The following is a 288,358-nucleotide window of genomic DNA, read 5'->3' as shown; positions in this document are numbered from 1 at the left end:
GAGCCTGGTGTGTATAGTAAATTTCTATTTGCTTATTTATCAACAATGGAAAATACTCTTTGGAAATCTGTACAAGCATATATGCATTCTGGAAGATAACTGGGCTACGTGTTAATTTGTTACAATACAGTATTTTGCAAATTATCAGAATCTCACTTTGGGGGACTTAATCAGAAAATATATAGCAGAGAAAAAAATAACAGCTTTTTAATTAAATAGTAACTCCAAATGAAGGGGATACCGCTCCTCATTTAACCCCTGACAAGTTTGAGTTTACAGATTGCTACATCCTGCCCCCTACTGGAAGAGAGACTAACAACAAACAGTAACTAGCCAAAAAGCTAGTTTTTCAAGGTATTCTATCTATAAACAAAATTTTTCTTTTTGCTAAAATAAACTACATGCCAATGGCTTTTTTACCCACCTCTAATCCTTTCTACTTCCAAAATAAACAGTGAGGCAAAAGGAATAGGAGATGGCTACCAGTAAAATAGAGGAAAAAAGCACGCACACACACACACACACACGTATATGCACGGGCTTTTAAAAAATATAGGCATACACACATATAGGCATGTATATATACATATTTATGACACATTTTGAAAATAAACATGATCTGTTATTTCTGTAGATTTATTTAAAATGTGAGCAGTTTAATAATTAGCTCTATATAAATTCACCATATGGCATAACCTGAAGGAATATAAATGTAAGGGTGAAGTTAAAGTTCTAAAAACCAATCTCTTTCTGAATATTAAAAAGCACATTTTTATTAGTATTAACTCACTTATTTCAGGTTCATTTAGTTCAGGTTCTTTTTAAATTATAACTAGTGGAGTAAATTCCATGTATAGTAGAATAATATATAGGATTCCTGGTTTTAAAACCCATATCTTATAGAATACTTTCTTTGATAGACAAGAGTATTTAATTACACTGGAATTTTTTTTCTGCCCAAATTGGTCCCTTCCACTTCCATAGCTCCCCATACCAAACACCACATCTATGTGGAGATAAAGCAAACCATCCCTAACCATTACCCAGGGCTCACTGAAATAACACCATCCTACAAACCAGCATTGTGACTTCTATAGGTATAGGACTTTCCTCAATAATCTACAGTACATAATTTTAACCATCAGCTAACCTGTGCTAAATTATGCCATTATAAAGCAAAATGTGTACACCTCTAAGCTAATTAGGTGTTTCCCTAATTTTAAGATAGTGACACAAGAAGTTGCCATGTAGAGAAAGTATCATTTCTTTTGCAAAACTGAGACCAAGATTTTGATTTTCATTTTTCTATTACATTACCCAGTCTAAGGCTTAACTAAATTTATTTTTCTTAAACTCAGGGCAAGAAAGTCTTTATCTCCTGGTGTTCCCTTACTGGAGAGTTAAGAGGAGTCATTGTGGTGAAGAGCATCAACCCTAAAATCAGATTACACCGGTTCAGATTCCAACTCTCATGAATTAAGAGCTATGTTACCTTGGGCAAGTTGTTTACCTCCCTTTGCCTCAGTTTGCTCACCTGTAAAATGTGGGTATCAATAATACTTGCCTCATAGGGAAGTTATGGGAGTAAAAGAAATCCACACATTAAAAAGGCCCTTAGAATTGGGTCTGACACATAGTAAACATTCAACAGAGGTCAGCAACAACTTAAATCTGTTTGTACATCTGACCCTGTGGACAGAAGCCTCAGAGCTAAATGTTCCACTCTTTTGTCATAACTAACTCATCCCAGATACCTGCTTCTTCTGTCTCCCTCTTCTTTGATTTACTTATAATGATTTTCTACCCCTTTAATAGAAGCTAACTTTAAATGTTTTAAGAAAATAAGCAAAATTCAAATTATAAATAAAGTAGACTAAGTTGACCTTGACCTTTTAGCCAATTATTTCAGACCAGATTACTTAATTTTCTGTTTTTTAAAATACTCTTAAACTAGGTTACATAAATTTCCAAAAGCACATCTTAAAATATGATTATCTTCCATGTGCAGGAAAATCCTGAATTAAAAAAAAAAATCTAGCCTTCACATGAGGCTACTTGGATGGCATACGTGGGTGTGAATGGTTTAATAAATCCATAAAAAGAGATAGCTCTCAAAATATCAAATGTGCTGGTGAGTTTTCATGCTCATTGATGCTCACATGGATAAGGAATAGAACAGAACAGTTACAGACCACTGGTCCTGAGCTTGGAATAAATTGAAATCAAGCTTCCAGCAGAGTCCAATTCCAGTGAAGAATATAAGAGGGAACCCAGTATGGAGTTCAAGTGCATCAGAACAGATTGCTCTGGTTTGCATGAAACTCTTAGAACCCCCTAAGGGGATGTATACAGAACACTTTTCCAAATGGATAGCCATCCTCAGAACTTAAGCTCTCAAACATGAGTGAGAAACAAAGGCTTGTTCCCCCTACTCCTCCACCAACCCAACTCAAATATCTTTACAACTTATTAGACAAAGCAATTTCATACCTCCTAGAGAGTGCCCCTCCAGATAAAGAAGGATCATTCCCTCAAGGGCTCTACTCTGGATACCTCATTGTTAAGATGGAAAGTTCAGACTGCATAACAAGAAGCATTAGTTTTATTGTTCTCTGATCAGTCTTAAGGAAGTATCCCAAAAGCTTCAGAAAGAATGTGTCTGAAAATGAAAAAAAAAAAAAAAAAAAATGGAAAGAGGTGAAGCACAAGAGCTATGATCAGAAATTGATGGAACAAGATTCTCCCCTTAGGATCACTCGGAGTGGTGATGGCAACGGGGGTTACTAATAAAAGAATAAAACAACAAGAAATCTGCATTTTCATTGTGGACTATCAGCCAAGGAGCATGGCTAAGAGAACTATTCCAGAATGCCCACAGGTAATGATTAAGGAATTTTTTTTGAGGAGCGTGTGGGGGAAAAAAAAAAAAGTGTTGAGATTCCAGTGGTTTCACCTGAGGGACTTCAGAGACAAACACTGATATCCTCCCTACCCTGGTTATCATTCTCTTAGGCGGTGAAAGCTGGAGAGTATTTTTTACAGTATAAATAACATACAGGTCCGACCTTCCTGCACTGATCGTTAAAAGGCACAGACTTGCAATTTGAAGTCAGCTGTCCCCACAAACAAATGGTATTTGTACCCCACACTACACTGAAACAGATCTGAGTATCCTGTGGCACCAAACAGGTTATTCATAAAGTGCATCAGTGGTCTCATATGGCAGATGGGATAGGAGAAGGTTACAACACAGAGTGACCAGAAAAATATTTAAAATCTTAACTAGATGGGACTGTTTTCTAAAAGTCACTATTTGAAGTACCAACAATGTACTCCTTCTTTGCTTGGCCTCCTTATCTTTTGTCTTTTCCCTCCTGGATTCCCCCTCCTCCTCCACCAACCCAACTCAAATATCTTTACCACTTATTAGACAAATCAATTCAATACCTCTAATTCTGCATACCATCGTCACTATCATCATCCTTATGGCCATGACCATAGCAAACATTCTGTACTTAAATGTCTAATACTCAAAGAACTGACTCATTTAATCCTTGCAAAGGTCCAAAGGGTTAGGTTTTACTATCATCATATGCATTTTTATACTTGAGGAAACAAATGCATAGACGGAAAATAACCTGACAAAAATTACATAGATGGTGTGGTAAGAGATAGAGCAGGGCTGTCAGAGATGTGGGCAGCTGAAACTAGTCTCTGTTTTTAGCCACGAGTGTTTAGAGGACACGGTTTCTCACACTATATACCCCATACCACTTAGTAAATAAAGGCCCACTGGTCAACAGTATACACCTGCCCCTAGGAAACAATAAAAATTTATAAATTCCTTTTCATACTATGCAATATTAAATAAAATAGTACACAGAGCAACTGAAACTGCCAGAGGGAGGGACTCTTCAGTAAAGTCTACATAAGAACTAAGTGGAGCTTTAAGAGATGCATAGAAGTTCGAGCAAAATATGACATGGTAGCTATAAGGCCATGTGGAAATGTGTGGTTTATGTTGCAACTGGTTGGACTTGATTAGAGGGTATATTATTTGAGGAAGATGAAAAAGATGCAGCTAGGAAAAAGAAAAAGATTTGACACAAGATAATACATTGGCTTTGAATGACAACATTAAACGTGTGGTTAATTTTAGGTTGTAGGAATTCAGAGATTTTTAGCATCGAAATACTATAATCAAATTCATATTTTGGAAAATTCTGAGTGCTTAGTGGGAGACAAGTTGTAGGGAGTCAAGAAGTGTGTGCATATGGGGATTAGGACTGATATAAAGATACTAGTTAGGCTCCCATGCCTATTAAAACTATACCCTTAAATTCATTCTCAGTTCCAAATGCCCCTAAATATCTGCTTTTCTTTGTTTAGTAAAGGGAAGTAATTGAAACACCTATTTTCCTTAGACTTAAAAAAAAAAGTTTTTTAATGTTTATTTTTTGAGAGAGCATGAGTGGGGGAGGCTCCGAGCTGTCGGCACAGAGCCCAACTAGGGGCTTGAACCCGCCAACCCTGAGATCATGCCCTGAGTTGAAGTCAAACATTCTAGTGCCTATAGACTTTTTTTTTGGTCCAATTTACTTTTCTCTCTTGGGTTCTGGAAGAGGGAACTCATCAGAAAGCACTCAAAACCAACTTAGTATCTGTGTCAAATCTATTTTCCTCTGCTTCAAATTTCTAGACCTAGTTTCATTCATTCCTCAATTCAACAGATACTTGCTGAGTATCTACTACCCAGTAGGCATATACCTATATTTCTTCCAAATTCTCTTCTGCTTTAAGGTGGATTGTTGCCTTTGGAGGAGAGCTGACCTGTTGAGACCTTGAGATGACTTTGCAACAGAAGGTAGAGGGTAAATGGCCCAATGAAAGGAACTCTCATGTGAAAAGGCCAGGTTTCCAGCTAGAACATGGTTGGAAGATTTTTCACTTCTCTCTGCCAATGTCTTTGGTCTTTAGTAGAGAGACAAACATTTGAGAAGACTCCAGGAGGTTAGGGAGACTCGCCTTTGTCACAGAGAAGCTACTGGAAGCTTGCAAAGTGGTCACTTGTGGGGAATTCTAAACTTAAATGAACTAATCTGTAGCCTATAAACCATATAATATTTTTGTGATAAAAATTTTCCTGTGTTATCTTCAAGTTTTTTAAAAGTCTTGCTCCAAAGTTCCAGCAGTCTCCATTAAGACTATACAAAGAGTTTTATTTCCATACTTAGGCCCAATCATTGAAGAAGAGAAATGTCCCATTAAGGCCAGTAGGATGAAGAGAAGATTCGCTTCTTAAAGTAATTCTATCGAATAAAATATCAACAGCAAGAAACGTCCAGTTTTAGCTCTGCTGTATAAAGAGCTTAGAGGTTGTGTTTCCCATACTAATAACAAGAAAATGCTGGGCAGATAATCACTTTTTTTTGGACCCAGAGAACTGAGGACTCAGGACTAACTGCCGCTCAGTAATGTGGACAGACAGAAAAAATAGAGGGCCTTAGCCAAGATCTACTTACTTGGAACAGCAGCCACTAGCATAACTGGTAGGAATACTTGAATGATAATTGACAAGTTTCTGGAGGCTGAGTGTAAACTAAGATGACATAGAGAAACTCTTGAGGGTTGCATTCTTATGACAGGGCCAACAATCAGTTACTTTCTCTACAGAAGCTTCATTTGGCTATCTTGGTGAAGATCTAAGCAAGATCCCCTTGTGACTTAGGAAAAGAATAATCATTGTGAAATAAGGAGCATTTGCCATAGCAGCAGCCTTCTTTTTGTGGGGAAAGACTTTATCAGAGTTTTATCCCAACTTTGGGAAAGACATCCCTCCCATTCTGCCTCTACACCCAAACCTTCTGGTCTTAACTTGGGGTGAGGGTGCTACACTACAGTAGAAACCCTGCAAAGATCAAGCCAGGAGACAAAGGCCTACTTAAAGACTGAGATTTAACTATAACATTATAGAAAGTGCTCCCTCCCATTCACCATGCCACTATATCAACAGGGTTTCAGTATAATGACAGCAGGTTATAGCTAAACAAACAGCAGGATGCACACTCTCTGAGAAGGAGGATTTAAGAAAGCCAAGATCAAAAGGAAATTAAAACAAGCAACAAATAAAAACAAAGGTGCTGGAGGAATTTGAAGCCCTTGACACTCACTGCTATAGTCAACATTAAACACAGCCTAATACCTAGACACATAAACATAAATCCTAACAGTAAAAGCCTATTTACTTCAGTTCTCATTACCCAATAAAATATGTCTAACTTTCAACAACAACTAATCACAAGAAACAGCAAGAAAAACCACAAGTTGAAGAAACAAAGCAAGCAGGAGAATCAGACTCAGATGTGGCATAGATATTACAAGTAGAAGATGTGGAATTTAAAATAACTACAATTAATATGTTAAGGGCTCCAGTGGACACAGAAGACAACATGAAAGAATAGGGAGGTAATGGAGATGTAAACTCTAAGAAGGAATAAACATTAATGCTATAAATCAATAATACATAAATGGAGCAGCTTTTCCTGGGTTCCTGGAGTGGACAAACGGAGCTTGAAGACAGGCCAATAGAACTTTCTCAAACTGAAATGGAAAAAAAATTAAAATAAAAATCTAATAATTGTGGGATAAAGTGATATAACATATGCATAATTGAAATAAAAGAAAAAGAATGAAGCAGAAAAAATATTTGTACTAATAATGGCTTAAAATTCCCCAAAATTAATGACAGAAACAAAACCACAGATATAGGTAGCTCAGATACAACAAGTTCAGATACAGGAATACATAAATTGCAGGTTAATCAAGCTGATGAACATTAAAAACAAAAGAACCACCAAAAAACCCCCAAAAAGTAGACTTCCATTACAGGTTCAGCACGTAAGAAAAGCTTGGCAGTACCATGCCATCCTAGTAAGTAAAAAGTTGAACCAACTGAAAAATCAATAGGTCTCCTTACATCCTTAAAGAGAAGTGAAACCACAGGGTAAACCACTGCCCCCCAAATTGGGGAGACCAACAGTAAATACAAAGAATCCAAACTTACTGTACTAGAGCCCCATGAATAGAAACCTGGGCAGGAACCAGTGCTAAAGTAGGAAAAGTTGAACTGTATTGAATTGCTAGAGGCTCAGTGTAGACAAGTCTGAGAGTTATAACTTCAGGAAGATCCAGTCACAAAGGGGCCTCCATACTGTTGGGAGTTTTATCTCCATGAATTCTATCAGGTCCTCATGATGAATTGTGGAGAAAAATTCCCCTTTTGCTTCTAGTAGGAAGAGAGGGAAATAAAACATTTTGAAATGCACCAGAACATTTGTTCTTCTTGAATCTGTCCACAGGAGAAATGATTTCACCCAAGCCTAGCCTGATGAGTTTTTATCAGAGCCCCAACAACCTGGAGATGGTAAATATCCAACTCCCCAGCCCTAACCCTTCTACATGGAGGAAGGAAAATAGCAAATGCCAGCCATCCTATTCCACTGAAGGGGGGAGAAATCTGAGAAGCACATGTGAAGTTCACAGTCCAGAAACGGAGGCTCTCTTGATCATAGGATTATAGAACACCCACCCCCCCTTCACCTTGCCATCTGTTACTAAAGGCCTATTTATAGCAGTTAAATTTACCCAGATCCAGCTATGAAAAAGACTTACAAGGCATACCAAAAAGCCAAAGAACACAATTTGGAGAGAGAGCAGCATCAAAATCAGACATGGCAGAGATGTCAGTGTTATCAGACTGGGAGTTTCTTTTTAAAAACTATGGTATTCTAAGCCTGTCATGGATTTAAAAAAAAATAAATAAAAAAAGACACTATGCAAGAGTACATGGGCAATGTAAACAGAGATGGAAGTCCAAAAAATAATCATTTCTAGAGATTAAAAAAACAGTGTAAACTGAAATGAGTAGCACCTTTGATGGGTTTATTAGTAGACTAGACACAGCTGAGTAAAGAATCTCTGAGCTGGAGGATATCTTAATAGAATCTTTAAAAACCAAAAATCAAGGAGAAAACTGAAAACAGAATATCCATGGATTGTGAACAATTATACAAGTTGTAGCAACAACAATAGAAATACCAGAGAAAAAGAGAGAAAGGAACAGAAGAAATCTTTGAAACGAGAATGTTCAACTGAGAATTTCTCCAAATCAATATCAGGTACGAAACCACAGATCCAGCAGTTTCAGAGACGAAACAGGATAGAGGCCAAAAACTTAAACCTGGGCATATATCTTCAGGCTAAGAAAACCAAATAGTTTTCTAAATGCTGAAAGAAATCAGAGGGAAGAAAACATTTATAGGGAAGCAAAGAATTGTATACAACTTCTTAGAAGCCATGCAAGGCAAAGAGAATGGACTGAAATAGTTTAAGTGTTAAGAGGAAAAAAAGCCACCAAACTATAATTCTATATAGTAATGCCTCAAAAGTGAAGGAATAATAAAGATGTTCTTGGAAACATAAAAATTAAGGGAATTTGTTGACAGTAGACATCACTTCCAAGAATTGTTAAAAGATAGTCTTTAAATAAAAAAACAATGACATAAATAAGAAACTCAGATCTACATAAAAAGAGCAGACAAAGAATGAAATAAAAGTAAAAGCTTTCATTTTTTCTATTTTTAATTGATCTGAAATATGTTTGTTCAAAATTTAATAGCAACAATATATCCAATGATGTATGCTTACACATAAGTGAATTGAATGACAGCAATGATACAAAGGATAAGAGGAAGAAATTAAGATTATTTTATTCTAATAGGTACTTGAATTATCTGTGAAGTGGTATAGTGTTATATGAAAGGACACTTGAATTAGTTCTAAATCTATTACACACTATATGGAAGACACTCAAAAAGTTAAAAGAAGTAAAACTGATATGAAAGGAGAGAAAGCAGAATCATAAAATGCTCAAGTAGAACCAGAAAATGCAGAAAAAAAAGTGGAAGACAAAATAATAGCTGATATCATGGATATTAATCCAACTAGATCAATATCACTGTGAATGTCAGTGGCATAAATGTACCATTTAAAAAATCTATTGTTAGAGTGGACCAAAAAACAAAATTGAAATGTTTGCTGTCTACAAAAAATCCACTTAAAAAATAAGGACACTTATAGATGAAAAGTAAAGAGATGAAAAAATAAATATCATGCTAACAGTAATGAAAAGAAAACAGGAGTAGCTATATTAATTGAAGGCAGGGAAGATTCAGAGCAAGGAAAGTTATCAGGAATATAGAGGAGCATTACATAATGATAAAGGGCTCACCTCTCTAATGACAGAATAATCCTTAATGTGTATGTGCTAACAACAGAGCAAAAACTACATGAAGCAAAAACTGATAGAACCACAAAGAGAAATGGATGAATCCGCTATTATAGTCAGAGACTTCACCACCACTCTATCACAAAGGGATAATTTCCGTAAGCGGAAAATCAGCAAGGACATAGTTGAACTCTACAGCACCATCAATCAACTGGATTGACATAATTGACATCTATAGACTACTTCATCCAACAATACCAAAATACACATTCTTCAAGTTCACATGAAAATTCACTAAAATAGACCACATTCTGGACCATAACACACTCCTTAAGTGTTTAAAATATGAAGTTAGGGGCTTCTGGCTGGCTCAACCAGTTAAGTGTCTGACTCTTTGTTTTGGCTCAGGTCATGATCTCACGGTTGGTGGGTTCAAGCCCTGCATTGGGTTCCATGCTCACAGTGTGGAGCCCGCTTGGGGTTCTCTCTCTCCCTCTTTCTATCCATCCCCCACTCGCTATGTCTCTCTCAAAATAAATAAATTTTTAAAAAAAATTTTTAAAAACCCTGAAGTTATATAATGTATGCTCTCAGACCAAAGAAGAATCAGTAACAGAAAAATAGCTAGAAAATTCCCAAATGGAGATTAAACAGAGTTCTAAGCAATGTACAGATCAACTTAAAAAATTAAATACTTTGAATTAAATGAAAATACAACTTTATCAAAATTTGTGGGATATAGTGAAGGCAGCCTTTAGAGTGAAATATATAGCATTAATGTACACATTTAAAAAGTTCTAAAATCAATAATCAAATGTTCAATTTTAGGAAACTAGAAAAACAAGAACAAATTAAATCCAAGTGGGTAGAAATGACAAAAATTAAAGCAGAAACTAATGAAACTGAAATAGTAAGTCAACAGAACAAACCAAAAGATGATTCTTTGAAAGATCAGTAAAATTTATAAGCCTCTAGCCAAGATAATTAAGAAAAAAAGAAGATAAAATTACTAATATTACAAATGAAGAAATATCACTACATATGCCAAGGGAAATGAAAGGATAAAAAGGGAATAGTATCAACAACTTTATGCCCACAAATTTGATAACCTCAATGAATTGGATCAATTCCTTGAAGATACAATCTGCCAGGATTCCTACAAGAACATCGAGATAATTGGACAAAGTCTAACTATCAAATAAACTGAATTCATAATTAATAATCTTCCATAACATAAAACACAGGTCTATACGAGTTCACTGGTAAATTCTACCTAACATTTAAGGAAAAAATTATGCCAATTCTCTATAGTCTCTTCAAGAAGATAGAATTACAGGGAATTCTTTTTATGAGGCCAGAATTTTCCTAATACCAAAATCAAATAATGATGTTACAAGAAAACTACAAACCAATATTTCTTATGGATAGAAGTGTAAAAATATTCAGTATTAGGAAGTAACAAATCAAATCCCACAACATGTAAAAATGTAATACAACACTACTCAGTGGAATGTAGTCCAGGTATGCAAGGCTGGTTCAACATTTGAAAAATTAATATAACCCATCATATCAACAGGTTAAAGAAAACTTACATGATTATATGAATAAAAAATTATGTGATCAAAGGAAAAAGCACTTAAGAAAATTCAACACCCACTCATTAAAAACTCTCATTAAACTAAGAATAGAGGGGAACTTCCTCAACTAGTTAAAGACTATCTACAAAAACCCTCCAGCTGGGTGCCCAGGAAGAACAGTCAGTTAAGTGTCAGACTTGTGATTTCAGCTCAGGTCATGATCTCACAGCCCATCAGACTGAGCCCTGCACCAGTGCTGTCAGTACAGAGTCTGCTTGGGATTCTCTCTTTCCCTCTCTCTGCCCCTCACCCACTTGGGACTTCTCTCTCACATGCTCTCAAAATTAAATAAACAAACAACAGCAGCAACAACAACAAAAACCCTCCAGCTAACATCATATGTAATGGTAAGAAACCTGAAACTTTTCCATAAGATCAGGTACAAGGCAAGGATGTCTTCTATCACCACTCCTTTTCAATACCATACTAGACATCTTTGTTAATGTGATAAAGTGAAAAAAGAATAAAATGTATACAAATTGGGATGAAGACATAAAATTGTCTTTGCTTGCATATGAAATAATCATCTATATAGAAAATTTAAAAGAATCAATGAAAATACTCCTGGAACTAATAAGTGATTATAGCAATGTTTCAGAACACAAGTCAAAATTGACAGAAGCCAATTGTTTGCCCATATACTAGCAGTGAACAAGTGGAATTTGAAAATGGAAGAAATACCACATAAATTGGAACCTCTGAAACTAAAATACATAGGCATAAGTCTAACAAAATATGTTCAAGTTCTACATGAGGAAACCTATAAAACTTTTCATGAAATGAAAGAAATCAAAGAACTCAATAAATGGAAGGATATTTTACGTTCATGAAGAAGTCTCAATTTCTTCCTACCTTGATCTCAGTCAAATCCCAGCAAGTTACTTTATAGACTAAAACAAACTGGTTTTAATGTTATTTTGGAAAGGCAAAAGACCCAGAATAGCCAATAGATTACTGAAGAACAATGTTGAAAGAATAACACTATCTGACTTTGAGACTTTTTTCAAGGTGACAGTAAGTAATCAAGAGTATTTCATTATCAAAACAGTAAAATCAGTGGAATAGAGTCCAGAGACAGACCCCCATAAATATAGTCAGCTGATCTTTGAAAAAGAAAACAAAGGAATGCAATGTCAAAAGATAGTCTTTTCATTAAGTTGTTCTGGAACAACTGGATATCCATATGTAAAAAGAAATGAATCTAGACACAGATCTTATAACTTTCAAAAACATTAATTAAAAATGGATGACAGATGGACTGTCTGGCTGGTTCAGTTGGTAGAGCATGTGACTCTTGATCTTTGGGTACTAAGTTCCAAGTGCCACATTGGGCATGGAGCCTACTTTAATTAATTAAAATTTAAAATTAATTAAATTATTTTTTTAATTAAAAAAATTACATTAAAACTAAATTTTCATTAAAAATTCAATAAAAATAAAATGGATCATAGATTTAAATGCAAAACGCATAACTATAAACCCCCTAGAAGGAGAAAATCTAGATGTCCTCGGGTATGATGAGAACATCTTAGATACAAAACCAAAGACAATACTTGAAAGCAGTAATTCAGAAGTTGGACTTCATTAAAAATTAATAATGTTGGTTCTGTGAAAGAAATTATCAAGAGACTGAAAAGTCCAATTAAAAACTCGGAGAAAATATTTGCAAAATGACATATCTGAAAGAACTGATCTGAAATATACAAAGAAATCTTAAAACTCAACAAGAAAACAGGCAACTTGTTTTAAAAAAATAGACCAAAGAAACACTCCAAAGAAAATGTACATATAGAAAATAAGCACACAAAATGATGCTCTGTATCATGTCATCAGGAAAATGCAAATTAAAACAATAATCCAATACCACAATGTGCATATTAGAATGGCTGAAATCTGAACCACTCACAAGACCAAATGCTAGGGAGCAATAGGAAGTCTCATTCATTGCTGGTGGAAATGCGAAGTGACATAGTCACTTTGGAAGGCTGTTTGCATTTCTTACAAAAATAAACATACTCTTACAATAAAATAACAGTATTCATGCTCATTGGTATTCACCCAAAGAAGGTGAAAATTTATGTTCACCCAAAAGCCTGCTTACAGGTATTTATAGCAGTTCTATTCATAATTGCCAAAACTTGGTAGCAACCAAGATGTTCTTCAGTAGGTGAGTCGCTAAATGAACTGTGGTACACCCAGACAATAGAATATTATCCAGTGCCTAAAGGAAATGAGGCTTCAAGCCATGAAAAGCCATGAAGGAAACATGAATATATATTGCTAAGTGAAAGAAGTAATCTGAAGACAACTTTATGATTCCAATCGTATGACATTCTGGATAAGGCAAAACTATGAAGACAGTAAAAAAATCAATGGTTGCCAGGGACTGGATAGAAGAGAGATGTAGGTGTCAAAAACAGGATTTTTAGGGATATTTGGCAGGCAAACTACTCTGTATAATACTATAATGGTAGATACAGGTCATTATAAAGCTATAGGTCTGTCCAAACCTATAGAATATACAACATCAAGTGTGAACTCAAATGTACATTATGGACTCTGAGAGATAATGATGTACCAATGCAGATTAATCAATTATAACATAAGCACCACCACATGCAGAAAGTTGATATGGGTGAGGTATGCATGTGTACAGAAAGGGCTAAATGGGAAATATCTAGCTTCCGCTCAATTTTTCTATGACTCTGATGCTCCTGTAAAAAGTAAACTCTCAAACAGCAAAAAGCTATGGGTAGCATAACATACTCAAAGTGAAGAAATCCAAAGACAAAAATTCTTGAAATAAAACAAGGGCACTGTTGAAGCCCCTTATAGAATAACACATGAATAAGAGTTGAAGCAGAATAGAGAACACAAGAAATGGAACCAAAAAATGTCTGGCCAACTAATCTTCAACAAAGCAGGAAAGAGTATTCAATGAAAAAAAGACAGTCTTTTTAGGAAATGGTGCTGGGAAAACTGGACAGTGACACAAAGAATGAAAGTGGACCACCTTCTTACACCATACACAAAAATAAACTCAAAGTTGATTAAAAAAAAAAATAAAAACCTAAATGTGAGACAGGAAACCATCAAAGTCCTACATGAGAAAACAGACAGCAACCTCTTTAACCTCAGCCGCAGAAACTTCTTACTAAACTTATCTCTGGAGGCAAGGAAAACAAAAGCAAAAATGAAATATTGGGACCTCATCAAGATAAAAAGCTTCTGTACAGCGAAGGAAAATATCAACAAAACTAAAAGGCAACTGAGGGAATGGGAGAAGATATTTGCAAATAACATAGCTGATAAAGGGTTAGGTTAGTATCCAATATCTATAAAGAACCTATCAAACTCAACTCCTAAAAAATAATCCAGTGAAGAAATGGACAGAAGACATGAATAGACACTTTTTCTTTTTTTATTGTTGTTTTTTTTCTTTTTATTTTTTTTTTACTAGTTTATTGTCAAATTAGTTTCCACATAACACCCAGTGCTCATCCCCACAAGTGTCCTCCTCCATGCCCATCCCCTCTCCCCCCCACATCCATCAGTCCTCAGTTTTTGTCAGCATTCAAGAGTCTCTCATGGTTTGCCTCTCTCCCTTTCCCCCACCATTTCCCCCCTTCTTCTCCCCCATGGTCCTCCGTCAAGTTCCTCCTAATCCTCCTATACGTGCCAACATATGATATTTGTCCTTCTCTGCCTGACTTATTTCGCTCAGCATAACACCCTCAAGGTCCATCCATGTTGCTACACATGGCCAGATTTCATTGTTTCTCATTGCCATGTAGTATTCCATGGTATAGATAAACCACATCTTCTTGATCCATTCCGTTGATGGACACTTAGGCTCTTTCCATGTTTTGGCTATTGTGGAGAGTGCTGCTATGAACATTGGGGTCCATGTGCTCCTATGCCTCAGCATTTCTGTATCCCTTGGGTAAATTCCTAGCAGTGCTATTGCTGGGTCATAGGGGAGTTCTATGGTTAGTTTCCTGAGGAACCTCCACACTGTTTTCCAGAGGGGCTGTACCAGTTTCCATTCCCACCAACAGTGTAGGAGGGTGCCCGTTTCTCTACATCCTCGCCAGCATCTCGTGTTCTCTGATTTGCTCATTTTAGCCACTCTGACTGGCGTGAGGTGGTATCTCAGTGTGGTTTTGATTTGTATTTCCCTGATGAGGAGGGATGCTGAGCATCGTTTCATGTATGAATAGACACTTTTTCAAAGAAGACATCCAGATGGCTAACAGACACATGAAAAGATGCTCAACATCACTCCTCATCAGGGAAATACCAATCAAAACTACACTGAGATACTACCTCACACCAGTCAGAGTCGCTATAATTAACAACTCAGGAAACAATAGATGTTGGCACGGATGTAGAGAAAGGGGAACACTTTTGCACTGCTAGTAAGAATGCAGACTGGTGCACCACCCTGGAACACAGTATGGAGATTCCTCAAAAAGTTAAAAATAGAACTACCCTGTGGCCCAGCAAATGCACTACTAGATATTTATCCAAAGGGTACAAAAATGTTGATTCAAAGGGGCACATGCACCTCAATGTTTATAGCAGTGCTATCAACAATAGCCGAACTATGAAAAGAACCCAAATGTCAATCAACTGATGAATGGATTGAAGATGTGGAATATATATATACAGTGGACTATTACTCGGTGAACAAAACAAATGAAATCTTGCTATTTGCAACAACGTGGGTGGAACTAGAGTGTATTGTGCTAGGTGAAATAAGTGGGAGAAAGACAAATATCATAGGATTTTGTACATATCTGGAATTTAAGAAACACAACTGATGAACATAAGGGAAGGGAAAGAAAAATAAGATAAATACCCAGAGGAAGGCAAACCATTAAAGACTCTTAAATACAGAAAACAAACTTAGGGTTGCTGGAGGAGTGTTGGGTGGGGGGATGGACTAAATGGGCGATGGGCATTAAAGAGGGCAGTTCTTGGGATAAGCACTGGGTGTTATATATAAGTGATGAATCACTGGGTTCTACTCCTGAAACCAATACTACACTATACATTAACTTAAATGCATTTATTTAAATTCAAGTTAAAGAGTGAAAGCAGACAGTAGCCATTCAAATAAGATATCAGATAAAATACTTATAGTTTTGAAAGAAATCAAGCCCAACCTACAATTATATAATTGTAGTTTTGTCCAGCAAAAGTTTTCTTCAACAATGAAGGAAAAATAAAAACTTTATCTGAGTAAAAAATAATAAACAAAACCTGAGGGAAGTCATCACCAGCTGACCTGCCTTTAAGAAATGTTAAAGTAAGTTCTTTAGGAGAAATCAGATATACTGGATCTAGATAAAGAAAGGAAGAGTACTGGAGAAAGTATACATGAATGTAAAATAATTTCTTTCTTCTCTTAATCTAAATGACAATTTGTTTAAAATAATGTTAGTAACAATGTATTAGACTGTCACCACAAATGGATAAGTAAAATGAATGACAAGGTCTTGGAGCTGGAATTAAGAATGATCTGTTATATGTTACCTGTGCTACAGAAAAAATGATGTAGTGTTATTTAAGGCATGATTTTGGACATGAAAAAAATCACAGTATCCTGATTTCATCTTATATAAATTCCTCTTATGTGTCTATTTTCTTTTCCATTTTTTTTACCATGTTATATTCTGTGGATATTTTTAAGGTAACTTAAAACCATTCAAAATAACATAAGTAAATGAATCAGAATTGTTCTAAATCTACTCTCGAGGAATAGAACAAAGTATAGCTATCACTTAGAGTGAACCTAATGGCATTGATCCTTTGAGTCACTGATGAAGTTATTTTTAGTTGCATCATTGTCTTTGAGCCACACTAAGGGAATAATGCCACTATGGCTTTGTCATCCTTTGATATAGTTTTCTTATGTCACATAGTCATTATAGTACTTGACACTCTGAGAAGCATTAATTAAAATAAAAAGGATTATAATTGTGATGTGGTTTATGCTCATTATTTCACAGAAACATGTAATTCTAGAGTTGGAGTCTATTTCAAAGGTTCAGTTGTTCTAGTCCTTATTATCAGCTGATGATTATTTATAAAGCTCTCAATTACAAAAACCTTACAGGTTCTCCTAGGGCTTCTGAAGGATATTTACACTTTCTTCTTCCAAGAAACTCAGATTGAATATTGAATATCTTAATTTACACACACATATAAACTATCCCTATCTACAGTCAATATTTTAGTTTTTTACAAAAACATTGAATACCATCACCAGTAAACTTTGTTTCTGGGAAATGGCCATTAGAACTCTTAGTTGAGGGATAGAGAAAAAAGCAAGTAGCCAGATTTTGAAAAGAAGTATAAAAATTGAAGCCAGATTAGCCTTGGCCACCTGGATTTACTAAGAGGTTGTCTCAAACATTCTGGTACTACCTTTATCAATATGCCAAGTCTCCCTCAACTGTCCCTAGGCTCTATGAGAAGAACAATCAGGCTTGTACCAAAAGGGACTAACCTTCTTCAGTCCTCGATCACTGGCCTATGGTAAAGTACTGTGCTGTCTGCATTCCCTCACAAGCCCTCTGCCACAAACTGTGAGAGGAGTTGTCCAAAAAAATAATCTGTGAAGACTAAGAATGCCTCAGTTCATATCTGGGTGTTCCTTCCAAAACTAATTATAAGGAAAATTAATTAATTAAAAAATAAATTTAAAAAGAGGATTCTTGCAAGAAAGTGAGAAGGAAATATCATTCCTTATTTGGAGTTAAGTTTAAGAAACTGACAATTATATCATCTCAAATTGATAAGGACTCTTGAGTTGCCCCTCTGTGCTCATCCTAGCTTGCCTAGAGAATAGAATCTGTTCATTTTGTATCGCCTCGCTCCCCTCAAAACCTGAAAAAAAAAACCTCAAAAAGTACAAAATTATTTACCTTTAACATGTATTTATAGAAGACTTTTGAAGAGATACAAGAGGCCAAACTCTTAATTTCAAAGAATGTTCAACCACTTCTATTACTACTTAATATTCCTTTAAATTTTAATCAACGAAATAAAACCAATGAAACACATTTAAAAAGCATAAATCTAGGGGCACTTGGGTGGCTCAGTCAGTCAAGCATCCGACTTCGGCTCAGGTCATGATCTCATGGTTCATGGGTTTGAGCCCCGCATCAGGCTCTGTGCTGACAGATTCTGTGTCTCCCTCTCTCTCTGACCCTCCCCTGCCCATGCTGTGTCTCTCTCTTTCAGAAATAAATACAACATTAAAAAAATAAAAAAAATAAAAAGCAGAAGTCTCACTGGTAAGGGAAAATATTTAGTACATGTAGTAGATTTATCACTTTTTAAGGTAGTATGAAGGTTAAAAGACAAATGTAGTAAAAATACAATTACAATAATTACTAAATATACACAAGAAAAAAGATGTAAAATGTGACATCAAACCAAAACATAATGGGAGAGTAAAAATGTAGAGCTTCAGAATGTGCTCAAACTTGTGTTGTTATCAACTTAAAAGACAAAAAATGTAAGTTGTTGCATGTAAGCCTCCTGGTAACAATGAAGCAAAAACCTATAGTAGATACACAAATAAAAAGTAATCTAAGGATAACACTAAAGGAAGTCATCAAGCCATAAAAACAAGAGAACAGGAGAAAAAGAGAGGAACTACAAATCATCCAGAAAACAATAAAATGGAAGTGCATACCCTCAACAATTAAATGTAAATGGGCTAAATTTTACAATTAAAAAAAGTATCTGAATGGATTAAGAAAACAAAACCCATCTAGTTACTGACTATAAGAGACTCACTCCAGATATAAGGACACACAGACTGAAAATAAAAGGATGGGGAAAAAAAGAAAGTAAAAGGATGGAAAAATATTTCATGCAGGTGAAACCAAAAGAAACTTTTATCAAACAAGGTAAACTATCAAAGTAGACTTTAAAACAAAGACTATAGTACGAGAAAAAGAAGGTAACTGCATAATGATAAAGTAATCAGTCTACCAAGAGGATATAAGATATGTAAATATTTATGCATAAAAATATAGAAGCACCTAAAGTAAATATTAAAGGAAGACCAAAGGAAAAAAATAAACCTCAATACAATAATAGTAGAGGACTTTAACAAATGGATAGATTATCCACAAAGAAAAAAAAATCAACAAACACTGGCCTTTTCTAATACATTAGGCCAGATGGACTTGACAAACATATACAGAACATTCCATCTGAAAGAAACAAAATGCATTCTTCAAGACCACATGAGGCATTTTCCAACATAGATTATATGTTAGACTACAAATTTCAATAAATTTGAGAAGACTGAAGTCATATTAAGCATTTTCCCCAACAATAAGGATATGAAACCACCAACCAATTTTAAGAAAAAAACTGGAAAATTAGTAAATAAGTGGAGATTAAACACACTACTGAAAAACAATGGATCAAGGATCAACAAGATTTTAAGAATACCTTGAGGGGCGCCTGGGTGGCTTAGTCGGTTAAGCGTCGGACTTTTGCTTAGGTCATGATCTCGCGGTTTGTGGGTTCGAGCCCCACGTCGGGCTCTGTGCTGACTGCCAGCTCAGAGCCTGGAGCCTGTTTCAGTCTGTGACTCCCTCTCTCTCTGACCCTCCCCTGCTCGCGCTCTTTCTCTCTCTCCTAGAAATAAATAAAACATTAAAAAAAAAAAAAAAAAGAATACCTTGAGACAAATAAAAGCAGAAATACAACATACCAAAACTTATGGGATTCAGCAGAAGTAGTTCTAAGAGGGAAGTTCATAGTGATAAATGTCTACATCAAGAAACAAGTAAAAGAAACATTTATCATGCAAATATATGTCAAAGAAAAGCTGGGATAGCCATACTTATTCGGGACAAAATAAACTTTAAAACAAAGACTGTAACAAGAGACACAGAAGGATACTGCAATATAAAGGGGGCAGTCTAACAAGAGAATATAACAATTGTAAATATTCATGCACCCAACATGAGAACATCCAAATACATAAACAAGTTAATAATAAACACAAAGGAAATAACTGATAGTAATACAATGAAAGTAGGGGAACTTAACACTCCACTTACACTAATGGACAGATCATCCCAAAAGAAAGTCAACAAGAAAACAGTGACTTTGTTTTTGTTTTTGTTTTTTTTTTTTTTTAATTTTTTTTTTTTAATGTTTTATTTATTTCTAGGAGAGAGAGAGAGACAGCGTGAGCAGGGGAGGGTCAGAGAGAGAGGGAGTCACAGACTGAAACAGGCTCCAGGCTCTGAGCTGGCAGTCAGCACAGAGCCCGACGTGGGGCTCGAACCCACAAACCGCGAGATCATGACCTAAGCGAAAGTCGGACACTTAACCGACTAAGCCACCCAGGCGCCCCGAAAACAGTGACTTTGAATGACACATTGGACCACATAGATCTGACAGATATATTCAGAACATTCCATTCTAAAACATAAGAATACACATTTTCAAGAGCACATGGAATATTCTCCAGAGTAGACCACATATTAAGCCACAAAACAAGTCTCAACAAATTTTTTAAAAAAGTTGAATACATATATCTTTTCTAACCACACTTTGAAACTAGAAATCAACCACAAGAAAAAATCTGGAAAGAGCACAAACACTTAGAGGTTAAACAACATGCTATCAAACAATGAATGAATCAACAAATAAATGAAAGAAGAACTTTAAAATTACATAGAAGTGAAAATCAAAACACAAATTTCCAAAACCTTTGAGATGCAGCAAAAGTGATCTTAAGAGGGAAATTGATAGCAATACAAGTCTACCTCAAGAATCCAGAAAAATCTCAAATGACAACCTAATCATATACCTGAAAAAGCTAGAATAAAAACAAAGCCTAAATCCAGCGAAAGAAAGGAAATAATAAATGTTAGAGCAGAGATAAAGGATATAGAAATTTAAAAATAGAACAGATTAATGAAACCAGAAGCTGGTTCTTTGAAAAGAACAAAATTGAAACACCTCTAGCAAGACTCATTGAGTGAGAGAGGCAGAGACAGAGACAGAGACAGACAGAGACAAAATAATAAAATCACTAATGAAAAATGAGAAATAACCACAGAAATACAACCACTTGTAACAGAATATTATGAAAACCTATATGCCAAAAAATTGGACAATAGAAGAAATGGATAAATTCTAAGAAACATAATCTACCAAAACTAAAACAGCAAGAAAGAATAATTGAACAAGCCAATTACAAAACTGAAATTGAATCAGTAATCAAAAAATTCCCTGAAACCAAAATCCAGGACCAGAAATCTTCACAGGCAAATTCTACCAAACATTTAAAGAAGGGTTAAAACAGAGTCTTAAAATACTTTAAATATATATATTATATTATATATATGTATGTATATATTTATAAAGAAAAAACTTTCAAAGCCATTCTATGAGGCCAGGATCACCCTGATACCAAAACCAGATAAAAAAAAGAACTATAGGCCAGTATCTCTCATGAATAGAGATGCAGAAATTCTCAAGAAAATATTAGCAAATCTAATTCAGTAATACATTTAAAAATACATTTAAAAATAATACATTTAAAAAATTCATATACCACGATCAAGTGAGATTTATTCCTGGGATTCAAAGATGGTTTAATATTTACAAAACAATATACATGACGCATCACATCAACAAGAAAAAGGATTAAAATCATGTGAACATTTCCATAGATAGAGTGGCAGCATTTGACAAAAAACAACATCCAGTCATGATAAAAACCCTCTGCTTAGTAGGTTTAGAGGGAATATACCTCAGTATAATAAAGGCTCTATATGAAAAATTCACTACCAACATCGTACTCAAATGATGGAAAACCGAGCTTTTCCCCCAAGGCCAGGAACAAGATAATGATATCCATTCTCATTAAGTTTATTCAACATAGTACTGGAGGTCTTAGCCACAGCAATTAGACAACATAAAGAAAAAGTTTCCAAATTTAAGGAAGAATTAAAACTCTATTTGTAGATGACATGATACTCTTTATAGACAGTTCTAAAAACTCACCAAAAAACTGCTAGGACTAATTAATGAATTTACAAAAGTTGCAGGATACAGAATATACAAAAATCTGTTACATTCCTATACATTAATCATGCAGCAGCAGAAAGGATTAAGAAAACAATCCCATTTACAATTGTACACAAAACAATAAAATACTAGGAAAAAACTTAACCAAGGAGGTGAAAGGCCTATACTCTGAAAATTATACAAGACTGATGAAAGAAATTCAAAACAATGCAAATGGAAAGACATTCCATCCACATTGTTTGGAAGAACATATATTTTTAAAAGGTTTATGCTACCCAAAGCAATCTACAGATTTAATGTAATTCTTATCAAAATACCAATAGTATTTGTCACATAACTGGAATAATGTTGTGGACGAAATGACACAAAGACAGGACACACACAAAGGACAGACACAGACACAACTCCGGCTGGAGGAACAATTCTACGCAAGCCCCTCTTGCGGTTTATTTTATACCCCGGTAACTGGATACAAACTGAAATCTACAAGATGCATTCCTTTACCAATTAAGGGCAAGTAGCCAAACACATTTCAAGGACAGGGGGGAGCAAAGGGAGGAAGCGACCACAACATGTTTACTAAGAGGCCTGCTCACAATTCCAGCCTCCTCCTTACTTCTAAGGAGGGCATGTTCCCTCGTGTGCGAGCGGACCATTAAACTTGGATATTGTGTGCAGGCCTCCTGGCAGAGCATCCTGTTTGCAGGCATGCTTTGTCCAGGCAGGGAGCCACGTGTGCAGGCACATCACCGCGTCCCTAACCACGCTTTCTTGTGGTCACTGTCAGGCTCCCAGAAATAATCCTAAAATTTGCACAGATCCAGAAAAGATCTCAAATAGCCAAAACAATCTTGAAAAAGAAAAAAAAAAAACTGGAGGTAACATGATTCCAGACTTCAAGTTATATTACAAAGCAATAGTAATTAAAACAGTATGGTATATGGATCAATGAAACAGAATAAAAAACCCAGAAATAAACCTACAATTACATGGTCAATTATTCTTTGACAAAAGAGGAATGAATATACAGTGGGCAAAGTCAGTTTCTTCAACAAATAATATTGGGGAAACTGGAAAGTCACATGCAAAAGAATCAAACTGGAACACTTTCTTTCAAAATATAAAAAAATAAACCCAAAATGCATTAAAGACCTCCATATGAGACCTGAAACCATAAAAAGTCCAGAAGAGAGTACAGGGAGTAATGTCTCTGGCATCAGGCATAGCAACATTTTTCTAGATAAGTCTCCTGAGCCAAGGGAAACAAAAGTAAAAATAAAATATTAGGATACATCAAAATAAAAAGTCTCTGCACAGAAAAGTAAACAATCAAGAAAATTAAAGGACAATCTACTGAATGGGAGAATATATTTGTAAATGACATATCTAATAAAGGATTAGTACCCAAAATATCTAAAGAATTTATACAAGGCAACACTAAAAACAAAATATTCAATTAAAAATGGGCAGCAGATAGGAACAGACATTTCTCCAAAGAAGACAACCAGATGGCCAATAGACACATGAAAAGATGCTCAACATCACTTATCATCAGGGAAATTGAGGTCAAAACCATAATGAGATATCACCTCACACCTGTCAGATGGCTAGAATCAAGACAAGAAACAACAAGTGTTGGAGAGGCTGTGGAGAAAAAGGAACCCTCTTGCACTGTTGGTGGGAATGCAAATTGGTACAACCACTATGGAAAACATTAGGAAGATTCCTCAAAAAATTAAACATAGAACTACCCTATGATCCAGTACTCATACTACTGGGTATTTACTGTTGCAAAACAAAAACATTAACTCGAAGAGATACATGCACCCTTAGGTTATTGCAATAGCTGAAATATGGAAGTAGCCTAAGTTTCCATCAATAGATGACTAGAACTTTAAAAAGGTGGTATATATACACAATGGAATATTTTTAAGCCATAAAAAAGCCATTTGCAAGAACATAAATGGAGATAAAGAGTAAGGCTAACCAAAGTAAGACAGAGAAGGACAAATGCCATATGATCTCACTCATATGTGGAAATTAAGAAGCAAAACAAAGGAGCAAAGGGAAAAAAACAAGAGAGACCAACCAAAAAAGCAAACTCTTGACTATAGAGAACAAACTGATGGTTACCAGACAGGAGGGGAGTGTGGGGGTATGAGTAAAATAGGGGATAGCAATTAAAGAGTACACTTATGGGGGCACTTGGGTGGCTCAGTCAGCTAAGCGTCCGACTTTGGCTCAGGTCATGATCTCGCGATTCCGGAGTTCAAGCCCCACATCAGGTTCTGTGCGGGCAACTCAGAGCCTGGAGCCTGTTTCAGACTGTTTTAGATTCTCTGTCTACTTATCTTTCTCTGTGACTCCCCCACTCATGCTCTCTGTTTCAAAAATAAATTTAAAAACTATTTTAAAAAAAAAGAATACACTTATGATGACAATGTGGGGGGAAAAAAGTGATTAGAAATTAAACAAGATATGCACCTGAGTGGCTCAGTCAGTTATCTCTTGATTTCTGCTCAGGTCATGATCTCATGGTTCATGAGTTCAAGCCCTGCATAGAGAACCCTGGGATTCATTCATTCATTCATTCATTCATTCTCTCTCTGTCTCTCTCTCTCTCCCCCCTTCCCCTGTTCACTCTCTCTCCAAATTTATAAAATTTTTAAACAAAACAAGATGTCAAACAAGTTAACTTTACACTTCATGGAACTTTAAAAACAAAGAACAAATGAAGCCCAAGTTAGTACAAAGAAGGAAATAAAGATTAGAGCAGGAATAATTGAATAGACACTAAATAAGCAATAGAAAAGATGAAACAAAGAGCTGGATCTTTGAAAAGATAAAATTGGCAAACCTTCAACTAGATTCCCCAAGAAAAAGGGCTCAAAATCAAAAATCAAAGAGTAGACATAACTGATATCACAGAAATACAAAGTATTCATAAAAGACTTCTATGAATAATTGTTTGCTAACAAATTGGATAGCATAGAAGAAATGGATAAATCTTTAGAAATATACAACCTACCAAGACTGAATCATGGAAAAATAGAGTATCTGAACAGACTAATTACTAGTAAGGTGATTGAATCAGTAGTCACAGATCTCCCAACAAACAAAAGTTCAGGAGCAGAAGGCTTCACTGGTAAATTCTACAAAATATTGAAAGAAAACTAATACCAATCCTTCTCAACCTCTTCCAAAAAAATAGAGGGAATACTTTCAACTCGTTTTACAAGGCCACCATTACCCTGATAACAGAGAAGAACTCCACGAGAATATTACAGGTCAATATCCCTGATGATATTGAACTTAGATTTTAAAATCCTCAAAATGTTAGCAAACCAAATTCAAGAACACATTTAAAATATCATATGCCATAATCAAGTAGGATTTATTGCAGTTATGCAAGGATGGTTCAACATCCATAAATGAGTTGATATGATCCACCACATTAAAATGAAGAATAAATGTTAAGTAATTATCTCAATAGATGTAGAAAAAGCATTTGACAAAATTCAACATCCATTTATGAGGATAATTCTCAACTAAGTGAGTAAAGAGGAAACAGATCTCAACATAAGGCCATCAAGGACAAGCCCGCAGCTAGTATCATTTTCAGTGTGGTGAAAGTCAAAGGTTTTTTTTTTTTTTCCTTCTAATATTAGGAACAGAACAGGGATATCCACTCTTGCCACTTCTATTCAACATAGCCCTGGAAGTTCTAGCTAGATCAATTAAGCAAGAGATACAAAGAATCCAGGAAGCAGTAAAACTCACTATCTGCAGATAACATATTATATACAGAAAACCCTAAAGATTCCACCAAAGAACACTGGAACCCAGAAATGAATTTAGTGTATTTGCAGGATACAAAGTCAACATACACAAGTATTTTTCATGTCTATACACTAATAATGAACTAAGAGAAATTAAGAAAACTATCCCATTTATAATTGCATAAAAAATAAAATACCTACAAACAAACTTGACCAAAGAGGAAACAGACCTTTACACTGAAAAACATGAGACAGTAATGAAAGAAACTGAAGGCATGAATAAATACATTAAAAAATCATTGTAAAAACTATCTACATTGATTGTCACCATTTTCTCACTTCCTGCTCCATTTTCTCATTTTCTGTTCAATTATCAACCTACTTTAATCTGGGCTCCACTCTTATCTTCACCAAAATGACAGTTGCTAAAATTCAAATGACTTCTAGGCTTTAAATTTCAATAAATTTTGGTTTTTGGTCTTCCTCTTATTTGACATCCGCCCAGTATTAGATATCTGTGAATATTTACTCCTCCTTTTTTTGACCCTTAATCTCTTCAGCCTCTCAGACATCATGTTCTTCTAATCCCTCTGGCTATTTCATTTCCTTTCGGCCTCTGTTGCCGAATTATTCTTTAACTGGCTTTAAATGGAGTCTTCCAATGCCAGATACTAACATTCTCCTTGTCTCATGCTAGACTATCCTGAAGCAATTTCATTTATCTCCACAGTGTCCACTGTCCCTATAGACAGAGAACTCACAATTTTAGGTCTCAAGCTCCCAGACCAAACTTTTCATCTCCAAAGTCTCATATAAAACTCCTTCCTCACTATCTCAAATTTGAGGTCTTAATGATTATCTTAAAAAAAATTTTTTTAAACCAAATTCAAAATATATGCCCAAATCTTATCTCTTTCCAGTATTTTATTAGTAATTGGCAACACCATTTTTGTTCCATAATCCTAGCAACCAGAAGTCATCCCTGACATTTCTTACTTCCTTGTCTTCATATCCAGTCCATTACCAAGCTCTACTTTCAGAGTCTTCCAATTTTGTCTTCAATACTCTTCTAGAATGCACATCTATTTCACTATCACTACATTTGTTATAGTCATAAATTTAAAATCATATTAATTACATTTCATGTTATGCAAATTACATTATAAATTATATGGCAATTTCTGTTGGAAGTTTTAATAAATTTCTGATTAGACTGTACATGAGGCCACTTCCATACCTGTTTACCTTTCTGTCTCTACCAACTGTTGTAGACCCTGACAATAGTACATACCCCAAAAATTTATATTGATAGAATAAACACATACACCTCAGTAAACACTGAGGTCTCTTTCAAAATAGCTTTAAGTACTATTTCTGCCAGGACAAGAACTGTACAATTGAACTCTCTTTACACTATGTCTAGCAGGAAATGTATGAATGTGATTCCCCTTCCTTTGCACACTCTTCATTTGACTTCTGTTCTGAATAGTCACGGCTTTCATATAGCTTTAACTGTCCATTATTTTTCTATTTTCTTGCTTTATAATGAGAAAATACCAGGGAGCACATTTTCTGCTTTGATTAAACTCTCTATCCTATCATTTTGGCAATTTATATAGGTCATGCACTGTGCTAGTTGCTGGTTAAGTGGCTCAAGATGATGTAATATAAGACATAAAGCCTACACCCCAGGCCACAAAATCTAGTATGAGAGATATACTTTAATAAGAGTATGATTTTTAGAATTCAGTTTCAAATGCAAATGACAGGAAACCCAAACAACAGAAGCTCAAATAAGATCAAAATGGATCTTTCTCATTAAATAGAAGTAGTACAATATAACTATCACAGTCCTAGGATAATTAAGATCAGGAGCTCCTACTAAGAAGAAATAACAAGTGTTAGCTGGGATGCTGAGAAAAAGAAACCTTCATGCACCATCGGTGGAAAAGGAAATTGGTGAAGCCACCATAAAAACCAGGATAGATGTTTCTCAAAAAACTAAAAATAGAACTACCATAGAATCTAGTAATTCTACTTCTTAGTATTCACTCAAGGAAAGCAAAAACACTAATTCAAAAATATATATGTGCCCCTATGTTTATTGCAGGATTGTGTATAAAAGCCAGGATATGGAAGGAACCTAAGTGTTCATCAACAGATGAATGGATAAAGATATGGTCTATGTATGCAATGGAATAAGACTCAGCCATCAGAAATAATGAAACCTTGCCATTCATGGCAACATGGATGTACCAAGAGTGTATTATGCTAAGTAAAATAAGACAGAAAGACAAATACCATAGGATTTTACTTCTATGTGGAATCAAAGAAATGAAACCATTTAAAAAGAGAAATAGATAAATACATGTACCGAACAAATTACTAGTTGCCAGAAGAGAGTGTAGTAACGAGATAGGTGAAGGGGATTAAGAGGTATGTACAAATTTCCAGTTATAAAATAAATAAGTCTTGGAGATGAAAAGAACAATATATGGAATACGGTCAATATTGTAAAAACTTTGTGAGGTACCACACGGTAACTAACCTCATGGTGAACATTTCATGATGTATGTACTTCTGGAATTACTATGGAACTAGTAATATTAAGTACTAGAACTATACTTCAATTTAAAAAGAATCACAGATTCCTTTCTCCTCCTAGCCCTGCATGGCTACTCCTGTCCCAGCAATTTTTGTCTATATTCTGAACAGCAACAAGGTAGAAGGGAATAAAAAGAACATGGGCTTTTCCTTTCATGACATCTTCTAGATATTTTATAGGTCAATTCTACAGGTTTCCTTTGACAAATCTTAGCCACAAATCTTCTGAGCTGAAATGGTGCCTGGGAAGCCATCCATGAAAAAATGACGGGTTCCAATATTGAGTAAGAAGGTGAGAATGGATACTGGGAAACAGTAAGAAACTCTACGACAGTAAGAAACTCTATACAAAAGCGGAAAATGATAAATAAACTAGGAGTAGAAATAAAATGTAATGAGTAAACATAGGAAAGAGAAAGTACTTCTTACTGACTTGGAAAACATTTCACCATCCTGAGGAATAGTTCATGACCTATGAAAAAGATTTTAACAAACAGAAAAAAGAAGGGCAAAGAAGGGACATAATCAAGGTATGAAATCCAAACACCACTAAGGAGTGGAGAGAGAGAGAGAGAGAGAGAAGTTTAGAACGGCCAGAGCCCTGGAGATAGCGTGTGTATAGCAGGGAGGAGAAGGTCATTGTAATGGAGACATAAGGATGAAAAGGTAGGTTGAGTTTTAGATATTAAGAACTGCAAACGACAGACTGAATACATTTTTGGCACTGATTTAACGGTCAAGAAAATGTAACCATTCTATTATTTTTGTTAATGATTAGCTATTAATTTTTTTCTATTTGTTATCATTCTTCCATTGTTTCTGGAAACTTGTAGCTAGTACGTTCAATGTTAAATCTTGCAGATGGTGGAAATTTGAGCTTTGCTAATATCCCATGATGGCACCTTGAGCCATCATGGTTACTTTACAGCAGAAAGTCACAGAATGGAAACCATTATCACTACCCTGGGTCATCCCTTCAGGTTGAAATTCTATACCTCAGAGGCACAGGCACCAGGGAGAACACGTGAAACAAATTTCAAATGTGCTCTTATGATGAACCAGCTTTTTAAAAGTAAAGCAACTGATTTCTCCCTTCCACTCAGGCCCAAAAGCCTTCTGCTTCTTCAGCCAGATGAGGAACATGCCCTTTTTTCCCCTCAAGATATTGAGATAGGGAGAGAATGGCATGGGATAAGAAAAGATCAACAGCTGCTTCTTGTCAGCCTCCAGGACCAGCTTGTGAAAGCAGCCATTTGAACAGGGCTCAGGCTGAACTGCAATCACTGGCTACAGACACACATTATTAGGAAAGCTGCAGGGAAGGGGGTTTTCTTCCTGACACATGAGTATTTGGATCAGGGGCTTTTGTTTTAGTCCTCCCGCTGGGAGGAGCTCAGACTGGTAAAGTCAAAATAAAACATTCATGCCTCTGATATTTATGTTTGCCAGTCATTTTTCTGCTTCCTGTAATTACCCAAGACATGACTAATACCAGTTTTACTTTCTGACTCATTCTGCAAGAAGACATTGGACCATATTTTCTTCTGGCCTGTGGAAATTGTGTGAGGTCACAGGACCGACATAACTTTCTCCTAGCAACGCTGTTATAGATAGAGCAAAAAGCTTTGCTTATAACAATTTCAAGTACAGAAACATATCCACCATGGAAAATGGAAGGCCATGGAGATATGCATCACGTAAAAGAGGTCCATAAATGAAGCTGGAGTTTTTAATTCTTCACTTTATTTTTTACATAAGGTTGAAACTTTCAAACTATTCATCAGTCAGTTAATCCCTGAGCCTGGCTTTTGAAATTCATTTAAACGCCTACCTTTTTCTAATCAAACTCCCTGATGAGGAGGTAATGTCTCTACCAGTAGAGAGTATTTCAGGTATAACTCAACTTTCACCAGGTCTCCTCAGCCTGTAGGTTTGAGAGATCGTATTAGGACAATACTGGGCTGATAATTACCTCACCACCAGACCTCACCTACAACCTGTAGATGCCTCACTTGTTTCTGGGAGCCACAGGATACCCTCCCTGTGCTCCAGGAGTGGACAGTTCCCCACTGTGCATCTCAAGCCACGTGGTGGAAGAGGTCCTCACTCTCTGGGACAGTAGCACTCGCATGCTCAGTGGCAGGCTCTGCCGGTTCAAAGCTGCCCTACAGAAAGGGTGTGCATTAGTCTCTGGGACATTGGCACGCGCATGCTCTGTGGCAGGTTGTGTGGGGCGTGCATTGCTTTGCTTTGACTCTTCATTGTTCCAAAGCCGCAGTACGTTCTTTAAACAGAGTTTGGGTCTTTCTACAACTCCTGTTGCACTGTTGTCTGCTAGGATCGGAAGCAGCACAATTTATGCCAAAATGTCCTTGGTAAAAATGGTCTCTTAAGTTTTTCTTTGTTGTGGCTGGTTGGTTTTTATAGCCTCTCCCTCTCTAGAGCTCAAACTTAGTCTCCTTGGGCTGAGTTGGGAGACAAATCACAGAGGTCTTGATTCACCCAGGTTTCCCATTTCTGCCTCCAGGCACTGTGCATAACTAATCATCAGACCAATGTCCACATATTTACTGGGAGGGGCTGAGGAACTGCAAGGTAGGGTCAGGTGAAATCACACGTCCCATACTAATTAATGCTGTATGTCCCAAAGCACTCATGCCCTTAGAGGAATATTTTTAACATTTAATGCCTGTGTCTCTTGGTACTTAAAAACAAATTTGCCTTTTCCAATCCATCAGAAGAAATAGTGACAGTCACCCCAGATTGCTATCCAAGGTTCCAGCAAGTGACAAAGGATCTGATATAGAAGCTTCTAGGGGAGTTAGAGGCAAGATGGCAGAGAAGTAGGAAGCACCGTACATTTTGCCTGCACCCATCTCTCAAACAGAGAAGGCCTGAAATCGTAGGACACTGAGCCACAGGAATTTGGGAAGAGAAAGAGACAGTACACTGGGAAGGAAACCTCTTAAGTGCATGAGTGCGAACTGGGGAAGATAAAAGCGAGACGGGGACCCAGAGACACGGAGGGAGGGAAGGGAACCCGGCTTGCGTGCAGCTTCGGTGAGTGATAAACCAGCGAGTGGTGGCTAGGTGCCGCAAGTCCAGGGGAAAGGAAAGAAAAGCTGAGATTGCTCATAGAACCGTCCCTGGAGAAGGGGGGAGGGGGGGAACCTCAGCTTGGAAAGAAACTGTTTTTTAGCTCTGGCTGGGGTGCTGACTTTAAACTAGGTGCCCAGGTCCCAGAAGGCGCCAGGAAAAACTGAACTGCCGCGGGCCCAGCACCATCCATGACAGCGGCGGCCCGGTGAACCAGCAGCAATGCCTGCAGAGGCGGTCCTGGCACCCGGTGAAGCGTCAGTGGTGTGCGCGACAGCAGCCCACTAAAGTGGTGGCAGTGCACGGCAGCGACACAAACTCTGCAGACCAGAGGTTGCTATGTTCCCCTAAAGAACTTGGGTTGTATCGCTGCTTGAACCCGGTGGATCTGAGGCTGTGACACTTCCCTCCCCACCCCCCCAACCCCCAGCAACAGGGAAGCAGCAACCAGCGGGACTGTTCAGGGCGGTAAAACAAAGCCCATGGACAGGGACCTGGAAAGGAGGCAGGGTGTGGGGCAAAGAACTCAGCCCGCCTTGGCTACAACCTCAGCACAGGGAGATCGGACCCGAAGAAGTGATTTGCAACACTTGGTTGAGAAGGGACTGGGGCGACGCCATTCTTCTCCCCACAACCACCAAAGAGAAGGCAGCCTCAAGGAACAAGCCAAACTACACATGGTGGAGAGTCCCAAATACCACCACCAGTAGGGAAACAAAATAATCAAACGCTCAACAAGAGAAACCAAGAGACAACATCCAAAGAACACTTCCAGAACAGACAGACCCTGAACAGTCAAAAGAGCCCTCACTAATATAGCAGAACTCGCAGGGGCTGTGTGTACAACAAGCTTTTAAAATTAACAAGAGATAGGGGCGCCTGGGTGGCTTAGTCGGTTAAGCGTCCGACTTTCACTTAGGTCATGATCTCACGGTTCGTGGGTTCGAGCCCCGTGTCGGGCTCTGTGCTGACTGCCAGCTTGGAGCCTGGAGCCTGTTTCAGAGTCTGTGACTCCCTCTCTCTCTGACCCTCCCCTGTTCACGCTGTCTCTCTCTCAGAAATAAATTAAAAAATATTTAAAAAAATAATAATAAAATAAAATTAACAAGAGAGAAAGCTAACCAAAATGACAAAACAGAAGAACTCTCCTCCAAAGAAACTCCAGGAAGAAATAACAGCTAGAGAACTGCTCAAAATAGATATAAGCAACATAACTGAACAAGAATTTAGAACAATAATCATAAAATTAATCGCTGGGCTTGAAAAAAGCATGGAGGACATCAGAGAAACTATGACTACAAACACTATGGAGCTTAAAAATAGTTATGGTGAATTAAATAATGCGATACATGAGATACATACTAAACTGGAGGCGTCCAATGCACGGATTGAAGAGGCAGAAAGGAGAAGAAGTGATTTAGAAGACACCATTATAGAAAAAGAAGAAACTGAGAAAAAGACAGATAAACTGATCCAGGAACATGAAAGAAGAGTTCGAGAGCTCAGCGATACGGTCAAACACAACAATATCTGTATCATAGGAACTCCAGAAGAGGAAGACAGGGGGAAAGGTGCTGAAGGAGTCCTGGAACAAATTATAACAGAGAACTTCCCCAACCTGAAGAGGGAAGTAGAAGTTGAAATTCAAGAGGCACAGAGAACTCCCTTCAGACGTAACTTGAATCAATCATCTGCACGACATATCATAGTGAAACTGGCAAAATATAAGGACAAAGAGAATTTTGAAAGCAGCTAGGGAGAAAATGCCCCTAACATTTTCAAAGGGAAAACCTATCAGAGTGGTGACAGACCTATCTACTGAAACGTGGCAGACCAGAAAGGAATGGCAGGAGATCTTCAATGTGATGAAAAGAAAAAATATGCAGCCAAGAATATCTATCCAGCAAGCCTGTCATTCAGAATAGAAGGAGAGATAAAAGTCTTTCCAAATAAACAGAAATTGAAAGAATTTGTCGCCACTAAGCCAGCCCTACAAGAAATCCTGAGGGGAACTCACTGAGGGAAATGTTGCAAGGAACACAAGATACCAGAGACACCACCACAAGCATGAATCCCACAAAGGACACAATGACTCTAAACCCACATATTTCAATAATAACACTGAATGTAAATGGGCTGAATGATCCAATCAAAAGACAAGGGTAGCAGAATGGATAAAAAAAACAAAATCCACCTATTTGCTGTCTATAAGAAATGCATTTTAGACTGGATGATACCTTCAGATTAAAAGTAAGGGGATGGAGAAATATATATCATGCTATGGGAAGTCAAAAGATTTCTGGTGTAGCTATACTTATATCAGTTAAACTTGATTTTAAATTAAAGACAATTACAAGTGATGAAGAAGGGCATTATATAATAATTACAGGGTCTATCCATCAGGAAGAACAATTATAAATGTCTACACACCAATATGGGAGCACCTAAATATTTAAAACAATCACAAACAAACAATCTTATGGACAAGAATGTGCTAATAGTAGGGGAACTTAATACTTAACTTACAGCAATGGATAGATCAACGAGACAGAAAATCACTAAAGACAGAATAAACTTGAATGACACATTGGACCAGATGGATTTGACAGATATATTCAGAACTCTACATCCTGAGGCCATGGAATTCACTTTCTTCTCAAGTGCACATGACACATTCTCCAAGATAGATATCATACTGGGACATAAAGCAGCCCTCAATAAACATAAAAGAATTGAGATCATACCGTGCACACTGTCAGATCATAATGCTTTGAAACTTGAAATCAATCACAGGAAGAAGTCTTGAAAACTTCTAAAAACATGGAGGTTAAAGAACACCCTACTATATAATGAATGGGCTTTTCAGGCAATTAGAGAAGAAATTTAAAAATATATGGAAACAAATGAAAATGAAAACACAACAATCCTAACTCTATGGGATGCGGCAAAGGCAGTCCTAAGAGGAAAGTACTTTGCACTCCAGGCCTATTTCAAGAAATTAGAAAAAGAGCAAGAGCAAAATCTAACAGCTCACCTAAAGAACTAGAGGCAGAGCAACAAGAACGCCCTAAACCCAGTAGAAGAAGAGAAATAGTAAAAATCAGAGCAGAAATAAACCACAGAGACCAAAGAAACAATTGAACAGATCAATGAAACCAAGAGTTGGTTTTCTGAAAAAATAAACAAAATTGAAAACCTCTAGCCAGGCTTCTCAAAAAGAAAAGAGAGAGCACCCAAACAGACAAAATCATGAATGAAAATGGGCTTATTACAACCAACCCCTCAGAAATACAAGAAATTATTAGGTAATACTATGAAAAATTATATGCCAACAAATTGGACAATTTAGAAGAAATGGAAAATTCCTAAACACACACTCACTACCAAAATTCACATGGGAAGAGATAGAAAATCTGAACAGACCTATAACTAGTGAAGAAATCGAATCAGTTATCAAAAATCTCCCAACAAATAAGAGCCCTGGACCTGATGGCTTCCCTGGGGAATTCTACCAAACATTTAAAACAAAATTAATACCCATTCTTCTCAAGGTATTCCAAAAAAAGAAATCGAAGGAAAACTCCTGGACTCATTTTATGAAGCCAGCATCACGGATTCCCAAGCCAGACAGAGATCCAACAAAAAAAGAGAACTACAAGCCAATATCCTTGATGAATACGGATGCAAAAATCCTCATCAAGATCCTTGCAAATCGAATCCAGCAGCACATAAAAAGAATCATCCACCAAGATCAAGTGGGATTCCTTCCTGGGTTACAGGGCTGGTTCAATATTCGCAAAGCAATCAATGCGATCCATCACATCAATAAAAGAAAAGATAAAAACCATATGATCCTGTCAATACATGCAGAAAAAGCATTTGACAAAATATAGCATCCCTTCTTTATAAAGACTCTAGAGAAAGTCGGGATAGAAGGAACTTACTCAAACATCATAAAAGCCATCTATGAGAAGCCTTCAGCTAACATCATCCTCAGTGGGGAAAAACTGAGAGCTTCATTTTCTCACACCGTGTCATTTTCTCACACCATACACAAAAATAAACTCAAAATGGATAAAGGACCTGAACGTGAGACAGGAAACCATCAAAATCCTAGAGGAGAAAGCAGGAAACAACCTCTTTGACCTCCACCGCAGCAATCTCTTACTTGACACATCCCCAAAAGCAAGGGAATCAAGAGCAAAAATAAACGATTGGGACCTCATCAAGATTAAAAGCTTCTGCATGGCAAAGGAAACAACCCACATACCTAATAGGCAACCAACGGAATGGGAAAAGATAGTTGCAAATGACATATCAGATAAAGGGTTGATATCCAGAATCTATAAGGAACTCACCAAACTCCACACCTGAAAAACAAACAACCCAGTAAAGAAATGGGCAGAAGATATGAACAGACACTTCTCCAAAGAGGACATCTAGATGGCCGACAGACACATGAAACGATGCTCAGCATCCCTACTCATCAGGGAAATACAAATCAAAACCACACGGAGATACCACCTCACGCCAGTCAGAGTGGCTAAAATGAGCAAATCAGAGAACTCTAGATGCTGGCGAGGATGTGGAGAAACGGGCACCCTCCTACACTGTTGGTGGGAATGGAAACTGGTTCAGCCCCTCTGGAAAACAGTGTGGAGGTTCCTCAAAAAATTAACACTAGAACTCCCCTATGACCCAGCAATAGCACTGCTAGGAATTTACCCAAGGGATATAGGAGTACTGATGCATAGGGGCACATGTACCTCAATGTTCATAGCGGCACCCTCAACAATAGCCAAAACATGGAAAGAGCCTAAGTGTCCATCAACGGACAAGTGGATCAAGAAGATGTAGTTTATCTATACGATGGAATACTACATGGCAATGAGAAACAATGAAATCTGGCCATGTGTAGCAACATGGATGGACCTTGAGGGTGTTATGCTGAGCGAAATAAGTCAGGCAGAGAAAGACAAATACCATATGTTTGCACATATAGGAGGATTAGGAGGAACTTAACTGAGGAACGAAGGGGAGAAGAAGGGGGAAAATGGTGGGGGAAAGGGAGAGAGGCAAACCATGAGAGACTCTTGAATGCTGAGAACAAACTGAGGACTGATGTGTGTTTGGGGGGGGGAGATGGGTATGGAGGAGAGCACATGTGGGAATGAGAACTGGGTGTTATATGGAAACCAACTTGACAATAAACTATTTGTAAAAAAAAAAAAGAAGAAGAAGAAGAAGAAGCTTCTAACAATGGACTCCTCACAAGATTTATTTTCTTGGTCTAGCCAGCCTCCCCATGATTTCAGTGTTCTCACCTATTACATGACATCCAGTTCTGTGTAAGGGTTGGAGAAAAATATTCCACTTGGTCATCTGGGCTGCAAATCAATGTTACTTACATCTAATATTTCACTCCAATCCACACACAAAAGGATGCGTCAGCTTCTCCCTGCCATGCCCCACCCCAGCTCTTGCAAGGACCTCTCAAAGTCTCCCTCCACTTATCAACCAGCTCAAAAAGCAATTTAAGAAAATATTCACACAAGAAATCAGCATCATGAGCCATTAAGGTAATGCAAATTAAAACTATCATGGGATACCATTGTGTCAATTCTAATTTCAAAATGGCTAAAATTACAGGGGTAAAACTCTAAAATATCAAGTGCATACGAAGATGCAAAGTAACTGGGATTCTCATATACTGCTGGTGGGGAAGCAGAATGGCACAGCTGCTCAGGAAAGCAGTTCAGTGGTTTCCAATAAAGTGAAATGGACACTTACCATATAACTCACAACTCAACTCCTGGTTATTTTACCAAAAAGAATGAAAACCTAAGTTAACCCAAAAAAAGTTATGTTTAACCTATGTTTATATAACTGTTCCAGCTTTATTCATAATTGTCAAAATATGGAAATAACAGAATTCCTTAACCCAAGAACGGATAAACTGTGCTAGGTCATGTCAATTGCATACTACCCAGCAGTAATAAGAAGCAAATTATTGGTTCACATAGCAACATAGAGCACTCCAAAATGCATGTTGCTCAGTAAAAGAAACCAGGCCCAAAAGGCTTTATATGCTTTCATTCCCTTTATATAACAAGGCAGAACTTTACAGATGGGAGCCAGTCATTAGTTACAAGAGATGGGAGTTGGTGTTGATTGTAAAAGAGCAGAACAGAGAATTTGGGGGGTTGATGGAACTATTCTGTATTCTAGATTTGTCAAAGCTTAAGAACTGTGCTCAACAAAGAGTGAATTTAACTATATATAAGCTTTTTTTTTTTTTTTTTAAGAAATCAGCCTCTGTTTCCAGTTCCTCCCGTAAGGAGCTTAGAAGCTTCCATTCCATCCAAACAAGTAGAAAGGTGAACAGACAAAAGAACACAAAAGAAAAATCAGCAACTGTTCTTGGATCCCTAAGGGAGGAGGGTACACAGAGTAAACTTCTGGCCTCAAGATTGGAGAGAACAACAGAAAAATAGGATAACAACATACCAGAGCAGGGACTGGTGAGAGGCATCTGCTGTAAGACCAGGGCCGGAGCAGGAAAACCTGAGCTCTGAATGACTTCTTGCTGGAGGTTCAGTGTTAACAAGTCTGAGAGTTATAGAATCCAGGGGGATCCAGTCATGATGAGGCCTCCACAGTATGTAAGATTTACTTCCAAGAGCTTAACCAGATTCCCACGGTAAATATCAGAGAAAAATCCCCTTGGGCATCAGGCAGAGGGGGAGTAAAAGGAACCATTTTGAAATACGCCAGAGCATTCTATCCTCCTTAAATAGCTCTGCCATCAGGAGGAACTAATTAAGAGCCTAACCTGCTAGGGTTTTATCAGAGCCTGACTGGTATAGGGAAGGGAAATACCCAAGATCAACTCACTCAAGCCAATCTGTCACCTGTGGAGGACACGGGGAGGGGAAAATGAGAAACAGTTATGAAGTTCACAGACCAGAGGTACAGGCTCAGTATAAGACTGAACCTAATCATAGGACTATAGAATATGTCCCTTCCCCCACATCTCACCACTACATTATTAAGGCCAATTTACAGAAGTTCCCTTTACATAATACTGAATGTCATGTTCGTCTATCACGAAAAAATTATAAGGCATACTCAAAACCAAAAGCACAATTTGGAGGGGCACCTGAGTAGCTGTTAGTTAAGTATGGAACTTTTGATTTCGGCTCAAGTGATGATCTCAAGGTTTGTGGGTTTAAGCGCTGCATCAGGCTCTGGGCTGACAGTGGGTAGCCTGCTTGGGAATCTCTCTCCCTCTCTCTGCCCCTCTCCTGCTTAGGCTCTCTCTCAAAATAAATACATAAATAAACTTTAGGGGCGCCTGGGTTGGTTAAGCAGCCGACTTCAGCTCAGGTCATGATTTCACGGTTCATGGGTTCAGGCCCCGCATCGGGCTCTGTGCTGACAGCTAGCTCAGAGCCTGGAGCCTGTTTCAGATTTTGTACCTCCCTCTCTCTCTGACCCTCCCCTGTTCATGCTCGCTCTCTCTCTCTCTCTCGGAAATAAAATTTTTTTAAAAAAATTTTAAATAAATAAATAAACTTTTTTAAAAAAGCATAATTTGGAGAGACAGAGCAACATCAGAATCAGACATTGCGGGGATATTGAAATTATTAGACTGGAATTTTTAAGACTATGATTAATATGCTAAGAGCTTTACTGGATAAAATAGACACTGCAAGAACACACGAACAATGTAAGCATTCATGATGGGCATGAAGGAGGGCACTTGTTGGGATGAGCATTGGGTGTTATATGTAAGTGATAAATGACTGGACTCTACTCCTGAAACCAATACTATGCTGTATGTTAGCTAACTTGAATTTAAATTAAAAATATATTTTTTCAGTGTCACTTGTTTTATTTTTTTAACTAAAGTATAGTTAACATATGTTATATTAGTTTAAGGTGTACAATATAGTGATTTGACAATTATATACATTATGAGATGCTCACCATCATAAGTGTAGTTAATGAAAACACAACTTATCAAAATTTGGACATGTAGTGAAATTAGTACTTAGAGGAAAAATTTACAGCATTGAACATATGTATTAGAAGAGAAGAACCATCTAAAATAAAGGATTCAGAAGAAAAGAAATAAGAAGAATTAGTGCAAAATCAATAAATTTAAAAATAATAAATCAATAGAGAAACCAACAATAACTAAATATGGTTCTTTGTAAAGATCAATAAAATTAATAAGCCTCTAGAGAGACTAACAAAGAGAAAAGAGGACACAAGTTACTAACACCAGAAAATAAAGAGGGGATCTACTGATCCCATGAAAAGCAAAAGAATAATGAAAGATACTATGATGGGGCGCCTGGGTGGCTCAGTCGGTTAAGCATCCTACTTTGGCTCAGGTCAGATCTCATGGTTCATGGATTCAAGCCCCACATCAGGCTATGTGTTGACAGCTCAGAGCCTGGAGCCTGTTTCGGATTCTGTGTCTCCCTCTCTCTCTGCTCCTCCCCCACTCATGCTCTGTCTCTCTCTGTCTCAAAAATAAATAAATATATAAAAAAGAAAGATACTATGAACAAATCTACACCCACAAATATGATAACCTAGATTGAAATAGAATGATTCCTTGAAAGACACAAGTTGCCAACATTTACATGAGAAGAAACAGACAATCTAAATAGCTCCGTATCTATTTTAAAAATTGAACTGAGATGGCTTGGGTGGCTCAGTTCAGTTAAGCATCTGACTTTTAGTGTCAGCGTGGGTCTTGGTCTCAGAGTCATGAGTTCAAGCCCCACCTTGGGCTCCATGTTGGGTGTGAAGCCTACTTTAAAAAAAAAAAAAAACACCTGAATTAATAGTCAATAATAATAAGTCTGCACTAGAGGGATACTGAAAAAATGAACTACTCTACTTATGTAGGAAAACAGTACTTTGACCAGATACACAAAGGCTGAAGACAAAAGGATCTGTATACAACTATTGTACGTTAGTTAGCAAATGTGTTTTTCATGAGAATATGGGTTAGTAATTCTGAAGATACTTTATGTATATAGTAGAGTTGACAAACATGTAAATATTTAATAGGTAATGAGAGCCTGGCTCCTCACTCTGATACAAAGACATTATAAATAAGGAAAAGGGAAAGCTTGGAATGAGCATTGTGGTGTTGGATTGGAATGATGGGGTATCTGCAATTAAAAAATATTTAGGTATAGATGCAGAAATAAACACAGATGTGTTTGTATACGTGCGTTAGGACACATACACATATTCCAGCCTCTGTTTGATGATAGGTCTAAAAATAACGACACTACAGTGGCAAGGAACACACCTAGGATCCCAGATCTTGGTTTATAAATATTATTCTTCAATAAAAGGAACCAGGGCTCTTTGGAGGAGTGGTTGGTTCTAGGGCTGGAGTGGGGAAAATAAGATGAGCCTGGGGCGTATTTTAGTGCCAGAAAGTCAAATATTTCTCAAATAGAATAGGGCATGTGAACAGGCACAGGAGGGAACCTTATAGAGCCCCCAGTGGCCAAAGCTGGAGTGATTTGAGCACATAATAAATAACTGTAATATTGAATTCTAACACATAGCATAAAATAAATACCCATAAGTCTATACTGACATATGTAAATTAGTATATAAATTATCAATTGAGGGAGGGGGTGAGAATTCTTTCTTACAGAATTTTAATTAACGAGTGCTAAAGGAAGAAGAGAAAATCACCTTTGGAATGCCACACTAATAATTATTATCGGCAAGATCCCCCCAGTGGGGGTAAAGGCTTGAAAATAATGGGTATTTGTATAGTGGCGAACTGGGAAGTGAGACCTGATAAACCCTTGGTCTAGTGACGAAGATTAACATATCCATTGATACGACATATCAAACTTCTACGTCCTAGGATGTGATGACGTACGAAGGAAGCCACATCACTTTTGAGATATTCTTGCCAAAATTCATAACCTCAAACTCATCATTACAAAACATCAAGCTCAAATTGAGGTACATCTTATTAAAAAAAAAAAAAGCTGATCAATATTCTTCAAAGCTATCAGGAAAGACTGAGTTTTGGTAACTGTTTCGTGGTTACACAAGATATTAATGTTAGGGAAACCTGTTTAAAGAGTATACAGAAACTGTGGCATTTTAGCAACTTTTCTCTAAGTCTGGGATTTTTTCAAAATGCATATTAAAAAGCATTTCTTTGGAAACATATGAGAGTTCAGGGAAAATATGGTCTTAATTAAAAATTCCGAAAACATCCCCAGCTCAGGCCCACAGATATATAATCTTACCACAGATATATTATCTTACCAAAATAAACATTTTACAACCGTATTGAGGTCATGAAGGAAAGGGCATCCTGATTCACAACGTGTAAATGTATGTTTTACATTTGTGTAACTGAAGGGTTAATTCCTGAAGTTTCCTTAACGTGAAAGACAAGTCTGCTCCAAATATGAGTTGGAGGCTCTATTTCTGGAGAAGAGAAGAACCACTGGAAACTTGTAAATGATAGTTTTTTCCAACTTCCTGTCATCAAGATTCCGAAATCTTTACGTCTGGATTCCTCCAGGGCAACCTGTTAACAATAATATAATTTGGGACTTCACTATGTGCTATATATATTGTACCAAAAAAAAAGACCACTCTCTGTGTGGGTAATTATAGAGCCTATGATATCTCCGCAATGAAAATGAGATTTTACGATAAATGCCAAAGCCTCCATTTCAAAAACTGAACAAAATTTAGCTAGCTACATTTAGGGAAATAAAATAAGAGTCCAATCAAGAGAATTCTTTGGCTTTGGGCCCACCTCATTCATTTGATTGTGAATAGATACGTTTCCACTTACAATAATCACTTGCCTTCTAGCACATGGTTATTTTGAGAGAGGCAACAAGTATCAAGAACCATATTTGGGCCATGATAGCTGCTGTTTTACATGAAGGATCTACTTACGCTTATTATTGCCAGCTCAGGCTGGCCACATGCTTGTCAATGGTGTACAATCCTTCAAGACATTTTTCTCTTCCTCGGTTTGCAGGGCATGTGATTTATACCCAGGCAATCCCACCCTTTCTCCTTTATGAAATGTTTCTCCTGGTCCCAGTGCCTTATTAGAGACAGAATCCAAGATTCAGCATGCACCATACATTGTTGCAATAGAATAATATAATATAATATAATAATATAAGTATAACATCATCTTTGACCTTGGAACATTTTTATGGCAAAAGAAGTTTAACACTATAATCACCCTGAATTTTACTTGTTTCACCATGGACTGCATCTTCTAGAAGCAGGTAATATTTGGGGTTTTGGAAAAATGTTCTTTTTTTAAATGTTTTATTTATTTCTGAGAGAGAGAGAAAGCATGAGTAGGGGAGGGTCAGTGAGACACAGAATCAGAAGCAGCCTCCTGGCTCTGAGCTAGCTGTTAGCACAGAGCCCGACATAGGGTTCTAACCCACAAACCGTGAGATCATGACCTGAGCCGAAGTCAGACGCTTAATGGACTGAGACACCCAGGCGCCCTGGAAAAATGTTCTTTATCAAGTTGAGGAAATTCCATCCTAACGTGTTCCGAATTTTCATCATGAATGGATGTTGAGTCTTGTCCATTTTTTTTCTTGACAAATTTGACATTGATTTGATTCACTAATGTTTTGCTGAGGAATTGTCATCTATGTTCATGCGAGAACATGTAGTTTTCCTTTCTTGTCCTCAAATTTGTAAATACATTTGCAAGTAATCCAAATCCTCTCTCAAGTAACACTACAGCATTTCACAGGTAGTGTGAGTACCTTACAACATAATATTCTTGAATGCTCTCTCCCATTCCTTAGAGGATTGCTGTCATTAATTTCACTTAACCATACGCTCTACATGATTGCTATTACTATTTTAAACAAACTGTTATCTGTTAGATCAGTTAATATTAAGAAAAACTGATTTATTTTTTATTATTTTTAAAATTAAAAAAGCTTTATTTATTTTTGGGAGGGAGAGAGACAGATCATGAGCTGGGGAAGGGGCAGAGAGAGAGGGAGACACAGAATCTGAAGCAGGCTCCAGGCTCTGAGCTGTCACACAGAGCCTCATGCTGGGCTCGAACTCACGAACTGTGAGATCATGACCTGAGCCAAAGTTGGATACTTAACAACTGAGTCACTCAGGTGTCCTTGATTTTGTTTTTATTTTTTTCTCTAATACCTTTCTTTTCTTTATGTAGATCTGAATTTCTGACCTAAGTCATTTTCATTCTCTCTGAAGATTTTCTTGCAAGGTGGGTCTACTGACAATACATTTCCTCAATTTTTGTTTATCAAAGAAAGTCCCTTTGTAAAAAAAAATGTATTTACTTATTTGAGAGAGAGTACGAGCAGGGGAGGGACAGAGAGAGTGAGAGAAGGACAGAGAGAGAATCCCAAGCAGGCTCCACACTGTAAGCGTGGAGCCTGATTCAGGGCTCAAACCCAGAAACCGTGAGATCATGACCTGAGATGAAACCGAGAGTCAGCTCAACCACTGAGCCACCCAGGTGCCCTCCCACCTCTTTCGGCACCTTAAATGTTTCCCTCCACTCTTCTTGGTAGCATGATTTCCTAAGAGAAGAGTGATATAATTCTTATACTACATAAGACATGTACATTATAAGTCTCTTCTCCTTAGTTCCGAGGCTTTGCTTTTCTGTAGCTTGAATATGATGTGCCTACGTGTGTTGTTTTGGCACTTACCCTGCTTGTTGTTCTTTGAGCTTCCTGGAAATGTGTTTGTTGTTTTTAAATCTATCCTCACTTTTTGAAAATGCTCAGACATTGTTGCTTCAAATATTTCTCTTCCTTTCTCTCTTCTCCTGGTGGTCCCGTTACGTATATTATCCTGCAGTTCCTGGATATCATATTCTGTCTTTTATTCTCTATGTGTTTAAGTTTTGAAAGTCTCTATTGACATTTTTTCAAGCTCAGAGAATGTTTCCTTGGCCATTTAAGTCTATCGATGGGTCTATTAAAGTCCATTATTCATTTCTGTTATGGGAGGTTGTTTTTATTCTAGCATTTCCTTTTGATCTTTTGAGTTTTCATTTCTCTGCTTACATTACTCATCTGTTCTTGCATGTTGCCCACTTTTCCATTACAGCCCTCATCATATTAATGATAGTTGTTTTAAATTCCTATTAATTCCAACATCTCTGCCATATCTGAGGCTGGTTCCAATGCTTGCTGTCTCTCTTCATACAATGTTTTTGCATTTTGGTATGCCTTACAGTTTTGTTGAAAGCCAAGTATGATGTACGTAGTTAAAGGAACTCAGTTAAATAGTTTTTAGTATGAGGTTTCATATTTGTCTAGCTAACAGTCTGTGTTTACTGTTTGCTATAGCTATGGGTGTCAGAGGCTAAAATTTCCTCTGGTCTTATCTTTGTTTTTGTTTTTATTCTGGATTTTCCTATTGACCTCTTCTTAAATAAAGTCTAAGACATGTAATAATTTTTATTGTATTTTCCTGTTATTACACAGGACCATTATTGATGCAGTGTATAGAGAGAGGGGAAGCATTCGATAGTCTTATAATTAGGTCTCAGGCTGTTAGTAAACTTGTGCCTCCGGTCTATGACCTTTACCCTTGGTTCTCAGATTTCCCTCCTCATAGGAATCAGGAAGGCTAGGAGGGGCTGGAGTGGGACATTTGCCTTGCCTGGGGTCAGTTAGGCTCTGATAAAGCACCAGTTAATTACACGCTGGTAAAATAGTTTCCCCTGATGACAGGCTTTACTAAGAAGAACCACATGCTTTGGACATATTTCAGTATGGTTACTTTCTCTTTCTCCATGCCACAATTCCAGGGGAATTTTTTGGATCTACTGTGAGAACCTGGTGGGACTTCTAAAGGTAAGGCTCATCAAAGTCTCTGGCCTCTCTGAGCCTGGACCCCTTGGGGTTTTTAACTCACAAATTTGTCTATCCTGAGCCTCCAGCAAATTGTTCATTGCAGTTTATGCTTTTCTCCTTATTTGTCAGAACATTTCTGCTCCTGGGCTTCTGCTCCACTAAGCTGTGATATTCAATGTATACCTGCCTGTCTCTTTAGGTTTGGTACTAGCAATTTGTCTTATGACCCCAATTCTCTGATGAATCTAAGAATTCTGAGTTTTTAGTTTTCAGTGTGTTCAGCTTTTGTGAAGAAGGGAGCAATGATTTCCAAGCTCTTTACATGTTGGACAAGAAACCAGAAGTTCTCAACATGTATTTTTTTTTTAATTAAAAAAATTTTTTAATGTTTTTTATTTATTTCTGAGAGAGAGAGAGAGAGAGAGACGGTGTAAGCAGGGGAGGGTCAGAGAGAGAGAGAGAGGAAGACACACAATTTGAAACAGGTTCCAGGCTGTGAGCTAGCTGTCAGCTCAGAGCCCATCGCGGGGCTCGAACCCATGAACCATGAGATCATGACCTGAGCCGAAGTCAGAGGCTCAACTGACTGAGCCACCCAGGCGCCCCTCAACATGTATTTTTAGTTACAAATAATTAAAAACATATAAATGTCCATTACTGGGGGAATGAATAAATACATATTAATTTACATAATAAACTACTTTATATTAAAAAAATTTTTTTAAATAATGAACTAGAACTTTCTATCTCAACACTGGTGAATATCATAAACATTTTGCTAAGGAAATAATCAAATATACTTTGATGTTATTTATATAAAGTTTAGAAATATGCAGAAAAAATGTTTAGGCCTACATAAATATATTATAAAAATTATAAGGAAAGTACAAAGAAATGCAAAGTTATAGTCACTCCAAATTCAAGTTTGGAGTTATTAGAGGAGGGAAGGGGGATGATAAAATCACAAAGGGTTACACTGGGAACTTCCACAATGTTGGTAACATGTGACTTCTTAAACTGGACAGTGGTTTTGTGAGCAGTAGTATTTATATATTTTATTTTAAATATTGCCAAAAATGAACACCCATACTTTGGTATATATACAACTATTAAAATGGATTAATTAGAATTATGTATACAGACTTGGAAAGACCCCCCCTCAAAAGCAAGTCATACAACCATATGAATGAAATGAGCATAGTTGAGTATATGTAGATATATACATGAAAGTTTACATATCAAACTTTTAATGGTGGCTACCTCTGAAGAGGACAGTTTCAGTTTGGAGGAAGAGAAATGAAAAGACAAATTATGTTGGACTTTGCCTATTTATGTTTTATTAGATTGTTTTACAAAAAAGGATGTACTACTTATATAAAGAAAAAAGGCATTATTCCTCTTTCTTAAAATCAGCTTAGCTGCTCTATTTACTTTAATCATATCAGTGAAAGGAAGAAGCTCATGAGGAGCAAGGATATGGGGAGAAAGTGAGAAGAGAAGTGAGAATTACCAGGAAAACAAAGATTCAAAATTTCAAATTGAAACAATAAAGATGAAGAATCCCCTCTGTTAAAATTCATTACCATAGGGGCACGTGGGTGGCTCAGTCGCTTGAGCATCCAACTTTGGCTCAGGTCATGATCTCAAGAGTTCAAGCCCTGCATTGGGCTTGTTGCTATAAGCCTGTCAGAGCAGAGCCTGCTTTAGATCCTCTATCCCCCTCTCTTTGCCCCTCCCCTGTTTGCTCTCTCCCCAAAATAACTAAAACAAATAAACAAACAAATTAATTAATTAATTAATAACTAAAATTTGTTATAGTAGACTAATCAAGGTACAGAATACCCCAGAATCTGTGAGCAGTAAATACGGTGATGGGTGAAATGATGGTTCAAGAGCCCAGGGGCCTAAATTGTTTGGAAAAGAAATTCCAGGAATAACATTATAGTGCCCTATTAAAGGCCTACTGATTTCCTTTGCTATGTATATTTGTGCAGCAAATCATGGATATCACCCAATGAACACATCATTCAAAGAGAGAGTCTGCTCTCTTGTAGTTGGTTAATAAATCTCAAAGAAGCACTGACTCCATATTTTGGACTTCCTAGGAAAAGGACAAATATATCATTGGGTAGTTGGTTATGCTATTGAGTGATTTGCTTAACATTTAAAGTTTTACAAGAGTTTAATATTCATTTTGTACATAGAAATATTAATTTTGTACATAAAAATTATAACCATAAAATTTTGACCCAGTGTTGTTAAAACTAAAATATAGATCACAGAAATATTTTATGAACTTAGGAGGAAAGACTATTATTTATTGATACTTTGACATTTCGAAGTTATGATGGCAGAGTTAGAATATTTATATTCAGTGACCATAGACTCAGAGTAAACTAAGTGATAAGAAACAAGTCAGAAGGGAGAAAAGGCTATTTACATTTCTGAAGGCTCTGTCTCTTGCTATGTCTTCACTATGCTACTAAAAAAAGAGCAGTAATCTCCAGGAGATATTCAGTGGGAATTTTAGGTTAGTTTACTGTTTGTTTTTTCTGGGACATTAAATCGTTATTGTTTCATCTCCCAGGGAGAGAACACTCAACCTTCATGAGGCATGCAAAACACTGTATTTACAATTTTGTCTATAGAATGTATTTGTGACAAAAAGTGAAGTGTTTTCACTTAAATTGAAAATGAACTGACCAATGACTTGTGTTTCAACAGGTAAATTACATGGACTATTTTGTTAGTCTGAAAAACACTCAGACCTCTGGGTCTAGTTTTCTCCTGCAGATTACAAATAAAACATAACAGAGCCTGTAGCAGAACACAATCCTATTTCAACACAAAAATTCTTTGACAATCATACCCAAAATCACCCTCAGAGTATATGTGGGGATGCTTTTCTTTGCTTATTTTTTCTGTAAATCAAAACCATTTAAGCTAACTTGGATGGTAACTTCTTTATGGTGAGGTAATATGTCTTTTCTAACTGGCTGTTCCATTCCACTCATGTCCACAAGTCCTTAGGCATTAATATCGCTCTTTTAATTATAAAAATCACTTTTCTCAGCACTCATTTTCTTATTGGCCATCTGAAAGGGAGAGTCCATAAATATTAAGACATTAGCATCTTAATTTAAGTTAAATTTCATCTTCATTGATTACTGCATTAGGAGAAAACAATTTTGAGATCTGTTTATATTTGCAATATGGGGTTTCCATATGTTTTAATGTTTAATTTTGAGAGAGAGACAGACAAACAGAGCATGAGCAAGGTAGGGGCAGAGAGAGAGAGGGTGACACAGAATCCAAAGCAGGCTCCAGGCTCTGAGTTGTCAGCACAGAGCCCTGACGTGGAATTTGAATCCATTAACTATGAGATCATGATCTGAGCCTAAGTTGGACGCTTAGTTGACTGAGCCACCCAAGCGCCGCAAGGGCTTCTACATTTTTACCTAAAAGGAAGAGAACACTTTCCTTCTGGAGGTCAGAAACCAAGCCTGCAAAAAAATAGGACTATTTGTTGTGCTTCTGTAGAAATTATTTTTTCTAAGAAAATTACCTGTTAGAAGTAAATGAGCTAAAATCTAATTCTCATAACTAATAACAGCAGTTAGCAATTAGTGTTTATTTACTGAGAGCCAGGCTTTATTTTAGAATACTTTCCTTGCATTATCTATTTAATCTTTTCAGTAAACTTACGAGCTATAAAATTACATCTCATTTTACTCAAGACAAAACTGATAAAGGAAATAACTGACCCAAAGCACACACCTTGTAAGAAATCAAAGCTAGTTTGTATCAAGTCAGTCCTTTATTCTTATCATTACTGCTTCCAATAGTCTACTCGCAAGTATACTGTAGTGTCCAATCCTCACCCACGATCCTTATTCACCTGCAGTTGCTGCCAGTAAAACAATAAATCCACTTAAAATTGCAGTATGGGGGCGCCTAGGTGGCTCAGGCAGTTAAGTGTCTGACTCTTGATTTTGGCTGAGGTCATGATCTCACATTTCGTGGGGTCAAGTTCTGTGCTGGGCTCTATGCTGACAGCACAGAGCGTGCTTGCTATTCTCTCTCTCTCTCTCTCTCTCTCTCTCTCTCTCTGCCCAGTTCCCACTCATACGTGCTTACCCTTTCTCTCTCTCTCTCTCTCGCTCTTGCTCTCTGAAAATGCTAATAAATAAAAATTGCAGTATGAACACTGAAAACAGACACCAACCTACAATACTGTGTTCCCCTTTATTTCTAATGCTTATAAATATAACCTTAGGAGCTTTCTAAATGTACTTTTTCATAATTTTCTCTGATCTGTTTGTTCTCTATCTCTTTACGATCTTTTTGTTGCCTACCTAGTTCATTATTCTTTTTCATCCTGATTCCCCACCTCGAAATCAACTTTGACTCTTTTATATTGTTTCCTATAGAAACGCTGCCCTGCTTTTCTTTTAAGATCATCTGTCCCACATCTCTGTTTGATAACACTAGTTTCTTATAGCATCCATGATGGAGCATATCCTTGGACTGTCATGGAAAGAATTTTATTTTCCTGTGTGAATTCTATTTGCTTCTACTCCACATCCTCTTATCCTTCACTCCCATGTCCAGCAATGGCAAAAGGTCAGTTCTAGTTTATATAAAATGTATATTTGCCACCTGGTGCTTTTTCTAATTTAAAAAATCTGTTTCTCAACATGGTTTAAAAGAAATTTTTTATGGAGGCAATGTAGATTCTTAGCAGAAACTTGGAAGTGGTGGCGTAAGTTTTTAAGGTATAATAACCATTAGATTATTCTGTGACAGCTTCTAAATGTTACCTTAATCATAGTGGTGAACATTAATGAAGGTTTTGCCAGATGAAATGGGAAGTTGAAGGTCACAGGAAGCTTGATATACTTAATAAAACTAACTTTGAGTTTCACAAACATTAAATCAGATGGTTATGAACTATTTCCTTGAAAGATGAGGAGGAGATCATCAAAGACTCACATTTCACACAGCAGTCTTTTCCCACAGAAAGCAAAAATCCTATGCTGAGTGGTCCCCAATAACTATCAATGCCAAGATGTGGTCAGTTTCCTCCTCAGTAAACAAGAACCAACAAGGGTCCTCTTAGAATGAACTTGATCTACTGAAGAAACTTTGACCAGATTTGAATTTAAGCAAAGGAAGAAGACCACAAATTCTCTAGTGTTTCACCTGTGTCCAGTCCTGTCTTGGGTGGTTTCATACATTGCCATTGAATTGAAATCCCCTCAGTAACCTGTTGAAGGTGCTGATACTGTTTACATAGATGACAGAACGGAGGCTTATGATGCTAGACCTGGTTGGCAAATAGAGGAACAAGGTTTCAAATCCCTGGAGTATAAGAAACAAAACAAATGAATAAACAAAGAGCAAAATCAGACTGCTAAATACAGAGCACAAACTCAGTAGTCAGAGGGGGGAAGATCGGGGGATGGGCAAAATGGGTGAAGGGGAGGGGGAGATGCAGGCTTCCAGTTACAGAATGATTAAGTCTCAAGGATAAAAGGCACAGAATAGGGAATGTAGTCAATCGTATCATAATAGCGCTGTATGGTGACAGATGGTAGCTACACTTGTGGTGAGCGCAGCATGATGTATAGAGATGTCAAATCACTATGTTATACACCTGAAACCAATGTAATGTTGTATGTCAACAATACTCAAATAAAAAAAGTTAAAACAAACAAAAACCAAATCACTGCTCTATCCAACATTCAGCTGCTCCTAAGGAAACACAAGTGAGCTTCATTAAGGATTAACACAAAAGGGCCAGGCATTAAGTATGTGCACGGAAACTAGAAATGTCTTTGTTTCCTAAAATACCAACTCCTTATCATTGCTGATCTTTAACATGACAGAATTAGGTAGCTTTGTGGTGTTTTTTTGTTTGTTTGTTTTTTACTCTTGACATAATATTAGTATTTTCTTCTAAAATGTAAATGTTCCAGAAACAGGTTACAGAGTATTCTGTATCAGTCATTAATGTTTTTGTATGAATATGTGTTTAAACATTTTTCTGGAAGGCAATTGTGAGTAAAGGAATGTAAAAAGCGGACTGCAGGAAGAGTAGGTTGAAGACACACTTTAAATACCACAAACTGTTAGCTCTGTATGGCTACCTTGTGAACAGAATATCAAGCATTTTTTTCAATGGAAGATTAGAAATACAAAGAATATCATTCTAAGATAGCATCATTTAGACTTCTTTATAGGATTGGTTGAGTTTCCACAGTGCTAAACTTGATGGAAGAAATCTGTCCTGGTAGGTGGCTAACACTTGTCAAGTATGTTTTAAAGGGAAGTCTATGTGTCTCCTGTCACCTGGGCTTATTTTACCAAAGAGAAAATAGTTGTGATCTAACCTTTGGAAAGCTTCTAGATTTCTATTTATTTTCCAAGGGGTTTTCCACTATCTGTGAAAACTAAAGAGCCCAAGTCTCATATGTGTAATAAATAAATAAATGAAATCCAAAAGCTGTAGCGGTTCTTTTCACTCATTTGTCTCTAGAATGAGTACTAAGGTACTTTTCCTATGTCAGCTATTCTAAGAACAAAACCGTAACTAAAGGGAAAGACAGTGAGTAGCCGTTCAGCATTGGGAGAACAGTGTTTGATAGTATTTATTGTTTCATAAGTCAGTTTGGTAACCATAATTAATAATTAACATGTCATATCTCTAGACAACCCTTTTTGTTCTAATTGGGGGTTTTCCATGCTCTCCAAACACATCTGATGAATGGAAAGCCCTGAAATCTTCTTAATATCTAAAATATGCTTGTCGACAGTGGCAAGCAAGAAAGTGCTTACATATCATATCTCTCGAGGCCTGGTGGAGGGTATTGTAGCTAAGCTTCCTGCTCTGTCAGCTAAACCCACAGAAGATTAAATGCTATGTACATAAGAGCCAGTTAGCACAGGTCTGTCTCAGAGGCTGGCAGGTGTTTCCATGAAATCTTGCCCCACCTGTCATAGCACACAGGGGAGCAGGCACCTGGCAAACTAATAAACAGCACACTCTTTAATTGCATTGAGACAGCACAAGTGGCAGCTGCTGCGGCCAACATTGTTAAGTAAACAACAGGTTTTGCACCTGCTGGAGCAAAATCCTGACCTTACTATGGCCAATCATGTGATGCTTTGTCCTGATGCAAGTGGCCTAGAAGACTGAGCAGTCAATCAGTCCATCAGGTAACTGATTCTTACCCTGGGTCATGTGATAATTGCCCCCTGGTTTCCTCTTGAAGTCATTTCATTTAGCCTCTTCATGTGAAAATCAGAATAATTATATTTGACTTGTGGACAGTTCATTTTAGTTCTTCTTCCTTCTCTCCTCTGCCTTCTTTTGAGGATGAAAATGAGAAAAAAATTGACTTAGGTCTAATTTTCCATTTTCTGTGTTATCAACAATGCCTATTTACAGATCTGGAATGGAAGATGCAGGTCGGCCAGATGAACATTTTACCAGTGACCGCTCAAAGCTTTCAGACCATGACCAGAAAAATGAGGCTGAGGCAAAATATATTTGTATACCAATAGGGCAGCTGCCTTTTGCAAAAAGAGAGTTTTCTCTGTTTTTAATGTTTTATTTATTTTTGAGAGAAAGAGAGCAAGCAGGAGAGGGCTAGAGAGAGAAGGGAGACAGAAAAGCCAGCTCCATGTGGACAGCAGACAGCATGAAGCAGGGCTCTAAACCACGGACTGTGAGATTATGACCTGCGCCAAAGTCAGATGCTTAACCAACTGAGCCCACTCAGGTGCCCCCAAAAGAGATAATTTTCAGTGTTTTATGACCTTGTATAGATATCCCTTTACTATGAACTGAGACTGGGCAGCCCAGTTTTTATCTGCTGACACAAGAATGAAGTCCCATTTAATTCTCTCTCCTACTGGATACTCCCCCTCACCCTCCACGTACACACATACTCTATGCTGAGGGTTTTAGCAGACGTATCCCCAGGATCAGTGACAACACAGGTCAGGCTTATGAGAATACAGGCCAGAAAATGGAATACAAACAAGCAACGGAGAAACACAGCCCCAAGGCGTTTATGAGAATTTCACCCCTCGTTCACAACTTCCATAGGCTGTTGAAGTCTCTCTTAATGAAGCACTGGATTTGATTGAAACACACATGCACTTCTAGGTGGGAAAAGACAATACATAAGTCCAATTCATAGGCCAAATTACTCGATTCTCTCAAACTCAATATGAGGATGAATTGGGCTTTGAAATGTATTTATTTGTATGCCATGTAATCCTTAGAAGTCTCTTTCTGACTCTTCTGACTAAAAGCAGTAAAGGAAAAGGCTTTGGTTGATCAGAGAGGTAGTACATTTCCAAGTGAAACACAATATAAGCAGAGCCTTGAGAAGGAGAGAGGAAAAAGGAGTATTGTGAAGCATGGGTAAAAATATACAAGAACATGTGATGTGTTTGATTCTCCTATTTTAATCATCACAGGCATCCAGAAAAGTCAACCTCGTAGAACAAAGATCAGATGGGCCTAAAGGCAAGTGATCAAAAGTCCATTTCAGAGCCTAAAGCCAACAAAGTGTTTGCCTATAGCTTGTTTATGCATGTTGATCAAAAAGAATAATGTAATTGTGAGCTAGTCTGAGGTTGAAGAACATTTCCAATGAGATAAATTATTTATTGCTATTGATTTGGGACATTTCTGCAAAATCAAAGTATATTTCTTTTTCCCCTTTAATATTTCTAAGAATCTTGTGACAACTCCACAAAGTTGTTACTAAACCAAACAACATTTTTTTTTACAAATAGTTTATTGTCAAATTAGTTTCCACATAACACCCAGTGCTCATCCCCCCAAGTGCCCTCCTCCATGCCCATCCCCCCTCCCCCCTACATCCATCAGTTCTCAGTTTTTGTCAGCATTCAAGAGTCTCTCATGGTTTGCCTCTCTCCCTTTCCCCCACCATTTCCCCCGTTCTTCTCCCCCTTGGTCCTCTGTTAAGTTCCTCCTAATCCTCCTATACGTGCAAACATATGATATTTGTCCTTCTCTGCCTGACTTATTTCACTCAGCATAACACCCTCAAGGTCCATCCATGTTGCTACACATGGCCAGATTTCATTGTTTCTCATTGCCATGTAGTATTCCATAGTATAGATAAACCACATCTTCTTGATCCATTCGTCCGTTGATGGACACTTAGGCTCTTTCCATGTTTGGCTATTGTTGAGAGTGCTGCTATGAACATTGGGGTACATGTGCTCCTATGTCTCAGCATTTCTATATCCCTTGGGTAAATTCCTAGCAGTGCTATTGCTGGGTCATAGGGGAGTTCTATTGTTAGTTTTTTGAGGAACCTCCACACTGTTTTCCAGAGGGGCTGTACCAGTTTACATTCCCACCAACAGTGTAAGAGGGTGCCCGTTACTCCACATCCTCGCCAGCATCTAGAGTTCTCTGATTTGCTCATTTTAGCCACTCTGACTGGTGTGAGGTGGTATCTCAGTGTCGTTTTGATCCAAACAACATTTTTTAAATAGTTTGCTTGAAGCAGCAGGTCCAATGGCTATATCAAACACACATATTCATATACTTTAAATAAAACGACATACAACTTATGTTTCTCATATATAATAAATGAAGCATAATGATAAGAATGTAAATTTTCATGTCTGGGCTCTCTGCTGAGTCATACTAACCACATTAAAAGATTAGTAGTATACAAATAGAGAAAAATATACCCCGAAATGAATGGGGAAAGCTCTAAGGATTTGTTGAGTCCAATCTATTGAAGTTCCAAAGAACAATTAGATTTTATCCAATATTTATAGATTATAAAATGAAGTGTGAAGAGTGAAAAAGTCACTCCATTTTTTCCTCTTATTTTTATTAATTTTTTTAATGTTATTTATTTTTGCGCGCGCGCGCGAGAGAGACAGAGTGTGAGCAGGAGAGGGGCAGAGAGAGAGACCTAGAATCCAAAGCAGGCTCCAGGCTCTGAGTTGTTAACACAGAGCCACTCATGGGTCTTGAACTCATGAACCACAAGATCATGACCTGAGCCCAAGTCAGACACTTAGCTGACTGAGCCACCCAGGGATCCCTATCTTTTCTTTTAACATCTGCAGCAAAATCAGAATGAAAACAGGTATTTAAGATACAAAGGAGTGGCCAGTTTTATGATTTGGATTATAGTAGGACAAAAATAGCACTACTTATTCCTGAAATATATTGACAAGTATATGTTAAGTATGAAGTACATAAATAAAATTATACAATGAAAACTAAGTTTTTATAAATATGAAAGGAGGACATTATGACATCTGAGTCTTAGAATTTTTGTCATGGGATGTGATTCTGAGAACATTATTTGGTCTGAGCTTCAGAGTTTTCATCTGTATAACGACAATAACAAACTGACATTCAAGTAACTATTGTATGAAATAACTGATAGGAATGACAATAAAAGCTGGATGCTTATGTGTTCATGTCTATAGTATACCAGGTTTTTAAATATAGATGTGGCTACATCTTTTCAAAACTAACAAAATGTCTTAAAATCAGTTCTTCCTTATATCAAAACATCTCAAAAAAAAAAGGTAAAAATAAAAACATGAGGCACTTGGGTGGCTCAGTTGAAAGAGCATGTGACTCTTGGTCTCAGGGTTGTGAGTTTGAGCCCCATATTGGGGATAAAGATTACTCAAAAATAAAAGTCTTTAAAATAAAATAAAAATAAAAGCAGATATGTGATATTGCATGTGGGTGAGAAAGGTAGAGGGCAGGAAGGAGGGATCACTAAATAGTTTTAGGGGAGGCTAATATCTATATAGCAAAGAAAGATCACCTTTTCTAAGGAACAGGAAATGGTATGTTAAGACTTTAGAGCCAAAATTTTGCCTTATTTACACTAAAAAATAATTATTCAATTACAAATTTTATAAGTTTTGATGAGGTTTAATTTACCTACAGTAAGCTGCACATTTAAAATATACAATGAATGAGTTTTAACAAATGTGTATACTTATATAACTACCACCTTAATCAAAATATGGAATATTTCTATTACTCAAAAAAGTTCTCTCATGCCAACAATCCCCTGCTCCCCCCCATCCTCAAGAGCCAACCAATGATCATAATTATGCAACTATATTTAATTTCACCTGTTGCAGAAGTTCTCTTTTTTCTATTACAGAAGTTCTTATAAATGGAAGCATGCAGTATACATTCTTTTATCAATCTACTTTGTCCAACATGTTTGAGAGATTCATCCATGTGACTGTATCAGTAGCTCACTTACTATTGTTGCTGACTAGTGTTCCATTGTATCAATATGCTAGAAACAGTTTATTTACTCATCTGTTAACAGACATTTATAGTATTCCCAATTTTTTGCCTGCTATGAGTAGGATGCTACAAATATTTCAATATAGATATATGTGGACTGCATTTTCATTTAAGGTATCAACTTTATTGGTATAAAGTTATTTTAATATTCATAGTATTTCAAATTTTCAATTTTCAGTTTTCCTGCTTTCTTCGTTTTAATTGAGGACTATGCGGATTTTATTTTATCTCTTTTCTTTGTTTTGTTTTGTTTTTCTTTGTTTTGTTTGTTTGCTTTTTTTTTTTTCACGTATGAACCAGAGTTTATACTTCTAAGACACTTACTCTAGTTAGGTTTATGAAAGGACTTTTGAATAAAAGGAGGTTAATTTTCTGAGGCACTGGAGCTGGAAACTATGGCAATCCACTGTGATGGAGTATACTATTTTATATATAAAATGAGACTCTTTCTGCTTCCTCCCCACACCAGTTATCAATGTATTGACTTGGCTCCAAATTCATCCACCTTCTGCTACTCTGCAATAGTATAGCTGAACTATAAATATTTTTCTTTTGTGAACTGACACCATGTTAAGTTTTATCAGGTGAAGGTACTGGAGAGATACTGGAAGAGGAAGGTCTCTTTCCTTGGTTCTGATGTATCTTCTTCCCTCTAGGCTCCCACACTGTGTGGCTTCTCCAGTGCCCAGTGGCAGGCAGTTCCACTGGCATCCACAGGAGTTTCTGTAGGTTCATAGTCAATTCTCTGAGGACAACTTGCCCCATCACGACAGAAGGCAGAGTACCAGCAAGTTCCACCAGTATAGCACCTCAGTGACTTCTTGGGCCTACAATTAGCTACAGCTATTCCATGAGTAACAAGTGTTGGTGCTGGATTCTGGGACTGGGTGTCTCTTCCTTGGGCACTCTATCTTAGCCTAGGGTGTAATGGAATAAGTAAAAAGTGTTCTTTTATTTCTCCCTAGTTCCTCTCTCCTCACTCCATTCTCTGCTAAAGGTAATAATAAAGATTTAGCATGAAGAAAAAAAAAAAAAAAAAAAAAAACCTCTGGGCCAGGTAGCTAGAGATCTGACTTGGATTACTCTCCTGTTGAGTCCAGTTTCTAGACCTGGGTTAATTCACAAACCCAGCACCCACTTGATTGAAGAAAAATTCTGGTCCCCATGAAAAAGGATCCTGCACCATTGTCAGAGCTTCATACTATAAATCTTTACTGAAGGCTTCCCACAGGGACCTGTGGTCATTTACTAGAGGCATTGTGCATTCATGAAGTGGAAATGCCCAAGCCTTTGGAGAATTACTGGACATTGTCCCTGAATTAAAGGTAACTCCTGGGGACCCCAAATACCAATGTGGTCAGGTGACAGATGGAGTATTAGCTCCAGTCCAATTTAAAATGAGCCAAGTTAGTCCCTAGACCCATCTTGTGGTTATGTATCCAGCTCCTAAATGTATAATTATGAGACATGGCAATGGTCAGAATCCATAATTAGCTCCTTGATGCGTAGGATTTGGACTATTATTATATACAGGGTCAAGAGAAAGCCCTTGGAACTTCTCCCTCTTTATAAAGATAGGATACCAGAAGCAATACTGCATCACTGGGGGAATTTCAGATATTAATGCCATCACCAGACACTTGAATGGAGCAAAAGTGGCAAAATCTATAATATCCATACATCACTCAACAATTAAACTTGTGGAGAAATCAGACATCAGAGAATGAATATAGATTAGTGTAAGCTTAATAAAGTGGTTATTTCAATGAAAGCTGCTATCTCAGACATAATATCTTCAGTGGAACAACATGGGCCTTGCCACTCCATATGTGGCTATTCACGGTCGAGCCAGAAGTATACTTTAGAGACCTCTCTTAGGTCTCCTGCTGTCTGAAGAAGTATGGTCTGCAAAGATCTTGATCTTTTTGACATTCAGTAAAACACTGCATTGCCTACTATATTGATATTATGCTTATCAGATATAACCAACTTAAAGTAGCAAGGATTTTAGATGCCTTCATAAGACATATGTGAGCTAGAGAAGGCCATATATACAAAAATTTAGAGGGCCACCTCAGTGACACTTCTGAGGGACCAGTGGTTTGGAGCATGTAGAGGTATCTCCTTTAAGGTGAAAGACAAATTGCTGCACCTTAAGTCACCTGCCATGAAAAAAGATCTTCAGTAGGCCTTTTTAGATTTTGTAAGTAACTTACATCTCATTTGAGTTCAGACCTCAATGCATTTAGAGACTTGTCCATGAGACATCAGTTTTTAGTAAAGACCAGAGTAAGAGAAGGCTCTGGTACAAGTTCAGTGTGCCACACAATCTCCTCTATCACTTTGGCCTATGATTAAGCCTATCTGATGCTACTTGGTAGCAAATAAGGCTGCTGCATGGAGACCCTGGCAAGCACCACAGGGAAGAACCACAGTGTGTATCTCTAAGACACTCTAAGATACTGTATGTCCATCTATATACTTCTATACTTCTATATATACTTATATCTATATCTAATAGATATGACTACTCTTTTCTTCAGAAATAAGTTCTTGTTCTGATTTTCTACTGGCCGTTGCTAGAGACTAAACACCTAACAGTGGAACATACCTTCATGAACTAGGTTGTTTGAGCCACACAGCCATAAGATGGGAAACCAGCAGCCATTACAATCTATCATCAGATGGAGATGGCATAAAAATTGTGTGTAAGAGACTATGCTTGGGCAGGTCTAGAAGGTATGGGTAAGTTGCAGGAGGTGGTATGGACTCCTTCAACAATAAGTAACATTGCATTGCCTCTCAGATTCATACTTATAGCCTCCAGGGCTATTTCCTATGACTCGTTGTCTAAGGGGAAAAAAACAACACAAAAAAACCTCAGGTCTGGTTTCCAAATGGGTCTTTACAACATGATAGTTCTAATTCAAAGTGGATAAATACAGCATTTGAATCCCACTGGATATCCCACTAGAATCCCTGAAAAACATTAGTGAAGGAAATCTTTGCAATGGGCAGGACCTTGAGCAGTTCATCTGGTATTCACTCTGTCTGGAGTGAGAGGCCCAGAAGTACAAATCTACGTGATTCCTGAACAGCTGCTAATGATTTGGCTGAAGGGTTGGGAACTTGGAAAGAATAGAATTAAAACATTAATGATGAGTATTCTGGGGAAGATGTTGTGGATGGGGAGCAAGAGCTGTTCAAGAAAGAAAGGCATGACATCCTACCCAGGTCCTTGTCTCCTCATCTCTCCTACTGAACCAAAGTTTTAAATGAAGCTGGGTGGGGAGAAGTCAATGTGTACAGCCTAGAACACTAGAGAGAAACGTTTGTAGCTGGGTAAGGAAATGAAAGTTACCTCTCCTCTTGGCAGATGGACAGAGCTGGGCCCAGAATTACAGCCTAAAGGGAGACAGGTGGCCTGGGAAGGCCACCCTCATGCCACCCAAGGGCAGTGTCTGCCTAAGACTGAGGAATAGCAAGGACCATCCCTGCAGACTTTTTTTCTTTATATCTATCAATAAACTAACTCTAAAATTTAAATAGAAAGCTGAAGGAACTAGAGTAGCTGAAATGATTCTGGAAGAGTGGGCAGGGATTGGAGGCATCTTGTTGGTTTTTTTTCCTTAACCTACTTTTAAGAATTTTCTCTATATCACTGGCTCTTCAGCAGTTTGACTAGAATATACCTGGATGTGGCTTTCTTCATGTTTACACTGAATATGTGAGTTGCTATTTTCTTTTTAAATCAGACTTGGTAATTTTTATCCTATATTTGTTCAAACATTCTTTTCTCTTTCACTTTTTCTCTAGTTTTTTCTCTCATTCCAATGATATAACCTGCTTGATAGTAGCCCATTGGGGTTCTGTTCTCATGGTTTTAATTTTTTTTCTCTCTTTGCGTCCATTGGATGATTTCTACTGGTCTGTTTTCAGTTTCAATGGTCCTTCTTTCTGTATGACCTGGTGTTAGCCCCTTGCCCACCCCACCCCAGTAGATATGGTTATTCCAAATATTATATTCATCAGTTCTTGGTTCTCCATTTGATCTTTTTATAAGGCTTCAATTTTTTTTTAAAATTCTCTGTCTCTTCATTCATTATATCTATGCTTTTCTAAGGAGTTTGAACATATTTATTATAGCTATTTGAAAGTTTTGTTTGATAATTCCTATAGCTTCATTATCTACATGTTTGTATTTTATGACCAGTTTTTCTCCTTAACTATGAGTTTTCCTACATTTTGCATGTCTTTTTTTATTGTATGTTGGACAGTCCATCTAAAGACTGTGTGTGTATACTATTTGTTCCTTTTTTTAAATAAGAAAGACCACTTTCTTCTGTTAATGTTAGGTAGCTAGGGTGATATAGGGTAAAAAGCTATTCAACTTGATTCGGTCAAAGGCTGAGTTGGTTTGGAACGAGGTGGCTTTAATTCCTTTAGCAGAGCTTTGGAATTAGAACGCCAGTTTAATAGATCTCTCTCTCTCTCTCTCTCTCTCTGTGTCTCTCTCTCTCTCTGATTGTTAGCCCCATTTCTTGTACTGCAACAGCTCTGATATATTTGATCTCATCAGAATTCGACTTGGGTAGTAATTGGTTATGACTTTGATTAGACTTCCTTCATCTCTGGCTTCATTGAGTTAGTCCTCTCCCTACAGTAAGAACCAAAAATCACAAGACTGGAAGACATAAGACTGCATATCTGTGAAACCATGAGGTTACGAGACCATGAGGCTTCAAGGCTGTAGGAATGTGGATCATAAAGCTGCAGAGATTTTCCTCTTTCCAGCCCCACTCCCAGCTTCTCCTGACTCATCAGAATTCCTATGGAAGAGCAGGTAGAAAGAATTGTCTCTGCCTTTGAAGATCTGGCAGTTTTCAATCCAGCATGCTAGTACATGGACATGGTAAGAGGTAGCTGATTTCTTCTTTTTCCAGGCAAACACTGTGTGGTCTTGATCCTCTACCAGCCCTGCTGCCACCACAGCAACTGCCCTAAGTATAAAAACCATGAGCTGTCTCTTTCTCACATAGAAAGGGCTTGCCTCTGGAATTTAGCTCTTTTAGGTTTATTGGTATCCAAAGATCTTCACTAGATTTAAAGAAATATATGATCTAAAAAAAAAAAAAAAAAAAAAAAAGAAGAAGAAAGAAAGAAAAAGAAAACCCGGGGAAAGAAGGGTGTCTGTGTGGTTCAGTCGGTTGGACATCCAACTTCAGCTCAGGTCATGATGTCACGGTCCATGAGTTCGAGCCCCACGTCAGGCTCTGTGCTGACAGTTCAGAGCCTGGAGCCTGCTTCAGATTCTGTGTCTCCCTCTCTCTGCCCTTCCCTTGCTAGTGTTCTGTCTCTCTGTCAAAAAATAAACATTTAAAAAAAGAAACGTATGATCTTTGTGTTGTTGTTGTTGCCTGGTAATTTCTTATAGTTTCAGTGAGAGTAAGGATTATCAAAAAAGACTATAGACATGGAGTATCCATGCTAAGCATAGAAAAGTACCTTTATTAAGGCAAAAGGCAGATACAGAGATTAATAAAAATTAATTTTTAAAAATGAAAAGCTATAAAAATCACCATTAATCCCCCTACTTCCTTTTTAAGTGTTTATGCTGAAAAGTAAAATTATCACTGATTTCAAACCCCAAAGGTAATCATTATTAACATTTTGGTGAACAAAATTTAAAATATTTCCCCCCTGGAATTTTTTGCTACTTCTTATATGGATATAGCCATCTGTACATATAATCATATCTATATATTTATTAAAAATAGAATAATACAACAAATATTGCTCTTTAACTTGCTTTGCTCACTAATACTCTTTGAATCAAAATATACAGATTTTTGTTCTTAATTGCTATAGAGAGTGCCATTTCACTGGCAAGCCATAATTTATAACAGTCTTCTACTGAGAACCTTTTATGTTGCTTCCACTTTTCACCGCATTTAATATTCTTATAATTATATATTTAAACATTCCTAAAAGAAGGATTTCTAAGACATAAAATATAGGTTTTAATAGATAAAAGGGCAGTTTTATAAGTTCAAGGAATAAGATGAAGCTATTGCGTCTGATTTAATGTTCTAACTTTCTTTAAAATTTTTTTTTAATGTTTAAATATGTTTTGAGCGAGAAACAGAACACTAGCAAGGGAGGGGCAGAGAGAGGGCGACACAGAATCTGAAGCAGGCTCCAGGCTCTGAGCTGTCAGCACAGAGCCTGACGTGGGGCTTGAACTCATGGACCGTGAGATCATGACCTGAGCTGAAGTCTAACGCCCAACAGACTGAGTTACCCAGGCACCCCTTAATGTTCTAGCTTTCATGTTTTCTACCTAGTGATTATTCATATAAATGCCTTAATCATGGTTTATAATAGCCTGTAGTTAAGGTTTCTTTTTGGCCAAATTTTTTGGTTTCTAAAATATTTCATACATAATCATAAATGCTTGGAATATTACAGTCAAGTGCAGTAGAAAGAATAGGGGCTCTATGAGGCATATGTAGCCATGAATCCCAGATGGGCCATGCAGCTGCTGTGTGTAACTTCCTTGAGGGTGTAAAGTGGATATAGTGACAGCTCTGTGTTTCACAGTGATTGTGAAGAATAAAGGAGTATGTTTGCAAAGCACTTAGACACTGCATAGGTATATACTCAGTAGTTTGTAGCAACCTTCACTATTTTTCTGGAAATGTTGATCCCAATGGAAAGAGGGTGAAGACCAGAAAAAATTAAATTGAAAAAAATAATTATTAACAACTAACATATGGCTGGAGATAAAAATCAGTGTAATAATACATAAGAAGGATAAACCAGGATAATGAAATGCCAATTTTACTTTTACATTTCTGAAGTGGCTAAAATCAATACCAAGGAAATTGGAGTGGAATAATGGGTAATCAATTCCTTTCTCAAAAGGGAAGACTATCTTAAAAGGACTTGGATAAAGAAAAGAAGTTTTAGGAAAAATATACTTTCAAAAGAGAAGAGTAAGGCTTTTGGTCTCATAGACAGAAAAAGCTGATGGCTGCAAAAATAGTAGACAATTTAAAAATAAATGATGTCCTTCTATACAGAGGTAGTTTTGTTCACTAAATACCCAAACAAGCAACCTCTGTTTCATACTGTACTGGTCAACTAAGCTACAGAAAACAATACCAAACAAACAAATTGCATTCTTTTCCCTTTTTATGACTTAGAATTAATCCATGTTTAAGTCCAATTCATAGAAATTTTCTGCCAAAATTACCAGTGCTCAGTCTTCCTGTAGAGAGCAGAGTCACAATGGCTGGAGAAATGGATTTTCCTAAATGAGGCCACGTGGGAACACTCCCCTGGGATACCATATGACATGGTGAGATGGGAAGGAGCCGGACCTACTGGCCATCCCCTCTTAAGTAAGAAAAACCCCTGACATATTCAGTTCTCTGCTTCTGCCCATTGGAGCCTGTGCTTCTCATCTGTTCCTGCCAAGCCCAAGAGAGAGAGGCCTTATAAGCAACAGTCCCCGTCTACTGTCCTCTCTGACGCATTCGGAATGTCAGCTATGATTTCCATTTCACCAACAGAGTCATTATTGCAAAGGAAGGGGACGAACTGAACTATGGAGGAAAAAATAATGGTAGCAACTCCACCCAGATCCCTTTAGTGGGAGCAAAAGAAGGGCATCAGAATCTAGCTGTCTACATTCACCAAATTCACCCTTGCACGTCCAGATATAGTGAAGCAGAGAATGGCGAGTGCTGCAAGGATCCACTAATGAGCCGGCGGTGCAGACAAGGCCTCTGCAAGCAAATGTCGTGATCCCTCCCACTCAACTTTATTCTGTGCATGGAAAACACAGCAACCACCACCCAGTGACTCTGCTGTTACTCAATTTCTCTGTACATGAAGAATAAATAATAAATCAGCTGTAACCATGGAAACATGGCCCGATACTTAAAAAAAAAAAGTCTGTTCTCTGCAATGGTTTAGCATGCACGTTCCCTGTATTGCAACCTCTTCCCCCACTCAGTTTTTGATAACTTAGGAACAGGGGCTAGAGAAGAAACCTCATAATGAGAAAAATTACACAGAAAACAGTTCCACATAAAGTCCACTGTTATTTGTTATTCAGGAATATACTTGCACAATGTATGTGCTGTGCTTTTCTTCTTCACCTTACACTATCCATTAGCTACTCTACCAGAGAATATACCAAAATTAAAAAGAAATGGATAGAGTTATATTTCATCAGCTGGCAAAGGTGCCCTTAGCACAAAGTTACTAGATACCATTGTGCTAGGCAGAGAGGGAAGGTCAGGAACCTGAAAAGCCTCTGCTTTGGTTCAAAACAATTTGGTGTATTGTTCTCATTAAGATGTTCTTTTTAATTATAATATAGTAACAGTTGTAGAACATCTTTAATTCATTTATTTGTTCATTCAACCAATCAACCACCCTTCACTAAGTGTGTATGCGTGCACCCCGGATTATGCTAAGAATGAAGAACTAGGACTAGGGCACTCCCTGCCTTTCGGGGTTCACAGCCTGGGAAAGCAAGGGAGACCCACCGTCCTAGCGAGTTCTAAGCCCTGGGCAATATTCAGGGATTGTGTCTTGCAGCAAACATATGCAGGAGGTTTCCGAACTGTATTTTTTAAAAATATTTTTAATGTTTTATTTATTTTTGAGAGAGCGATAGAGACAGCGTGAGCAGAGGAGGGTCAGAGAGAGAGGGAGACACAGAATCTGAAGCAGGCTCCAGACTCTCAGCTAGCTGTCAGCACAGAGCCCAACGCAGGGCTTGAACTCACGAACCGTGAGATCATGACCTGAGCCAAAGTCGGACGCTCAACCGACTGAGCCACTCAGGCGCCCTGCTGAACTGTTTTTTTATAAATGAGGACACTGAGGCTCAGAGCCGTGAAGCCATTTACTTGGGGACATTCAGTTACTAAATGGAAAAGGTAACATGCACCTCAGCGCCTGTGACTCCCACTCTTCCCTCTGGCCACACTGCCACTAATGGGAGACAGGAAGGCGAGGCATGGGACAGCCCCGGGGGAGAGGGGCAAAAAGAGTGTGGCAGCACAATGCGCTGTGTCTCCTGCCCTCTAAAATGGTATAGGCAGGTTAATCAGAAGGAAAGTCAATATTAGGATGGCTTGTTTTCGTATTACTGCCGGACATTCCAGATAAGAGTCTTTAATTCTGAGTATCTTTGAAAACACAAAGCCTTGGAGCTCTGAAGCATTGATTCACAAAACGCTTCTAATTAAATGGCTTAATAGGCAGTCAGTCCTTACCTAGTAACAGTCCTGAAAAATTTCATCTGCTGCCAGAGCCCCACCCCCTCAATCTCAGCAGATCCTGTCTTTTCCAAGAGCAAGGGGACTGTGTTCTCCCCAGTCCCGCAGCTTCTATATTTGTGCTCTCCTAGCTTCTTTCCTTCTAATCAAAATCTCTTTAAAGGCCAACATTTACAACCCACTTCTACTCCACTTTTCCCAGTTCTTCGTTCCTCCAGTATCTCCTCACTTCCCTGGATCTTCAACATCTGCTTCCCCTGGCCAGAGCAAATTCAGTCCAATAAACATGTCCAATAAAAAAGTCTCTTCCATTTAAAAATAAAAAAGAGAGCAAAACAGAAACAGAACAAAAAACCTTAACTTTCCATCACCCCTTTTCTATTGTTGTCTTCCCTTTTTTCTCAGTTCTGGGAACTTTTGTCAATATATGCTGTGTTCAGTTTCTCACAATTAACTCACTCCTCACCCTCTGGTATTGCCTCTGGCCATTCAAAAACAAAACAAACAAAAAAACCCAAACAAACAAACACCTCTGAATTATCGTTGAAGTGTGTGTGTGTGTGTGTGTGTGTGTGTGTGTGTGTGTTTAAAATGTATCACAAAATGCTTTGGAAAATCTCAACCCCATGATTCCAAATGTTTTGGACATCTTGAGATCCTGACTTCTATTGGTACTTTTAGCTGCATATGATAGTGCTGATACTTGCCCTCCATGACATGTCTTTTTGCTCCTTTTTTACTCAAACCATCACTTCTTAGTCGTATTTTGGAGTGCTTATGCCTCCTGTCCCATTTGTGTAGGGGTTCCCTGAGTTCAGTGCTCAGCCATCGGGTTCTTCTCTCTACATGCTATCTATGAATATTCTCATTGATTCTAATGTCATGAATAAATATAAGTTGATGACACTCTAATATTTAGCTTCTACAAAGCTTCGGAATCATTTGTTCATTTGCATACTACAATTATACTTTTCATGTCTCACAAGTACAGGAAAGGCAATATGTATCAAGCTGAATTTTATACTATCTCCCTCCATGGGTTCTCCCCCTTTGTTTGATAAGCCAGCTATTGGGGCTGTTCTATACTCAACACTGAAACTAAGGGTTATTGTGGTCTCATCCCTCCCTGTCCTTTATCCACCCCTTCTCCATTACACTCATCCTCTAATGAGATTCCCAAATCTTATTTAGTCTAGCTCTCAAACATCTCCCCAATCTATCCCCTATTAATTCTGCTACCATCTCTTTCCTGAACTATCGCAAGGCTCTCTATGAGCACCTCCATCCTTACTCTCCTTGTTCTCTGCAGTGACAAGAGAGTAGTTTATCCCAAACACAAAACCAACCATGTCCCAGAACTGCTGAAGACCCCTCACCGGCTTACACCCACCCCTGGGATAAAGCCCAACTCCTAAGGGACGCACAGGAGGCCCTCCAGTCCCTGCCTCCCATATCCCCCTCCTGCCTCCACCCCACCATCCTTATTGTACTTTATGCTCCAGCAACAATAAAGTGCTTAACATTTCCTGTCGATGCCACACTCTCATCTATCTTTATACTCTTCCTTTGCTTGGAATATTTCTCTCCATTTTCTTTGCCTGGATAAGCTCTACTCAATATTCAAATTTCAGATTCAGCATTGCTTCTTCCAAATGCCATTTGCAACCCCGAATCTGGCCTAAGTGATAATATTCTGTGCTTCGATAGCTACCTCTATCATAGCATCTATCACATTACTTTGAAATTTCTGTTTCGATACCGTCTTCCCACCTAAGCTAACAGATCTTGAGTACACTGACCATTTTGAATTAGTTGCTTATTGTTGTAGCCTACCCTGAGGACGTGCCTATAATAGGAACTTTATGCTGGAATATCCATTAAAGCTTTTCTGAGATGTCCATGGAAGCTCTGGTCCTGAGGAATTTGTCCTGTTTTCATTGTTAAAAATGAATCTAGTTCTGCAGTCTAACTGAACCAGATGGAAGATTCACAACATTCCCAAAACAGCATACTGTTGCTTTGATTACTTTTGGAATAATCAAAAACATCATGGTTGGTTTTGCTGTGAATTTCCTGTTTGGAATCTCTATTATTTTTCCTCTTTAGGATTATTTTGAGATATCCCCAAAGATGCCTAAGGCATACTTCTCCAAGGGAGAAAACAACAACCACAGAACTTTATCCATTATTAATGCTTTGAGGGAAAACAAAGGCCTTTATAATGAGTAATAGGCTAAAACATTATTGACAAAGCTCTCTAATATTTGCTACTATCCTTTTACTTCATAATTAAAGGCTGAAAGTTTTCCATTCAATGCCTCCCACACACATAATATATACTCTTGAATTATAAGATTAGTAGTATTTTATGTGACAGTGATTAGTGATTAGTTTTAGAGTATCAAATAATAAAACCTCATTTTTGTAATGATTAGAATTTTACAAATAGTTTGCAAATACATTAGGCAATCTTTAAGAGATCCCTTTAATCGATATTGAAATGCCTATTTTATAGGTGTAAAGATGAGAGGCCATTGAGAATATTAAGCCAATGAATGTATTTTATTCCCTCCATTTAGTCATATTTCTACATAGTGTTGTGCCACTGTAATTTCTGAAAAAGAAAAGGGATGAATGGCCCATTGGGAAGAAAGAGGCCATCCTGTAGGGTAAAGGCATAGCAAAAATGACTGAACAAGAGAAGAGCCCAGCCTTCTCGGACCTGGGCAACACCTGGGATGGAGACGGATATACAGTGCTACCGCTGATGGACAGACAACATTCTCATGGCCTCCCTCCTTTTGAGCTAAAAGTCCACAAGAAAAATTGTTAGAAATGTTGAGAGGAAAGTCAGGGACAGAGAGGCTTTTGGCCGATTGATTATTTGAGATTCTGAGAAAGACTTGTCTCCTGGATGAGCCTCTGTCCTGATGTGGAGTTACATGAAGGATGGTCAGATGCAGACTAGATAGGCTATGCAGCTCCGCAGTTTTAGCAAGGTTAATGTGGGGCTGGGTCAGCAGAGAGGCCTAGCAAAGCCAGGAGAGGGAAGGCCATGGACCCACCAGCCACAGACCTCAGCTGCTGACACTTGCTGAGCACATAATAACCAGGTATGGAAGTGATTCCTCTGGGAAAACATGATAAGAAACAAAGCAGAACAAAAACTTGGGAACATATATAAAGACTCTGTTCTATCCCTCCACTATAGGATCACATATACCCCTTCTCTCAGATGCCCAGGAGCTATCTTAGGAAAGAGCAGGGGAAGAAGAAAGGAATTCTTTGGTTTGCAGATGAATTTTCATGCACAATATTGAAGTATGATTAATGGAAGAAAAAATGTTGGAATTATTAAAAATTCCTACTCTGCAAAAGACATTATAAGATAATTAAAATACAAGTTATCACTTTGGAGAAAATATTTCTGAACACAATTTGACAATGTACATGTACTGAAAATACATAAAAAACTCATAAACCTTAACAATAAACAAATAACTCATTCAAAAAATGGACAAAAGATCTGAACAGAGGAATCACCAAAGAACATATGGAGATGGCAAATAACTACATGAAAATACAAACATCAAATGCCATTAGGGCATTGTGAATTAAAACTACAAGATGCCATTATGCGTGTATTAGAATGGTTAAACTTCAAACCTGACAACACCAAATACTGGTGAGAATGCAGGCTAACAGCAATTCTCATCATTACTGGTGGGAATGCAAAATGGTACTAGATTTTGGAAGATAGTTTGGCAAATTCTCATAAAGTTAAATGTAGTCTGACCATATAAACTACCGATTATGCTCTTATTTACCCAAATGATATTTAAAATTTAGGTTCACACAAAAACCTGCATGCAAATGTTTAGAGCAGCTTTATTCACAATCACCCAAACTGGAAGTAATGAAGATGTTATTTAATAGATGAACGGGTAAACTAACTAAGGTACATCCATACAATGCAATATTATTTGGTGATGAAAAGAGATGAGCTATCAAGCCAGATTACTTCCAACTCCATGACATTCTAGGAAACACATAACTAGAGAGGCAGTACAAACATCAGTGGTTGCTAGGGATTTGGGAGAGGAAAAAAAGTTGGATAGGTAAAGTACAGGGTATATTTAGAGGAGTATAATTATTCTGTATTATACCATAATGATAGATACATAACATGCATTTACCAAAATGTATAGAACAAAGAGTGACACTAATGTAAACAAATTACAAATAATAATTTATGAGGCCAGAGCATTTTAGGATATTATAAAATATGAAACAGGACATATATATGTATATAGATATATATATGTATATATGTAATATATGCAGGTTATTACAAATGTGTGAAACAACTTCACTGATAAGGGTTGAAGGAAAAGGTGCTGACCTAAGTGACTTTGGAAATGGATGGTTTGTTAGACTAAAGGCAAGAGGAACTCCACATAAACACTGTACTCTAGTTGATAAAATTGCTTCCAATTTTGGTATAGGAATCCACTTCTGCTACTGCTATACATGTATACTGGAGCTGATAATTACATAAATGGATGGCAGATGGTAGGAGCCAGCTTTCTCACTGTAGAGTGTGAATTTAGAGATAAGCAAGGAGAGGAGGCTAGGATGATCCATGGGATAATGGATTTGAATTGGAGATATTACAATGAAGTTATGTTTAAATTAATATAGAAACAGATACCCATAAAAATATTTTATATAGATACACATACATAAGTTAAAATACCCCCTTTTTTACATGCTCTAGAAGCAATGACAACCCAGAAGCAAGGAGCACACCTACTGCCTAGATCTTGGCTTCCAATACTATTCTCCAATAAAAGGAATAAGGGCTCCTTGGAGGAATGGCTGATTCTAGGACTAGAACAAGAAATATACATGATGAGCCTTGAGCAGATTGTAGTACCAAAAAGTAACAAATGCCCCCCTCCTACCTGCCAAAAAAACAAACACAAATTCTACATTAATGCAAATATTTCAAAGGAATATAAGAGACAGGTGAAGGAGGTCCCCAAGGGCAAAGCTGAAAAAATTTGAGTAATAAAATAAATACAGTCATACTGGATTATAATTTAAAAAATAAATATCAGTGAGTCCATACTGATATAAATAAATGATTGAATAAATACATAAATGGGGAAAAGAGACAAATCTCTCTTGAAATAATATATATAGATACTCCAACTTCAAGAAGGATATGGTGAATGGACCTTTTGCAGATGACAAGATACTCTACCTGGAAAACCTGAAAGACTCCACCAAAAGCTAATACATGAATTCAGCAAAGTCACAGAATACAAAATCAGTGTACAGAAACCAGTTGCACTTCTATACACCAGGAATGAAGCAACAGAAAGAGAAATCAAGAAATCTATCTCATTTACAATTGCACCAAGAACCATGAAATACCTAGGAATAAACTTAACCAAAGATGTAAAAGCTCTGTATGCTTTAAGCTACAGAAATTAAAGAAATTGAAGAAGACACAAAGAAATGGAAAAACGTTCCATGCTCATGGATTGGAAGGACAAATATTGTTAAAATGTCAGCACCACCCAAAATAATCTACACATTCAATACAATCCCAATCAAAACTGTTCCAGTATTCTTCTCAAAGCTAGAACAAATGATCCTAAAATATGTATGGAACCACAAAAGACCCCAAATAGCCAAAGTAATATTGAAGAAGAAAACCAAAGCAAGAGGCATCACAATCCCAGACTTTAGCCTTTACTACAAAGCTGTACTCATCAAGACAGTTTGGTATTGGCACAAAAACAGACACATAGACCAATGGAATGGAATAGAGAACCCAGAAATGGACCCACAAATGTATGACCAACTAATCTTTGACAAAGCAGGAAAGAGTATCCAATGGAAAGAAGACAGTCTGTTTACCAAACGGTGCTGGGAGAACTGGACAGCAACATGCAGAAGAATGAAACAGGACACTTTCTCACACCATACACAAAAGTAAACTCAAAATGGATGAGAGACCTAACTGTGAGACAGGAAACCATCAAAACCCTAGAAAACAAGCAACAACCTCTTTGACCTCAGCTGCGGCAATTTCTTGCTTGACATGTCTCTGAAGGGAAGGGAAATAAAAGCTAAAATGAACTATTGGGACCTTATCAAGTTAAAAAACTTCTGCACTACAAAGGAAACAACAACCAAACTAAAAGGCAACCAACAGAATGGGAGAAGATGACGTATTAAAGGGTTAGGATCCAAAATGTATAAAGAACTTATCAAAGTCAACATCTAAAAACAAATAATTCAGTGGAGAAATGGGCAGAAAACATGAATAGACACTTTTCCTAAGAAGACATCCAGATCGCCAACAGCCATATGGAAAGATGCTCAAAGTCACTCATCATCAGGGAAATACAAATCAAAATCACATTGAGATGCCACCTCACACCAGTCAGAGTGGCTAAAATTAACAACTCACGCAACAACAGGTGTTGGCGAGGATGTGGAGAAATGGGAACTCTCTTGCACTGCTGGTGGGAATGCAAACCAGTATAGTTGCTTTGGAAAAGAGAGTGGAAGTTCATCATAAATTAAAAATAGGACTACCCTATGACCCAGCAATAGCACTACTAGTAATTTATACCAAGGATACAGGAGTGTTGATTCATAGGGGCACATGTACCCCAATGTTTAGAGCAGTGATTTCAACAACTGCCAAAATTACGGAAAGAGTGCAAATATCCACCAATGAATGGATGAAGAATGGATGAATGGATAAAGAAGATATGGTTTATATATACAATGGAATGCTACTTGCCAATGAGAAAGAATGAAATCCTGCCATTTGCAACAACGTGGATGGAACCGGAGGTACTATGCTAAGTGAAATAAGTCAGGCAGAGAAAGACAGATATATGCTTTCACTTATATGTGGAATTTGAGAAACTTAACAGAAGACCATGGGAGAAAGGGAGGGGAAAAACAGTTTCAAACAGAGAGGGAGGCAAACCATAAGAGACTCTTAAATACAGAGAACAAACTGAGGGTTGATGAGGGAAGAGGGGGAAATGGGTGATGGGCATTGAGGAGGGGACTTGTTGAGATGAGAACTGGGTGTTGTACGTAAGCAATGAATCATGAGAATCTACCCCTAAGACCAAGAGCATGCTGTTATGTGTATGTTAAGCAACTTGACAATAAATAATATTTAAAAAAAAAGAAGGATGTAGTGAATTGAAAAGTGGCGTGACAAAAGATTCCAGCTGCCTGGAATTTATTGGTGTGACCTTATTTTGAAAAAAGGTCTTTGCAGATGTAATTATGTTAGGTTCTTAAGATGAGATCATTCTAGATTATCCAGGTGGACCCTATATCCAATAATAAGTGTCATTATAAGAAGAGAAGAGGACAGAAAACAAAGGAGAGGGCTCTGTAAAGACCACAGCAGAGATCAGCATTATGCTATTACAAGACAAAGAATGCCTGGAGCTTGAAGATGCACAAAAAGGATTCTCCCCTAGTGCTTTCCGAGAGAGCATGACCCTGCTGACACCTTTATATCAGACTTCTGGCCTCTAACACTGTAAGAAAATAAATCCCTATTGTTTTAGGTCTCCATCCTTGTCATAATTTGTTATGGCAAGAAACTAGCATTGAAAACTAACACAGATGGAGGCCCCTTTAGTGTTGTATGTGCATAGTGACCACTTTTCAAAGAGTACAGTATAGAAAGGAAAACAAAATTGACTAACTTGGCAGTAAAGAAACCCAACAAGCACTACCTCAGCCATATGATCAAGGGCAGCATCAACAGTGATAAATCATGTTGATAGTGTTAACTCTTGATATTGTGTAATGAGAATGGCATTTCCCCCTGTTCTTTCTTCCCAAAACCAGTATCACCAGGCTAATCATGAAAAAGATATGAGACAAATTCTTGCAGTGAGAATTTCTATAGAATACCTTACCAATTCTCTTCAATACTCTTATAGTCATCAAATTAGGAAAGTTCCAGGGAAATATCACAGCCAACAGGAACCTAAGAAGACATGATGACTAAATGTAATGTGATATCCTAGATGGGATCCTGGAACAAAAGAAGACATTAGGTAAAATTAAAGAAATACTAGGGACTTTAGTTAATAATAATGCACATATTTTAATTATAATGAATATACCACAGTAAAATCAGATGTTAATTAATAGGGTAAAACTGAACACAAGTTATATGCAAACTCTATTGTCTACTTAATGTTTATGTAAACTTAAAACTGTTCTAAAAAATAAAATCAGTTACTGGGGCACATGGCTGGCTCAGTCAATAGAATGTGCAACTCTTGATCTTGGGGTCATGAGTTTGAGCCCCATACTGGGTGTAGTGATCACTTCAAAATAAATAAGTAAACACTTATTTTTAAAAAAGTAAAATCCACTCCCCTCCAAAAAAAAAAAAGCCTTCAAATAATTATATCAGATTAAGATACCATGTTTGACTAAATTTAATTTCTGAATTCCCCTTATGCTCCCCTCAGCTACAACATGAGATAATACATTTTAACCAAAAATAACACACTCTTCTTTCAAGCAAGCTACATTATGCTTATGGCAAATCCTCTTGATTATGTGAAATAGTAAATTTCAGATAATCTGAGAAAGGCAGGCAGTATATTTCAGGAGGATAGTACAGAGAGCAACAGTGTGGACACAGAACATGCAAGATATATAGTGAAGACAATGAGTCAATTTCATTTCTGTAATGGTTCAAAGAACCATATTCAGGAATGAAATGAGAACAAAGTGAACTCAATTATTCACATCAAGAGAATCTTTATTGCTATGTCTTTTACGAGCTTTGTCCAGGTCTTCTGGTCCCTGTGGATCAAAAGCTTAAAGGTCTCACCTGTAATTTAAATTGTTATGGCTTGTTACTGTTTTATAATCTAAAGGCTAAGAAAAGTATAATTAGTTCATCTTACCACAATAAATTTTTAACATTGCAGTAATTATCCAATATCTGAAATATTCTCTTGCTTTCAACTTCTAACCATCAGTACTTATTTCAAAGAAAGACTAGTAAAAGTAAAAAAGACAAAACAAAATTGTTAAATTGCTTATTAGTGTTTACAAAGGCAAATGTTATACAATTAGCCAAAATCAAGTTTAGTGCTTAGCTGTGCAAATTCAAAAATTAGTTGGGGGATATTAGGAACACAATAATATTAACTCTATGAGTGAAGTGCAATAAAATTAACTCCATATTAAACTTATTATAGGATATGATTCCACATATATGTAAACAAAAATGGTTCAAGATATTTAGAGTAATACATAATTATTCAATGATGGAAATTTCCTTTCACTAAATATACACTACTAGTTTTTACAAAAATAGATAAATTACCTTAGATGATTTAGCATAAGAGCTGATTAAAGTTGGAAAATAAATTGAAGCTAAGAGACTTCACTTTTAACCAGCAGAACACATTCACTTTTCAAGTAAGATGCTCTCGAGTTAAAAGACTAATAGAAAATAATATTAAGTACATGAAAACTCATTCAGTGGATTTAATTTGTCAAAAACTTACTTTTAACCCTCTACTCAAATAGCCTATGGGGTGAACAGTCAGATAAATTATAAAGGCAAAATGAAAACACAGAAACCCAGGAGCTGAAACTAAATTAAAAAAGCAGGGAAAAGGAAAAATATCATTTGTCAATGTGCACCACTGTGAAATGAACTCATTTCATATATTTGGTAATTCCCAGCCCATATACTTTTCCCACTAATTCAACAAATTATCCTCTTCAATGTAAGTTTACCTGTCAGACGTATCCATATTATGGCTTACACTGTCCATTTTTCTCCAGGAATTATTAACTTCTAAAAGAGATTATTAGTGTTATACTACCTGCTAGGATATAGTAAAAGCAAATGACAATCACATACTTTAAGTCTCTAGGCTATGTATATCAGAATCACCTGAGTTGCCTATTGCATATATGGATTCTTGAGTTCCATTCCTGATATACCAATTCTGATGGCAGCGATCCAGAAGCTACCTTATCAATGTGCATCCAAGTTGATTCTTGGCACACTAATACTTATGACCTTTGCTTCATGCTAATATAATTGATTATAATGTAAGATAGTTGGATCACTATATTATGCACCTGAAACTAATATTACACTGTATGCTAACTAACTGGAATTTAAATAAAGACTTTTTTAAAAAGACATAAAACTAGTGAATAAGAACTAAAAGTGGTAACAAGTAACGTATAAAGGTTTAATCAGCTAATACCTGTATTTGTTTGTTCACAAAGTTAAATGAGTATGTCTAAGAACATCACAATATAAATTAAGTAATAGTGATATGGATCAGATCCCAAATATTTCCAGACTGGTTGAAGACAGTCTGCATTTGAAAACATGTTTTTTTTCTTTTTTATTATTTTTCTTTCTTAAGAAAAAGCAAAACATATCTCATATGTGAACTGATTTTGAGATCAGAAAAATAAAAAGTGCTATATTATATAATTGATTGCTTTGCTTTTATTGTTATCCCAAGCCATTCTTGAAGCTTTGTCTTTGGTAATGATAGTTATTCAGAGAAAAATAAAGGATGGTGAGGAGAAGAGAAAGAGATGAGTGGGGAAGCCTCTTTTATACAGGTGGTCTGCAAGTATTTAATCTTATAAACACATAGGAACAAATACTTTAATTGGTCTTAATGCATTTCCTATGATATTTACTCAATGTTGGTAGTTTCGTCAGTGATATAAATAAATGTATATCCACTGTTACCATTCTTACACTAATACGATTTGATTAATTGATTTTCAAACAGCTCAGAAACATAATTTAAACAAATACGTGCTAAGTCATTTTACATGCTCATAATTTAAAAACATAAATCACCTATGTTCCTAAGTGGTCATAGAATCCAATCAAAAGTTTACCTCTTTTTGGTATGTAAGGAGCCATTCTCCAAGAAGAAAGAATTTCTTTGCCATTACAGTCTTTCAAAATCAGTATCTGACAGTAACAAGCCAAATGAAAAGGATACCATAGAGACAAGAGTCCTAGCACACACACTGACAAATTAAGTGAAAATCATGTGTATATCATGTGTATACAAACTTAAGTGACAGCTTTGTTCAGGAAATATCTTTACAGGAATGAAAGACTCTGAGACCCAAATCTTCACAACTGACCAATCCTTGCCCTACTCTCCAAATTCTCCAAAGTCTACTTTCCCGCCTCAGAATTGATAGCCCATAGGCACCTGTTATCAGTAGGATTTTCACAATTCCTGAAGGGTTTTCCATTTCGTCCTGTTCGGAGCAACCATTGTAGATCACTATGGCTCAATCAGAATTTGAAATATGCCATTATTCCCCATGAGTACGTTTTTATTCATTTCCCTTTAGCTCCTAAATTACTTTTTGACATTGCCCTTTCAAAAGCCTGATTTAATATTGGCTTCAACTGTGTGAGTTACTTTTCAATCCAAAGATATTTCCATTGCCTATTTGTTTGACCCGGCTCTACTGGGGTTCCAAATTACCTTGCTTTGTGTTGAGGCATCTCAACTTCTATCCTTTCTTACATTCATGTCTTTTTTGGGAAAAACAACTCTTTTACAGCCCTGAAGGCAATTCAAGTTTGCCTTACCCTCTTACCTAGGGAAATACAAGAAGGAGCCACGAGACCAGTGCTTATTATATTTTCCTTCATTTCACAATAAATATAAGCTTTTACAAAAAAATATTTATTGTTATGTATATTCACTCTAACAATTAAAAACATCAAGAAGAAAGATCATTTTCCTCTTTTATTCCAGCCACATCATGTAGCCAATGATAATATTCTGATGTGTATCTCTCCATTCCTACCTCAAGGCTTTTGTAAACCTCTGCAAATACTGATTTATATATTTGACCTTCACTCTTATTCGGTTTTCTCGATGTCGCTTGTTTTCTAAAATTTATTTGTACGAGAACTGGAACTTGTTCAGATATTGGATTCTTAAATTTTTTTTCATGCTTTTGCATGTTTTCTTTTTAAATCATACTCTTTGCTTCGGCTATTAGCTGACCTGCCGGTTCCTTTCTGTCTAGCTATGCCCCTATGAACTGCAGCTGTCTGCCCTCTGGGGATGTCCAGGTGTAATTGGCCTCATCCTCAGCTTTTCTTTTCTCTGAGGGTTAAAAGTGACTGGATCCAATTCAATGAGAAGGTGTTAAGGATTGCTACTGTGTGGCAACTGTTTCTTGCATAGGATTCCTGAAACAGAAGCTTAAGAGGGACTCTGTTATATAGCAAGAAAGAGATTCTAAAATTTGTCGAACAAACAGGGTCTATTGGGAAACTACTCAGGTGGACCCAAAATATCTTAGTGATGATCTATTGAAACATTTTTCTATTATTTAATATGGTTTAGCTGGTCATCTTTAGAGCTAGAAAATCACTCCTTCTTCAAGATAGGCTGATTTTTGTCCACGAATGATGAGTTCCTCAAGAGCAACTTTGCTGCTCAATTAGCTAGGTGAATGATGTATGTAAAAACAGATTGGGCAGCCACTGGGTGGCAGCAGAAATTTGAAAAATATACAGCATGAATATATTTTCTTATTGTTTTATTCTATCTCTTACTGTTTGACATACTAAAAGACAACATTATTTCCACAAAATGTCTTGTGATAAGTAATATTTGCTATCATTTCTCTAATGTAAACTAGCATATTCAACTATGAGAAAATATAGAAAACATTAAACCTTATGATCCAATATTCTATGATTATAAGATAAATTTTTAATATTACTCAGGATGACTTTAGATGGACATATTATTTTCCAAATAATTAAAAATTGCCATTACTTCTAAGAGCTTTATAATCTCCTACCAGAAGTCTTACATATTCAAAGAAGAAAACTTGAAGAATTTAGAAAAAACAAAGAATATAAGTACTAAAAACTCCCAATTCTAAAGTAATCATTGTTAGTCATTTTATATATATATATATATAGTATTTTTCGATGTGGACTTGTGGTTTTTTTTTTTCAGTAATAAAGTCTTTTTTTTACATATGCTTTAAACTGGTGGGTTTTTCCATTTAATACAGTGTGAATTTATCCCCATGTCATTAAATATCCTTTTTACAATGCTATATTTAGCAAATGAATAATATTCCTTCATATGGCTTGACTTGTTTATAAGGATTTTCTTCTGGTTAAGCATTTACCAGTTATTTACCAATTTTTCTAACATTTATTCTTACAGAGAACTGTTGCTAATTTGGCAATCAAGGTAGCTGATGGTTTTCAGCCTTCCAATGTTAAGTGTTAAAATAATACTTTATTTAGTGAGAGATCCCGAACTTCTCTCTGAAAGAGGGTCGTAACCTTCTGACCAGAATTACTTGGACTGATCCTAAGTCAGAATGTCAAGTTTGAGGCCCAGACTTCTGGGCTATTTACCTGAGCTATTTAAAAGCATACTAAAGTTTAGAGCCACTGGTACTAATGCAGGCTTTGGAGACACTGTGAGCGAGAACATACTTCCTTAAATACTACAGATCATTATTGTGACTGTCACATGCAACAAACATGCAGTTTATGTTAATTGCTATTCCTCATAGCAATATTGCCAGGTTGCTTTCATTGCATCTTTATAGATAAGCTCAGAAGTTCAGACAGGTTAGGTAAATCAACCCAGGTGACACTGTTGGTCAAAGTCAAAATCTGAATTCAAACAAGTTTCTGCTGCTGTGACCTATGTTCATTCAATTCTGGGATTCTGTCAGGCTACGTGCAGAAAGGTGCATGGATAGGGAGGCAGATGAAGTTTCTTCCTGGTTCAATAAGTTGATAAGGAGTTACTGTCGCTTTCACCTGCTATTTACAAATGGCAAGGAAATACTTCAGAGGTGATGCTGTTGTAATCATGGAGTTAATTGAGAAGCAATTGGATTTGATCTGTTTTTTTTTTAATTTTTTCATTTTAGATGGTGCAATTATTAGCTGCAGGTCAGAAAGTGGTATATGCATTGTTCAGAGGTTTTAGAAGGAAATGTAATAAAATGTGCCAACAGACAAAAACACCCCTGCTGACAGTTTCTTTACAGTGTATAGCTACTTAACCAGAAGGGGGCTGTGGCAGAGACCCAATTCTGAAGTAGTTCATGCAAACTGACGTGGAGCTAGAAGGGCCTGAGTTTTGGAGACAGAGAGCCCTTTCCAGGTAACTTAATACATCTGACTTTCCTTTCCTTCTCTGAAAATGGGGATCATACTTTGAGCTCTCAGAAGTGGCTTTCATCCTGGCAAGGCACTAGATGATATAATACATGAGGCCCTTTTAATATCTTGCTTGGTGGACAAATAATCCAACTTTTTATTAGAAGCCTAATAACATAGGCAAAGGAAAAAATAACTTATTTTAATCATCTACTAGGAAACTTACCTTTCTTTCTCAAGGCGGGGGGTGGGAGGCTTTGGAAACAGCTGATCCCATCAGTCATGCAATAATCTTGGTAAGTGGAAGGCGTAGGAAGTTGACTATTTGCCTTTAGTAAGAACCTCTCCTACTTAGAGGGCCATTTGGAGAATGAGAGAGAATTTAGTGTGAATATCTACCACAGCACACTGATACCCGGTGACTTAATTTGCTTTTACCTATAACCCAAAGGCCTCTCCATCAGATATCCATTTGGCATGCTCCTGTGCCCTTATACCTTCTTCAATTCTCCCCTTAAAAATAACCTTCTATATTAGTCACCTTGGGCGGCACAACAAAAGATCATGGACTGGGTGACTTAAACACAGAAGTTAATTTTCTTACGGTTTTGGAGGTGTAGAGGTCCAAGATCAAGGTGCTGGCTGATTTGATTTCTGGTGAGATTTGTTTTCCTAGGTTGCACAGGTCACCTTGTTATGTCATTACATGGTGGGAGTGGGGTGGAGAGAGAAAAAAACACTGATACTTTTTTTTTTTTATAAGAACACTAAACCTACAGTATCAGGCCCCACTGACCTCATTTAATTGTTAATTACCTTTTGTAAGTCCTTTCTCTTACAGTCACATATGGGGTCGGGGCTTCAGCATAAGAATTCTGAGGGGAGACACAGTCCATAGCATTTTCTCAGTGAGGAAACCTTCCCTGGGAACCCCGTATACATTTACAACTTCCACACCACAATAGTCCATGCCCTTACCATGATATATTTTCCTTTGTAACACTTTCCATTTTCAAACATACTATATACATCGTATATTTTCTCTTTGCTACCTGTCTCCTGACACAAGAATAAAAACTTAGGAATTTGGACTGTTCATTTCAGGATTATAGCACCCATGATACAACCTGGTACAGAGGAAGTCAATGATATAAATACTGCTGTGCACATGAATGGAATATCCTCTGTTATAATGGGACCAGCTAGAGACTCCAAAATAGATGAGATACTACACCTGCTGTGCAGTAGGTCTCAGGTGTGTTACACAGACAAGGCTCACTATGGGTGAATGGTAGCTCTCTGTAAACTATAACTCAGGAAATTATTGCAAAAGAAATGCACAGTCTAGGGAGATATTTGCTTCTCATGCAGGAGTGAGCCTCTTCAGATTTGCATAAATCTATTTGCTGAACCATGGGTCAGGAAATCAGATTTCCCATTATTAAAGTTATCATTCTTTCTTGATCATATTTATATGAGCCAACTGCAAACCTTAAGAACAGGTCAAAGCTACGTGCTGAAGTATGTTTTAAATATCCATCCTCACAGGCAAATTCGACATAGAAATGTCCCGTGACAATAGTTTAATAAATGACCACGTGTAAGAATAGCCAATTGTAAAGCCCGGGTTTTCCTTTCTGATAAATTAGTTTGATATTCACTTAAAAAAAAGAAAAGACATGATTTACTAGGTCTCGGCCAGAGAGCTTTCTAAGTCATCCAAAATTTTATTAAGGTAGCAAAGGTTTTTTTGTTTTTTGTTTTAGAAGCATCCCTCATTAATTTGGATGTAAAATTACAGAAAAAAAAAAAAACCCCGTCAAGTTTAATTAGAAGATAACATTTATTTTCCTGCTAAAGCCTAGTGATAAAACAATGTTAATGTACCTTGCAACCTATTACTGCAACGGTGGGATCCAAAATGAAATGAGGAGATGCTGCTTTACCTTGTCTGGCGAATCATGCAGGGCACGAAACCACAATCCTGAAGCAAACCAGACCATCTGTGTTGTATTCTCCAGATGAGCCAAATTTGGTGACAAACCGTTCTCCATACAAAGGAGCTTTTCTTTCTTTTTATTTTTCTACTTTGTAAGAAAGCATAATTCCCCCAGTAAAAGATACAAAGTATTTTGCCTCTCATAGTGCCCGAATATCTTGACTCTGAACCTTAAGTAGTTAAATTAAGATTTCAGAGGAGATTTTTCTCTCCAAAACTTCCATTTGCTCAATGATTCTCTCCTTGCACACCCAAGCTGTTCTGGAAAATAGGATGTTTCCTGGAAAAAATATATTTAAATGGCATTTTGTACTGAATTAAAGTTAGTTTTTAAGTGGCATTTTCTGAGAAAATTCCTTTTATTTTATGACCATGGTTTTTGGTACAATTCTGAAGCACAACACACTAAAGAAATGCTATTTTTCTTGAAGAATCAAGTCATCAGTAAGATCTTTTGTTCCCTATAATGCAGCACCTAGATGGGGTAATCAAACAAAACAAGTTTGCTCATTGTAGGTTGGGTAAATCTTGGCACCAAAATGACCCAGTTGTTAGAATCCCCTTACAAGTACTGAGGGTCAAGGAGTATGCTCTGCTTGTATTCAGTGAACTGACATACTCTTTGTAAGTAGAAAAGAAAGTTAAAGCATCTCTTTGGGGAAATAACAAATGTCTCATACGATGTAACCTTACAAATTTATTACTTTGATATATCATCCAATAATTACTTATTAACATACTTAAAACATTAGCTTGCCAGGCGGCTTTAAGAAAAATGGTATAAAAGCTAATTAAAGATGATTTTGTCCTCTGGGGAAGATGGGGACTCAGACACTGAATAGGAATGTGAATAGCCCAAGGCCATGCTCCTCCCCTAGTGGTGTGAAAACATGCAGGGGCAGAGGTCACTGGGAACTACTGAGCAGACTTCTCTGTAAGGTAACAGCTACCACTATGTTCCCAGTTACAGGCTAGAATGAATGAAGCAGTAGGATTCAGTTATCCAGTTAAGGTTTGCGTGGAAAAATACTGATATAGGTGAAGTTGACCTGTGGCACCATGTATCCCGGTGGTATCGGTTGGCTGCCTCATCTGTGCTTTTCCATTTTGTCCAGTGACCAAAACACTTCCCTCTTGTGATCACCAGCAACATGGGAAGCTTTTATTTCTTACAAGTACTGGATGAGGCACTGTGAATGTCCTGACTTCAAACCCGCAATTTACATGTGCAAGACTCACTGTTTTTTTTTTATCTGAACTCCAGTGAATGACATAAATAGTCAAAAGCAGTGTCTTCTCCCTTAAAAAAAGAATAGCCCACATTGGAACTCATATCAGGACGCGGCAGTTTTTTGCTATCGTCTCTGTAATACGATCTGACTCTTTCATGTAGAAAGATGTGTCACATTGATCTAACAGAAGTATTAAAAAGTCAATGACCACCAAGGACATCTGGTACCACAAACACTGTTTCCATATGTTGTTAACTTTTACAAAATCAATGATCAACATTATCAACCTCTAAACAAAATCCTAGATTCATGTAAGAAGGGCCCGGAACAGAGCTCTAAGTTGTGTAAAGGACCATACACCTTGCAGAAATCATTAACAGGCAGGAGTGTGTCTTTGTGATGAGCCCCATTCAACGGAAATGACTGGGATGCTCACAGGGAGGAGCAGGTCCTCCCTGATACTATGTCAGGTGTGGGCAAGGGAGCTTCCTCTGGAGGTTTTGTTCTCATCCAGCGGCAGCCCTGAATGGTTTCACCCACTTGGTTCTCTCTTCTCCACTGCACCTTGTACATATATTGATTATATTCTTGTCATATTAAAATTATTTCTTCATCCTCCCCACCAGCCAGTACTTTTTTTAAAGTTTGGGGCCCTCTTATTTTTCTCAGAGTCCCCAGTACATAGAAGTCTGCACAGCAGCCATTGCATCTTGTAGCAAGTAAGAGGGTAGGCTTTAGTCTCTGAGCAATGCTCTCATACTGCAGATTTTTTGCTGTGTTTTCTGTTCTTTAAACTCTTTAAGCCTCAGGCTCCTCATTTATTACATGGCTATAATAACAGTGCCTGCCTTAAGGAATTTTTCTAAGGATAAGGTGATAATATCTGTGAAATGCTTTACAGCACTCCATACTAGAATTTCACAAGTATTATCTACTGTTTTTAAACACAATCTGCCTTTTGGGAACAACTCTAGGAAACTGCTGTACTTGCTTAGCAGACAGTTAAAACTCTAAAAATTTATTTATATGAAGATAATTTATAAAATCTTTCATATTCAGATCATGAAGGCTAAAGACTTGGAAATGATTTATTGAAACATTAAGTCTAAACCACCTATAATTAAAGTCTTTGAATACATTTACAGAGAGACACTTTCTAGGATTTCTGTTCTATTGTCTTCTGCAGCAAAAAAAGAAAGCCCAAATTGTTGTATCAACTTCTCTTCTGGCTAGGTTCTTTCGAAATAAAATACTTACCTTTGATGACAATGAGGCATCTGTGTGAAACTTGATGAATCACTGGGTAAATTACTTGTTCTCAGATAAGGCCTATAATGGATACAAGTAAGTACTTCAAATGCTAAGAGCAATTTTTCCTCAAATTAGGCCACACTAATGTATTAAGAATAATGGAATATTTATATAGAAACTGTATAATTGTACCCATTTTATGAGAATAAATGAATTAAAACTATATAAAGCATTAAGATCCGTTTCAACAAACATCGGCTTAAAGAATTCTGGACTGTTCAACTTTCTCTAATGCTTTTTGAGATAAAGGATGCCTGTGGACTAATCCAATGAGGACAATAAAAAATTTCCGCATTTAATAAAATTAAAGCATTTTGTAAATATTTTAATAGAAAAAATGGACAAAAAGGACTGTCATCATTGCAGTGAAAATATTGGAATTATCAATTTTCCATTGACTTACTTGGATAAGTTGGACTTTCATTATTATAAACGTTTAATTCAGTTTTTGGAGGAAGCAGCATATTTTATTTTCTCTCCCCCCCTCCAAAAGTAAACATACTCTTTCGCCATCTGGTGGCCAAAGACAGCATGTCCCATGTTGAAAACCGTTGAACTCCGATTTAGCCAGTTATGTTTAATGCTTTCTGACCCATCTTACTGTAAAGATATGCATATTTTTTAACCAATATAAATATAACTGAGGCAATGTTGTTCGAATGGTTCACAGTAGTTTCTTCAAACAATTCTAGCTGTTAATATTTAATGAGAGATAAAAAAAATAAACCAAATCAATTGGTTTAAGAAACAATTTTGAAAGTTAATTCATTTGGAAAGTTAAAATTAAAGATGGTAGTTAACAATTTGACTGAATGTCTTTCGGCATAAAGAATTAACAAGATCTTTATGAAAACAAGGTCCAAATATATTTTTAAATGATAAGCACAGTAGATACTGTGGATTCAAACAGGTTTCAGTTTTTGACAGTTTTAACAGTAGTTATAACTGTATGTTGGCAATTTACCAAGCCAGAAAGGGTAGATAACTTAATAGTGTGTTTTTCTTCCTCCTTATAGTTTTTAAGTGAAATTTCCAATGTATTTATTGACACATTGTAACTACATTTCATAAAAAAATTAAAAATGACAATTATTTACTGTTGAATTTCTTTATTTTCTCCAGAATATTTTAATATTGAAACCCAAATTGTTACTTTGAGAAAGGGAAAAACAGAGAAACATGAAGAGACAAACATTTCATTTCATTTAACTTATGGTATTGTGAGCAGTCACTTTTGTAGGCAACACTTTTTTTCGTTGTAGAAAAGAAATAAAAAACAAACAGCACCATTAAAGAATGCATGATCCCTGAATTCTAAACAAAACACTGTCTAAAAATTGTTTAAATGCTTGTTGCACTCAGTCACATTTAGTCAGGTATCAAAGCAAGCATAACAGTATTAAATTGTAGCAGTCTTACTGACTCAACTACTCTCCCTTCTGAGGATTTTAAACACCTTTTCTGAGTTTTTCCTGTGGGAACAATATATTCTTTGGTAGAGGACTGAAGGAGGGTTTTACTTTTCTGTGTGCTGATAGAAAATGTCTGTATGTTCAGGGCCTTCGCCCCCAATCTGTGTTTGTCATGCATGTTATGTTTGGGTTGATTTCACATTTTGCTGTTACACTGTAGGAGTAATACTGCCTTTTTTTTTTTTTTAAAGGCATTAAATGGCTAATGTCAAACAGATGTAAACATTCAGAATACTGACCAAAAAAAAAAAAAAAACACATACACACAAACATACATTAAAAAAAAAACAAACTACTGTACTGAAAATATGAATCGGATTAGGTTTCCAGGAAGCAGGAGAAATACAGCAGTACAAGAAAATTATGGCAACCAAGTAAAGCACTTTTCTTTGAAACATTCATGAACAGTACAAATACAACAAAGTTTTTCTACAGTCTAAATTATTCTGCAACTATCAAATATAGTACAAAGCGAAATAGTATGTGCTATAAAAAAGCAGCTCCTTTAAATTATAGTAAAAATGCTTTCTGTTCGCTTTACAGTGACAAAGCATGAGGACTGAAGAGTTTTTATATTCAGTGACATTTTGGCTACATAGGCCCCTGACAGTCTGATGAGTTCCTTTACTAGGACTCTTCACATTGTTCTCTAGAAACACAGAAAGACAGTGACTCTGGGCTCTGCATGCTCGGTGGGCTCCTTCCCACCAGGCAGCTAGCGCGGCGCTGGCTTCCACGCCGGAGACAGGATCCAACCCTAAGTTAAGCCTGGCTTCGGCTTCTCTACCCTGGCGCCTCACCAGACCGAGGAGGAACTGGAAAACCAAGGCCACGGTAACTTCCTCTTTTGGAATTGAGCGAGGGTTTAAAAATGGGGCTGCGGCGTCAGGTATTCAGACTCTCGACTGCGTTACGGAGCACCATATGCACCAGCCTGTTGGGTTTTGAACGCTTAATTTGAACGACTAAGAACATCCGAGGTCTAGAAATCACCTAAACCTGCTATATAGCTCATCCCAGAAACACATACCATCATAAAGTCTTTGTAGCAACCAGGCTCAACCTCAGAGGTTTGTTTTCAAGTTTTTTCCTTCAAACTAGACCTTAGCAGAGAAATATTTTATATATATATATATATATATATATATATATATATATATATATATAACTGTGGTGCTCTCGGTTCACCAACATTTCTGCTATTCTCACTTTGGGGAAGGAAACTTATTTTCATTTTGAAAATGAATTTGCATCAGAACGTTGTTATTAACATGCCCATTATCTACCTAAATGTTTTTACACACTTCAGGCATATGCATATCATAGAGGAAGGGGATTCGGGAATAGCCGTTTTCTTCCTTCCCCTGCTCCAAAAGTGCTACTTAGGGAAATACATCCTTTGTGATTAAAAAACAAAAAAATTACATGTTACATGTGCAAGTTCTATTCCTGATAGGGATATCATAGTGTCCAATAATCAGGATAATGCACACACTAACATTTGCACATCACACCACAATAACCATGTAGTAACATACTACCTTTGCACATAGGCAGACACCTGTGGAAATCGGGAAACTAGGAACCTACTTATCTAATCCATACATACTGGCTTTTGTATATATTTATTAAGTGGACACTTACAAAATATCTGACCCACGTTTTACTTCTGAATTTTTCTTTCCATTAGTATGTCGGCCCAAAGATACCTGCTTTTCAGTAATAAAAGACATATGCGAACACTGGGAATTTAAACTGAGGCGGCTAAAAGAAAGGGCACAGAAAAAACACCCTCTTTGGACCTGGGTGACAGAATCCATGCCCGATCAACAATCGATTCTCCGAAATTATGTGAAAAATCCCCCGCTGTGTGAAAAATCAAAATATACAGAAGGACACTTTTTCTTTATTCCCAGTAAGTAACTTGCAGGCAGTATTCCACAAAGATGGAACTGATAATGAGCTCAGCATCGCTTCAGGCTCAACTGTACCTCATATACAGAGTGCAAAGCTTTGTAGAACGAAGTGTCTTTCAACACCGTGCCAGTTACTGATGTAGTAATTTTGAATCTGCTGGTGTGGACAGTACCTGACACCGGAAGAGCGGCAACTGGATGTGGAAGGAGGTGGCATGCAAGGGTCTCCGTGTCTCCGTTTTAGGGATGCCCTTCGGTGAGACTAGAGCATACTTTTCTGAACCAAGAAGCTACTGAGCAGCCCACAGAGAGGCGCCCCCCGCCCCCAAACCCAACCTGCTGCGGAGTGAACTACATAAGGATCCACAGGAACTTACCCTGCCTTCCTTGGGACGGGCTGGTTAAGTGCACCAGCTAATTTCTCAGTCACAAAACCTTGTTACTTTCAGTGTGGAAAAACAGAAGCAAAAGGAAGCACCAAATCTCGGTCACAGAGGCATGCCCTTCTTTGCTTTTCTTTCTTTTCAAGTATCTTTCACTATTAGCAATTTCTTAATAAACATGATGTCTGCATCACCTAACAAAATTTGGCAACATCACAATAATAAACATGGAGGAAAAAATACATATACCATGGTGGATTACTATTAAAAAAAAAAAAAAATCACAAGTGTTGTTCCCTCCCCCCCGCCCCCAGGAATGTAATCTCTGCTCCTTCCAGGTAATTTTTAAGACATGTTTTAAGGGAATGTCCGAAGTTTACATTGCTGTGAAAATGTCTGTCGTTCTTACTCTGGATACAGATGATTCCCCCCCCCACCCCCACGTTTTGTTTCGTTTTTTAATTCTATGGCCACAGTCAGTGGGTTAATGGCACTCCACATTTTGTGCTCTGTAATCTGAAGTCAAATGGGCGTGGTTTTTACGGCCTTTCATCTTCCCACATTGTGCATGTGCTTTTGAACTTGCTTTAGGGAACAGAGCCTGCTGACCTACAGCTGTTCTCTGGCATGAGGGTGACCAAAGTATGTGGAACGTAGCTCCAATCCTCAACACTCAGACTTCACTGGATAAACACTGAAGATTTTTGTAAGATGCAGTATCCCATTTTCAAAAGCAGTTCCACTCCCCCAAATATGAAGAATGTATTGAATTCACCTGAGGGGGGGAACCCCAAAACATGCAATAACTAGAAGTTGTTTTTTTTTTAAATAAGGGCTATTTCCGAGTCAAATATATAGATTGCGTATCATGAGAAAAACATTGTTCAGAAATATATTAACACGTCAGTCTTCGGCAGTTCCTTTTTGTCATCAATGACACTTTAAAACAGAGGTGGTCAACCTCTGCAGAGTCAGAAGCCGGACTGTACCGGTGTCATCCATAAAGGACTACAATTATTTCGGGCCCCCCCCCCTCCATTTTAATATCTAGTAATTGTCTTTAGAGTGAACAGAACGGACCACTATCAACCCATTTGGATGTGTTTGCATACATAGCGTTTTATTTCCTTACTTTTAATTTTAGGGTATTTTTTTGTTCATACTTGCTCTTAAAAGCTACGCACGATGCTCTGAATCCCTACGGCCCTATGGCCCTCTGTTGGTCAACTCATCTGACAGTATCACGTATCAAAGGGCTCGAACCAGATTACTGGGCATGAGGCCCACACTGCAGTTTCAGGTAGAAGACACATTTCACTACAATGTGTGCACAATGTCCAATGCAGATCCAGACATTCTGCCAGTCTCTGAAAAGAGTAACGAGGGAGGGAAGAGAATAAGGACAGTGGAGTTCATGAACGGCATACCTCCTTTAATGTATCTTTTGAGATATGAGCAAATACAAGGAATCAGACATTTAAATAAGATTCCCCTTTCCAAATACGATTGAACCACTGTGGTAAAGGTAGGTCCAGAAGAGTCAATTCTGAAAACCCTCGTTGCAATGGTTAGTCTACAGGAGAATGAATAACCAACCACCTTAAATCACTTTTTCCGTTCTCTTTCTACATCTGCATTTCTGGTTAGCAGTAAGTAATTAAAAATGTCCTTTCCCTAACTACACCTGGATTAAAAATAATAATAATAATAATAATAATAACGAATGGGGTAGTGACCTGTATACACATGGACAGAGATTTTCCAAAGCTGGGAATGGCAACTTAATCTGTAAAAGACATGCTGCTAAGCCCCTCGGCTGGGACGCGACCTCCCCTTTCTGGGAAATGCAAGTAAATAATCCCAGAGAGAAAAGATAATCTGTTCCAAAGTAAAATAAATTATCACGATATAAACCACTGAGTTACTCAACTTGTTGCTGCTGATGCCGTTTGGCTTTTCCGTGCTGAAAAGGGATACTGCATCTCTCACCAGCTCTTACCGCACCACCAGGCAAGCCACACAGAGTTTGGAGGGACCTATGCAGTCGTCGTGGCAGAAGGCCCCACAGCCTTTGCACACGATCATGGCTTTCAGCCGGCAAGAGCATTTCAGTTCCAACTCCTCCGCGTTGCTGCTGTCGGCAAAGTTCTGCACGGGCATCTGAGCATTCTGACCGGGCAGGCCCGCGGCAGGGCCGGAGCCGCTTCCCAAAATCCCGATGGACTTCTCAATCGCAGATGCCGCCCTTTTGAAGCTTGTGCTACCAAAGTGGATTGTTGGATAATTTCCACAGAGCTGCTGTTGTTGCTGCACCTGCATTTTCTGAGCAGCTAATTGGGTAAAAGGCTTTTGTGGCTCAGAAAGCAAATAGGAAGAGAAATCTGCATTTTTTAGCGCAAATGCTTTTAACTGTTCTTTCATTTCATTCTGGTCATAGGAAACTTGTTTCATGCCCAGTTCACAGCTGCTGCTTAAACCTTCCTCAAAAGAAAGAGGTTCCGATTTTATATTGCTACATATGCCCGTGGACTGTGGCCAACTAAGTCTCTTAGTGGTTTCCATGGTAACTGGCGGTTGCTTTTGATCGGATGGGACTTCTGCGTTAGGAAGAGGTGGAGGTAGTGGAGGTGGCGGTGGGGGGGGCGGGGGCAAAGCCAAGGGTGGAGGGGGGGGAGGGGGAGGGGGTGGGGGATGCACCAGTGCTTTGTTTGGCAGTGCGTGCACGGCCCCTCCCACGTCATCGCCTTCTTTGACGGGCATGTTGGGGGATATCATGTTGGCTAACCTTAGCTGGTGAGGTGCTGAGGAAAGGCCAACCTCTCCCAGGCCCTTTTGTTCGAGATGCCTGTTGAAGGCAAATGCGTTACAGCCCACTGGGGTCTTGGCAGAGGCCTGTAACAGCGCCGCGCTAGGGATGGGGCCCCGGGCAGCCACGGGCATTTGGTAAAACTGCTGTCGGTGTGAGGTACCCGCATCGGGGTGGAAGCTGCCATTCTTGTCGACGTGAAACAGGTTCTGCTGGAAGCTACAGGAAGGGAGCAGCCGCTTTTGCTGTTTGACCTCGGGGCTGTGAACAATTCGGTTCTGCATGGAGTGCTTGTTCAGCCACTCTTGCTTAAATGGCTGGCCGTGTCCTAGCTGGTTCATGCCCGAGTTGATGACACAAGGCACCCCTTTAACATCCGGCTCCACCAACAACTTCCCTGGCTCACATTTAACTTGTGTGTGTTCCCCCACCGTCCTGGCGACTCTCTTTTTGGGGTGGTTTTCTCGTTTTCTCATTTGCAGTGGTGCAAGGGTCCCTGCCAGGTAGCCCTTCCCGTCTGGGTTTGGAGAGCTGGATGGCATTTCTACAATGTTCCTCTCTGGTGCTGTTTTACCCGCTGAGGTAGTTTGAAGAGGCAGAGGAAGCCTGTTAATTTCGAGCTTGGCTCCCAGTCTGGGCTGAGGCAACACTTTCTCCAAAGGCAGGTTGCCCTGGAGTAGCTGTGTCACCAGTGGATTGTTAGCCTCCACGGATGAGAGACGGCAGCCGGAGCTCCCTGCGCTGGGGACTCTTTTCAGGGGGTCTGCAGCCAAGGAGATGGCCTCCTCCATGGGGCCAGAGGTGGGGGGCTTCACGTTCTGTGCCTGCTGCACACTAGGGGTGACCTCTGTGGCCGGAGGAGGCAACTCGGGGCCGGGGAAGTCTTCGGTGTCCATTCTAAAGCCCTTGTCCACTTCGTGAGGTTCAGACTTCACTGGGAGAGGGACATTTGTCATGAGATTCCTGGGGTGAAGTTCTGACATGTGTGAGTAGCCGGCATGCTCGGTTTTGATAGCCTTGGGACAGCCCTGCTCCAGATAGTCTTTCTGCTTACTTGAGCTGGAGTGACTAACCAGGGGCTGTCCTGGGCCCCTCATCCCCTCCTCGTTCCAGCAAATCCGGTTGCCTGGGTTATACTGATTGCTACAGGTCGTGTCTGCTTCACTTTTGAAAGTGGCCGAGCCACGTGCCTGCTCAGCAAAGCTATTACTAGGAGCAGTCGCTTCATTTAATTTATCTGGGACAACAAGGGGTCCTTCTCGGAGACCTGAGCAGGCCGCCTGCATCGTTTTACAGTCTTGCTTTGCTGCGGGAGCAGCAAGGAAACTAGAAGTGTGATCCACGCCTTCGTTTGCAACTGGCTCAGGCCTGCTAATGACAGATACCTGAGGACACGCCATGGGCTGGACGGAGGCTTCTGTCCTCACTGACCTGCTCTGGAGGTCCAGGCTGGCTTCAGCACTTTCGACGGAGACGGTCAGGGACAGCGTGGAGGTCAGCGTGGTGCTGTGGTCAACGATGACTTTACATGGAATCGATCTGTTTATGGCTGCTGGTGCAAAGCCCCCCGGAGGCTGCTGAGGTTTCCCAGAATTGTCTGCCCTGTTTCGAAGCCCTGAATTTTTGTCCAAGCTCTCAGCACTCATCTTGGGAGGACTCTCGTAAGAGTTTATTGTTAGCATGCTTCCGGTAAACATTGCGACAGGTGGACGTGCAGCCAGAGTGTCTGTGACTGCTACGGAATCCCTGCAGCTGAGGGCGGCTCTCACAGTGGTACCCATGGGTCCGGTGGCCTGTTCTTCACTCCCAGGCATGGCTATCTTCTCAGAAGGAAATCTGTTGTTAATTCCCGTTGGGGGAATCAAGACAGAGCTAGTGGAGAGATGGTTGGGCAAGTTATTTCCAATGGAGGGAGTTGGCACAGAGGTGTACTGACTGGAGACTAAGTTATTAGCACTGCTGCTGGACAGTAGCGCCTGCTTGTCATCCATGGGGCTCGATACACTGCAGCCCTCTGTCGTGAGGGGGACAGGAGTGCTTTCAATACATTTTGGTATAATGGCTATGCACGGAGTGTCAGTTCCCTGGATGGTTTTTAACATGCTTCTATTACAAGCGGAAATCGTAGTGTTTGCACTGTCAACAGACATTAGAACAGAGGATTTATCAACAGAACTCACAAAGGGATGTTCTTTAATTGCTCCCGACATAGCAGTGCTGCAAACAGACACGGGGACAGAATTTTTATTAAAAAGCATGGGCACACTGCTATTTTCAGAAGAGGTAGATAAAACAATTTTCTCAGATAAGTGCGACACAGGTATATTTTCGTCAGAGCTGTGCACAGATAAGTCAGTGGCAGTTTCTGGAAGTTTAGCTGGGGTAAGAGACTGCTGTAATACAGTGGTGGTCTCCCGGAGGTGCGCTGACTTGTTGCTAGGAGATCTGCAGTTTGGATTGACAATAATCACACCAGTGGACCCTTCGATTTTTGTTTCAGGTGTAGAAGAGACTTCTAAGCTTGGAGGCCCATCCTTTGAGCTGAGCGCAGGCAACCGGGACTCTTTAGTGTTCTGGAAGAGGTGGGCTCGGGCTTGATGCTTTGCAAAGAGCTTCGCCTTTGTCTGCTCTTTGATATGTGCCAGGGTTCTCGCCTTTCCACCCTCTCCTGGGCTCCCCATAGCTCCTGAGACGATGCTCGCCGCCGCGGCCACAGCAGCAGCTGCCGCTGCCTCTCGCTGGGCCCTTGCCTGCTGGGCCCGGGCCTTGATATCCGCAAGGGTCCTGGCTCCTGTGTTCCTCCCACTGCCGACCGACGTGCTAGGGGATGCGCGAGACTCCGTTTTGGAGACTGGCTGGCTCTTGATAATAAAAGGTGGCCCAATTTTGGAAAGCTGGATCTACAGGAAGGGAGAATGGAAAGATAAAGCGCTCGGTACATGATCACAAAGGAGGCATGAGGAACGTGATAATGCAAGAGGAAAGAGGAGCTGCATTCTCTCATAATGTGGCATGAACTACACCTAAATCCCCAAACGGCCTTTTGTGTATAAAGCTACAATAAATGTAGCATGAACGTGAAATTAAAATTTCTAATCTCTGTTTTTCATCTACAGAAACATCAACTGGTGGCTTCATTTGGTATGGAAATGAAACATCTTCTTAATGCCTCATATAAATGGAAACAAAATCCATGCTTTTTAAAATGAGGTTAGCTAAAAAAGACTTAGAGATATTTAGCTTTTAAATTATCTTCCTTGCTGGCATAGCAAACTAGGACCTTAACTCTACATGGTTAAGAGTTTCTCTCTTAATTTCACACAGAGAAAAAAGCCTTTAGCCAAGAGGTCAGGAGACTAGAATTCTCATCCTGGCTTCACTCAAAGGAAATCCGTGACCTTAGGCAACTCACCGTATAACTCAGTTTCTCCAATGACCTCCCTGAGCCAGAGACCCCGTGGTTTTTACATACTCCCACACCACCTAGCATGCTGCCCCATACATTTGTAATGAGCACACAATAAGAGTTTGTAAACTCGGGACGCCTGGGTGGCTTAGTCGGTTAAGCGTCCGACTTTCGCTTAGGTCATGATCTCGCGGTTCGTGGGTTCGAGCCCCGCGTCGAGCTCTGTGCTGACTGCCAGCTCAGAGCCTGGAGCCTGTTTCGGTCTGTGACTCCCTCTCTCTCTGACCCTCCCCTGCTCACACTGTCTCTCTCTCTCTCTCTCCTAGAAATGAATAAAAATATTTTAAAAAAAAAGTTTGTAAACTCACTTGTAAAATGAGACTAGTTATTTCTGGTCTATTTCCTTCACAGGGCTCTTATAAAGATGGAATGAGACTATACTGGTGTGAGTGCTCTGCTTTCCAAAGGGATTTCATAGCATTATCTTTTCATGAAAGCAAGAGCAACTCTGGTTTTCTGCCTTAGAGGCAGAAAGGCAACTCTGGGTTGGGCAGTTTCTTCTGATACTGGCAATCTGCAATTTGCTGAATTTCATAAATATCCCAACCCACAGTGACCACCTACTCATGCTAATGAAAGAGACTCAGTCATCACCAAATTCACGAGGCACAGGACCTAACACTCAAGATCCCATAGCATTGCCTGTAATGCACTGGTCACTAAAAATATCCTTAGACTCACAGATTTGTAGAGCTGGAAGGGTTCTGATTAAAGCACCTCATTGTACAGTTGAAAAATCTTGACACTGTGGAGGGAAAGTAGGCTGCCCTGGGGTCATATAGGGAATGACAGTGAGTCTTCGGGCTCCCATTCAGGGATGTTGACAGGTACTGTGCTTCCCTCGTTTTCCTCTCTCTAGACAAGGCTTTTCCTAGAACACTTATCTCTCTTCTTAACACATGTATATTTATACTATAAACCCCTGACATGTACCATAGGATTCTATCAGTTCCGAATTATGCTTTGGAACTTTGGTAGAATCAATTATCTTACTGAGCTATCTTATTTCTCATGTTCCACCTTGTGAGGTCTCTCTTCTAATCCAAAGGCTCCAAAGGAAAAATGAATTAAGAGAGGAGATTTGGTTTTTCCTTTAAAATATTTCCTTTAGGGGCGCCTGGGTGGCTTAGTCGGCTAAGCGTCTGACTTTTCACTTAGGTCATGATCTCGCGGTTCATGGGTTCGAGCCCCGCGTTGGGCTCTGTGCTGACTGCCAGCTCAGAGCCTGGAGCCTGTTTCAGTCTGTGACTCCCTCTCTCTCTGACCCTCCCCTGCTCACGCTCTCTCTCTCTCCTAGAAATAAATAAAAAACATTAAAAAAATTTAAAAAATAAAATATTTCCTTTAGTTATAAAAAAACCAACCTAAAGACATTAAAAAAATTATGCCTGGATATACTGAAGAACTCAAGGTTGAACAAACATCAAATATTCTTATAGTATCTATCTTTACAAAGTATATATTACATTGAAAACAAACTTTTGATAAGAAAAATTAGTCTGCTATATTTAAAAATATTTCCTATGACAAGTATGCCTATATTTTTTCCCAATGCTTCAGAAATTAAAATGCAAAGTGGAGTTTTAATTACCGCTGAATGTTCATCTTTCACATCTCTAGAATCTTATTTAATAGAGGTTACTTTATTAAATAGAATAGCTACCGCTACCCTCTTAGAAGTCAGCCTTATGGATATCATGAGTCACACACAAAAAATAGATGTCAGATTAGAACAAAATAAAGAGAAAGAGATTAAGAGAAACAAAGCTAGAATATGTTTATAATTCTAGACCAAACCTATAGTGTGATAACCATTTTATTGTAAGACAATATAAATGGACTGAGATGAAAGCATCAAATAAATATAGATAATATTGAGTAGGATTTTTTTATTATTATTAAACAGAGTGTTTCTTTTGAATTAATGTCAATTTTCAGTTTACTTAGGCAGAGTCAATTTATATAAAAGGCTTGTTTTCTCTGAGTTAAAACCCACCTGGGATCAAAAGAAAATATATAAATAGGAATGTCTGACGACAGGCTCTATTATTTGTAAAGTTAAATACCTGTTTACTATCTTGAAAAAAAAAAGAAATAAAATAGGATCTGTTTACCTACATATCTACAGCATTTTCCCTCAGGATGTATAAAGCAATTTCATTGATTTATTCAAGAAATATTTAATGAGGCTCTTCCATAAGTCAGGTCCTTTCTGCTAGGCAATGGTGGTGGGTCAATGTTTGCTGGAAAATAACTAAACCGATTACCTGTACCTTCACCTCTTTAGTGCACGCCTCTGACTTTTGACTACCTTCCCTAGCCCTACTGGACTTTTCTAGGACATTGAACTATCTTTCAACTTTCCCCAAGTGTATGTAGGTCTCTGTCCTACACCCTGAAGTCCCCGAAAGACCCTGTATCTTTTGGCCTATAGGCTCCTTCAGGCACTGTTCTCCCTCCTCATTTCTTTTTCCTTAAATGCTGAGATCTAAATATATATATGTGTATCTAAACTTATCATACGAGCTCAGGGCACAGCCTTAAAAAAGATCATTTAATATTAGACTGGTGTTGGAGTATTAGACTGTAAACTGCTCCATAAAGCCTGGAGGGAAGAGAACCTTATTTAAAATGTGAAAACTAAGCATCTAAGTAGGAAAAGCCTATCTATGGAATTGCGTCTGTTGTTATTATTATTAGTCTGTACCTTGAGAGGTGGAACCCTGGGCTCCTCTCTGGGGGGCTGCTCCTTCTCAGGGGGGCTGCTGGACGATAAGTTCCGCACCGACTGGTCATCTTCTATCCTAGCCCTCTTTTCCTTACAGATTCCGAAACTGTGCTGCTCTGCAGTTTTCCTCTTTGATATCTCGGATTCTCTACTTTCATTTCTTATCCCATCGGGTGACTTGGAGGGCTCTGACAACTTGGAAGAATGCAAGGTCTCCAACCGGTTCTGTGAGCTCCCTTGCTTATGTGTTTTATTTCTAGAGCCTTCTGAAAATGAAGCCTTATCCACTGATGAAACATACTGTTTGTCCTGTAATTTAGCTGATGGAAGCTCATTTCCCTTACTCTCTGTCTCTTCAGAAAAGACAGGTAACTCCAACGGCGAAGATGCCCCCTTCTTCTCTGTTCTTTGTAGGACATTATGATTTTTAACTTTTATCATTTCTATAGAAGGAAGTTCTGGAATCGAAGCAGGGTAGGGCTTCTCAGTTTCAATGTGTAATTTACAAGGCTGCTGATTCAGAGTCTTGCTGTGCAATTCTTCGCATGGAAATGCTTCAGGAGCAATGGAAGAACCCATTTTGATGGGTTCAGGAGCATCTGATAGAGTCTTCTGTTGAGAGAGAAGGCCCTCACCCAGGGGCTTGGCAGGGGCAGAACCTTCATCTTTTTGTGGGGAGAGTGGTTCTTCAGAGATGGAAGGGGACTTTCTTTGCTGATGCACCATTCTGTCATTCATGGAAGAATTAGAAATTGGAGAGGTTTCTGAAGGAAGTGGCAAACTAGATATAAAAGTGGTCTCAGATGTGAGAAGCATGGAAGACACTGAAGACGTTTCTGATGTCAAAGGTAAATCCGACATGGGTGATGTTTCTGATGTTAATGGTAAATTTGATACCGGGGATGCTTCAGACGTTAAAGGTAAATTGGACATGAGAGATGCCTCTGATATTTCAGGTGAAGTGGATACTGGAGAGATTTCTGACATCAAAGATGCATGAAGGTTTTCATCAGGGGGATTTCTCTGGTTATATTTGTCTGCATTTTCAGTGCTGGACACCTCAGAACAAAATGTGGTCTCAAGGGAGGCTGGAGTACACGATTCCTCTGAAGTGGATTGGGTTTCCCCTCCTGGGGATGTCAGGCTGGTACAGGCTTCCTCTGGACTCTCGGAAGAGAAGGAAGTTTCAGAGATGCAAGCATTTTCAGAAAGCTGTTCGTCAGGCTCACTCTGTAGCTCCATATCTACGGCAATTCCTTCACCGGGAAATTGGCCTTCTAAAGAAGATGACCCTGTTTTTATTTTTGGAGTATTGATCTCTACTGCAGCTTCTGGCTCCTTATATTCTGTGTCACTGGCATGAGTCACAGATGAAGCAGAAGGAATGAGAGAGTCACAGACTTCTAGTTGATCAATAACAACAGACATTTCTTCCTGGGGAGACTCTGGTTTCTCTTCCACTTTAACTTCAATGTGAGGCAAAGTTTCTAAAACCTCATTCATCATAACACAGGATTCCAAGTTATCTTCGGGAGGTGCTACTTGGGGCTCTTCGTGAGAGTTGGCTGGACTTTCAGACCCCTCAGAAAATTCAGGTATCGTCTTATGATTTTCATCCTGACATTCGCAGATACTAGTCTCTACCTCTTCAGCAATTTCCTCCTGAATCACAGATTCTTCAGGGATCAAGATATCTTCTGATTCTGATTCTGCCATTACATCTTTACCTACATCTACCATAGCACAGAAATCCGGCTCTGGTGAAGTTGGACTTTTCATGCTTTTTCGCTGCTGCTCTTCCAAGGGAGTCTGTGCAGAAAGGCCTGGGAGGCCAGTGGTTCCGGTTCCACATGAAGAACTACTCTCAGCTCCATCACTGTTTGGTCCAGAAGTAAGCTTTATTGAGTCCTCTCTTGACATGCCCAACCTGAACAGAAATTAGAAATATTAAATTACTGTTCAACCACAAAATACAAAAGGTACAACTTGGAGATGTATATTATTCATGGAAATGAATGAATCAAATTAATTTTATAATCACTAAATAACATGCTTCATTTATGTAAAATAGTTTATGATGATATGATGACTTAGTTTTCTGGTGCTTTTGTAATCATAACTAAAATAAAGTCTACTTCTGGGTAAGAAAGGTATAGATTTTTATATTTATTTATTTATCAACTTATGTACTTATTTTTGGTATGGATTTTTATTCTGTAAGCAACGGGATATGAATTTTTCCAAGTGTTGGTAAAGGAATATAAAATTATGTACTATAAAAGATTAGAAAATATGGGCAGAAAAGCAAAAGAATGTGTAAGATCTAAATTTTTTTAATCAGAAAGTAGCAATTATAATAGAAATCTGCACAGTCTTCAAAAGATGCAGCATAAGCAAATAAGATCAATGGAAGATGGATATGGTGTAAAATCCTGAAACTGAAATAACTTCCTTTGGAAAAAGATTAACTTCTCTCAAACCAATGTAAGAGGCATTACCTTATTTTAGTCTCTAAGTGTCTAACATAAAACAATATGGAAATTTCACTAAAAATGTAACAAACATATTTGGGGTCAACAAAGTTGATTCTACTAAGTTACATCGGTTTGAGGCAAGGCTTTAAAATTCTTTTTTGTGATCGCTTACTCTAAAGATATTCCAGAAAAAAAAGCAAAGGGTATCAAGAAATAATCCAATCTAATATTCATGTCCTAAGGGAAGTTCATCAGAATTACAAAGATATTATTGTAAATCACTACCTCCTGTCAGACTAAGTTACAATGTCAGCATCACATGGTAGAGAAATATGCTGTTCTAAATGGAGTTAAATTAGAGAACAGACAATTACAAAGATAAACAGAAGACAGACTTCTCTCTTCTGGAGAAAACAAATTTGAGTGCAGAAATACAGCTATAATAGTATCGAGGCAGAAAAATATCTCAGTGAAATCTTCTTCAACATCTTACTTAAATCCTCAAAATGAAAGGGAAATAAAGTTGAATACATTTTTTGGTGGTGTCACTGCCTTTTTTGCCAAAATTCAGAAGGCTCTTAAAAAGAAGACAGAAGATACTACCCTAATAATTAAGTCTCTCTTCTTTCAATTTTCACTAAGATGGCCTCAATGTAAGCTATAACTTATAACTATCCTACACTGAGAGGAACAGAAGAACTACATTACAGATGAATTCAAAGCAGAATAATCAACTAGGAATAAGGTCCCTTGGGGCTAAGCCAAGCACCGATACCAGGTTAGGTGTAGAATATACGGTATGTATCCACTGGTAGCCAAATTTCTGCTAGTTGGTTAGTAAGTATATAATACATATATTAATTTATATTAAATGTTTAATATTATTAAAGATCATATATGCATATAATAAATGTATATATGGAAAACAGCACTGTATAAAATATGCCGGTGTCAACATTTTATTATTTTCTCGAGAAAATAGATTTAAGATAGTATAAGGCACAGAAGCTTGATTTTCATAGCACATCACATAACACCAGAAAGGAAAACATTAAAGTCCAGAAATGTAGACTGCAAATAACAGGCCAACTACCATAATTCTGATTTAGCATATATATGGCTGATCTCTAACTAAAGCAAATATAGAACAGTCCTATGTTATTAGGAGAGTAAGTCAATAAGAATCATAATAAAGAGCTCAAACAAAGAGTTGAAAACTACAGTAGACAAATCTTAACTAGTGGGGAGTTTGGTTCAACATTCCTGGGAAAACTTAAGTGAAAAGGCACATGTCAACTGAAAATCATCTGACACTAGGAGAAATAATCCCTCACAGGCTGGGGGAGTGCAGGTAATCTAGAAGTAACCAAATCAGAAGGGTGGTCAATGAAATGTCCAAAATACATCTGTTATTCTATGTGTAATCAAAGACAGGAAAAGACAAGGAAGAAGTTCAGTGATGTGAGAGGACAGAAACTCTATGGATAAACTGCAGCAAGAAAAGGGTCAAGTAAAAGAACTGTTTGAATATTCAGAACTCCGGGACAATGACATGCTTACTTACACTATTTTGGCTGTCACTCCCATATGCATGGGAGTCTGGAAGCCCCCCAAATTTTATGTAAAAAAATTATGTGTGAATTTTTCTGAGAAGGAATTGCAGCATTAAGACACTGAGCAAATTACTGAACCACACCTTGTAAGCCTGGGAAAATTAATTCCATTGTGTCTCAGTTTCCTAAACCCTTTTTTTTAAACATAAGAATAGTAAAGGTATCCACCTTATAGGACTTTTGGGCAGGTTAAGCGAAATAATACCTGCAAAGCTCTTAGAAACACATTAAAGCCGAGTATGCTCAAAGACGACTTGCATGGAGAGCTCTCTGTAACACCTGGTCTCTAGGGACAGGCCTCCTGAGGGCAGAAACCTAGGCAGCACTACACATGGCTGCCCTTCTGGCATGCAGTGTTGGGCACAGATGAGACGTTGGGTCAATTTTGCTGATTTGAAAAAAAAAAAAGCAAAAAACAGAGGGCCCGACACTCAACAACAACTAAGGACCAATGCTTAGGAGGTAACCGGCTCAGGTATCTTTTGCCAGCACTGAAAAGGGTGCTCTCAACATTGCCTTTGTCAGACAAAAGATGAGGAGGCCTCCTGAGTGGTCTCCAATGTCATCTTCCAGGGTCCTTAACCCTGCCAGGCAGCAGCATGATCTGGAGAGCATCTAAAGATACATGTTCCTGGGCTCGGCCCCTAGAGATTCCCAGTCGGTTTGTCTGGAATGGGTCCTGGAAAACTGTATCTATTTTTAAAAGCTCCAATGAGGGGGAACCTGGGTGGCTCAGTCAGTTAAACGTCCAACTCTCGATTTTGGCTCAGGTCATGAGCTCACAGTTTGTGAAATCGAAACCTACTTCACGCTGATAGCAGGGAGTCTGCTTGAGGTTCTTCCCTCTCTTTGCCCCTCCCCTGTGCACATGCGTATGCGTTCTCTCTGCCCACCCCCCCCCCCCCAAAATAAACATAACAGAGCCTGGGTGGCTCAGTTGGTTAAGCGTCCGACTTCAGCTCAGGTCATGAGCTCACAGTTTGTGGGTTTGAGCCCTGCGTCGGGCTCTATGCTGACAGCTAGCTCAGAGCCTGGAGCCTGCTTTGGATTCTGTGTCTCTCTCTCCCTGACCCTCCCCTGCTCACACTCTCTCTGTCTCTCAAAAATAAACACAAAACATTAAAAAAAAATTTTTTTTAATCAAAATAAACATAACACAACACAACACAGCATAACACAACACAACACCTCCAATGAGGATTTCGATGTAGCCAGGCTTGAGTAATATGCTGGTGACAATATATGAAGGCATATAAGTAGCCTGCTGCATTTTTAATTTTTGAGAAAACACGTGAATTATCTCCTGTTCATTCTGTTTAAATATGTATGTGCATCCATGGTCCTAGGATAGCAACTGAACACAAGCCTTCCTACTTGGGAGTACTGCTAGTTAGGACACTCCACCAAATGCTAGCCTACTCTGAGTAAGCAGGCTGTTAATCATGGTTCCTCTTCAAGAAGGGTACTCATATAAGCCTCCCGACATTGTTTACCCTGTTTCCAGGGGGATATTTTATGAAATTAGATCAAATGGTACAGATTCTGTTACCTGCCACCACCTTAGTATCATTTACACAAAACAACAACTCTTAAGCATTAGTTGTGCATGTGGGAGTTCAAGCACAAATTCCTCTCTAAGGAGGATCTAAAGTCACTGTCAGCTCCTAAATCCTCCCTCCTTCCTTAGGGACCCTATGGTCTCTGAGGCTCTAATTCTGCTCCAGTAGCATATGTCCTGTCCCTTCTAAATGAGGCAAAGGCAAAACTGCTTTCAATTTAATTCAGTCACTACCGCACTTACGTGTGGCTGGCATTATTTTTAAAAGAAACATGCACAAAGAAAAATAATAAACTAAAAACTGATTGCACTCAAAAAGGAAGATGGATGAAAAGTAATACCTCCGGCTCTCCCCAGAACAAGGACTAAATACGTGTATATGCACAGTCAACATTTTAGGAAAAAATGTGAGAACTGAATGTGTCTAAAATTATTTATCTCTGAAGTATTTGTTAATGAATATCCGTAGATTAAAAACAGGAGAGTTTTACTAAAATCTAGTTAAGGAAGCCATAACGGACTTCTATCAGATTTCATGTGCTATTTTCAGTCCAAAATGAATTTTCATGGACAGGTTATAAACCCTTGAAAATGCATTTTTTAAAACTTTAAGTGCTGATATGCCACTATAATTTTACCTGCGATTTCTTACGCTGAGGGACTATTGCCTTTTATGGCAGCCTTATTAAGCTTTACAGCATATGCGTGCACTGTGTGAAGCAGAGAATTACACTTTCATTTCCTTCAGAGAGAAATGAGGAAAAAAAATGTTCTAGTACTTACTTTTCTCCATAAAACCTTTCAAAGAATTTTTCTTTCCAAGGTTCTGTTTTCTTTTCCTTCTCAATTTCTTGCCTTATCCGCAACTGCATTTCTGGAGTAAACTCTCCTAGAAAGAAAATGTTTATGTGTGGAGTAAGAGTGGCCACAGCTTCTGCCAATTAATAAAGAAAACATGTACTTAATTTGAGTAAACTTTTATGGATGTTGAAAAGTAAAAGGTTGAGTAGTGATAATATTTCCATAGCTTCTCTTTTTATGAACATCGCTCCAACAGTCATTTAGCCGTAGATGAACTTTAAAACCCTCAGCAAATACACTGTATGGTAAGGGCTGCACATGAAATAGCGTATATTCAGTGCCCTTAATGAAATCAGTCTGGTGGGAGAAAAGGCACACAAATTGACTATAATATAATGTCGAAAGCCCTGTATGGCCCGTAAGAATAAAGGTAGTGAAAGTACAGAAGAAAAGGCACTTAATTCTGCCTGAATTGATTAGGGAAGACCACATACAGGAAATGGCTCCTGAGTTAGCTTTTGAAGGATGACCAAGCTTTTATAAAGTAATTAACTCACAAGGCACAGAGATATGAACATGTATATTTATGTTCTTTTGAGTGGCCAATTGTGAGCCGAATGTGGGAGTAGGATGAAATGAAATGCGAAAGGTAGGCTGAGGCCAATTAGCAAAAACATGGTGAGAGTTCTACATTCTCCCTACAAGAGACAGAGAGTTCCTGATGGCATTCACTCAGGGAGGAATATGGCCAAGTAAGTGGCTTAGAAACAAGATGAAGACACAGGAGGACTCCAGACAGGAGGCTGTCGAACAACACAGATGAGAGACGGAGAGGACAGTCAGGCCAGCAGCTGTGGGAATGTTCAAGGGGATTCAGATTCACAGCACAATTAACACTTCATCACCGAGTCCGAGTCGGCCTGGGGAGAAGGAAGAGGACCAAAGAGATCATCAAGTTTCATGGTGAGGAGCTCTGAGGACAGTGATGACATTAATAGAGACGGGGGACAAAAGAGATAGCAGATAGTAAAGGGAAGACAGTGAGGTTAATATTGGCATTATGGTTTTAAGGTGCCTGATATCAGCTAGAGTGAGCTGGCAGGCATGTGGACTACAACACAGGATTAAGAGAGAGGAGCCATAAGGCAGAAGCATGTGGGCCATACACCAAGGTGGTGAAGGAGGCCGGTTATTGAATGTGCACAGCTACAAGAGAAAATACCAGAGAAGAAAATAGCAGAGACATTGATACATATCATCAGATGGAAGGACTCAAGCTCCCAAAGGAGGCTGAGGAATGGCTTCCAGCAACATGGCCATCAGAAACAATTTAAAATATATTATGAACGTCAAAGGTAAATGGTTTCAACTTGGATGAGGTAAAAAAAAAAAAAAAAAAAGAGAGAGAGACAGAGAGAGAGAGACATTGCAGAAGGAACATGAAATGTCAGGACTTAAAAAGAGAAGGACACTGCCTTTGCCCTTAGAAAGCCCTTAGTATTCTCCACGAGGGATTATTCTGGTTGTGTACAGCAGGGCCACACCCAACTAAAACAATGTGAGCGGGAAGGGAGTAGAAATGTGGCAGCTTTGGTTATTTTGAGTCTTTTGAGAAGTTTAATGACTAACAGAAGAATAAGCTGAAGTGGTGGCTTTAGAGGAAGAAAGTATTAAAAGAAGATTCTTTAAGCTCCAGGATGTTAAGAGAATACATGAAGCCTCAAAAAAGTGATTAAAATTCCCATTCCAAAGAGGGTCTAGCTATATCAAAAAATTGTATTCTGTTCTAGATAACCTCACATTTCTTTAAAAAATATCAGACATCAAAAATGCCAAGTATAACAAAGAATTAGAGAAGCCATTTGGGACAGATTGGGAGTTTTTACTATTTTCAAGTGTACTTCAGGGGGAGAAAAAGTCTCAAGAAATTAGAGAAAGGTACGAAGCTGGTACAGTGTGTGTACTGAAACACGTCAAATAATAATGGAAAAGAGAAATTTACCTTCGGCCAGTCGCTGTTTCCATCCTTGTGCTGCATATGCAAAGAATTCATTATTCAGAGCTGAAGAACTGAGGCGTAAAATTCCATCGCTTCCCATCTAGGAAATAAGCCGACAAAAACAAGATGCCATCAAGAATAACTCAAAGCAAAAGTACACAGGAAAGAAGAGAAAACTGAGGGTGAGGGTGTGAGAGAAATAGTGTGGGGTAGAAGGGAGGACAGGAAGCTAGAAGAAGGTAGGAAAAGTGTACACCACATTGACTATTACAATGACAAAAATACATGAATTTAAAGGAAATCTTTATAAGGGCATTTCCATTAGAGATGGTGAGTATAACCACTGATCCTGGTGTGTGGGATTTCATTGGTTTTATACCTTTATCATTTTAATATGCCTTACATGATACCACATTAAAAATCAACATGTTTATACCTTAGATTGAGTTTATCATTTAAGTTTTCTAAAATTTGTGGAAGCTAAAGAAATCCAATCTGGTCACTTGGGCTCTTTTGCCAGCTAAAGTTTAGACAACAAAAATTTCTAAAACGTTAAAACAAATACACCCAACACTGTCATATATACTCCACCCCACTCTTCTCTCCAATTGGGACACACACAAAAGACATGTAAAGTGTAAACCATGGGCAACGATATGCAACTAACCTATTTCCTCAACATACTAATTTTTTAAAACTCACATGTAGAAGCGATTCAGATAAGCATCATCAAACTGGATGTATTTTCCTTTCCAGTTATTCACTGCACCTTCAGTGTGTGTGTAGTCTGCTTGCTGACATAGGGGATAAGAGAATCGGTGTTGTCCTTGACTGGCCGCTCAAGTGGTTGAGGAGTGAAGATGAAACAGTGTTAAGCATTAGGTAGGTGGGAATTAAGAAGGGCTAACAATAAATGTTGAGGGATGATATCTAGGTGGACAAGAACTTGATGCCAGACGCAAAGCTGGTACAGAGTCTTGCAAGATAGGATCCAAACAGGATGGTTTTAGAGACAGAGCATGTAGCATACTGTCAGCATGACCAAGAGCTTTACTGCAGAGCCAGGACATCATCACACACAACCAGTAACTGGACCATGTAAGAAGGTGCGGAGGCTTTAGCCTGCCGGTCAAAGGCCTGGTAAACTGGAGCTCCAATTACATTGTCAAAGACTGCCTCTTATCCCCATAGGCACACTTCATTGGTATTGAAGCCCCAGGTGTCACTACCTGAAAACACGCCCAGCGATTTCTCATCCTCATGTTGGTGTGTTTGAGGCCTTTTCCACACTCCATGTTCGCCACTGAAATACTACCTCTCTTTTAAAATTTCTCTCAAATAATGCCTTCATGAATATGTCAGATGAACCATCATTCAGGCAACGGAGAACACTAAATCTAAAAATAAATAGTATATAACTACTCTAAATTGGATAATGGTAGATCAAATTCAGAAGAGAGACACTGAATAAACATGAGGGATACTGAATGGTGCCATCATGGCATCCGCAGGGACCCGCAGAGTTGACATTCTGAGTTTCTTCATCGAAGAAGACACTGGTAACCATGCGAAAGTATTCAATACATTTTGAAAATCTCAGGGAAGACTTCATTCATTCATTGAACCATTGTTTACTTACTCACAGCTATTTCATCTTTATTCAACACTTAATTAAGCCACTCATATGAACCCATGTACCTGGCTCTTGTATACAGTGGCAACAAAGAAAAAGCCCATGCCTGTATACTGAATATGTTTTACATATAGCTGATGCTTTGCGTCCCTGTATCTCTCTTCCTCCTGCCTAAGTTCAGTGTGGCTGTAATACAGTTATATCACCAAGCCAGTATCCCTCTCAGTGTCCTCCCACAGCCCCAAGATCTGAATGGGTAAGTGACCCAGGCTTCTCGTCTTCTGACTGGACAATTGTAGGACTCTATCCTCTGGAATGCAGTATATGCACTGAACTGATGGACACCATTTAGTATTGTGACCCCAGCAGCTGGACTACATGGGCCTGGGAACTGCGGGGTGGAATGAACAAAGCTTTGTACTATCCCTCTCAGGAAACCACTGGCAGACTGTACTTTCTGTCCCCCCAGTTCTAGATCAGGTGAGATTAAAAGCCCACGCTCCTGTGGGAGAATCATTCCTACTATGTCAGGGTTTCTCAGCCTTGGTACTACCATCATGTAGGTTTAGACTTCTTTATTATGGCAGCTGTCCTGTGTGTTATAGGCTGGTGAGCAGCATCCTTGGCCTCTACCCACCAGATACCAGCAGCAACTGTGACAAGTTTCAGTGTCTTCAAATATTACTCTATGTCCCTTAGAGGCAAACTCATCCCCAGTTAAGAATCATCACACTATTGGACACGGGCTCCACATTAGCCAAAGCTATGCCTGATTACTTTGTGTCTCTCATGGATCAGCAGGCAAGGTGAGGACTTACTGGACAGGGGGGATAATCCCAAGGGAGGGGGCTGCTGCCGTAGTGTGGAGGCAGAGAAAAGGATGTAGGGAATGCTGGAGAGTCCCTGGGACACCTGTTGGTGCTTCTGTGTCTGGTGGTAACAGTGAACATGGATTACAGCGAGGACAGCCAGAAAGGGAAAGGCAGCCAAAGGCTCAGACTTCTCAAGGATGGCAGTTTGGGCCACTTCACCGGGAAAACTAGCAGAATTACAAGTTGAGTGTCAGGAAATTCAGAAATGAGTGTCAGAAAAGGGAAATGACAAACGTCAATTACAGCCTTAAGACCAGCTTGAGACCAGTGGGGCCTGCAGCTGGTCCACTAACTCCCTGGTCAAAAGTCTTATTCTTCCCTCCCCTGCCCCCGCAAAGTATGACTAGCCACTCGTTAAAGTGAGAGAGTGAACTTAACACAAAGCACAAGGTCTGAGTGGTGCAGAGGTAGACGGGAGGGGACATTTGTGATTCTACATCTAGCCTACACGAGTACAGAGCATCTGGGACAACAAAGTACACTTGCTCTGCCCAAGCCTACAAAATTCTAAGACTTTCTCAGACACAGATGCAACCTGCGAATGCAGAGCTTGGCCCTGGGGGCAACTCACAGTCTATGGGAGACAAGGGTTTGTCATGGTAAAAGGCCCTGCTTTCCTGCTGTGCTGGGACAGTTTTGGGACTCCGTCTACATATTTTCCTAGAAAGTCCTTCATAGAACTGAGACCTGGTTATTTGGAGGGATTTCCTCTTCTCGTCTTCAGATTATCTAATCCCTGGCTTCTGCTTCCAGACTTAAATTCTTGTTCCAGACTCCACTTTTAGAGGGAAGGGGCAGGGGAGGATCCTAAATCTAAGAGGGTCTGGGCTTTATCCTCTATGTGGGAAAGGTCCAGCGAATGTACCATACAAGGGAAACCTGAGCCTTGAGGCAGGGCTTGAATCAGCAGGGTGCCTTAGACTAGTGGCCTCCAGATCCAGGTTTGCTCCTTGACTTACCACTCTGTGTTAACTACCTTTTCATTGTGTGCCACAATGGGAGAAAGGCCTGAAGCACTGTTCTAGGTAATGAGAACTACCATTAAAAAGGTCTAAGCCTGGGAAATATCCCAAAAGATGTGTGTTTAAAATAATTCCATTACCTTTAAAAAGGATGGAATGGAGAGGAATGGAGAGATACAAAGGCATTGCCAGCAGGTAATGGAACCCTTCCCTAAAACTTAATAAAAGAAAGGCAAATGTGAGATATTCAGGACTGGGTGGAGGGCTTTAGGACTGAGGAGGTAAAGGCATTGGAAGAGCATTTCAGCAGATGCCCAACAGGGTCACTATGCTTCCTGGAGATGGGGCGGATGAAAAGGCAGCCAAGCCTCAGTACAAGTCTTCAAGCAGTGCTATGATGGAAGTCCGGCAAAGCCCAAAGGATGAAGAGAAGGTCCCTGTGAATGATACCTCTAAGAATTCTGAAATTTTCTGCAAACACTGACTTTGAATGTCTGTGGTTTGGGAGCCTCGAGGAAAAACAACTTCTCTCGGGAAGACTGAAAGGGAAGAGGTATTCTTATTGTGTAGATTTTAAATAGCACTAGTAAGTGGAAGGCAAGTTCCCCGAAGAGGTAAAGAAATTTACTTGCTATGAAGTGCATTTATAGAAGGTACAATGAATAGGCTGGAATTTTTCTGTATTTGAGGACATGCAGGCTGCCTCATCATCTTCTATACCCCGTGCAATGCCTAGTTGCCTATATGGAAGGCACGCAAATAAATGTTTACTGCTGCCCTTGCTCTGTGTAATGAAAGATTTAAAATTTAACTCCACTAGCTGATGTGCAGGATTTAGTTGTATTTCCCAGGCCAAGGGCATGATTAGTTACTAATCGAAATTTCAGCATAATTTTTAGACCCAAAGAAACACAAGATCCCGATGAGCTCTGACAGAGTCTTAAGATTTCCGTGCCTGAAGATGTGAGGCGGTGTGAAATAAACACATTCAAAAATATGGAAGCTAGCCTTGAAGGAAAATGTTTTTCTTTTAAAACAGAAAAATAATATTAACTGCCAGACTTCCAGCCTGTATAAGACAGCACAATTAAACACTAGGGCTAAATTGGACCTAGGAAATACAAGCCAATAAAACTTTTAAAATACACTATTAATTTTACGGCCTTTAAGAAATACTGTCCAAAAGACATAACATTTTAATGAGCTGGAACAATAAACATTTCTGAAAGGTTTATTTATTTATTTATTTATTTATTGCTGAGCTATAAATTCTTGTTTTTCAGATTACCCACACCAGAAATGTTCATTCTAAAAACTCCCTCAACCCCCTCATAATGAAGTGTCTAACTAAGCTACTGATAAACTATGCTTCCTTTTTAATTAGGAGGACAAAAACTCCGAACATTTTAGTTGTTACAGAGGAAAATAAATGTGAGTAAAGGGAAACACATTCATGCAGAGATCATTTCACAAAGGTTTAAACTTCTTATTGTGAGTGTTCATTTGCCTTTGATATTGATTTTCATAACGTCCATTTTGAGGGGTGGACATCAGCGGAATTCAAAGGGTTAAAATGCCAATGCTACCTGTGCAACATCCAGTTTTTGAAGTTTGACCAATTTTAATTCTGTACATGAATATATCTGTTTAATAATAATCCTCTAAAAACCTCTAATACACTATCACTTTTTTCTTATTTTAGGTTTCTTGTAAGTGATTCAGAATGCATGATATGTGGGCTGCAAAGTGGAACAGTGAGACATGTGTCGGCTGAGTTAGAAAATAGCCAGACACTAACGGGACACCTAGATACACTAAGCAATGTGGATTTCATTCTACCAACAATGGGGAGCCATTCAAAGTGAAGCCAGCATGAGGAGTGTGCCCAGGTAGGCAGGCTGCTGACTGACATGGGGTGTTCAGGATGAGCCTCTCAAATGCTCACGATTGGTGCGGGACATTCATCACAGGGGGTACCTGGAAGAAGCGAGGAAGCAGTCATGCAGCCAAGTGGAGAAGACTGTGCTAAGCGAAAGGGCCCAAGCACCTGGAGATACGATGGGGGGTGGAGGGCCAGGAGCTGCATGGACCCAAACATGCTGGGCCTCAGACCCACCGACTGGCGCTTCCCCAACGTGAGCTGGAAAGCCTTCGAGGGATTCTCGTCTGAGGAATGGGAAGTGCTGGCATTTCAAAGGGATAGCTCTGACTGTTGTGTTTAAAAAAGACTTTAGAGCAGTGCCATCCAAGAGCAATATAAATGTCAGCCACGTACGTGATTTCAATTTTTTAGTAACCACATTGAAACAGTAAAAAGAAATGTGAAATTAATTCTAATACCACCTTTTATTTAATCCAAATTATCCAAAATGTTATTGTTTCAATATGTAATCAGTATGAATTAAGATATTTTTAGTTTTTTGTACAATAATTCTTCAATATCCAGTGTATGTTTTAAAACACCTCAGTTCAGATCAGCCATGTTTCTGTTGTTCAGCAGCCACTGGCGGCTGACAGCTACTGCACAGGATGGCACGGTTTTCAACGATAAAGACTTCCCAAAACACATATATTTAGTTACTATGATAATCCAGCGAAAAGATGATAGTAGCTTACACTAGGGTGTCAACAGGATAAATGGTGAGAAATGCTGGAGTCTGATTACATCCTGCAGGTTGAACCCACAGAACTTGATGATGGACTGGATGTGTGGCATGAGAGAAAGAGAACAGGCAAAGATGACAACAAAGACTTTTCCTTTGGCTCTATTACAATTAAGAAATTTCTATTTACTGAAAGGAAGAAAACAGGGGAGTCTGGGTGGCTCAGTTGGTTAAGTGTCCAACTTTGGCTCAGGTCATGATCTCACAGCTCATGAGTTTGAGCCCCATGTCAGGCTCTGTGCTAACAGCTCATGTCCCTTTCCCACTCACACTGTGTCTCTTTCTCTCTCTCTCAAAACTAAATAAACATTAAAAAAAGGAAGAAAATGAGAACACGAGGTTTGGTTTTAAGCCAATTAAGGTTGAGAAGCTGATTACAATCCCAAGCAGATGCCTCAGATCTATCATTCTGCATATAGTGTAGGGGATGCCCTGAACACAGGCAAGTCTAGGAACATGGACTCCTCTCTCAAGAATCATCAAGAGAAGGCCAAGGTATAAATGATGAAGTCTTAAGATTGTTCAGGCAATGGAAGTAAAGAGAAGGGACCTGTTCAAGAAAGGAATGGGGACCAGACTAATGGGGCTGAGTACATACATAGTGGGTGGTAAATGATACAAAGGTGTAAATGGGGGGTTCCAGGCATAAGGCTCAGATAGTCTGGTGCATACTGGTAGCAGAAATCAGGGCAGGAAAAGGTACATAGAGGAGCAGTATTCTGGACAAAGAAATGATGGATTTTGCTCTGGTTATGCTGATATAAGGATATGTTGAAGGCATCCAAGCAAAAACATCTAATCAATAACTAAGACTTAGAGAAAGAAGTCAATAGCAAGGGACGAATCAAACGAAGAAAACTAGGAATTCTTAGCAAAGAATGTATATTTGAAAACATGGATATGGATGAAACCATGCAAGAAGAATTTACCAAAAGACAGAAAAAAAAAAAAGATGGCTTTAAAGCAGAGACCCAGGAACACTAATCTAGAAGGAATGGGTAGAAAAATATAGATCCTGCGTGGAAAGCTGAGCAAAAGCTGTCTGTCAGAGGTAGGAGGAAAATTAGAACAAGGGGCAGAGATGAAAGGGAAGAAAGCGATCTGTCCTGTGTGTGTGCTAGTATTTATTGAGCCGTGTAGAATTATTTAGGTCAACAGTATGTGCAGTACACTATGTAAGTTGTTGTGTCCAATAAAAAAAAATCATAGAGTCTTTACAGCAAAGACAAGTGAGGGAGTGGGAGACCAAACAGGAGACAAACGCAATAGCCAAAGAGTGACGAGCAGATGAAGTATATAAGCTGTCATCACTGACTCTCTTATACCTGATCAAGCACCCAGGGATCTTGTACTACAGACTGCAGTAAGAATTAAAGTCAGTGTACTCATTCTCTCTAAAGGGTAATTTTTCATATTTTACCTTATCATCTAATAGGATTCAGGTGGCTCAGGAGACTCCATATGCTTAAGGTTTATCCATAAGGGAAGATGTAATTCTTTAAGCATGAAGTTAGACATAAAAATGAAAGAGGATTGCCAAGAGAGAGAGGGTCAGTAAGGGGAACAGGACAAATGATAGACTAAGGACAGACAATTTGGCCAGTAATTTCTGAATGCTATTTCCAAAACCGCATTAAGATAATATTCCCCAAACTGTATTTTGAAAAATAGGAATTTTAATAGGTAATTTTAATTTTAATGGGTAATCCATCTAAAAGGAAATTGATTCTGCCATCCAAGAAATATGGCTTGTGTTTACTAAACATGATTAAATCATTTTCTTTACTATAAGTATTTTCTAATATACCATAATTTATTGTAAATACCCAAGAATATATCTATCATGAAGTCTTTCCCAGTTTTTTAACCCTGTAATCCTCTCACAGAACAATGATCAATATCTCATAGAACAAGTATTCTCCAGAACATAATTTGGGAAATGATGCATTAAGAGTTGTAAATCGGTCAGAAGCAATCAAATGAAATAAACCTATGCACAATGAATTTGCACAAGACTAGAGATTAAATCCCTGTTGAACAAATGAACAAAAATTTATCTTAGCTTTGGACACAGGATAATTTTCATTGCATTGCAAACATCAAATATTCAAATAGCGAAAAATAAAAATGGAGAATATTATGCTAAGTGAAATAAGTCAAAGACAAATATCTGATTTCACTTACATGTGGAATTAAAAACAAAACAAAAGTATAACAACAACAACAAAAACCCCACACTCTTAAATCCAAACTGGCGGTTGCCAGAGGAGAGATGGGTGAGGGATGGGTGAAATAGGTAAAGGGGAGTCAGAGGTACTAACTTCCAGTTATAAAAGAAGTTCCGGTGATGAAATACAAAGCATAAGGAATATAGTTAATAATATTGTAATGATGTTGTACGGTGACAGAGGGTGACTATACATATTGTGGTGACACTGAGTAATGGATAGAATTGTCGAATCACTATGTTGTAAACCCGAAACGAATACAGCACTGTATGTCAACTATACTTCAATAATAAAACAGATGACCAGCTAAGCAATGATGTTTTAAAGTAGTGAATACATTAATGGATGATGTAATAAGCTTTAGTCTATAGGCCTAAACAACTTCAAGTTCATGGCCCACTTCAGGAAATAACCATTTGGCATTCTGTTTTAAAAAACACATCAAAATTTAAGTAAATACACCAACTTTTCTTTTAAAAAGTAGAGATTGTAATTTTAAAGCTGTAACCAAGACTATTAGGAATTACATGGAAGTTAAAGAAAAGAGAATATTATACCATGTCCATCCTCTCTCCACCTAATTAAAAATATATATATATGGAATTAAGCTAAACAAAAGGAATGTCTAGCGAGAATATATTACCTCAAAAAATCAACATCTAGACAGAAAAGTAGGAGGCTTTTGTGTCATCATTGTTATGACAGGGCTTTAAAGGTGACTTTATCATAAAAGCCTCTCTTCTGAACTGAGCTGATGCCTTTTCTATTACTTGTTATGAGAGGGGTCACTGCTGGGCACTAGGGCAAAAATCACAAGGTACAGAGTTCAGCATGGAAGCGCTTGGGAGATGGAAGTTCCCCCATACTCTGAATGATGCCCGGCATAATGCTTAACTAGAAAGAGGTTCTTCAAGCAGAGGAATACACAGGAAGTACACAGCACCAATTATTCAGTGAGATTTTTGTGTACATAAATTGCAAAGGGCTTTGAAGCTAAAGATGATATAAGATGGCATAATGGTAACTAATCTGTGGGAACTGCTTATTGCCTTCTCATTTACAAATACACAGAAACATATATGTGTATCAATCTATATATCTGTATCTATATGTATACATATATATGTGTATCCATGCATATATGGATATGGATATGGAAACCTCTATGCATATAAGTGTTAGTTAGGTATACACCATACACAGCCAACAAACACAAAGTTTTCTCCTTCCTCTGGAAACACAATTTGTAAGCAATCCAACCACTTGGATAACGGTCCTCCTTTAAAATGGGATCTCTTGAAAAAAAAAAAAAAGCGATCTCTTGCATATTCTAAGAGAAAGGCTGTGTCTCCCAGCAGATGACTTCCCAAGCCTCCAAGTCCACAGAGGAAATGTTCAATCAGAGGTTGCAGAGGCCATCTCCTAGAGCAAGACATGTTGGCAAGCAATTTCTCAAGCCCCAAGCAATGGGGAAAAGGAATTCCCAAGCAATAAGAAAAAAATAAAAACTTTCTCACAATTATTGCATATACAACCAGGAATACCACATTTTTAGGGGAAATATATGAAAAAAGAATCTTTATATTGATTCTTAAAAGTTTTCCATCATTGAATTTTAATTACTAGACTTATATGAGGAAATGTCTTAATCTTCCATACAATACTATTAACAACAACAATCTTTATCTAATGACATTCTTCTACATTTTTACACACTGCCATCTTTTCTAAGAATCATTCTATTTTCAGATTTTAAAGGGAGGAATCTCTATTCAAAGTGTTAAAATGTCTTTAATGTTTTAGCAGTTTGCTCAGAAGAAATAGAGCCTATGATGAAACAGGTGAGAATAAATGAAATAAAGATGTCAAATGGCAAAAATAAAGTCACTGACAGATTAAGCACTATTCACTTCTCAAAACTACATTAAGTATGTCTTTGTGTTTATATGGTTCATCTCTTATTTAATTTTGTGGACAATTGGAACAATTTGATAGACCTTGATGAGAAATGTTTATACAAATCCAGATAAATAAATTTGAACAAATTTTAGCATATATGAGAATGTGTATATTGTCTTAAAGGAAGATCTTTATCTTTCTTATAACTGTATTTTCATCAATGTTCCTTCTGTGGGCAGGAAATAAAGAAAACTTCCAAGGTATCCAACCATGAAACAGAATACTAATGCTTTATTTAGTGAAAATCAAGCTCGTGCTCTTGTACAGATAAAATAAGCTTATGTCATAATGTAGTGGGAAGCAATGACTCACTGTTTCTACTTGTAATACACTGAACAGCTGTGTTTAAGTGACTATCTATTAGTCACTCATTTCTTTAACAAACATTTCATAAACATCTACTACGTGCCAGGAACCATGAAGTGGACAGCTTATGCTGCCACAAAAGCCTAGTACCTAGAGTGAGACAGTAAAGGGTAAAGTCACTTTTAATAGTATAAGGACACAGAGAAGAAAAAAACACTATGAGAACCCCTAGGCCTGGGTATCTGGGATGTTTTTAATTCTCCCTTTGTAATCTGTTAATATTCATGCTCAAAGGTACCTCTTTCCTCCTCTCTACAGTTTAACAATGGCTCTCAATCCACTTTTGTTCAATAATAACTAAAATCAATAATTATAATAACTATCGTTAATTTCTTACCTAACAAATCCTGAGGGTAGGTAAGTGGTGAAGCAGGGTTTAACCCCTAAAATGACACCTCTTTATATCATATGGCTTCCTTTAATTAACATGCAGTCATTCATTCTTCCACTCAAAATCTTTATATGCTAGGTGCTAGAAATACAACAATAAAAAATATATGGTCCCTGTCCTATTGACAAATTGCAATGAAAAAGTAAGATCCCTGAAGGAAAAATACAAAGACTTTAAAAGAATGTTCTAGGTGCAATTGTATGCAGGTAGGAGACTCTGAAGTATTGATATCTAAGCAGAGATGTTTAAGTGAAGGATGGGGAGGTATGAGCTCTGAGGTGAGTAAAGTAGAAGTCCAACAAAATATTAGCAAAGTGAATTCAAAAATACACTAAAAGGAGCATAAACCATAATCAAGTGGGCTTTATTCCAGGGATTAAAGGATGGTTCAATATCTGCAAAGCAATCAATGTGATAGACCACATTAACAAAACAAAGAATGAAAATTATATGATCATTTTATTTTTTTTTATGTTTACTCATTTATTTTGAGAGACACAGAGACCGTGCAAGTGGGGGAAGGGCAGAGAGGGAGGGGGAGAGAGAAAATCCCAAGCAACTCCTCACTGTCAGTGCAGTGTCCAATGTTGGGCTTGAACTCACAAAACCGTGAGATCATGACCTGAGCTGAAACCAAGAGTCAGGTGCGTAACCAACTGAGCCACCCAGGCACCCCTGATCATTTTAATAAGTGCATAAATACCATTTGACAAAATTCAACATCCATTTATGATAAAAGCTCTCAACAAAGTGGGTATAAAGGAAATGTACTTCAACCTAATAAATACCATATAGGACAAACCCACAGCTAACACACTCAGTGGTGAAAAGCTTTACCTCTGTGATCAAGAACAAGAATTCCCACTCTCATCATTTTTATTTAACATAGTATTGGAAATCCTAGTCACAAATTAGGTAAAAATTTTTTTAAAAAGGTAAGAAAAGTCATCCATATTGGAAAGAAGTAAAACTGTCACTATTTGCAGATGACATAATTCCACACATAAAAAAAAACAAAAAAACAAAAAACCTCCACCAAAAAAGCACTATTTGAGGTTATAAACGAATTAAATAAACTAGCAGGATACAAAATCAATATACAGAAATCTGTGGCATTTTAATACACTAATAATGAATTATCAGAAAGAAAATTATGGATTCTCATTTACAACTGCATTGAAAAGAATAAAATACCTAGGAAAAAATTTAACCAAGGAGGTAATAGACCTGTACACTGTAAACCATAACACTGATAAAGGAAACTGAAGAAGACACAAATAAATGGAAAAGATGTTCCATGCTCATAGACTAGAACAATACTGTTCAAATGTCCATACTACCCAAAGCGATACAGATTTAACACAGTCTTTATCAACTTTCCAATGGCATTTTTCATAGAACTGGAAGAAATAATTTTAAAATTTGTATGAAACTGAAAAAGATCCCAGATAGCCAAAGCGATCTTGAGAAAGAATAAAGCAGGAGGTAATCATGCTCCCAGATTTCAAACCACACTACAGAATTACAGTAGTCAAAACAGTATGGTATTAACATAAAAACAGAGATACAGATCAATAGAATAAAATTGAGAGCCGAAAATTAAACCAACACATATATGGACAATTAATTTACAATAAAGAAACCAAGAACATACAATGACAGAAGGACAATCTCTTCAATTAATGGTGCCAGGAAAACCAGACAGCCATGCGCAAAAGAATGAAACTAGATCGCTATATTATACCTTACACAAAAATTAACTTAAAATGAATTAAAGGCATGAATTTAAGACACCAAACCATAAAATTCCTAGAAGAAAACATAGGAAGTAAGCTCCTCTACACCAGTCTTATCAATATTTCCCTCCAATGGCAAGGGAAAGAAAAGTAAAAATCAAAACAAAATACAACAAAAACAAACAAAACCCCCACAGACAATGGTTTGTGTTTACATCAAACAAAAGTTTCTACCTGGTGAAAAAAATCCCATCACCACAACAAAAAGGCAACCTACTAAATGGGAGATTTTTGCAAATTATATCTCTCACAGGGCTCTAATATCCAAAATATATGAGGAATTCATACAAGTCAACAATAACAAAATAACAACAACCAGATTCAACAATGGGCAGAGGACCTGACTAGACTTTTTTCTAAGAAAGACATACAAATAGCCAATAGGCACATGAATAGGTACTCAACATCACTCATCTTAAGAGAAACACAAATCAAAACCACAATGAGATATCATCTCACACCTTTTTGAATGGTTATTACTAAAAAAGAAGAAATAACAAATGCCCACAAAGATGTAGAGAAATGAGAACCCTCATGCACTGTTGGTGGGAATGTCAATTGTTACAGCCACTAGGGATAACAATATGAAGGTTCCTCAAAAATTTTAGAACTACACTATGATCCAGATGTTCCACTTCTGAATGTCTACCAGAGGAATACAAAAACACTGTTTGAAAAGAGATATAGACCCCTATGTTTACTGAAGCACTGTTTACAATAGCCAAGAAATGGAAACAACATAAATGTTCATCAATGCATGATAATGAAGACACAGTGTCTGTGTGTGTACAGACATTAAAATATTACTCAGCCATTAAAAAAAAGTTAAATCTTGTCATTTGCAATAATAGGGATGGAACTTAATGGGATTACGCGAAGAGAAATATGTCAGTTGGAAAAAGAAATACCAAATGATTTCACTCATGTGTGGAATCTAACAAAACAAAAACAAACTCATAGATACAGAGAACAAATTGATGGTTACCATAGGCACATGAGGTGGGAATGGGTGAAATGCATGAAAGGAGTCAACTGTATGGTGATGGGTGGTAACTGGACTTTGTGATAATCACTTTGTAGTACAGGTAGATGTCAAATTATAATGCTGTACACCTGAAACTTATGTAATGTACCAATTTTACCTCAATAAAAAGAAAGAAGGGAGAAGCCACCAAGCTCTGAAAAGGGAGGTAAAGGAGTATGTGGTGCCAAAATTTGTTGCTATTGTTTTTGTCTGTCTACCTTTTTTTTTTTTTTTGATGGAAAGTCTTAACTGACAAGGTCCACATCTCTACAGTTTAGATTCATCACATGTAAACTAAGAATAACAAACTCTTTACTGCATAGAGCTTTTGTGATTATTAACACAGTAAATATATGTATAATGCTTTAAACAGTGCTGGTTTAGGGAAAGAGCTCAAGAAGTGCTCTTTGGTAGAAGGTATGACAGACACACCCTAGGGTACCCTAGTGAGTCATACCTTTGTATAGTCCCCTTCTGTTGAGTATGGGAAGAACCTGTAATTTGCTTCCAGCCAATTGAAAATGGGAAAGATGCTGGCTGTCACCCTCTTGATTATGTTAAACAGAGCTCCATCTAAACCAACAGAGGCAGAAACACTATCCAGCTGGCCTCGAAGAAGCAAACAACCATGCTGTGAATTGCCTATGGAGACAGGAGACCTCTTAGAGCTGGGGGCTTCAACCCTACAGCTTTAAGGAGTGAATTCTGCCAGCAACCTCCATCAGCAGGGAAGAGGATTCCAAGCTGCAAATGGGAATGCAGCTAGCCAAGACCCTGGTTTCAGCCTGAACAGAGAAATCAGCTAAGTTGTGCATGGGTTTCCTGACCCATGGAAACCGTTGGATAAATATGCGCTATTTCAAGCTACTAAGTATGTGGTATTTTGTTACACAGCACAGGGAACTAATACAAGGGAGGTGAAGAAAATTTATTTGATTGCTTCTCTTTTATCAGTTAAGAGAAAATTATCCACTGGTAAGCGTGTGTGTGTGTGTGTGTGTGTGTGTGTGTGTGTGTGTATCTGTGTCTAGGGGACAGGAGGAGAGAACACAGGAATAAAAGGATTATCAAAGATGACTGACTATAAGAGAAGACTGCAATCTCCATGAGGGCAGCAATTTGCAGGCCATGACAGAGTAGGTGCCTAATAAATATTATTGAATGAACTACTTTGTTGCAGTTTAATTGTATTATTATTTGACGCATCTAAGTGTAACCCTATCCAGTCTTTTGATGAGGCACTTCCCACAAGACACTTTTGGTAGGGTGTATAAACAACTGATTTTGTAAGGAACATACAGGTAGCAGAAGATATTTTGTTACTCTGTTTGATGTAAAGTAACAAGGAGGAAATAAAAGCAGACAAAGGATTTCAGTTTCTGCCTAGGGGTTATCACCACCACCATTATGTTAATGCAACATAACATTCCAAAGTGTGAACAATTTATCTCTTCAAATTAAATCAATCTGTTGTGTGCAAACCAGAAAATGGAAGATATACCCTGGCAGGCTTTAAACTGTATGTATATCCTAGTTCCCCTAATATTATCCTAGAAATTAAAACAAAACAAACCTCTGAAATATGGAGACATTTTCTCTGGTATTCTCCTTTGGTAAGTAACCCAGCATGCCACAGTGGAAAGAGGACAGCCTGGGCTTAAAGTCAGAAAACTGAGCTGCAGATCCCAGCTCTGTTTTTCTATAGTCACCTAAAGATGCTCCAGTGTCATAATAGCTTTGAGTCTCTGTTTGTCTCATTATTCAAATGGGAAAATCAAACATATCTGCGAAGCTGTTACATGAATTCCAAGTAATAAGTTTATTTTTTAAAAAATTTTTTTAAATGTTTTATTTATTTCTAGGAGAGAGAGAGACATCGTGAACAGGGGAGGGTCAGAGAGAGAGGGAGTCACAGACTCTGAAACAGGCTCCAGGCTCTAAGCTGTCAGTCAGCACAGAGCCCGATGTGGGGCTCAAACCCACGAATCGCAAGATCATGACCTAAGCGAAAGTCAGATGCTTAACAGACTAAGCCACCCAGGCGCCCCACAAGTAATAAGTTTAAAGAACCCAATATACTATCTAGTGAGTAGTGAAATTTAAGATACTACATATGAAACATGAGAATTTAAAAGATTTTGAAACTTATAATAATACCAGCCATCATATATTGAGTGCTTAGTTTGTGATCTTTCAAATCTTGGAATTCTCAAGTATGTCTTCTTAAGTTTCTATCACCTGAACACAGATCACATGACATCTAAGAAGTAACGTTTGGAGGGTACTATCTACTCTGAAAATAGGTATCACAGCTGGAGAGGGTAGGCTTTGTGTTCTTACTGTTGGTTGGTCTCATGACCTCTACTACCCCCTTAGAAATCAGCAACTAGCCAGAAGCAAAATCAGTTCTACTACCAAGGCCATAGCTGAATGACCATGAGACCAGTGCACAGCCAGGCAAAGTTATCACAGAGAAACATACTATGACTTCAGATAATCACCTTCTCCTTGTTTTAGGGAAAGAGATAAGGTCTGAAATACCAGAAGAGATCCTTAAGAAGAATAAGATACCTCAAAATCATAGAGCAAACAGGAAGAGAGGAAGAGACGTTTAACTCCCTCTTCCTCCCCTGCAATTACTTAAAGTTCCCTTGCCCCCAAAGGATCTCTATTTCTTGCAACCTGAGCAAGGCCAAACTAACAGAACTAGAAAGTATTACACTGAGTAATCTATTAAACATTTTCCACTTTGAAGAGAGTGTGCAGTTCATTGGAGAAGGAAATTCCATTTGCAAGAACAGCCAAAGACCATGAAAAAAGTAGGACTGGAGTGCAAATTAGTAACGAGCCAGCAGTTCAACTTGTAGCATACTATAAGAGTAGAGTTTCATACAGATAAGGCTCAAAATCAACCTTTAAATTTTCCTAACAAAATCCAAACATGCCACCTAAATCACACAGAAATCGAGAACCTAGATGAAAATCCTTAGACACACAACCTTCCTTTTGTTAGTAATTGAGAAATGCTGTCCATCATCTAGTATTTGAAATACTTATGTCAGAGATTAATGACACACATGCCAAACCTTCATTCGTTTACTTCTTCATTTCCCAATTCATTCATTACTATCATATCATACATTCTATAATAGTAATCCATGAGATATTCCTAGGGAAATAAAAGATTTTATCACCAATTAAGTTTGAGAAGCACTGTGTAACACAAAGTTCAACAGTTTTATCCACTACAGAGCTTTGGAGCCTCTAGTATGCAAATGAGTAAAGCATTTCTCAGACTCCTGAAAAGCCAGAGCTACAACTGTCTATTGAATAATTCTCTGGAACTGATGTTCTACTGATTGTGTTCACTATAGGAAATGTTGCCTTCTAAACAAGGCGACTACTATAGCAACTACAGCAAGTTAGAGCACTGGAGAAGTATAGAGCTAGACTCTATTATTCTATTCCCAAATTGACACATCTTTATATATGCCAATTTAATGAACCCCCAATCTGTTGTCAAAGGCCAGAGTAAGAAATCATCTTTGTGAACTATGTCCTCATCATTTTTACAAAATTGCCATTGAAACATTATTCAAATGCTGTTTGGTACTTCCTCCATGTAAACCGATGACTTATGTGTGTTTTGTTTTTAAGAGGTCTCTATGACTGCGTGTACTTGGCTTTTGCCTTTGATCTCGGAAATCTCTAAAATAAGCTGTGTGCTCAAATTCAGGGACTACACCCAAGTCATGCTCAGTAATGACCATACTGTATTCTCCTTATGCTCAATAATGACCCTACTATACCCCTCTTTATTAGCTGCTATGTGTCTCTTTACCTATATCTCAAACATTTCACTTTTTAATCCTGTGTATCCCAATACTTTTTAAATGTAAAGAGGTAATAAAAAGTGAAACCTGTTTTTAACATTCTTGATTTTTCTGTAAAGATTTCATAAATATGAAGAATATAATCCTTCCTAAAATTACACATAAAAATAGAAACATTGTTGCTAATGACAACAATATTACTCACACAAAGATAATTTTTCAGGCATTAATCACATGTATTTTTGATAACTGTAAGTCCACAGTGGGTCTACTCCCTACAGAAAAACCATCCTTCCTCCAATTACTATGGCTTGAGGGATAACGAAAAGCAGAACTGAATGCGATCAAATGTCTACATGATCTGTATGTAAAAGGTTGATGGGACAAGCAGAGGGATAATATTCCAGCTGATGCACAGGGCTCTTGTGAGTTTTTTAAAAATATATTAGTGTACCAGGGGCGCCTGGGTGGCTTAGTCGGTTAAGCGTCCGACTTTCGCTTAGGTCATGATCTCGCGGTTCGTGGGTTGGAGCCCCGCATCGGGCTCTGTGCTGACTGCCAGCTCAGAGCCTAGAGCCTGTTTCAGAGTCTGAGTCTCCCTCTCTCTCTCTGACCCTCCTCACGCTCTCTCTCTCTCTCTCTCTCTCCTAGAAATAAATAAAAATATTAAAAAAAATATATATATATTAGTGTACCAGGCAGACCCGTATGTGTAAGGAATGGATTTGTAGAATTTTTACAGAATTTTCTGCTTCAAAAGCAGGAAACAGGACAAAAATCCGGACAGAAGAGACAGCTTAAGAAGTCTTGGTACGGTCATGCAAATTTAACTTTTAAAACATACACATGTGCATAAGCTAGTTAGCTCCGTGTACTCTTGCAGGTCTGTAGCACGGTAGTTAGCACCAGCATGCAGACACCACAAAGTGCTTCACTGGGGAGAAGGAATGAGTAAAACAGTGTTGAACTCAACTTCTTCCCAGTTAGGTAACTTTGCCAATTATAAATCTTAACTAACCTAGTCATCAAAATGGACAAGGGTCTTGAAAAGGTCCCTACCAAGAAATGGATTCAACACTAATGAACAAATTAAAGCAAACTGAAATACAGGAGAGCGAACATAGGTCCTTCTGGTATTTACCTACTAACTCGGGAAACAAGTTGTGGTCTAAAGCCAAGCTGGGTAAAACCTGGAAAGAATAAAAAGGACGCTTGCTTCTCAAGGGAAATATGCAAGCAATAAGAAGTACCCTTGGCCCACTTTAGAGTTAGAACTAACCATATGTCCTTGGGCAAGTTACTGTAACCATTTGGAACTCATATAAAAGGTCTATAAAACGAAGTGATTAAATTAAAAGATCACTAATGTTTTTTCCAGGCCCAATGCTCTATGACACAGGTAGAGCGAAGGGGGAAAAAATGGCAGTAATCCCAAAGATCAAGTCCAAAGAAGCTACAGTTTAAACAGGGTAAAATGGGGTTGGGAGAAAGTAGGTGCCAACAAGTAGAATGGGGGGTGTGATACTATGAGCTGGTGGCCACATGTACTGAAGGTAATCTGAACCCTTGAAGGTGGCTGTACTGAAACATGTGAACAGACCCTGCTGATGTGCAAAGGACTAGAGTGTGCATGTGCATCAAGGACTGAAAGAGCATAAGGCAGGATGAGTTCATCTAGGATGAGTTTCTATTATTTATAAAAATAAGACACACCACTTGAAGCACATGTGTTGGTGGAGGAGGAATATTTTTTAACAATTATGGGGGGGCATTGCTGGTCTTTAGTGGTCAAGGAGGAAAGATAGAGAGGCCCTATCATATGCACACAGTCACACACACAATGGGGAATTTCCCTGCACCCCACAGGCCTCACAAATGACTTAAGAGGGCATGTAAGTAAGGAAAACTTCCCAGACAACTGCTAGGATGATCCAAGACTAGAATATCACTGTATCTTTCTGCATGGGTTTGAATATATACTGTATTTTCTTTCTAGGAATGTACCTAACATGTATTTTGAGGGAATACAGAAATTGCTGTGTTCAAAACTTTTATACAAGTTGTTCCTGGAGAGTTGCAGTGCTGATGCTAACTCTGATTTTCTAGACAACCTATCAGTCTCCACCCACAGCCACAGCCACCACAGGCTTCCTAAGTGTCTGCTGCAATGACTCTACTCCCCACCATGGCCACACGGGTGCTTGTGCCTGACTGCTGATGTACTAGAACATAGAAGGTTTTAGTAATCATAATGCTGTTTTTAATTTCTCTCTTCTATATGTTACTGTATGTTATTTATGTATGTTTAAAATGTGTGTGTAGAAAAATTACACTTTCTGTGACTTTAAAGGCTGCAAATGGGCTTTACAAAATATGTGTTTTAGAATAGGGTCATTACTTCCAGAGCTTTTATTCTATATTAGCGGTTTTACATGTTTTGGGTCTACAGTGACTTTTCTATATTTGATGAAAATTACAGATGAAAACTGTAGTCTATGTGTGGAAGACTGCTAATTGTCTCCCAGTATCCATTCTGTCCTTCATTTTTGTATGTAGTAAACACCTCCCACGAGTTTGAGCAGCATTAGCGATAATATCTTGAGATGCTCTTACAGTTCATTGTAACCACAGGACCAAATTCCCATATAAAGATGTGAACTAACATGATGTGTGCATCTTGTGGGCCATTTCTATAAGCTCGTCTTCCACAATCCTTGAACTAGAACATGGATGTGTCAGCTTCAGCTTTGGGAATGAGCCACTGTGAGGACAGAACTGCTACTTATAGACTGTTATGTAAGGGAAAAACTGCTACCATGCTTAAGCTGCCCATTTCTGGGACTCTTTGTTACAGCCAACATAGCTTCTACCTTGACTGATGCATCCTGGAAATAAACAACAGAAAGACAAATTCACATTCATTTGTGTGCAGATGTCTGTGCACGCGCACACACACTCACATGGCAAAATGCTGCACAAAACTTCAGAATTCATAGAACCTAAAGCCTTTCTTGATGCTCTGAGAAAGTAGCATTTGCAGTGGTCTGGCACAGCTAAACAGTCTCTTAGGAAAACTGGCTTAAAAAACATCAGGGGAGTTTTTGTTTTGGAGCAGTCATATGGAAATTCATTTTGTCAGCCAGTACTGCAATCTATAGGTGAAACAGTAGAGCACTCTCATATATAAAAGTATGATTAAATGATTGGCTCCTTCCCCAATAAGAGATTTGAAAGAATTTAGGTTATCTCTATTTTCAGGCCTGCAAGCAAGAAATCTTAATGAATGCCAAAGTGCATTTAGCTGTGTTAATACAAATACCAAATAATCATCATCTCGACTCTAAAACCATAATACAATTCTTCTTTAAATGAGGAAATTACTCAAATGTCATCATCCATATTCTTTTCTGGTCATTTATAAAGGGTGAATTCCTAAAGCAAACATCTTGCAACCGATATATGAACTAGAAAACAAAGAGCCAGAGACAAACTCTATGATTAATCACTATGAACAAACAGGCTTTAAAAGGAATATGAGAAGAATTTTAGCAAAATAACAGCAACTGTAAAATCAACATTAGTGCTCAGATTTTTGCTAAACAATATTATCTGTTTTCCTTTTCTATATCTTTCTTCTATTATCTCATCATAGCAAGCAAGTCATAATACCTACAGAATAATCTATTGTCCATAAACTAGAAATTGCAAGTATGTGGAACTAATGAATTAAATTCATATAGTATGAAAATGGACTCCATATTCTATAACTGCATTGCCAGTTTTTCTAGCAACTGCAGGAATGGATAGGATTTTAATCTTTCTGACAGAAGTTTTGCATTGCTGAATGATACACAAGTGACTAGACCACAAATGTGAGAATGCGGGAGCCCTAAGAAGAATTCCTAGGGAAGCAATACTGTAACAATGCAGCACTGTCTCTGCAAGAGTTTCCAGAGTTTCCTACCCCCCTTCCCCCAACACAGAGTGATCCAATCATACCATATGCTCTCACCCACAGGACACATATGACCTACGTGCAAATGATCAAGTCAACCACCCAATTTTATTCAAATGATAAAGGGGAGGAATGGCTTTAAAATTCCAAGCTGTTTAAAAATCAGTTACAAGTGACACAATTCATTATCATAATAACTGCAAAGTGCTTCCATCTAATTAAATAATAACCGTACACTGACAAGTTAGTGATTAGTCATTTGGGAATTCAGATAGTCCATGATATGGTTCCTACTTCATAAACAGGAATACAATGGAGTCATATAAATACTGTATACAATTCAGGAAAGAAAGCCAAACTAAATTTTAGAAGAAAATCATGTATATTTCAAAAGCCTGTTTAAGGCATATGGCACAAAATCAAATTAAAAATTAGATGGGAAGAATATTCACTCAATTATAAAGACAAAAAAAAAGAGAGAGAGAGCAAATGTGAATGCTACTGAGATTAGAAATTTAAAAATGATGTATTTCGCCAAAAGGAACACAGAAATTATGGCAATAAAATAAATGCAAACATCTGTTTACAAAATAAGATGTAATTTAGTTAATTTAGAAATGAATTCCAGAAAGCCATGATATCTACATGTTCATTCTCAAATGACAAAATTGCTCTGTTGGGCTAAAATACAGGAAACTAAATTGAAAATCTAAGTGAAATAATAAATCTGAAAAAATGAAAAATGTATAACATTTTAAAACAATATTGTAGAAAAGAATACAATGATACACATGAAATTTAACAGTGTTTTGTATACAAATTTACTTTATCATAACATTTAAAAAACATTTTTTAAAATAAAGGGTTGGTAAAATATTTTTTCAAAAAAAAATCAAACAAAACTTCCCAAGTATTCACTAAAAGAAATAGAATCACAAGTTCAGTATGATCAGAATAAACTGAAATTTCATTTATTTCATTTTATGGTTAAAGGCAATAAGTTGAGGCACAAACCTCTTATGGCTGAAAGAATAAAAAGGTATAAAATGAACTTTGTTAAATCTTCACCAATATACCCATATTTAAATAAGTAGGAACTATAAATTAGATAAACCAAAGGTAAAAATTCAAGGAAATTTTATATTGGTTGGAATCAATACAATTTAAAAAGACAACTGTAGAGACGTACACCTTTAAGAAGACTAAGAGGGAGAATCTATTTTTTGTGTCTTCGAACATATAATCCAAAGCTCATAGGCAAAGTGAACTATGATCAGATGAGAGAGAAAACACTCGTTTAAAAAAATGTTACTTTTGAAAAACATATTCTGGTCAAGACATTCAAATTGTGGACACAATTTTTTAAACTGAAATTATTGCTAGTTACAGTTTCCTGGCTGGCCTTAATGAAGTACCCATGAAACAAGGTACAGCAAGGAGAAAAATAACACATTTTGTCCAGAACAAACGCTATGACTTGGCTTTTAAGTCAGACCTACTGACCTCAGGACATGGCAGGTGAGGTGTAGTGGTGGGTGTGGAGGTGACTGGGAAGTAATGGAGGGAAGGACGGGCAAGGTCACTCTAGTTGCACGTGGACAGAACAGATGGGTTTACTGCACAGTGAAATTATGGGAAGAATAGTGGTTTTGTTTTAATTTTTGCAAATTTTTATTGAAATGTAACACAGAATAGAAAGTGAACAAATCACAACTACGTATCTTGATTCATTTTCACAAAAGCAACGCTGTCATGTCACCAGCACCCAGACTGAGAAGAAGAATGGGAACACCACTCAGAAGAGCCACCTCCCAGGTACATACCCCCAAGAATAATATGATACCATAGAGGAGTTCTGCTTGTCTCTGACCTGTGTAGTGATGGAACTAAACAGCACACATACTTTTGTGTGTCAGGGACCCTTGCTCTACACGTTTCTGGGATTCCTCCATACTGCTACATGTAGCAGTAGATTGATCCTTCTCACTGTGGTAAATTCAAACACTGAAATACTCTACAGAAATGTACCCATTCTGCTGTTTGCGGCTATTTCAGTCATTTCTAGGTTTTGAGCCTTGTGAACAGTATGGCTATAATAAACATTTTTGTTATTATTATTATGTCTTTGGTAAGTACACACACACACACACACACACACACACAAATTCCATTGGCTATAAATGTGGGAATTTAAATGTTCAGTTAACTTTAATAAATACGATCAAATCATTTTTCAAAGCGGTTGTGTACTCTCACCCAAGTGACAGGGCCGTGTGCTTCACTTCTTCATCACTGTCATTGTCCGTGTATGGTTTTCATCTTTAGGTTTGTCTGTCTGTAATATTAGCCATTTCCTAGGTGTGTCTTTGTACTGTGTCATGGCTCATTTGTGTTTACTTGATGACTAAGGAAGCTGAGCCCCTTTTAAAATGCTTACTGGCCTTTCTCATAACATACTTTTTGAAGTGCCAAGTCAAGTTTTTTGCCTAAATTGATAAAATTATTGGTACTCACAAGTAAATGTAATAAAATTTTTGGATCACAATCCACCACAATAAACGTCATCACTGAATGGCAGCCCCAAACAGAAAAGAGAAATTTATAAAGATAGAAGTATATACAATAGCATGAAAAATACTTTGGAATAAATAAATCCAAATGAAAGATGTGGGAGACCTCTCTTCCAGTGGTTCTCAACCTTGTAGCCTTGGGAAATTTGCCTCTAATGTTACACTGGGCAATATCTAGAGAAAAATGTTGAGTATCAAAACTGGAGGTAGGGGACTTGACTGACACCTAGTAAAGGCAGATATGCTGACAAACATCTTACACTGCTGGAGACAGTCCTCTCCGAGCCTATTCCCCACCCCCTCCCAACAAAAGATGATCCAATGCGAAATATCATTAGCGCTGAGGGTTTAAAATCCTGCTGTATACTAAAAACTACAAGACATTAAAAAATTAAAGATCTAAGTAAATGGGGGGAAGGTGGTATACAATACTTATAGATTGGGAGTCTTACTATTATTCAAATGTCAGAAGGGTATGAGTAAATTCTTTGGAGGTAACGAATATGTTCATTTTCATAACTGTGGTAATTGTTTCATGGATATATACATTTGCCAAATTTATTACCTTGGACACTTTCCATGTGTGTGGGTTATGTTAATTATACTTCAAAGAACTTAAATTTTTAATTCTCAAAAAGTCATAATTTACAAAAACCCACTGAATTTAAGAGAAGCTGTACATCTGCTAAGGAAATTGAATCTGTAATTTAAACTTTTTCACAAAGAGATATGCAGAGCTACATAGCTTACAAGTTAATTATTCCAAACATTTAAAATAATGACAATAATCTCCTATAAACCATTAGTCAAATAAAATACTTATTAAGTGATTTTAAGAGGTCAGCATTCCTTTTACTAGCAAAACCTGACAAAGACATTAGCACAAAGGACTATGACAGACCAAATGCTCTCTTGATCATAAATGTAAATATCCTAAACAAAATATTAGCAAATTGCATTTATATGTGTGTATTGTTTATTCTAGGAATACAAAGTTTGTTTGATATCTGAGAAGAAATTGGTCATTTACTACATTAACATAAAAAAGGAGAAAACAATCATCTTAATGCAGAAAATATACCCTTCGTGACTGAACTTCAGAAAACCAGGAAAAGAATGAAACCTCCTTAATACGATAAAAAGCTTCTCTTAAAAACAATTAAGCATTTAAAAGCATTAAGTTTCCTGCATAAAGTTGAAACAGTAAAATCTCTGTCCCTGAAGTTGAAAACAAGAAAGAGAGAGCAGCTAGCACCACTTCTATTCAACACATGTACTTAAGACATTATTCAGTTCAACAATGTAATAAAGACAAGTATTTTAAAAGAATAAGTAAATCATAATTATTATAGACAATTGTATATTCAGAATCCAAAAGAAACTACACTTTACAATTAATGACTTAGCACATTCACTGGGAAAACTCAATACACAGAAGTTTAGGCCTATATTAACAAGAAAAAGAAACAATTTAGAACAGTAGCAAAAACTCTGCAGATATGTAGGAACAAATCTATTGGAAGGAGCATAAGACCTTTCCTAAGGAAATTATCAATGATGATTGAGAGAAATTAGAGAAAACCTAAATAAATAGAAGGACAAACTACATACATGGGTGAGAGGGCAATATGTGGTAAAAGTTTCAATTCCTCCCTACATCATTCTATATATTAGATGCATTCCCTGATCAAAGTCCATGTACTTTTATGGACAGTGATACTATTATTCCAAAATTTCTATGAAAATACAAAGGGCCACTGAGAAACAATGGAAACAAACAAAGTTGGTCAACTGCCTTTACCAGATATTAACCTACCAATAATCAAAATAAGGTGATTTGGTGCAAGAAAAAACAAAAGGCCAATGTAAAAGAATAGTGCCCATAATAGATGCACATGTATCTGGTCACTTCTCTAATTTTTTTTTAAATTTTTTAACGTTATCCATTTTTGACAGATGGAGAGAGACCGAGTTGCAGAGAGGGGAGAGGGGGAGATACAGAATCCAAAGCAGGCTCCAGGCTCTGAGCTGTCAGCACAGAGACAAATGCAAGGCTTGAACCCACGAACCATGAGATCATGACCTGACCTGAAGTTGGACATTTAACCAACTGAGCCACCCGGGCACTCTGGTCACTTCTTTCTTTGAAACACAGGTGACATTACATTGCAGTGGGAGAAAGGATTTTTTTTTTTAATAATAAAATACGTTTGACAAATTGAATATCATAGAAAATAAACAATCTGTACCTCATCTTCACACTTATATTCAACTGCAGGTGATTTGTAGATCTAAATCTAAAGGTACCATAAAGACATTTTTCATCATTAACAAAAAGCAACAAACTGGAGTACATTAAAATTAAGAACTTCTCTTCATTGAAGGACATCATTTAGAGAATCAAAAGATAAGCCAAAATAAGAGATACTACCAAGACAGCCAGAAATCAGTAAGAAAAAACGTGACCCAACAAAATGGGTGGACTAAAGACTTGAACTGGTAGTTCATGAAAGTGAATATCCAAATACCCCAAAACCATTAGTAATCAGAGAAATGGAAATTTCTGATTAAAACCACAAATAAAAATTACAAAGACTGACAATACCCCATCATGGTAAATTGTGAAATAGTCTGAATGCTCACATACTCCCGGTGGAATTAAGGTAAGCACTTTGGGAAGTTGTTGATTACTATTTTAAAAAGCTAAATACACTTAAACTCTGTAATCCAGTAGTTAGGCCCACAGGCATACACCCCAAAGACTTTGGTACTTAGGGAAACCAAACACATAGATTAAAAAAAAAAAAAAAAGTGTTCAGAGCAGTACTACTGAAAGCCTCAAACTAAAAAGAATCCAAATGTCCACCAAGAGAATAAGGAAATTATGTTATAAACACCCAATGGCATACTACACAGCAACAAGAATAAATTAATTACTCCTACACATTACAAAAGGCAGGAACCTCACGAGTACAATATTAAGCTAAATAAAACAGAGTACATACTGAACGACTTCATACATATACAGTACAAAAATAGGGGTGCCTGGGTGGCTCAGTCAGCTGAGTTTCCAATTTTGGTTCAGGTCATGATCTCATAGGCCATGAGTTCGAGCCCCATGTCAGGCTCTGTGCTGTCAGCTCAGAGCCTGGAGCCTGCTTCGGATTCTGTACACCCCCTCCCCTGCTCACACTGTCTGTCTCTCTCTCTCAAAAATAAACATTTAAAAAAATTTTTAAAATAGACAAAACTGATGGTGACAAAAGTGAAGATTGTAGGTTTCTGAGTATTAATGGAAGATGGCAAAAAAAAAAAAAAGAGAGTTCTAAAGTGCCAGAGTAGGTTCACTCTTTTTGAAAAGTCTGTATGCCAAAGAAGGGTGTGTTCATTTTTTTTTAAAAATTCACAAAATGACACAATTATCAGATGGGCATTTATTTCTATGCATGCTACACTTCAATAAAATGTTTACATAAAAATAAAAGAATTATTATGTTTTCCTTCCATTACTCCCTCAATTTTGGAAATAGGTGACATACAGAACAGCCAGGATTAAAATGAGAAATGACCAAAGTACACTGGAGGCTTGTTTAGAATAATGTAGGCTTAACATTTCCTGTAGTTATCTACACTCTGGCTTTTGTTTAAAAAAATCTAGAGTATAAACAGTTTTGCTGCTGAATATGGATCCTTTCATATAACAGTAAAAGTTTATAGTAGTTAACTGACCACATTAAAAAAAATTTTTAATGTTTATTTTTGAAGCAGACAGAGACAGAGCATGAGTGGGGGGGTGGGGCAGAGAGAGAGAGAGAGACAGAATACCAAAGGAGGTCTAGGCTCTGAGCTGTCAGCACAGAGCCCAACACGGTGCTCGAACCCAGAAACCATGAAATCGTGACCTGAGTCGAAGTTGGATGCTTTCAGGTGCCACAACTGACCACATTTTTTAATTTAAATAAAGTTGCCAATCACATTGGACATAAGAAGAGTATTTTCAGTTATATGTATATATATTTATATTATATAATATATATGTCATTATATAATATAAACATACACACACACACACACACACACACATACACATAAATTGCAGTGTTACCTTCAAGTTTTAGAAGTGGATCTCTGTGGTGGGATAGTATCTCAATACTTTTTTCCCCCATTGACATCATTAATGGATATTAAAAAAACACAGTGGTGGGGTTCACCTGGGTGGCTTAGTCGGTAAAACGTCAGACTCCGTTTTGGCTCAGGTCATGATCTCACAGTGTCATGGGTTCAAGCCCCACATCGAGCTCTTTGCTGACGGTGTAGAGCCTGCTTGAGATTCTCTCTCTCTCCTACTATCTCTACCCCTTCCCTGCTCACAGTTTCTGTCTTTCAAAATAAAGAAATAAACTTTTAAAAAAATTAAGAAAAAAAACAATGGGGAGACCTGGTGGCTCAGTCAGTTAAGCATCCGACTGTGGATCTGGGTCAGGTCATGGTCTCAGGGTTCATGTACTCAGCTGACAGCGTGGAGCCTGCTTGGGATTCTCTCTCTCCCTCTTCTTCTGCCCTCTCTCTCTCAAAATAAATAGATAAACTTAAAAAAAATAAATGGTAGCTTCATATTGCTGTAAAGTTATCTTTTGTAATATAAAATGTAGGCATGTATATTTATAGGATATCCAGAAAGTAAATACATTCCTCATTCCTTAAGAAACAAATGTATATAATGTGTTAAAATATATTAATATATCTAAGCTACTAAACATATCAAACAATACCTAAACATTAATAAGAGTGGAATTATCCTGTTTCACAAAGATTTTTTTTCTTTTTCTAGAGTCCTTCCTTTCCTTTCACTGGAATCTCTGAATAGATAAAACATTAGATGAATAATTTAAATGAGAACACTGAGTACAAAAAGTAACATTCTGGAAACTGTCCCAAGAGAAGATTAAAGAAAATGGGAAAATTGAACCACTTGAAGCATTTCCTCAACCATCCATTAATGCATTCTTTCTTTCTTCCTTTCACTCACCACTTATTTAATGATCTTTGTGTACAAAATACCAGACTGAAATAACCAAAATTTTGGCACTAAAACACCAATTAATAAAAACAGATTTATAAAGGCTTGACTGCTCTAGTAAGAAAAATAAATGAAACATAGATTCTAAGTATCATTGTCATGTCTGAACTCCTACATTTCAATGACATACTTCTGTTTTGGAACCTATCACACTATTTTCAAAGACTGTAAATCCTTGACTACAGGCATCTATTCACTAATTTTATCCTCAATGCCTATCCTCAATGCATAGAAATAGGCTCAATGTTTATGGGGTGCAAAATGCAATTTTATTGTGACCACTGAAAACCTAATAGAAACTAATTAACACCATTCTCCAAAGCAAATATAAACAAACTCCTCAAAATCATAAAAAATGATGATAGATTAAAGGTACAATCAAAAGAAATATTCCCCTTCTCTGAGGAAAAATTACTTTAAACAATTACTACAGGTAATTAATATAGGTATTAATTATGTTAACTGTCAAGCTCTCTGTACTGCTTGGAGATAATCTATGCTTTAATACAACTCTCTATTTATAAGCTTCTGTAATATAAAAAAGCTTAGCAAAACTGTAACTTCTCACTGAAATATAAGTGAAATGTAATCTAAGATGATAGGAAAAATACAAGGCAGTTTTTTGTGAGGCATCTTTACTCTTAGAAATAAGATGTTAATATAAACTTCATTTAAAAATATTTCTTGAGTACCTACTACACTATAGCATATATCAAAACATCCATCCATTATTAATATGTCACTTTTGGAAAAAAAGAGTGGTTCATTTAATAAACAACTTTGGCATACTTGGTAATCTACAGAAAAGTTATCTGAATAAGTATTTATTACCATATATAAACATTACAGTAAAAATCTAGTTAGTAAAGTTCCACTTCCAGAATGGTGGTGTGAGTAGCTATATGAAACTGCTTCCCCAGTTAAACATCCATAATAGTGAAAACTACTTAAAATAAAAATACTTAGGGGCGGCACCAGGGTGGCTCAATTGGTCTGACTTTCGCTCAGGTAATGACCTTGCCTCCATGGGTTCGAGCCCCACATTGGGCTCTGTGCTGACAGCTCAGAGCCTGGAGCCTGCTTTTGATTCTGTGTGTGTCTCTCTCTGCCCCTCCCCTGCTGGCTCACTCACTCTCTCTCTCTCAAGAAATAAAATAAAACATGGGGCGCCTGGGTGGCTTAGTCGGTTAAGCGTCCGGCTTTCGCTTAGGTCATGACCTCGCGGTTCGTGGGTTCGAGCCCCGCATCGGGCTCTGTGCTGACTGCCAGCTCGGAGTCTGGAGCCTGTTTCAGTCTGTGACTCCCTCTCTCTCTGACCCTCCCCTGCTCACGCTGTCTCTCTCTCTCCTAGAAATAAATAAAACATTAAAAAAATTTAAAAAAAAAAAAAAAAAAAAAAAAAAAAAGAAATAAAATAAAACATTAAAAAATTTTTTAATATTTAAAGTTTTGGAAATTTCTCCTAAGAGCATATAGTAAATGAAGAAACAGTTATTCAAAAACTCTCATCAAATCTTTGTAACCCCAGCAAAAATCTATGCCACTTAAGTCCCAGCATACTCCCTCTACTCAATAGGTTTCTGCGAGGATATTCCTTTGTAGGTGGTTGTAGCCAAAAATGAACTCTCAGCATCCAGTCACGGAATGCAGCCTCTCAGAAGAGGGGGCAAGGCAATTTCATTTCTCATCCCCTCTAGTTCTGCACTGCATGGCTCAGTTCCTGAGAAGTACAACCAAGGAGTCATGTAGTCTTTCACCACCAGTTACCACTCTAGGGTGGTGGCTCTACTACAGGCATAGCAGGCAAGTAATAGTGGGGCACCGAATGTCCTCACTTCAGCTCACCTAGAGGAAGGAAGTTTATCCCAGCAGGGGCAAGGTGAGAAAGACCACAGGCTACCACTCCTACCCCAATGCTCTGTCATGAAAGCAGAAAGGTCACACCTGTTCCCAGCTCTGGTGCAGTGGCAGAGTGGGAGTTTATAAGAACAGAGAGTCTCCAAGTTGTCCCAAAGGGAACTCATTCTATTTAAAACAGAATGTAGGGGGTAAAAAAAAAAAAAAAAAAAGAATGCAAGAAAGTTCAAGACAAAGGGTGCTCTCGAAACCAATGGAGGTTTTGCTGGTGAGCAATTAAAGGAAACTGATAGCTCTCTGAGAGCAAGCTAAACCAAGGCCAACTAATTTACCTGAGAGAATCAGGGAAAGAAGTGGCTAAGAAGAGCCCTCCTGGGGGCCAAACAAACCTCAAACAAGGGCTTCAAAATTATCCCTGCAAAAAGGCTCTAATTTAATTGGGTCAGACTGTGTAGAAATTTATGCCCCAGGGCATTGTTGAAAACAATAAGGCAATTAGACAGCAATTAGTGGAGCCCAAGGGTTGGGTGTGATACCAAAAGAGACTGTAAAATTTTTGAGCACAGTCTGTATTTACCCATTAATTTTATCCCTACTGCTTACCAAGGAAACAGAACACTTACAACAGGCTCACAATGTTTATGAATGGCTAACGTAATTTCATTGTGACCATTGAAAACTTAATTATCTCATCCCCCAAAGCAAATACAAACAAACCCCTCAAAACTATAGTAAATAATGGTAAAATAAAGGTATAAGCAAAAATACTCTCCTTCCTGAAGGAAAAAATACCCTAACATAGGTATTTATACTGGTTTAACAGAATATTTAATAGGTTTAACAGGTATTTATACTGGTCTCTCTTTATAAAGAGGACTCCAGCTAACTGATCTTGGCCAAGGCTGTGCTCTTTGGGAAGCAATATCAGAGGCTTCTGCAGGGAAGATCAATTTAAATAAAATAATACAGCCAAGTCTCTAAACAAATAAGTAATAAAACAAAACAAAAACAATTCCTGGAGATGGGAGTGGAGGATCACTATACAGACTGTACAAGATACCACTTAAAATGTTCAGAGAGAGAGAAGAGGGAGCGGGAAAGGTAATAGGAGGAGGGAGAGAGATGTAAAGTAACAGGACTGCCCCCCAGAATGGAAAATAATTAAGAAAAAAAATTTATGGTGAAAGACCCAGACTTTGGATTTAACAACAACAACAACAAAAAAGCCTTCGAAGCTTCAAATGTTAAAGACAAATATCTTTAAATAACTAAATGAAACTGCTTAAATAAACTAAGGAAAGTGTGATGAAAATGCCTCATCAAATAGAAAAGTATCAGTAATATAATAATTATGAAACAGAATCAATGAAAAATTCTGGACCGAGAAGTGAAATAATTAAAATGAAAATTTCACTAGAGGGATTCAACAGGAAATTTGAACAGGCAGAAGAATCAGCAAACTTGAAGACAGAGCAATAGAGATTATGTATTCTAAAGAACAGATGGAAAAAAATTTTTTTTTAAATCCCAGAGCCTCAAAGAAATATGGGACACAATTAAATGTACCAAAAAAAAAAAAATGAGTAACAAATGTAACATAAAGAGAAGCAAAGGAGAGAAGGGAGCAGGAAAATATTCAAAGGAATGATGGTTAAAACTCTCAAAATTTAATGAAAAAACAATGTATAAATTGAAGATACTTGACAGACTTTAGAAAGAATAAATATAGACAGATTCACACCCAGACACTTCCTAGTAGCAATGCTGAAAGTCAAAGAGAAAATTTTGGAAGCAGGAGAATAATGACTTATGCCCAAAAGGACTACAATAACATTATCAGCTGACTTCTTAGAAATCCAACAACGAAGGGCAAAAAAATTCTCAATAACACTAAAAAGGATAAAATAGGAAGGGATAAAATGAACAAAAGAAATATAAAACTTACTCTTTATATGACAAAACAAAGAGTTGAAAGAAATTAAAGATCTAAGTAAATGGAAAGAGATCCTATGTTGATAGATCAGAAGACTTCATATTATGATTCCAATACTCTCCAAAATGATCTACAGATTTAAGACAATTCCTATTGAAATTGTAGTTTCTTTACAGGAAATGACAAGCTGATACTAAATTCAGGGTCTCAGAATACAGAAAACAATACTGAGAAAGAAAAACACGATCGTAGGAGTCATAATTCTAAAAATCCAAAGGGAAAAGTTTCAAAATAAAGATAAAAAAGGATTAAAATACTTTGGAGAGTATCTGTTCTTTTCATATTGATGTAGAGAATATAGTCTTAAGCTAGACACCGGATTCCATAATCATAAATGAAAATGTAAATGTTCTGCAGACTTAAAAAAAATTAAAAAGACTATAGACATTTGTAGGAAAATGGGAAAATCTTCCAGACTGCTCTGTCACTATAGCATTTACTCATATGCATATTATGCTGACCTGTCTCCTTCCTTGTGACTTGCTTGTTCACACAGCCCTACTCTGAACATTCTTGATTCCTTATGACCTGCTGTCCACTCATCCTTTTAAAGGCTTCCACTCAGTCTATTTTTCCTCTTCTTGCATCATTCCCTTACTTTTCCAGTTGAGATTTTCAGGTCTATTAAGATTCTTGTTATCATTTGGATACACACATATGACTAAAGTCCAATCCATGGTGGACCTTACCATTCTACACCTACTTGTGGTAAAAATTCACTCTTTCAAGAAAACAGGTTTGATAATTAAGTCTTCAACTCTGGGTCACTTACCACTCTCCAGCTAGCCTACTGTGCTTTTTCAGTGAACTCATTTTCTCACTCAATGACTTTTCCAAAATCTATTCTCAAGCTTTTTCCCTTCTTCCTTGTCCCCATCCTACCTATCACTACCTGTCCATGCTTTTGACTTCTACTTTTGTAGGGGAAAAAAAGAACCGATACTGATCATACAGGAAGCACCCATCTTCTTCACCCACTTTATTCCTCTCTTCCAGTTTTCCCAGAAATGGTGCACTGCCTCCTTTCTAAGGGAAATCTCTCCACTGGTGCTTTGAACACTACCATCTCCTCCCCTGCCTTTTAAGGGATTATTATAGTAAGTAACCAACTTCCATTTTCATCTTGATTATTTAACTATTCCCTCTCAAAGAAACCTCCATCCTTCTGATCACTAAACATGCTAACTCTTCTCCCAAATGAACAAATAAATCAAATAAGCAAAATCCCACCTTTATCCTTAAATTATGCTGTTGCCATTATATCCTTATGATTATTCCACTTCATAACCAAAATTTTTAAGACACCTGTCTATATTTTCTCCTTTGCTTCTTTAATTCAATCCTCATGAAACCCTAAACTGGCCTTCTTACCTATCAAATATATGAAATTGGCTCTAAAAAGTATTTTTTATCTCCTAATTAGAAAGGAGATAAAATTACCATTCTTAGTAAGTGGTATGATTAGCTGGAAAACTCAAGAGCATAAAATGAAAAACAATTAAAAGTTACCAAATATTGAGTAAGATGACTAAGAAAAATATAGCTTTCTTATATACCATACTGAACAACTGTATTATGGAAGAAAAGACCTTGTTTATAATAGCAATCTTTTACAAACACATTGGCCTCAATGTACTCAACAAGCAATTCTAAGATCTACTGTGCCATTTCTCTATTCACTTTACATATAAGGGGAAGATGGGTGTTCTATCCAAATTCCCTCCTTCCATTCTCTTTGGAAGCCCCTCCAAACTGGTATATCTTCCCTACCATGCTTCTAAAATTACTCTTGTCAAGATTACCAGTGAACTGCACTGATGAAATATGATAGTTCACTTTCAGTCCTCATCGTATTCAATACTTAGGTATTAATAAATCACATCCTCCTTAAATACTTACTCCCTTGACTTAAGTGATACACACTTGGTTTTCAGGTCCCTTACTTCACTGGCTGTTACTTTTCAGTCTCTTTTGCCAGTTTAATTTCTTTTATTAAGCCATTAAGATGTGGAAATCACAAGCCTTAATCTTGTACTCTCTTCTCATTCTATTCTCCAGTACATATCACTTATATCCATGGTTTTAGTTAACATATAGATGTTGGTAGCTCTCAATATTTTTTAACTCTAGCTTTGAACTCTAGTTTAAACTTCACCCTTATACAGCCAACTTCTTGAAATTTCCACATAGATTTCTCAAATGCACCTGATACAACATGCTCCACAACTGAAAACATGCTCTTCTAACCTTACCCACATCAGTAAATGGTACCACCATCCAACTGCTGGGCTAACAAGACATTGAAGCTGAAAGAAGAAACCAAGGCAGTTATCGTTCATAGGAAGTGAACCAGATCACAACAGAGAGAAAATTCTGAAGTTCTTCCACTGAGTATCAGGTACATAAATGTGAGGAAACTACCAGAGGCTAGGCAAGAACTACTTGAAATGAGTAGAGGTGACAGGACCCAGTGCTCACAGTGTCTGTTCCTACCTGGCAGACTGGGTAAACACATGCCTCAGCTATGAGAGGAATTTGTCAAAGACTGAGCACTGTTCTGGTTCTGCCAAAGGTATCTTAAGGTTTTAAAGCATCAAACTGTTTCCATGTAACTTAATGGCATGAGACTCCCTCAGATGCCTCCTCAGAAGGTTTGTGTCGAGGCTACAAAATTATATTCCCAGTGGGCTCTGACATGCCCTACTTCCAAAGTAGACACTAAGCTTGATGAAGGCAGACACATAGAAGTCTGTGTAATATGTTAGCCCAAATGGCCATCAAATTGCATGGCTCACTATAAATCTTCAATTGATACTTGTAAAAGTTACTGAGTTCTCATAAATCTCCATGAGTTTATTAACAGAGGTTGTCAAAATCATTTTTATCTCTTTTAATAACACCTATTCTTGTTCTCTGAATTGTAACACTGGGCCTCTTTTTTTTTTGAACTGTAGAATCTTTCCTGTGCCGCATTACTGATCTCTATCTTTTCATCCTGACCTCTCAGTCAGCAGGTGTCGGATCAGTATTAGCCGTTGAGATGGTTTCTATAAGAAACTTTGTTGGACTTGGTACAAATCTTTCAGGCTCAGATAAGGGATCAGGAAAAAGGACATGTTTACCCGACTGATGCTAGCTCAAGTAGAGGTTTGGCACTTGTGAGGAGGAGGGATTGATTCTTTAAGAAAGAACGTCTTAACCATAAATTTAAGGATATACATCAGTGAAGCTAGGCCCCCCCCTATAGCTAGCAAAACAGCTAGCTTTTGGACAGAGAAGAGGAGGCAACGTCCCAGCAAGTACAAACTGGAAACATCATCTGCAGTGGTACCCTGCTGTTCAGAGACTAAATGCTAGCAAACATACCCAGAAAGCAGGCGCGAGTATAGAGATCTTCACCTCTGGAATGCTCCACACTTTCCCCTGCCTGACCACTCATTGCTGGTTGCTTCTAAAAGAAATCTACACTTCCTTTTAGTGAGACCCCACAGAGTGTTCCTCTGCAGGCAGCTACTTTCATTTTAGTAATCTCTCAGCCCAATCTAGTCTCACCTTCAACCTCCTGCAGATATTATTCACAGATTTTGTCATCTGGATGCTACTCTTCTCCTGGGTTTTAGGACCGATAAAGAAATATACAGGGAAAAGCCAGTGCCATTAATGGGAAATTTAGTGGCAAGCAAGGGAATTATATAATGCTGCCACCTTAACCTAGAGGTTCAAACATTACTACACTGTTCACTTTCTACTTATAATTGATTCTTCATTTCTTTGCACAATCTTTAGTAAGTTTTACAGAGGGCACCAAAGAGTTTTCTCAGGCAACTATATTTTTTGGATAGGGTTTAGTAACTACTAGGAGTTCTAAAGGTGATTTAATGAGTGAAATCTGTTTTCTTTCTACCGTTGAGCCTAATTTAGGGGTGAGTCACTGTCTGACAACTGTTTATCACGGTCTGTGGTGACCCAGGCATTAGACTGTCCCTTATTAAAAAGACAGGTGCTGATGTATAATCTGCCATCTGCATGACTCCCTTTCTCAAGCTCTATTCACTTGTATGATAAAAACAAAGTTAAGGGTTTTTACTCTTCATTCCATATCAACTGAGTTAAGGACTACACATACACATATTATTTTAAAATTTACATAGCAAAAAGTAAGGTTTTGTAATGTTAGATTACAGAATCAAATACTTAATCATTCAGTATACCAGTGGTAACCGATCCCCAAAGATACCCTCGCAGGCCACGAGGTTGCCACGCAGTACCTTACAAAAAGGAGGAAGACAGTGGTTTAATGCACAGAGTAGGATGTTCTCCAGTTAAATGGGTATGTGTTCCTCAACTTCCTTATGCACAGGATTGAAAGAAACTCCATTTGCCAAATTGCCTATTACATGCAATTACTGGAACATATATACTTCAATCCCATTTGTCCATTACTTGACATACTTTGAAGCCAACACTGATAAACAGGATTTGATGTTAACTATCCAGTTAGCTAAGAAATGGATAACATCCATATGGAATTACTTTCTTCCGTAAGCACAAATCTCAAATGGTGAGCATGGAAATATCAGGCGTGGTCTGCAAGGATATCTTTGGCCATGTATGATTTACTATCACCAGTAAGTGACTTGGGCTAGAAGGAATATTGGATTTCCTAAGTACTTTAAGATATGCTTTCAGAAGCAGTGAAAAAGCCAGTGTCAGTTCCATTAAAATAATTACATCTCAAGCACACACTTACTTTTACCTAAAGGCTTAAGATACTAGTATTTTTTCATATCTTTAATACTTTTGAATTTTTGTAATCTGTTAGGTAAATTGACATTTCATTATAAACGCTATTTGTAGAATAAAATAACGGTATAATTTTTAAATCAATATATACAGTACATAGAGCAATCTCTAAGAGGAGCCTGAGTTATTGCAAATGTATGAGCTATTTCCATGGGGGAAAAAGATGGAAAGCCCTTTCCCATTTGCATTTATAAAGGCTGCGTGACTTCTTTAAATATATACACTGATGCCAACAGAGCCATCAGAAATCAATAAATCACATTCTCATGTGCTGTAAAATGTCTGACACACACATTCATTTTCCTAGTCCAAAATTCTCTGCAAAAGGAACTGTGTAAATGTTCCATTTTAGTTTAATGACATTCTCCACAGTTAAAATTATGTGCATTATTGCCAGTGAGTGCAAAAACCTGAAGAGCACAAAGCCAGATAGGATTTTAAAGAGCCTACACAGTACATATCCTTCAGTGGCTAGTCATTTAACAGACCATAGAGACACAGATATGAATGCAGAACAAAATTGGGAGATTAGTAAGGATGGATTGAAATGCTCCAATTACCATTTGGAGAAAAATAATAGACATAATTTATTTAGAAGCCGTTGGGGGATGGTCTTGTAAGTATTTGGAGAGACAGCCCTAATAGCCCCAACACCACCAAATGGATGCGGAGATGAACACCACTTAAAAATGATACAGATGACAGAAATGACAACAACCTATTCATCAGTGATGTTCAATTTGAAAGTGTAATAAAAACCTAAATATGACTCCACTTTAGTTGACATTTATTCCACCAGCTGCTATATATTTTTAAAAGGTCACAGAATTGTTCTGTGTAGATATAGTTTATGCAGTACAAATTCTTAAAGAAAGGAGGGATCTTCTATATATGATCAAGGAGGTTCTAAAAATTCTCCAAGCATATTTTGCAGAAAACTATGCACAAAGATATGTCTGGCTACAAACACAAGCGCTGAATTTATTCAGGTAATATTCCTACATGGGAACTGAATGAAGAACTAGCCACAATTCTACCTGTTTAGTAGCAGTAACTAATGCTGCCCTCACCTCTTGGTTTCTCTGCGGTTGATCTCTGACCAAAATGCTATGGCCAAAAAAATAACTTTTGGCCTACGTGTTTGCCAAAACCTGGTCATATTTGAAGTGTGTTATTTTGAGGTCCTATACCACTTCATTCAACAATATATCTTTCCTCCTTTAAAGCCTTATTTTCCTCTCCCTGAGGTCTCCACTCACTCCAGCCTTTCTGGCCTCCTCAGCTTCTCTCCCTACAGCCTGGACCCCATCATCAACCACTCCAACAAGCATATCAGACGTGTTCTAAAGTCTCTCAGCTCTCTCCACGTGAGCCTTTGAAAATCTCCAATCTTGGCAAAATCCAACTCCTGGCACATCTATTACTAAGCTAAATGCACAAACATTTAGCATTCCTGGAATGAAAATCCTACGTAAACCAACTGGATATCCACTGCCATCTAATCTAAAACGGGGTCTCAGTGCGGCTCAGCAGACTCTTTTGCCCCAGGATGGATTCACAGCACAACCCTTCCGGCTGTTTGCCAAAAGCTCTCCTGAAACTCCTAGTCCTCTAGTGTCCGAGCAGGCAAATACACCACCATCCAGCCAAACACCCCTCACTTCCCACAGTCCTCCACATTTAGTTATTTCTCCTCTCCTTTTTTCCTGCTTCTTTTCTCTCTGATCTCAGAAATCACTACCTTATTCTCCCTTAAACCAGCCTCTTCCCCTAGAGAGTCCATCCCATCCCATCTATTCTAAAACTTGGTCAATAAATCAAATCCACTTTCTCCTTCAATTTTTTCTATCACCCGTCTCAATGTTAGGACAAAAATATGTTTAAGTCTACCCTGGCTTTTAAGACCTGACAAACTGTTGGTATTCTCAAATGCACAAGAAATACTGCCTAAAATATATATTCAAGTCCTCCTCCTTATCCAGATCCGATTACCAAGTCTTGATGATTTTATTTCTACAATGTCTCTGTTGGATTGTCTTGTGCACCCCACCCCACCCCCCAATGCCTGTGCTGAAGCCAGTGTGACTGTACTTGGAGACAAGGTCTTTAAAGATGAAATTAACCATAAATGAAGTCATAGGGCAAGGTCCTAATCCAATATGGCTAATGTCTTTATAAAAAGAGGAAGGGAGGGGCGCCTGGGTGGCTTAGTCGGTTAAGCGTCCGACTTTCCGACTTTCCGCTTAGGTCATGATCTCGCGGTTCGTGGGTTCGAGCCCCGCGTCGGGCTCTGTGCTGACTGCCAGCTCAGAGCCTGGAGCCTGTTTCAGTCTGTGACTCCCTCTCTCTCTGACCCTCCCCTGCTCACGCTGTCTCTCTCTCTCCTAGAAATAAATAAATAAATAAAAATATAAAAAAAAAAAAAAAAAAAAAAGAGGAAGGGATACCAGGGATGTGGGCACACAGAGAAAAGGCCATGTGAGGATACAGCAAAAAGGAGCCTTTCTGCAAGCTAAGGCCTCAGGGAAATCCAACCATGTCAGCACCTTGATCTTGGACTTACAGCCTCCAGATCTGTGAGAAAATAAATTCTGTTTTTTTGAGCCACCCAGTCTGTGGTATTTTGTTATGGTAACAATAGCAAACTAATACAATGTCTCACACATTAGGCCTTTCTTTTTCATTCTCTAATGGCTTTGGCTAAGCTCTTGCTTATCAGACATGTTACACCAGCTTATAGGTGGATTCCCAGCCTATTTTCATTCATTCATTCAAAAAACATTGACTGAACACCTCCTACATGCCAGGCACAGCGAACAGAAGAAAGCCATAAAGCCACTTTCGTGGGGCTTTTATTCTCATGAGGGAAGACAAATGAGCAACTACATAAGCAAGTAATTATTGACTATTGTTAGGTTCTGGGAGGGAAATAAACAAAAAGAGGAAGTCAGAGAACAACTGAAGAGGATACTTTAGATGGGAGGGAGGACAAGAAAAGCCTTTGTGAGGAGATGACGCTGACTGGGTGGATAAGAATTAGCTGGCCTTGCCGAAAGATGCTATAAAGCATTCCTAGCAGAGCTCTTAGCAAGCACGTGGTTGGGAGCAGAAGGTTTAGATGTGAGGGTCAGGCAGAAGACAGAATGGCTAAAGCATAGTCAGGTAGAAAGTGGGGGATCTCTCTCCTCCACTTCATGCTTTACTCCTTCAATAGAGTCAATTTTGAAGTATACATTTAATAATGTTTTGCTCTGAACATACAACCTTGGTATGTCCTACATTGCTTACTAAAACAGAAGGGTTTTTAAAAAAGATTTGTTCCAACCTTCCCTTCTAACCTTAACTTCCTCACCCTATGCCCTCTACCATCTCAAATTACATGTTGAGAGATAGCATATACTTTTCTGCCTGTGTCTGGGTGGGGGGGCAAGGAACACCAGGTAGAAGAAACAGCATGAAGTTGGGGTCAGAAATATCTGTGTTCAAAATTGGGCTCTCATGTTTTTACTTGGAAGAAGTTGGATAAGTCTTTTTTTTCTACTCCCTGATCCTTATTTCCACATAGATAAAGTGGGGTTAATAATACAAACTCTTTGGAGAGTTATAGTAAGGACTACTGATAATTTCTGTAGGAGGCTTAGCACTATAAGTAATCAATATTATTACTGGCACACACTATTTCCTCTATTCAGAATACCCACCACAATTTCTTTCCTGGTAAACTTCCTCCATCTTTCCAGATGCAGTTTAGATGACACATTCTCTTTGAAGCATTCTTCAACTCCCACATACAAAATTACCTCCTCATTGTTCCCAGAACACATGCATATACTACCACCATGGCACAGTTCTGTAACTACACAGACTTTTACATCTCTCTCTCCCTTCTAGAACCATCACTTATGTCAGGGATGGAAGTGTGACTTATTAATGTTTGTATTATCAGTGCTTATCTGGCACATAATAGGTGTTAAATAAACATTGGCTGGATGAATGAATGCATGAACTCTATATTCCATTCCTTCCCCAAAACCACTAGAATTTGCCTATACCCATAATATTCTATTTCCTCAAAAAATCTGTCAGGAGTCCCAGCAGGCACAGATGGCTCACTCAAGTTAGCATCATTTGAAGAGAGTAGATTAAAAAGACTACTTATTAAGAAAGACACGGTCAGGGTGCAAACCACCAAGGATAGTGCAATAAAATAAAGCTAATAATAGGGAGTAATATTTGACTTGAGAGGTAATGGGATAAAGAGTTTATGAGAACTTGGACAGACAGAGGGTTGTATGGAGAGGACCTTCTGATAGGAGCTGGTTGATGTTTGCAGTCTGTGTTGACCATACAGAGCAGGTAAGGGGCTCAATCTCATTCTTCTTCCTTTGCCCAAACCTCTGTTGAGGTTCCCTAATAGCTGAACCCAATTAGAATCCATGGGGCATTCTCTTCCCCCCTTACAAGTCATTCAGGCCTGAAGCTTAAAATAATATAGGCCCCTGTTCCAGAAAAGGAGCAGAGGGACTCATGATGCTCCAGAGTGGGATCCCAGAGCCCATTTGGTGAGGTAGGTATCCATGGAGGGAAGCCTGGAGAGAAGATTCAGAGGCACTGCACAGTGAGGAACACCTGCATAGAGGAGGGGTCCAATATGTAGTGTCATAGGTGAAGCAGAAAGGGGAAGGTGCCCAAGGTGGATGGGTGGATAGATGGCCTGTCATGGAGTCTGAGCCTGAGTGTAGTAAAAGAGACCAACCACATGGGGCAGTATAGAAGCGTGGCTACTACATATAAAGGGATTAATCAAATATTTAGATATATTAAAGGTAATAAAAACTGGGTTTCTCACTGTGTCAGCTATGGAAAAGGAGAACACTAGAATAAACCATGGAGTATTAGATTAGGACTGGAGGTGTTAGTGTAAACTCACGGTTTACAAGATGTAGACATACAGGTAGAAATAAGTGTCGATATAAATTGTGTTATGTTTATATATTCCAAAAGACTCATGCTTTCTTCTGTATGACGTTCCTTGTCTCCAAGACACAGAATTAAGGAGGTATTCACATACACACGTGCACACACACATGCACAAAGAGTAGACGTGCTGTGAGATCCTGATTCCTAAATACCACTGTTCACTAAAGGGAACCATGGCTCCTTGAAGAAAGGCTTATTCCAGTGCCTGGGCAAGAAAAGTATAAGACTGGAACAGTGTGATGTGCTTCAAAGTAATGAAGTGATCAGAGGGAATGGAGACATGTCAGAAGACACAGGAGTCAGCTTGAACAGGCTCCCAGTGACCAGGTGTGGGACAATTGGAGCATAGTAATCGACTGAAAAAATAACAAAACACTGAACTCATACGTATACAAATAAGTGAATGAATTGAGGGTCTGAGGAGAAAGGATACTTACATAATTTAAAAGAGACTCTTCACAAAACACTATTTAATTACAAAGAAAGAAGAAGTAACTTTGTACTGGGGAAGATTGGCAGATAAATTTTAATCAAATGATCAAGTGAACATCATCAGTTTTGGGACGAATTGAAAATATGTGCCATCTAAGAGGTGCAAGGAGAAGAATACATCATCATTTATCCTATTCCTCCCAGCGGTATTCTGAATCTAATCATAAGGAAACAGCACACAAACTCAAATTGGCTTATAATCTCCAAAAGTGTCAAAATCATGAAAGTCAAAGGAAGGCTGAATAATATACTAGAATGAAAAAGACTAAAGAAACATGACAACTAAATGCAATGACAGATTCCGTACTGGATCTTGCTGCTAAAACTGACATTATTGGGACAATTCGCTAAATTTGGATAGAGCCTACAAATCAATCACATGGTAACAACAATCACTGTTAATTTCCTGATCTTGATTGTGCTTGGACTGTGCTTATGAAGAGAATGTCCCTGTTTGTAGAAAACGTTACCCCTACTATTTAAAAATATTAGAGGAAGGGGATCCTGGATGGATCATCAGGCTGCAAACTAATTCTCTAATGTATCTTCAAATTTTCTAAAAATTTAAGATTATTTAAAATTAAAAAAAAAAATACAGAATACATTGGTCCTTCTGATGCAGTAGTTCACACGTGGTTTAGCCTCCTGGAGCAAAGCAGAGTGAAGAAGGCTGAAAGGTGAATGTAAGAGGACAAGGGAAAGATATCCCAGTTACTCCCCAATGCCTCCTCATGTCCATTTGACACTGTTGCCTGTATACAACCTGCATGTGATGATCTTTTAAGGATTTTCTATTTTCTGTCTATTCCCTGGCTCTTTCCTATACTCTTTCTTATCCACATCCTCTCAGGAATAGAAGTCTTTTACGTAAGACTGTATCTCACAGTCTTATCAAATCCCATAGTTGACACCATAATCTGTGTAGATGTTATATAAACTAATTCCATATTCTTCCATTTTAAAACTTGAGTATTACTTCTCTACATTTCTCAAAGTAGAAGCATCTCAATCCAACAGGTTACAACCAAACTCAATACCTATCCCACTACAGTGGGCACTGTTAATGGACTATCAAGATTCTCCCCCACCCCCACTGCATATCCTCTAACATAGCTTCCTAAAAACTAGATTTCTAAAGTATGCTTAACCTCTATCACAACACACCATTTTACTTGAGGAGACAGCACATGAGGTTCAAGAATAGGTCTACCTGCTTTAAACTAATTTGCATATTCCATTTCCTTAGCTAGAGGCATTGTTTAAGAAGTGTTCATGTGATCTAAGTAGATCGTTAGAGTGAATCTTAGGTCTTTTCTTTGAAATACTGGGACAGAAGTATTTTCCCCATGAATGTGAACCAAGAGGCAAGTACCCATTTTTTTATTCAGGTAGCCATCCTACCACAAAGGAATTAGAATTAAAAAAAGCCTATTTTTAAAACTGATTATTAGTTAAATGGGTTCTGGATAATAACTGGATCCTAGGACCAATAACCAGAAACCCACTCTAACTTCTCTCTTCTAATTACCTCAGTCAATAAACCCCTTTACATTTAAGTCAATTTGAGTTTGATTTTTTGTTACTTGCAGTGTAAGTGTGTGAAGGAGAGTAAACTTAAATATAAAACGAGATGCGAAAATGGCATAAAACTAGAAGTTAAAAAATACACATGTATAATTTATATATAATACAAAGCCTCTGTAAAACAAAAAAAAAGTAGAAATATGGAAAAAAAATTCCAGACACATTGGCATCATGACAGTTGTCACTGGCAAGCAAGATAAATGGGAAATCGAGATTCCGTATTTTGCAGATATAATAAGTGAATGATCTCCAGCTCTCTAAAGCCCGGAGTCAGAGGCTGGTAGGGGCTGCTTCAGGGGAGAAATCTGGCAGAAATCTGGGAAGCCAAAGGAAGGAAACAAGAAACCTGGGGCTTTCAAATTCTGTAAAAATATGTACAGACAAGCTTTTGTACAAGCGAAATTGTGAAATATTTCATGGAATTAGAGTACTTTCTATTGGGTTCAAATAAATCTATGCAATCAGATTCACATCTCCATTCTTTTTCTACTCATTCTGGCCCAGAAAATGGTGGAGTTCATTCCCATTTGGATATCTCTACGCTGTCATGAAACAGCAGCAGTTGTGGGAGCTTGCTGAGTCAGGTCGCCTGCCCCTTTCTGATAGGACAGAGGGTTCAGCTCACCTCCAGGAAGGCACACACAGAGAGAGACAAGAGAGAGCTCTGCATTTCTCCGTATCAAATGGTTAGGCCCACAGGGCCTTTAGGTCCTCCCAAGTCATCCTAGATAAAATCTCCAGTTGCCTTCTAGACTTTTTACAACCGTATCCCTAGGGCAATCTGTCATATATTCCTACTTTTGTAGGTTGAAACTACGTCTGGAATTCAGTCCTTTCTTTTCATTTCCAAGGCCAATGCCCAAGGTCAGGCCCTTATCTCATATCTCAACTACTGAATTGTTTCTTATCCAGTCTCTCTTATCTTTCTGCCTGTCCAATTCATCATTTACAGGGCTACTAGCTCCTAAGAGAAATTAATGAATGCATTTTATTTATCCCTTTTTTTCTCCCCTATGTCCAGGCACAGAAAAATTTGCTTAAGTTATTCTATGCATCCCATTTCTCACTTGAAAAAATCTCTGACGGTACCCAGTTTCCAGAGAAGCTCAAAGAGCTTAATATGCAACCTCATCATCAAGGTTGTAAACCATACTCCCCTTTAGAAAAATACCTCACTATCCTCCTCACCCCCGACTGGATGCACCAGTCACTGGGTACTACCGTATCTTCTGGAACACAAAAGCAGCAAATCTTTACAAAAGATAGGTTCTTCCTCTATAAAATTTACTTTTCCTTGGCTCTAAGTACAAAACACCTATTAGTTTTTCAAGGCTCAACTTAAATATCTTTTCCACCATAAAATCTTCCCCAATACCAGTTTCAGATTAAATTTCTTCATTCCCTGTGCCTTCAGAAGACTTTCTTTTTACTACTATTCTGACGTTTATGTTGCTTTGCTATATCACCTCGTCCAGGTTGACCTAGTTATTAGATTTCTTACCTAGTAATGAGCTAAGTGAACTGTATTTCAGCATGAAGTTAGCTGTTACTTCTCCACAAGATTTATTCTTACATCCTTTGTATTTAGCAAAGTGCATATAGTACACAATACATGTCTGGTCAATACTGCTTGAATAATTTGCCAGTGGACTAAATGTGATATGAGGACAGGAATTGTGCCTTATTCATTTATACTTCTTACAGCGACTAGAAAGAAATGAGGAACAGCAACTGTTTAATAAAGTTGAATAAAATACTGGGCCTAGAATGGCCATCTGGGTTACCAGAATATTTGGCTAAATCGAGGACAATTTGTCATTTCTTCATTCCAAAAGATTTACTGAGTATCTTGTATGTGTTAAATCTTATTCTAGGAGCTGGGGATAGAATTGTAAACAAGATTAAACCACATGCACTTTGAGGCGGAGAAAACAGTTCTAGAGCTAAGAGATCAGGCTCTCCCACCATCCCCAAATAAAGTTTTCCTTAACTCGGGAGCTCAGTTCTTAGCCACAGAAATTTGAAAGCTGAGAGTCATTAGTACCTTCTCCTTATTTTGACAAGCGTTATTTGACAAAATGTAAAATTGCTACCACTGGATGATGGTGGTGATGGTGATGATCACATTATCTTCCTCTTTAATTTCAATGTTATTCTCCAAATTCAAGCCCTCATTTTGCCTTTTTGGAACAACTAAAATTGCTTCCTAACAACTCTTTCCACTTTCATGCTTCCCATCTCTACATTCCCTTTCAAAAATTTTAAGAATAATTTTCTTAAAAAGCAACAATCTTACTATATTATAGCTATGCTCAAAAGCCCTCAATGGCTTTGCAAACACAGGGAGAACACTGTTCAGACTCCTTAGCCTCACACTCAAGGAATCTTCCAAAATTGATCCAATTTGTCCAGATTCTTTTGCACTGTTCTTCCTACAGTCTATACTCCCACAAAATTAGCTTTGGATTTTGGATCTTTGCACCTTTCACTGGGTACATTTCCATCTATCTTATTCAAATCTGCCCACATCTCAAGGCCCAATTCAAGGACCTTAAATTTGTCTCTGATTTTTCCCTTCCGCATAGGAAAGCTCAATATACTTTGTGGTTTCTCCTCTAAGCACACCTGCTTCTACCTCATATTTTGATTATTCACAAATATAGCCTATATATCTAACCAAAGCATATATAATTATCAATAAATACTTCACAGGCACTTACTATATTTCCGTTACTCCAAAAACACCTAAAATATACCATATTCGTAGTAAATATTAAACAAATTTCCATGTAATGAAAGCAAACTCCCAAACAGAAATGTACCCAAAATGAAAATAATCTTTTCCTAAATCTGAACAATAATCTCAACCAAAGAGATACATCTGAGTGCTAGAAAACTGTAGCTCATCACACTTTAAATATATATAAAAGGAGGCAGCTAAGTTAGTAAAAAAATAAAATCAAATAAAAAGCTAAGAAAATTTATTCAAAGTAATAAGGAAATATTGACTCAATCTCGCCCATTTCAGTATATGGATGTACCTCTCATTTTGTGATGCAAATACATAAACACACACACACATTATGTCCATCAATAGGAAACTATACACAGTGTCAAAATTTATTGAAATAAGAATCACAAGGAAATTTTCCTAGTTGCCATTTAATAACTTTTGTAAAATTTAATAAAAGTTTATGTGATGAAATATTTTCTCCTTTTCTTCTCTAAGGGAACAGCTTTAGATGATTGATGCCCAGTATTATGGGTCTCTATTTGTATTTCCTTATTTTAGAAGCTTTTCAAAATACAAAAATAAACTTAAAGCATTTCCAGTTATACTAAAAAGATAAAAGGTGATTATTTATAGGCAATCATATTCATGATGATAGACTCTCAGAAGGCAACTGCAAACATAAATTTTAAATGCTTTTTGGAAAGAGTTGAGAATAAAAACATTTACATAATTTCTTAGAAACCCTGGCTTTTTATTGCTGCACTTCAATATTCCCTCCAGGCAAAGGAGCAGCTACTTCAAAGATTTATTTGATAATGGAATGTTTGATTTCTCTGTTTTCCCCTTCCAATGTGGAAAGGTCTGTTGTTTTCACTCTATAGCAATGTGCTATATTTTAAAATTTGAATTGGCTCTCAACTGATAATAAAAATGGTTCTGTTTTGGCAAATTAAACATACCAATGCTAGCAATGAATATATATATTACAAATATACTATATTTTTATAAAATGGTCCATCCATGTATCAGTCATCTTTGATAAGAGAACTGCCATTTCACAATAATACAACTAGTGACTAATATCAAATGTCTAAAACTCCTACTTACCTGCCTATCCACTTCTGGGAGCAAAAGCAGGAGGTATTGTTGAAAATGCTGAGGTAAGGAAGCAAACGTATGTTTATTTATTAATGCCCTCAAGTTAGTGTTGACAAGAATAGATCCTGGGGTTTCTATGTCAATGTCCTCAGCTTTGGTCCATTTCAAGTGTCCTGTGATAAACAAGCAAGAGCATTAATTCCCTGTAGGCTGGGAAAGACATGCACATGTACATACACATATATGTACATAGCAAACATATTCAATATGTTTAATTCTGTCACTTTTAAAAGTGACATTTCAGAAAAACTTTCTAAAGCTTCTTTGTGTTTCTGCCTTATCTTAGTTGTCTTTTATTTTCATAATGTATCTTTCACTCAATATCATCTACATACCTTTTATAGATGTTACTCAAAGTAGCACCAGGTGTAGATAAAGAAGTATTTTAATTATGGTCTTCCAATTAATCAGAATTGTAAAATACTCTGGTAGCATAAATGGTAACAACTACAATTTTTATAGATTCTATAAGACCTAGGATTAATAAGAAGTAAAACAGTTCTATTAATTTTAGATATTGATAGCTAGCTGATAGCTGTGTGATTCCCCATGTATCAAGTGAAGCACAAAGCACTGGATTATTTCAAAAGATTCCTATTCAGGGTAATTGGAGGGTAATAATTTAAAAATCGATCCTCTGTTAAAAAAAATACTAGCTTCAAGGTCTAAAATACCAATACACTTTGAAGGATAATTTTACAACTCAGGGTACACTGACCTCCAATAGAAGGCTGTGTGTAGAGTTCACAACTCAAGATTATGACATACAAGAAAATAATCCACTACAAGGAAGTCAGTTGATGCATCAAACAGAATTGCCGTTTTCAGTTACGTGAGTTAAAAGAACACCTTGAATGTGAGTTGTTTTATTAGAGTATGTTTTAAATCAAGGGTCAGCAAATTATGGCCCATGAGCTATATCCAGTCCAATTTTTGTTCTGGTAAATAAAGTTTTACTGGAACATAGTAAATGTCCAATTGTTTGGCTACTCTCGAGGTCTGCCTTTGCACTACAATGCAGAATTGAAGAGTTGTGCCAGAAATAGCATGACCTGTATTTACTCTCTAGCCCTTAACAGAAAAAAACAAAACAAAACAAAACCTGTCAACTCTTGTTTTAAATAAGTAGAGACAAAAGACAGAATAAAGCCATTATTAATAAACAGGAAACCATGATGAAAGAATACGCAACTTTGAAACAGAACCAGACAGAACATCTAGAAATGAAAATTTAGTTCTTAAATTAACAAATGTAATGGACACAGTAGAGGAAAGACTTACTAAATAATTAAAATACAGAGATAGCGAAAATATCTAGAATGGAGCATTAGAAAATGATGAGTCAAAAAACAGGATAGTGAAGAAATATGGTGAATGGCATAAACAGTCAGAATGAACATCTACAGGAGTATCAGAACAGTGGCCAGAAGACTGGCAATATTTGAAGAGCTAATGGCTAAAATTTTTTTAACTGAAAAAAATGGTAAGAGTTCTCAGGTAATGAGGGGGATGCTCTCAAGGAAAGGTTGCAAGGAACAAAGATACCAGAGACACCACCACAAACATGAACCCTACAAAAGATACAAAGACTCTAAACCCACATATTTCAATAATAACACTGAATGTAAATGGGCTGAATGCTCCAATCAAAAGACATAGGGTAGCAGAATGGATTAAGAAACAAAATCCATCAATATGCTGTCTACAAGAAACTCATTTTAGACGGGAAGATACCTTCAGATTAAAAGTAAGGGGATGGAGAAATATATATCATGCTACAGGAAATCAAAAGAAAGCCGGAGTAGCGATACTTATATCAGACAAACTGGACTTTAAATTAAAGACAATCACAAGAGATGAAGAAGGGCACTACATAATAATTACAGGGTCCATCCATCAGGAAGAACTAACAATCATAAATGTCTACGCACCGAATATGGGAGCACCTAAATATCTAAAACAATTAATCACAAACAGAAACAAGCTTATAGATAAGAATGTGCTAATAGCAGGGGACTTTAATACTCCGCTTACAGCAATGGATAGGTCAACCAGACAGAAAATCACTAAAGAAATAATGGACTTGAAAGACACATTGGACCAGATGGATCTGACGGATATATTTAGAACTTTACATCCTGAGGCCAGGGAATTTACTTTCTTCTCAAGTGCGCATGGCACATTCTCCAAGATAGATCACATACTGGGACATAAAGCAGCCCTCAATAAATATAAAAGAATAGAGATCATACCATGCACACTGTCAGATCACAATGCTTTGAAACTTGAAATCAATTACAGGAAGAAGTCTGGAAAACCGCCAAAAACATGGAGGTTAAAGAACACCCTTCTAAAGAATGAATGGGCCAATCAGGCAATTAGAGAGGAAATTAAAAAATATATGGAAACAAATGAAAATGAAAACACAACAATTCAAAATCTATGGGATGCGGCCAAGGCAGTCCTAAGAGGAAAGTACATTGCTCTCCAGGCCTATTTCAAGAGATTAGAAAAAGCACAAGTCCAAAATCTAACAGCTCACCTAAAGGAGCTAGAGGCAGAGCAACAAGAACGCCCTAAACCCAGTAGAAGAAGAGAAATAGTAAAAATTAGAGCAGAAATAAACAACATAGAGACCAAAGAAACAATTGAACAGATCAATGAAACCAAGAGTTGGTTTTTTGAAAAAGTAAACAAAATTGACAAACCTCTAGCCAGGCTTATCAAAAAGAAAAGAGAGAGCACCCAAATAGACAAAATTATGAATGAAAATGGACTTATTACAACCAACCCCTCAGAAATACAAGCAATTATCAGGGAATACTATGAAAAATTATATGCCAACAAATTGGACAACTTAGAAGAAATGGACAAATTCCTAAACACACACTCACTACCAAAATTCACACGGGAAGAAATAGAAAACCTGAACAGACCCATAACGAGTGAAGAAATCGAATCAGTGATCAAAAATCTCCCAACAAATAAGAGCCCTGGACCTGATGGTTTCCCTGGGGAATTCTACCAGACATTTAAAACAGAATTAATCCCAATTCTTCTCAAGCTATTCCAAAAAATAGAAGTCGAAGGAAAACTCCCGGACTCATTTTATGAAGCCAGCATCACTCTGATTCCCAAGCCAGACAGAGATCCAACAAAAAAAGAGAACTATAGGCCAATATCCTTGATGAATACGGATGCAAAAATTCTCAACAAGATCCTTGCAAATCGAATCCAGCAGCATATCAAAAGAATCATCCACCAAGATCAAGTGGGATTCATTCCTGGGTTACAGGGCTGGTTCAACATTCGCAAATCAATCAATGTGATCCATCATATCAATAAAAGAAAAGATAAAAACCATATGATCCTGTCAATAGATGCAGAAAAAGCATTTGACAAAATACAGCATCCCTTCTTAATAAAGACTCTCGAGAAAGTTGGGATAGAAGGAACCTACTTAAACATCATCAAAGCCATCTATGAGAAGCCTTCAGCTAACATCATCCTCAACGGGGAAAAACTGAGAGCTTTCCCCCTGAGATCAGGAACACGACAGGGATGTCCACTCTCACCACTGTTGTTTAACATAGTGCTGGAAGTCCTAGCATCAGCCATCAGACAACAAAAGGAAATCAAAGGCATCAGAATTGGCAAAGAGGAAGTCAAACTTTCACTCTTCGCAGATGACATGATACTCTACATAGAAAACCCGACAGACTCCACCAGAAGCCTACTAGAACTGATCCAAGAATTCAGCCAAGTTGCAGGGTACAAAATCAACGTACAGAAATCGGTTGCATTTTTATACACCAATAATGAAGCAACAGAAAGAGAAATCAAGAAACTGATCCCATTCACAATTGCACAAAAAACCATAAAATACCTCGGAATAAACCTAACCAAGGATACAAGAGATCTGTATGATGAAAACTATAGAAAACTTATGAAGGAAATTGAAGAAGACACAAAGAAATGGAAAAACATTCCATGCTCATGGATAGGAAGAATAAATATAGTTAAGATGTCATTACTACCTAAAGCACTCTACACATTCAATGCAATTCCAATCAAAATTGCACCAGCATACTTCTCAAAACTAGAACAAACTATCCAAAAATTTGTATGGAACCACAAAAGACCCCGAATAGCCAAAGTAATACTGAAAAATAAAACCAAAACGGGAGGTATCACCATCCCAGACTTCAGCCTCTACTACAAAGCTGTCATCCTCAAGACAGTATGGTATTGGCACAAAAACAGACACATAGACCAATGGAACAGAATTGAGAACTCAGAAGTGGACCCAAAAGTATACAGCCAACTGATCTTTGACAAAGCAGGAAAGAATATCCAATGGAAAAAAGACAGCCTTTTTAACAGATGGTGTTGGGAGAACTGGACAGCAACATGCAGAAGAATGAAACTAGATCATTTTCTCACACCATGCACAAAAATCAACTCAAAATGGATAAAGGACCTGAACGTGAGACAGGAAACTATCAACACCCTAGAGGAGAAAGCAGGAAACAACCTCCTTGACCTCCACCGCAGCAACTTCTTACTTGACACATCCCCAAAAGCAAGGGAATCAAGAGCAAAAATAAACTGTTGGGACCTCATCAAGATTAAAAGCTTCTGCACAGCCAAGGAAACAACCCAGAAAATTAATAGGCAACCAACGGAATGGGAAAAGATAGTTGCAAATGACATATCAGATAAAGGGTTAATATCCAGAATCTATAAGGAACTCACCAAACTACACGCCCGAAAAACAAACAACCCAGTGAAGAAATGGGCAGAAGACATGAACAGACACTTCTCCAAAGAGGACATCCAGATGGCCAACAGACACATGAAACGATGCTCAGCATCCCTCCTCATCAGGGAAATACAAATCAAAACCACACTGAGATACCACCTCACGCCAGTCAGAGTGGCTAAAATGAGCAAATCAGAGAACTCTAGATGCTGGCGAGGATGTGGAGAAACGGGCACCCTCCTACACTGTTGGTGGGAATGTAAACTGGTACAGCCCCTCTGGAAAACAGTGTGGAGGTTCCTCAGGAAACTAACAATAGAACTCCCCTATGACCCAGCAATAGCACTGCTAGGAATTTACCCAAGGGATACAGAAATGCTGAGGCATAGGAGCACATGTACCCCAATGTTCATAGCAGCACTCTCCACAATAGCTAAAACATGGAAAGAGCCTAAGTGTCCATCAACAGATGAATGGATCAAGAAGATGTGGTTTATCTATACCATGGAATACTACATGGCAATGAGAAACAATGAAATCTGGCCATGTGTAGCAACATGGATGGACCTTGAGGGTGTTATGCTGAGAGAAATAAGTCAGGCAGAGAAGGACAAATATCATATGTTTGCACGTATAGGAGGATTAGGAGGAACTTAACTGAGGAATGAGGGGGAAAAGAAGGGGGGAAATGGTGGGGGAAAGGGAGAGAGGCAAACCATGAGAGACTCTTGAATGCTGACAAAAACTAAGGACTGATGCATGTGGGGGGAAGGAGGGATGGGCATGGAAGAGGACACTTGTGGGGATGAGCACTGGTGTTATGTGGAAACTAATTTGACAATAAACTATTTGTAAAAAAAATAATAATAAAATAAAATAAAATAAAATAATAAAACCTCTAGAATAAAACATAAGGCAAAAACTTTAAAAAAAAAAAGAGTTCTCAGGTAAAGCAATACATCAAATCTGAAGATGGACAAATACCCACTTCCGGCTGATATGTTGACATTGTAAAACATCAACAATAAAAAGGATATCATAAAACAATTTTAAGAAAAATAGATTATATCTAAAGAGATGACAATAGGAACACAGAAATCTTATCAATAAATAACAGAATACAGTGGAATATCTTCAAAGGGCCAAGAGAATGTGTCAATCTAGAATTTTATTAATAATAAAGTCTCTCAAAAATGCAATGATGGCAATAATTAAAGAATCTTTTTTAGCGTCCAAAATGGAAATTCTATTCTTTAGAGAATTTCATTAAAATAATCAGTAGTGGATATTCTCATTAAATGAAGAAATTAAATCGAAGAAGGAATAAATGGGTTGCAGAAGCAATGGCAAACTAAAAGACTAATAGATCAGAGCAACTCCAAGTAAATATTAATGATGAAAAATAATACTAATGACTAATAAGAGTTAAATACAGAAAATAGATAAGTTAAATAAAAAGGAAATAAAATGGAAAACAACTGCATGCAAGATGTGAAGAAGTGACTGAAATAAGAGCGCTATTAAACCCTGGCATTATTTGAGAGGAGAGGACAATAGCCTAGTTCCTTACTTGGTTAAAACTCTGTAGGTGGAATGCCTGGTGGCTCATTCAGTTAAGCGTCTAACTTCAGCTCAGGCTTCGGACTCCTGCTCCACAAGTATGAGCCTCCCCTCAGGCTCTGTGTCTCCCTCCCTCTCTGCACCTCCCCCTCTCATGCTCTCTCTCTCTCTCTTTCTCTAAAGTAAATAAACCTTAAAAAGAAAAAAAACAACTCTACAGGTAACCACTAGAGCCAATGAAAAAGAATTATAACTTCCAAATAAGTGTATGGATGGAAATCTCAATGAATCAAATGGAAGGCATAAAAGCAGAAAAAAAATTAAGTTCAACAAAATCAAAATAATATTAAGTGGTTTTTCATACTTGATTTACAAAGTAATGTAATCTACCTATGTGTTGCTTGCAAAAAATATACTTAATAATCATAGGGAATGGATGAAAATGAAATAAAGACATATTAGCCCCAGACTCAAAAGAAAAACAAAATCATACAACAATATTAACATCAGACAAGATACACAATGGTAGAAAACCTTATTGGGGATGAGAAAGATCATTCCTTAGGTATAAAAGGAACAATTCACTGAGAAGATAAAATGACCCTAAATCTGCATCCATTTAAGATGGATCTGCCAGCTCAGAGCCTGGAGCCTGTTTCAGTCTGTGACTCCCTCTCTCTCTGACCCTCCCCTGCTCACGCTGTCTCTCTCTCTCTCTCTCCTAGAAATAAATAAAACATTTAAAAAAAATTAAAACTGTGAGAATTAAAAGAGAAAATGCCATTACACAATGCTAGTGAGAAGTGTTAACATCTTCTGCCAGAAACTGAAACATCAGACAAAAAAACTTGCCTTAATACAGAGAACTTTAACAACTCAATAAACGTTGAACCAATGAATTTAACATAGGTCACTGCACTGAGCTGTTAGAGAAAGCAATGTTTTGTCAGCACTCAAGGAACAGTAAAACAAACAAACCTGACCTGTGAGTGTCTGTGAGTGTCTACAAATACTGATGAACAATTGAAACCTCATCTAATTAGGTAGCAATAACACAAACATAGCAACTCTCCAGTCCTCCCATACCCATTACATAGTTTGACATTCAAAAGCATACTTTTAAGTAGTTCATAAGTAAAAGAAAATTCAATGGAAATTATAAATATCTGGATTCTAAGTGACAATGCCAAAACTTGTGAAAAGCAATTCGGTTTTAAAGGTTAATTTTACCTATTACAGAAAAGAATAAAAAAATTGAAAATTAAAGTTACGTGTGCAAATCAAGAAGTTAATAAATGAACTACACAAAAACTTGATAAAGAAGGGAAGATTACAAAAATAAGAGTATACATTAATGGAACAGAAGGACAATGAAGACCAAAACAACCACAAAAGGGTTTTTTTTGTTGTTGTTCCACTTTGTTTTTTTGTGTTAGACTAATAAAATAGATATACTTCTGGTGAGAGATCACATAAATAAAGAGGAATGAAAAGTAGGACATAACTCTAGATACAGTATACAAGGAAGATATAATACTATGACTTGTGAGTCTGAGCCCTGTGTAAGGCTTGATGCTGATAGTACAGAATCTGCTTGGGATTCTCTTTCTCCCTCTCTCTGCCTCTCCCCTGCTTGCTCTCTCTCTTTCTCTCTCAAAATAATAAACTTAAAAAAACAGTAACAAGACCAGTATGAGAGAAAAAAATATTATCAGCCAACCCCACTTACAAAGACACCAAAAAGTACAAAAGTTGTATTATTTTTAAAAAATCTAAAGCAAATCTGACATTTATTCAGTCAAGGAAGTAGGTGTATAGGTGTCTGCTTTATTAGTACTCTATCTGTATTTTTCTATAAGTTTAGTCTTTCACAATTAAAAAAAAAAAAAGACTACAAGGAAAGAAGAATTAGGGAGAAGTTACTGTTCCCAGCAATGGAGGCAAAGGCAAAACCTAGAGACAAAAAGTGTGAGAAATCTAGGAAAGAAGTCTTCTTAATTCTCCTTTATGAGAATATTCTGAATATTCTCATATGAAGGAGTTGAGATCATTTACCAAGAGTGATTATGACTATGAAGAGGTTTGGGAAACTGAGAGAATTGTAAGACTTTGAACCATGTTATAAGCAATGTGAGAAGCAGGACCTTTGGGGTTGGTTACTATTTAGTATGGTTCAAAATCTTTAAGAATACCATTGATAAAAGAAGATCCATAATCTTCTAGAGGTACATAATCTTTTATGACAAACTCAAAAGAAAATCTATTTCAAATATGTCCAACTAAGCAAGAATATGTTCCATAATTTTGGAACAAAGACAGAGCAGATAAACTTATTGCTAACTTTGTAGCCATACAGGATGTTTAATTCCATTTTAATTATCCTTACACACTTACTCTTAATTGGCTTAAGAACAATCCAATTATATCTGATTGTCTTATCTTATTAAAAAGCTGGTAGCTCATCTCCCTACAGCATTCAAAGGAAGAAAAAGATGTCATTTTAGTGACACTAATTCCTGGACACTAGAGAGTATAAAGTAGCTGTGGTCTGGAGAAGGGGAAATGAGAAGCATCAGTTGCCTACCTGCCACTGCAAGAGTCTATGACATACATGAAGACACTAGACTGGCCTTAGGATAAAAAATCATGGGGAATACGTCCAATCAGGATCAGGGAAATTCTCTATTATTTTGACAAAGGGAGTTCAAATACCACCAATCTGAGTAAAGGTTACAGACTCTGGGGCACTGGTTGATCAATGGGTAGTCTGTTGGCTTAAAGATTCCTATTTCCAAGAAGGGAACCTACAGAGGATTTATGCATAAAATGCACAAACAGAGACCCAGACATAACACTAACCTAGAGGGAAGGAGCACATGCAAGAAGCAGACCAGGGTCTTCGGTTACAAGAGGAACTGCCCAAAGAAATACACAAAGAGTTCAAAACGAAAGAGTTCTTCATTGTCTCCAAGAAATTGGAGAGGAATGATTCTAAAAAGCTCAGAGAATAAAAACAGGCTTTCAAAGAGTCAGTCTAAATGGGGGTGGGGGGGCGGGAAATTACAGGGAACAAAAGCAAATCATCTACAATGTGATTCAACTTAAACTTCACAAAGGAAGTAATTGTATAAAAAGTCTAAAAGTCTATTTGGTAGCAATGACTATTAAAACATAGTACTGAGGTTAAAAAACTATGTGGGTTATGGTTACAAAACAGAATATAAATGTTAACGTTGATGTTTAAAAATAAAATTAACAAAAATATGGAGTAGGAGGGAGTCTATATTATCCAAAGGTAATGAGAAATCAAAAAAGAATCAGTTTATCATGTTTTAGTATCTTGGGAGAAAACTTTTAGGAATGAACATATCTTGTGGCAATGTTTAGCAATTTTGGTGTGGGTTTTTCTTTTATTTCTGTTATTTTTATTATTCAGCTAAAATTAATTAAATTTAATACTTTTAATTAAAGTGATTAATACAGCTTTTTTCTAAGATGATCTCTGGTTGTAGATACACGTTAAGAGATGTGAAATCACTTTCTTCCACCAGGTGAGGATAAGCGAAGTCTGACTTAGAAGAGGTCCTTCATCTGACTCTGCAGGTGTCCTGATCTCAGACTTTCAGCCTCTAGACTGGAATTATGATGCCAGAGTAATCAGAGGATGCTGTGCTTGCTGCATAGCTTGAACACAGCTCGATAAATACTGGATCATTCTAAATACCCAGGAAATCTATCTAAGGGCCACATGACTGGGAGAAGAGAAGAGGCCACATGGTGGAGGGTAGGAGGTGAGGAGATGTGACTTGCAAGAGAAAAGGAGCATGGGTACTGTGGAGAGGAGGACCCCTGATCAGGGAGAGAGAAGAAAGAGAAGAGAGGGAAGAGAGAGAAGAGAGAAAGAGAGCGAGAAAGGAGCATTGCACAGGGGTTCACACAAGGAAAACTCTTCTCCAATGCCACTGACTGGAAAATGAGAAATTCTGATTATCTTCAGTGTTTACAACCAACAGAGCTCGAAGACCAGAGTTTCAGAGTTCTGCACCATGGCTGGTGTGGAGCCAGCAAACACTGCAGTGCTCCTGTGGAGAAGGAAGGCAGAAGCCCAGGAGTAGATGGTATGGTGTGAGGATCCCCTGGGACACACTGGGAAAGATGTTTCCCCTTCTTGGAGTGCATCTGGGAGAGGTGGCATTGCCGCTCAGGGGACAAAAGAGCTGGCAGGTGCCATTGTGCTGCCCCATTCATTAGCATAGGCATACTGATGCCTGCAGAGGGTGGCTAACCTGGACTCAGGCTTTTTGCTGTGCTTTACTCTGAACTCTAAGCTCCTGCATGTTAGTGTGACTGCCCTTCTAGGACAAACCAGCATCTGTTCTGGAGCGACATGACCCTCCCCCAGAGGACTAGCATGGGTCTATGCCATACTGGGTCCCTAACATTTGGAGTTTTGAAACTTAGCCAGCATGTCTGAGATAAAACATGGGTTTACTGCCCTGCCCAGTGAGCAGACGGCCCTGACACAAATGTCCCAGATCCCTAGGACTTGTGAGGGGAGACTATTTGCTCTTCTTTGAGGACTTTCCAGACAGTGGTGGGTGTGAACTCATTCTCTGGGGACAAGATAGAGGGCTAACACCATTCTTCTCCCCCGCCCATCAGCATGAACAAACTATAGTGACCAGCCCAGCACCTACAGAGGAGGCTTATACCAAGCCATGCCCCCTGCACTCTACAGGTGCTTCTTTGCCAGGTGAAATGAGCCTGAGACAAAGAGTAGCAGATTCCTCCCCTAGAAGACCAGCACAAATTTCTACCAAGCCTACTGACCATAGACAGCTGCAAAGCTTCAGCTGTAGTGGAAACAGGATTAGGCCTCTTAACAGGCAGACCAGAACACACCTAGTAAAGATTTTTCACAGTCTGGACAAGGTTCAAACACTGCCCACTGCAGGCAAGGAGAAATTCTCCAAAGGACTGACCCCAGAGAAAGAGCAGCCAAACCACAGAATATAGCATATACCAGAAACAATTCCTAAAGCACAGGCCCTGGGAAGTTTATGACCTCTTCTTCATAAGCCATTACTCTCAGGAGCAGGAAACACAGGCTTTCCTAACACAGAGAAGAAGACAAAGGCCTAGACAAATGCCGATATGGAGGAATTCATTCCAAAACGAAACAAGAAATGGTCACGGCCAGAGATCTAATCGAAACAGATATAAGTAATATGCCTGACTCAGAATTTAAAACAACAATTATAAGGATACTAGCTGGACTTGAGAAAAGCACAGAAAACACCAAAGAGTCTCTTTCCACAGAGATAGAAGATGAAAAACTAGTCAGGCCTAAATAAAAAATGTTACAACCCAGATGCAGAACCAACTGGTTGTAAAGACCCCATGGATGGAAGAAGCAGAGGAACAAATAAATGACAAGGTAGATAAAATTATGGAAGATAATGAAGCCCAAAAGAGGAAAATAAAAATACTGGCTCATGAATATAGACTTAGAGAACTCAGTAACTCCATAAAGTGAAATAACATTGGTATCATAGGAGTCCTAGGAATAGAAGAGGGGGGAAAAGGGGCAGAAGGTTTATTTGAGGAAATTATAGCTTAAAAGTTCCCAAATCTGGGGAAGGAAATAGACATCTAAATCCAGGAGGGAGTGAGAAGTTCCATCAAAATAAAAAAAAAAAAAAGTAGGACAACATCAAGACATATGGTAGTAAAATTTGCAAAATATGGAGATAAGGAAAAATCCTAAAAGCAGCAAGGGAAAATAAATCCCTAATTTACAAGGGAAGACAAATAAGATTGGCAGTAGATCTCTGCACAGAAACTTAACAGGCCAGAAGGGAGTGGCATGATATATTCAACATGCTGAACGGGGAAAATATGCAGCCAAGAATACTCTATCCACCAAGGCTTGTCATTCAGAAGAAGGAGAGATAAAGTTTTCCAGACATACAAAAACTAAAGGGGTTCATGACCACAAATCCAGCCCTGCAAGAAATACTAAAGGGGAGTCTTTGAGTGGGAAAGAAAGACAAAAAGCACCAAAGACTAGAAAGGAAAAAAGAAAATCTCCAGAAACAACAACTTAACAGGTAATACGATGGTGCTAAATTCATACCTATCAATAATCATTCTGAATATAAATGAACTAACCGCTCCAATCAAAAGACATACGGTTTTAGAATGGATTAAGAAAAAAAGACCCTTCCATATTCTGCCTACAAGAGACTCATTTTAGACTTAAAGACACCTGCAGATTGAAAGTGAGGGAATAGAGAACCATTTATCACACTAATAGACATCAAAAAAAAAGTGGAGTAGCCCAGACAAACTAGATTTTAAACTAAAAACTGTAACAAAAAATGAAGAAGGGCACTATATTATAATAAAGAGGTCTATCCAATAAGAAGATCTAATAACTGTAAACATTTATGCCCCAACTTGGAAGCCCCCAAATATATAAAACAATTAATAGCAAACATAAAGAAATGCATTGATTAAAATAGAATAACAGTAGGGGACTTAAACAACCCACTTACAGCAATGGACAGATCATCTAAGCAGAAAATCAATAAGAAAACAATAATTTTGAATGACAAACTGGACCAGACGGACTTAACAGATATATTCAGAATATTTCATCCTAAAGCAGCAGGATACACATTCTCTTCAAGTGCACATGGAACATTTCTTCAGAATAGATCACAAATTATCCCACCAAACCAGTCTCAACAAATTAAAAAAAAAAAATTGGTCATACCATGCATCTTTTCTGACAACACCACTATGAAACTAAAAGTCAACCAAAAGAAGAACTCTATAATACATGAAGGCTAAATAAATAATGAGTATGTCAATCAGGAAATAAGAGAAGAAATAAAGAACTACATGGAAGCAAAGGAAGGTGAAAACATAACAGTCTAAAACCTCTGAAATGAAGCAAAAGCAGTTCTAAGAGGGAATTTTATAACAGCAATACAGGCCTATCCCAAAAAGCAAGAAAAATTTATTAAAAAACAACCTAACCTTACACATCAAGATGCTAGAAAAGAACAAGAGAGAAAACCTAAAACCAGCAAAAGGAATGGAATAATAAAGATTAGACAGGAAATAAATGATAATAGAAACTAAAAAAAAAAAAAAATCAATGAACAGATCAATGAAACCAGAAGCTGGTTCTTTGAAAAAAATTAATAAAATTGATAAACCCTATCCAGACTTTATCGAAAAGAAAAGAGAAAGGACCCAAATAAATAAAATCACAAATGATAGAGGAGAAATCATAACCAACACCACAGAAATGCAAACAATTATAAGAGAATATTATGAAAATCTATATACCAACAAATTAAGCAATCTGGTAGAAATGGATAAATTCATAGAAACATATAAACTATGAAAACTGAAACAGGAAGAAATAGAAAATTTGAATAGACCCATAACAGGCAAAGAAATGGAATCAGTAATCAAGAAACTCCCAACAAACCAAAGTCCAGGGCCAGATGGCTTCACAGTAGAATTCTACCAAACATTCAAAGAACAGTTAATACCTTTTCTTTTCAAACTGATTCAAAAAATAAAAATGGAAGAAAAATTCCAAACTCATTGTACAAGGCCAGAATTATCTTGATTCTAAAACCAGACAAAGACCCCACCATAAAAAATTACAGGTCATTATCCCTGAGGAACAAAGATGCAAAAATCCTCAACAAAATACTGTACTAGCAAATTGAATCCAATAGTACATACATTAAAATAATTATTTACCACGATCAAGTGGGATTTATTTCTGGGCTGCAAGGGTGGTTCAATGTTTGTAAATCCTTCAATATGAGACACCACACTAATAAAAGAAAGGGTAAAAATCATAAAATCCGGTCAATAGATGGCACTTACTTGATAAAAACCCTTAACAAAGTAGGAATAGGGGAAGATACTTCAACATAATAAAGGCCATATATGAAGGTCCCACAGATAAGATCATCCTCAATGAAGAAAAACTGAGAGGTTTTCCTCTCAGGTCTGGAACAAGAGAGGGATGTCCACTCTCACCATTGTTATTTAACATAGCACTGGAAGTCCTAGCCTCACCAGTAATCAGGAATAAAAAGCATCCAAATTGGAGAAAAAAGTCGGACTTTCACTATTCACACATAGGTCTATGGAGAAAACCCAAAAGATTTCACACAAAAAAACTGCAAGAACTAATATATGGATTTAGTAAAGTCACAGGATACGAAATCAATGTGCAGAAATCTGTTACATTTCTATACACCAAAACTGAAGCAGAACACGGAGAAATCAAGGAATGATGGCATTTACAACTGCAACAAAACCATAAGATAACCTAGGAATAAACCTAACCAAAGAAGTAAAAGATCTGTACTCTGAAAACTACAGAACACTGATGCAAGAAACTGAGGACACAAATAAATGGAAAAACATTCCATGCTCATGGAATGGAAGAACAAACATTGTTAAAATGCCTATATCACCCAAAGCAATCTATACACTAAATGCAATCCCCATCATTAAAATACCATCAGCATTTTTCACAAAGCTAGAACAGGCAACAAGCTCTTTCACTTCAGCCATAGCAACTTATTACTAGACACATCTCCGGGTACAAGGGAAACAAAAGCAAACATAAACTATCTAGACTGGATCAAGATAAAAAGCAAAGAAAGCAATCAGCAAAACTAAAAGGCAACCTTCAGAATGGGAGAAGATATTTGCAAATGACATATCTGATAAAGGATTAGTATCCAAAATCTATGAAGAATTTATCAAACTCAATACCCAAAAAACAAATAATCCAGTGAAGAAATGGATAGAAGACATGAATAGACACTTTCCCAAAGAAGAGATTCAGATGCCTAACAGACACATGAAAAGATGCTCAACATCACTCATCATCAAGGAAATACAAATCAAAACCACAATGAGATACCACCTCACAACTGTCATAATGGATAAAATTATCAAAATAGGAAACAACAGACATTAGTGAGGATGCAAAGAAAGGGAAGACTCTTAAACTGCTGGTGGGAATGCAAACTGGTGCAGCCACTCTGGAAAACAGTATGGAGGTTCCTCAAAAAGTTCAAAATAGAACTACCTTATGTTCCACCAACTGAAAAACTAGATATTTATCTAAAGGATACAAAAATACTGATTTGAAGTGGCACATGCACCCAGATGTTTATAGCAGTATTATCAACAATAAAGCCCAAAGCAGCAATTAACTAATGAATAATTTAAAAAGTTATATATAAAAATCTACATTCATACAATAAATATAAAATTTTTATATTTTATATATTATTTATATATTTTATACACTATATATGATTCATATTTATATATTTGGAATATATAAAATGGAATATTACTCAGCCATCAAAAAGAATGAAATCTTGCCATTTGCAATGACATGAATGGAGCTAGAGTGTATTATGCTAAGTGAAATAAATCAGTCAGAGGAAGACAAATACCTTATGAATTGATTCATATGTGGAATTTGAGAAATAAAACAGATGAACATGGTGAGGGGGAAGAGAGAGAAAGGGAGACAAACCATAAAAGAAACTCTTAAATATAGAGAACTGAGAGTTGCTAGAGGGGAGGTGGTGGGAGAAGGGGTAGATGTGTGATAGACATTAAGAAGCGCACTTGCTGGAGCATCTGGATGGCTTAGTCAGTTAAGCATCCAACTCTTGGTTTTGGCTCAGGTCATAATCTCATGAATCTTGAAATAAAACCCTGTGTCAGGCTCTGCTCTGACAGTGAGGAGCCTGTTTGGGATTCTCTCTCTCCTTCTCTCTGCCCCTCCCTTACCTCAATATAAACAAATATTTTTTCTTTAATGAGGGCATTTCTGTGATGAGCACTGGGCATTATATGGAAGTGATTACAAAAAAAAGAGATGTAAAATCATGTTTATACAACACTGAGAGAATTCTTTTGGATGATAGGATTTAGGGATATTATTCAAATTTTATTTTAATTTTTCTGAATTAATTTTAGGAGTATGTAACATTTTATGAAACCAGCAAAGTTGTAATTCTTCACTACAAAAAGATTAAACCAAATAAAATACATTGGAATGGATCCTAGACATTGGGCTCAGTGAGGATATTTATTAAAAACCCCTCAGAGATATCCGTTAGAAGCTTATATTTGTTTAGCCAAGTACTTTTTAAACTCCTACTGTGTCATCAGGCAGGAAGAAGTATAATTAAGACCTAGTTTAGGTCAATGACCCCAAATTCAAGGAACTTACATTTTAGTTAGGAGAATATGTGAGAAATTAATATAAAACAAATAGAAAATATCATTAAACAATTTTTAAAAATGTTTACAACCTATCATCTTAGTGGCCTGAAGACCGTGAGATGATAATGTACCAGGATTATCTCAGAAAAGTACATCGGGGAGGTTTTAAATGAGTTTCATCTTTTGCTAAAACAAGAAGAAAGGCTATGAAGCAACTGTTCAAGCAAGAAAACATGCTTCAACCCCTGTTTTCAGCTGTCACCAACCTTTCATCTCATGAGATGCACTTTCTACTGTCTGATTACTTGCTAGTCTACTATTAACTATTATCCTAATTTGCAAGACCTGTGACAATAAAGGAGCCTACTAGGTATTGTTAGCATTTGTTTTTATGTGTATCAGAATAGTGTTTTCTACCACTTATGATATAAAAGTGGGTGACACCAACAATACTTTGTTGGTTAGTTTCTTATTACAACATCATTAGAGAAATATTCTTTAGATCTATTATTTTTCACCTGTACCCACTCACCATGTTATTGTGTCTACTCAATCAGAGAGCTACTCAGGGAAATATTCTCATAATTTTCAGAACCCTGGTCAAGAAGAACAACAAAAAGCCAAAAGAAGACAAAAAAACCTAATGCTGAGTGATGTATTTCTTTCATGTTTTTTTATTTATTTTAAGAGAGAGTGTGTAAAAGGAACAGAAAGGGAGGTAGAGAGAGAGAATCCCAAGCTGACAGCACAGAGCTCGACGTGAGATTGATCTCAAAACCATGAGATAATGATCTTAGCCAAAATTAAGAGTCAAACACTTTAACTGACTGAGACACCGGAATGCCCTGTGATAAGTTTCTCATAAAAGTTTCAACACTGGGTTGCCTGGGTGGCTCAGTCAGTTTAAGCATCTGACTTCAGTTCAGGTCATAATCTCACGGTTCGTCAGTTTGAGGTCCCCCCCCGCTTCCTTGGGCACTGTCAGATTCTCTGTCTCCCTGTGTCTCCCTCCCTCTCTGCCCTTTCTCTGCTTATTTAAGCATGCTCTGTCTCAAAAATGAATAAATAAAACATTTTAAAAAGCATTTAAAACAAAAAGCCTTCAACATCATCATCAGAAGAACTAGAATAACTGAGGGCTACTAAAGCTCAATAATTTTTTTATTGTGGGCTTCTAACCCTCTCCAGGGAAACTGGCATATGAAGGGACCTGATAGAGTTCTATGGGCTTTCTTACTGCAGTGTCCTCAGGGAAGCACACCAGGGTCCCTTGTGCCGGGGGCTACATGCCTGAGCTTCCAAGAAGACCCAGGAGAAATCTATATCTGAATAGGGTGACTACCCTGTAATTTGACTAATTAAGTAATTGTTAGAGAGCAAAAGGAAGCACCTTGGGGACAATCAGAAGTCCTATATATCTGCTAGGGAAATCTCACAATATGGATGACAATTTAGACTTTCAACAAAACATCTGATTTTGACTAGATTCACTTTAAGTTAGAACAGACTTACACCATTTGTTTTAATTCAGAAAGGTTTCGACAGGTTAGGAGCTTTATACAGTTACCGCCACCTCGAGAAGGCAAAGACAGTTAAAACTACATGTCTAAAACTATATGAATTTGAGGTGTAGCCCTGATGGGGAAAACGCTCTGTCTGGCTGGCTTCTGGGTGTTGGCTTGGTTCATCTTTCCCTGCTTTGCTTCTGCAGCTATACAAGAATGACTAGAACCCCCAGAGCACAGGACCATTTTTATTCAAGGATATGTAAGTGTGCTGAAACCTGTGGGATGCCTCATTCACCCAACTTATGGACCCATTCAGCTACTTATAAATAATCCATTCGAAATTTATCCAGCACCTACTAAACCAGAGAGATATAATGGGTGTGGTGAGGACTTCAAAGACAGACAGGAAGGTCCCTATTCCCAAGGAGTTAACAACTTAATGGCAAAGAGGGAAGAGCAAAATACAAACAAATATGCCTTAAGCGGTATTCAATACCATCCTGATTCTAAAGTGCTTCACAGTATAGAGAATCTTTTACTCTGTAAGATTCCTAAAGTCACAGAATATCAAAAATATTACTTTCTTTTTTTAAAGTTTTTATTTATTTTGAGAGCAAGTGAGCATGCATGTGAGTGGGGGGGTGGGGCAAGAGGGAGAGTTCTAAGCAGACTCCATGCTGTCAGGGCAGAGCCTGATGCCGGGCTTGAACTCATGAACTCTAAGATCATGACCTGACCAAAGTCAGACGCTTAACTGACAACTGACTAAGCCACCCAGGCGCCCCCAAAACATTACTTTCTGAAAAAGACATAGTTTATTGCCTAGAAATGGTTAGATTAAGGCTCTTTCTTTTATTTCATTTTTTCACTGTGTATTTTACAGTGCTGGGCTGATAACTGGAGGCTTCATATGCACTGCTGACTTCACTTGTGCAAAATAAGTCCCTCCACCCTGTTGTTTGCGGGTTAGTCATCAGTCTCCTTTCCTTCTCTGTAATCAGCTTATTTTTGACAGGTTTTTTTTTTTAACCTTAATTGACTTTAAGTCCCACCTTCTACCTCATCTACCTTGATTTTATTGGTTCAGCCAGGATGTCTTAAGAGTTGCTAGCTTTCCCTTCTACGTGCAACTGGTGTGCCTGCATTTGAACACTGAGGGCAGACTCCTCCTGTCATAGAGTGCCCTGTGCTCCTCAGTGAGGCCTGCAGGTACTGAGTATGGGCTAGATGATCTGACAGTCAGATACCCAACACAAGGGTCAAGTCCAGAGTATGGGCTAGATGATCTGACAGTCAGATACCCAACACAAGGGTTTAGACTTTGGAGCTAGTGGCTTATATCTTAGTATGTCATTTATGGGAAACCTCCTTAACTCTCTGGGGCTCAGTTTCTTCAGCTGAAAAAATGAACATAATTCTACTGTACATAATTGAAGGCAGTACTGAATGAGATAACTTATGTCAAACCTAGACCGTGGCATTAAATATGGGCAGTGAATACGATTTCACTTCTACATTCTTTCCGTGAGGTAGCTTTATTATTCTACTATTTTGCAGTCTTAAAAAAAAGGTTAAAAAGAACACGGTGGTCCCCTTTATCACCTTTGTAATTTGCTAACAAGCCAGCTGAAATACTATGACAACACAATTTTTAACATGTAAGATGTTTACTGCCGTGCAGAGCATCTAGGTAACAATGGTTAGAATACAAGAGACCCTGACTAAAGACCTGAACACCGGACAGGATCCTGAAAACCTAATACACCCTCTGCTTGACTGCCAGTCCTGAAGTTAGCTAAGTAATTAAACAGGGAGGCCTCTGGGCCTTGAATTTTCTTAATCTCATGAAATGCACTGACTTTACTGAGGTTGGTAGCAGGCCATTTTTAACTGAAGGTCACTGACTTTTAAATTACTTAGGATACCATAACATGCCTTCTTTTTTTTAGTACATTCTTTACATGTTACTCTCCCACTGTAGTTTTCTATTTTAGAAGCTACTTCTATTAAAGCACAAACTTTACAACACCCAAAAGACTAGAAAAAAACCCACACAAAACACCAGTATATATGTAAGTGAGGTTATACACAAACACATAGTCATACATTTGGGGCTACACAAAAATTATAAAATTATTTAGCTTTGGAAATAATGCAAAAGATGTAATTATACTACATGCCAAGAATGTAAAACAAAAATAAATTCCGCTTCCCCAAAGAGATCTTATCTAAGGATGTATAAATCCTATTCAAAGACTTTTTATTGAAAGCATACTCCCAACAGGGCGCCTGGCTGGCTCAGTAGGTAGGGCAGGCGACTCTTGATCTTGGGGTCATGAGTTTGAGCCCCATGTTGGGTGGAGAGATTACTTTAAAAAGTAAAAAAGAAGAAGAAGAAAAAAAGAAAGCATGTAAGCATGTTCCGAGGATTTAGCAAAATTCCCAGTATAGATAATAGGCATTCAATAAACCTGGATCAATAAACCTTTTCTACAAAGTTACTGACCTGAACTTTATTCTATATTTACATATAGAATAAAATTAAACTTAAACTCTTTAAATATATGTATATTATATATAAAGTTAAAGTCTTGCTTGAATTCTATAAACACGTGAACTGCAAACAAGAATTACCCTAAGTTGCCAAGAAAGTTAAATGGCAGAACGAATAATATAGTTTTCAGGTCAATAACTTTGTAGTTTCTACCAACCATTTTACAAAATATTACAATGATCTAGGTCATTATCATTACCCTTGCTCAGAGGTGAAATAACTGAGAGAGAGAAATGAAGCCATTAGGTCCAGACATCCAACAAGGCAGATTCGGTACAGAATTACAACATTCAACCCTGGATGTGTTTATTTTCATCTTTTTCATTCTCATATTACGTTTTCCCTGAATGCTGCTGTTGAGTTCCCGGTGAAAGTTATCAGAAAGGAAATCTCCAGAAGAAAACCTGGTGCTGACTCGCAAGACCCAGGGACTGTGTCTTCTGCACCTCTAGGCAGTTTTATACTGTTTTTCCAACAAGCACTATTGAATATTTCAAGCAGCACAGATGACAAGCGAGGCAGAGCAGCTTTACTGCAGCAGACCCCAATGACGATGTCCTCTACGGTTCAATGAACTCTTTACAAAAAGTTGCATTTTCCCTCCAATACAGTAAATTCCAATAAACTGAAACCCGGCTGCAGGAACAAAACGTGGTGTAGTAGATAAAATCATGACTTGGCAGATAATTTCTTGAATACACAGATCATTTTACTCTCCAACCTTTAGCCTCTGCTTCACCCAATAATATCATTTACAGATTCAGCAATATGCTTAAGACCAATCTGTTGGAACTGTATTTTCTTATTTAGTACCCTTTTTGGTTTAAATAAACTGGAAAGATTTTTAAGTTTCCTTGTTTAACCATTAAAAAATGTTCTAAGAATTTTCTGTAATTTCATTGAAAAAGATATAAATCTCTAAAACATGAAATGTCACAGGCTATTGAACACTCACCCAAACCAGACTTTTTTAATCGTTTTAAGTGCTGACTTGTTTGTTTTCCAGTGGGAGATTTTTGCCCATGTTTCATTTCTTTATCTGAACTGTCTGCTTCACCATTTTTAGATTCGGATCCTAAAAAAGGAAATAGTTATTATGTCATTATCTTCCTCTTGCTGTCCTTGAAAAGAAAAATCTAAAACTGTTTCAAAAACCACAGATATAATCTCCTTTTCTATAAGTTATTCACTACCTTTGGCCACAATCTGATTCCTCTATTGGATATAAAGAGAAAAGCCCAATAAATCAATCAAACAGAACAAAAAGCAAGAACAGATGGCCTAATAGTAGAGTCAAAAACACGTTCACTGATCTGATAGCTTTTAAAAGAAACACTCAGACCTTTTGTAAAAAACACACGAATAAGCTTCAACAATACTATACCATTTAGAGACCATGCAAGACAGAGAAAGAAACATGAAGGAAGAAGAGAGGCTTGAAGAGAAGGAGAGAGCACACCTCCATAAATAACTTTACGTTGAAATAGGAACACAAAATACAAACATCAATCCATAATAAATAGAATGGTACATAGCTGATAAAGTGACAGAAGGTAAATTAGAAGAAAAGGTCAGGGCTGCACTGAGGTGGGAAGAATGTTTCCAGAACACAGAAACTAATAAAACACAAAATGTCTGATTTTTGCAGAAGACTGAAAAACAAATTCACATTCACGGAAGAACTGCTTTTGATGGCATTACACACCAGCATGGGGTCCACCATTAAAGTTCAACATTCAAACAAAAGCCAAAGCCACAACAACAACAAAAAAATGCACCTAGCAGTCCCACACATTTTCTTACACCTACTGACATCAGCAAATGAAGTCCTCTGATGATGACCGGGCGGGTGCCTTTTATTTTGTTAAGAACAAAATGCCCTATTATTTTTGAATCACTGAAGGAGTCAAAAGTAAAAACAAAAAATAATTAAAATGAAACCTCAGGTATAAATATTATTCAGTTGCAGAGAAAATTTGTGACATCTCTCTCAGTGAGGAAGTCTCCTCCGGGCAGAAACTGGCCAAGCATACAATATTTGAGCTCTTTACCTGAAGGCGAATCCGACTGCTCATCAGACACCTTTAATGGTGTCAAAACAACACGAGGAACAGTCTTGTTTACCATCATTGAGACTCCATTTCTTCTTTTCTGCTGCTGCCTCAAAGCCTATAAAACATGATAAAATATAACATAAACATATAGCCAAAATGATTTCTCACAACTGAATTGAGTGGTCCATTTGCCCATCATTAGATACCAACTCTTAAGAGACTGAAATTCCACAGAGTCACTAATTTATCCTGATTGTTAACAGCCATCTTCAGGTCATTTTCCCTCAAAAGCATAAAATCAGTCTTTGGCAAAGGGTATCAAGCTGAGAGCATTTTGGGGTATAATTCTGAAAACAAAGCAGCACTTAAAGGTTTGTTCTACCTTAGCAGCCTGACTTGGGAGCCCATGGAACTTGAAGCCATGACTCCCAAGTAAAATAAATGTAAAATAAATGTTTCAAGACCAGGATAAAAATATATGTGTCTGCACTTCTCTCGCAGGTGCGTCCTCTCCAGTGCACTGCTCAGTCAATCAAGTTAACACCAAGTGTCATCAGTATGTACAGCAGGTAAGGACTCCAGTATTGATGCACTCACTCAGCCGTGGGGAGTGCTGCACAAAATCACCGAACATGGCAGGAATCATTTATTTCTGTGAAGGGAATCAGTCCTAATCTTGGAAACCTTGCAGCACTTGGCTCCTGTCTGCTTGACTTTGGGCATTAACCTTCAGAACACGAACATGACGGCGTTCTGGCAAATCCAGGAAAAAAAAAATTGATACGAGAATAAATCTCTCCAAATGGGAGTGCTTTGTGTTTCATAAATGAATCAACCACAGCGATGATAATGTAATAAAAGACATTTAAAAGTTTTGAAATACAGCTTATCCAGCGGATCGCTTTACACAGAAAATTACCTGTAATAAAAGGGTCTTCAGCACACGAAACTGAAGAGACATTAAATTCCCAGTTACAGGGAGGCTAAAATTTCTCAAAAGGTTAAAAGGCTGACCACAGACAGTCTCAAACATTTTTATTCCCGGCTTCTGTGTCATTTCTACCAACTCTATGACAACTCAGTTACTTGATTAATGTTCTTCGACCAGAAGTTGTCACAACTGCTTAAAATACTACATTGACGATATAGCCCCCGCTGTCAGAAACAATGCCATTGTATTTGCATAGGGTATTAGTTGAATGTACAATTTGTAGATCGTAAGATTTAACAATCAAATAATTACAGAGGTGAAAAATTAAACACCACTTAAACGAGAGAAGGCATATTTAGATGAGATTTAGAACCAGATGGCAAAGTGAGTGGCTGGGGAAGTCTATTACAAATGATACTGTTGGCTATTAGTAATACAAGCAACTTTGCTTCAGTTCTTACATCTACTGAGTTTTTTTCAAGTACCAGGCATCATGTGGGGACAAAAGATCAAAAATGAATAAAATGCCTTCTCACCTTTTGCTTGCTTTCGATAATATACTTAATGAGAACATGTATGCCATAAAATATTTAAGACATTGACTCTTTTTTCATCAAGGTGTACAAAACTGCATAAATGTCTACAGCCTGGTGTAAAAGCTCAAAGCACTTTATCGATACTAACATATCAATCCAGTAACAAAACAGAATGAGGCAATACAGTGCCTCAACTTATGATTAAGACCATTTTTGCCTACTACATAAGACTTCACAAAACAATAACATTTGTACAAAGAATGATTAATTTTTAGGAGTCTATACATTGTAGATTTCAACTACTTCTCTTGGCAATCTAAGTGGGTATTTTAAAAATATTCATTTTATGTTAGAGTGGGTAGGTATATATTTTAAAATACTACTTAAAAAAAGAATTAAAATAACACAGAAAATGGAATCATAAAGTTAAAGATGCCATGTCTTTTTATAGCATTTGTGGTAGATAATAACTAAAGTAATAAAAATTTTGTCCTCAACTTTTAGAGCTGAGAGGACTCTACTATAGAAAAATTAGTAGCTGGACAGAAAGAAACCAGGACAGAGATAATATAATAATAATAATAATAATAATAATAATAATAATAAAAGAAGAAGAAGAAGAACCGCCACTGCCACCACCACCCATAGCGTCAAGGTGAAGCCAAAGAAGGGATAAAGGAATACTAATCAGTATTGAGACCATTTCAATGATTTTTTTTTTATAAATATGTACACAGAAATGTGAAGGAATATTTCTTAATACAATTATTTTTTAAATAATGAAATGAAACAACCAAAACTAAATGTCCCCCATATAAAAAACTGTCTTACGTATATTTAAAATATGCATACTTGGGGTGCCTGGGTGGCTGAGTTGGTTAAGCATCCGATTTTGGCTCAGATCATGATCTCATGGTTCGTCGGTTCGAGCCCCGTGTCGGGCTCTGTGCTGACAGCTAGCTCAGAGCCTAGAGCCTGTTTCAGATTCTGTAACTCCCTCTCTCTCTTACCCTCTCCTGCTCATGCTGTCCCTCTCTCTGTCAGAAATAAATAAAACATTTAAAAATATTTTTTAAAAATAAAAAATAAAATATGAATACTTTACTGTTTTACTTCTGAAAAACACACATTAGATTTGATCCCAAATAACATTCCTAGGGGCAGATTAACAAAAATTGTTTACTATGAAGCCAGTCACAGCAGTGAAGCCACAGGCTATGAGGCAAACTCGAGGAGCACCACAGTTCGGTTATTAGAAGGGGCATCTTGATCACACTTACTAGATTCACCGTCACTTTAGGGTAACTTGCAGATTCCAATTCACTTCCCAGACAGCAGGATTTATTTGACTCTGGACACTAAGGACACCTTCCAAGCAGATCAAAATGTGGATGGAGGTGGAAAAAAACCATGCTAAGTGAGATATTTGGGATCCTGTGGGCTCCACACAAGAAAACTCTGGCACTTGACATGTCCATGAGGCAGGTTGTACAGTGGTTCCTGTATTAATAGTGATCCCTGTTCTCTTGTTGTAGGGTGTCTGTCCTGTAAATAAAGTAGCTAGTTGTTCATGGGCTGTTTGGTTACATAACTCGATTTCTGCAGCAACGCACACATCAACCACTCAAACATATACTGCATGTCTCCTCACAATACCTTGAAAAATGTGCACTGCTTTTTGGGAGCACATCGGCTGGGGTGAGACAATGACGGGGGGTGGCGGAAGTGAGTGGCAAAACACATATCGCTTTGGAAGATGCAGTAAGTACTCAATAGATGCAACACAACTAGATTTTTAGGCGAGTTTTCCTTTTTTAAACAATGTACCAGACAAAACAAAGATGACTGAGCTAAACCTGGGCTGAGGGCACCGATCTTTGAGCCCTACTACATGCCCATCCCAATGCTCCTCACTTCCCCAAATAAATGAGTCTAACCACTGCCCAGCAGAGGACTTATAATGTGAGGACCTGGAGAGGAACCAGGACTGGTGTGGAGCCATCTTCATGACTGTGTGGTGCACTGGGGAAGGGTGAGGCTGCAGGGGCAGAGAAAGAATCAACTAACCAGCTGAGTATTGCTGGGTAGATTACTTGGGTAAAATGTCCCTATCAAACAGAGACACCAGTGTTGGCAAGATGTATTAAACAGGAAATCACAGAACAGTATTTAACACTATTTGTAGCACACAGTAAATATTCAATAAATGTTACTTGTTACATCTACATAATTCATTCATTCTGTAATTAATGCATTTTTGAGGACTTACTGTTGTAGTACAGTATATGCACTGCTGATCCATAGCAATGAATAAGACAAAATAATTGTTTTAATGATTTCACATTTTAGCAAAAGGATGACAAGGAATCACAGAAAATAAACATAACAGTTTTACAGACATACAAGTACTGAGAAAATTATGCTCGGATGATGAGGTAGAGTAACTGGGGTGGGAAGAAAAACCCCCTGGGAGGTGACAGTTGAGAGGAAATCCAAATGACAAGAAGGACTGGCTGCGTGAAGATCACAGAATCTCCAATCAGTTAAAAAAAAAAAAAAAAAAAAAACAGTATTGAGACCCCTATCAGGAAAATTCTTTGGCAGTTCAAGGAATAAATAGCCAGGGTAACTGGAAAGAAAGACTCGGAAGATTACAGAAATGGAAAATATTCCCCGAAATGATTGCCAAGGGTTTATTAGGAACAGGGGATTTATGGTCAAAGCAAAGGCAGCTGTACATCCCCAGTCTCTTCCCACAGCCTACAGTTACATCGGCACTTGTGCACCAGAGATGTAGAAGAGGCCTCGCCAAGAGAAAGCACAGGGCGTCTTCCAAGAAATAAGTGCATTCTGCCTTCACGCACTGCGGCATACATTTATAAGGCTCCACTGCATGTAGTACATTGCACACCACATCCTGGGCAAGCTTCCCAACAGTTCTGAGCATTTTAGGGAAGGGTCTTTAAGCACTCCAGGAACACTTCTGCCTCAGAGCCTCTGCATGAATTGGTTTCTCCTCATGTGCACTCTTCCCTCAGGCATCCGAATGGCTCATTTCCTCATATACTTGAGTCTCTACTCATTGGGTTTGTGCATCTGGGCTGCTAGAACAAGATAACACAGACTGGGCAACCTGTAAACAACAGAAATTCATTCTACATGGTCTGGAGGCTGGAGGCCTGAGATCACAGCACCAGTGTGATCCTATGGGCTTCTCCTTGTATCCTCACAAGGCAGAGGGGGGCTAGGGAGCTCTGGTAGGGTCTCTTTTGTAAGAACACTAACTGCATTTAGGAGGGCATGACCCTCATGGCCTAAGCTCTCCCAAAGACCTCATCTCCAAATACCACCAAATCTAGCCTGAGAATTTCAATTTATGAAATGTGGGGGATACAAATATTGAGATCACCAACTCTTATACTACATTTCTCACCATATTACCTATCCCCACCATTCACTCTGCCTTATTTGTTTCCCCATTGAAAAATATTATACTGTGTAATGTCATTTTTCTCTTCTCTTCTCCAACCTAGATACAGGCTCTAAAAAAGACAAGGATTTTCATCTTTTTTGTTCACTGACATATCCCCAGTGTTCGAAGATTATATGGGCTATACTAGGTGCTCAGTATTTACTAAGTATAAATAACTAAGTATTAAATTACTAAGTATAAACAACTCATTTACTAAGTATAAATAACTCATTTAGTATTTACTAAGTATAAATAACTCATAAAAATAATTTTAATACATATAGAAAAGTTATCTATTTCTCTGTAAAATATATTACTGGTTTATTCAAAAGGCAGACATTTGCATGGAACAATCAAGAAATTTTCTCCTGATATTGCCTTCACCTGTATTCTGATCAATTACTTTTCCCCTTTTCTGGACAATACTTTACATGCAACACATAGCTTCTTGGGTCATCTTCAAGTATTTACACGGTCTCATTTTCAGGCTTAAAAACATGGGGTTGAATATAAAGCCTTCTTTCTGCCCTTCCCAGATCACACCAATGCTTTGGGTCAAAAACTTCATTAGTAGAGAGATCCTGATTTTACTCTTCCTCCATTTTCTTCCTTTTTTTCTGGGCTCCCCAGGATTGGGAGTTGAAAATAAGGGAATAATAGGTCAAAGCTGTCTCACCCAGTATTACCGTAGTCACAGAATTACACTCTCTGGGGAGGCAGAAGGCCAACTGCTAGATCTGTATGGTGGACATTATCTAGTTATATAGATGTTACCTATGTATCTATTATCTAGTTATAACACACACATACATATACACACATATAAGTGTAAGTACACATGTATATATGTATATGTGTGAATATAAATAAAATTTAAAAAATATATGACAACCATATATATGTGAAATTATATATATATATATATATATATATAACCATGTACATATATGTGGAATTATATATACATAATTCCATCCTTCATGAATATTTGAGTCTTTCTCTCACTTAGACTGTGCCTCCTTTCACCAAGAGAGAGGATGTAGCAGAGCGCTATACACTTTAATACAATCTCCTTAATTAATGCTCCTCCAAATAAATCTTGAGCTATTTTTTATATCAGCTATTGATGCATGATCAAGGGCCAGCTAGGCTTCTTTCACCAAGTCCTTTGAGGTTGTGTCTGGCACCTCTCTTTACTACAGGTATCCTGGTATCCCACTGTCCTCAGCTTTGAGCTTTAGCTGAAATTCCAAAAGAACAAGAAAATTTTTGTCTTATATTCTGTTACAAATATAATAGAAGTTAAATGTAACTTAATGTATCATTATCTAAAGTTGGGTATCCCACAGCCTGGACAATATAAAGCTACATGACAGACTAAGAAAACGAGACTAGGAAAGTCACTTTAGTGGTGGTGGGAGGTTTGTTCTTCACAAGGGTACTCGAAAAGGGAGACTGTATTTTGTTGTGACAAATTACAAAAGGTGGCTTTTTCTACTCCACACCAAACGTCTCAAGTAGCTAGAGGTGGCCCTGTTGATCAATATATTACTTGGCTTTATTTTGACACTGACATTACATAATGTCTTAATGTATTAGTCTTGATTCATTTTAGGGGGAAGATATCATTGAGGTACTTGCAACTACTCAAGCCTTAGCTATACTTTGAAATGCTAATGGAGTATCTTGTTGAACAATGTTAAATCCTGTAATTTCAAATCCAGAAACACACACTATCAAAACTTAAGAAGATGGCAAGTGTAAACGTAGTCTACTATGAAGGAATGTGCCTTTCAGCTGTCCACATATATAATGTCCAAAACACCCAAATTACACAGAGTACATGGTACTAACCAAGTTTAATACTTCCAGGTATATTTAGTATGAAAAAAAAAATACAGCCTTCAACTTGGAAATGAACTTACCTTTTAAAGGAAACAAACATAACAGAGCTAAACCAGTTAGGGAAAAGTAAAGATCCTATCATACATCAATTACAATTCTGGCTTTAAGCAAAAGGAAAGAAATCAAAAGATGCTGACTGGGCATGCTTTTCTCTAGAGATGTACTGTGATATTCTCTTGTAAAAAGAAATTAAAAAAAAAAACACTCTTTAAATAAACATTTCATTTTGTAAACAGAAAGGCTTGTCAGATAACTCTAAAAAATGGAATGGTTCTCATTTTTCCTCTAATGAAAAATAAAATAAAACCGAAAATCACAGGCTTTGTGCTAACTTGGAATTTGCATAAACCAGTAATGCTTGCTTTATTTTAATAGAGAAACAACACTAACAATGTAACTTAAGAATGCGCTGAATGCAATAAGCCCTTCACTGACAAATCTGAAAATATCACATGCTGTGAATGCTAAAATAATTAGAAATACACACATACGAAACAGCTGGCTGTGTCAGGCACCACCAACTTGCATTGTTGCTAGTATGCCAAATGTCAACGCCCATGTTCAGAAACTGCTATCACTCAGCATAACCTTTGGAATTTCACAGTAGTGGTCAAACATATAAAGCTAAAGCAAAATACCAAGACTATATCTGCTTTCAGATATGAAGAGGGCAAAGACCTGCCACTTTAAATAAATAATGAAGGAAGTCAAATAAAACAACAGCAACAACATAGAAAGGTTCTGTTCTCTACCATGTTACATCCCATAACAGACTTACCCTTCCTTAATCTTTCATTGCATTCTGCTGTTTAAAAACTTCCAAAATTTAATCTTTCCTAATTATCTTTCTTTAAAATTCAAAATCTAATCATTTCATACTTTTTAAGATCATTACAACTAAAAAAAACAACGCAGAAAGAAGACAAGGAACAAGGTAATAATCAGCAATCTGCTACTCTCCAGAGGCTTCTGAATATGTTTTATTTGGAATCGGCTTATTCAGAAAAAAAAAACCCACTGAGATGACATACGATGTTAACTAACATTTTGATAATTAGAAAGTAAAACGGATCCAAATATTTAGGAGCAATGAAAATATTCTCTATCAATGGGCAAGGGACATTCTAGCCTCCATACCGTCCAGCTTATAATTACTCTGCAATCAGGAGTGCTGCAAAATACAAGAGCCACTCTCTATGCAACATGCTTCAGGTGGGATTGGGGGTGGGGGGCTTCAGGGCCTCAGAGCTGAGAAATCATGCCCAGCTTAGTTTGCATGAAGGTTTATTTTAAGTTATTATTTTTTTTAACTACAGTCAGTCTTCTATAGCTACTGGGTTTGTTTATTTTCTTTTTTTCCACCTACTTCTAAGATTCTACACAGGCCAATATATTTATATTACTAGAGCCCTACTGACTCAGAATATACTTCTAGTAAAATAAGAGCTATATATTTGATACAGTTGAGTGTCTACCATTAATATGTGTTGATACTAAACATAAGCAGTCTGTGTTTGAAAATAATATTCTTAATGACTATGCTGTCTTGCTTTCCTTATATTATACAAATAGTGAAGAATGTAAATTTCCTTGGATAATGTAAAAAAATTCATCTATCATACTATATACCATACGCTAAAGGGCAGTATTAGTTAAGAGAGAAGAATCTAAAACTATGATTCTGGGTTCAAATATTATCTCCAAAACTTACCTGCTGGACAAATGTGGGCCAGTTATCTAAAGTCTCTGGGCCTTATTTTCTTCATATGAAAAACGAGAATACTAGTACATACATTAAAGGATTTCTGTGAGGATTCAATGACATAGTATTTATAAAATGCAAAACATAATGTCTAGAATTCAGAGAAGTAAATATCAGCTAATATAATTATTACTAGGGTCATTCATCTGGCCCTACATTCATGAGATTATGATTTATACATCCATATATACACACAAAACATATATTCAATAATAGAGAACACACACACACACACACACACACACACATACTTACAAAGAATTCTACATGGTCATAGCCATCCAACTATCCAAAAGGAAAGAAAGCTGCAAATTTGCTGAGGCTGCTAAAATTTAAAATGCTTCATGTTCAGTCAATTTTTGAAATGCTGTCTTAAGAAATTCAGCAATTACAGGGAATCTGGGCAAAATTCTGCAAGAACAGCTTTTTTCCAAATGTATTTCCAATATGAATTTGATTATTAATCAAATATTAGCATATCTTCTACATATTGTGCCATATTCTCACTGTAGCTAATTTGTTATCTGGTTATACAATACTAAATTTTAAGGAATTAATACTCTTCTAGGACATGAAGAAGCTTACAGGACAGGTTTATTGAAACAAGGCTTAAATTCTAAGCAAGCAAGTGACATGCTCTACAATTAAACAAAAACACTAAGTCCAAGTTGTAAAATGTTTTAGTAATGGCAAAACATGTTCCAAAAATATGAAACCTAATTGAAGAAAGAAATAATGAAACATAACAATACGTAGATTTGAATCTTTATCTTTACATTAATACACAAGAATGCTTCACGGTATATATAGTTTCTAAACCGCTGCCCTTCAAAAGTATGGTTTTCATTTATGATTGCATCTATAGGTTTCTTAAATGCTACAAGTACCGGTATCCAGCTCTGTATCCTTTGTTCTCTCTTGTTAGTATTTTATTATCTGCATCCTATTTGCCGCCTGAATGAGCCTTTTTCCAGACTTCCCTACTGTCATCCACCCTTTATTTCATCAATTAAAAGGGGATCTCAACACTGAATTGAATTTTGTTCTTTGATCTAAAACATTTTATAAGGCATAAATGGCAAGCTCACCAAAGATTATTTGATGCAACTCTAATTACCTTAAATACAATACCAATGAAAGAAAATACTGCAATTTCGATAATTGGTACAGAATAGAAAAGTAATTTTAATTCAGTACAAAAATACTGAGTTTCCTTCCTAAATGTCCTTGTTTGAAGGCAGGTTTGAAGGTAGACGAAAAGGTAGATAGAGATCTAAGTCTAGGAGATTGGATATGACTATTAAGAAGCTTTACTGGTTAGTGAGACTTAAAAAAAAATTATTAAAAACATGGTTCCTCTTTCCCTGTTATAAATATATCACTAGAATGATACTTCTATCCTTAGACTTGGTAAGGGTCTGCAGGAGGTAAGATTAAGGGGACTGTCATAGAAAGGTCAAAACAGAGGGGCCTGGGTAACTCAGTCAATTAGGCATCCAACTCTTGATTTCAAGCTCAGGTCATGATCCCAGCATCATGGGATCGAATGTCGTGTAGAGAGCCACACTGAGCATGGAGCCTGCTTTAAGATTCTCCCTCTCTCTCCCTCCCCAAAAAAAAAAAAAAAAAAAGATAGGATCAAAATAAAATACGTACCAAGAAAGCAGTTAAACAAGGGAAAGCTACGAATTTTCACATGAACTGTCACATACGTAACCTTTCCTCTCACTGAAAGTACTACCCTCATGCAAAGTCCTCGTCTCACCACAGCAGCTCCTATCCTCGTGCATGCACAATTTGGAATTTGCCATTGTGGCAGCAATCGCAAACATTTACTGAGTGACTATAATGGGTCACTCACTGTACCGTGTGCTTTCAACTTCTCACCTCACTTAATCCTCAGATCATTCCCATGTGAAAGGCACTATGATTTTCCACATTTTCTAGAGAAGAAATCAGAGATTTAGAGAAGAAAAGTATCTTGCCCAGAGTTGCAGGAATTCAAGCCAGGATATTTCAGACCCAAGAGGCCAATCTTACAACCATTCCCTCCCATCACCATCTCAGGGCAAGGATGCAGAATTCAAGACTGCTTATGTAATATCAAGATGATACTGCAAAATGTACCCAACACTCACTGATGGAATTCTTGCTCAAAGTAAGCCACAATTACTATTTTTCTTATTTGTAACTTAATGCATCTCAGTAACAAGGAAAAAAACTTTATTTTTTACATCAGCTATCAGTTAAACATGAGACCACAGAGGCATTATTCTCAAAATATGCAATGCATTTATGAACCCAGTATACTATAAACGTCACACAAGAAAATCCTAATACAAGTTTTTATGGTTCCAAGCACATTTTTCCTCTTCTGTTTTACATCAAAGTTCTCAGCCAAGCCTCTCCTAGTTTTCAGCATAGAGTAAAATTAGTGTATGAATATTATGGAAGCGGTTGAATTTAGGACATGTATGTTGCTTTCTTATTTATTTTGCTGTCTCCACGTAACGCTTGAAGTAGGTAGAACAAAGGACAAATGCCAGCTCTTCTTACCTGTTTAAGAGCCTTTTTGGTGTGTTGTTGAAAGGAAGACACTAACTTGCTCTGTACTGCCGTGTTAGCAAGGCTTGAATCTCGAGTGGAGGATGCTTCATCAGTTACCTGCTTCGCACAAACTAGAAACACAGAGAGATAATGATATTACTAATTTGAATTCCTTTTTTTATACCCACTGTAATTAACTCACTTGGAGCGTCTCTCCAATTGAGAATGGATACCTAAAATAAAGCCAAATAGCACAGTAAAAAGAAGAGTATCGAGATTTGAGAGAAGAGATTGGTTAATAACCATGTGGCCACAGTTCCATGTAACCTCTCTACACCTCCGTTTCCTTACCCACTAATTGATGATAATTTCTATGTCACGGGGCTGTTGTGTGGACATAAAAAAAAAGAAAGAAAGAAAGAAAAAAGAAAAACCAGAGCATAATAAGTGCCTCAAGACTTGGGCAACGCATTTATTTTGAACAATGTAAATTAATGAAACTGTTTCAAATCTACCAACTCCCATGTTGTTCTTCAACTTAACAGCCCTCCTTCCACAGACTCTCTGGCCTATTGTGACATATTTATCTTCTCCTCTGGGCTAAGACATCTACCATGGAGAAGGGAAAATAAAACCCAAGATGCTGGATGTCGATTTAAGACAATTGTTTTCAAGGAAACCATGCCCTCGGCAGATTACCACATAATCTGCCCACTTTGACCAGAGTCAAGCTTTCCTCTCGCCTATTCTACAGAGGACATTTTCTTCAAAAAGGCTGCAGAAGAGTCAGTGTCTTGCTGACACGGGTGACAAAGGCCCGCATTCACTTTCTTCTCTATGAGGTCTGGGTTACAGCTAGAACTCTTCTTCAGTCCTCAAACTTTCTACCCTCGAGACAGGGTTGGCCACTGGGTGACTTCAGGAGCAGCACAGATGACGGCCCTGTTCTGTGCACAGCAGAGGGAAGGAGTTATTTGGAAAATCAAAGTAAGGAAGCATTGTGATTAGTGGCAGAATGGAGGCATATGTCAAAGGCAGGAGGTAAGAGGAAGTTAGATGGAAAAAAATAACTTGAGAACATATTGGAAAAGCTCAAAATATGACTTTTTAAGGGCATCAGGGTTAACACTAATCCAAGAAAATTTTCCAAGGAACAGTAACTTGAGAGGATTCTGACCTGAGCTCTAGAGGCAGGTGGAGGAGTAAAAATTATCCTAGCCAAAAATGGAGGCATATGCACGTGCACAGTGTTGAGAACACTCAAGCTGCTTTAGAGAGACTCAAACACATGTTGCCTAGAAATAAAAAATGCGGTTCGTGAAAGAGAATGTTGGGGAAAAAAGAATTACGCAAGTTTTGTTTTAATACAGAAATTAATCAATTTACTGATTACTAAACCAAAGGAACAAGTTTTGGATGACAAAATAAATGTTAGTTATTACTGCCAAGCACTTTACATATGTGATCTCATTTCACTCTTGTCACTTCCTTGCTGCTTCCTTGAAAGACGGAAAGATATTGTCTCTGTTTTAGAGAGAGAAAACTTGAGCTCAGAAAGGCTCAACAATGTGTCCGCAGTAACACAGTCAATGGAATAGCAGAGCTGGGATCCAGGGCCAGACCCGTGGACCTATGGGCCCTATTTGATACCAGATGACATTTTTCCTTAACACACTCTAAACACTGTAGTTACGAAACATGTTATAAGACTGCTTGCATGAACTACGGCTCTTAGGCTTTTCTCCATCAAATTATCACTTAGAGTAAACTGTACACTGTGCTAAATCTTACTCATCAAGAAATATTAGAAATTAATCATCAGTTTAAATTCTAAAGATAAATCGACTTTTACAGTTATTAATACAGATGGTTGTTTCAATGTTCTGAAGTCTCTATGAAGTGTAACGAATTGGGGAGCTGAGAGGAACATGACAGACAGGACAAATGATACCAACTTCATGGGCCTCAATGTTGCAGTAGAAGCCGAGCCACAAGCAAACCCAAAGCAATCTATATATTCAATGCAATACCTATCAAAATAATACCAGCATTCCTCACAGAGATAGAATAAACAATCATAAAACTTGTATGGAACCAGAAAGACCCCAAATAGCCAAAGCAAGCAATCTTGAAAAAGAAAACCAAAGCTGGAGGCATCACAATACCGGACTTCAAGCTGTATTACAAAGCTGTAATCATCAGGATAGTATGGTACTGGCACAAAAACAGACACTCAGATCAATGGAACAGAATAGAGAACCCAGAAATGGACCCATAAACATATGACCAACTAATCTCTGACAAAGCAGGCAAGAATGGAATAAAGACAGTCGCTATAGAAAGTGGTGCTGGAAAAACTACACAGTGACATGCAGAAAAATGAACCTGGACCACTTTCTTATACCATACACAAAAATAAACTCAAAATGGATAAAAGACCCAAACATAAGACAGAAAGCCATAAAAATCCTTGAGGAGAAAGCAGGCAAAAACCTCTCTGACCTTGGCCACAGCAACTTCTTACTCAACATGTCTCCAGAGGCAAGAGAAACAAAAGCACAAATGAACTACTGGGACCTCATCAAATAAAAAGCTTCTGCACAGCAAAAGAAACAATCAGCAAAACTGAAAGGACACTGACAGAATGGGAGAAGATATCTGCAACCGACATATCAGATAAACGGTTAGTATCCAAAATCTATAAACAACTTCTCAAACTCAACACCCAAAAAACAAATAATCCAGTGAAGAAATGGGCAGAAGACATGAATAGACACTTCTCCAAAGAAGACATCCAGATGGCCAACCGACACATGAAAAGATGCTCAACATCACTCATTATCAGGAAAATACAAATCAAAACCACGAGATACCTCGTCACACCTGTCAGAATGGCTAACATTAACAACTCAGGCAACAACAGATGTTGGCGAGGATGGGGAGAAAGAGGATCTCTTCTGCACTGCTGGTAGGAACGCAAACTGGTGCAGCCACTCTGGAAAACAGTATGGGAGGTTCCTCAAAAATTAAAAAAGAACTACCCTATGACCCAGGAATTGCAACACTAGGTATTTATCCAAGGGACACAGGCATGCTATTTCAAGAAGGCACATGCACCCCAATATTTATAGCAGCACTATCAACAGTAGCCTAAGTATGGAAAAAGCCCAGATGTCCATTGATGGATGAATGGATAAAGAGGATGGGGAATATATATACTGATGGAGTATTACTCGGCAATCAAAAAGAATGAAATCTTGCCATTTGCAGCTACGTGGCTGGAACTAGAGGATACTATGCTAAGCAAAATTAGTCACTAAGAGAAAGACAAATATCATATGACTTCACTCATATAAGGACTTTAAGATGCAAAACAGATGAATATAAGGGAAGGGGAGCAAAAATAATATAAAAATGGAGAGTGATGAAACATAAGAGACTCTTAAATATGGAGAACAAACAGAGGGTTACAGAAGGTATTGTGGGAGAGGGGACAGGCTAAATGGGTAAAGGGCATTAAGGAATCTACTCCTGAAATCTCTGTTGAAATATATGCTAAATAATTCGGAAATAAATTTTTAAAAATATAAATAAAAATAAAAATAATAAAAACAAAACCAAAAACAAATGTTTTATTACTTCACATTCTTAGAGTAGTATTTTCACCTACACAAATGGAAACTTACTGGTGAGTTAAAAAGGAGAACAAAATGCAGTCCATGGATATTAGAGAATTTAGGGAATTTATGGAATTTAGGAGAAGACTTCTGCATATTGAACATCTAAATAAATTTACCAATTTGCTTATTAGGAAGTACGTTTATTCCTAAGCCTTTCAAAGGTAAACTCCAATGAAGCAGGATCAAAAATTGACAAATGTTGGGGCGCCTTAGTGGCTCAGCTGATTAAGTGTCCAACTCGATTTCAACTCAGGTCATGATCAGTTGGTCATGGGATCAAGCCCCACATGGGGTTCTACACTGAACAGGCAGCCTGCTTGGAATTCTGTCTCTCCCTCTCTCTCTGCCCCTCCCAATAAAAATTTTTAATTTTTTTTAAATGACAAATACTGAATTAGTACATATGTAACTGAAGCCTGATATTCCTCTTGTATTCTTCTGACTCCTGCAATAAACAGTACAGAGTCAGCTCTCTGTCCCGAGGATGACAGGTATCTTGCAACTCACTCTATTTCTCTCTGACCTAGAAGTCACTGAATATCATGATACCTATTTCAGCACCAGAAAATGTACTGCATTGTTGGATTTAAATTCACTATTGCACTATGTTAATAGTGTTCACATACATTTAGTGCTTCCAAGAGGAAGATGCTGTTTGATTTAGGGCCCAGAATTTCACATGGAGGGCAGGACAATAAAATGAAACAGCATTAAGGAATCCTACGAAGTTTTTTCTCAAAATGACTCACTTTCCTTCCACTCAATTCTATTTTGCTTTACCTTACAGTACATCCTATACTCAAGAGAAGCATCATGAGGATTCCTTCCTATATAGTTTATTTCCTCCCTGCTCCCCACTTCTGGAACTTGCTCCTATTTCCCTGGACAAAACCATTTTCCCCAATTATTTATTTCTGGTAAAATAATTATAGAATCTTAAAAAAAAAAAAAGTAAATATAATAGAGGGGTGCCTGGGTGGCTCAGTTGATTAAGAGTCTGAATTCAGCTCAGGTCATGATCTCATAGTCCATGAATTAGAGCCCAACATCAGGCTCTATGCTGACAGCTCAGAGTCTGGAGCCTGCTTCAGATTCTGTATCTCCCTCTCTCTCTTTGACCCTCCCCTGCTCACACTGTCTCTCTCGAAAATGAATACACATTTAAAAAAAATTTTTTAATAAAATAGAAAATAAAATCTATACATGAGTGTTCCTTTGAGTTAAAAAAACCAAATACCTTATTTTTAATGAAAAAAATCAAGAATAAAATGAACAAAGAAAGGAAAGACTAAAATGCACAATATAGTGTATCCATAAGCTCCAAACAGTGCATGTGCATGTGGTGTGTGTGTGTGTGTGTGTGTGTGTATGCATGCACTGACAAAAATGGACTCTTAGCATGCACGTATGATGATTTGATTCATTCTTTTGCCATGTATCTGGTGAGGATAAAACACTAAGCAGTTGAATTGAGGAGATTCACGCAGATTCATATTCTGACAAAACACACGTTTTTCACTTTTATTTAAATCTTGCAGCTTTCTTAATAACAGATGTGATAAATAAATAATACAGGGTTCATTTTAAACAGTTGTCTGAATATTTATAGAAGGGACTGAGTCTGGCCTGTGAAATACAAGCCAAAGAAAAATTAATGTTAAAGGAAGGACCAGGGAAAATCCCTTGTATGTGAAATTATAACAGAAACCAGAAAACTGAAGAATTAGGACAGATGTTTTATCCAATAAATATCAAATACTGACATGCAGCTTAGAAAGTGTTATCTCCTTGGTATTCAAAAACGAATGCGGATTTTTCCCCCTAACTTCACTGGCATGATCACAAAACGAATGCCAGGATTTATACCTCAAAACCCTACAAGACTACCTGTCCTTTCCATAGGTAGAAAAACCAAAGGCAAGAAAGCATTTTTTAAAAAGGTACAGAAGTAATATTTCTGTCTACATTTTGCTTGGCTGCTAAAACTAGGCAAAGCCAAACACATCGTTAAATGCTCACCTGCTAGCTTTCAATCCAAACAGGTAATGGGATTATCAGTACTTGCTCAACTGCTTCCACTGTCACTCACACTCAGATTCCCAAATCCCTCATTCAAAATATTCCACTTAGAAGGCTAAGTAGCTAAGAGAGAGGGAGGATTACAGGTCATCACGAGACAGTTTTGAAGGCTAGAGAAATAGGAGACTGGCCAGCAAGACTGGATTTCTGACTCTATAGGCTCCATGCTGTCCTCCTCTCTCCCCTTAGTCACCATTCCACTTGAAAATGAAACTGAACTAGAAAATACAAGTTAGAGCTCCTGTTTTTAAAGCTGAGTGACAGAGAGAAGGTATAGGCAATACTCCCCACAATGTAATTACAAATCCACTGGAAAGGGTACAGGAGGGCTTTGACCTTTAAACCAAGACATAAAGCAAGGGAGAAATTAGAATGCAACCTTGACTTTGTCTCTCTTTCTAGTTTTACATCTTGTTTGCCTCCCCAACTCCCATCGCCTCTGATTCAGCCAACTGAGACCCTGTGGTATTTCCTGAACATGGTGACTTGCTGTATTTATTGCATTTGCTCTAATTGTTCCTCATCTGAATCCCTTTCTACATCTCTTTGCCTAGCAAATCCATCTTGGCCGACCAAACTCGAACAGCTTCCCCCAAAGCCTTCCTGACTGTGCCTGTCTCTGAGGTGGACCTCCACCCCCCCGCGCCCTCATGTTTCTTTGGAACTTAGTATATGAATTCATGGCAGTCACTACAACTGGTGCTTCTGTCTGCCTCACCACCCACAGGTTCAGCACCTCAGGGACTTACTTATGTGCAAAGATACACACAGAGCAGATTATCTAAAAATGTTTATTAAACTAAACTGTGAAATCTGATTCTGATTAAATTTATCTAATGCATCTATTTTTATGTTAACTTTCAATTGCTGCTTTTAATAAGAATTCATGGAAGGGAAAGCCAGCAAAGCATGGTTTATTATTATGGAAAAGCATACACATGAAGTGAATTTTTTTTTATCTTATGAAATTGTTTGTATTTATCCTAAAGTCAGTTAGGGAAAATAAGAAAACCAAACCTCAAAACATCCTGTGCAGGTCAGTTGAAAGTCACAGGACCTGCCACTAGATGTAGATAAACTTCCTTCTGCCATCCTTACTTGTTGCCTTATTTTAAAAGGAAAGTCACAGTTTGGAGGTTTTGCATAGTGGAATAAAAATAAAGATAATTTAAAAGTCAAAATTAGAAATCACAATGCTTACTTAAAATGGCAGGATCTATAGGAGGGCAGAACCACAACACAGACCAGGATCTATGCACAATATAGTCACTGCAGCCAAGATATGAACTGCTGTGTCCCACTAAACCAGACCATAAGTAATAGGCTATCAGAGGTAACTGGGGTTTGAAGGTCTAATTCAGGCAGGAAGAAGGGCAGCTGTTGATCCATTCCATTTCTATCAGTTCTCTCTCCAATTACTCCCTTTCAATTTTCTGATCAAACTAGATGGCTCTCAAATCAAAACAGTTTTCGGTAGAAATAATCCTGCTATCCACTAGAAGGTTAATACAGTTTTTACAAGTAAAAAATTTAAATTGAAGAGCACAGAGTATGTTAGGGATAACACAGTGACACATGGTTAGAATTCAAAACACATTTCAAAAGAGAACCAGGTCTTAGAGGAAGCTTATATATGAATCATTCATTTGGTCACAAAACTTTTACTGAACACCTTCATGCCAAGTGCTGTAGAAAATGCAGGGAGAACACAGTGAATAAAACTACTTGATTTGAGATGATAAAACTTTTTAAGAATTTATTTTTTTCTAAGATCAAGAATATAAAAATATTAATTCTATGCGAGGAAAACCAAGTGTACAAAATCCTACCAGTGTAACTAAAATTTGTTCTGAAAGATCAGTGAGTAAATAATTCAAAAGTATCCCCACATGGCCAATAATTTTAAAAAGCTTATATTTGGATTATGTTTTATGTATCATACTTACATTTGAAATTGCTCATATATCAGATATTCCAGATATACATGGCAACAAAATACATGCCAAAAATGGTTTAAAATGACTTAATGAGGACCAGGCAAATCCATCTGACCCGAAAATCACATCCATTTTACTCCACTTCTTTCAGAGAAAAGGTAATTCCTTAATTATTTTTGGATCCAGATTAAGGAGAACTACCATCTCTAAAAGCATTCCTTATTCCAAGAGGGGTATAGATACCTGGACTTAGACAACTTCCCTCATTGCAATAAAACACAATATTCAAAGAGTATGAGATGCCAAGAAAACCAGCAACTAAATGGAGAAATGCTAGCAATAGAATAAGGGAAACAGCAATTTTCCCCTATGAAAATTTCAAGGGAGATGTTGTCTAAACATTGCATGTATTGATACTTGACAATATTTACCATATCATCTATGAGTAAGATATAGGTAATAGAACTAAAATTTTTACTGTGTCATTAGCCCAATAATGCCCTCTTTTTAGCCAGAAGAGGTTTGCAGGAAAGGGAGCAAAATAAAACAAAGGGAATGGTGGATCAGACGATAATTTTGCTAGCAATGTCTATCAGGCACATGCTGTAACAAGATGTAATCAGACTGATATCACAGGCTGCAAGTGATGCTCATCTGATATTATAGAACCGGATCGACTGCAGTTTCATTGTAATGTCCGTAAATGGCTCACAGATATTTCGGTTTGCCCTGGACAGGACGCTGAAGCTCCACAGGTAACTAGGAGGAACGTTTGCACACCGAAGGTACAGCTATGGAAATCCCTTCTATGGGCACTCAGTTTATCACCAGAGCCTTTCAGTTACACTAATATCTCTGGATATCCTTAAAAAAGATCCCTTTAAACTCAAAAGAGAAACTCAAGGCAGAAGTAAGGATATTTAATAGGAAAAGCACGTCCTATAGGTACTAGCCTTTCACCACCTAACCCGTTCCTACCACAGAACCAATATGAATTCCTCTTTCAGAATTACAGACAATAACAACATAATATGTTGCCTGCATGGGGGAAAACAGTAGAAGCTATTTCTTTTATACTACATAACACTGTGATCTTGTACACTGCATTAGGTTCTTGAAACATCTACACAGAAATACAGCAATCCACTTAGAAAATGAGAAAGAGCAAGAAGCAGGCAGGAAAAAATATCATTAAAATGTTGGTACAGGTCAAGGGTAAATGTTTCCTTCAATCTTGGACATCACGACTAAGTACTTTATACTCTGTCACATAAAAGATAACTCCAGTACACAATAAAAGGGACTTAGGTAAGGGACTGAGGTGACTAACTGAGAAATGGTTATATACTGTCACTTTAAAAAAGGACAGAATGGATAATCTGGCATCAATGAAAAAAAAGTATTTTACTTTTCAAAGAATAGGTGCTTTGTTCCTATATACTAATTATAAACTAATAAATCAAACAGAAACTTGGCTAGTTAAGATGAGTAACTGAGGGAATACCTTTAATTCTGGTTTTATTTGAGAGGGAATGTGCTTTTATTATGAGATCATACCCTCTTTTCAATCTTTATATTATGAAATATTTTTCCCACAGTATGAGGAAAGAAGGGAAAAGTATACTTACATGGGTCATTTTATATGCACTTAGAAAACTTCCTTTTCTTCCATGACTCTAGGCTATTAAAAGCAATCCAAATCCATTTATACAGGAACAAAGTTCACAGTTCAAGGGGAAGTATGAAAGAAAAAGAGGTCCCTAATGGGTAAAAGAAATGAAAAATTGTATCTATAAGTAATATTTGAAAGAGCTGGGATAAATTATTTGGAGAAAATGAAGGGGGTGTGATCTAGAGGATGCTCAGCTGTTCTCCATCATAAGGGAGAGAGAGAGAGAAGGAGAGAGAGAGAGGGAGAGAGAGAGAATGAAATTAGTTTAATTAAAAGCAAGAGAAAAAAGATTGCAGCATAAAGAAAAAATTCTTGACTCTAAAGTTTATCAACACAGAGACAAATATAAAGGAGACTGTGAGATCCCTATCCCTCTGGATACTTACTATTAGAATAATGTCTAATTGAATTGACTGGTTTAAGTCAAATGCTAGCTCGAGAGCCAGGCTGCATGAACTTGAAGTCATGAATGCTGTGGGCTGGGACGAAAGAAGGAAGAATAAGAAAGAGGGGGCAGAGGAGGCTTGATATCCTGCCAATGGTCATTTCTGACTGTGAGGAGTATTCTCTTTCCCCCGTATTTCCTTCCATATGTAACTAAAACAATATAATTTTCACATACTTCAGATTCTCTAGGCCACCAATGTAGAACAGGTATCTCTGAGAGTTAACAAAGCTGTTCAGGAAAAAGAAATGTTAAAGAAAAGACCGATTAACTTAACCTAAGAAAAGCAGGGAAGCTGGCCAGTCATTGAAAGAATCCCCTTCCCTCATCTGCAAGATTCATAGGACTAGCCGGCAGGTAGAAATTGCTCATGAATACAGAGGCTATCTGACGTAAAATCACAAATGTGCAATCACAGACTAGCTACTGAAAAACCTTCAACAAAACAGGACCAATACCACTATAAGGAAAAGACACCACATAGATTAGCAAAATCTTCAAAAGTTACTCATGACACTGCCTTCACAACTCCACAGTCCCCTCCTTTTCTTTCCCCCAACTCCTTATATAAAATTGCCACTGATAAACTGTCAGTGTGACTGCTCCCTGAGGGCACCTCCACCTTCATTAGTACACTTCTCACTTCCTCCAGGAAGCTCCTCATCTGTATGTAATTGATGTCTCAACAGAGATTCTATCCACACACTTCAGGCCATCTTAAAGCACTTTTCACTTCTGAAAAAAGACCTCTTAAACTGTGGCCTCTGAGCCAACGAAAACAAAGAGTGAGCTGAATAATGTTTCATTAAGTTAACACAACTCTGCCAAGAATCATACAATCAGAAACCCACTTATAAAGCCGGCCATAAAGAATAATGAAAAAAGACCATATAAAATTCTTCAAATGTTGGAATCATTATTTACCCTGGGATCTAAGGACTAAGACATAGGATATATGTTCTCTATAATTTCTCCCCTAAATAGAGACTTTTAAAATACTAATTCCCCAGCTAGAGTGCTGCTTCCTCCCTGAAAGCCATTAGTGTTAATAACAAGCAGAGCCTTTTTTGATCTCTGTGGATGAAAATTGTACATTCTCCATTTTTTTCATTTTATAAAGTAGGAGGGTTGCTTTTGATTTTAAGCATGTAATATAAATTAGGGCCATGAAAAGAGAAATTCAATTTTTTATTGTTAATAATAAGTTACAAATAGAAGGTGAAGAGAGTGAAAACTCTAGTGATGTGATCATTTCATATAAAATATGTATGGGTTCTGCAGCCAGGAATGCACTGTAAGTCAACTTAATATGTGTGAGCCAACTCATGATATATCAATGTATTATGCTCAGAAAACAACTCAGACACAAATATACCCATAAATCTGTGACTAAAATAGCCCATAAAATTCAAAATATTTTCTTTGGGTGACATAGATCTATACTTATATTGGCATCAATGGTCATGGGTTGTCAAGAAAGATATATCAAGTGATTCACCTATATCACTCTTCAATCTCTAGAGCTAAAGCCTGTAAAATCTGAAGTTTACCTTCTTGAGTCTGTATGTCTAATTCTTATTAACTTGAGAAACTGTTTAGTAGGAGTTAAAGAAGCGTGACTGTAGTTCTGTGTCTTGTAAATTCTATAATCAATAATATACCACTTTCCCCACTATGTAAAAATTTTCAGCAGAACTTTAAAACAAAATATCTTGGCCAAAGATCACCCATTTAATAAGAATGTTTCTCTGGCCAACTGACCCGAGGAGGAGGACTAAAGCATTACTATTGTTATCTCAAATCTAAAGACTCTAATGCTACTGAATGGAATCAATCTGCAAAGATTTCTTATGACCAGTTTTTGTAAAGTGCTTTTTTTAAAAGATCAAACTTTTAAATAAATTAAAAAATATTTAAAAAGTACTTCCCTGCTTACCCTCTTTAAATGGTGCAGCCGGTATCAGTTGATCTTTATTAATTTGAAGTAACTCTATGTTAGCTTCTTCTCTGGATTGCCACAAGGGTATGTTACCAATTGATAGTTATTATTCACATCAGCACTTCCCTCTCTTTCATCCCGAAACGGGAATGAGAGAAGAGAAGGAAACAAAACAGGTGGTGGGACCCTCCCCTGGCCTTCCCCCTCTCCCCCTGCTCTGGGCTCCCAGGTCCATACATCTTCACCTTCTCTCTCTGATTATATTTTCAAAGTATATTTGTATAGCTGTAAGAAGTGCAGAAATAACATCCATTCTAAATTCTGGTTCAAATATGTATTAGAAACAGATTAGGCAAGGAAATCACCTGAACTGGCTCAGGACTTTATTATCAATTTGTAAGAAATCATGTGGTACCCCTTCCTTAATTTGGATAAGCCAGGGGTTTCTCTTTGTCAAATTCTCAAGTGTATAATCAGAATGGATTTGAATAAATGTTGGAAAAGCAAATTGTATCAATGATTCCTGGCTATTAGTGTTCCCTGTGATGCCAAAAAAAGTGTCACAGTGGTTAGAGCCTGGCTTTTGGTGTCACTCACATCTACTTGGCTTAACACTTGGATGAGATATTTAATTTACCTAAGTTTGTTTTCTCACAGGCAGAAAGGAAGGAAGGAAGGAAGGAAGGAAGGAAGGAAGGAAGGAAGGAAGGAAGGAAGGAAGGAAGGAAGGAAGGAAGGAAGGGAGGGAGCCTAGAAGATTAATTATCTTATAAGAATGTTGTGAGGTTAAACCATATACACACAAACAGCTTACAGAGGCTGGGCCTTGGAGGCATTCATATTTTCAATATCTAAATTTGGCAAGGTTCATGGACTATAAACAGAAGAATATGGTATTTATGCAGATAGGAAATATACTTATCCTAAAAGAAGCAATTGTGGTTTGCCATACGATGCAAAAGTGGAAAAGTCAAGGAAATACTCAAGGAAATAAGCTGTTTACTGTCCATTCAGTGATTCCCCAAAGCAATTTCTCTAATGCAACTTCAAAGGAGAAACCAGGAAATCTAGTCTTGGTCACATTAGCTGGAGATGTGTGGGTATGTGTTATTTTGTGAAGTACCTATTCCCATTTCAAATTAGGGGAGTTTACTCATCCTGCTTTGTTTTAGTTACTGGCTGAGTGCTCTCACCCTGTCTTCCACCCATTTCCAATCACTAAAGCCTTCCCACTGTTTCCTCTGAAATTCAGAACTAGTCATTTAGCAAAATCTCCCATTAGACTCCATCTTTTCTCAGAATATTCCACTCACATCTTGATCTATGAAAAACCTGACTCTGTCCAATGAACACCACCACTTTCCCTGGAAGCCTCTCAGGCAGGTAGAAATCCCTCTCTTTTCCACACATCTTGTACTCCTGGGACTGGAAATGGGATAGGTGGCCTCTGTTTTCCCTCACTGCTTCTTAGATGCCTCCTGCATGCTATGTCATTTCATCAGGTGATAGTTACAACTACCGCCCCTTCATCTCCCAACTCCTAGGTTACCCCCTTCATGTTTTGAAGATTTTACCTCCTAAATGTCACATCCTCACAATACGAGTTCTAACATAGTTGTCTGTTTCAATATCCACACAGATGATTCTCTAATACTTTACACCTGGGCTTCCACCAGCCTCTACATCTTTGTGCAAATAAGAAAAAGCAACATTTCCTCCAAGGAGAGCCAGCTGAGCTCCCATAGCACTAGGCTGAGCAAAGAGAAGGCTGCTGAATTTCAGCCACTGATGATGGTGCCTTCAGTCAGGGCACTATGAAGAGGGCACACACTGCCTAACCATTCATGACAGCCTTAAACCTAGCTCCCTTCCTTCTTTCCTCTCATCTCGGACACAAATTCCATAGGATCACCCTAACCTCAATTTTGTGCATTCCACTCACATCACCTGTTCTTCTAACTCATTTTCTTTAGAACACCAAATCAAACAATCCTATAAGGCCAATCTCTTCATCCATTTAATAGGTCCCATTGCCTCTCATCTAATCAAGCAGAGGGCCACAGGTCACCTTCCTCATTATCAAATTCTCCTCCTCAACTGGATTTTCCTCATCCTCATCCAGTTGAGGATATCAACTCAATATCCTCATTACCTTGAATAAATAGAATTATTCTAATTTTTATCTCTCATATTAAAAATCTTTCTTTTTTTAATTAATTAAATTATTTTGAGAGAGAGAATCCCAGCAGGCTCTCCACTGTGGGCTCACAGTCACAAACTATGAGGTCATGACCTGAGCTGAAACCAAGAGCCAGACACTCAACTGACTGAGCCACTCAGGTGCCCCAAAACAACTTTCTTTTGACTCCACTTTCCCGTTTAGTCATTTTCCCATTTCACTCTTTTATCTCAAAAACACTTGAAAGGATCATCTACTTTTGGGGTCTCCAATTTCTGTCCTCCTATGCTCTTGAACCCACTCCACGCAGGCTTGTGGTCTCAGCACTAGACAGAAACTGTCACTGCCAACTTCATTAATAACCTCACAAAGTTAAATCCAATGGTTATTCTCAGTCTTCATTATAAGCTGATCGATCAAAAGCATTTGGCACATTTAAGGTGCTTCCTCCCCAGAAAGACACACTTTCTTCACTTGGTTTCCAGGACAGACAACATGTTCTCCTATCCATTTATCTTCTGTCTCATTTGTTGTAATTATTTTCTATAATGTCTCCAAGTTCTTAAAATTCAAGTACCCTTGAGCTCAGTCACTGGGCTTTTTCTCTTTTCTATCTCCCTTCAGTTCTTTGGTGATCTCATCCGTTTCTTACCTTTAAATATCATCTAAAACTGACCACTTTTACATGTGTATATCCAGCAAGGTCTTTGCCGTGAATTCAAGACTGATGAATCCAATTATATACACATCCACCTGGGTGTTGAAAATGAAGGACATACTTAATATGTTCAAAATTGAGCTCCCAATCAATAACTTTCTGTCTCCTAAACTAATTCTTTTGCAGATTTTCTATCTAAGTTAAAGATAATGCTAATTCTTCTACCTTCTCACACTCACACTGGGGGTTATCTCCAACTTCTTTTTTATTTCAGAACCATACTAATTTTAGTAGCTCCTGTTGGATCTAGCTCCATGTATATCCTGAATCCAATCTTTTCAGCATATCCACTGCTACTCTTTTTATTCAAACACCATCACCTCTTACTAGATCACAGAAAGAGCTTTCTAACTGGTTTCCAGTTTTGTCCTTGTTCCCCTATATATATTTTTTTGTAATTAGTGCTCCTGCTATACTTTAGCTTCTGCTAAAATATATATGATGTCATTGTCTCTCTGGCTCAAAACTCTACAAGATTTTGAACATCTCCCTCAAAGCAAAAGGAAAGATCAAGACACTATAATATCTGGCCCCATAACTTCTCTAACTTCATGTCTTTATCATCCTCTCCCTTGCTCACCCTGGCCTCCAACCACACGAGGCTCCTGATGTTTTTGCAACATACCAGGAACTCTCCTGCTTCAAGGCTTTTATAATCGCTGCTTCTTCACCTAGAACTCTTTGCCCTTAAATACCTGCTCCCTTATTCCCCTCAGATATTTCTCAAATATACCCCTTTCTCTGACTATTATCTCATTGCTTTTTTCCCCTATCACTTTTTTGGCACTGAAGAAGCTATACATTTTATATATTTATTTTGCTTAATGTCTCTCTACCAATCTAAGATCCAAGAGTGGTCTCTTTTTGTTCCTGTTTTTACTGCTGTAACTGCAGTGTTGAAAACAATACAGAGCACATAGAAGCTCAATAGTTAGAGAGAGAAAGAGAGAGAGAGAGAGAATGAGAATGAACACAAGTGTTCACTGAAGCCGGTAGTGCAACAAAAAGGATACCCCAATAAGATTCCCCTTCATCTTTCTGAAGGAGAATAGTTTGCTCTACTTAGCAGCCCTTCCAGAAAGCCAGAAATTGTTGTGTATCTCTGCCTTGTTCTCTCTGTAACCATAAGGCCCTGTCAAAATTCACAGTACTACCACAACAATGGTGTGTGGTTGAGTTTTCAAAAGGTGTAAGAATAGGGACCTCAAATTCAGCGAGAGTTGGCTTTAAAAAAAAAAAAGTCCACAAAGCTAACTTCAGCCCTTTTACTAAGAATCTGTGCTTCCTACTTTAATTCACAACCTCTGTTGCAGATCAGATAGGCACTGAGGCAAAATCAGTCTCTTGGGGACTATCAGAAAGCATACCAGCTTACACGGCAGGAGTGTCCAGTCAGAATACAAAGGGACTCCTATGGCCATTAATAAAATGAATGGCTTTGGGCTATTACTGAAACACGATATTTCTGCAAGGATCCTTTAAGATTTGTTTGTTTAAAGATAATTTACTGATTTCTATGAGTCCACCAACAGAGGCTTTAATGACACAGTCTTCCTCCCGAATCATGATCTGGGTCCACTTTGTGGGACTAGTGCGTAGGGTAGGAAAAAGTACAGCAGCATTTGTGGAACAAAGATTTGCTTAAACTCCTGCACAGGAATTATATACACTAATGGAATCCTAATGCACATGTCCTGAGAAAGATAAAAATGAATTAATATGGGCAGAATTCAAAGGCAGAAAATGCTCCCTTAGAATTCTGGAAGGTCGCTCACTTTTCAAAAGTGTTTCACAAGAACATAACTTATTTGGCCCTTATTTCATTGTAAGGAATATTAACACTGGGCTTAATTTATTAAGGACAAACAAAGCTATCATAAAACTACTTGTGATCACAGGAAAAAGAAACACAGTCAGAGACAAAACATTAGCATTCTCTCTCTCACATAAGAATAAAACCACTGGATATACCCAGCAACACTCTCACCTTACAGGACAAATATACTAATAGCACTTGAGAATATTATCCAGAAATGTCCATGCTTTAAAAAATAAATAGAACAAAAAGCAAATAAATGCATACTTTTCTTAGGTGATAATCATCTGAATCAAAATTACTTGCTTGATGATGACTCTAAGTAGGTGGTAAAAACTTAGAGAAGAAATTGTGTCTATAACGGTCAGTAATTAAATCAGTGAATTACTGGAATTCTATATAACTTCTAACAGAATAAGGCTTATATCTTGAAGTTCATCACACTTACCTCCATTTCCTTCTCCACTGGCATTGGCCTCTGCCATTTCTGTGCCATCCAGTTCAGACTCACAGCCTAAATCCAACGTTCCATCAGCTGGGCATGACGACCCCTCTTTCTATATTATTTTGAAAAAAAAATGATGATTTATGGAGATGTACTGGCAATTGAAAACATTTAAAATACTTTCAGAGTCCTCAAGTATTACCACTGTTACTTATGACTTGGAATTTCAACAGATTTACTTCTTAATGTAAAATCACTCCTTCAAAAACAAACCAAAAAAAAACTGGGAAAAGCACATTGCCCCAGATGATTTTTTTTAGATAACCTTTTAAAATTTATACAAAAGTGACATATGTTGTTTCCTTTTTTTTCAATTCTATGTTCTTCCTTATATTAGAAAATGGTTTAACAACTTGGAATTTCACCAGTACGTTAAATACCCAGGTAGCTACAAAAGGCAACTGAAATAATACAAGTCTTTCTGATTAACCGGTGTTATTTTCTGAAACACACACAGTGATGAGGGCCTAATGCTTAACAGCTGAGAAAGAACCCCTGCTTCTTTGCCATGTATAACTTTTAGCATTAAAAACTGTCTTCTCAAAGGAAATTAATGACCTTTAAATGTAATCCATTATTTATTAAAACAGTGACTTATTTTTAAAATATAAGAAAAATGCACTGATTTATTGTTCAAGTTACACAACCATTGGTAGGCCATCAGCTTTTATCCTCCGGAATTTTGTTATCTTAGATAGCATTTCTCATTCTAATTGGGAAGGAGATTACACTGAAATAATCAAGACTCATTATCTGAGTCTTTTTATGTCATTTTTATGCCATTTCTCTATTCTTCTCACGAAACAAGTATGCATTATTTAAAACTCCCTTGATATCACTGCTGTTTTAAAACTGAATGATTATTTTAAATCATCAACTTTTCAAGAAGGAGGGATAAACTTATTTTATAAAAGACAGAAAGGCACACAGGTGTTAAGCCTGTATATCAACTGATGGTCGTTAAGTCAAATAGTTTAAGGCAACTGTGAGCATCCTAAGCTCTTGGCTGATGAGTTGTGGCACTCCTCCATGTAAATTTTTAAAAATCAAGAATTTTAAGGAAGCCACAACTATTTTCCGTGACCATATGTTAGACTGAAACCACAGATATGCTTTCCTTGAAGAAACATGTCATTGTTTATTCTTAATATGAAATCACTTTTAAGACATCTGAAAACATTTAAAAGGCACAGGGGTCATTTTTCTACCCTTCACCCAAATCTAATTTTGTTTACCTTCACATGTCTGAAAACATGCATGATACACAGTAATAACAGACACAATATGCAGAACAATCCAACTTACTTTGAGAGCATAGAGGCCTGACTTTCCAGGGATTTTGAAGAATGTTCCATCCCCTATTCGAGTGTTAGTGTGAAGCATTGCATTCAGACAGGCTAATGGAGAAGTTCCACTAGAAAATAAAAATGTGCAAAAATGAAGCAGTCTGAGATGCAGTTTCTGTGGCAAAACTGTTCTCAGTCTCTCTCTCTCTCTCTCTCAAAAAAAAAAAAAAGACCATCTCACATGCCTTTTTAAAATATCCTCCCAACCCCGAAAACATCTACATTACAATAACAGGCCAGTCCAGTTTTGCCAAAGTTAATCAGATGCATCTGTCTTATAGGCTTCAGGCAAAAAGTCTCCTGAATTGAAATTATGCTTTTATTCATAAAGCAACCAACACTCTATTTCAAAGAAACCAAAGCCCAAACGTTTATGTGCCGTTATTTTACAAATAATACCATGAAGCCTCAGTTTTTAAATATTACAGACAACTTGATGGTTGCACTTGAATGATCAAATAAACCAAGTTCAAGGACAGCTCCATCCTATAGGTTGAAAAGCAACAAAAGAATAATAAGAAACCAGGGAAGAACTGATTTGAAATTACAAGTATTTAAGTTACTCACAGGACTGCATTTCTCACACAGCCAAATAAAAATGTATATCTGGGTTTATACCTCTGATACAGCTTCTACAATGACATCCGTTGCTCAGCTTTGTCAATTAAAAAAAACTACGTGTTTGGGAATTCTACCCAGTTAATAATTATATTCTGTAGTAAAGATGCAAGTGATTGAATTATGAAGACAGATTTTTTAAAGAAATCAAGCAGAATTAAACTAATAATTAAATATATCAACGCACATATGAACAAACAATGAAACGTATTCATTATACTTAGAGGTTTGTGAAATGTGTACGTATGTATTTTCTGGAGACTTTAGAACTTCTGTTTTTTATTTGCAAACTAATATTTTTGCAAACTAGAAGTTAGAGCTAGCATTATTACTTTCATTTACTAATGTTTCCACATTTATTTTACTTCCTAATACACTAAAAGATCAATATTTGTTTGAACCAGTATTGATTAGAAGCCCTACTCCATCCCATTTGTGTCATAGGGGTTCTGGGTATTTAATCCAAAATATTCTCAGATAAGAGAACCTCTAGGATATTAAGGTTTTAAAGTTTTAATTTCTATGACAGGAACATAATTTTATGTTAATAAATTTAAAGTTTCTAAAAACAAAGATTATGCAATCTCTTTCCTACTATGAAAACTCACCAAAAACTAAAAGGCCAAATTTGCCAAGTTGCCACAGCATGTATGTGTATGTATATATGTGTATATATTGCATATATTATATATGTTGTACACACTACATATATTGCATATATACACATCATGGTCATAAAGGTTTATGAGAATTACAGTAAGAACAACACTATTATTTTAGGAAGCAGCTTCTCTATGCCAACATGTCAGTATGATCCTATTGGATATGATAGGAAGCAAGATCTCTAACATAAATTTGTTCATAGAACAATGCAGTGATAACACTGTGTAATTCTACTGTGTGCGTTTATGTAATATCTTTCCTTGTGAAGCTTCTCCAAGTCTATAGACCTCATTTCATTATTTTTCCTCACAATAGATTTTTTGCTCCTATCTCAAGTGGGCCAGGCATACCTTATACAATAAAATGTATTCATCTCTCCCAGAAAAATCTTCGTTCATGAACATATTCCAGATAAATAATGCCGTACATGTTATACTGAACACTCCAAAATACCTATTTTTGTCATTTTCTCTTCAGATAAAAACACAGACAAATTGAAGCTGGGATATTATTATGCCAGATTTGTGGAGTTTTAATTTAGTGAAACTGTCAGAAACACAGACTTTCTGTAGGGACTTGGCAAGAAAGCGTTAACACTACAAGTAAAATAGGATCCAATACATAGAAATGAAAAAAAATGTAGACTTTTAAAAATATAACAATAAAATTGTCCACCTAACATCAAACCTCACACATTCTTCTTGCTTTTTCCTAAAGGCCTAACACAGATTTAGAATATGAAAGAATAATACAAATTTAAAGACAAAAAGTGCTACACAAATGCAATTTAACATCACTATAATTTACATTTTAAGGTGCAGTAAATGAAAAGATAATTGTAGAAGATAAATTCACTATTAAGTAGCAGTTTAATGCTATGCTTGCTGCAAATGTAAGTGATAAGCACCCAGATTCATATAAATAATAAGCTCTGTGGAGCATGAATATATTATTAAATTATACTGTTTATTAATTCCATGAACTAAAGATTTACTATGGAAATATTTAAAAATATGTACTTGACAATCACATGACAGTATGTCACCAAGTCTCAATGACTACCATCATTCTCCCAAATCATTCCCAAAATAAACATACGAAATCTGTTTTATTTCAAAAGTAAATAACATTTACATTTTAGAAGAATTAAAAAATATTTTGCAATGAAATGCAAATTTTTCAACTCAAATCACTGACTGATTAGTCACTTAGTTGTTAAGCATATCACCTGCATTTCTTTACAGAAAAAAACCTAATTATATGGTCTATTTTATTTAAAAATAATAACACATTAGCATCAGCTGTTTCATCCAGTGCAGAATAGACAAAGGGAAATGAATTTTTAAAAAATTCATCATACCATTTATTTATTTATTGCTATTAGCCTCAACAACCCCATACAGTCTAGAAAATTTGGATTGCTTTCCCTGAAAAAAATGAATGTCTTAACCAACTATTATCAACTAGTAGTAAATAAGTGTCTCACTTATATATTTTTGTTATTTCCGTATTCAAAAAAATAAACCTAGCAAGCATGCTTTGGCCTGCTTTCAGGAAAATATATTTATATTCATACATATTTAAATATATTTATATATGTTTATGTATGAATATATGTTACAATGATTTACCGTGTGTATGAAAGAACATAAGGCAAATATATGTTAAAAGTGTATTCTCAGATAGCAAGAACACCTTCTATGTAGCATTTCATATTTATAATTAATAAAAAAATACACATTACATTCACAGTTAAGGCAAGGGTTAATTACCTCAGTTGGAATCTTAAAAGTTAAAAATTCTATAATAAAATATGCATGTGTATATATGTAGATCTGAAATAACAAAACATCAACATTTTAACAACAACAAAAAAAACACCTCTGAACTTTCAAAGGTTACTTACTTTCTAAAAAGATGAGTTGGAAGAATCACAATATCCCGAATTATAAAAGGAAAACCATGAAAAAAGAAAGAAAAGAAAGTTAGTTTTCCAACTTAAAATGCAATTCTGCATCTTACCATTTCAATAAACAGGGCAATATACAAGAAACAAACCAAACTTATAGTTTTGTTTGCCAAAGGTGGAGGAAAAAACTGGGGAGCTGGGGTAAAATGTGACTCGTACTTTCTTCCCTAATGCCTCCACAACATTTTCATTCTATCCACAATGCACATGTATTTCTATATCATAAATATAATTAGAAATAAACAAGAAGGACAATATTTGTATCCAATTCTTTTCTTCTGCCATTCCCTTTAATAGGACCCTTTCCTATACACCTGCCAGGGTAGATATACAACTTATTCTACTTGTTTGTTTTTCTCCCTAGACTGTAGGGTTGTGGAACCCTTCTGGTTTGTTTTCATTTCCCACAACCCCTGAAGCAGAACAGGGGTGGAATTTGGAGGCAGGGGAGCAGGCATAATTTAAACTGTCTAGACATCAAAGAACCCCCAGAGATGCTTTGCAGAGCCCTGGTGCTGTGTGAGCTACAGAAAAATCATTGCTTTATCACATCAAATTGCTGACAGAACACATAAAATTTCACTAATAGTGCAAACTTAGTGAAGGGAATGGATGCCCCATTTTAATAATTTTAAAAACTACCAAAAAAAAAAAAAACCCACGCAGAGAATACAATTGGGAGAATATTTATGGATATGACAAAGAAAATATCAAAATTGTGGTTCTCCATTTCTTTACATATAAAATAATAATGCTATACAATATTTAAGTAACCCAACTGTTAAGCTACTTTATTTTACTAAGTATCTCTTAAAAATTTCAGATGAAAGCTATTGCCAAAAAACATTTGTAATCTGATTTTTCAAATATGGGAGCATCAAAAAATTAATCTTGAACCACATAAGTCTAAAAACTCAACAAATTCAAGCAGCTGTTAACAGCATTTATTGTGTTATTAACAGTTATGTGCTAAGTGTTATTAATATAAATTAATAGAAACAATTATATGTTCTCTCTCCTTTCAAAAAAATTAATAATTGGGGCACCTAGGTGGCTCAGTTGGTTGAGGGTCCAACTTCAGCTCAGGTCATGATCTCACGGTTCCTGGGTTCGAACTCTATGTGGGGCCCTGTGCTGACAGCTCAGAGCCTGGAGCCTCTTTCAGATTCTGTGTCTCCCCCTCTCTCTGCCCCTCCCCTGCTCATGCTTCCTCTCTTGCTCCCTCTCTCTCTTTCAGAAATAAATAAAACACTAAAAAAAATTTTTTTAATTCATAATAGCTCCTTACAAATACTTCCAGTATTGATGGCTTAAAGAAAATACCTTAACTGTAAAGGATACATTTTAAGAGGAAACCATGTGGGGGCTCTGGGGTGCAAGTACTACTTTAGCTCTTGAAACAGGATCTTTGTGCTCACAATGTGAAAATTAAATTGTTTACTTAGAATTTATGCATCTAACTATAGTTATATTTCACAAAAATATTTTAAAATGTTAAAAAAAGAACAGTTCATTTTTGGAAGCGACTATTTATTTACATCTTCAATGGGCAAGTCATTATGAGGGGTGAAGAATAAACAGTAAGGGTGGATGACTCCTTAAAACACAGAGGAACACTGTACATCTGATAAATCAGTAAGCTAGATGATTAAAAAAAAAAAATCCTAGAAAGTCAAGACCAAACTAACTTATTACTCTTGAGAACAATTACCACCAATCTGAAACTCTTGAAAACAAAAACTTAAAAGCTATAAAAAAAAAAAAACAACTTAAAAGCTATATCATTACCTAAATAATCCCAGCACATAAACTGTTAGCCAAAAAATGACCTAAAGCAACCTTGAAATTTGGTTTTGAAGACAGAAACAAGTGTTCCAAACTCTACAGTGCCTCTAAGATCAGTAATGAACATTTTTAATCAGCACAGACATATGAGAAATAAGAGTCTTAAAAATATAAACACAAATAGGAATAACCAGTTAACTTAAGAGATGGGTCATAAAAGGAAGATATTTTGCCTATTTCCAGGTGAAGAATATCCACATGATTCTAAAAATTCAACACACCTCTATGGTAAAATTAAAAATGTAGCAGGGGTACTCATGAGGTAGATATATTGAGGAATGAAATAATCACCAAGTGACATATGTCATGCAATTCTCAAATGTAGAGAAATAATTTCCACACCTAAACACATGTCTCTCATTGGTCTGAACAATATAAAAAGACAGTCTTCTTAAAATATAAACAGGAATTTGAACTCAACCTTTCATTCACTTTAGAGACCTTACCAAGCTACCACCAGGTAGACTTCGGTGGTTCATACAACCACATTCATTAAAGTGCCTTTTGTTTTAGGAGGCAGGGATCCCAAAACATTAATTCAGGGCCAGAAGTAAGCCTAGTATTATTTTAAAATAGTATCTATAAGGAAAAAAATAGGCCTCTCCAAGTGTCAATTAAAGCCCATAATCCAAATTATCATTTTTAAAGGCGTCCAACTCAAATCTGACATGAGGCATCTATAAATCCAGACACTGAGAAACAACACAGCACACTGTAGCTGGATATTGGCAACGGTCTCTCCCCCATCATGTTACCACTACTATAGGAAGAGAGGCAACAGAGCACAATGAGTAAGCCTGTGGCTTCTGGAGCCTGTCAGCTTGAGTTCAACAGAGGCTGGACCATTTACTAGCTCTGTGATTTCAGACTTGACCACTCTGGGTCTCAGTTTCCTCAACTACAGAATGTCGATAATAGAAGTCCCTATTTCGTAAGGGATTATTCTGAAGAAGCAATGAGTTACACCATGTAAACCATTTAGAAACGTATCTGGCAAATTGTAAATGTTCAAAAATTGTGAATTATGTGATTATGAATACTACTCTTCCTCAAAGAGACCAACATCAAGAGATATAAAAGATGGCAAGTGGAAAGAATTTAAATAGTTGCTAACCTGTCTAAAGAATTGGTTCGGGTTAAGATTTTGTCCAATTTCACTTTCATTTCATTAGCAAAAATAAGTGAAGACAGGGAGTGCATATACGCCAAGTCCACAGCCTTTCACATGTGAATAATTGTGAAAATAAGATATTCAGTAAAGGTAGCAGGAAAAGAACAATAATAAATATCTGTTATTACAGTTACCATTTACCAAGCATTTCTAATGTAACTGGGCCTTCACAACTATTATCTATATTCCTTGTAGCCACCATGAGAGGTAAGCATGATTTTCAGTTTTGCAGATATAACTGAGGCTGAGATGTGAAGAATCTTACTGCAGTCAAATAACAACTAAGTGATACAGCTGAAATCCAAATTCTATTCTGATTCCAAAGCCCATGCTTTTTCCACTCCCCCACATACTTCTCCCCACAGTTGCCTCCTCCACTTAATTAATCTTGGATACTAAAAAAGAATATTTAGCACTTGAAGGAAACACACAAAGAAAAGACAGATGCTGGAAAATGGTAAATGTGGTTGGCTTCATCTTCACTCAATGCCACCTATAGCAATGACGCCCTCTGGGTAGATTCCATTATTCTAAGAACTAGGCTGCAGAAGATGACATTGCCGTTCATCTTCCTCAGGTAATGCTACCTCTGAAAACTAAAGCAGAAAAAGCTTGGAGAGAGTATGGTAGAGAATTCAGGTCCGAAACGGAGATGACTCTTTGTAGAACTGGATCATTAAAGAATAACACAATGCATTAATTGAATAAACATTTATTGAACACATTATATATGTCAAGTTAATCTTGAAATAAATTTGTACTCTGACAGTGCTTTACACATAAGAGAAATACAGGATGAGCTCAGCTGAATTCCCTGAATACATACAAAGTGACAAGGGATTTAGGAGAAAGGAGCCTTGAGGCATGTGGCACGACAGGAGGAAAATCATTTCAAATTTAAATGTTATCCTTAGTTTATTCAAGAAGATGACTGAGATGGGATCCTACGCCAATTTCTTATGTCACCAACTCTAATGCAGAGGCAACCAACCCAGGGCCACTGCTGGCTCTTCAGGACTTTATACTATTGCTCCGTTACCACCATCTCAAAGATAATATTTTCAGTTAGGCCAAAAAATACATCTTCCAAAACAAAATGGTGAATTTCACACATGAAAAAGCAGACATTACTTATATTGGGTATGATAAACTAGTTTCATATAATGATGTGAATTTCTCTACTCGTACTCCTCCTCCTTTCCCAACTCGTTAGCAATGGCTTAATACTACAGTATTTCTAAATGTGTTCTATAGGATATTAGTCCCAAATGATGCCCCCAGCGAACTGTCATGAATTTTGGAGAAGCAGCATGCTGTATGCTTTGTAAACTCACCAAAACACATTATTATATACTAAAGTCTGTGAAAAAAATATCTTCCTTACCTCAAGAAACCTCCCTAACTCAGTGTTTCCTAAGCATAAGCGATAAAAAAAAAAAAAAAAAAAATCCTTCCCACCATAATATTTAGCAACTTACCCTATTATAGTATGCCAAGAAATACACTTGGGAAAATGCTATACTATATTTATGGCTAGAATCATTAGAAAAAACTTCCTAGCAGTTGTAACTCCTAGGAATGTTTAATTTTATTAGCCGAATGCTTACAATCTTATTTTAAAGGTATATAAAACATCTGTTACTATGTGGAAAAAAACAATGCACTGTGATGAGTTTGTAAAAACTGTGTACATTTGTAAAATTGAAAAACATATCCAGGAACTTTAAATAACACTGAAAAACATAACTGAAAATACTACATATTTGCAATATTACCCAACACAGAATCATCTTCCTCATCCTCCCACTAGAGATCTTCCTGATCTTTTATTTCTCTCACTATCCTCCTCCACATCACCCAGAACGGAAGCATTTCTCAGATCCTTCACATTGTTGTGCCTCAACAAAATTCACCTCTCAATTTCCCTTTACACTTCCCCACACCCTAATTCACTGAAACGGTGTCTGACTGCATCACAGGTGGAAGTTCTATAGCCCCCAACTCTGCCTTCAACGTCTCCCTGCTCCAATGCAGCCTACCCACTGGGGCCAGAGCGATGTTCCTATTTAACAAACAAACAAAAACACTGCTTAGATTCCTCAGGCCAGGATATACACTGGATTTTATTTATTTATTTTTAAAATTAGTGGTTTCAGAAGCACAAACTCCCAGGCTGAAATCACAGTCCTCCCTACGGTGTGCTTGGCACCAACCTCATCTTCTCCACCTCCCAGATTACTCTCAGACCAATCTCCTATAATCTGATCCAACTCAGTAAATCATGTGCCTCCACGGTTTCCCATATCTGTTTTGGTTCCCATGAAACCCTCTGCCTAGAACCGCATCCCATTCCTTGCTCCATTTATCACTCAAAATAAATAAAACTTTCAGGAGTGCCTGGGTGGCTGCATCATTTGAGCATCTTACTCTTGATTTCGGCTCAGATCATGATCCCAGGGTCATGGATACAGCCCTGGGTTGAGCTCTGTGCTAACCATGGAACCTTCTTGGGATTCTCTCTCTCTCTCCCTCCCTCCCTCCCTCCCTCCCTCTTTCTCTCTCTCTCTCCCCCCCTCTCTTTTTCACTTTCTCTCTCTTCTTTGCCCCTCTTTCTAGCTCATGTTCTCTCTATAATAAAAAAATAATAATAAATAAAAATAAAACCTTTAACTACCACCTGTATGGTGACACCTTTTATGATCCCAGGGCATTCCTGTATTACAGTCTCAACACTTTGAATATCTCATGGCTTCTCATGCATCAAAACTTTTCAACCTCTAACTTTCCTGCCCTTACTACTTAGAAGTTTGGGAACTCCATAGGGGACAGGCATATATTTATCTTTGTAGTATCCAACAAGTATTACCAATGCACTCAAAACATGTTTGTTGAGATGGTCACTGCTTAAAGGTTGCTACAATCATCCATTTGTGGACATAAAGCATCTGTCAAACACCCTACACTCCACTTAGGCCACACTTGGTCATCTTATACATGCATACCATGCATTCCTTTCTCTTAGGAACTCTCCCCACTTCAGTAATGTGATTCCAGGCTAGTTTTCAGTGGAACAGTCCTGATGGTCAAATGGTGGAATTTTGGGGAACTGATATAGAAGTAAAGAGAAAAGAGTATACATTATTTTCCATAGAAATACAAGCTGTAAAAGTACAAAAAAGATTAGCTGGTGTCTACCTCTGCCTCCACAAGGACAGCCTGCCAAGAATAAACAAAAGAAAAGCAGAGCAAAACATGGAATGAAAAGAGTGGGAAAAGGTGGTACCACTTCAACTCCTGCATTATCTAGATCAACCCATCGTATCCAAGTCAAGTAAGCCAGAAACTCCTCTTCCTCCTTCCCCTTCCTCCTCCTTCCTCCTCCTCCTTCTTCTTTGGAGCTTGTCTAATAGGCTATAAATTGATCACATTTTTCTAGGCCTCAATTTTCTCACCTGTAAAATGATGAGTTGAAAATAGGTATGCTTTAAAACTCTGCTAATCCCTTTCTGGCTAAGGTTTTAAGGACAATTCATAATGGTTTGACTACTGGCTTACTATTCATTCCAGCCATGCTGTCCGCCTGCTCTCTTCACCTTCAGTGCCCTCCATTCTCCTCTCTTCCTATCCATTTGTCAAGGTCCTCTCGTCTTCATGTCCTAAAAACCTCTAGTCACCTCTCCAGTCCAAGATCATCACTGAATTTCCACAGGCTTTACAGCCAGTCCCATGATGGCAGCCATTTAGTTCTGTGCATCTATCTAACTGACCACACTGCCTGATGGCAACCAGCTCCTTTCAATGGCAACCAACTTCCTTAGGGTTTTCTGTGTTCCCCCTCACAGGGCCTTGCCAGGCTTGGACACTCATGAAACATTCAGGGGCTGTTGATAAAGTAACATTTCACAATTTACAGAGTAGAACAAAATTTAAAGCTTGGCAATACCAAGTACTGGTTGAAAATGTCCAGAAATAGAAACTATGAAATACCCTAGTGAGAATATAAATTGACACAACCAATTTGGAAAGACATCTGGCAATATCTAGTGAAAAACAAAACAAAACATAAGTATGCATGCTCTACAGATCAGCAATTCCACTTTTTGGTATAGGTCCTAGAAAAACCCATGCACATTCACAAAGAGACATTATTTGTTTTAAAAGGGAAAAAATGTCAACAAACTGAATATTCATCAATGGATTACAGCTATAGACATACATATACTTTTATCAAAATATTCATAGTAAAACTATAAAATTCTGAGTTACAATAGTATACAGCAAATCTATGACACCGATTGTCTCTGAGATAAGAAGGGAATCAAAGAAGCTCCAGCTTTTTCTGCTAGACTTAATTCAATAGCAATCCGAAGCAACTATGACAACATCTCCACAACTGTGAACTCCAGCCATTGGTTGTTGGCCTGTGGTATTTTATTGTATTTTCAACATTTTCAAAAGGGAAAATCACTTATGATTTTGTTCTTCTACCTGAAATTTGGCTTCTCTCTAAATCTATCAGATTCTTCCCTTGTATCCGCTTACATTATTGTTTAAAAACTTTTATGCAAGCAAATAAATACATGGACATTATATGGTAAGTGCAAAGGTACATTATCACACAGAATTAAAAGTAACGAGTTCCTCTTGGGGCGCCTGGCTGGCTCTGTTGGTACAGTATGTGACTTGTGATCTCAGGGTTGTAGGTTCGAGCCCCATGCTGGGTGTAGAGATTACTTTAAAAAAATAAAATCTTTAAAAGTAGTGAGTCCCTCCCCAAATCCCCCAACTGCACCTCCTACTTAGAAGTAATGACTATTAAGGGTCTATCATGTTTTTTCCAGAGCTTTACCTATTTGCATTCATATATGCCTGTATTCACACATTTTAAATTTATTTCTGGTATTTTAAAATTTATTTTCGATACAAATGAAAGTAGTCAGTGCATACTGGTAGGTACATGCTTTTTTACTTCATAACACAACCAGGAGATTTTTCTCACAGAATATTTTTTTGCTCCATGGGGCGCCTGGGTGGCTTAGTCGGTTAAGCGTCCGACTTTCGCTTAGGTCATGATCTCGCGGTTCGTGGGTTCGAGCCCCGCGTCGGGCTCTGTGCTGACTGCCAGCTCAGAGCCTGGAGCCTGTTTCAGTCTGTGACTCCCTCTCTCTCTGACCCTCCCCTGCTCATGCTGTCTCTCTCTCTCTCTCCTAGAAATAAATAAAACATAAAAAAAAAAAAATTAAAAAAAAAATATTTTTTTGCTCCTAACACTGTATAGATCATTGAATATTCTTACTATTCATATAGTACTTTTCATACCACAGAGAGTAGGCATATCATAAATTTTTAAAGTATTTCCTTATTTAATATTTAGTTTATATCTAATTTTACCCATTAAAATAGTGCTGCACTAAATAATCCAGTATTTACTTCTTTATATATATGAGCTATAGATGGAGTTCTTGTGTCGCCAACCTCCAAAATTTGTATGTTGAAACCTAGTATCCAAAGTAACTGCACGTGGAGGTGGGGGCCTCTAGGAGGTCAGTAGGTCATGAGAATGGAGCCTTCATGAATGGGACTTGTGTCCTTATGAAAGAGACTCTCGAGAGTTTTCTCTCCCCTTCCCACATAAGGACTCAATGTGAAGTGGGATGTCCAGTGGGCCAGAAAGCAGGCCCTCTCCAGACTCCACATCTGCAGACACCCTGTTCTTAGACTCTGCTGCAGTCTCCAGAACTGAGAGAATCAAATTTCTGTTGTTTATAAGCCACCCAGTCTACAGTATTCTGTTAAAGCAGCCCAAACAGACTGAGGAAATATGTACAGCTATTTCTCTAGAACAGATTCCGGAAAGAATTTTTAGATTTAAAGGATGATTTTAAAATTTTGATAGCTGCTTCCAAATTACCTTCTGTTGAGAGTAACTATTTTCCTCACCCTAGTAAATGGTGGACAGTATTAACCCTTACATTTTTGTTAATCTATCCAAAATGGAAGTGAAGGGGTCATTCCAAGTAGAATGAGCAGCATGAAGGCGGCACAGATGGACAGAACTGAATGCGATGCACAGAAACATGATTATTTATTTGGTATTTCCAGAGAGTGAATGGGAGAGAGTAGGGTTGGGATCAGCTTCCAGAGGGAAGACATATGCACCATGCTAGGCACATGATGTTGATACCACAGTTTAAATCCCATGGCTAAGAGCTTAGACTTCATGAGAGACATGATAAAGAGCCCCAGAGGATTTTAAGGAGGGAAATGCCCTTGCCCCTCTGTTAGCATGAGGACAGATCTAGAATGAGACATGCCTAGAGACAGATCAAATAGAAGCCTCAGTACTGCAGGGAAGATGACATGAATGTCACCAGAGCAAGGATGGTGGCGCAGAGAAGAGATAAAGAGTCAAGAAATGCATGAGAAGAAATACAGTGTGAGGAGGGATCAGTAAGACATAAACACTAACTAGATATGTGAATTAAGGCAGGAGAAGGAATTTGGGATTGCTTTAGCAACTGGGGAGAAACTGGTATAATTAGTTAAGACAGTTAATATAGAAAAGATTGGTTTGGGAAAGAAACTATGATAAATTTAGTGTGGACTTACTAATTTAAAGGTATGCGTCCAAACTCAGATACATACATGCATCACAGAGTTAATGCTGGGGTTAGAGATAAACACTGGGGAACCATCAGCATAGAGGTGGTATTTAAAAAGGTGAAAATTGATAGGCACAGATGCAGAGTAATAAAAAAAAAGAAAAAAAATGACTGACTTGAGATTATTATATTCCAACAGTCAGAAAACTACATGAGAAAATATTTCTGAGATGACAAAAAGGAAAAAAAAGAATCTTATGAAGGGTTTTATTATAATAATGAAGTATAACTCTAACCTCAGGGCACGATGATTTTAGAAGTCAGAATAAATCTCTGTATTCACAGGTAGAAATAACTTATAAATAGGAAATTACCTAGAGGATCTCACCAGCAGGCATCTTTCTTTTAAATATAGTTTTTCTTTTAAAAGGTAATAGAAGAACATTACTAAATTATGTCAATGGATGAAAAGATGAAAAAAATCACTCAAAATCTCCTTAAAACAACTCTGAGCATTTTATAAATTTTGTTTTAGCCTATTTTACTGGTGTACTTCTATTTTAAAGTTATAATTTACCTAAGTATTGAATTACAGTATTTCATTTTATATTATACACTTTCTATACTATAAAACCATCGTAAATATATGAACTAGTTAAATATATTCTATCAACTTGTTTCAAGTCCATGTTTTTCAATCTGGCTATATCTCAGAATTTTTAGGGCAATTCTTTTAATGCAAATCTTGAAACAACTTCAAACTGATTATTAAGTAAAAATCTCCGGGTGGTGCCCAGGTATTCAGCATTTTCTTATATCTTTCCAAATGATTCTAATTTACAGCCCAGTTTGAGAACGACTATGATATCACTGGAAAGCATTTAAATTATTTCCTTTGCAACTGAGATAGCATTAATATGAGTTTCTCAGCACAAATTTTTCTTCTTATATTAAAAAGTATTTTAAGATAGGCTTGCAGAAGTGGCATTATTAATTCGGGGTGTGTAAGCTATGCACTGATCTTTTGCAAATAATGCCAACTGGCTTTTCAAATGAGTTATTTTAGTTTACACTCTCACCAGTAATATATAGCAGGGAACATTCAGAGTCAGGGTGAAGTGTGTGGACTGATTAACTTATTAGGTAAATGAAGAAACAATCTCCAGTGGCTACTTTACCTTGCATTTCTGTGATTATTAGCAAGATCAAATGCTTATCCACATACTTGTATATTCCTTGGTTTTTTACCCTGGAGTTCTTTTGTTCATATCCTTTTACCACGATGCTCTAAGGTCATGATTTTTTTTTTCGTAAATGTTTTAAGAATCTCTTTATATCATATCTTCAGCACATGAACTGAAAATATTTTCCCCACCATCACTTAATATTTTTGATATGCAGCACATAAAAATTTCTGTAGTCAGTTATGTCCATCTTCTTTTCCTTTGCACTTTGTTTCACAGATTTTAACTGTGAAAAGTCACTTCCCTATCAAAGGTGGATTCACATAGGATCTGAATTTTTCTAATTTTCCTCCCAATTGTTAGGACCTTTCATTGGCAGATTTTCAATCACGTGTGTATCTTCCTCAATATAAAACACAACCAATGCATTACACGTTCAATAAACATTTATTACTTTTCATGGCTTTCTATGGCTCAGAAAGAAGGGCAGGGTTTTCTGGCTCATATCTGATTCATGCTCCTACTCCTTTTCTGCAGAAGAATCCGGTACTACTCATGGGAAATTCCTTGATCAGCAGAATGTCAAAAGAATTCAGCTCAGAATTTTGCTGGCTATGGGGAAATTTTTACCTTTAAATGTTTGATAAAGGAAATGTCTAAAATTAACTACACCCACCACTACTGTTAAGACTGCCATTCACACCACAGGACAAATGTCAGCTTAACTCAGTTGTGGTCTCTCCTCCCCTCTCCTCCTTTTCCTCTTTCTTTTGTCCACTTATATTCTCAAGACAATTTGTTTAGTAGCAGTTATCTGTTTTAATTAGAGGTATTACCATAGGAAGATATTTAGTAAACATAGCTATCTGCTATAAAATATAAGTTTTACGAAATTCAAGTATCATAGTTACTTGGAAGGGCATGAAATACATCCACAGAATTCATATCGAATTATAAAGTAAAAACAAACTTTACAAAGGGCCTAACTTCTAGGCAAGATCTCTTATGGAAACAATATGCTTTGAAGGAAGAGTAAATACAAAGGCCAGTGAAGTTAAGCATCCTTCCCTTCCCCAGACTTAATTTTGACACTTAAAAATACATCTAAGAGTCTGGAAGTACGCCTAAAAGAAATTTAATACACCTAGTTCTTTAATTTCACCTTCAGGAAGATATAATTCATGAGAGGCATAAGTCGGGAGGAAGGATTGCAGAAATGCTTATGTTTCCTGTAAGCCATATTAATACTCTTCCATATAGAAAAATGAAAAAAAAAATCAATCCAATACGATAAAGTTAAGAATGCCTAAGATCAACGCAAATGTAAAAAGAGAATAAACAATACTGTTTCAGGCTAACGGTTTTGGAAAAGTATAAAATTATACACACATATCTATTAATAAATTCCAAAAGTAATGCTACTAATATGCTATATATGCGTTACCTCTGTTTTACAGAAATAAACATTTTCCTTAGGAAAAAAATGCGCATTTTGAAGACCCATGGGGAGAAATGTATCTTTAGACAAAGAAGATTTCCTGTACATTATTTTACAGCAATATCAATGTTCCAGCCAGGCACACAGAGACCCTCCAGACAACAACGCCAGTGACAAAAAGGGAGAAAAATATGTAAATGTAATAGGAGTGGAAAGGAAGAGAATTGGTAAGGCACAGTAATTCAAGAAAAAATACTTTCAATCTGGAGCCCTATTTAATCAACTAACTAAATGGTAACTGATTAAGCAGTTGCTAGAATTATAGAGAACTATCTAGGTTTATGTAACAATAAAGGAAATAGTCATCTGCCTTCCTTCATTTTTCAATGTTTCAAAAAACAAAACTTGAGATATCATGGCTTCTGGCCATTTGGCAAACATCTTAAGTAAGCACAACTCCAACCCACTCATTTAACCTGAATTAATATTCCTGAGGTTTTATATAGCCATTTAAAGCTTTCAGGAAATAGTTCCTCGATGCACCTGCCACCTAATTCCATGAAATCAATATTTCACTAAAGCTAAGTCAGGAAATCTTAAGGTGCTGAATTCAATTATGACTGTTACTTCATGAGCCGATAGTAGATAAAACATATCATTGAAATTGAAAGTCATTACAGTTAAAGAGCTTTACCTCCTTTGGTGGGGGGGGTGTTTTATTAGGTACCATTAACATAATTAATAATAGTATATCACGTTAGGATAACAATTGCAACTTTAATATATGATACAGTACATCCCTATTGCCAATTGACAGATTATAAGCCCAGGGACAACATTCTCTCTGGCTGTGCCTGAACTAAATCTATTGTGATGTGGCAAGAAGCTGACTGTCAATATGAAAAGGAAAACTGATAATATTGATTCATACTTCATTCAAAGATGAAAACAAATACTTACTGAAACCCAGATATATTACTATTTAACGAGAAAACAAAATTCACATCTTTAGTCATAAGCACATTATACATAAAAGGCAATGGTAAGTTGGAGTTCCACATAGAAAAGTTTTGTAGATGCATTTAAAAAAAAAAAAAGCTTTTATAAACAGTAAACACCTAGAATTGGTCTGTAAGTGCTGTCTCTTTTCAGATAATTACTAACTACCTGACTGGCCTCCTTATAACATTCTGGGATCCAATGTGGGGTATTCCTACTTCATTTTCAAAACAAAACAGAGAATGAACAAATGTCCAAACAGATAAAATCTAAAGTTCTAAACCTATTTATCCCTTAAGTGGCAAACCTTTGATGATCCTAAAATGGTTCATTTTGTCACCTGGCTTGTTAACTGAGCTTCAAGGAAACTAGAAATTTTCAAAACAATCATGATGCTAGTAGTATATTCCTATCTTTCATTTCCTCCTTGGTTTGTTCATGCCTCCTGTTAGGCATTCTTTTTCTTCGTTTTGTTTTCCTTTTGGCACCCCCACACCCCACTTCAAGTCTAACATTTGCCTGTGGCTTAACAGTTTACTGTGATGGAAAGAATGAGCTTTGGAATCAGCAAGACCCAGACACAAATACAGATCTTCCACCTATAACTGTGTAAAGTGAGGCAAAAATACCTAACTTCTCTAGCATCAATTTCCTCATCTGTAAAATGAAGAAACAGCACCTACTTCTCAATGTTACTGTGTAGATTAACTGAACTGCTTGGCTCAGTGCCTGACACTGATCAGTTACTGCATAAATGTTAGTTTTCCTGTCCTTTTGCCAAAATGACATTCAACAGACAGTTCTAATGATATTTACAGACACATACATCTGTGTTTCTTCTTTTCAGTATTTTTTTTTTACCTGTATTCTACTATTAGGCCTAATAAACTTCCTCCATGTTCAACACTCAGCAAGCTTTTCATTGCCCTAAAAGAAAATAACTGAAGTAATATTTCATAAATAAATAATAGCTAAGAAAAGGCACCAAGTTTCTAAAGAACATGCTCAAAAATTGAAGAAACTCTAGCATATTCTCTGTAAAAACTTTAAATGCCTAGGCAGTGTAAGGAGGAAGAGAGACAGTATTTGTGCTGCAAAACTCCTTAAAAGAAGTACAACCCAATTGGATTCTTAGTAAAATAGGGTTAGAATAATGAAGTTATCTCAGTGAAGATAAAGCAAAACATTTGCTGGGAAATATCAGCCATCACCCTCAAGAATATTTATTAATGTAGTCAGGCTACTTCGCTTAAAAGAGCCCTAAGGAAAAGGGTGAACAAGCAGACTACAGCTTCAGCAAGAAAGATCATGGAGATGCAGTCAATGTTCACAGGAAAGAAGGCTCAGATATATAATGAAAAGGAAAATAAAACATTTCTATCTAACATTGCAGTAGGATTTGCATGTATAGATAAATTGGTAGTCAAAATATGGCCACAGTTTACACAAACTGTAACTCAGAGGAATTAGAAAGCACACCGGGGCCTCCCGAATTTTCCCTTTCCAACAAGTCACACTTCTCAGTTTCAATTCTAGTCTGCACCATCACACTGACAAAACAGAAATAACGTATGTGAGCGACATCCATCAGGGAATCACCCTCATAACCTTCCACACAGTCATTCAAATCACACTGCCTGGCCTTCCAGCGTCCAGTTGTCTTCTCAAACCCACTCAACATAAACAGGGGAATGAGTAACAACTACGCGGTTCCACAGAGGAAGACCTTCAATGTCCATTTTCACCCGTCACTAGCTGGTACCTACCCGGAAGGAATGAACGGAACCACTCCAATGCAATCCCAGCCACTCTTGCTAGTTCAAGCATTCGGTTCAGCATCACCTCATGACCAACACGAAAGCAGCTGAGGCTCTAATATAATCATCATGGAAAGTTGTCCCAAATCCTTCATTCGAGGAAGATCCTTCATACACACCAACGCTGTCTCCAAGCCATGCCGGGGTCTGAAACCAGACTGGAAAATATTATATATGTGTATATATAGTATAACTCCCACAAACCACTCTTCTACTATGTCATATTTATTTACAGCTGCTTAATCCATCCTATATATATAAATATATGTGTGTATATATATATATATATATATATATTGCCTTCTCAAGGTGAAATATGAACATTCAAGGAAAGATCCTTTTCATAGTAGAAGGTAAACTGACAGCAAATGAAGACCTGGTGCTGCCTGGGAAGGTAGTTGAGGTGGTCCCAAATGGAATATACTCTGTCCTGAAGGGAAGAGAGAAAACACAATATTGGTTTCCAAGGCTAATCTTCTAGGCTTGGTATATAGGATCAAACTATTCTGGTGTTTAAAAAACAACAAAACAAAACAAAAAACCTTGGCTTTTCTGGAGATGAGAAAGTAATGCCAGATTGACTCTTGACACTGTTTCATATTACCAAACATGTGCCTTCTTTCTCCTGAATCCCACTGTGTGGACATCACTTTCATAATTCTGGCTACCATTGCCTTGACTGCATTATCAAAATCTCTACTGATCAAGGAACCATCTACTTGCTCATCATGCAGAGAGGACCAGAAAACTTTCAATGAATATCAACTTCAAATGGTAGGAATAATAACAAAATCAATGGAGCCCCAAGAGCTATTATACGTTAAAGAGCAAGAACCAACCAACTCATTTAAAATATCAATTCCCCCTCTAACTTCTTAATGAATAGGCTTTTAAGAAACAAAGAGATAGATATTATATAGAGTTTTCAAAACTAAATCAGAGAATTCACTGTTTTTATCTTCTCCAGACCTTTATTACAATATTAAAAACTATATTTCCTTTTGGTATCCCTCAATCGAACTAATGCTGAGAACTAAAACTTTCAATTCCAACACAAAATCTTACTAAGTTTCTCTATTTCCAGAATGTGTCTAGAATAAAATTAAATGGGTTAAATCACTGCAGCATTATTTTCTATGTACTTACCCTCAATTATTATTTGCACTAAGCAAATGGCTATCTGACTGCTTGTCATATATAACTGTATTTAAAATTAATAAAATTCTGCCTTCTAATCTCCATTTCACTTGCTCTACTGGCCAGACTAATCCCATCCTTGTCAGCTACATTCAGTCTATACTAAAATGAAAAATCTTAGTAATGCCCGTCCAGTGCACTGCCTCCTCTACCCACTCAATGTTTACTTTGGTTCCCAAGCCAACTATTCCATAGACATCAAATATCCAGAAACCTTTTACAGGTTTGGATCTGAGGTTTATATCAAACATAATACTCATTATGTTTTTTTCTGGACACTCTCCACTAATTTCACTGCATCCCATAAAAAGTGACATAGCTCTCATAAGGAAAATGCAAAACCTAAATGGATCACCTTGGCAAAGGACTTGCAAAATACCATACCAAAAGGGAGACAAGTTGGTTGACAGCTCAAATTTATAGTCCACTTGGTGCTTAGCAATATACTATGCTTCTCCTCCTAAAATGTTCAGTCCTCTGGTTCCACATATCAGCCCTCTGTTGTATATAACTTGAGGGTCTGACCAAGTGCAATAAGTATAAGTCTTCTCAAACCATCCCTTATACAGATGTCAGTTGAAGATGTGTATAAGTAACATATGTTGTATCAAATAAACATCTGCTGAAATATGTACTATGATGGAGAAACTATACAGGCTATACAAACATGAGTGAGATAGGTCACTAGCTATCTTGCAATTCATAGTTTAGATGGGAGACAGATATATAAACAACTGTGGTAAAGATACATTTAAAACCTCCCTTTAAATACAAAAGAAAGAACCATATTTCTGCCTGGGAATCATGGAGAAAGTTTCCCAGAGGAGATGACAATTTGCATCTGAAATGATAAGCAGGTAGCAGGGTAGCAGTAATGGCAATAATCAAGAGAAGCTAAGGTATTAGCATGCATGTAATTTAGTAGAATCTTGGAAATCAGATCACTACTCAAAAGTAAAATATATTCTGTCCTATATTTAGTGTAATAGACAGCCAAACTATTTCCGTGTAATGGAAAACTCCTAGTATACTATGAACATTTAATAAATATTAAACAAAACTGTGAGAAACTTAATGACAGAAGCACACAAATAATTACATAGACTTTTTATAAAATTCATCATTTCCTACATGTTTAAATGGAGACCTCCTCAAAGATAGCAAAGTGGATTTTTCATTAAAGTCTATTCTCCAAAATTTCATTTTGTGTATTTGAAGCTTCATAATCACCAAATTTGGATGATAATCCAAAAACACAGGACTCTCAGGCACATCCTTCCCCTCCAAACATACCAATTAGATGATTAGGAGGAGGTACTTTCAAGACACTACGTGTTAAAAGAGAGAAGTCTGGAATGTGGGAAGGCAGAGGAAATACCATATTGATATCATTCATTCAAAAGGCTAAAGTGGCCCAAATATGAAAGCTAACTAGAGAAATACAGATTCTCAGTTATATATAGGACCTCCCCAAGAGCACATCATTTAACTAAAAATTATTTACTTGTTAGTATGTTGTAAAATGGGACAATCCCTGCCTAGAGTTCCAACATTGGTCATTCGTAGATATATTAAAAACGACTCAGGATCTGCTTAATCAAGTAACAATGGCTTTCAATCTTATCATTGAATTGGAGTTAAGAACATAAACTAAATTCCCGTTTCTAACTTCTCATGGTATTTTAGATAAAAATTTAGGTACTAAATAACATTACACACTTCTTTTTGAAACAACTTTTTGGCACCAGTGTGCCAAAATATTGCTGTGAAATACCTTAGAATACGAATTTGACTTGAAACCCATTTAATCTTGATTAATTTCTCTAAATTATAAATAAGGCAGCAAACAGTAAAATCTCATTAATCAAATATATCTTAAAATTGACAGCATATTTTCCAAATTATATTATTTTCATAATAATCTTGAGATTCAGATAAAGAGTTATAATTTTCTCCCATTTTACTGATTAAAAAAAGACTGAATGACTTATCCAGGATAACACATTATGTTAGAAGCAGAAATAGAGAATTAAAATTTCTATTCACTCAATCAGAAAATATCATGAGGCTATTATATGAAGGGCACCATGGGGAAGAGACAAATCAATGAGACATGAACCGTACCATTAAGGAAATTGCAGTCTTATTATAACAAGAGAAAATCTGAGCAAGTTTATTAGATGCTACAACAAAGGGACATATATATTATGTTATAAAGGAATAGGGAGGATAAAATAATGAATTAGAGCCAGAATTAAAGAATTCTTTACTGAGAAAGTGGTATAGGAAATTGGAATTGGGCTTTGGAGGTAGGGGGTGGAGGAAAAGCAATGGTGAAGGTCATTGTGGGCTGAGCAGAGACTTGAAAATATATGGAATTGGGGCGCCTGGGTGGCTTAGTCGGTTAAGCGTCCAACTTTCGCTTAGGTCATGATCTCGCGGTTCGTGGGTTCGAGCCCCGCGTCAGGCTCTGTGCTAACTGCCAGCTCAGAGCCTGGAGCCTGTTTCAGAGTCTGTGTCTCCCTCTCTCTCTGACCCTTCCCTGCTCACGCTGTCTCTCTCTCTCTCTCTCCTAGAAATAAATAAAAATATTAAAAAAAAAAAAGAAAATATATGGAATGTTTGCATAAAGTCAGGTATAGATAATTATTTTTTCAAATGTCAAAAATGATACTACATATTTAACCTAAGTCAAGCCCAAGAATTAGATTTAATTTAAAAACAGATATAACAGAAGTTGGTAGTTGTTCCTCAATAACTAACTACCTTTCCCTATAGTTAAAGCTCTTACATTTTAGCTAGGAACACGCTTCTTTCAACAGACTATATTCTCCAGCTGCCCATTCAGCTACGTGCAATGCTGTATTTGGCCAATGGGCAAGAGGAAAACTGATGCACTCAACTTTCAGAAGATATCAATAAAGCGACTACATGTGTCCCTTCTTCTAGCTCCTTCTTGGAAAACAGATTTGGTGGCAAGCAATGTTAAGACCATCAGGATGAGGACAAAATCCTAAGAATATGGGAGCAATAAGACAGAAGGACCCTGACTTCCTGGATATCCTGATTACCTGGACTCATCATTCCCGGACTACCTACCTTCAGAATGTCGTGTGAAAATTTAATTTTTATTTTTTTAAATCACTTATTTTGGCATTCCATGATACTCATGCAAATGTATACTCTAGCTTTTATAAACAGGCTATGCTATAAGTAAACACAAATTAAAAGCAGTTTCTTGGATCTCAATTCTCAAATCCTAAGGAAAATAATCTGAACATATTTAAATTAATTGCAAAGGTTTTAATATAATCAGCAACATACAATTTTAAAAGGGTTTCAAATCTATTTTTACATTATAATCTATATAACAACCCTAGGCAGAGTAAAAGTCAGAAATCAATATTATCATATTGTAAGTGAAGAATAAGACAACATATCATGAATTCATTACAAAAAGTTTGATAGCTCCAAATTGTATTGAGTTTAACCTCACTTAATCCATAAAATAATCATTACATATATTCCATACGGCACTGATATACTAAAAATCCATTTATAAAGAAAGTCAAACAATCTATCAATGCCAGAAAAAAGAATCAATCAGTGAAAAACAGATCTTTACTGTAAGTTCACATTAGTTCACAATTTACCCATTGGACTTAGTCCATTCAATTTTATTGTGATTACATTGAAATATTTAATTGCTGTCCATTTTTTAACAGAGAACAGAGGAAAATTTAATAAGGAAACAAAAATATACTATCACAGTGTAAATGAAGAAACAGAGCAAGCTGTAAGAGCCTAGAGGGAACCCAGAAACAGAGAACAATGGGTGCTGGATGACCTGTTTGCATCAACTTGTCTACATGAAAATCTTGTTTCACATATTACCACTTGTGACAACAATTCCAAAGAATAACTAGAATAAGAATATTCAACAAAATGATCTAAGTCATTTGCTGAGCAGACTGGCTGTCTACATCAGCCCGCAGAGGATGGAATGTGAGGTGATTGCAAGCTCTTCCCGTTTTTCCCATAGTCCTTTGGTCAAGGTCTTGATGACAACAAGGAGCCACTGAGGCCAGATTCAAGAATATTAGATCACTAGTGAAAGTATAACTTACAGTATAATCTCTATTGCGCCCCTAACTCTTGCCAACAGTGTTACAAATATGTATTACAGGAGGCAAGTAAAATCAGGTAATAGAGGGTGACTGGATCAATGAAAACCCATCACTTCAGGAAAATCAATTGAAAGACATGTCCCTTCTAATAGTACCTTAGAATAGAAGATTTATCTTCTTTTCTTTTCACAGACTTACCTTCACTTACTACTAGGCTTTTGCACATTCTTCTCAAATTCAAAACTGATCAGTCCCTTTTAAGTTTTAAGATGAGTCAAATATTTACTAGTTCTATTATAATGGACACTCATATTCTCTAAGCCTTAGTTTATTGATCTGTGAAATAAAAGTTTAAGACTATATGATCTGCAAAGTCCTTACCAGAAAGAAAATGTTATAGTACTGAGTTAAACTTCATCTCATCTCACACTGCATCCTAATGTAATAGAGACTGCTCTGAATGTATTATTCTTTAAGGAAGGTTGCTTCCAAATTAATTCTCAGAAGCATTGCTTAAAGTTGGATAGTAATGACAACAGCAAATGTCCCTTGTGTAAAAGTCTTGACTTTACCAAAGCCTGTAATTCTTCAAGTGTTAGGAATTATTCAGCCCCCTACTTTTTTTAATCACAAGAAACTCTTCTAAGAAGAACTAGAAAATTGCTTGAGTGACCTGGTGGGTCAAAATTGGGTTAAGGGAAAGACTAGATCTAAAATTTAGATAATTATCTGTTCCTACTCAAACTTCTATAGACACTATTTCACAATTCTTCAGAATACTTTTATAAGAAAAGAAGAATATACCAGTGTATCTAACATACAAACTAATTTATAAACCTTTGAAAATTAAGTTATAGATAGCTGACTCAAAAGGATAGTACCTAAAAAATAGCAAACTAAATAAATTCTAATTTTAAAAAAGTTAACATTTCTAATGTTAAAGCTGGATAAAAGAAGTGAGCAATAAAAACTATTTTAAGTAATTCCAAATAGTACTTTCTGTATTCCTGATTCAGCATTTTCCTCCTTAGGGTGGAGGGGGAGGGGGAGTCCAAAGTAATCTTTGCTAATCCCAACACTTCAGAATTTAAGATTTAAGCCATTAAGATTTTCCCACTAGCAACAACCTGTTCCAACAAATCTTCATGAGTGCTATTTTTTTCTGTATCTAGAACCAACAGGTCACCAATAAACATTAATTAAGCAACAAATTGAATAATAATCATTGTACAAATTGTTATATTTCATGCAGACTTGCTAGAAAAGAACTAAGGAATGAATTCAGGTTAGCTGCAGTGGCCTGAAGGAGAACATGCTCTGCTTGGAAATTTTACATCTGTCTTTTGAAAAGTAGAAAATAAAAACAGAAAGGAAAGAGTAGCATTTTTATACCTCCCAGTGGGAATACACTGGATGGGTGAGATGAAGAAGGATGGATCAACGGTCATGATATAGATTACCTATGACAGTAAAGGACATCCAATCATTCTTCACTTAAGATAATTTCCCCCCAAAATGTAGTGATGCTGGTTCTGAAACCATACTCACTTAATCCATTTGGGCCTCCTTTTCTTACCCTAGATCCATCTCTTAAAAGGAGAATGATGTTCATAATTTAGCCTTCCCGACCCCCATCTAAGCATAGTTTAGTTAATCCCACCTATTTTCATTCAGTTGTTTCACAAATGGAATAGATGGCATCCTCTAAAACTGTCTTTTGGGCTGTCTACATTTTGTTAGCAATTATGCTTTTACTGGGCACAGTTAGGAAGCTCCCCAGAAACAAGTTTCAATCTGTAAGTCCAATATCAACAACAGAGTGAGAATCCTATGAAGCCTTTGATCCACCCATTCCCTGAGGCATGTTTCCCATCCTCACAGCATTACCTCCTAAAACAAACAGTAAGAAGGTGCATCCAAATGTGCCTTGCTCCTGTCTGTAAGCCCAAATCTTCACTCATAGTCATCCTCTTCACAGTGGACAAGCATAATAGGTAAAATTAATCTGTGGCTTTGCATTCTCCAAATGTAAATGCGTTACGGAAATGTCTTTTTCATTCTGCAATCCTATTAATAATTAAGTTGTAAGCTTGAAGAGTCTCGATACACCTATTTATAGGCTAGACGTTAACCTCAGTAAGTAATACATAAGACACTCAATAATTAGCTCAAAAAGCTGCTAATGGGGATATGTGTGTCAAGAGGGAGGAGGGTATTTACTTAATAGAATCACATAACCAATACTTTCCTGAATCAAAATTGTTTTAGGCTCACGCTACAAGTATTTTAAAAGGTTTAATGCAATTGGTTCTGAATCAGACATCAAATCCTAGATTTGCCACTTGCTAGCTGGATGAATTATCTGAAGTTACTTAATCTCACCTGCCTCAGTTTCCCTATCAGTGAAATGGGAAATACAGCATCATCAACACACCTCAAAATTTTTTTAAAAAAAGATAATTCATGTAAAGTCTTTAGGATTGGGCCTAATATAAGCAAGTGACTTTTTAGTTACGAATTTTTTAAATCATCAAGCCCCTACTCATTAATTTGCCGGACATACTCCATAGAGCATGGTGTCTCAACGCTATGCCAAACAAATTAATGGACACATCGATGTGTTCTCCTTACTGTAATGGCTTTATATTTGTGATGGAAAGACAACACTTCTTGATATGTTGGAATAGCATATATTGTATGAAAAATTCAAGAGAGAATTAGAAATCCCTAAATTTAAAATTATATGAATGTGTGTATATACATATACATATGTGTATATATATACATGTGTTTGTGTGTGTATGTATAATCATTATGCACTAGGCTGAAGACATGCTTCACAAAGAAGAGATTAGAAGACCTAATTAAATGACATAGAAAAATGGTCTGGAACCATGTTATTATACTCTCAAAAGCAGGGACTACACTTTAATTCATCGATTAATCCAGCAACCTCTACAGTCTCAAAAACATAGCATGAGCTTAATAAATGTTGATGGAATTAATATATGCCTTAAAGCTTCCACAAAAATCTCAGGATGTAACATAGTGACTGCTGAGTAGGCACATAGTAGGTACTGAATTGATTAACATCAGGTTAGGATACCTACATCTTCACAACTTTATTTTTATTTCTCCAATGTCCTACTTTCACCAAGTTCCAGACAAAGGTCTCACCTACACACCTGAGTGCTGTGAACCTGGTCAGACTGAAGAGTGCCTACAAGCCTTGCACAGCACCTAGAACAGAGCTTAACTTCTTTTTAAAAAAACAAACACAAACAAAAACATTGATGGAAGTTGCCTGAATTTCAGGCAGAATCCCAGTCCACAATTGTCATTTTGATTCTGCATAGGCATCTCAGGAGTTGTAGGACAAATAGTCTCTAATTGTCCTAAAAGAACTAAGGCTTGTTCTTAGAAATTACACACTGTAGCTTTTAGAAAACCTGGCTTAACAAAATGTCATAATTTTTATTCTTCTGAAAACAAATCAACTATAAAAAGAAGTCCTCATGTCAGCATATCAACTGTTTTGCATTTGAATTATGTTGTCAACTTCAAAACAACAAAGCAAAACTAAAATCATTTAGGCATGTGGCAATTAAGAGCACAAGCAATGAAATTAAGAGATAAAGAGAAAAATACCACTTAGAAAAAAATTAAATAAAATCACCCCAGTTTAATGCCTATTCCTTTCCAAAGGTTTTCATCTGCATAGGATACTTAGACTCACATACAATGTAATTTTATATCCATTTCTGCTTCTATTTCTGCACTGAAATATTTATAGAGAGCTCAGTATTTCTGGAGTAAATTATACCTAGATCTTGATAAGGCTGAAATCACCTAAATTACCTTTTTCTGTTCAATTATTTGGAAGAATGGAGAAAGAAAGCTTGACAGAATAAAAAGATGTATTAAGAAATGGCTATTTCATAGCTATAATTGCATTCCTTAGTGAATATTGATGTCTTGAGGGTTATATGCAGTCACCAGAGCTATTTTTACCAAAGGTTTCAAATAAAATCCAAATCAATTTATGTTATATGAATATACACATTATATTTGAACACAAAATTTAAGCCAACTATTCTATCAGCTTATACATTAAGAATAACATAAAAACACATTATTAGGAGTATATAAAAACAGAAGCATAGTATAGTGTTAAGCATATTGTTATGAATACCCTCCAAGATTAATCAGATACTCTGAGTTCTAGAAATATTCTTATGTTATGCCATGAATTCTGGCAATCTAAAGATCCAAATTCTGAATTTGGATGAACTGAAATTTTGTGTCCCCCAAATTCATATGGTGAAACCCTAGCCTTCAGTATTGGAGGCTGTAATGGAGATGGAGCCTCTAAGGAAGTGATTAATGTTGAATGAGGTCTAATAAGGATGGGACCTTGATCTGATAGGAGTAATATCCTTATAAAAAGAGACAGCAAAGAGCCCACCCTCTCTCTATGCACACCCACACACCCAGGAGAGGACATGTTAGGACACTGAAAAGCGGACCATCTGCAAGCCTGGAAGAGAGCCTACACCAGAAACCTACCCTGCTGGACCTTGACCTGGAACCTCGAGCCTACAGAACTGCAAAAAATAAATTTCTATTGTTTAAGCCACCCAGTCTAAGATGTTTTGTGATGACAGCCTGAGCAGATTAAGCCAATCACTATTAATATGACTTCAGTCAGGGAACCAGGAAGAGTCTTTTTCCAAATGTATTACATTAACGTGAGGAACTGTGTCTAAAAAGTGCTACCTCCCCATTCAGCGACCTGATCTTATTTATAGCCTCATATGGAACAATGTGATAACTAGTAGAAGTGCACACAAATGTGCGTGCACACACACACGACACAGCTCATGAATACCTCATGGTGCTCTGTTTCTAACTTCCTAAATCATGAGAAGCTAACAGGGAAATGTGAGAGCCAAAGGCAAGTAGTCACCTGTGGCTGCAACATCAGATGCTTGGCTATTAAGGCTTTCAAGTTGCCAAAGCGCAGTTTGATTAGGTAGTGATAGGAGCTGGAATTCTACCTTGTCGGGTAGTGTTTCACATAATTATTTTTTAACTTGGGAAATGCTTCCAAAGTAATACATAATCTTATTCCCCTAAATCACGTTTTCACAATAAGTTCTAAAAAAAGTTTAAAAAAAAGTTGGATGGAATAGAAGAATAGGATTAAGAGGTATAAATTTCTTGTTTCCTATCTTTAAAAAGTTATGTCACGGAGATTACAAGTACAGCATAGGGGATATAGTCAATAATCCTGTAATAACGTATGGTGACACATGGTAACTGCATGTATGATGAACACTGAGTAATGTACAGAACTATCATATCACTACGTTGTGCACCTGAGACTAAAAACAAAATTTTAAAAAGTTTAATTTATGACAGATTGCAAAGTCATTTTTAAACAATTAGTGATATCCATGTATAAATTTCAAATTCTTATTTACCCAGTTTTATACCATTCAATTTAAAACAAGTTAATTACACACAATGGCACTGATTCACATTTTAAGTGACGTATTTTAGGAAAAGCCAAACATACATATAAATGACCAGATTGGAAATTCACACTCCCAACTAACTCTAAAATACAATGTATGTTCTCATCATTTGCATCATAAACCCTACGTTTTCGGAATATCATGCATTTATTCAGGTACCATGTGACTAGAAAAAAGCACCATACCCAATTTCATCTAATTATCACCAAACATACAACTGACAGTGTCTTTTGAGTTGCAGTTACGAGGTGCAATATATTCTCTGGAGTATTACGGATTGTCGGTTAAGAAATCTACCATAAATGACAGTGTTTGTTTCAGGAAGTGTTTTTAAAAACGGGGAGACTGAACTTAGACCAGATAAGAAGATACTACACTAAAATGAGTTAAGAAATTTTAAGTGCAGGTGTGCAAATTTCTTAAAATTAGTTAAGAAATTTTAAGTGCAGAATGAATGGCAAGGAGTAGGGATACAAAGAAAGAAAGATACAGTTAGGCAGTAAAACTAACACTACCTAAGAACCAACTGGCCATGGGGTCATCGAAGAAGGGAGTTGGGAATGACTGATTGAGACTTCTAATCTGAGGAATGATGACAAGTAAAATTTTATGTCAGCTAAGAGGTAAATTTTTCTCAATGCTTGCTTACATACTCACATTCACACACCTATACACATGCATACATAAATGCAGACTGTCCTATGTTTCTGTTTAAGAACACCATTGTCTCATTTGCCCCCTCTAAGTAGCTGACTGTGCACACCATTTCCACAATGAGAGGATTAGATGGTAGCAAATACGGCAGGGGTGACACAGTGAGTTAACACAATAATTCTAAAATGCCTCAGTACAAGCTAGACCACCATTTCAGTGTAAAAGGAGGGATGCCAACATGGAGTCTGGAGATAAGAATTGATTTTGCAGTAGAAATTATTTGTGTTTTCTTTCTTATCTCTAGACAAAACATTTCAGCAGCGAGAAAGAATCATCTCCTATAGCACTAATTAGAAACGTAAATCTCACCAAGAGAAATGCCAAGAAATTTTATTGTTTGTCACTATACATGGTAATAGAATTTTCTGACATTTATCCCCCTAGAAAAATCCAACATCTTTACTAAACAATAGTATGAAGTGGGGATCCTAATTGCAGCATATCATAACAGAGACTGCAAAAACAGAAAACATGCAAAACCTTAAGGTAAGTAGCTCAAATTTATTCTAAGAATGATCAGTAGGAGAAAAAAGTTCTCAGTGATACCAGAATAATTACAAAATCTTGGGTTGTCAATTTCATGTTCCACATTGCAAAATCAAAAATATGTCCATATTCTGAGTAACACTAAACACAACAGAGACTGTTTATAAAGCTTCTCAAATGTCCCTACTGTGGTATGTAATTATAGGCTGTTGCTCTGCAAATGGCTGACAAAATCTAGCAGATTTTTTTTTAAGTAAGACATCTATAATCTTGTAAAATGTACCTCATAAATATCACCCTGCCCCCACCCAGCAGGTTTTTTTTATTGCTGTGTGTGTGTGAGTGTGAGTGTGAGTGTGCATGTCTTATGACCGCCATACCTCTACCTCCATTAGAAAACTATTTGCCTATTAGCAAATAATATGAAAACCAAATCAAGGTTCATGTTATATTAATAACAAGTATCTCGTAATGATAGTGCCCAGCACATAAGAAATTATCCCTCACTGATGAATGTCTCTTCTGCTCTCATGAGGTAAGGACTGCAAGCCTCACTCCTTGACCTTGCCGCCCCTGAATATGTCACTATATGAGAGCACATACTTCTTTGGAAAGATCACTTTAAAGATTACATGAGCAGAGAAAAACATATCCTCAGGCATCAAAAACCCCTCAGTCCTCTTTGTAAAGGAATGAGAACTTCTGAATAAGCAAACCATAAACAGTAAAGCAGAATTAGGACAACCCCAAATGTCATCCAAACCAACATGGTAACTAAAGTTATTCCTCTTTTTCTACGAACCTATTTCTCATTACTGGAGACAGGTGCTCACTTTGGCAGTACACATACTAAAGTTACTGCAGACAAGACCATATTCTACAGCAGCACCCTAACTCCCTGAGGAGGGATATATTTAGTCAAGCAGTCCAAACAGGGATATCAAATATCCATCCACAAAAGCAGATTGGAATACACACATTTTAATCTCGTCTACACAAGCACCTTTGCTATTTGATTGACTCTAAGATTCTGATCATCTGAAAAGCATTTCAAACAGCTATGTCTTATTGTTCACAACTCATAAACACAAAGTGATAAAAGCCTGGAAATACTCACTTGGAATCAGCAAAACAAATATATAGACGGACCAGAGGAAAACTATATTGATAAAAATCTTCTGTCATTATACAGAAGGGAATTAAAACCTGCCAGATATATTTTCATTAAATATTCTAGACAATCATGCCATCACGTTATTTTTCTTCAACAAAACCCCTATGTCCTTCTGACCTTTTTTAAGCCACATGGAAAGTACTTATATCAGTCTGGCTTTTCCAAATAGAATTTAATCACACACTACACATTTCATCAATAACATGAAAAAGATACACAGAGCATGATATGGAAAAGCTGTCGTCTTTTTATCATGTCTACTTGAAAAGTATGCAATTTAAAGTGTCACTTGAAGAGAGGAAAAGATAGCATAAAGTGTCAAGAATTTCACCACAGTAAAATAAATTAACAATATCACATAAACAGAACACATTCAAATACTCGTATCAGCTTTGCCAAAATTATTGGTGTATTTTTATTGTAAATTACAAGTTTAAACCAGAGGCACTTTTACAGTATTTGAAAACAGGCAACCGCACAATTACCTTACTTGCTCACATATAATCTGCCAGAAACTATTAGCATGCATATATTCAATGGGGTCCCGCAAAACTGTTAGGTTTCTTTTGATTAAAATATACAAACTATTAAATAAGATGGAAAAAATACAACATATGTTAAAAAGAAGCTTCTAATTCTAAATGGAAGTTAGAAGTCATCAAAGTCATCACTAAGCATGAGAAAGTTAACATTTATTTTAAATTGTTTAAATGCGTATTTTACTTTTGAAAGAAAGACAGAGACAGAACATGAGCAGGGGACAGGCAGAAAGACAGGGAGACACAGGATCCAAAGCAGGCTCCAGGCTCTGAGCTGCCAGCCCAGAGCCCAATGCCGGGCTTGAACTCACGAACCATGAGATCATGACCTGAGCCAAAGTCGGCGCTTAACCGACTGAGCCACCCAGGAGCCCCCAGAAAATTAACATCTTGAGAAAGATAATTTACTCAACAAATACTTATTGACTGTCTGCTGAGTGCTGGAGATACCCTGCCATTGGAGAGCCCACAAGTGGGCACAGGTAGACAAACAAGGACAAAATTACAGGACAGTGATGTCAGTGCTACAGGAGAGCTGCCTGGCACACAGAATGAAGGACCACCCCACCCCCCCTCCCTGCCACAATGGTACTTTAAACAAATGGCGTTACTTTAATTCCAGGTTCACAATGATGATGAATAAAGACACAATCTTCTTTCTTTTCTAGAAATGGTAGTTACAAGGGTGAACTGTTTGGGGGAGGACCACTACCATCACCTCTCACCCACAGAGACCACCAGAAGGTCATGGCCACCTTGGTACCTTTCACAATCACTCCCTTCCATTTTATTGGGTATGTCACAAATCTGCATTTCTTGCAAAACACATCATTAAGACCTAGAAATTAAGCAGCTACGTATGACCTGATGATGACAGAATTTCTGAATGTAACTTAAGAAAAATAAATACAGTTATACTTCGTTTACTCAGCTACTATAAATATCTGGAAAACATTTAAGAACTTGGAAGGTAGCAAAATAGTACATTAAGTAGAGAAAACAAATGTCAGAATCTGCTCCTTAAAACAACACACATAACAGGTAGGAAAGCCAAATCACTCAAATCATGTACTTTTATTTTTGAAATGAGTCTAAATAATAAGCAAACTAGAAAACAAGGCAAGAGTGGTCACAGACACACTGGCCATATGTAACAGGTCACAACTGGCAGGAGAGAAGAGATTAGAAGAAAGTTGAAAGAAATGAGAACACAGACTGTATGGTTGGAGGCCTTCAATGCAGAAGTGATTTTACAGAATAGAACTTAAATGGAACTCTGGCCTCTTTCTTTGCCTGTACCTTTGCCTATTTGACTTGTGAATTTGTGGCAGGTACTTTCACAATTGCCATACTGGTTTATCAGTATTTGTAACAACAGGTTTTTTTGTTTTGTTTTGTTTTGTTTTGTTTTTTCCCTTTATGGAAGGACACAGTAATTGGTGGAGGGGGGCAGAGGGAGGGCTATATTCCATGTTACGTCTTCCATTTCAGTGTTCCTCACTTTTTAAAGACACTGTTTGGTGTTTTGTTAACTATGTATGCTTACAGGCCATTTAATATACCATTCCGGGAAGACCATCATTTTGAAAAATCGGAAATAATGCTGTTACAATAATTAAGTGTAATTAAAATGCTGTTCAGAGGCAAGGTACAGGAATTTTATATCTTAAGGTACATAACAACTGATCACAGAGTAGTCACTCCTGTTGAGAAGAATATCGTAATGAACAAATTTCAAAAGCCTTCTTCTAGGAGATGCTTTTTATGTCTACATTGGCAGATTCCACTGGCATAGAGCCCATATTCAAGAGGAGTTGATATCCTTAGATTTGTACCTCCTCTTTTCTTTTGGCTGCTGCACAAACACTTTCAGTGCCTTCTAAATGGCATAAATATTTTCAGGGTTTTTGACAGCAGCAAGGAGAAAATTAATTTGCAGGTGTCCCCATTTGGTTCCCTAACTCCTCACACTGATGTCTGACTTTGAAGAACAGGATTATCCTTGCCAGAGCTGTTAGGCTCTGTCAGCAACTTCTCTCCCCATTGTTGCCTCCAGTTTGTTGGGGGAACAAGGATCGCAAATGATGTCATTACATTATCTCAGGCTCTGTCTTCAGAACAGACAGAAAAAGCCTCCCACATAGAGATGAAAATTTGAGCCTAGGTGTCCCACACCCCTCTAAATTGTGATGCTCCTGAATCAAACTTACAAATGATGCATTTTAAACAGCTAGAAGCTGTTGTTACTCACCCTTTACAGTAGTAGGAGTTACAGGTAATACTGATTTGTTTTTAGGAAAAGTTGGCCTCAGGAGGATACTTATTGCTCTCACTTTTATCTCAGTGTCATTAAAAACATCCAAAAGGAAGCTCAGCAGCTTTATTTTCACCAAGCTGCAGCTACTGTATGCCAATGGCTTGTAAGTAGACAAGTTCATACAAAAACTTTAACTCTGTGTAACATGGATGATTATGCACTCAAATGATAGCTCAATGTTTACCATACTTTGTAACAAACTTCTTTTTTCTCCTTGAGTAGTATCATCAACATGGTCCTAAACTGATGGCTCAAGCCCAAACTGTCAAATCTGGACAATCACAGATTGTCCTAAATAGAGGCCAATCACAGATAAGCAAAGTGCAGTATACGTTCGTACAATGGAGTATTATTTGGTAACAAAAAGGAATGAAGTACTGATTCGCACTACCACATGGATGGGCCTGGAAAACATTTTGCTAAACGAAGGAAGCCAGACACAGAAAGCTACATACATACTATATAATTCTATTTCTATGAAATGTCCAGAATAGTCAAAGCAGACACAAAAAGTCAAATTGTGGTTACCAGGAACTGGAGGGAGTAGGGAATGGGCAATGACTACTTGATGGGGATGGGGTTTCATTTAGGGGGTGATGAAAACGTCCTAAAATTAGATAGTGGTGCTGACTGCACAATGTTGTAAATATAAAAAAGTCCACTGAAGTGTATGTTTTAAATGGGTGAATTTTATGGTATATGACTTATATCTCAATAAAACTATTATTTTTTTAAGGCTCACAACAGCTGATTAATGAGACTCAGAGTACAGGAATTCTAAATATAAGAGGTCTAAATTTGCAACCACATTTATTGGCACTTCAGTTTTTATCAGAGTGATGCTGGAATCTATCTCTTAAGCCTGTAAAAGTGTTCCTCTTTACTCATTTTCAGAAACAAAACCCTTCTCTTACAAGAGACAGAGAACAAGGAGAAACTCCAATGAAGGGCTAATTCATGTGAACAAAGTACATTCTATATTAACCTGCCAAATGTAATTTATTAAGCCAACAGGCAGCTCCAAGGAAATCTTGGGTCATCTAAATATTTGGCAATCCCAAAAGAATTTGCAGGTAATTACCTAATTCATAATCAACTACAATATCAAAACCTAGATATATCTATTGCTTTGCAATTCATGGCATTACTAATCAATGCAAATAGAAAATGTAAATATGAATACTGACCTTGTTTCTTTTAACCCTTCTTTCTGAATGACTTCCAATATCTGCTTCGCTGTCATTGGTGAGTTGGGGTGTTTTTCTAGTGCCTAAAAAATAAAAATAAACATAAAATTCCTAGATTATTGCATGGAAGTGTACCAAATGAAAAGTGTGTGAATCATGCAATACTTCTTTAAAGTCTTAAAGGGGAAGTGGCTGATGTGTCAAAATAAGGTCCCATCACACAATTCAGGTGTCCAAAGTGAGAATGTAATTCTTTTCTGGACATTTATGGCAATTTCTGCAACATGAGGGTCATTCTTCAAGAAATTGTCACAAAGGCATACACACCAAAAAAAAAAAAAAAAAAAGAAATGTGAAAACATAAAAAAACCAAGATAATAAATGTATATAATTCCCTTTATTAAAAGTTGCTCATATTTATAGTTAAAGACAGATTTTCAGGCCATTAAAATGTTTCCTCAATTTCTAGGATCTTGGAAACATGGAGCCCAGACAATACCAACAGAGAACAAAGTGCTGGTTAGAAATAACCTCACTGGATTCACATTTTGATCAACCTCTTTTGTATTAGGAAAAAAAAGAGGAAAAAATTCCTTCATGGCAAAAATGGAAAAAAGCATACAGAAACCCAAGTAAGTCATTACAGTGTGTGTTTTCCAGTTCAGCTCAGTTTCCTTTCTTCTGCCTTTTCCAGTTAATTTCAAGTAAACCCCTTCCTCTTCCCATTCAGCCTATCTCAGTTTTATGAACTGAGTCCCATTTTTCTTTCTCTCCCCTTCTGGCCTCCTATTTTTAAGTGAAAGGGACTTGTTTTAAACAAAGTGTAAGGGATACATGGGACATAGCTAATTATTTCCATAGTCTTTAGACCATCAGGCCCAGAAATCAAGTTCCTTTATCCAGGGGTTTGACTACATGGTGGGAAAGCAGTAAGCAACAGTGCCCATTCTGTCACCAGCACAGATGACAGGGGCCACCTCTGGGTACAGGAAAAAAGTCTACACACATCTTCACAATGACTTCCTCCAAGGGTAAACAATACCTACTTAAAGATGCTCTACAGAAGCTTCTGCACACTGTAGAGTTCTAATTTATGATGATTTACTGGAATGATCCTAATTATTAAGAATTAACAGGGCCACCTTAAAAACTAAAAAATTGAAAAGGCTTCTGAATCTGTTCAAAACAGCTGTGTGATCCCTCCTACTACAATGGCCAAATCTCAACCAGGTCACTAGCAAAGGTTCTATTCATCAAGGTTCTCCAATGATTGACACACAGTCTGCCCCAGTTCACCATTAGGGTCACTTTCCTGTTCTCCCCTCTCTAGTTCCCAGGAAATGTCCCCATCTTTCCCAGTCTGGATCAGCCGCTTAGCCGTTGTTGGTCTGTCCTTGAAGAATACAGAAACGTGAGCTACACTAGAAGGAGGGGATGGCAACAGGTGTGTCAGCAGGAAAGACAGAAACCTGTCCTCACAGAGGAGGCCGCTGGAGAGCTGAACTGAACACTGGGAAGGGGGATAAAGAAACATAGGCATAGCTGTATAGGGAGGAGGGCTGAAGTGTAAAAATATTCGTTAAAAAAAAAGGCAAGAAGGAAACTGATCATAGAGCTGAAAAGGGGACGATTAGATCAGAAAGAAAGGTGGGAAAGAAACAGACATGAAAACAAAACAGCTGACAGAATTTGCAAAACAAGAACTGTAAGTAGAACAGTGCGTACTTATGAATTACTGAAAGGCGATGCTGTGGTCACATGGACTATATATACGGGGGGGCATCATCCCAAACGATAGGCAATGCTGGGCACACTCATGGTCTCATAAAAGATATGGGCAGAGGTCAAAAGACACAGACATACACAAGCAAGCAAGCAAGGAAGAGGGAAACTGGTGGGGAGAGGCACAGGATGGCGGAAAGAGCGGGGAGAGGGAACAAGGGAGAAAAAAGAGGAAAATTGAGCTGAACTGGGAATGTCCAAAAGGCAAACTGATTAAATCTAGAAAGGGCCGAAGAGGAAACTCCAGTGTACTGGGCAATGTTTTAATGGAAATTTGGGTGCACTCAAAAGTGGGGTTACTCACTGTGGAGGATTCCCTGTTTCTCTTCCTGAGTACAGGCCCCTCAGCACACCTGGGCAGCTCCTCCCAGCAATTGAGAGAATTTGGATAGCCCTGTCCCCTTCTCTATGACATCACATCCTACTCTACAAAGGAAGTAAAAGTGCCAAGAATTACATCATGAAGTGGATGAGAGGCAGGAAGGAAATGATGAAGCCACAAAACACCAGAAGCCACCCTCCATTCCTGCAAGACAGAGAAGGGAGACAGAGAAGGAGAGTTCCTGGCTGTGAACAAGCTTCACTGAACTAGCTGTGTGAACATTAACAGAACAAAGGAGAGAGAGGGAAATTACCTTCACAGAACAAAACATCGATACCATCAAAATAATGCGACACATGGCGGAGACACCAATCAGACTCACAGGCAGCCATACTCAAACACTACAGTGAGAAGAAGCCACTGTCAGAGTGAAACAGCACCCCAGGCTAACAGAAGACTGAGTAACTGCATACAGACAGCAGACTGAGGAATTGCCCGTTGCCGCAACACTCTCTTGGCTATGAGGTGTCACGTTGCATACGCCCTGCAAAATTCAACTTTCTGAATTATCCTTCCCGACATTTTCAATGCAACTAATATTTGAATAGGTCTTCATGGTTATGCAACACTTGTTTCGATTTTCGACGTTCCCCCAATTTGTTTCCCGTCTGGTGCCTGCCTCTTTAGAAACTAGGGTCAAGGATGCATTCGAGCTGGGAAGAGAGTAACATGACTCCCAATTTTTAAGACAATTATAAGAAGATTATAGAGGTCTAATAAATATTTCCGATAATCATGACAAGTTAAAAGTGGTTTGGGTAATAATGATGTTAATTATGACAAAATATAAAACATAATTCTAAAGTTTTCCATGGATAATAATCATTTAAAATGACCTTATTTGGGGCAGCTGGGTGGCTCAGTGGGTTAAGCATCCAGCTTCGGCTTGGGTCATGATCTCACGGTTTGTGAATTCAAGACCCGTGTTGGGCTCTGTGGTCACAGCTCAGAGCCTGAACCTGCTTCAGATTCTGTGTCTCCTTCTCTGCCCCTCCCCTGCTCACGCTCTCTCTCTCTCTTTCTCAAAAATCAACATCAAAATTATATTATTTTCAGATAGTAAAAATTGGAAAAATGGAACTCATATCTATATTATAGAAAACAAAATGCACCCATAGGCCTACAAACAAAAATACTAACCATTCCTAATATTTGTGTTTTCCTTCTAGCTTTTTTTCTATCCATACATATCAATTTAATATAACTATTATATTATGATCTGTGCATCGATCATTACCTATCTTAATTACCTCCATATAATATGAATTCTTCAAAATGGGCATCATAATTAACACTTCACCGAGAACAGGCATTTATATTGTTTTAAAAATTCAATTAATAACGGAAATATTGAATGTAACATTCTTAGAGTATTACCGAGTCAAAGGATGTGAGCTCTGTCATGTCTCTTGAGACACTGCCAATCGCTTCCAGAAAGATTTTAACAATTTATACTCTCACCAAGCAGAACTAAATCTGCCTCTCTTACAACTTTGCCAGTATCCAGCATTATCTTTTAGTAGTATTTGCCAACTTAGTAGGTCAAAAGAGTAATATCTTATTGTTATTCTAATTACACTTCTGTAAATACTAATGAGAATAAAGAGTTTTTTTCCAAATGAATATTATATGGGATATGATACCAGATATTGTTTTTCCTTATTAATGTATAAAAAGCTCTTTAAGTAGTTAAATATTATTTATTGTTTTGCATATTAATAATAGGTATTATTTTTGTTGCTTTATGGGGATATTTTTGGGAGACATGCAAAGTTTTCTATTTTGACATGAACAGTTCCATCAGCTTTTTCCACTGTGACTTCTGTCCTATGTTTACAAATCCCTTTTATCCAGAGAGCATGCAAATATCTACAAACAGGTTGTTCATATTTTTATGGTTTCACTTTTTTTAATGTTTATTTATTTTGGGGGTCGAGAGAGAGAGAGAGCAAGCGAGCATGCATGCACATGTGCATGTGAGAAGGGGGTGGGCAGAGAGAGACAGAGAGAGAGAGAGAGAGAGAGAATTCCAAGTAGGCTCTGAGAGAGAGAGAGAGAGAGAGAGAGAGACAGAGAGACAGAGAGAATTCCAAACAGGCTCTGAGCTGTCAGTGCAGAGCTCAACACGGGGCTTGATCCCACAAACTGTAAGATCATGACCTGAGTCAAAGACATTTAACTAACTGGGCCATCCAGGCACCCCTGCTTTTACTTGTTAATTCATCTGGAATTTACAATTTTGTAGCATGGTGAAACACTATGCTATTATGTGCCACTACCTATAAATGAGTCAAGATTCTCCACCATAATTTGTTTCACAAGCCAATCTTGGTTACTGAGTCACCCTCCACTGTATATTAAGACAATGAAAACTCTTTTGGATGTGAAACCAAATAAATATTGGGACTCAATATATAAAATCCACAAAAGCAGAGCTATTCTTGTTAAGGTGGAGATGAGAGTGCTCAGAGCCCCCATATGCATTCCCTCTAATGGCCAAACTGTAAACCACTGTCCCTGGAGCCTATCTGGAGCTCTGGAAGATTCCCTGATCTTTCAGTCAACCGCAGTGCCAACACCACGCTGTTTTAAATCGCTCTGACATTATAATACGCTTTACTATCTGGATCGGCCACTGCTCTCATTATTCCTTCTTAAATTTTTAATTGTTCACTTCTTTATATTTCCAGATGAAATTTAGATTGGAATTAAATGAGACATCTAATTAAATTTTTAAGCAATTTACACAGTGTTCCATGTGTTTAAGTTTTGTTTTATAAACTGTAATAAGCATTTTACTGTTTACATTTTTAGTTGCAACCATGAATACACTTTTTCATATAATATTCTCACATTTTATTGCTAAGACATACAAAAGCCACTGAATTGTGATAATAATTATCTATATAAAGAGCTAATTGAATTCTTACTAGTTCTAATAGTATAGAAGTACCGAATCATATTTTCTACAAATAATGTGAAGTGCATCTCCTTTCCAACACTTCTATGTTTTCTCTTTCCTATATTATTTACTTTGGATAAAAACTGATCCTTTCTAGTCTCATTCAAAAAAGTCTGCTGAAAACTGAGCTGCTTTGGAACTTATCTCCTCAAAAACAGGCCCCCAAAACTGCTGAGTTTCCCAAAGAATACCCTTGGCTGAAACTATTAGAGCTGCCTGCCTGGGGAAGACTGTAATTAGAAACCTCTGGCCAGATATCAATGTCTCTTCTATACAAATCAGTCTGTCACCATGTTCAAACTTTACATAAAATGCCCTTTCTTTCTTTGTAAAACAAACTATCCTCCAGTGTTAGAGCTGTGTTTGTGAGTCCACTTCACACTCACTGTCTATAAACTGGGTCTTGCAACTCTCGTGCCTCTGCCCTAAACGCTAAACTCCTTTCAATGCTCTGAAACCTCCTTTCTTCCACAGGGCTGGTCTGCAGTCGGTTTCAGATTCAGCATCATCGCTCTCCAGAAAGGGCGATTTCCATGGCTCAGGACACAGGTCTGTATACAATCGGCCACCTTCCTGGCAGGGGACGTTCTTGTATTTTTCAGAGGGCCTGAACAGATGTGTAGGACTACCTTACTGGATTTCACCCTCTCTACTTCTGTGACTATCTCAGACCCTATCTCAAGAACATCTAGATGCATGCTACTGTCAGACAAGACAGACTCATCCCAGAAACCTCCTCCTCCAGACATCTACATGCCCCAGTAGTGGGAGAAAAATTGCAAAGAAAGGATGGTAATATAGTTAAGAGGAGAAAGATAGTTTGCTATTATCATTAATGGCACAGACTAACCTAGAAAAGGATTTTTGTTTTAGGTTCAAATATTTTCATCTAATAAATAAAATATTTTAAACATATTAAGGTCTACCTCAGATTTCCTGGGTGTCTTTCAAACACAAAAGTCATCTCAAGTATCCCTAAGATAAGCACATTAGGCCAGTGTTCATCTGATGGTTAAAATCTTGATCCTTCAGGACCTAAATAAAATTTTCTGAGCTTATTTTTAATTTTTTAAATGTATTTATTTATTTTTGAGAGAGAGAGAGAGAGAGAACTCAAAATAGGCTCCAGGCTCTGAGCTGTCAGCAGAGTCCAATGCGGGGCTCAAACCCGGAAACAAGATCATGCATGACCTGAGCCAAAGTCAGGCACTTAACCAGCTAAGCCAACTCAGGTGCTCCCTGAACTTACTTATTTAATTGCAAAATAAAAAGATTTCTACAATTAAAAATCATGTCAATGATATATGATGAGATTTGTAGAATCCTAAGTGAGTATCCAGCACCAAACTCAAGCTCTCTCCCTTTTTCTAACATTAATGCGTCTTCCCTTAATCCATGTGGCAGTTCATTTAAATGGTGGCTTAGTCGGTTAAGCATCCGACTTTCGCTTAGGTCATGATCTAGCGGTTCGTGGGTTCGAGCCCCGCGTCGGGCTCTGTGCTGACTGCCAGCTCGGAGCCTGGAGTCTGTTTCAGTCTGTGACCCCCTCTCTCTCTGTCCCTCCCCTGCTCATGCTGTCTCTCTCTCTCTCCTAGAAATAAATAAAAATATTAAAAAAATAAATAAATAAATGCTTAGCTGTCTATGGTCTCATGCCTTAGGTACATGGTTTGGGGGTTATAACAACAACAATTATATAGCTCTCTATATGATCAAAGAGTGCTTTCATAGAACATATTTGATTTCATTCAACGTATATTATTTTATTTGACCTTTACAACAACTCAGTGAGATACACAGAGAAAGCAGGATTAACTTTCTCAGAGATGCACTAGGTTGAAGGAAGTGGAAGTAAGTGGAAGGGCAGGGCCTGCACACACTAATACTGATGATGACAATGTTTAAATGTAATAAGAGCAGTTAATACTTATTAGATAATTCTGTGCTAAGTCTGTAGGAGCTTTACATATATTGCAGTAGACTCCGGGATTCATACATTTAACATTCCCTACTTCCACTTTTCTTGAGAAACCTCAAAGGTCCGTGTCATTCTGAGGAAACATGAATCTGGACCACTGGTAGAATTCAGACGAAGAAATCACTCATATAAAAAGTGACAGCACCTTACCCAACTGCCCAATATCTGTGCTTATTCTCTGCAGTCAGCTTGTTCTCTGACTGTAACATATGTGGTTACCAGCTAAGGGTTTAAAGATGATCCAAGTTTTCTATTCTACTTGCATGCATTTTATGGGGGAAATTATATGCTTTAATAGCATTTATGAATATGTGACTTAAAAGATATGGAAATTTTGTTTTAATATCCTTGAGAATCAGGACCACTTCACACAGAAGAAGATCAAGGACCCCCTGGGTTCGGCAGCCAGTAAGTGATGGGTCTAGCCCATGTGACACTGAAGTCCGCTGCTTCTACTAAGTTGAGCTGCTTCTCATGAGCACAGGGGTTTTACAGAAACTGAGGGCCTACAGTCAAGATATTATACACAGTATCTACCTCATAATACCCGCTTCTGCAATCTCTCACTTAAGAACAATCAAATATTTCTTTAAACTCTCAGATAATGGTTTAAATTGTACCTTCCCTTGGAACACTTGTCAAGCAGTCGTTAATTAGCATTATTTGTTTAATGATATTCTTCCTGCTACGCTGCAAACATTGGTTCTCATTCACATCCACACCCCCAGATTGCATGGCTACTAAGTAGTTTTCTACAGACACCAGTGTAATTTGGGGAGATGTTTTCAGTCAACCCACATTAGGAATGTTTATAGAATGATAAAGAAAGTGATGGGCTTTGATGTCAGATGAACCAAAAACCCCTACCCACTATCTGTCTGATCTTAGATATCTAACCTCCTGGAATCTGTTTCTTCACTTGCTCATTTATAAAAATGCTCTGAGCACAAAAGAAGATAATGAATATAAAGCATTTACTATTCCAACATGCCAAATGACTGCCTACAGCAATATGTGCTAATAAACATTAGTTAACACTATTGGTTTGGGGGAGGAGGGCTCTGAAAAGCTATTAAAAAAGTGACGGATGTTAGATATTGTCTCTTTTCAAGATTTCCTGCGTCAACTGCACTTGAGCTTCTGTAAAGAAGGCTAGCCTCACAGAGCCATCTCTCATCGTGTGACCACGGACAAACTTATCCCACGACAGATTCACAGGTAAACCTGCACACGCTGTGCCCAGCTTCACCATCCAACAGTCTGTGTTTAACAAGAGGGGTTCTACAATATGGCACTCTTTTAGATGCTACTCTGTTACCTGGAAAGAAAAGCACACTACAGGCACAAATTATCCTGTTATGCTTGTGTAACAAGTCAAGTAAAAATACAGAATGTCAACAGTAGCAACTTACTTCCAACCATATGCACTTAAAGACAAACTTCCAAGTAACTATGATACATAGTATCATAGAATATCCATGAGGAAAAAAAAATTCTGTCTGTAAAATGATTTTAGTTGCCCAGCCTCATAAAACTGAGCACAACTGAGAGTAGAAAGATGGCTTTCTAAGGCCTACGAGAATTCAAAGAGTGATCATTACTTGAATTTACAGATAAAATTCTGTGCAACCGAGAGGTGACTTCTAATTTCCTGTGGGAATTTGGTAACTTTTTTCTACCTCATTAAGTCTCTAATCTTTTGAAACGGTTACCATTACTTTTAACACAGAAAGAAAACAAAGTGAGAATTTCTACAGTGTTCTCAAAAAGGTAAAAGAAAAATATTAAAAACTACTTAAATGATGAAACCTATTTTAAAAGTAAAACATCTCTTCAATGACTAAGAAATACTTCTTCCACAGAAGTCTCCAGGCAGTGTATTCTATCCAAAACCCATCGATTATTAAAACGCTTTTTCTGTGAATCAAGTAAAAATTCTGCTTTCCCATGACTTCTACAATAGTCCTGGCTTTTGCCGTTGAATGCGACAATCATTTAATATTAAATTACAAACACTTTCTTAACATGAAAACTTAAAGTCAAGTGATTGTGTTATATGAATCTGTAAAATGGGGCCCAATCATTTACTCACATGATACATTGCCACCTGTTTGAATATGCTACTAAGGGCCTGGTCTTCTTTTAGCTCTGGGCTAATGGCTCCTCAGTTTCTTACACCAATCCTCACATAAAATAGTTTGCAGACATTGTCTTGCAAATCACCCTTCTTCGAACATTGAGTCTACCAAAGTCACTTCTAATTTACGTGCCTTAAGGATTATACTGATTGAAATAAATCAGCCAAATACCATTAAGAAATGTTCTAAATGTAGTTTGAATGAAACATAATATAGTGAAACTATGACTTCCTTTTCTCTAACTCATATAATTATATTAATACAATCTAATAGAACACTCACTCTTTTTTAGTAGGCCTCATGCCGTCCACAAACTAAAACTTCCAAATCTTTCAACCTTTGTTTCTCCAATCACATGCATAATTCTATGGCATATATTTGCAGGACGTAAATGTTTGTTTTATGCACTAGTGTTTGCTTCAGTTAATTTTTATAGGCTCTGAAATCTTATTATTCCTAAATATCTGATTATTCCAGGTTCCAGTTAAGCTTTATGGTATCTACAAATTTGAGAAGTATTTATCTCAAATTTCACCTTTTGAGGTGAAGGTTGTTTATTCAACCTTATAAAGTTCTTTGAGAATCATCACTCTCTTGTTCAACTGTCTGGTTCCCCTTTTTATTTTGTGATACCCATACATTTGACAAGCATCACTCTGATGCATTCCTTCAAGTTACTCACGATAGAGCTGAACAAGGCAATGGAAAACAAAGCCACAAGCATGCAGCTGCTGCTGGAATAGCCTTTCAGACTCCTCCCAATTAGCCAATCAATATACTTGGCTATACATGTTCAATCTTCTAAAAATTCATTTAATTATACTTCAAATGACCAGCAGAAACTTAGCTTCAATAGGAGCGTCCTCCTGATACGTAAGTCTAATAATCCTATCAAAAATAAATTAATTTAGTTTGACATGAATTAACTTAGAGAGTCTATAATGCCTTCCAGGGATCACTACTTCCATTTGCAAATGCTTACAGTCATCTATTTAATAATACAGTCTAGAATTTTCCTGAGAGTTGAGATGAAGCTCAATAACCTGGGACTTCAAACACTTTCTTATATCTCTTTTTATAAGCATAACAATAGCAAATACTTACACAGCAGTGACTCTGCATTAGGCATTATTCTAACATGTACATAAACTCACTTAATCCTCATAGCAACCTTCTTATTGTGGAGGGACTGTTATCGCCCCCATTTTACTACAGATGAGGTAACTAAGATGCAAAGGGGTTTATTTAACTCTCCCAAAGTCACACGGCTACAAAGTAGTAAAGGCAAGATTTGAAGCTGGTGGTTCAGTTCTTGGATAATTCCTCCCCCGGTCTCGGTGATGTTCCCCATGGCTGTCAGCAGCAGTCCTGATCACATCTGCAGATGCTTTAGGTGTCTCGTCCCCAAGAGCATATTTCACTATATTAAAACCCATCTAAGATATGGTGGATATAACTTCCCTGTGACTTTATCACATCTTCTTTTAAAAAATCTGCACTACTTTTTTACTTTTTTCTGCACTATTTTAAAGGGGGGAAAATATAATTAAATATTTCAAAGTTGAGAAATCATGCCCGGTATTAAAGGTGCTACCACTCTGACCGGGAATATCATACTAATTTCATGGCAGTTGAAATGCAGAGACACTCAGTGAACTCCCATTAGCTGAATGAAGGAAATATTAGCTTGTCAGAGCTGATAACGGTTTTACTATTTCTAACTAAGAGAATTGTCTTCTATGGAAATTCATATAGTGGCACTGGCTGGTAACGAATAAGATCTTCAATGAGCTTCACAAAACCAAGCATAGAACATATATAAGTTTTGTTGTGGAATCTCTCATAAAAATCTAAACGTAAATATATAATTGAGCATAATTAGGTAAAATAATCCAAGAGATAGTCTTCCCAAGGTCCAGTATAATTAAGATTATATACACTAATGAGTTGGAGGTGTTTTTTTTTTAAATTACTGAAGACATAATAACTCTAAAAAGCCTGGCTTGCAGAGGGCAGAATGCAAAATTATGAAAATTAAGGATCTTAGTGTATATTTTTGTCTACACATGGGATGCTAAATAACGTCTACATGGAAATCTATGGACCAAGCCAGGATTCTCCTCAAGATAACATTCTGAAGCAGCAATCAGCTGAGACCCCAAATTTCCTTATCTTCGGAATTCTTACAAGGTGCTTGTGTTAATAACAGCAGGTAGTATATACATAATGCTAGAAAGCATTCTGTAATAGGAACATGCTGGGTATTTTTGCAAGAACTTGAATTATGTTAACATATTTAATTCTTCCAACCACCTCTCAAAGTAGGTATTGGTGTTACAGATAAGAGAACCGAGACAGATATATCAGTTCATTTACACCGGGCTATTCCCAAGGAAGAAGCCGACTGGGATTCAAACCCATGTCTCAGATTTCCAGGTGTTTCACCATTAAAATACACTGTCATATAGCAAAAGGTGCCAACTTATTTGAAGGGTAATTCAGCAATACTACTAAAATGTAAAAGGTTCCCATTTGTTCACTTTTAGGAATTTTTCTTACAGAAATCCACAATCCATTCTGAAGGTACAATGAAGCATTATTTGAATTTTTTTTCAAATATAAGACATATTAAGAGAGAAAGAAGTAAATAAATGAAGGTACATACATACCATAAAATAATATACTGCCATTGCAAAGAAAATATGCACTGACACAGAAAGATGTCCATGAGAAAGTGATGAGTAAAAATAAGCAAGCTGAAGAACAGGATGTATAGAAGAAGCATGTATTCAAATTACGTGGTGTCCATACACATATACGCACGCCCACAGTCACATCCTCACATTAAAATACCCTAGCAGTTAACAATCATTACTCCGGAGAGTGGCAGAAAAGCAAAAGTTCAAGGAGGAAATGTCATACTTTTTAAAATATTTGCATATTTAGAAGCAGAAATTCCTTTCATAATCTTTAAATTGTATACTAATACAGTATGTCATTTATCTAATTTATGCCAAGATTATATAATATAAATTATATAACTTATACCATATATGTCATATATATAACATATACCTAATACTTTAAAAATCAGTTCCAAACAAAATAAAAATGAATACCCAAACAGCAAGAGAAACCATTATATACCTTACTGTAAAGCACAGTGAAGAAAATAAAACCTAAGTATATTGAATTTTTTCCAAAGGAAAGATTACTCATCATTCAATCTGAGTCAGGAAAATTCTTCAGTGTTATTCTCACAGCCTCGTTTGAAATGACACAGCATCCAGATGTAGCTGCCAGAAGGAATTAGTTGCAAAATATATCTTGAGATAATTGTAGAAAATGACTTTGTTATATGGAATTATTTGATTCTGGCCACTTAAATGTTGAAGAATGACAAAGACAATGATGCTTGCTTTGTCACAGCTAATAGTAACCCTTTTCTCCTGACTGTAGTTACAAAACATCACCTCTTCAATAATTCATTGATTTAACAAATACTTACCAAGCACACACACACACACACCCCAAAATGAAACACAGCAAAATGTTGTCATCACATTTCTAGAGGCGCTTACTATAGTTAGGGAGGGGAAGGCAGCAAACAGCTAGTTTACCTAGAAATAGATTAAAAATAAAAGGAAGGAGACCAGGCCATATGCCTTTCATATTCATTCACAATGCTAATTTAGTCCATGTAAAAATGACCCTTGCCTACCCTATTTTCAGTGGTGGTATTCTGATTCAGATTCTGCAGAAGTAGTGATAATCATCATGGTAGCTACATATGTATGTATGTAGGTATGTATGTATGTACTTGGTCACCACTTTAATTCTAGTCCCTGGCACACAGCAGGCACTTAAAAACTTGCCTAATGAATGAAAACAAAATGAACAGGTGACAAGGAAGAACTGATGTACTGAAATCACTGTCTTGTGTACACAACTCCTTATTGTATTCTTCTGAAAAATATAACCTTCCCTACTTTGATCTAAATGCGAACTGTCATATTCCTGTAGATACTTAATGATGGGGTGGTAGGATGGCAGGGATCAGGTATACAAGAAGGGCCAATCATTGATCTTCCCCAGGATACATTACCTAAAACTCAAGAAAACACATCTCAGTTCCTTTCCAATATTAACCCCATGTGATGAGAGCCTGAGATTTGCTAGAAACCAAGTTTCTATCTGTGTGGAAGAAGCCAGGCTCAGAAAATAAGGCTTCTGTACAGAAACAGAGATGAGGGAGCCCTGGACACATTCACTCCTTCTTTTCAGATGTTGCTGAAGACCTCTGTTCTCCTATGCTGGTGTAGGTTTATACAAGCCGTCCAATAAATTCTTCTCACTAAATTGGTTAGAGTTGGATTTTAGTCACTGTTCATGAACCAAGTGTTCATGACCAATCCGTGTGTTATACTAATTAGTAAGCCCTTAGTTGATTCCTTTCACAAGGTATTTTTTTAAGTACAAAAAACATGTTTTCAAGTCTGATGTTAATTTTTTATTCCTTTAGAAGATAAATAAAAGAGTATCTGTTGCTAAAACTTACTTCTTCATCATTGGCAACCCATATTCTTAATGAAATAAAACTTGGGAATACGGAGTTTTTAGCCCTTTGTCAAATACACACTTTGAACCATCCAGAGACACAGTTAAAAAATTAAAACATTTGTATAAAATCGGGAACTCACCAGGCAAAGCTATATATAATTATAGCAGTAAGAGGTCTTTATCTAGAACACAGCTTTGGCGAGCAAGAGCTAAAAGAATTTCTGAATCCCAGGCTTCAGAAAAAGGGGTAATATTTTTAAAAATATGAAGCAGGTATCCTAATATTGTGGTGATATGACCTAGAGGCCTTCTGAAGGCCAACAGGCTTATGTGATATGTGCATCCCTGTTTTTAATTGAGATCATGCAGAAAAATCTAGCATAATTGTTTATATGGAAAACCAAGTCAAAGATCTCCCCCCAGATTAACTGTACTCAAGTAATAAAGACATAATTTACGTATCTGCATAAAGATTTATGTATATACATTTGCGGTACAATTACTTTTATATTCTACTTGATATACTACCCACCTTCGTATTAGCCAAGTTTTCCAACCACCTGCATCCTACCTCCCTTTCTGTCCTGTTTCTTAAACTATGTGCTGGAGGAATAAAGGCCATTATTTATCAGGGAACAAAGGAAACAGAACTGGTTTCGATCAGCCGATATTTGTTGATATGAAATATGGGCTGAGTATCTTTAAGGAGGTAATGGAGCATTAAAATTTACCTTTGCCAACAAAAGATTCTTTATGAAATTGGATAGTCCCTATTGCTTTCTAGCCTCCCTCAGTCCTGATTTTACCAGTTGGGTTCTGCATACTACTAGGCTGGGAGCTCATTATACTATAATACCACATTTAGATGTCAGAATGAGGAAAAATGATTAGCTCTGATGTGATCAAAATATTCCTTCGGAAGAAACACAAATAAGAGTTACCTATTAAACCAACTCTAAATTAGTGGTTACATAAAGTCTTACTTAGATTTTTCCCAGAGGTTGCCATTCAGCATTATGAAATTATGCCTGAAGATAAATTAGGCCAGATGTTTTCCTCTTGGATTCCCTCAACGACAACAGTTGCACGAGCCTCACGCGGAACGAACTCGTCCCTGCAGAAGCCAGCTGTGGGGCAAGTGCTGAGAGTTCTATTAACTACTTAGACATTCAGGTTTTAAGAGGTAACTATCTATGACATCAGGTACAAAGAACATATAAGAGAACAAACACTGGAATACTCTGCAGGTATCCTGGGGCAAAGGGGAAATAAACATCAAACACATTATCTCCATACTACTGGCAATTAAAACAGGAAAATGAAAGTCTGTTTTGTGACCCTAGCACTTCAGAAATGGCCTTGCCAATGATAATTATAATGAACATACTCCCATATAAAGGCCAAAAAAAAATACTGAAGATAAGGAATACACTCTAAAAATCAATGTCCCTTGCAGATAAATTATGTCTTAATGAACAATGTAATTATTTAAATGCATGGGACTGTGTACTAACAACTCCATCCCTATCTGAGCATAAGATTGGTAGAAGATTGGTAGAAAACTAGTAGGAAATCTGGTTTTGAGTTTTTGCTTTAGAGCATGGAACAGATATGGCTGCACACTGGTGGGTTGAAGGGCTGGACAAACATTGCTCATCTGGTTTTAAGATGCATATGGTCAACACATTCCTTGTGGTGTGAAAGTCCACAGGCTTTCAAGACAAGTTTTCTTCATTTCCCCCCCTTTTCCTACATGAAGGAGTAGGGCTCAACGGGGAGTCTGTCAGCTGTCAGAAGTTTCTGTATGCTGTATCTAGAGGAGAGTGGAAACTGGTGGGAAACAGCCCGAGGGTGACTGAGACCTCAATGGAAGGGAAATGTAGACAGGAATCTCTGAAACAGACTGGGAAATATAATCCCTTAGTGGGGGTGCTCTGTCTACCAGCATTGCCCTAAGCCAAAAGGGTGAGAGAGCGAGCGAGCGAGAGAGAAAGAGGTGTTATTACAGTGTCTGCTTTCCTCTTCTCAATGGTGTGGAAATCTGGTCATACCTTTTCAATGAAGCACAATTTGTCTGGACTTGGAAACTTGAACTCACTTAAAATGTCCAGGTGCCCTTTTTCTATCTTTTCGACTATCTCGGAATTCAATTCTCTATTAACAATAATTGTTCTACTCCTCCTGCTTAGAAAGTGTTCCTCCTCGGCAGACTGACAAAATGAAAAGCAATTATTTTATAAAGCAAAAATATGAACAGGATTATCTGAAGATAGAATATAAAAGAAATTCTCCTTGTAATGAAAATTCCCTATTGTTTACTGGTTTAAAAATATCAAAGAGTACATACTAGAGAGGATGATTTTACAAAGCAATTTCATGTAATGGAGAAGAAAAAAGGGACTTAACCTTCTTTGCCTCACTTACCCCTTAAAGTATGTAATTATGCATTTAGTGTCTCATAAACAAACGTAAAAGGTGCCCTGCAACAAAAACACCCATTTTGCTATGTGGGCTGGATCTGTCAGGATAGGCAGGGATACAAAATAGGAAGGAAAAAAAAAAGAGAGAGAAAGAAAGAAAAAGAAAAAAAACACACCAAAACCCCTGAAATCTCAGTGGATTAAAACAAATGCTCATTTCTCACTCAACATTTCTAGGTCCAACCAAGAACTGGGATGACTGAAATTCCATCTTGTCACCAGCTTCTGTGATCAACAGAACCAAGCAAGAAATAAGGGGGATCAAACACTGGCTTGAAGGGACAAAACAACTCACATGGTTAATGCCTAACTTCAAGGGGGCAAAGAAGTGCAACCCTACCATTTGTCCCTAAGGAGGAAAAATGAAAGAACTGTGTAGCCAGTCAACCATTCATTAAAGACAGAGGAAGATTTTTTCAAATAACTTACAAGACCATCTTTTTTCCTCCTGTAGACTCTATCCAGCACAATTAAAGATATATGAACAAACACACAGAAAAAAAAAATGTAACAAAACACTAAAGCTTATTAAAGTCCTATTGTTTGTCTCTTCATCATCCATTTTTTCTGGATGACACCTTTCATGGCTTGGAGTTGCTTCCTTTCCTCAAGCTGCCTACCAATATCACCCGGCACCAAAGAGAATAAGATAAAATGTCATAAGAAAATGGAGCAGAAAGACTGGATGTTAAGGGAAAAAAAAAAAAAAAAAAAAAAAACCCTCGTTCTTCACTGCAGCTTTTAACAATGGGGAAAAAATGTTTACTTTCATGCATCTTGCATTTCCTACTATGAAGCTGAGCTCAGGAAACAGTGAATTCTGAAGGGGAAAAAAAGGCAGAATTATTAGAAGATTTTTAAAAATGCAGTATCTGTATTTGTTCATTGGTTCCCCCCCCCCCCACTAACAGTCTTTCTTATTCAGTCACTGAAAGTTGGCTTGTGAAGATAGTATTAACCAGAAAGTGACAAGATACACGTATAAAAAATGGAGAAAGGAGAGGAACAGGAGAACATTTTTGCATTTATTAGTGTCTTTTGTTTCTCTCATTCCCTCATCAAAGATCCTGGTGGAGTAAAGGTGACACAATTAGGAGCTCTGCCTAGAGCAGACCCCACACAAACATTAAAAGTACCATCATCTTCATCCAAACCGAGAATATATGGCCACATTCCCACAAGACTGAGGGGAAAAAGGAGGAGGTGAGGGCAAAGGAGAAGAAGGAATTTCCTGAAGTACTACCTTCGTTTCATTTAAGCTCTAGAAAAGAAATAACATTAGATGAATAAAGAAGTGACAGCAATAAGACTGTGATGTCCATATAATTCTACATGAAATAAGGAGTCATTATGCTGATATTATCTCAATATTCAGAGAAGTAAATGAAGATTTAAACTATAGAAAAGTTTGCTCTCTTTTGCTAAGCTCAGATCCTCCAAGAGTCATGATGAAAACTGTAAAGGAAACTTGGCATTTAGTCGGTGAATAAAAATATTTACTTACATCCAGAAAGTACCTGGAAGCTTCACCCAGAATTATGTATTTTGTGAATTCAGATCCCAAATTGTGTTAAACTATGTTATAAATGTTGTATATAGACTATTCATATCGAATGCTAAAACTGGTCTGTGAGGGAAAATAGAACAGAAACCGATCATAGTAGTTTTAGCCTCCAAATCAGGAAAGTAAATTTCAGAGGAAGCAGACCAAAGAAATCTTTAGAACCTTTGAAACAGCTGCCTCGGCTTTAACACTTTTTAAGTATAAAATGAGTATCATAAAAATAATACCAGGACAAATGAATGAGGGAGTATCTACATTAATACACTCCAGGACCAGGGCCCGAAAGTTGGGCAGATGTGGATTTGAATCACTATTCTACTACTTACTAGTTCAGCAACTTAACTCACCCTCTGTGTAGTAAAGGCAAGGCTATTTATAATTTGCTTTCCCAACATACTTTCCATTTGCTTTTTATTGGTGTTTTTGTGTAATTCTCCTCTGCTCCATGTGATCCTGTTGTGGCAATCAATCATGTTATCTGATCCTGGCCACTGCTGGGAGGGATGAGTCTATCAGCCAAGTAGGACATGGTGAAGACTTCCCTGGGATGAGTATTGAAATAACAATAATAGTTAATAATAATAATAATAATAATAAATTAATAATGAGAGAAAAATTATTCTTTTTATACTACTGTGCTAAGCTTAGAGGAGGCAGGTCTGGGGTGCCAGTGACCATCTTCTCTTGCCCCAAACTTGGCTCGAACTCTGCCTGCAGTACAAAGGCAAGCAAAAAGAAAGACAAAAGTGTAGAGAAAGCAAATACTTTGATGGCATTCTCTAAATGTCTACATCCACTTAGAACTGAAGTCTACCCTTGGATTTCTCAGTTATGTGAGCCTTTTTACTTAAACTAGTTTTAGTTAAATTTATTTCACTTTCAACTGAGAGAAATTCAACTAAAAAACATTCTAGGGGCACCTGGGTGGCTTAGTCGGTTAAGCGTCCGACTTTCGCTTAGGTCATGATCTCGCGGTTCGTGGGTTCGAGACCCGCGTCGGGCTCTGTGCTGACGGCCAGCTCAGAGCCTGGAGCCTATTTCAGAGTCTGTGTCTCCCTCTCTCTCTGGCCTTCCCCTGCTCACGCTGTCTCTCTCTCTCTCCTAGAAATAAATAAAAATATTAAAAAAAAAATTCTAACACGAAATTTCTTCACTTAAAAAAGTGTGATTAATATTATGATGTGTCTTCTAGGTTTGATCTCAAAATTAAACAATATACAAGTAAGTGTAGCGTCAGGCATACGAGTACCCAATAAGTATTAATTCTTACTAGCCATTATTATTAATCAGTGTTACTTTAGTAACAGCAATCTTTTATGATCATTGACATACTAAGGCTAATTCTTTTGTTATACAGGATTCCAATACTCTTAAAAGGAGGCTATGACACCAAGCTTATAAATATTTTACTTACATGTAAAAAAGAGGGGGAGTATTTACTCTGCAAACGTTTTCAATCTGCACTGTAATCATTGTACGAGAAAATTCTTCTCTCGGTTTGGAAGTCATAGCAAGCCTTTATAAATCATCATCGTACTTTATTAAAATCAAATACAGAAGAAGGTTACTTTTAGGCTATTGAATTCTTACTATACTATGCAACTTTAAATTTATAGTGAAGTATCTCTTGGGCCCTAAGAGGTTTTGTTTTATTTTTTTAAAGTTAATTTCCCAAAGGTCAAGGTCCATAACTTATTACATTCCTAAGGCACCTAACATATTAGTGGCAGGAACTGAATATTTTCCAGTGCCATTAAGCATGATGACTATCAATTTATTATCCCAAAGTAGTAAAAGGTGCTAGTGAGCTGAAAGTAGACACAAGCTTTCAAAAGATATCAGCTGTCCAGTTGATTCTTGGGAAATCTGATCCCTTTTCTAGATTGTACAGTGCCAATTTAGCATGGCACAGAAATAAATCAAGGAGACATAAATTTTATAGTTCTACAAATATGTTCCAAACTTTTAGACTTGGTTCTAACAGCTCCCCTGAACAACCCTCTTTGACTTCGTCACTTTATTCAACTATAAGCAGCAAACACCTTAAAATGAGGTAGTGCATTAGGCACTCAGGAAACAATTATAAACAAGTAAGTAAACAACTAATTATAATACATTGTCACAACTACAAAGTGCTTTCAAAACATAGAAAAGCTTCTCGGGGCGCCTGGGTGGCTTAGTCGGTTAAGCGTCCGACTTTCGCTTAGGTCATGATCTCGTGGTTTGTGGGTTCGAGCCCTGCGTCGGGCTCCGTGCTGACTGCCAGCTCAGAGCCTGGAGCCTGTTTCAGTCTGTGACTCCCTCTCTCTCTGACCCTCCCCTGCTCACGCTGTCCCTCTCTCTCTCCTAGAAAAAAACAAAAACAAAAACACAGAAAAGCTTCTCAAGGGAGACTGAAATCTGAAGAAAGCACAGGAATTTGCCAGATAAAAAGAAGTAGGGGAGGGAGGATGTTACAAAAAGAAGAAACAACTTGAACAAAGTTAAGGGAATGTATGATAAATTCAGAGATCTAACAATACTTTTAAATGACCAGAGAAGACAATCAAGCAATGAAACCGGAAAAGTATGAATAAAACAAACCTGTAAGATGTTGACACAAGTGGACCATACTCCTAAAATGAAGGAACGCTAATAAACAGTTTTTGAAAAAGTGGTATTTTGTATATTCCCCACTAGCAACTCCACACTCCCTCTCTGCCTTCCTCCACCCAGCTCTGTGACCCAGGAGACTGACATCTATAAATTTTCTCAACAGAGATCCCCTGTCCTCTGGCTTCTGGATGGGTTCCGCCAACAGGAGGCCAAGTGCAGATCAGCAAATAGAAGGCAGAGGACTTGGCGTACTGATGTGACGTGTCCCCCCAGTAGGGGTGAGGGCTGGCAGTGGTGATATCCCACTGCCTCTGGTCACAGTCTGTGTTAGGCACTGTTCTAGAATCACAGCCCGCACATTGCAGTACCCACTCCCAACTCTTCTTGGCCCCTCAAGTCTAAGGGGAGTGGCAGCCTCTTGCTGGTGATATCCCTGATTTGCCTTGTTTTCTTCTTTCACTGTGCCTTATCTTTAAGATAATGCCATCTGTTTCCTACAGAAACTAAGTCAGCCTCAAGGGGTACCATAAACCAGTTTCACCTTTAAAGAAGCAGTTATGGACGCAATAAGAACTTGCCAGCGGAGGCAAATCTGTAGTCAGTGAAACCAGTTTCAAAGTTGTTGCAGCCACTTAACGAGAAAAAGAAAACTACCAGGCACGAACATTAACTGGCATCTTCTAATCTCAAAACTATACTAAGTACATTATACACATTGCCGCATTTAAGTATTCCAACCACTCTTTTAGGTTATTCCCTTTTAATACACAATGGAAATAAAATTGAAAAATGTGAAATAATTTGCCCAAGGTCAAATACAGAGTAAGTGGCGGAATTGAGACTCAAACATTATCTGCCTGACTTTTAGGCCTGTCATTACTCTATATTCTTTTCCTAACCTATATATGCCTGTGTCAAAGTAAATTACAGTGGAAATGGATATAAGTGTAGGATGTAAGAATAAGGATTTGAAGATTTGAAGAAAAGGAGGTAGAACCGGTGGAACTCAGTGATTACTGGATAAAAGGGGGAAAATACAAAAAAGGCATTAATGATGACAAGATTGTTTCTGTCTTGAACAACTGTGAAGATGGTGGTGGCTTTCCCTGAGAGATGAGAGGAAGAGCAGACTTGCTAGGAGCAGGAGGTGGGGAAGAAATGAGGCATTTGGTTTTGACCTTGCTGACTTCATCACTGCTATGAAGACACAGATGGAGAGGTTTCCACTATGGGACTGAAGAGGCCATATACGCCTTTTCATCAGTGCCTAACAACTAAGGTATAGTTATAGGAACGAGAGTCTGACAATTAAATGCATCTGCCTGTGATCTGAATCTTGAACCTGAGATGCATTGGAGCAATGGCAGTGTCCTATGTCAACACTAAGTCACACTGGTGACCACTAGTGATGCCCACAGCAATATCCCAACTAGATTATTCTTGTAGCATGACTGCACGTCTGCTACCCAGCCTCTATTGATCCTTGACTATTTTTCCAGCCTGGTTTTTGGATCCTTCTGAATGATTATATGAACCATTTCATGGTTTAAAAAAAAAACAAAAAACAAAAAACAACCCTTTTCTACTTAAGTTGCTAAGATTTGTTTTCTGTTGCTTGCAACCTGTAATTCTGACTGACAAAGTTAATAACACATTCATTGTTGTATCTTGTTCAGTATTAGGGAGGTCCTTTCTGCATTGTTCTTAAATCATTTCCAAACTATAAGCTGAATATATTAAGCTATTAGATGTTTAGAGAACCCTCAGAAAATTTCAAAGAATTCATGGTCTGGTGGGGATGTAATGCAAAAATTAAGTTTCTGTACTACAACATGATTAAATTTTTTAAAAAAATTAAAAAAGGAATAATTAAGTATACTCTAAAACACACACACACACACACACACTATATCAAAGAAAACAAAGATAGCTATCCAAAAACAATTAAGATGGAGTATTAAAACTGCAGAACTTCAAGGATAAAGAGAACACATAAGAAAGAACTCTCAGACACAAAGGCATATCACCTCTTAAAAAGTAATAAATTTACCTCAGCCACAGTATCACAAACACTGACACAAGAACAGAATGAAAAACCATTTCCAAAATACTAAGGGTAAAAAATTGTCAGTTAAGACTTTTGTAACTAGCTAAATTATCACTCAAAGGTGAGAACAACATTGTATCTTTTAGTTTTCCCTATGAAGTTCTCCACTTTTATTTTAATAAAATATGTGCTGAGGGGCACCTGGGTGGCTCAGTTGGTTAAGTGTCTGACTCTTGATTTTAGCTTAGGTCATGATCTCAGGTCCATGGGTTCAAGGCCTGCATTGGTCTCTGCACTGACAGACAGCCTGCTGAGGATTCTCTCTCTCTGCCCCTTCCCTTTTCTCTCCTCTCTCTCTGCTCCTTCTCCTCTCTCAAAATAAATAAACATTTAAAAGAAAAAAAGATTTGCTGAGCTTTGTTAAGAGATCTCTTTTTGAACTGTAATCTACACATTTGGGAGATCATCTTCTTAAAGGCTGCTCTTGGACACTTTTATATACCCAGTCTGGACTGTGTTCAGATGAAATTTATGAGGACAGGAAGGATTTACAGAGAAAGTATGAATGACAGGGAGAGATTGTAGCCATTTGCTCACGGTTCTCTCTCTCTCTCTCTCTCTCTCTCTCATGTTTTCATTTGAGAGAGAGAGAGAGAGAGAGAACGTGTGCAAGGAGGGCAGGAGTAGAGAGAGAGGAAGACAGAATCCAAAGCAGGCTCCAGACTTCAAGCTGTCAGCACAGAGCCTGATGTAAGGCTTGAACTCAAACTGTGAGATCATGACCTGAGCCGAAGTCTGATGTCTAACTAACTGAGCCACCCAGGCGCCCCTGGTTCTCTTTTTTAATTCTTAGAACTTCATGGGAGTCTATAATTACTTCAAAATATTAAAATTTAATAAAAATATTTCTTAAGTGGGTGGTCAAAACAAAAAGATTTAGATATATGAAGACTGTTAACAGACTGTTACAGGAGGCAATTTACCAAAAGAAAAAAAAATAGGAAAGTATGATACAATAAACAGAGTTGAGCACAGAGGTAGATAAAATGTTGGTGATTTACTATCTCCTGGAAAATTTAATTAACTATCTGTTGTGTTTTAAAAGAATATAAAATAAGTCTGTATAACGCTGTAGACATTGGAACATTTGCTGTGATGTATAATGGACGGAAAATGTGAAATTCTTCATGTTATAAGGAAAAGCAATCACAATTGTTTCCATAGAGAAAAGGGCTTTCTATGACCTGTTGTTCTTTAACTTGAAGATAATCACAAGGGTCTTTAACCACAAGAATGATTCAGTGAGGTCAGATCTACTATAAAGAGAAATACAGCTTTTGTAAAATTTCAAAAAATAGATTGGAGACAAAATTAGTTGGAAGGTCAGAACTATGTAAAATTTAGTGAATGAAAAGAGGAAGAACTAAATGTGAGCTGTAATTAAGGCAGAATTTACCACTCCCTGCAGACACCATATGTTTAGGTATACACAGATAAGTTTCCCCCATCCCAGTCACATTTCTCTTTGTGGGCCCAATGCACACTTTGTGGGAAGCATCTAATAAATGTCTGTACTGGATATATTTCATCTGAAATATCCAGAATATGTAGGGGTACACAAAGGATTTTTAATATAAGTCCAAAATATAGGAAAGGTTCAAGGATGGAGTTCTCATCATGAAAGAATTGCCACTGAGTCAGGTTAGATGGCCAAAGGAGAAGAGGAAAATGAAAATAAAAAGGAGGTGGTAGGCAGTATTCTGAGATACACCAATACTAAAGGGGAAACTGCGAGAAGGAGGCCCGCAAGCAAGCAAGCAAGCAAGAGAAAGAATAGTGATGGAAAGAGAACAAGGAGAATACCAGAGATGTTTGTTGCAAAGTGTCTTAATGTAACTTTTTTGGATTGCTTTAAAAGAGACAAGAAATTAAACAGAAAGGATTTAGGAAAAAACAGCTCTGGTTGCAAGAATTTGAAGACATAACATATTTTAAAGTAAAGAGATTTTCTTATAAATACTTTTTAAAATAAGAGTATCTGCTGTGTGTGCATGCAGGGGTTGGGGGGATTGGCAAGTTTAGGCTGGAAGGGGTGATTTGGTCTTCTTCCTGTTTCTGGCAGAGAGCTCTCAAAACCTTGGAATTTCCTGTGTTGAGAATGATAAAAGTATCTTTCATTATGCTAATGAGGTGACTTCTGGAAAGCACCTAAGGATGGGGTGTGGTTGGCAATACAGTCAACCATGTGATTAGAAGGTTAGAACTTTCAGTCCTACCCCCTGACCTTGGGGAAGGGAAGAGGGGCCGGAGGTCCAATCAAATGTCAATGGACAATAATTTAATCAAATGTGGCTATGTACTGAAGCCTCCAGGAAAACCCAAAGGGGCAGAATCTGGAGGGCTTGTGGGCTGGTAATCACATGGAGACTTTGGGAGAGTGGCTCACCTGGAGAGGCATGGAAGCCCCATGCTCTTTCCCCATACCTTAGCCTATGCATTTCTTTCATCTGGCCGTTCCTGAGTTATATCCTTTATAATAAACCAGTGATCTAGTAATTAAAATGTTTCTCTGAGTTCTATGAACTGTCCTAACAAATTAATTTAACCTGAGGAAGAGGTCGTGAGAAGCTCTAATTTACAGCCAGTTATAAGTACAGGTAGCAATCTAGACTTGCAAATGGCCTCTGAAGTCCATGAAGAGGTCATTAGAACATCCTGTCTATAGCCCGTAGGTCAGTCTGAAGCACAAATAATGACCACCTGGACTTGCTCTTGACTTCTAAGGGGGTGGGAGTACAAAGCTTATAGGACTGAACCTTTAACCTGTTGAATCTGATGCTGTCTCTGGATAGATAATGCCAGAACTGAGTTAAATACTCAGATACCCTGATGGTGTCTGAGAATTGCTTGTTGTATGCGTGGGGACCCGTTCTCTCACTAAAATTGAGTTTCAGAGCACTGAGAGAGCATCACACAGAGTCCTGATGGTCCAGACGACAACTTAGTTCTTCAGCCTTGTCAACAAGGTCTTGATAGAAACACCTAGTTAGCTCAGTTGGTTAAAACGTCTGACTTTGCTTAGGTCATTGTCTCATTGTCTCACAGTTTGTGAGTTCGAGCTCTGCGTTGGGCTCTGTGATGACAGCTCAGAGCCTGCTTTGTATTCTGTGCCTCCCTCTTTCTCTGCCCCTCCCCCCCTTCTCTCTCTCTCTCAAAAATAAATAAGCATTAAAATTTTAAAAGGTCTTGATGTATGCACAAATTATATATGCATCATTTACCTTTGACATTAAAAAGAAACTAAGAATAACCAACAGCTTCACTATATCAGGCATTCTCTATGACCCTAATATGGAAAATAAGCCCAAAAATCCTACCTCAGTTTCTAACTCCTTGAAATTTAACTCTAATACCTTATAATTAACAAAATCTTTGAAAAGTCATCTGTCTTCTGAATAAGATGAAGAGGGTCCATCCTATGCCCTCCCTTAAGTCATAAATAATACATTCAGAAATCAACCATGTAACTGAAAAATAGAACAATTGTCAAAAAAAACAGCAATTATGGAATTCTTTTAAATACCATTACAGTTTTTCATGAACTAACTTATGCTAAAGACACACAAAATAAGCCCATGATAAATAACAATTGTAAAATGAATTGTACATCTCAATACCCAATTTTTTTTTTCTTTTTCTTTTTCTTTTTTCTTTTTTTTTTTTTTTTTACAAGTTCTAAGTGTGTCCACTAAGTATTGACTGCACTGCTTTGGAAGACTCCTGAGGTTCTAAAAGTTCCACCAAAGGCTAAGATATTGAATGTCATTTAAGTTATACATTTCAGCTATTAGAGCCAATGTTCTGACAAGCCCTTTGGCTTTAACCCCAGGGCATGCATTCGCCTTAAAACACATAAGAATGTGTCAGAGGGCTATATGTCAATCAACGAGGAGAAGTGCCTATTCCCAATTTAATGTTGTCAGTTGCTGACATTAAAACCAGCAACAGTTAATTGTTACCCCTTCAAGTGGGAATATTGAGGGGAGAAGAGAGGTAGGTGTCTAAGTTCAGGCTGATAAAGCTGTTAATTGCTACCCTTTTATGTAGATTTGTTTAATAATGAAAACAATGTGGCTAATCATATAATGTTTCTATTTGTTCCCCAAGGGCTCTTCAGGGAAAGTTTCAATCCGGGCTAGATTTCCACAGCTACCAACTGTGAGGGGACAAAAGCAGAACAATCAAGGCACTCAGTGCTGGCAAATAGCTGAAAGTGGTTCTATACAGATGCCCCTCCTCCTTGCCCTATCAGGAAGAAGCCAGGATCTGCTAGGGACAATCTTTGCAGGAGGGGTGCTGGGAGGATTTTAAATTATAAATTAATGATAATAATAATTTCATGCAGATTTTTAATGAAAAGGAAAGAGAGAGAAAAAAATGAAAAGCAGGCAATCTGAAAAGCAGGAAATAAGTCTGAAATAGGCTTGGATCCGCCCTATGTCTCCATGCAACAACTCAGTTAAATTCATATCACTTTAAAGTTTCTGTGTTAATTTTTACAAATCAGAAAGACACAGCACAGAATTTTTTTTTAATCCTTTGCCAGCCTTGCTCCTTACAGAGTGATGATATTAGGCATATCATTAAACCACACATTTGGAAACTGAGTTACGGAAATAACTCCAGCTCCCTACTGATCTCAAGAGACAGTGTATGTTTTCTACTAACAGAATGTATATTACTCACTGGTGTTTATGTCATTTGGCAAAGGCGATGGGACAGAATAAAGTTGTATTATTTAAAATAAAATATCTCTAACATCAATTTTGTTTTCAGACTCTGTTACCAAATAACGGAACCATTCAGAGACATCCCCAGACCACTGGTGTCTCCTCTCTGTACAAGAGATAGTCTTTCTGTTTCATGGTTTAGAAAAAAAGATCCTATTTCTATTAACACCTACCCCACCAGCCCCATACAACAACTTACAAGGTCCTACTGTCTTAAAATCACTTGCAAATCCTGCGCCCCACCCCCACCCCCTGGTCACAATGTAATTTTCACCTTTATTGAGGTGCCTGCCTTCTCAAGTCTTCAGATATTTCTAGTCTTGTCTGCATACTGCTTCCTGAACCCATCCTCTCGCCTGGCACTATAGCTTCGCTCTGCAGGGCTCTCTTCTTAGAATGTACTCCTCTCGTGATCTGTTCAATCTTACTCATATTTCAAGGACAGGCCCAATTTCACCTAATCCGCTAAGCCTTCTGCAGTCATCTCATACCACACTGCTTCTCCCTTCTGTAAATCTGTAAACTAGCACCTGCTTGATCATTCATGTGACGCTGCAGATGGTGTCTGCTCAGTCTTCCTTCATTGCTCCCTGTCTCCTCTACTGAACTCAACACTCCTTGAGGATGTATCTTCGTATCCTCCCCAGCATTTGAGGCGTATATGGAGAAACCCTCAAAATGGTTAGGGACCATACCACACATTTCCTATGCATTTCAGTGAAAGATGGCACTATTACATAGTTAAACATTAAATTTTGTTACTTCATAAGGTCGCTTTTCAGTGGTGAAGTTCCTTTACAGGTATGACTCTACAAGTCTAAAAGCTACAGCACGTCAAGAGTCCATTTCTGACATCCAAGGAATCATCTACCAAAGAATTTCTCAAAGAGAAAAACTTAAGAAACAATCAATTCTTAAAATTCCCTTTCGTGTCAGCAGGAAATTAAAAATTAACAAACCTAAACACTAGGCCTAAGTTCACGTTTCTCATTTATTTCAAACACGTTTTTCCCAACTTGAAACTCAAAACAGGCAGAGAGTCTGCTAAACTCTTTTCCGTCTTTCAGACTGCAAAATGAAAATTTAGGTTCCACATCTGAAAGAAGAGATGATGAGATGCAGACATAAAGAGATGATATTACGTGTACGGATCACAGAAAACAGCTGAATCAAACCAATTGAAATGTAAGCGAATGAAAATAAAACTCCATTTGCCAAAAACGTTAGCCAGGCCCATAAGCCAATAAGCACCGTCACGATTATGCTCATGTGCACCTTTGGGGCTTACCTCAGATCACAAGTCAAAATGTTCTCAACTGTGAAGGCCTGGTCATAACCTGAAATCTAAGCACCAGGAACACAGTGAGAAAATGGCAAAAGCAGTACCAATGCTCTCCTCCATCCCCATGTTCATCATTCCTGAATAATTATATTTATTTCTAAAATGCAAAGACAAAAGACAAGGCAACCAGTAAGTTAACAATTATGAATTGGTTTCTATTTTAACAGCTACCAATGCCATTCGGCTTTATTTCACAGAAACCCTAAGAGTTTATTTAGCATATAATGCATTATGCAAAAGAATCTTCTCTGTGCAAAAGAGTCACACAGATTTCCTTTAATTAATAACCCCTCACTTAATTTTTTAATAGAATATGATTTATAAAATCTCAATTTATTAAAACCTTCAGTAACTCTGGTATGGCATAAAGAGATATGTGTCTGCTTTCTCCCAACAATGAGGCAAATTTGCCATTAAAATTTTTCCCCCAAAGGTCACCTTGAACTACAAAAAAGAAAAAAAAAAGAAAAGAAAAAATAAGCCCATCTAATAGTCATTATCTTTGCGAATGTACCTAAACTACAAGCAAATAAATCAGCCATGTTACCAAGCACAAAGCTATTGAAGATTGTTAAGATTTATTTTCAGGTGCCAGTGAGACTAAACAAAGATTGTAAGGAATGAAACAACAGAAGAAACTCAGGGAACAAATTAATACATTGAAACATTATCTTACCAGCAGCATTCCCTATAGAACAAAGTGATGAAACTATCAAAAAGCACTCCTCAAAGCAACAACATTTTCGTATGTCAAAAAAAAAAGAGAATTAACCTAGAATAAATATATAAATAACAGTATGCTCTGTGTTAAGCCAGTAACAAAGAAACCCCTTAGTGCAGTAAAACAAAGTCTTGTCAAATCCCCATTTTTTACAAAGAAGCATGAAGATCCTTTCACAATGGTTTAAACTGTATTTATAGTAACAGAGTGAAGACTTGAGATAAAAGTCAAAAGGATTAAAGTCAAAGCCCCAGCTCGACATGAGTTATGGTTTTGATTTTTATTCTTATTGTGGTCTACAAATATTAAGACAGAAGATACTTCCATGTGATTGTGGGATCCTCTGAGACTCTATAACCTTAGAAGAGCAGATAAAACGAATGAAAATGCATCTGGTTTAGGAGCAGCCTCCATATTAAATGGCAATGCGCAAAGTAACCACAACTGCAGAAGGCTGAGGGGGAGTGGGGGAGGCTGAAGGCTGAAATTTCTGCAATTGATGCAGGGCAGGAAAAACAAAATTAAGGGAAGAAAGAAAAGAGAAAGAAATAAAAGATGTGGTATTACTGTTTTAAAATGGCAGCCTGTTAATAATCATGACACTCCTGAAAATACAGAAAAATTATACTACCACTCCTTCTTTCCTAAGCGAAGCAAGCTCACCACATACAAACGTTACATACTTCTACAAGAAAATTGGTAGGGCTTGATAGCTGCATCTCTATCTAAAGCAAAATCCCTGGAGTTGCCACTTAGAGTTTGCAGATTTACAAACCATATACTTTTCTCACAAAGAAAGAAAACAAAAATTCTGCAGTCGACTGGAAGTTCTTACTCTACAGAGAACCGTTCTTCTTCCACATATTTTTTTTTTTCTTAAAAGTGAATGCAAAGCTACATTTAAACATAAGCTTTTGGTCACAGTTCAAAAAATGTATTTTGCATTTCCTCTCCCCTGATACCCTCTCTTTCAAGATAATCTCTCTCACACACACACTCCAGTAGGAGATATATATTATATACTGTATGATTGGAAGGTTATTCTTAATATTAATTTGGATACTCTCTCCTTTCAGTTCATATATTGCAAGAACCATATGCATATTTTCCGTTCAACCACAGTCTTTACTTTTAAAATCAGACACCTGGTTTAACGCTTGATATCTCGAGAAAAAGCTAAAAGTCCTTAATAACAAAAACCACAGCAAAATCAGCAGGGGCAGTGTAAAATATGTAAAGATAGTATTTTTATATCACAGAAATACCCCCCAAGGCATTACTTTTTAATTGAGTATAAATTAATACTATGATTAGAAGAGTAAAAACAGTTTTCATGCAAGTTTTAAGAGAGTTTAAGTCTATATGTATTCAGATAATCATAAAGCAAATATTAAAAAGTCACAATTGCACAAATGGATTCTTTTCTCTTTTATTCACAAAGTAAGCTAAGAATTATCGTAAGTCACCATTACAAATCACAAATTTCTGAGAAAGATATTTCCAGTATAATTACTTGCTATTTCATTCAATGTTTTATTTCAATTGTCACATTTTGAATACATACACATTTGTGCAACTACCAGGGGAAAAATAACTTGAACCAAATTGAAAAATTACCATAACTACTAGTTCAATATGTCTAGTTAAAATAGAGACATCTGGTCTATCATTAATTCTTTTGTGTTGATGACTCCTAGTGTGTCTTTTCCCATCAATGAACTTTGCAAGAGGAAAAGGCAACTTTTAACAAAAAGCTGACTCAGAAATGCATCTCAAGATTTATCAATATAGATCTATTATGATTAGATCAAATAAAGCACAGTACTTTCAGGAACAATAACAAATGCTGTTGAATACAAATAGCTTTAAATTCCATCAGAATAATGTTATTTATTAAATAATTCTCTGCAAGCAGATATAGGTAATTCATGAATCATTATTTTAAAATATTTATAAGTCAACTCTTTCACTTGTTTAAAACACATACACTGAAGCTCTATAATAATACTTGATTGCCACTTCATGGAAACTGAATAATGCATTTTCAGAAGCCGTGCACACCCCCACACAATTCTGAATTAATGGCTGAGTAAACAATAAGTAATGTACTATGCTCTAGCAAAAATTCAGTGATAACATCAATCTGGCATCTACTTAACACATACTGCTTACTTTTCACATATTCCTCAGATAAGTTTCCTTTCCCAGATGCAGTTCATTAGAGAATGACTATCACCTGCCCATTCATCCACAGACAGTGAGTGATTTAGTAATTAACACAATCACAGATAAGGGTAGAAATCATAATATACACTACTACAAATTAAGAGATGAGGAAAAGGGGCCTAGCCACTTCAGCTTCCAATAACTAGATTGCAATTAAATAGGACTTTTGTCACTTCTTCCTAGGGTAATAGGGTCAATTATTTAAAACCCCTTGCTCCAATCCAGAGACCTACCAGTAAGGCCCTTCAACCAAACTCAGATAATTACTTTTGACAAATGTTCTCCTTGAGCATGATGTAGTTACTCAAAAGCTTTAAAAAACAAAACAAAACACAACACAACACAACCCACAGTCACAGTAAAACGATCTTTACAAAGTCAACCCAATAACATGTTCTGTGGTCTCCCCCCCCCCCCGCCACCCCCCATATTGCATGCAGTCGGCCGTCTTTCGGCCAATTTATAAAAGATAGTAAGTTGCTAAGTAAATATTTAATTTATGCAGCCGAAACCCTGAAAGGCTGAGCTTCAAATGCGATGCCTTGCATTCCCGTGAGGCACACGGTACAGAAATATCCTTTTTAAAAAATCCGTTTACAGCTGTCCTTTAAAAGAAGAAAAAGGAGAGAGAGGGAGGGAGAGAGAGAGAGGGAGGGAGAGAAGGAGAGAAAAGAAACCCACACATACACATGCATCAAACCAAAGACGCCGACGCCCCTCTGCCAACCAGCATTTCTATAGAGACATTCTTTCGATGATTAAAATGTAAGCTCCAAAAGGTTAAAGAAAAGCAGCCAAGTAACACCGCCCAGGAAGCCAGCATTAAAACACACCTAGCTGTACACTCTTAACAACCTCTCGCTACAAATGACACTGACCCAACTTCACCAAACACACACACACACGCCCCGACACACACACTCACAAATTGCACACACGTGCACAGAATGTACACACAAACATCGAGCAGAACACAATACCTACAAAACACAAACGAACTTGATCCACACAAAACATGCACGTATCAGTGTGCATACATAATGCACACGACACGGCACACAGACACGCACGACCTAGTCCCCATGCACACGCCCCAGAAGTCCGTGTCGGACACACACCGTGCATGCACGTGTAAAATGTATGAACTCACAAACGCCGAACATACACACAGACCGTGCACAGAGAGTTATTGATGAAATTCCGGGAGGTGGAGGGGCCGGGAGGGAGTGGTAATTGCCACACAAAGGTCTCCGGAGCGGCAGAGAGGGAAGTCGAGCGGGCCGAGCGCTCGGAAATTCACCCGAGGCGAAGGCGCAGCCGAGCCCCGCGAGCGAAGTACCGGGAGAAGTGTCCCGGGCGGTCCCGGGCGCCGCGGGCGCGGGGCTCCCCGAGATAATCGCTGCGCCCCTCCGCGCGCGCACGCACACACACAGGGGCCCCTGGGCGAGCCCACTCCCGCAGAATAACAAAGAGCAGGAGGCCGGCGAGCGCGCGGCGGCTCGGGCTGGAAGTGGCCGTCTCCGCCGCCGCGGGCCGGCACGGGGCGAGCGGCGGGGCCGGCGGGACGCGCGGGCAGCGGGCGGGGGGCGGTACGTACCAGGCGGGCAGCCTCGGCCCAGGTGCGGTCCTTCTTCTTCCTCTTGTCTTTCATGTTTGCATCTCATTGATGGTTCTGATGATGACGTGGGGGATTCCACGGGGTGCTCGGGGTTCGGGCGCGGAGACAATGACCCAGTGACCCGGTGACCCGCACTCGCTCCGCGGGGGGAGGCGCGCGGGCGGCGGCGGCGGCGGCGGCGGCGGCGGGTGGGAGGGATGGAGCGAGGGGGTGGGGTGGGGTGGGTGGGGGCGCGCGGGCGGCGGCGGCGGCGGCGCGCGGCGGGCGGGCCGGGGGCGGGGGCTGGGGCGGCGGCGGCGGCGGGGCTGGGGACGGGGGCGGGGGCGGCGCCGGCCGGGCTCGCTCGTGCGGGGCTCGCGCTGCGCCGCCGCCGCGGCCGCCGCGGTGACAGCTCCGGGGATGCTCCGCTCGGCCCCGCTCACAACAATACACTCTGACGTCACGGGGAATGGCGACGCGGCCGCACACTCGCCGCGCTCACACTCGCCGCGCTCACACTCGCCCTCTCGCGCGCGCACACCCGCGCACACTCGCCGCGCGCCCCCCACTCCAGCCACTCCCTGAAACCCTCGCGAGACCCCTCTCCCTCCAGCCCAGCCCCCCCAGATCCACGGGGCGCTGCCGGCTGGCTGCAGGCCGTGCACCCCCGGCCCGCTGGGCGGAAAACTGGGGACACGGTAGCCTTTGGAACTTGTGTAGGAGTCCGCTTCGCAACTCGAGGCTTCTGTCCTGTGAGCTCACACTCACACACACACTGTCTCTCTCTTTCTCTCTCTCTCTCTCTCTCTCTCTCTCTCTCTCTCTCTCTCTCTCTCTCACACACACACACACACACACACACTCCGCACTACTTCCCTCTGCTGGACTCTCCAACCCTTTTCTGCTTTTGGCTGGGTGGATTCCCAGAGCCTTGCTGAAAGGGTACAAAACAAGCCTCTGAACAGAACTAATGTTGGACGTGCAACTTGACTCAACATTAGCCATCTACATCATCTTAAACAATGCGAGACCAACGAGATGTGGCCGTGGATCAGTGCCATGCTGTGCCTTAGCACCAATTATTTTTAAATATCGTACGGTCATCATTCCATAGCGTAAAACGTGATGCATATGTAAACAACTGCACAGCTAACGCTTGCGTATTTTTTAAATTACTTATAATTGCCGGGTTGGAGACGCATGAAGAGTTGGACTGTTAACCTTGTTAGGGAGCTCCAAAATGTTATGTTAAGACTTGAAAGTTTATTATAACCTTTCCAACTTCTTAGACTGCTGGTAAATTGTTTAGGTCAAGAAAGTTATTGTTAAGCAAAGAAAAGAAGGAGTCCTATGACCTACACATTAATTTTGTGTGTATTTATCTTAAGTACCTAAAAAACAAAGAGGGCACTCATACTGGATTATTTATGTAAGGTTATTTCCTAAATGTGATAATAATAGTATGTAAATAGTACTTGAAGTTTTTTCACATACATTATCTCATTTGACTCTTTCAAAACAAGGCGCTCAAGCATATTTTTTTATATCTACTGAACAAATGAGGAAATGAAACTTAAAAACACATAGTACATGAGATCTCTTGCTCAGTTTTAAGAACCGAACACAATCTTTTGACCCTACTCCCTGTTGTTTCTATTGTTCTAAACTGCAATACTTAAAAATAAATACTCCTAACTAGAAATGAACATCTACTGAAAAGGCATATGCCTAAGAATGAGAATGATACTAGTAAGGTGATTCCTTTGGGTATAGTGTCAAATGACTGAAGTAATAGAAATGTTCAATTACTAAAAATTAAGCAGAGGCAGTTTACAATCATAAAGAGCTGATTATGTTAATCTCTTAAAATATTTACTTTGTTAATTCATTATAATAAGAAAAAGTTATGCATCCTTTGAAGTAAACATCTTAAAATTATCTCCAGTTCCTACTTTCTTATTTTTTTAAGTGGATTTAGAGAACACACTGAAATTATCCCTAGGGAAAAAATTTACCCACACAATTTGCATAACTCTATCCAGGTGTATTATATTTTTGCTTTACATTTCAAATATATTAAATTTGAATCACGTTCACATCTGCTTTTATTTTCAACAATTCTCTTTATAACTAAAGCAATTGATATATTTCAAAGTACTCTCATTCTAATGTTTTCTCTTCTATTCAGAAATACCTATTTTAAGCAATCAGACCATAACATATAATTTGTTATTTTCTGTGAAATTGTGCTTAATAAGAAGTTTTAGAGCCAGCTAAAGGAAAACATACTTCTTCACTTGCTTTGCTGTAACTTATTATTCTTTAATAAACAATTCTGGTTATTACAGAGGAGGACATATGTATCATCCCACCTAAGCAATGTTACTTGATTATACATTTTAAAAAAACACCCTAAAACTAAATGCTGTTATTCATGCACTCGTTCTTTGACAGTGAGCCAAGTATAAATAATCAATATTCTGAAGACTCTTAGATTCTATCTCTACTTTTGGATACTTGAGTATAAATAGTCTGTAGTAGGTATGTCTACTTAAAGACTTGTGTTCTATGCCAAAATAATATATTTTACAGAGCACGAGAATAGAGGTGGGCTACCACTGCCGAGAAGTTGCTGTTTTTATATTCTTTTCTTCTACATTTACATATGCACATCAAGCCATACTTTACCTTATGACAATCTCCCAATAAATGTAGTGGAAGGAAGTAGCATATGAATCAATTACAGTTCTTTTATAGTTTAGTAAATTATATGAGTATCTTTTTTAACAGGTAGAAAATAATGAATGCCACAAATGTACAAGTAAAATTACATGCAAATTAAGAAAAATAACTCTCTACTGTGGAGATTAAAGAAGGCTTTCAGAAAGAGATGTCCTTTAGAATGGAATTTGAAAGATGGAAAGGATTTGAACATTCAGATTTGTAGGCCAGGAGAGAAGCTTTTCCAAATAAAGTGCAGTAAAAGCCAGGACAATTTAGAACTAGAAAAATGCTCAGATGGATAGATGACATCTACCAAGTGCTGCTGGCATTCATTTCAATTTCATATAAGATAACTTGTATTTCAAGAACCCTTCCTTAAAATGAAGAGGAATAACTCAAAGAGCAGAGGTTCCAGTGAGAACTGCCCTATAAATTCTTCCTTTTCTGAGCTCTCCATCCAATTAGATAGAATAGGAATAGCTCCAAAGTTCATTTGCCATGTAACAGCTCCTTCTCTGCATTACCCTGCTTTCTTTATCCCCGTTCCTACTTTTAGGGTCAAATTCGACAATTCAAACTCCCCTTGTACATGTCTACCTTCATCAATCCCAGCAGACCTTTCCATCTCCAGGAATGTTATTTTGTTTTATATTATGAGATGTGTGACAATTGACAAACACTCAATAGTAACCAAACCCAGAGTAATAAATATCAATTTATATAAGACAAAATAGAGGTGCTGGTGTGCTCAACAAGGGTTAACATTCATATGAGACTCCAATGGTCAGAGAAGAGAGATCTAAGAATTTGGGGGTAGAAGTGTCATGACTGGTCTCTCAGGAAATACAAGGTTTTACCATGAATCCTCATCAAAGTGTTAACCAAATATGGGAGAGTTTAGGTGTGTTGCAGTCAGGAATAAGAGACAGGAATTGCCTTCATTTCCACCCCATATGCCCATCGCATGTGGAAGTCTAGAATTAATGGAAATTTCTTCCACCCTTCCCCACACACATGGCAGCCAGCAGCACAATACAGAGCAGAAGGTGGGGTGGGAAAGTAATAATAAAAGTTGAGAGGAGAGAATGGAGGCAAAGGTTGCCAGGGGGATGGAAGAGGTCTTCAGTGGTCTTGATGACCATGTAAGTTTTATTTCTTATGTATAAGCTGAGAATCTCTGAATTCTTCAAATAAGAATATTTAATAAACTTATTTTCCCTAAACAGCTTTTGTTAATGATCAACTAGTATCTTACTTGTCTGGAAAGGCCATGAAGTTGGACGCCTTGCCTACTTTGTCTACTACCCAATTCACTGAATTTCCAGCATGAAACAAATTATTTGTCATAACCTGGCCCACAATACATATTTACTGAATAAAAAATAAATGATTGGAAATTTAGTAAATTGATCCCTTTTATTGTAAATCCAAGTCCAGTCAACCAAGATCTATTTCTTTTCCTTATAATAGCAAAATGTTTTTTTCTGTCCCTCTCCTATATTTCACTGAGCAGTTCAGGAGTAATACACAGTGAGGTGCAATAAAGCCAAATATCAGCATTATTAATTATGTATAGTCAGATATTACCGAGTGGAGCTCCTAAGGGCTAATGAATTATGACCTTGTTTCTCTTATTCTAATCCTGCATATGCAATGTAATGCAGTTTTCAAGTCTCTCAATATATTCATTTAAAGACAGTTTATACTATGAATATAAACATTAGCTGCACTCCAGGAACATACAGAAGTGTTTTAACACTATTATCTGAGACTAATTTGATCAAAGCTCATGACAATTCTTCCTCTAGGAAATGAGTGGATTAACTGTGATTATTTTGTTTTTTTACTCAAAATCTACAATACTTCAATATGCTGAGATTTTAGTGCACTGTAATTATATACATGTTGCTAAAAAGAATAAAAAACCACTTGTGAATTTTCTTTAAAACTTTTCTGTAGCTGATTTTATTTGCATTCTCAATGCATATAATTTTCTTTTTTAGTTGATTAGAACTGTTTTGACACCCATTTTAAATTCTCTGGTCAATTTGCATTATTATTACATTTCAACTGATTAAAAATAAACAGTTTCATGTTATACATGGAGTTAAGCATTCTTAAATGTGAGGAGAAGCAGAATAAAGTGGCCCAAATATTTTCATAGTTTTCTTCTTTTTCACTTAAATTGCTCTTTTCTTCCTGCTTTATCTACTTCCTTTGTGAAATCACACACTCTGCTTCTGAGTAGAGCCCTTCATTCAAGAATTTACCTTTTCCCCCTTTAAACCCTTAATTAGGCATAGAGAACACAGTCTGATTTATGGCCTAGTGTTTAACAGGACTCACGCTTAATCCATTACACAAAGAGGGATACACATATTCCCCAGCAGCACCACTCATTAGTTTATACAAAATGAAAAAACACTTACGAAATGTAAATAAAGCTTTGCTTGATACTATCTTCTTATGCATATGTGACGTGATCAGAATATCAACATTACGGTCTAACAGCTTTTTGCTTATTTTCAAAACTACAAATTAGATTTCTCTAGGTAAACTCTAATTCAATCCCACATTCAGTGGATAAGAAGGAAAATTACATGCTGCTAAATTCATCTTTGTGTGGAAAGAATGTTCTTAGTTCACAAAGGAAAAGACTAGAATTCTGATTACGACTGTTGTCTCAGACTCAGTAATTCACAGGGACCTTGTCCGTGTTACCGATATTCTGCTTGCCTCAGTTTCCACGTTTACCAAAGGGTGACTTTTGTGGTTGAGACACCCAAAAAAAGAACTTTGGAGGAATCACTAACAAGTAATTTCTTCCAGTAGCTTCTCACCTACCTGCTATTGTAAATTGTACAGTAAGGTATACAAAGTATAAATCTAGTAGCAGAACTTCCTCTTCACTTGTGCCTAGCACCAAAAACTCAAAAGGAAAATATAAGGCCATCCTACAACTTTCACAAGGATGGAGTGAAGTGGTAGGGAAATAGAGTTCCTTTTGTAACTGAAGAATTCTTATTGCTTTCTCATTGAGTTTTATTGCAGGGGACATGGCTGATCATCGTAGCCAACACACTTCCAGTAACCATGGGGTGACATGATTGATTAGCTACATAGCGGGAATAACTGGAAGATCTCTTAGGAGCCCATTGTAGCCAAGGAAATGCCATCCAATTGTCTACTGGTTTATGTGATGAGAGAAAAGAAGTTGGGGGGGGGGGCGGATTGTGCAGAAATTGCCACCTCCACTCAGGGTCTCACCTAGCAGTGAGGAAGGAAGCAGAATGGTATTTCAGAAGAGGGAACAATGACCCTGCAGTGTCTGAAATCTGTCCAGGGTTTTCATTGCCCCAGTGAGACTTGGTGTGGGGGTGGAGCTAAACATATTTGCCTTTTGTGTGAGAATAGAGAGATACAGAAAAAGAGATTCTTGTTCACCCACTCCCCCTGACTTTCTACCACTCTATCACATTTAGGCAAGGTATCCCCAAGGAAAAGGATCAAAGATAGTTATGACATTTAGATGTCAAAATAATGAATCATGCATTTGAACAATATCTGGATTGAGTTGCTGGTAAGAACTTTGATCAATGCGCATTTTTTAGCAGAAAATTCTTTTCTCTGGAGACTCTCCTCCTTTTTAGACCAAGAGGTGATTAGCTCCGTAGTAAAGATCCAAAATGTCTATCTCACAACTCTTCTGCCTAACCCATAATCATTTATTTAATTTCCATGTCATAAAACTAATCCCTTTTCCTTTTCTATTTGTGGGCTTATTACTGCATTCTTTAAACAGGTAAGGAGTGTTTTGCTCTTGTAAAATTTTTTAAGTCTTTTTATTTCTGTTCTCCTTTTTTTTTAACTTGAGGTACAATTAACATATAATAAAATGCATAGCTCTCAAGTGTTTTAATGACTTTTGGTAATTGTATACAGCTCAGTAACTATCATTCACAGCAAATGCAGAACATTTGCATCACCTCCAGAATGTTCCCTTGTGCTATTTCAAGTCATTCCTCACACCACAGAGAAATAACCCCTTTCAGACTTCAATCACCATAGATGAGTTTGGCCTGTTAATAGACTGTTAATATTTACCCCTGCCTGTAACTTGTCTATTCATTTTTGTAATGGTGTCTGGTATTTAATGAGGTACAATTCCTGATTTGTTTCTTTTATGATCAGGGCTTTTGAATATCGTCCGAGAAATCTTTGCCTACCCCAGCTTCAAGAAGATATTCTTCTCTTTTTATTCTCAAGTTTTGATATTTTCTATACTTTTAGAAATATTTGAATTTTATTTGGGAGCTATTTTCTGATAATATATAGAAATAAAATTGGGTTTTGAATATTGATCTCACATACTGTCATCTTTCTATATTCACTTACTAGTGTTAGCATAGATTCAAGGAAAGTTTCTGTGTCCATAATTATGGTTGTTTATAAATAACAGAAGTTATACTGCTTTTCTGATTTAATGAACTTTATTTTTTTCTTGCTTTCTATGATATATGCAAAGCTCTTAATTCACTCTGTTTCTCTTAATTCCATTTTATTAAAGTTTTATTGATTTTATTGAGATATAATTTACACACCACAAAGTTATCCAATGTAGTTATAGATTGATGTTTTTATTTTTGTAAATTTATATGGCTGTGCAACCATAACCTTAATCTAATTTTAGAAACTTTTAATCACCCTCTAAAAGTACCCTCATGCCCAGATTAAGTCAAACCCTGCTCCTGCCCCTAGGGCATGTAATCACACAATGTGTTGTCTTTAATTGCCTGGCTTCTCTCACTTAGCATAATCTATTTTACATGTGTCCATATTATTGCGTGTGTCAGTACTTTAATTTCTACATATTATTCCACTGCACGGATATACATTTTTTGTTTGCCCGTTCACCAGTTAAAGGACATCTGGAATGTTTCTAGTTTTGACTATTATAAATAATACTCCTATGAATATTTGTATGCAAATCTTTATGTGGACATGTATTTTCATTTTTCTTTATAAATACCTACAAGTAGAATGAGTGTATCTTATCACGAGCATATAAGCTTTTAAATTGCTGTATCTTATGATAAATATATGTTTCCATTTTTAAGAAACTGCCAAATCAGTTTCCAAAGTAGCACTATATTCTTTGATGAAATGAGTATATAAATATTTTCCTCATTTTTATTGTACCACTTATGTTATTATTGAGTTTTAAGAGTTCTTCATATATTCAGGGTGCCCAGGTGGCTCATTCGATTAAGCATCCAACTCTAGCTCAGGTCATGATCTGACCATTTGTGAGTTCGAGCCCTGTGTTGGGCTCTGTGCTGACAGTTCAGAACCTGGAGCCTGCTTCACATTCTGTGTCTCCCTCTCTCTCTGCCCCTCTCCCACTTGTTCTCTCTCTCTCTCTCTCAAAAATACATAAACATTAAAAAAATTTTAAAGAGTTCTTCATATATTCTGTATATGAGTCCTTTATCAATTATGTGATTTTCTCCCAGCCTATGATTTTTCTTAATTTCTTGATGGTATCTTTTGAAGAGCAAAAGGTTTTTGATAAAAACCATTCTCTCTTTCACCTTCACTCTGCTCCTCCCCCCATTGTGCTCTCCTCTCTCTCTGAATAAATAAATGAACATCTAGGAGGAAAAAAAGAAATCTTTGCCTAACCTATGATCACAAATATTTTTCTTAAATTTTATTATAGTTTTCTAATTTCAGCTTGTAAATGTTTGTAAATGATTGATTATGACATATGGTGTGGATTTTGTGTTTGATATGAGGTAAAGTTATCAGTTTATTAGTCATGGCATATGGATATCCAATTATTTCAGTACCATTTGTTGAAAAGAACATCCTTTCCTTCATTGAGGAGTATTGGCACATTGGTTGAAAGTCAATTGACTATAATTATGTAGATATTCTTCTGGGATATCTATTATGTTACATATATATGTATTTTATCTATCTATATATTCTTTATCTCTCGATATATAATATATAATCTACATTCTTATACCAATATCCCATTTTGATTATTATGACACTACATATGTTGAAATCAGGTTGTACAACATCTCCAATTTTGTTCCCCTCTTTTGAAGTTGTTTGACCTACTCAAAATTCCTCAAATTTCACATAAATGTTAGAATCAGCTTGTCAATTTCTGCCAAAAAAGAGGTAGAAGGAGGCTGCTGGTATGCAGTCCCTATCAAAGCCCTTCTCTGTTTTCTCCCTTTTGATGAGGAAACTACAGTAGCCCTCATCTTTGTTCCTCTGTTCGTAATGAGTCTTTTTCCCCCTCTGGCTGCTTTAAAATTTTTAAAAAATTCATTAGTAATTTTGAGCAACTTTAGTATAAAGATTTTGGGGTAGTTTGCTTCATGTTTCTTATGTGAGGCTCACTGAGCTTCTTGCATCTGAATTCATAGTTTTCACCAAATTTGGAACTGTTTCAGCCGTTATATCTTCAAATGGTTTTCCTACTAAGTATTTAGCCCTCACCACCCTCCCCATTAACTGGATGTTTTCTAAAGAAAGGGATGATGTCTTTACTGCCAGCATCTCAGCACTATGATTAGCCCAGGGGTTAGTACATATCAATTGTTAAGCAACATTTGAATGAACTAATGTACAAACTGCTAAGCAACAAAGACAGCATTTGTTCTACTCACTTATTGTGATTAAGTAGTGTGTCTCCGAACATCACAATAGTGGGATCGTATACCGTCATTTGGATCTAGGGTTGCAAAATTAAATCCACCATCAGGTCAAAGACATTCTAATATAACCTCTTCATTTTCCATTGCTTTTTTTTCTTTTTTTGTAAATTCTGTCGTCCTTACACTTGAAAAGAGCAAGGAAAAGAAAAAGAAAAAGTGAGAGAGAAAATTGTGGAGAGGGAAGAAAAGAAAGGAGATGGACTTGGTCTTTCCTTTTCAATGCCTTAAAGACCAATAAGGAATTTTCTGACCTTCCCATCTACAAAGCTACATTAACCTTTATTGACTTGTTTTTATAGATAAATATAGTCAAATATTTGTCCATGTTAAAGATGATACATATGTGGAAATGGATGGTTTTTAAGGTTGTACCAATTGTAACAATAGCCACCGGTTATTGAGCACTTATGCCATAGGGGCTATTATAAGGTCTTGCCTTGTTATTTGCAAGAACAATGAGTTATATACAATTATTGTACTTTTACAAATGAGAGAATGAGATTGCAGAGAGATTAAGAAAATCTTGCAAAACTTGCAAGTGACAGAACAGAGATGAAAACTTATGCAGTGACTCAAAATTTCTTACTTTCACTTACTCCAGTTAATTGCATCTCAACATGACATGTGCATTTTTTCTCCTACAAAATATTTTCCTCTTTTGTTAAAAAAATAAGGCCACATGTTTTTATGATATCTAGGATTCTGCTACAATATATATGCCACAAAGAAAGATACTGAGTCAGTGAAATTATTTAGATAATTTATCCACATACATTTGTAAAAGAAGCATGTGCTTCCCTGTTTTCTTCATGTTTGTGTGGGTATGCATGTTTATTTAAGGTAACACATGTGCAATTTAATGAAGAGCATACATTCAATAATGTAAGGAAATTATAGTAGTTTTGCTTTCCAGCATAGCAACAAGATATAAATAGATACTAATAGTAAAATTAGGTTAATTGCTGAAGAAAGTATAATTCTTAATAAGGTTGCATCATGTAAATGTTTGCACATGTAAAAGTCTGATATACGTGGACTTTGCTGCACCCTCACGCAAAATTGTCGGCTCTGCCACTCCTCGTGTGTGACTTCAGGCAATTTTCTTCCCTTTTCTAAGCCTCAATTTCATTGACTACAAACTGAGACTAATAATTTGTTATTTATGGTAAAGAATCAGATAAGGTAATGTATGAAAGAACTTTGAAAACTGGAAAGCACAATACTCTCTTTAGGTATTTAATAATTCTTGTAGTTAATAATCATTTCACTATAAAAATGTACTCAAGGAAAAAAATTTAAATAAATAAAACTATATAAAATAAAAAAAGTAGCCAATATGTATTTAGGTTTCTTAGGATCTTTGAGACAATTACTTTTTAAATAAACTTTGTATTTTAGAATAGTTTTGGATTTATAGAAAAATATCAATAATAAACAATCTCCCCTTGGCCCACACCCAGTTTCCCATATTATTAACACATTATTATATACACTTGTCACAACTGATGAATGAATATTGATATTGTTATTAACAAAAGTGCATACTTCTTTCTTATTTCCATAGCTTTAAAAGTTTTTTTGTGTTTATTTATTCTTGAGAGAGAAAGAGAGAGAGAGAGAGAGGGCTGTCAGCACAGAAACCAACACAGGGCTTGAACTCACAAACCACAAGATCATGACCTGAGTCGAAGTTGGACACTTAACTAACTGAGCTACCAGGAGTTCCTCATATTTTCATCATTTTCACTTCACATCCTTTTCCTGTTCTAGGATCTCATCAAAGACTTCATCTTACACATAGCCATCAATTTTCCTTCGGCTCCTTTGGGCTGTGACAGTTTCTCAGACTTTCCATGTTTTTGATAAGCTTGACAGTTTTGAGGACTTCTGGACAGATATATTTTCAGGTATTTTGTAGGATACCCTTCTCCTGTAGTTTATCTGATACCTTTCTCATGATTAGATTGGAGTTACGGGGTTTTTCTGAGGAAGATCACAAAGGTTAACTGCCATTTTCATCACATTGTTACAAGAGTACATATGTTGGCCTCGATCATCTGATTGAGTTAGAGTTTGTCAGATTTTTGCACTGTGAAATGTCTTTTCCCCCTCTTTTCCATACTATACTTTTTAGAAGATTGTTAGTATGTGCAACCCACACTTAAGGAGAGATAGGTACATTATTGGATATTTCTGCATAAAAAATTCGTATATTCTCCACATTTTATTTATTTGATCATTATAAATGTCATTATAGGTTATAAACCAAAACAACAATATTTGGTTTTTTGTACTCAAATTGTTTCCAAGTGACCATTGGGAGTTCTTTCAGATGACTGCTATATCTTTTTGATATACCTCCATTATTGTATTGTCATTGTTGTTTTTTATTGTTGTTTTCATCACATCTCTACCTTCTGGCACTGTAAGATGCTTCAGGCTCATCGTGTATATTTCCTGCCCCGGCCATAGAGGTTTTCTCTAAGAAACACTCATTCTTGTATGAGACAATGGTATTAGAAACCAAGATCTGAGTGCTAGGTATGAATGTTCCTTCTGAGGTGTTTTTTCTAGCCCTTCTCAGCTGACAGAGTAAGGAAATATATGTGTGAATACTAACCTATGTACATATATGTATCTATTTTTCTAAATGTAACCATCTGCATGCGTATTAAGCTAAGCATGAATTCAGATAATTAGTCTTCACCAAATTAATTACCACATGCATCATTCTAGCCTCCTCTCCTTGGCTATTTATAACCTTCCACTGTAAGAGTGAGAAACCTTACTTCCACCATCTGCCATTTATTTATTTAAATGTTCAGTTCCAGTATATATGCAAAGCTCTATTAGAACTATTACCCAGCACTTCCTTGGGGTGGAAAACAAACCTTCAACAAAAACATAATAATGTTGCCATCTACCTCTTTAATGACATTGTTTCATACATTTGTAGTAAAGCTAGATTTCTTTGTCATAGTCTAC

General features: G+C 37.4%; 1 protein-coding gene across 1 annotated transcript; it reads right to left on the bottom strand.

Annotated features, from left to right (window-relative positions):
* Positions 1-90,000: 90,000 nt before the first annotated feature.
* On the bottom strand, positions 90,001-275,969 carry ASXL3 (ASXL transcriptional regulator 3). The gene is made up of 12 exons (XM_039257384.1): positions 275,916-275,969; positions 242,752-242,834; positions 207,127-207,235; positions 205,765-205,873; positions 188,861-188,982; positions 177,696-177,813; positions 176,600-176,719; positions 154,917-155,080; positions 106,038-106,134; positions 104,018-104,123; positions 97,569-99,516; positions 90,001-94,295 (listed from the first exon to the last, which is right to left on the bottom strand). Exons 1-12 carry the CDS (start codon positions 275,967-275,969, stop codon positions 90,585-90,587), a joined length of 6,741 nt encoding a protein of 2,246 aa, XP_039113315.1. The 3' UTR covers positions 90,001-90,584.
* Positions 275,970-288,358: the final 12,389 nt, after the last annotated feature.

Source organism: Hyaena hyaena, unplaced genomic scaffold (genome assembly GCF_003009895.1).
Source record: "Hyaena hyaena isolate Hyena2069 unplaced genomic scaffold, ASM300989v1 scaffold_616, whole genome shotgun sequence".
NCBI classification, from domain to species: domain Eukaryota; kingdom Metazoa; phylum Chordata; class Mammalia; order Carnivora; family Hyaenidae; genus Hyaena; species Hyaena hyaena.
Note: the sequence above shows the minus strand (reverse complement) of the source record. Positions and strands in the feature narration are given on the sequence as shown.

Coding starts and splice junctions, on each gene's coding strand:
- ASXL3 (XM_039257384.1), bottom strand. CDS start 275,969: ATGAAAGACAAGAGGAAGAAGAAGGACCGCACCTGGGCCGAGGCTGCC. Junction 177,814..188,860: donor CCAAAAAGGCTCTTAAACAG/GTAAGAAGAGCT, acceptor CATGTTTTATAG/GCTTTGAGGCAGCAGCAGAA. Junction 106,135..154,916: donor TCCCAGAAGTGGATAGGCAG/GTAAGTAGGAGT, acceptor CTTATTTCCTAG/ATGGGAAGCGATGGAATTTT.